Here is a 285259-nt window from a genome sequence, read left to right as displayed (position 1 = left end):
TGTTCTCCCAATGACATTCTATCTTATGTGAGAAAAAATTCTTCACAAACTGTGTCAGGGTCGTGTTGAACGTATTGCCAACATACATCGTATTAGCTTAATTATTGCTGTCCTAATTACAGCATCCTGCATGTGCAATAAGATCATGACCTCACTGAAAAGACAAATACCAGCTGGATCCCTTTACATTGCTTTTCAGGGCTCTGTTGCTGCAGACAGCTGTTGCGAGGTAGATGATCAAAATGATGTAGTAGAGGAGACCGGTCATTTAATGAGCCTTGGACCAGAGTGCTCCGATGGATGAGCTGTTACAGAAAGCACTTCCTTCATCTTAGATCCTGATGATCAGTCTTCTCCCAGGGGTTACACGCATGTGCACTGATTCTCTTAAAAGGCTGTCCAAGTCAACGCACATCCTGTGGCGCGGCGCTCAGATGTCATTGACACAGAAAACGATCGTGTGGCAGAGCATCGTGGATTTCTGGCAGGGTGTTAAGCCATATTCGTCCTGTGGAAACAAGACTCACGTCTCCTGCGGGTGCATTAGAGGCTTTTGAAAATGAAAGGCTGGCTAGCGCTCACAAACAAGTAGTCCTATCCTGATCTTTTGACACCCACAGGAATCCCTGGGTTATATTGTTTATTTGTCACAACACCAGCCAAAGTGACAGCGCGCGCTGAAAATAGCTTTTTAAATAAGGGCAGCCACAGCAGTCTGGCAGGGCTCAGATAATAAACCCTCCTGAAATTACAGCTCAGAGAAGAACATTAAAGAGGAACATTAGGGAGTGTGTGGCTATTGATCCAAATCAGTGGAGGAGTTTTACGGTGCATGCATAATATAAGCTTCATGAAATGAAATAATTAGTTTTACAGTTTTTGTTCCGGCAGAATATGGCTTTCAGCTACATTAGATTGCAGAACGTGATGAAATCTATGACAACCTTTACATCAGCATTTTAGTTTGAGTGTTTTCTGCACACCAAAAGATTTCATATATATGACAGAAGCTGTAATACAAAGTTTATCTGGGACACTGAATCTACCCAAGCATTCGATTTTCTTAAATACAGTCCTGATCAAATGAAAGCACTGTAATAGAGCCGAGGAGATCAGCTAGTTAAGATAAAGTAGAAATGAGTCCTTCTTAAACTTCATTAGTAATATCTATGTATGTGCTACAAGATCTTTTTGCATTTTAATCTGTGCAACTTTGGTTTTGTGTTAAAGATGAGTCACTTAACACCAAATCATCAACTACTGATCACCTAGATCTATGCAGTTTGTCTGTTTCATAGCTTTTCTTTTCTTTCAGATGAAAATGCATTGAGTCCACTCTTTAAGAGTGCTGAGGGTGGGGCCTTAGCAATTAGATTAAAATGCCAAAACACTCCGAGGAGCTGAGGAAAACTGCACAATCCAGTATTATTTTCTTTTGGGCTCGTCACTGAAAGTAACTCCTTTTGCATTTCACACATTCATTTCATCATTTCATCAATAGACTTCAGTGATGTGCCCTCCAGCAGGTTCTTCAGTCAGGGATTTTGAGGTGGTGTTGCAGTGACAGGTGCAAACACCAGGTAACTGACATGATGCAATGAGACAGGGCAATGAGTCACTACCGCCCTCAGCGAGCTCCCTTGCCTTAACCTGCAGCCGCTCCTGAACGATTACCTATTTATAACCCTTCCGCATGAGTCCCACAACCCCTGACAGACGGTGGAGTCTGCTTTCGTCTGAGCTCTCTTTTGCACAGAAGCATATTGAAGTTGTAATGCTAATTCATGAGCTGTTTAATAAACGCTTTAGTGTATGATCTTAAAAAGTGGAAAGCTGTAACATATGCTGGGTGGTCCCATGACAAATGAGGGACAGCAGCTCTGACAGAGGCAGGCATGCATAATTGGTAATTCTCCTTTTTAGACTGATGGGATAGAGTAACAGTGAGTAAAACCACATCTCTGCAAGTCATACAGCGCACTGTCATGCCTGGCTGACTCATCACCTGGAATACCTGCAAATACACTCAGAAGGATTAACAGTGTGTAGTTCATTAGGAGAGATCCAAATAAAAAATCATCTGAGGTATCGGTTCTTGGAAACCCTTAAATCCCTGTAAAGAAGCAGTGTCAGTACTTAATAGCATTTTTTTTGTGAATCCAAGCGAACAATGAACAAAGCTGTGATTTTTGATTTTCTATTTTGTTGTCTTTTCCTTCACAGCTCGGACTTCTGGCACAGCATCACTGCATTAGAGCAAATCCATCATATTAATGATCCTGAGGCCACTTCATTATTCACAGAGAAGCAGCTCTGCTGTCCAAATAAATTATCATTGGTGTTCCATTAATGGAAGTTTTCAAATCTAGGCACAGTGATGCCATTAATCTGCACAGTGCGTCTCTCTCTCTAGAGGACAGTTGGCTACTGTACCGGTGCCAGCGATCTGTGAAGATGAGAAACTCCCCACTGTCCTCATTCAGGTTCCGTCTGCTGGATGAAGTCCAATTATAAGTGACGTTAACTGCTGCGACTCCAGACTGGATCTCTCCCAAGTTGCACACTTTGCATTTGTTATGCGCCGCTAAAGGGAAGCGTGCTCGCAGGTGAAGGGTAGAGCCACAAAGTGGTGATTCTGTCTCAAATTGTGGATGACAAACTCCGACCTTTCCCCTCCTGATGGAGCGCTTTCAGCTAATTCGACACATATTGCATTTGTGTGTTAGATAATTGCAAAAGCCAAAAGCCTCTGCGGGTCTCTTGGGATTTCCAGCGCATCCATTCCCACTGCGCCGGCACGCAGACGCGGGCCAGCTTCCAGACACACACTGTTAATATTCTGATTGAACATTTGTGGAGGGACCTTGAGAAGTCACATACTCCGCAACTTTCTAACGCTTTAATGAAATTGCTTCTCATAATGTTGGCATTCACTGACTATTATGTTTTTCATTATGACAACCTTCCGTGGGAGTCAAGCTCATTTTCATTTTCTCTGGATATAAGAGGGCAGTAAATCCATTTCCTTTAATGCTCTGCACCATGTGGATTTATTATCAAACCCAACAAATACTAAAGTAAATTTCTATAATATGGCTCGCTGAAATTAATTTGCCTGATAGGTCACTTTATGGTAAATAAATGGACCTTTTATTTAACAAAAAAAAGGGGAGAGGGGGGCTTGTGTTGTGTCTTAATGCTATCTGCTTCTTTAAAAGAACACATCTCTATCTGAGGCCTTCATAGATTAATGTACTCTTTTTTTCTGACCATGACAGGACACAACTCTGTTATGTGCTTCCTGGCCAGCTCATTCCACCCTGAATATGGTGTGAGTATGAGGCAGTATTTACCTGCAGCTTTACTCGCTTCTGTGAGTTCACAAGTCTGAGGCTTGCATTATGCCTCCGGGGCTGGAAGGAGCTCCAATCTGTGTTCCTGCCAAAACCTTCACCATATGCAGAGCCTCCTCCTGCTCCTGCACCTGAATCTGGCACTGCAGGAAGTGAAGTCCTGCTGTTTTCCTCGAACTGACTTCTCTGTGCATGATGACTTTCTCACGCAGCACCTAATGTCTACAATAAAGACCGGGAGCAGAAAAATGGGCGGTAAAATAACCACAAATATGAACTAGTTCACACTTGTAATGAAGAGAAGTAGGACTGTTGGTCTGAAACAGTGCAGTAAATACACAAACATGTCTAAATTAAGCAATCTGTCAAGTACTAACAGTCAGTATGGTTTATTTTTGCCTCTTACTAATCCCATGGGCTGTTTCTGTGGTCAGAGGTGCTCTGCTGGCATAGACCTTGCAAAAGTGCTTAATCAAACATGAAATAACACACAGAATGGTCACGTGGGAAAAGCCGCTTAAATCCTCAACCCCCCCACCCCCTTTCTTCGCAGAAGCCAGCTAGGCCAGATCAAATTAAGTGGTTTGATACTTTCTCTGCCAATCGGATTAAGCTGATTAATTCTCAAAAGTGTTTAAATGATTAAAGCTGGTTAATGGGCCTTAGGAAAGTTCACGGTGTCAGAGTCGGCTCCGATATCAAACACAGGTGAAGGAGAATCAATACAAAAAGGTAAATGTGAAAACCTATAATCGCTTTTACCTTTGCTCCCCCCCCTCTCTTTTTTTTTTGGCCAATTAACAGCACACACATATCTGCATATTCAGCTCTAATTATCTTTTATGTTTCTTGAAATTTGATGACTCTAAAGGTGGTGGTGGTGGGGGGGGGGGGTGCTTGACAAATAGCGCATCTGCCATGTAGTGACACAGTGCCTAAATATAGAGCGGAAAATGGAGCAGAAGAAAGGGACACAGAGAAAACCATAAATATTCACAGTCCATCTAAAGAAGACTGGCAAAAGCGCCCTCTAAAGAGAAATCTTGTCTTGTCATAAACCATGCTTAATGTGCCCCCATTGAGCTTGACTGGTTTTCCTCAAGATTTCATATTTTACATGTTTCCTCTCTTGATTTTTTTTTCTTTCGGGAGGGGTGGGTCATTTTGAATCAGATCCTCATTAGACAATGTTCCTTTTTCCTGCAGTGAATGAAAGTGAAGGGAGAGAATGAGAAGGAGAGAGACAGAGAACAAGAAATAAAGAAAGAAGGAGGAGAAGGAGGAAGGAAACTGTTACAGGTTCCGCCTCGCCCCTTCACCCCCTCTTCTAATATACTCGTCTCCTGAGGGAGTGGTATCCATCACAGAGACGGCTGGGCTGTTATGCCATGTCGCCTCGTGCATGTGAACACAAGGTGACTCTAAAAGAGAAGCAGCTCATGTGAGCCCAGTCTTATGAATGCAGCCCCATGTTTCCCCCATAAAGTGTCCATCAGCGCCTTAATGCATCTCCCAGTGAAAGTGACAGAGCCTGGGCTCGCACATTATTAACTCCAGACATTTTTATGAGCCTGTGGAACAGAGTGCTCCTTCTGAATAAGATATGTGTCCGGTGTTCAATGGCACTATATCAGTCTTTTACTTTTTGCCACAGCATGATGTCCCCTGATAGACAGATTTAAGTGTGTTTTTCATGCCCCTAAACTACAGACTGAGTCCCTGTAAATGCTATAGCTCCTCTGATCAGTATAATTATTATATTATTCTAGAGTATGATCTGATTCCCATTTTTCCTGTGTGTAATCTATTATGTTACCAATTTGCCTGCATGGGAAATACATCTACATGAATGTTATGCAAGCTGTGTTTACCATGATAAATTGCAGTATGTAATCAAGAGCAGCTCCTGGGAGTGGGGTGAAAGGCACATCCAAATTGGCAGTCTCATGATAAATGCATGGGATTTGTCTAAAATATTAATCAAATCTAAATGTGCAATGAATTTGATAGTGGCTTACTCCTGGGCTATATTTGGAACCAGTTCAGAGCCGTGCTGGGACAGGAGACAATAAAATTAAATTGGCAAATCTTCTCGAAACTAGTGATACAGCTGGACTCATGCGAAGAATGGGAAACCCTAAAAATTAATGTAGCAGAAGGAAAGCTTTACAAAAATGTTTCTGTGTTGTGTTTTTATCTTTAGTGGGCGCTCTCAGCGAGAATAACACCTAATCGTTTCACTGTGAAGGTGCGAAAGTTAGAAGCAGGGCGATCATTTCACGATACAAATCAGATGCGTTTGCAAAGTGGGAATGGTGGCTCACGTGATCACACATTTCAGAGGCTATATTAAGAACCTGATTCGAAAAGGACTCTTATGCAACAATGCAAAATAGAACCGCTGGGAGGAGGCGTAGAAGAAAGAAAAAAGAAGAAAACCGGCCGACACTTTAGATGCTGAATAGAGTTAGACGACCAAGCAAGAGGGAAGTTTAGAAATGTCAAATCCTTAGTCGGTAATAGAGTTCACGCAGCCAATCACTTGGCTGGAGTCAGCTCAGCCTCCGTTGGAGTTGTTTGGAGCCCGAGCCTCGGTGAGATACTGTGCGTAAAATCTGCCTTAAACGCAGCAGCGGCACTGTCACAGCATCCAGAGTCCATTCTCTCACACACGGACTTACTTCCGTTTGAAGGGGAGCTGTTGTTGTTGCTACGATGGCAGTTTTGCGAAAACTGTTAATGTGAAGTGGGAAGGTGGGTCCACTGCTCCGTCTACCTCGACTCAGTTGCGTCGAGGAATGATGCTGAGCAAACCTGCCGGAGGATTTTCAACTACAGGTAAGATGACCGTCGATGTTTAGCTGCTGGTTGCCACAATATGTTCTTAGGCTGCTGTTCTAGGATAGATGTATATCTGAGAGTAGTAGAGTGGGAACAAATAGGAAATTCCCTCCATTGTACGTTGAAAATTAAGTTTTCCAATTTTACGTGAAGCGGACGCACCACAATAGGGGAAATATATTGTGCCTTTGTTTGTGTTTGTGGCTAAGAAAGTGTCATGTATGAATAACCCATAGCAGATTAAACAAAGACAAGGTAGATAGACAGAGGGACAGAGGTGGTCATTAATAATCGCGGAGTCCAAGACTCTCATGTGCTAAGTGCACTCATTCCAGAGTCTGATGAATTATTTGTGGATGTGAGATGTGATTTTTGTTGTCTAATGTAGTGTGTAATGGAATTCCTTGTTATCTGAAGAGCGGCTCAGGCACAGGAGCATATGAGGATGGACACAGTGTTGAAGATACTGAGCTGAGTGTTGTGCGCGTGTACATATGTGTGAGTGTGTGGGCTCACATTCAGCCACTGGCCCACATTATTCATGCTTCCCCACGGCAAATAACTGTGAAAGCTACTGTGGATGCATGAGCTTTTTATTTTTTTAATCATAGGAGGTCAAAGGCTCCAAAGTTCTCCTGTAAATCTGCATGTGTTTAAGGACCGCTGTCTCTGACAGCCAGGAAGTCACTGCATATGGAGGAAATAATGCATCTCTTACAACACCCTCTGCCTGTTTTATTGTTTACTGTTTGTGGAGACTGTCAGAGGCAGCCAGAGAAGTCTAAAGGGTGTAGTTTATGCCACACTGTATACTATTATTTTCAATATAGATAGATAGATAGATAGATAGATAGATAGATAGATAGATAGATAGATAGATAGATATTTTGCCAAACTCATGTATTTCTGTATGCCATTATGCTCCACTCAGTCACCTTCCAGACCTCAAAAATCTAAATCTCTGGGCAAAATCACAATCGCATCCAAATGTGCTTGTGCATTTCCATCCCTGCAGCTTGTTTCTCAGTTTTCAGACTTTCAACTAAACAAACACATGACATAACTCAAATTCAAAATTCAAATTCAAATTCAAATTTTATTTGTCACGTACACAGTCATACACAGTACGATATGTAGTGAAATGCTTGGACAACTGCTCGTGACCTAAAGAGAACAAAAAAGGAAAAGGCTATGAATAAGATAGGAAATAAATATGAAAAATTAAAAAGGGTAAATTTAACTAGGAAGGAATAAAATATAAATTAAGGTTAAAAATGAAATAACTGTACAACACAAATTAGAATGAAGGGTAAATTTAACTGGGAAGAATAAGATAAAGATAAATATATAAATTAAAGTTGAAAATAAAATAACTGTACAACAAAATACACAATACACAATATAGAACTATATAAGAATGTATGAAGAAATCTAAATCTAAATAAATATATACACAATAACAGCAGCTGTACAAGTACAGATACAAATACAAATACAACTGTATTTGTACAAATACAACTCGGACTTATTTTCATAACATAATGCAGCCCCTTTATCTCATTTCGCCATTAGTCACGGGATGAAAAAAATGAATTTGATGGACGAGGTCCACAGGGACTGACCGTTTTGCAAAACAAAGTAGTGTATTTGCTTAACCCCAAATCTGGACACGCTCATATCACAGAGCCTCTCATTGGTGGACTGGTTGCCTTAGTGACTGCCTTTCCTGACAGCGTTCTTGTTTTTGTTGTTGTGTTTTTTTAATTGCTATTATTTTACATAAAGCAGTCATTTATTATTATTTTTTTTTTATCTTCTACTCATTAGTCCCACTCTTCAGCTGCATTTGAACATCCAGGCGGAGTCGAGGAGGCCACTTCAGACTTGTCAAATTAGTATGCACCGCGAAATACAGCACCAACTATCATCCTTTCTCCACGTATTCATTATAGGAAGCTGTGACACGTGGAAGATATTTTTTCACTAAATGTTTATATAAAACTGGAGGGGGGTGTGTGAGATGCAACAGTTGAACATACACCAGATGGTGATTTTTATGGCTCAGACTGGTGAGAGCTTAGGAGAGGGATCCTGATTGTCAAACAAGATGAAATATTTCCTGCATTAGAAATCTGTTCTAGAGGGCACATTTTCATGCTTAGATCAAACTGGAGACCTATACCACACCTAGATTAACTCTATATTCCCTAGAATGTGCTGTGATTAGACTTGACTTCTTTCTTTATGTTTCAGGTTTTATTAACTAGATGACTTTTTTTTCAGCTGCCAGACTGCCCGATATTCTCTGGACTCCATCCTTTGATCCACAAGACGTTTGAACCAGCCCTCATGGAGAGCCTCAGCGAGCTCCAGAACCCCCTGCTGGACAAAACCAGCAGTCATGCAGTTCCTAACGACTACCAGGGCTACCAGTGTGACTACCCGAGCCAGCCTTATCAGGACAGCCTAATTGGCTACTACTGCACTGGGGCCAATGGCAAACATAAGGCTCAGCAATTCTTGGATGCCACCTCTCTCCATTTGGCAGTGGAGGCCTTCTACAGGCCCAGCTTCATCCTGTGCAAGGACGACATCAGCCTTCATAGCAAGGACTCGAAAAGCGAGAGCTTTGAAACCACTTTCACAGAGAGTAAGGCGTCAGATGGCGTTTCCACGGAAAACACAGTGGATAGCGCGCAAGAGGAGAAGGATGCCAAGATACAGACGGTATCCTATGAGGTGGAGGAGGAGCAGCAAGGTCCTGAGTATGAGGTCAGAGGTCACATGAAAGGAAAACATGAATATGTCGTCTGCATAAATGGCAGGGCACCATGCTTTATAGGCATGTTATCCATAGCTCCAAGCATCTGATGCAACATGAGGAAGTCTGTGTTATTAAGTTATTAGAGAAATAATAAACTTATAATTCTTCATTTTTTATACAAGGCATACAGGAATGATTACTGTAGCCATACATGCATAAGCAGCAGACCGAAGCAAGAACCGTTTGGCAGTGTTGACAGAGTAATTGAATATTGAGTCACTATATGAAATTAAATGCGTTTCAACACTTGCTTGTAACTGTCAGGGCCAGCTTTCAGCAGAAAATGTGTCACGGTGCTGTAGTGATGCTTATTATTTCATTTGCTGTTCTATTAGATTGTCGGCGTGATTCACGCGCATTTCTCACTCTTTTCTGCAAATGGTCAATCTGCTTGTGACTCTTTGAAATGCGGTGCGGGGTAATTGTTCGCTTTTGTCTTATAATTACATTCCAAGAAAATGACACATCTGATTTTTATCTATTTCGCAATTTTTCCCCTCTTTTTTGGGGTTAATATAGTCACAAAAAAGATAACATGACAGCAAAAAAGAGCAAAGTCTTTTCAGAAGTGGTGAAAATCTAATTTCACCCAGGGAGGCTTGTGAAGTACTCAGAGCTGGCAGAGGAAGAAGTATAGCACCCTTACCGAGCTGATGATCACGCCAGCTCCTGTCACTCGGAGGCCTGGCAGATAGATTGAGACATAGCAGCAACTGCCATTAATGCCATAAGTAATGTCATGCTTTAACGGTGTTAAGCGAGGCTGTGCTGATTCATGGCCGTCAGAGCAGGTGAGCCCGGAGCCAAAGTTATTCCATGTCAATTCAAAAGCGCAAATGAATGTGATTAACAGTGCTCTGATAAAAAGCTGGCTTTCCAAATGGAATATGAGACCTTTTGCACCTACATTTCTTTACTTTCTCCTCCTGCCTTTGTGTTTGTGCGTGCATCCGTGTGCCGCAGCGCTAATATTCGAGTCATGCCGACTCAGAGAAACTGTGATTAAGAGGATTTTTACAGCTATGGGAATATAAATAAGAGAAACAGAGCAGCAGCTGGGGAAGGTCCATATAGTTCCAAAATTACCCATATATTGTCTGTGGCAGCTGTGTTTACACATTTTCCCTTCACAGTTGCATGTTGCTGCAGGCCTTGTGTACAATCAGCAACAGAGAGGGGGGGAAAAACGTAGACCAAGTCTCTGGCAGGTGATGTTTGACATTTGGGTGATACAGACAAAATAAATTGCAGGTAACAAAGTAACAAGACCCTGTGCATGATGCCACTGTGATTGCCCCTGCTAACTAGGTGCACAGATACGTGCATATGTGTGTGTGTGTGCGCGCCCCGGTGTTGAGTCGTCTGTCCCCTTCAGACATTAACAAGGACTAGGAGAGAGCTGTGACAGGGCTGTTAAAGGCACTGAGCCTCGGCGGACCCCCATCCGTTATACTGGCAGACCAGACTGGGAGCGTGTTCCCAGCCGACCGGACTCTGTGTCAGGCAAGCTGTCAGTAAGACTGAATGCAGCAGTCACTCAGAACTGTTATCAGTTCTTGCTACGAAGATAAAAGGAGATTACTGCTGTTTGTACTCACCAGTTTATTCATGTGATGTGATGAGATTATGCAGTTACCACCAGCTGCTGTTTTGATAGATCGTACCCGTCTGTCTAGGTGGACAGTGTTCATAAAGCAGATAAGAGAGAGCTTCGTAATCTCTTTCTTGGCAAAGGTATTTGTTTGTAAACTCTTTGGACCCCCCGCTGACCTCTAAATAAGGTTTCTGAGCGGAAATCCTCTGAATATAGCTCAAAGTTATTACATTGCATCCAGTGTTTTGGTTAATTCGGATGCGCTCAGACGCTAGAAAATAGTTTAGAATATTCTGTGAAATGTGGCTATTTACAAGTATGGTTCCTTTTTCTCTTGCTTGCCTCACTGCCTGTTCCTTAATTACCTCTAAAATGGTCGGTTCAGTTCCCGCCTTACACATCGATTTCTGTTTTTGCACTTTCCTTTTTCCCTGCTTTGATTGATCCGAAGGCAGGAAGACTAACAAATGAAACCTTGCTCCTGTGGGGGCTGTTTATTTAGACAAACATCCTCTCCATGTCTGGGACAGCTAAGAGAAGTAAGGCCACCTTCTCTTAAAGGTCACCTGTGTAGTAGTCACATTGCCATCGTTGCTGCAGGCTCGGTGTGCCCATGTGGCCTAAGTGGCATTCAGATCTATCACTCATTAGCTCCCGTGGCCCTGACTTTCAAGGTACGATGCGTTCAACAGGCTCCTGTTGTACACCTCATAAGATGCCTGGTGCATTAAGGAAAGATGGTGGAGGTCTCTCAGAGTGTAAAAGCAATTTAGCACATAAATGACGCTCTGTCCTGTCACCTTGCAATGATGGAACAATCCGTTAATCCTGTGTTATCTGTCAGACCGCTCATGTGTGTTGACAGAGGCACCAAATCCTCTCTGGCTGACTGAGCACATCCTGTCCTGGGCGGTTGTAGAAAAGGTTAGATACAGTAGAGAGGGAGCATGAGATGTCAAGCTACGACACCATAAAGCTGTCCAAAGTACACCTGGCTTTTTATACGTCAGCCATACTCTGTTATTATGTTTATATATAAGGTTCCACATCCGTTCTTTTTCTGACTTTTAATTTTTCTGTATAAAATCAACGTCTTCCAGAGTGACAGCTCCAGTGACAGTGAGAGTGAGGACAACTTCATTGTGCTGCCCCCTCGGGACTACTTGGGCCTCGCCATCTTCTCCATGCTCTGCTGCTTCTGGCCCTTGGGCATCGTTGCCTTTTACTACTCTCACAAGGTAAAGGCCCAGAGATCTCAAGGATGTCATCAACTCTTATTACACTGCATTCTATTTAAGGTCAGTGAGCACAAGCGTTCAGACAAGTGCAGCCGCAGCCCATTTTCCACCCTGTGACCCTCCTTGCAGTTGTTTCAGATGATTGGCTATGTAAATTAAACAGATTCGGCCCACTTGTCAGTCACCTGTGTTCACTTTGGGAAACCATTAACTCTAAGGTTTTGGTTCACAGTGCGCTCCTGTGTGAGCGACCGACTGCCATTATATTGTTTTTTAACTTGTTTTGCTCATAGCTGAGAACTCATTTGCAATTATAGCAGCACCTTTGGTTGGTCTTATGGTTAGCATCCTGCTGGTCTAAAAAACCATTAGCTTCAAGCCTTCTCACCTCAAACGCAGCACAGTGTTTCTCTGTAGTTTTGAAACACAATAATTGCAGAGACAATTATAGCAGAACAGAAAATAATGTGTCAAAAGAATAAATAAAGGCCAGCCTCATTTTTGATAGGAAACCAAAACACCCAAACAACACATTTGTCACTGTCAGAGGGATAATGACCTAATTGCCATGGTAACTAATGGCTCCCTGAGAGCATTTCTTGTTTTCTCTCTTTTAACTGTGGCTTTACACCTACTCAGACACTCGGTGCTGATGAGTAACACACCAGCTCATTTCACTCTCTGCTTTGTTTTGTCAGACTGGCAAGGCCGTTGCAAAGGGAGACTTCTCCAGAGCAGGGATGAGCTCCAGAAGAGCCCTATTCCTGGCTGCACTTTCCATTACCATTGGAACAGGGATGTATGTGGGGGTGGTTGTGGCCCTCATAGCCTACCTGTCCAAGCCTGGACATGTATAGCACTAGGACCACATGCTTGGAGGGTGGAGACGGTAGACATAAAGATGAAAGGAAGGGAAAGGGTGGACAGATATTTGCCTCTCCTGAAGGTGTGCGTCATTGTCGAAGCTGGCTCTCTGCAAAAGCAGAAGCTATATGAAGAGAAAGAACAGAAGGAGAGCAAGAGAAGAAAATATGTGTGGATGGAGTATTACTTGGACAGCATATTGATCTGGATTGAATCTTTATTTCTGGAATGCAACACTCCCGATCCCTCTATAAAAACACAAAAAGACAGTGCTGAGAAAGATGACTACTCTTCCACAAAGACTGTGCTACACTTATCTAAGAAAAAAATGAACTCATAGAGTATGACACTACCTACCTTTTATCACATTAATCATTTACAGCATTTTTATTTGACCTTTACATTCAGTGTACTATCTGTCCTTACTGTTGCAGATTGTGTATTATTCTCTTTGTAAATGAATTTCTTGGAAAAACAGTCAGCCAATGGATTTCTGGGTGATTGTTCATTTAAGGAATACTCGAAAGGGATCCAGTTAGTAAGACGTGATAAGTGGACCCCTGACAGAAAGACAACAAATGTGTCAAGTGTACACAAAGATGCCAAGCAGTGGACTAGAAATTTATTAGTGTCTATTGTGAACTGTAAATTTAGTCAATAAATATATTTGGCATGAATAATTAAACACTCTAATGTCTCATATTCCCTTATTCAATTTTCTTTGACAGGTGCGCCTCAGAGCAGGGATAGTTCTGCACTGGCATGGGGCTAGGAAAAAAGCAAGTAATTAACTGAACTCCAGATTATAATTTGATTTAAAAAAAACAAAATTAAAAACCCCATTCACAACACAAAGTTTCACATATTAAGGGATGTGTTTATGTACAAAATCCCAGTGGACCAAAAGCTCAGAGTTAGCTTAGACTGTCTCAGCTGCTTGATTTCTGTTTCTAGATGTGAACACAGCACCTGCTGTTCAGACACACTGTTTATGATGGGCAGCCAATCACGACAAAGTTGGTTTAACTGGAAGGGAACTAAAATAGTTAGCAGTGAACAATAAAGACTTAAACTACTTAAGCTACATTTGACATAGCTGTTGACGAAAGGTGATTGATAAGCAAAGCTTAAACTAATAACTAAACTGATGAAAGATTAGCAATAGCTATGGTTGGTAAATGGACTCATTCTTACACCGCTTATCTACTCTAGCTGTGTTCTCAAAGCGTTTTATACAACATGCCTCGTTAACGCATTCATCCAAGCACTTGTTCTTTCTATCTAACATTCACACCCTAATGTATGCATCAGAGAGAAACTGGAGACTGGAGCGGCCATGGATCAAACCACCAATCTTCTGATTAGATGACCTGCCTTACCCCTGTGAGCTGACGGCTACCTCAATGTAATCAACAAACAGACAAAACTATTGGTTGGAAAAATGTAATGGTAAAATGGCTCAAACATCCAAGCTAGTCATAGTGAAAAATTTTGCATCAAAACCTACAACACTACGCAAAAGTCTTGAATCACAGCATGTAAGGCAGCCTGAACTCTATGAAGTCTTCAGAAACAGATCTCCAGGCTTCTTGAACGACATTTAAAGCTCTTCTTTGTCAATATGATCCCACACTGCTTCAATAATGTTGAGATCAGGCTGTGGGGAGGCCATCAATTTTCCATCAATTTTGACAAGATGTTCAGCGTCACTGATTGAAATGCAGCCCCAAACCATGACAGTGTTTTACAGATGGCTTTAGATGCTCACTGTTGTACCTCTCATGATTTCGTCAGTACATATTGACAATGAGTTTGTCAAAAATGTAACATTTTTATTCATCAATCCATAAGAACTGTTGCCACTGATTTGCAGTTCAGTTCTTGTGTAATTTGATATACCTCAGCCATTTCACTCCATTTCCTAAAATGACACACTGCACTCTTGAGAGATATGCCAAGTCTTGACATCGACCCTTCAACTGTTTGATGAGGTTTCAGCAAAAAGTAGATTGGATCTGAAGGGCCAGATACATCTCTCAGGTTCTGTGCCATGTCTTAGCAGAATTGTTTTTCCTGTTTCTTAAGGACATGACTTTCAGATACTGCCCATCTGCTGTGGAAAGGTTTTTAAGCCTTCGTGCTTTTATTCAGTTTCCTCAATTGGTTTCTTTTCGGACACACGGCACACTGTGCCAAGAGATGACAAATTTTCAGCTAATAGCTCTTTGGGAATCACCTTGTTGGCACATTAATACTATTTTATGCATGTCCAACAATGCTGTCTTTGAGATTTTTCATAGATTCAACTTAAGAAATGGGAGCAAATTATGTCGCTGCTAGCAACACAGTGCCTTAAGACACAATTTATATTTACGTGAATACACAATGCTGGTTCATCCTTTGAGATAGTTACACTTTGACAAAATTAACAACTTTTTTTTTTGTCAAAGAAGTGATCCAAGGTAATTTATTCTGTCTTTTATGAACCGGCATTCTGAATGTATGAGATTATGTTGTTACAACGTGAAAAATGTTTACCGTTTCTGCAGCAGATGTATTTTTAATGTAGTCTGCAACGTCTGTTAAAACAGCTCCAAGTCTCGGTTGATGGAGGCATCCTTGGCTGATTTATAAGGCTGTCAAGGTACATCAGAGAACAAAGGTTGGAAACAAGTAAACGGGACACCGATTGTGTGGTTTGCAAAGCCTGTCAAAGCTTATTGTCGACCACGGAGCATTAGATTGACCACTTACTGTTGCAGGCACAAGCCAGTGCAGTCACTGGCATGTCTCTTCACTGTCGTTTGGCATCACTCACTGTCGGGGCTCGAGGTGACTTCAGCTGCCAGAATGCTGTGAGCAGGAACAGGAACAGTGCCTACACTCTGAAGTCAGAATGTCAAAACAAAATTAGACCAGCGCTTCACTCGGCTCGAAAACTTGGAACCACCACCACGCACGTCCTGTTCTCTTGCCCCACCTGCCATGCATACAGTTCATTAGCCTCAGAGTAATAGCTGTCAGGTTCAACTCTGCAGACAGCATAGCCAAGAAGCAGGAGAAAACAGATCACAACAAACAAATGTAGTAGACACTAATATTTAAATGCTAAGAATCCTACTCATCATAAAATCAATTCAGGCAAATATCTGGCACATTAATGAAAAAATTTCTTGAGTCATATGAAGCACACACAGTCCTGCAACAGACAAATTGTGCACATGATGTTGCTTTAAAGCAGCAGCACAGGTAACCACTTCATATAATAAATCCTGCCTTATCAGCAAAGCGTTTACTGAGGTCATAAATCAGAGTGCATTTTAATTTTACACATAGAATTCCACATCCTTTTGCCCCCCATTCCCAGTCATTAGAAAGGATTCACGTTCAAGGCACTTCTTTAATAGCTTCAGACACTGAGACTGCATCCACCTTTCACATTCAGGTGCTGAAGCGAACAATAAAAAGAGGAACAGAAGAAGCGAAAATGGATGAACAACTAAAATAAGTCTCAAACTGGCCCTCAGCTGCTGTCCAAACCTTTGTGGAACCAAATACAGGAAGACAGAGGCCTAGCTGGCTTTCCACTGCCAGACAAGCAAGTAACAGCAGCTGGCCATGTCCCACACTGCAGAACATGTTAGCCTGTGTTAGCAAAATCTTGTTTGCTCATCAAGACTGTATTGGACAGGCACAACATGAAGTAAGGACATTTGTGTTTGTGTAGATTATATCTTTGTTGAAACAATGTATCTTGGCAATATCACTGGAAAGCTTATTTATATCCACTTAAATGGTGATGTTACGGGTCCCAGATGTGAAGACCACAATAACAAAAAGAATACAAATCTGTAAAAATAAAGGTAGAGTCTCAGAGAAAGAATCACAGGAGCACTCGTGTCTTTTCCCGAATTGCATCTCTTATTTCAGATCAACAAATATAATTTACATCCAGTGCTTTCACTTGTCAGATATGCTCAATAACTGTAAAAGGTAAATAAAAGGCATTTGGCAAATATATGCATCTATGGTCATTACATTTCTCCAGTTTACACTGTTAATCACACTATTCCTTCACTCATTTACATCAGCAGTGCAGATACCATATAATGCCTTAACTGTCTTATTGCTCTCTCACATATAGGGCAAACTCAAAATAGCTTATCCACAAATCCGATATAAGTGCATAAATCTTACTGGATTAGACAAAACACACCTGGATGTATTACTTTGCAATGTAACAACATAAATGTACATTCATTCTCAGCTTATTCTTAACATTTCCACATCACTTGAACCATAAAGTGTATATAAGATATTTTAATCTCAAATAATCTGATGTCAGGGGCTTTACAGTTAAATTGGAGCACCACACACACATATTTGCTTGTTAAATGGAGTTTACCCAGTTTAAATACATCCCGCGGGCTGGCGAACTCTCGCGGTAACTCTCGCGATAACTCGCGGTAACTCTCGCGAGACTTGGGGCTGCGCGGCTCGGCTTTACCACCGCGCCGCGCTTCAGTAATTTTCAACTAAACCCCACTTAAGGTTACATCGGCGGTGTCAACATAACTCTCAGTAAACACCGAAGTAGAACAAGGCACAAAACCCTCATACACTGTATTTTTAAGACGATACTGACCTGTAAAAATAAAGGTAGAGTCTCAGAGAAAGAATCACAGGAGCACTCGTGTCTTTTCCCGAATTGCATCTGAGAGGACAGGAAGTTGGTCCGCTCTAGGCAACCGCGGGCGAACGACTACAGTGTCAACAGTTCCGCTTATTATTTCTCACTTTTACTCTCCTCAATTGTTATGGACTACACGTAATGAATGTAAAATAATAATTGTCTTAATTGCTGACATATGTTTTTCTTAAAAATAATAAAATTTACCAAAATGTGGTAGCACATTTGTGTTCACCACATGCTCCCCAACAGCAAAAGTGGCTCCTGACACTTAACTTGAATTATAAAAAAACCCTTTAAACTAACAAAGTCTCTTTACAGAAGTCCCTGGAATATTCCTGTTGCCCAGGTGTCCTTAGACTTCAGGCATTCTTCTTCCTGAGATTTCTGTTCGATTCAATAGCAAGGAACAACATATGAAACAGGTAAGTAAGGGCTAAGGGTGAGGGGAGAGGGGTAGGGGGGTTGGGAGTAGAGAAGAGGGTAGTAGAGGGAAGGATATGGCGAAGGCTGGACGTTGATGGTGTTCACCGCAGGATGAGCCTGATAGGCTGGTTGACCCAAGGATGGGTAGGTGAAGAATGTGGTGGGACGTCTCTGCCTGCTGGACTGCCTAAGATGAGATGGTGGCTCTGGATGGATGTCATCCCCTGGCTCCACCCTGGGTTGCGGCTCTGGGTCAGGAACCTCTACTGGATCAGGACTGGACTCAGTGACGTCAACTTCTTCTTGAACCTGAGGCATCTCCTGATCGTCACTTAGTTGAGGTAGGTCTGGGTCTCTTAACACAATTAGATCCTCTTCCGGAACCATGGCACTTTTTTTTCTAGGTTGGACACGAGCCCTTAAGACTTGTCCTAGTTCACTTGGACCAGAGCTCCGTTGCGCTCCACTTGGAACTGGTGTGACTGGAGAATGGCCCCCTCGAGGGTATCTGGGTACACCAAGCCAGTACAATGGCTCACCCTCTTCCGAGTCAGTTGTGTCAGGGTTCGGCTCTGGTGTCATTGGTCTTCCGGTGGACTTCTTGTTTCTCTTGTGTGGTCTTGTAGCCTGACTTTGGATAATGTCCACTGGCAAGTCATTTACTTGTAACAACAAGTTCCTGTGCAAGGTGCGAACAGGACGGCCTCCCGCCTCTGGACTCACTTTGTAGACGGGGTTGTCGCCCACTTGCTCCCTCACAATGTAGACCGTTTGCTCCCAGTAGGGTCTCAGTTTGCCAGGGCCACCCCTTTCACTCAGGTTTCGTACCAGTACTCGGTCTCCTGCCTGTAGCATTACTCCTTTGCATCTTTTGTCATAGTTTGCTTTGCCTTTGGAACTTGACTGTTGACTGTTTGCATTTGCAATGCGGTATGCTTCTGTCATCTTCCCTTTCCATCTTTCTGCATACCCATGTGGTGTCTCAGTGTTGTTTTCTGCCATGAGACCAAAGAGAAGGTCTACTGGAAGACGAGGGTGTCGACCATACAAGAGGTAGTACGGAGAGAAGCCAGTCGATTCATGCTTGGTACAATTGTAAGCATGGATAACATGGGGTAGATGTTCCTTCCAATTTTGTTTCTCCTTTTCTCCCAGTGTACGCAGCATCTGTAACAGGGTGCGATTCAGTCTTTCAGTAGGGTTGCATTGGGGATGGTAGGGGGATGTCCTTGAGTGACCAACTGATTCTCGAACTCGCGACCCTGGTCGTGGTGGAGCTTGGAGGGGTAGCCGAATTTGGGAATGTAGTCATTGAAGAGGCGGTCTGCCGCAGTCTTTGCGGCCTTATTCTTGGTGGGATACGCTTGTGCGAACCTGGTAAAATGGTCTACAACAACCAGTATATATTCAAACCCACCTTTACAAGACTCTAAGTGCAGGAAGTCAATGCAAACAAGCTCAAGAGGGGAGCTGGACGTTATGCTACCCATGGGTGCTCTCTCGTGTGTCATTGGCTTCTTCTGGTTGATGCACTGACACTTCCTTGTGACGTACTCTTCAATTTCTCTCTTCATGAAAGGCCAATAGAACCGCTCTCGAGCCAGGTTCAAGACTTTCTCCACGCCGACATGGCCCATGTTGTTGTGGAGGTGTGTGAGAGCTACCTGTCTGTAGAGAGTAGGTAGGACCAGCTGCTTGCGTCCTGTAGTCTTTCTATAGAGAAGGTCATTCTCCATGTGCAGCCGACTCCACTCTCTCAACAGTCTCTTTGTGTTAGTGTCAGCCTTGTCATCTTCTGTTGGTCTTATGTCCTTCTCTACCATGTCAATGACTTTTCCGATTGCTGGATCTGCTCTCTGCGATTGTACAAGTTGGTCATGACTGATTGACTGTAGGGGTTCTTTGATGGGTAGGTTTGGTGCGGTGAGGTTAAGGGCTGCAATCCATGCTACGTCTCCTTGCTTCGCTCTTCTGCTCCCTTCCCAAACTGCACATACGGCTTCCTCCGACAGTTCCTCTGAGCACTCTCCCATGAACCTCTCAATGTCAAGTGGGCAACGTGACAGCACATCTGCATCAATGTTTACTTTTCCCGGCCGATATTTGATGTCGAAGTGGAAATCTGCCAATTGTCCGACCCAACGGTGTCCAACTGCATTGAGCTTTGCTGTGCTGAGGACATATGTCAAGGGATTGTTATCTGTAAAAATGGTGAAATGTGGAGCATAGTAGAGGTAATCCTTAAACTTGTCACAAACTGCCCACTTGAGGGCGAGAAACTCTAGTTTTCCGCTGTGGAAGTGGTAGTTTTGTTCAGCAGGTGTGAGCGTGCGAGACCCGTACCCAATCACTCTCATCTTGCCTTGTTGGTTCTGATATAGGACGGCACCAAGGCCCCTCTGGGATGCGTCCGTGTGCAATATAAAAGGGCGGGTGAAATCAGGGTACGCTAACACTGGTGGCTGAGTGAGCATGTCGATCAAGCGCTCAAGGATCTCTTGGTGTTCTTTGTTCCACTGTATCAGGGCTCGAGAAGGCTGCTGAGTGTGTTTTGCTCTGCCTCTAGTTGGCTTTGGTGGCAGTGTGTTGGACGGGACTTGGAGCAAGTCATACAACGGTTTGGCTATGCGGGAGAAGTCCTGCACATACGTCCGATAGTAGCTTAGGAATCCCAGAAGCTGCCTGACTTCTCCGACGGTCTGTGGCCTTTTGTGTTTGAGTGCCTGTACTGCCTCGGTATCTTTGGGGTCCACCTTTACTCCATCTGCAGATACCAATCGGCCGACATAGCGAACCTCTTCACGGAACAGCTCACACTTCTCGGGTTTTAGCTTTACACCATGCCGTTGTAGGGCTTGGAGGACTTTCTGTAGCACTTGGACATGTTCGTCAAACGACTTGGAAAAACAAAGCACGTCGTCAAGGTAAGGAATACAGCACTCGTCTCTGAGGGTGTCAAGCATTTCTTCCATGCTCTGTTGGAAGGCTGCTGGGGCATTAGACAGTCCAAAGGGTATCCTCACCCATTCGTAGAGGCCCCACGGGGTAGTGAATGCCGTCAGGTACCTTGAGCCTTCTGCGATGAAACCTTGATGATAAGCTTTACCCTGATCCAGGATCGAGAACCAGCTGTAACCACCTAGCGAGTCTGTGAGATCCTGGATCCGGGGAGTGGGTGTCGGTCTGGCACAGTCTTGTTGTTTAAGAGACGGTAATCGATGCACAAACGTAAAGACCCATCCTTCTTCCTTACGCAAATGACTGGAGCAGCATACGGCGACTGTGACTTCACTACCCATCCCTTGACAATCAGCTCTTGAATATACTCCTTTACTTCCCTGTAGAGGGGTTTAGGGATAGAAGCATAGGCCCTCTGGACTGGTGTATCATCTTTGAGCCTGATTTCCATTTGTAGTGAAGGGATACAGCCTATGTCTGTGCTGCTACGAGAGAACGCCTCACACTCTTCCCTTAACACCTTTTCAACTGACTTCTGTTGGTCCGGACTCAGGTGGCTAAGATCAACTGGGGGTAGCCATGACTCAGTGGACAGTTCAGAAACAGGGGTGGCTGCGCTTACCTCAGCTATGGTGATGGGGCTCTGTGTGGGTTGAGTCAGCTCTGATGTGTTTGTGGGTCGGTCTGCCTCAATAACTTTAGCGACATGTTGAATAGTACCCAGGGCTGTTCTCTTCAGTAGAATTATTTCGTGTTTGGAGTGGTTAGAGATGGGGACCTTAACAAATGGCCTTTGAGGGTTGTTGATCTCCAGGAGCCCTTCCCCAACACTCAGGTGTCTCAAGGTAGTGTTCTCGTCGGGTTCGTACAGCACCAGGGGGTCACAAATGTCAAAACTTTGGGGTACTCTGCACCACACTTGGACTGCTTTTCCAGCAGGAATGGTCACATTGCTCTTCCCAATTCTCACTGTGGCTGGGTCACATTCTGCTCTTTGTGGTACTTGTATGAAGTTTACCATAGCCATCACTTGCTCTTCGTCTGTACCAAAAGCTTTGCGTAGGAGACTATACAATAAAGCACTGGCCTCTCGGTCTGACTCTTGTGTTTGGATAATGGCGCCAAGCACGTTCGCTCCCAGGAGGGGCTGAGGGAGTGACAGCTTACTGACAAGGAAAGGGGCTTGCACAGTAAGATTGGGATCTTCGTGACCAGCAAGAGTGACTGTAAGTTCAACCCACCCATCATAAGGAACTGCTTGTCCGTTAACCGCATAAACTTCAAGTCCATCATTTAACAGCTCTTGGAGGGGTCTCACCTGATAGTTAGGAATAAACCGCTGAACCCACTGTCTGTCCACTAAACTCACTTGTGAGCCAGAATCAAATAACACTGTCACTGGATAGCCACCAATCAAACACTTGAGGAGGCTTTTCTTTCCAACTAGGGGGACTTTACAGCTGTTTGGTGTTAAACTTTGGCAAGAGGTTACCTGTTGCTTTCTCTGGTCTCGCTTTGGCTGCCTTCTTTTTAGCTTACTGCGACGTCTTGCACACTCAGTAGTAAGCTGTGCAGAGGAAGACCTTACTGGCTGGGACTGTGACTCTGCGCCGGCCTCTGGCTGTCCCTCGACAGAGACCGATTCCAGTTTCCCTGAGTTTTGGTCCGCTTTAAACATCCCACCGCTCGGTGTCCTGACTCGCAGCATACAAAGCAATGACTACAGTCCTGCAAGTTCTGTTCAGTACACTTTGGACAAAGGAACGCTTTCTTTTGAGGAGGTCTGTTGGGGTTGGCTGGGGTTTGGAAAAGCGGGTTGGGAGGTGGTTGTGGGGACAGCTGGCAAGGCTTTGCCTCCTGTTGTTTAATTAGGCTGGCGACCATGTTAGTTAGAGTCTCTACTTGGGCGACGAGTTGTTTGATTGTTGGTGAGGATTGTTCTTTGGCTATCTTGTTGTTTGCTTCGATCCCAGCACTTTGGGCTTGTGCACTCTTTTGGCGGGCGACTTGGCCTAACCTTCGCTGGTGTTCATTTTCATCACTGATAATCTTTGTGACCTCACTAAGAATCTCTTCGTCAGTGACATTGTTGTTTGAGGTGAGAGGTCTTAGTCTTTGTCGCAAGTCTGCGTACTTAGCCCCCAGGCCTTGATAGATTGTGTGGAGGAAAACTTCCTGGACGGTTCTTGGGTCATAGGAGATCTCAGTGTTGGCCTGCTTCGACTGAAAAATAAGCTTCTGTTTAAGTCCAATCATGCGATACAGAAACTGCTGGGGCGTCTCTTGTTCACTTTGTCTAGCACACATTAACTCCTGGAGCATTTCAGTTGTCGCTTTTTCTCCGAGATGAGACCTCAGAAAGCCCTGAAGTTCATGGAGAGACAGGTCATCTTTGAGCATTAACATGTCCCGGAAAGTGCCAGGCTTCACAATTCTCAACACACCTCGAACAATTTCAGCCTCCACAAATCCTTCTTTAACTCCTTCATTAATCTGCTTGGTGAGACTGTTGTAGCTGATTTCGGAACTGTTGTCTCCAATCTGTCCTCCAAACACTTTGAATTCTCTGCGTGGCAAGTACGAAAGGTCTCTTACAGTGACTGGCTGCTTAGGGCTAATCTGTATGATTGGTTGTGGTTGCAAATTGCTCTGCTGGCGTGCTACAGCAGGTGACCGGGCCCTTACAGTTCCACATAGTCTTAGCCTCTCACCCAGTGTCTCATACGCTTTCCTCAACTCCTCTAACTGTTGTATTTCTGCGTTTGCATAGGGGTTTGGTGATATATCTGGTGGATCTTCCGGCGGTTGTGGGTCTAGCACGGTATTGGATGGTTGTGGACTGGGCATGGCATGTACTTCATTCTCACCAGCTGTTTGCACGGCAGGATTACTTCCTTGGATGACTAGATTAATCAAATCATTCAGCGTCAACAAATGACTCATGCCCTCATCTTCAAGTTGCAATAGTGTATTTGACTGCATGTAGGAGGTGATATAGTCCATACAACCTTCTTTATCATCCTGACTGAGCTGTGTAGTGTCTTTGTTTTCTGATGCGAGGCTCTTAGCGAGTTCGAAGAGGTCTTGACCTTGGAGTGAAAACAAGCGTCTCCTGATATTCCAGGCGAGTTCCTTTCTCTCGGTCGACATGTTGTATGTATTTCTGATTATCCTTCAGCTCGATAGTGACTAGGATGCGTCACACTCCCCTCACTGCAGTACGGTTCCACGTCAAGGCAAAGGTCCCCTTTTCACCTCACTACCTGGACACCTACTCGCTGGCTTGGCTGGAGTAACGGCCTTGTCACAATTGTGTCGTGGTTCTGGTATCACTGGATCTGCCCTCGACGACTGTAGAGGAGAGATCCCGGACGAGCCCCCACAGTTTGTTACGGGTCCCAGATGTGAAGACCACAATAACAAAAAGAATACAAATCTGTAAAAATAAAGGTAGAGTCTCAGAGAAAGAATCACAGGAGCACTCGTGTCTTTTCCCGAATTACATCTCTTATTTCAGATCAACAAATATAATTTACATCCAGTGCTTTCACTTGTCAGATATGCTCAATAACTGTAAAAGGTAAATAAAAGGCATTTGGCAAATATATGCATCTATGGTCATTACATTTCTCCAGTTTACACTGTTAATCACACTATTCCTTCACTCATTTACATCAGCAGTGCAGATACCATATAATGCCTTAACTGTCTTATTGCTCTCTCACATATAGGGCAAACTCAAAATAGCTTATCCACAAATCCGATATAAGTGCATAAATCTTACTAGATTAGACAAAACACACCTGGATGTATTACTTTGCAATGTAACAACATAAATGTACATTCATTCTCAGCTTATTCTTAACATTTCCACATCACTTGAACCATAAAGTGTATATAAGATATTTTAATCTCAAATAATCTGATGTCAGGGGCTTTACAGTTAAATTGGAGCACCACACACACATATTTGCTTGTTAAATGGAGTTTACCCAGTTTAAATACATCCCGCGGGCTGGCGAACTCTCGCGGTAACTCTCGCGAGACTTGGGGCTGCGCGGCTCGGCTTTACCACCGCGCCGCGCTTCAGTAATTTTCAACTAAACCCCACTTAAGGTTACATCGGCGGTGTCAACATAACTCTCAGTAAACACCGAAGTAGAACAAGGCACAAAACCCTCATACACTGTATTTTTAAGACGATACTGACCTGTAAAAATAAAGGTAGAGTCTCAGAGAAAGAATCACAGGAGCACTCGTGTCTTTTCCCGAATTGCATCTGAGAGGACAGGAAGTTGGTCCGCTCTAGGCAACCGCGGGCGAACGACTACAGTGTCAACAGTTCAGCTTATTATTTCTCACTTTTACTCTCCTCAATTGTTATGGACTACACGTAATGAATGTAAAATAATAATTGTCTTAATTGCTGACATATGTTTTTCTTAAAAATAATAAAATTTACCAAAATGTGGTAGCACATTTGTGTTCACCACAGTGACACATTTGTAAGGAAAATGCGTTTGTGGGTTGAGCAGCAGAGTTGAGCATGTGGGTTGCACCCATGAAGAACTTGGTCAAATCTTCAAGATTTATTGCCAAGATGCATTGCTACAACATAGAAATCATTGATACAAATGCAAATGTTCTTACTTTATGTTGTGCTACGTTTATATACATACCTGTTTGTCTTGAATTAAGGCAAAAGAATGCCTATGTTACTATTTTAAGCACAAATAAGAAGAGTGACTATTGACCTCTGTTTGTTTTATACATATATATATATACATGTATGTACACCCCATTCTGTATCAGATAGACTAGATAGCAAGTCTTACAGGAAGCCTGCACCTTTTCTAAATTCATCTGCTTTCTCTTTTTCAGCTTCTCCCCGAGCAAGTTTCTAATGCATGAAATGTGGCTTGATGGGGGAGACGGGGGCGAAAGTGCCGCTCTCATCAATGGGAGCTGTATGGGGTGCTGAAGTGGGCTCACTCTGAGAGAAAGTGCAGCGTTGCATGTGTTTTCTCTCCCTCAATAGATAGGAAGCTTCACCCACGCCTGCTAGCTCACTCACAGCATCCATAGCAAGCTCAGACCACCAGAAGCAAACTGATTTTATTAGTCATCCACCCCCACGTGAATAAAAACTTTCCAAGAGGCAGCAGGTTGAACGTGTACTTCTTCAAATATTGCAGCGAACATGTGAGCTGCACTGTAAGCATCACTGTATGCAATCCAGGCTTTTCGTTTTGAAAGGACACTACATTCTTTGTACCGAGTTTCTAAGTATAATCGCATCTATAATTATCCAATTTTGTCGAGTCACACCCCCACCTTGTCACATCACATCATGAAAATAGACTGAATGCGTCTTGTACGCAGAACTAAAGTGGGACAATCACATTTCTAGAAGAATAACAGTGATGAATGAGCTGCAACAAAAAGCCCAATAAACTGGAATGGAGTGGAAACACAAAAACACATTAAAGCTGAGTGCTGCATAAATAGCGAGCATCATCACGCAACTGAAAGGCATTTTCAGATTATCATCACCGCTTTAATAAATACTTGTCACCTCTTCCTGCTCACAACTAGACGACCGACGAGTAGGCGATATCTTTAGTGGCTGAAGTGGTTGCGAGAAAGAGCGATACCTGCTATCTTTTATTACAGATGTTGTGATTTTTCCCCCTTTTTATTGACCTATTGAAGAAAAAAATTGTGGACATTTCTCTTTTGAAAAAGAAATAAGACTCAACAGAAACCACAATCTAAACTTACCATTCAAAGGGACGTTGTAAATGAGGAAGTGGACATTGTGACCTGAGATGTGGCGGTTATCTCATTAAAGTGGCAAAACCTCTTTGCTTGGTGTTGTGTGACGGATCTTTAATCAAAAGCACATAGTTCAGCTGGTAGATTATAGACTCTTTCATTCTGTCTGAAGTTCATCAGCTTTCATGTAGACAGATAAATGTAAAAATTTTATCTATATTTGATTATTCCGGAGACATTTTTTAGGTCAAAAAAAGCTCCAATGACTTCTCTGGAATGGGTAAAACTAAACTGATGTCTGAAACCTCAGAGATTTCAGCTGTTTATATGCAGACACAAGAAGCAAAGAGCGGCATAGTCCTCAGTCAGCATTTCGACATTGCCAGCAGTTTTTGATGGTGCCATTCAAGCACATTCAGATTCAAATGTAAAAGCTTTTTTTCTTCCTCTCTTTACTGAAATGTGTTTATTTATATTCCATTTGTATTTATTTTACAGACTGATGTCCTCCCTGTAGGATTTGAAAACCCCACACACATACACACTCTTTAAGAATATTCTGGGACATGCTCCAACCTCCCACAATGCCGCATTAAATAGGTAGATACTGGAAATGGATGGAAGAATTTATTTATTAAAATACTGCAGGAGGAAACACGTAACAGCCAGAAAATATAATTTTTTTATTTTATTTATGAGATAAAGAATTTATCAAAAGGAATCCCAAATCTTAGAGATTAAAGTTGCTGTCTGTCACTGACAAAGTTATAAAGAAGAGTTTTTTTGTTTGTTTGTTTTTTTGGCTGGCAGGGTCCCTTTTAACTTGAGATACATTTTGGCAGCTCATTCTAAATATATTTATTAAATATAAGAACAGGAGGATTAACAATCCACAGCATATGCCAGGAGAGAAATACTCTGATTGCTTAATTAAACGATGCATTTTTTTATTTATGTTTTTACATAAACACACAGCCACTTTAATAGTTACATATTACAAATATGTAATCAGCCTTTTATCTACTGGAGCCATCCCTGGGGTTACAAAGAAATGTCTGTAAAAAAGATCAATTGTCTAAAGAGTGACACTTCTTGTTGATGCAAGGGGTCAGAGGAGAATGACCAAAACTAATTCAACCTAACAGGAAGGCAACAGTAATGCAAATAACCACTCTATATAGGCAATGCATGCAGAAGACCATCTCTGAATGCATAACATGTTGTACTTTAGAGCAGGTGAGCTACAGCTGCAGAAGACCACACAGGTTGTCAACTAAGAACAAGAAACTGAGATGTTGAGGCTATGATTCAAATGGGCTCGTCACAATTGGACAACAGAAGTTTGGATAAACATTGTATGGTCGATGAGTAAACAACATGAAAGCATGGATCCATCCTCCCTTGTATAAATTGTTCAGGCTGCTGCTGCTGGTGCTACTGCTGATGGTGTAAAGGTGGCAAATCTGCAGCAACTGTGTGCTGCTGTCATGTCAACATGGACTATAATCTCCGAGGAATGTTTCCGGCTCCTTGTTGAGTCTGTGCCGTGAAAACTTGAGACAGTTCTGAAGACAATATAGGGGGACCAACACTGTACCAGCAATGTGTCCTCAAAGGCATAAAATAATCTCCGATCACTGAACTTAAAACTGTGTTTGCTGCTGAATATATGCAAGTCCAAAGAGAACCTTCTGATTTTAAGTGCTGGGTTACAGTATTGTAGTTATGGCAAAAAGAAAGCACATCCTACATCAGTTCTAAGGTACTTTTCAGACTATCATAAAAATAATCATTGGTGGGTCTTAAAAGTAGGTTGAAATCAGATGGACAGCACATGACATATTAGACCGTGCCATTATTTATTTATCAAAAATTAAACCAAAATGCAGAAATAATGTCTGAAAAACTAAGCACACCTTAACTGCTTCGATAGGAATTAGGAGGATAAGTAGCAGCCAGCTGCTGCTAACCAGTCACATCTGATTAACTGATCATCAGCAAACAAGTATGAATGCCTCCATAAAAGCACAAGCTTTAGTTTGCAGTATATTGAGGTGTGTGTTCGTTTGGTGCTGAGAAGCAAAGACATCAGCGCTTGTCTAAGAGAAGCAATTGCTGCTGCCCATCTGTCTGGGAAAGGTTATATAGTCATTTCTGAACAATTTAAAGTCCATCATTCAGTGAGAAAGATGATTCACAAGTGAGCAAGAAGTGACCCAGGAGTGGTCATCCCAGGAAATTCACCCCAAGGTGAAGGAGTGCTATGCTTCTGTGTCTGTAATGGACTGAAACAAAGCTATGACATGTATCAATTATAATATCAAAACTTTTTTATTTGCACCCCTTTAAAAAAGTCATATCAAATATTCAGTGCAATAAGTTATGAACATGAACCAGGGACGTTTACTAAAGTATCATATATGAGTACAGTTGAGTTTACATTAAAGTTCTTTCAGGGTTTTACTTCATTAGACTTCACAGGGAAATGACACTAGATTTTGTGACATCATTGAGTAATTTATTCGTCTGTTTTTCCTCTTTTGGTTGTTTAACTAGTACTTTGCAACATTTCTAGCTTTTAAAATGAAGCACAGTCATTTTGAGTCCTTTTAAAATACAATCTTATGAAAATACCCAGTGTAATATTCCATAATAAAACACGCACACATACATCTCAAGTACTTTATTTCAGTAGAGTTTTGAGGTACTTCTACAGTACTTTATTTTTCCACTTTATACTGTTTCATGGGTCTGCTTCATTATTTTTCAGAGAGAAATATTGTACTTGTCACGCCACTACATTTTTTAACACTACACCGGCTGTTCTTTTAAGCTGTTGGTTTACGACCTTTCCTACCTTTGAAATGATTATTTCATTTCAGTGAATTTAAGGGATTTAAAGAGGTTACCATATTCAGTGTTTCATTTTGGTGTTTCCTGTATATAAAGGTACTTGTTTTCTGGGCTCTGAACTGCAATGTGTGGGAAACAATGTTACACAACATTGATATTTTGGTGGCATAGCCCACCTTTACTTCAATTCAGTTCAATTCAGTTTTATTTAAATAGCACAACAACAGTCACCTCAAGGAGCTTTAAGGTAAAGATCCTACAATAATACAGAGGAAAGTCCAACAATGAGACTGTGAGCAAGCACTTGGCGACAGTGGGAAGGAAAAACTTCCTTTCAATAGGAAGAAACCTCCAGCAGAACCAGGCTCACCTAATCATTCACACTGTAACCTACGGTCCTTGTAATTGAGATCCATGTAACTTAGTAGGAAAAATCTGTATTCCAAACAGGTGTTCCAAGGCACTTTTTAGTATGCATCAGGAAATAAAGACATCCCCACAACTCTTAGCACAACACTTGTCAGCATCCGTTTCTGTAAACCCATCTGTCTTCTCTTCTCTCCCTCCCTTCAAACCCCACTTTCACATCAGCGTTAAGCTCATCTTTGAAGCATCTCACACATTCATGCTTATCTGCCCTCGCACCTTTGTCGCACAGCAACATGCCTCCCTCTCTGTGGCGCCAGCATTTGCCAGGATGCACACTGGATTGATAAGGGCCTCGCAGTCTCATCTTCTGGCTTCACTTATCACCCTTGAGCAACAAGGGAGCACGGTCTATGCATTCATGGTTCTCTTCATTGATAAGAACAGACTGGACACTTTTTTCCCTCTTTTTTGCCTCTTTGCTCAGAGCATTCCTCAAAACTGCTGTCTTATGCCAGCCAAAGCATTTAATACAGCTCTAAGATAAGACTCTAGAAGATGTGATGGTTTTTAATTGCAACCTGAGTGCCTGACACCTTACGGGTAGTGGTAATGTAATTTTCCTAGACAAGAAATATGAAGCAGCAAGTAATAAAAGCCAATAATATCATTTTAACGTAAACAGAGTCTAACACAGTTTATGTCTGCCCAGATGACTGGAGCTGGCATCTGAAACTATCTACAGATGGCCTGCTGAAAATACCAAGCACCGAAGGCTGGAGGGCGGCTGCAGTGGATGGCTGCTGGTGTCATGCCACACATCATAAATCTTTCTGGGACAAGCAGTCAAGTCCAACTTCAAGAGATAACTGATATCCATTAGTAGAGTAGGCAGCAGTGACAAAGAGCAGTCTTTGTCTGTAGCACTCAGATGAGACAGAGGACACACATCCAGAGACAAAGAACTCCCATCATGCTGCTTTAATCGGGCTATAAATCTGACACACAGCATTTAGAGAAATTTGAAATCCAGCAGTGTGTTTTATGCAAGGGAAATGTGTGTATAACATTTTTGAAGGAGAAACATTGTGAAAAAATCATTCTCTCTTGCTTAATTTCACAATGTTGATGCTATAGGAAATGTCAACAGGTGAGCAGGTGAGGAAACATAATGAAATGTTCTTGTTTTTTACACCAGCTACTCATAAATCTGCTATACTGGGGAGACAATAGAGGATTATTCAATGCAGCAGACGTCAACAACAGATTAATCAAATGATTTGAGGGTTAAAGAAGCATAATTATTGCACAAAGAGACTAATATATCATGCAGACACTCAGAACACTGATTTCAGTGAAATTTAAATATTAAAGAGATAATAATTCTAATCCAGAGACTTGTAAGAGACAGCCAGCTGGGTCAGTGTGGCTTTCCAAAAAAAAAGAAAAAAGAACCTTGGAGATGAAATCAGTCCCCGGGCAGCACAGATCATTTAGCCACAGTATCAATTCCATCTCCATTAACCCACAGCAGACAGCCTCATCACAGAGAGCACCAGAAGACTGACAAGAGATGACAAATATTGATCAAGATATCAGATCCTGTCTGCTCAGAAGCTTGTTATACGACCCTTTTTCTCTTCATCCTGACAGATATGAATCGATGATAAGATGGAAATGATTTTCTTGGATTTTTGTACATGGACAGGATTTTGTGAAATATGTAATTGAGAAGCTGTGTTTTAATTAAATTTACATGGACATACGTGAACTCAGGGCTTTTGATTTTAAATGCTCAAGATTGAAGCTCAAGACTGCCACCGTGTGGCCAGAATAATCGATTTCTTTATCAACCCAGAGCATTTTACATTTTATGGTATTGATAGATAGAGTGCAAATACTCTACCTATCTATGTTAACAGACTGTATATGCACACTGTTTGTATTTATAAATGTTATGTTAGTGTATAGTATGTGGGAAAATAAAATACCAGTGCATGAATACGTGCACAAATCATGGCACACATGCTTTTGCTATGGTTATGGGCATATAACGATTATTTTATGAGATGTGGATTGATCGTTCAGATTAAAAAGGAAAACAAAAAAGAGAGAAATGGAAATTTTGCAAGTTTGCAGACAACTCAGCCATGTGCTGATAATGAAATCTCCTGAGCAGATATTGAGTTTTCACCTGGAGCTTTATTATTTCCTATTAGTATTATTGTCGTTTTAAATCTAGCTTGTGGCAAAACCTTCATGCACAAGAGAAAGGCATGTTATTCATCACACGAAGAATCACTTGAGGTGAGAGTTTTGACTTCTTTAGTTGTGCAGTGGCTTTATTTCTATGGTTTGGGGTTTTATTGTTAACTCCTGCTTGTGTGCTGACATTTGAACCACATACTTTGCAATTTCTAAACCCACCAGAGAACCTGTCATCATGTTCTCAAATAAAGATGTAATGAAAAGCCATCTGCTCAGCCAGATGCTCAGGTTTTTGATTGTACTGTTAGGGTTATGCAGCAGGGGGCAGAACAGCACCACATTTCATTACACTGCGGTTTATCTATATCTCCATTTGATTTCAAGTCTGCATGAAACTGGAGCCAAGAGGCTTCCAAAATGATCTGTATGCACTTAATCTCACTCATAAAGTCATATCGCTCAGAACCCCATCAAAAAGAAATTGAATGTTAATATTGCATTAGTCAGAAATCTTTCCATAAAGCTCCCCCAGATATCACTTTGCATGGATTGAGATGATCTTATCATGGTCTTCAACAAGCAGACTGCCCATCAAAAGGGATACTGTGAATTACCTCCTCATATCCAATGTAAACAGCTTGATCTTCACCAAATCTGGTCTATAATAACCTTCTATTTCACTCTCAGAGGATTAAATAGCTTTGCACTTTAGAGGAATAATCCTAGCTCTGTATATGTCTTGGCCTCAATAACTGAAACGGGCTGAGGGTATGTGCAGTAGATGTGTATGTATATTGCCATTCATTACGCTCACTCGATTTCTTCTTCAAGGATGGTGCAGTAAGGAGGATGCAGTTTAATGTGATGTTTATTTTCAGCTTTAAATTCTTCAGAATAGTAAGAAAGAGGAAGATTGAGAAGGAGAGAGAGAGATAGCAACTTGTAAGAGTTCAAGAGTTTAACTTCAGGGCGCTTTAGGAAAGACAGGAACCATCAATCGCCAATTAAGTACTGTTAATTGGTTGGCAGTTGCCTCTTATTGGCACCACAGAAGAAGTCATGAGACCACCAGCAGGGTTTATCCTCTGAGGATCATGAATGTCAGTGCAACATTTGATTGCAGTTCATCCAACAGTTTGTTGAGACCAGCAGAAGGGTATAAAGCTAAAATAAGATATCATTTAGTGATACATAAACTGAAAACATATGTCTAGGTTAGCAAAGGATACGAAATAAGATTAGCTTGAAACCAGTAATGGTTCTTGTGAGCATGAAATGTATCTGCTGCAGTGTCCCTTAATGCTAGATCTATCAGGTCTGAAGATTATTCTGCAGCTGGTTATTTTTATGCTCTGCCCTGAAAATATAGCAGGAACAAATATCACAAATGATGACATCTGAAATATCTTTCTAAGGTTATAATCAAGAATTAAACCTTCCTTAACATTGCTGCTCACAAATTAACTCATCAGTGGAGAAGAATCTTCTTAACATCAACATTTCCTGCTATCCTGGCACATCCCAGAGCATTTTTACCCATCATTGTTGATTGTATGTATACTTATCTCTGTCAACAAAGTAATTAACAACCTTTTCCCTATCGACTGACATCATGATTTCGAACTGAGAGCCATTCACTCTGGGGCCACACTGAGCGCAGTCATCCCTTGCCTTTTGAAATTGCTCTCTGTTTAATTGGAATGGAACTCAGTTGTTCAACTCATTAAGAAGCCCCATTAGAAAGTGTGTGAAATGTGATATGGATTATAGCTAATGCGACCACGTAGATGTGTTGTAAAGCCGAATTCAAATGCCCTGATAGAAAGTTTTATAAACAGCCGGGGGAGAAATGAAGATTACCAACAAATGAAGCTGTTAGACTTTGGCTAAGTATTCAGATAAGAGGATGAAAGAGCTTGAGTGTTGGATGCTAACAGCATCTATTGAAGTGATTTGAAATCAGGCTAAGGTCATCCTGCTTCACTCTCTTCTCCTGTCCCAAAAGCTCTGGTTCCCCTAGTTTAATCTGAAATTGAAGGCTCTCAACTGCGACAGATTATGGGGGGCTAACCCAAGCATGTAGCCAGGGGCGGTCTCCTAATGAGCCCAGCCAGCAGAGCAGCAAGTGACAGCAAGTAGCTACTCCAGCAAGGAGGGGGTCTTCAATGCCATTCAATAGTTAGAGCAACAGGGTGGTAATCGAATCATTTAAAGCAAAAGAACTGACACCAAAACCCGCATTTAATAAACAGTGATTTCTATTTTATGCTTTGTATTTTGAGTGATACATATTTTGAAATGAAAACACAAACATTTTTAAGACTACATGAAAACATATTTCAAATTTGTGTCTTTAGTGGGAGCGATTAATATATCAATTATTTACAGCACGATATAGGACAACATTTACTTTCTTTCTCTTGAAAGAGTTCTGTCGGTGGGGCGCCTCTTATCTAAAATGCCAGCACTTAGTAACTGTACAAGCAAAGGTTAAAATGAAATGCAGACTTTGACACACTGACTGCTCGTTGCAAGTACTTCATGTTGCACTGGATGAAATTCTGCTCATCTGGCTGTCTCTATATAATTGCGGGATCTATATACAGGGATATTTCTCACTCTTGCTCTTTTCAACCTTTCTATTATGATGATCAAGCAACAGCTGTATGTTTTGAAGTGAATCAGGGAGGGGGGGAAAGTGCATTTGCATCTTGTGTGCAGCAGCAAACCAGATGAGTTTTCTCCTTAAAGGAGTCCCGATGCAGACCATCTGCAGGACAGTGAGTCATACCAGGTAGGTCCATGCTTAAAGCAGCCAGACCACTGGGTTCACTCGTGAAAACAAGAGTCCTCAGCGAATTCGACAGTCTCTATGGACTTTTTTGCTCCTCTGGTGAACTCAGGGGGTCGCTGGCCTTCTCCTCGGCTTCCTGTCTCTCCGGTTTGCCCTCCAACTGTCTGTCATGAGAAACTGTTCCCAGCACTTTGGCACTGTGCTCCTGTGCCTTGGCCCTGAGCGCGGCAATGCTGTTCTCTCTCAGTTCCTCTTTAGAAATGACGGACTTGCCTTCTGACCTCTTCTCCTCCGCCTCGGCGTCTTCTGCCCTCTGAGAGCTCGGCTGCTGGGGTGCATCGTCCTTTCCTGACGGCGGGGGTGCTCCAGCCTCCACGGACTTTTTGTGCATCCCTGCAAAGAGTTGCGGGTATTCAGATTTAGAATAGCGTCTGTTGATTGGTAAGCCATCCTGGACTGAAAATAGCAAGCAAAAACAGTTGCGGTTTAGAAAATAATGTTTAAATGGACAGTGGCAATGCATGACCAGGGTACTGGATGAAAAATATTTTGCATGCTGATTTCAATTTAGGAAATATATTAGTTTTAAAAGGTCATGCTTAGGGGGGAAAGGGAACAAGACACGGGGTACTTGTGGAAAGTCAGAATAAACGCATTAATCTCAGCTTGTTAACTCAATGAAGTGCAACCTCTGATTATTTAAAATTATGATTACTCAGTCATCACTAACTGACTGAACTGTGCAGCTAAGATGTGCTTTACATCTACAAAAATGGATGAATTAGAAAAACAAAAGCGGAAAAATCAGTAAAAGTAAAACAAAAGCCTCACCAAGCAGCCAGGGGGCGCAGGACTCCATGATACCATCCTTTGCAGACTTGAGGATGGACTCTGGCAGAGGGATTGAATGCCTCACCATGGCTCCATACAGTCCATATTCAGCCATCACTGTGCTGCGACCCCAGCATTTCTCCCTCTTCCTCCACTTGGCCCTCCGGTTCTGAAACCACACCTGTAACACAGGAAGAAGTTCCCCAGTTTTTAGCTATATCGCTTAAGTCATCATATTCATCAGATTTCAGGTCACTGCAGCAGAGGCCAAAATACGTGCAAGAGATTAAATTTGATTCATTCAAATAACCTTTTAATTTTGAATGAATAGTTTTTGGAAACAGCCGAGATGGACTTGAATAGTGTTGGGGCTTTTGATTACTGTTACAGAGGATATTGGGAATGAGTTTTCAGTAATTTGGGAACCACAAGAAGAGGAAATCAGAGGAGTTTCACCGTGGCAGACTGTTTCACAATGGCAATCTTATTGAATCTGCTGCATTATGTGCAAGATGCAACAATTTGTATCCTAAACAGGTTTGGGCTTTTTTGATGGATCGTCTGCATATCTTCTAAGCCACCGATGAGAGCAAATATTGAGGAAAAAATCGGTTTGAGTTGTGTTTATCCAGCCAAAACGTGCTGTTAGTCCAATAATAAACGCTTAACGATGACAAAGAAATTCTAATTCAAACGTTTCCAGAAGGGATCATCAAACCCTCCTAAAATGTAACTAATTAATCCATTCCATCCACTTACTGCCATTTTAGGCTTTTCTAAAAGCACCCTTTTAGAAATGTTAAGCCTAGTCTTAGCTATTTTAAAGATGATCCATTTAGGAATCCAGTGCGATTCAAAGTGACTTAAGATAACAACTTAAGTCCTGTTTTGCTTGAGTCCATTGATTTCCCATAGCCTGCAGGCTCCAGGTGTAACAGATCTCTGCCTCCTGTCACTGCTTATCGCAAACTACCTGGTGGCATTATAGATGGTGTGACACAACAAGACACTTCACTTGGCTACAGCCAGCAAACTGCTTAAAGCCCGGAGTGTCTGTGTGTGCGCTGAGAGAAAGAGATAGGCCAAATTGATTGTATAGCACAACACAGGATTGTTAAGCACTCAGCTTAGGCACCTCTGGCTCTGAGAGAGGAGGAAGGTGGGAGGGCAGAAAGAAGACTCGAGCGAGGACAGATTTTAAATCGAAAGCGATCAAATCGTTTTCAAGCTTTTTTATTAGATTTTTTTCTTCTGGTAATTCTGATGGATAACCCTTATTTCATACAAGATACTTTTTTTAATGAGAAATTGCTTATGTGCCCCTTAAAAAGAAGCCAGTGTGTAAGCCGCGAAGAGGAGCGACCCAGGGGCACGCCGAGGCTGATTGAAAAATAAGTTAATTTCAGGCCCAATCGATGGTGGGCAGGCGGGCAAATATCACGGGAAATTAAACTACCGGGACTCGTGGGATCAGCGCTATTGACCCATGCTAATAAATTCAATGTAGTTATTTCATTTGAACTCCCTGCGTCTCTCTCCAAGCAGCAGCAGCAGCCAGCCTCCCGAGCTTGTCTGATTTAACTAATTACACTCAATGAGAAAATTGGGTGTTAATTTTATTTAGGATGGGAGCAGGGTTATTTATTTATTTCCTTTTATTATTTATTCCAGGCCCTACTGTTGCAGCCCGGTAATGAGAACGAGATTAAAAGGCACCCCGGCAGATGGATGGTCCAGGTCACACTGCAATCTTCTTCCGCCTTGATAGCTTGATTAGGTCGTTAGCGGCTCCTTCTCTGAGAACAAATTGTTTCACATCCAACTGCGCCTGATGAGAGATTATCTGTCCTGGCGAGGATGCTGGAGGAGAGCAGTCTTTGTTCAGACGGGAGGAGGAGGAAGAGGAGGAAGGGGAGGAGGAAGGGGGGCCCCATCGCTGATCGATTTGCTGGGGCTCACTTAGACCATCGTCCCTTTAACATCAGAGCAGCATCAGGGGCAGCTGGCGGCCTCCACTCAAATATTACAGCGGGTTATTAGCACTGATGGAAAGGTGAAGGATGAGCGAAGCGCATTCGCCCGAACAGGTGCATATTCATGAGGAGAGCGATTAGAATATTCACACAAATCATTACGGCAGATGAGTTCAGAACGAACCCGGTTTTAAAGAGACTGTTGCTTATTTTTTCAGAATGGCCCACAAAGCCCAGATGCGCTGTTTAAAAATGTAAAATTAGATCGAATCCTTTGAATACAACGAAATGAATGTGAAACACTATGAGATACTTTCACTCTGCTGTTGCTTTGATTAGCCAGTTGTTTGTATGTGCAAAGCAGCTGTACGAAAAAAAAAAATGTACAAATAAAACTATGCTTCAAATGAAGCATTCCTTTATATTTTAAATGAATAATATGAAACGTCGCATTTTTACAGGCACAACTGGGCAAAAGTAGATTGAAATAACCGAACAACTTTATACTTCATATAAAATAAAATAAAATTCTTTGAACAGCAAAAAAAAAAAAAAAAAAAAAATTGGAAAAGCTCCATGGTCTTTTTTTTCTAATTCAATAAATATTCATAATTTTTTTTATAATTTCTTATTATAATTATCAGGGGTTTTTATACCTGTATCCTGTCTTCAGGTAGCTCTGTTTTCATGGCCAGCATCTCTCGGGCATAAACATCCGGGTAGTGCGCTTCATTAAATGCCTTTTCTAGCTCCTCCAGCTGATACGAGGTGAATATGGTCCTGTGGAAACGGGTTAAATACAGGCGAGAAATATATATTAATGTGCTTTGAAAACAAAAAACACACGCACACGCAAAAACCCGATTTTTTTCTTTCTGACAAACTAATGAATACATGTGCATGTTTTAACACACACAATTTGCACTGGAGAAAAGCTAAAAAGGCGTTCAGCTTTAAGTGCCAGTTTTAATAACTTAAATAAAAACTAATCATAACATTACCCTGTTTTTCAGATAATTTTTTTTTCAATTTGCCTAGATGGCAATAATTTGAGAAAATAAAAGCTCACGTACAGTAAATCCTTATGTGCACAGTTGTGAGTGCCAAAGAAAGAGTAAGACCAAAAATTAGAAATTAAAAATGTAAGAATAACAGCCACTGTGCATTTTATTTTATTTTATTAAGTTGAACAAAGGGATGTTGTATTAACATGAAATTTAACATTTTCATCATTTTTCCCCCTGAAATCCAGAAATCAGCACTAACCGGTGGCGTCTTTTCTTCCTTTTCTTGCTCTGACTTACTGACGACTTGGAGAGTTTTCGTTCATTAGAAGACAAATCTTCAGAGTCTGAGAAGAAGACGTAATGTTAAATGAAATTAAAAGATCAGAGCAAATGTTTGCAACGACACAGCACAGGTTTAAATAAACCTGTCACAGCCTAAAACATTCCAGTTCAAACACGATACTAATACTACTATTACTATTATTATTATTATTATTAATATTATTATTATTATTATTATTATTATTATTATTATTATTATTATTATTATTATTAATAATAATAATAATAATAATAATAATAATAATAATAATGATGATGATGATGAGGAGGAGGAGGAGGAGGAGGAGGAGGAGGAGGAGGAAATGGAAGAAATCTGGAATCTGTCTTAATCCACAGTAACACAGTGAGTGGAAATGCGATAATAATATAACTGCTGTAATAATTTCACGGCTATGAATCATTAGAAAGTGACTGCAGATCACCTGAGCTGGCAGACTGGCTGGTGTCCAGCGGGCCCACGGACCTGCTGTGGGGCTGCAGGTGAACATCTTGCCCGTCAGACAGCACAGTCTCCAAAAACGCTGGCTGGCTGTAAAACGATGGAATCCCACCAGGGCCGATTAATCCCATCCCGACACCCACGCCGGCGGGGCCCAGCATGGACCTGGCGGCGATAAGGTGCGCCCCGGCCGGCAGCGAGGCCAGTGGGCTCCTCGGGGCTGCGGATGGCTCCTTATTCAGACCCAGTATCTCTTGGATGCCGAAGCCGGTGCACCTGGGCGGTGGATTGGTCGCGCCGCTCTTCGGCTGGTGGCTGTTACTCCCTCCATTAACACCCAGAGAGGTTTTCTCCGATAGATTTAAACTTTCCGACAACACGGAGCCCTGTTTCCCCGTCATAGTGTCTCCGATGTTCCTTGAAAGGCCTGTTTCTTATCACGGCGTCTAACAGGACGGTCCCCAGTGCATGATCCTCTGCGTAACACACAAGAGCCCTTTAGAAAATGGTCCTTTTATCCAACAGGTCCATCCCAACAAGAGGCAGAACCAGCAGCCAATCAGCTGCAAGGATTCGGGATTCCTGTGGATCATGGATGCATTATACGCCCTCCCGAATGGATATCTGTGTTTTCCTGAGGACTGCGTGGATAAATGAAGACTAGATCCGAGGTAAAGAGGAACAAGCGATCTTTAAGTTTGCAATCTGTTGGAAGAAATACGAACAATGAGCGATGGAACAGATACACACACACACACACACACACACACACACACACACACACACACACACACACACACACACACACACACACACACACACACAAAGCCAGTTCTCTCTGCCCAACCACTGGCTCATAGGAGTGGATAATTGATCTCCAGATGCTGTGGGAAACTCATCACACGCAAATCAAAGGCCCTCCCAAAAACGACAGCTGGACGACATGGACACAGTCTGCGCTGCACGGTCCTGCACAGCGTTAATCCCACAGCAGCAGCAGACTACACAGATTATAAACCACAGGGGGATTTTTCTTGGAGGATGTGGGAAATTAAACAGAATATGAGCAACGAACACACAAAATAATACAAAACTAACAAGAAACTCCCACAGCATGTTTTTTTGTTTTATAATAATAATAATAATAATAATAATAATAATAATAATAATAATAATAATAATAATAAATTATAATAATAATAAATTATAACATAATAATTTCATTCATTTTATTGCAATAACACAACAAAAGAAAAAATGTTTCTTTGCGTTACGGTTTTAATGACCTTTATCTTTATTATTATTATTAAAGATGCGGACCAAAATGTTAAAAATAAAAAATCTTATAAGGATAATTTAACAGTTTTCTTTAAAAAAAAAATACTTATGATACATTTACTTGGAAAGCACAGAGGACAGGGATTTGCCCGCTGTGTGCAGAGATGATGCAAATGTTTTTCATTTACTTTCTTTACTGAGGTAAACGTGCCAGTATTATGCAAAAAAGCAATCTGTGTGGTAAAATCAGCATCGTCACAGGTATATCATTCTAATTAAAACCTGTGGGAATGAGTCATGTGGGTGGTGAAAGCGTGGGTCTCCGTTATGGAAAGAAGAGTCTGGTGGAGCTCAGAGCCTCAGCTGATCAAGACTTTAAAATTTGACTATTAAGAAGGAGAAAAAAATATTTATTGCAATCAGTGGTTGGCCAGTTGAAACTAATTAGGCCCTATTTGGTGGAAATTCTATTAATGACGAAGTCAATGTTATTAGGATATGCTAATGGCACATCGGCCCGCTGGGATCGAGTCATTTATTAACAAGGAAGAGTGCGAGTCACAGGGACATGGCAACTACAGGGAACTTAGTTCCCTCCCTCTCACTCAATCATCACTCCTGTTGCAATCTATACGTTTTTTTCTTCTCTTCTCATGATTTTGTCGGTAGTAGGATGGTTCCTCCTTTGTGTTTACTTTTATTAGTCCATCTCCTCTGAAAACTGGTCCGTGCGGATTTACATGCAGAAGAGAGGATGACTAATAAGGCTCGAGATTAAGGGAAGATTTAGTTCAGTCATTCGTGTAGATTAGGTTGCCCATCAAAGACCTGCAGGATCTAACGCATGTAGATTAAAAAGAAAACAGCTGTTGGATTTGTTTGTTTTTTTCAGTTTGTTTATTTACCCCCCCCCCCCCCTCCCTCCCCCTCCGAGAACGCACATACACACACACCCTACATCATTTCTTTTCTTCCCCCCGCTCTTCGTGCTTCCGTGCTGCGTGTCCTCAAACATTTGGAAATGAAAGCAGCTTTCAGAGAGGAGTGGCCTGCAGAAGGTGAGGCTCTGCTAAAACAGCTGTGAGATTTAAAATGTTAAAAATAAAAAGGCCAATGCAGCGTATTTACGGGAAGGTCACACACACACACACACACACACACACACACACACACACACACACACACACACACACACACACACACACACACACACACTGGTGAATGGATAAGTCACATGGACTGCCTGTGGCTTTCTTTTGAGGTGTCCAATCTGACTGTTGTCAAACTGTTCAAAAAACAAAACAGAAACGTCTTATGCAAGAGGTGTGGGTGCTCAATCAGTTTGAATCCTCGGTGTTGAAACAAGGTGCAGGCAACTTGATGACAGCGCACATGTAGCGCCGAGTCAGGGAGGGGGGGGGGACTAGTAAAGCTCAGCCAAAAGCCTCTGCTTTCCCAAAGCACTTCCAGGGCATGATGTTATGCGATGCCCTCCACCCCTCTCCTCCTCCCCCGGTATACTGAAAGAGTTTGCAAGCCCCGCAGCTTTCTCATGGCTCCTCCACAATGGCATGTTTGGTAGCTGCCCGTCGGCATTGCTTAATTAGGCGAGGAGTTGATTAATTTGCACTAATTGACAGCTAATTTAAGGACTCGGGGCACATCGGATTGACGTTTGTCGGGGCACAGAGGCTACGTGAGGTCAGGGCAACGCACTGCGGATGGATGGAGTGTTTCTCTTTTTTTTCTCCCTCCATATGGATGACCAGCTCTGCGGGGACTGACCCGTTTCTCGAAGAGACTGCTTGGCTGGACTGAGGCTATACGGGTGACAGGAAGCCACAGTGCGTACACCATATTGAGGATGTCAGCTCGTTTAACACGTCAGCGCTCAGCAGACTGATCAATGTTCGCCAGTCAGCATCAACAGGTGTCTACATTCAGCCAGTCCCACAGACGGCAGGGGCACTTCAAATGGGCACAGTTGTTGCACTGAATGCATAAATGCGGGAAATGCAGACACACTGACTTTAAAATAATGCACTTTTTTATAATGTGTATAAGTTCTGCAACAGCCTACGATTAGAATCACAACAACGTCAAATGCACTCTGTAGAGCATAAATAAAAGAATGCCTAATCTAAGCTTCTGCACTTTAATATGAATAGAATTTGCATGATTTCAACCAATCCCCTCACAAACTATTAACTTGTCCTGTTTTGATATAACATTACACGTTTTTGTGTGGGGGCTTTCACAGATAATATGAAAGTAGTTTTTAATATTTATATCTAGAGGGACTTCACCTTTTAGCAAACTAGGAAGTGTAATGCGCTTTAAAGTTATTGAATGCATTAATAAACGAAGGCCTTCCGAAAAGAGAATAGAGACGATAAAACTGGAAACACTCAGTTTATTTTTTTGTGGCTTTAAAATATCTACAAATTATCAGTAAATGTTTTAACTTCATAAAGCCACCGCGTCACAAGTCATTGGTGACACTTGGTGGGATCAGATCTAAAAAATAATTCTTCAGTTTGATCCCTGGTTTTATTTCTAATGTTTCTCAGCACCCGAATGACAAACTCCAGCTTAAGAAGCGTGCACAGGCCTTCAGCTTCTTGAGGCCATAAATAAAGACGGGCTGGGCTTCTTTTCTGTCCACGCTTTGCGTCAGCGGCTCGCCAGACTGCGCGTCCCAGGACACTTCAGTAAGAAACACGGACAAAGCCAAAGTGCTGCATGAATACATATTTTCGGAGGGGTGAGCCAGGGTCCGTGTAGGTCACGAGGGGTGAAGCCAGTGAGGCAATGGCGGCCTCTGTCCGTGTGAATCGGAAAGACGACTGGGGGCTTATTACCGGCCTGGGGAGAAGTGTAACTTGTTGGGAGTGAGCGGCCAGAGCCCCTGCGACATCTCCAGCCGAGAACAGTCCGAGGCATTGTCTTACCTAATTATGGCGGATGGACTTCTTTTTGTTTCCCATTCGGCATGCCTGTCTGATTCTCTTTTTGCCCGACCGCTAGCTCCGACAACGTTGAAGTGTGCTAATTAGAAAAGAAATGGTCCTAGTAATTATGTCAACTCTTATTAACGGCGATGACAATGAGCAATATTATTTTTACTCAATGTTTTGTGTAGGAGACCCTGCTTCCAATGCTCATTAAAAAGAAAACATGCCCCGATAGCCGAGAAAGTACTCCCACGTCGGAGCTCCTTACATGTTCACAGCAGAGAGGTGCTGCACTCTGTGGAGTGGCAGAGACATGAAGTTATTGCCCTAATTAAAAGAAGTTGAACAGTCTCTAAAAACTTTTGCATCACTACAGTTGGCTCCTTTGGCTGCAAACGTAATCAAGTCACAGGAGACTTAAATTCTTAAAAAAAAAAAAAAAAGCAAAGATCTTTTCATTTTAATAGTTTATTAAATAATTTCACAAACTGAAAAAAAGTTTCATGTTCAAAAGTATGAATAATTAGGGAACATTTAATCAAGGTAGATCTACAAGTCAGAGAGAAATCCAGAGAAAAGCAACAACTTTCAAAAAAAAAGAAAAAGATTATTTAGAGAACAGCAGTTGTACAGAGGAGTCTGATGAGAAGACATCAGCAATGTTAGTGAGCATTTTGCTCTATTTAATCAGAATGCAGTCCTTGAACTTGACTGTGAATGTCTGAACATGTTCATAGCGTACTGGTGAATGCAACGACTGCAATCACTGTGAAATCCAAACAAAAAGATAAATCACTTCTTGGGCTTCTCCAAGATGTTTAGGAACTTTCCTCTGGTCATTTCTCTGGCTGGAAAACAAGAAAACACATATTTTAGATAAACTACAGCACAGTGTCAGAGACCTTTCAACAGTCTTCTTAGTAAGTTGTTAAAATCAGAAACAAATCAGTCTTGTGCAACACTTGGTTACAGCTCTAACAACTTCAGAAAAGCTTGTTAGTAATGCACAGCATGTATTTAATATCTCCAGTGTCACATCGGGAGGCAATTTATACAAACATCTGTTCATCCAGGACATGAAAATCAACATAAAATTGAGACGTAACTACCAAAGAGTCTTGTGATTACAAAATTGTTGGCTCGCTGTAGTGAGGTACAGGTACTTAGACCTATGCATGTATAAAAGTATTAATGTGTATGTGATTTAAGAAGCAAAAATGATTACAGGTTATGAATAGTGACAGACACTAACAGAAACATAATACTCATTCAAGTATTAAGATGAATAATTGAGTGAGTGAAGGCTTCATTGTTAGGGTTGCGCAATGAACTTAGTAGTTGCCAGCCTAGAGGTCCCATTGATAAATGTACGGGGCTGTGACAGGTCATCCTCCCCAAGAAATATTACATTATTCAGACAAGATGCACACTGTCCTAAAAAACTATGAGTTGCTAGTTTAGTTAAAACTCTGGATACAACTGTTTTAAATCTGTTGGTTTTCTTCCCTTTTTTCTTATAATTTAACTCTGTGGAAGCTGATGCTTCAGATGAGAAGAAATTTAAACATAATACACAGTGAGTGCAGCAGCCTCACTTGCTATTAAAATGTTATGTTATTAAGGGGCGGCCAATCAGAAAGAAGGGGAGAATTGAGGAAAGAAGAGAAGAGCCCAGTAAGGAGGATTATTTTCAACTCTGAAAATAGAATAAAATGTGAAAATTAAAAAAAAAAGAGGTGGAAAAGAGCATAATAGATCCTTCTATATTGTATCTACAGGAGATGAGTCTTCATACCGTTTAGATTTTCCATTATAACAGAGTGTAAGCTATTTAATTTGAAATGTGTATAATGAACAGCAATTTTATCACATCCACACACTAATAAAAGACCAACCCTACCAACACAGTCGCTTACTGTCACTATAGCACCAGATAAAGAAATGTATTCAAGTGGGATTCAGTGAACAAGGTTTTGCCAGCATCTTGGCACCGAGTCTTGAAACATAATCGTCCCTGCTGAAGATCCTTTGTTAAAATGGCTTTCTCTGGGAGACCAATCATTGCTGAGGCTTTTCTATCAAAGACAAACCCGAGTGTGAATATAGAGACTACAGACAGTTTCCTGCAGCATCATCATAAACCCCACAGAGGCACCTTCTTGGTACAGTAATTACTCTACTCGAGATTAGAAGACGATCAGCCTCTCTGCTTCAACTACAGATTTTAAAAAGCACAAAGCTTAGATCGCCTTCTTTACTGTTACAAATGTTGTACATCAGACAAATAAATGATGACAGAGCAGCAGACAGCACTTATTTTAAATGGGCTTTAAGCACAAAGTCGCCCACCTTCATAACGCCTGTTTGGTGTCTGCGTGTGCTGGTGCAGAGGGGCCCCGCCTCCTCTGTCCAATGTGGCTAATGAAAAAGCCAGGGCAGTTAGTAATTTAGATGAGTTGCCCAGGGTGGAATGATAATGGTGCATCTGGGCGTGGGGGCCATGTCACCTTGAGGTGTCCATCATTAGGTTGAAGATGATGCTAACTGGAATGGGATGGGTTCATTTTCCAATTTTCCATCTCTTCAAATCACCCTAAACGGAGTCATCAACGGACCTCTGGCCACGCATAGGATTCTTTAGATTGAAGTGAAGCCATCAAAATTAGGCAAGGGAAAGCAATTACACTGGGATGACCCTTAAACTGGCAGAAAGATGGTGTCACTATTATTTGAAGCAGCATCAGAAGGAACGGTAAAAGGGCAGCAGTTAATATTTGCATTTTTAACATGAAATGCTTCTCTCCTTCTTATTATCAATTTCTCCAACCCGTGACGAGCTCAACCTGTAAAACAGATCAAAGATAGCAGTGCCTCTCCTGAGATTACGCGCCCTGCTGAATGTCTCATTCACTGTTACAGCTGCAGCCTCCAGCATGCTTCTGTAATATACTCATGTACAGAATTTTTATAAATGCTCAGAGATATGACAGCTACAATGTACAGAAAAAACAGCAACGTAGTAGAGTCTATGGCCTTAAATGTGGTGCAGCATTCTGCTGTTCATGCAACAGGGATAATAAAAATTATGCCTATTTGTGGAGTGATGATATATTCAAGTAAAGTACAAAATCTCTCAGTCACACAGTTCAATTCAATTTTATTTTTTAGCGCCAACATACAACAAGAGTGACCTGAACGTAATGACATTACAATATTAGAGAGTAAACTCCAACAATCAGATATAAGCGAGCACTTGGTGACAGTGAGAAGGAAGAACTCCCTTTTAACAGGAAGAGACCTCCATCAGAACAAGGTTCAGGACAGAGCAGCCAGATGCCATGACTGGTTGGGGGTTGAGGGGAAAGACAAGACAAAAACTATTGCAAGGGAAGATATATGTTAACAGCTGTCTGCAGTGGTTATCTAGTTAGTGCACAATAATCACACTTTTTATTGCAGGACTGAGTAGACTAGACATAAATAAAATTTTGAAGACAGCCTTTGTCTTCTCCCATTCAGACTGCATTTGCACGTCAATGGCTGTGTCCCAATTCAGGGTCTGCAGCCTTAAAGGCCGCATTTTAAGGCCGATTATGTCACAGCGACGCGACGAAGGCTGTCCCAATTCAAGGGCTGCTCGAAATGCGGCCCTCAAATGCGTCCTTCATTTCCCTGAATTTTAAGGACGTGGCGGTGTAGACTTCATGACCCAACGTATCCCAGAATGCATAGCGCGGCGCTGGGTGTGGATAATTTTGCCGGAAAAAAACGGCGGATGAGGGGCGCCCGAAGAGTAAACTTTAAACTTTAAGTAAGTACTGAATATTATGTCACTTATTTATGTGCAAATGTTTAATAACGAAGAACATTAAAACATTCCTGTTGGCCACATGTCTGCAAAGTTATGTGACGTTAGTGACGTTTGTACTAACTTGGTTTTACAGCCTTTACTTTAAAATATACGCCGTTCAATAGCTGAGCTTAATCTCACAGAGAATGATCAAAGCTCATGTAGCAACAAACAAATGAACAAAAGATTTTGTCCTTCATTTCTGTCAAACACAGCTGTATGACACGTTTCCAGCTGTTAGTATCATGGTTGCTAGGCAACCTGGGCAGCGCAACGGAGGCTAGAGCGTCCCATTTCACAAGCCTCGCACTTCCGGCCTTAGCGGTCTTTAAGTACGCGGCCCTTGTGGGCCGTTAAGGCTGCAGACCCTGAATTGGGATACAGCCAGTGTTTTCTACTTCGTATCCATGTTCTCTTTTCCCTGTAACTCATTTTGGATTTGAGCCCAGCATCCATGTTTACAAAGTATAGACGGACCAAAGTGGTACCCTCACAACCCAAAAATCACACATAGATTGCCATATACTGTAAACACACTCAGACGAAATTATGTATCTCAGATAAAATGTAACAATAAGTGGTTGATCTTAATTACAATGTTTATTTTGCTGGATCTGTCTTTTCGAGATTTTCTATGACTGATCAAAAGAGACTCCAATAGCTGTTCATTTTTGGAAAATAAACAAAAGAGCATTACTACAGAAAACCTGACTCACTCAAAAGCTTGCTGACCAACGCACACAAACACATACACACAGGCTTTGTCATACACCCGAAGAGATCAGATCAATACTGATTAGGGAGACTTAGAGATTTGTTTAGTTGATTAGAAAGGTCAATCACTAATTTTGCACTAAGTTAATCAGCATCTTGTTACGACTACCATCCATACTAAATGGCACCTCATGGATTCTGCAGGCCATCGCCTTGTCCTGTTGATTTGTTACCATCTAATTATCATTTAGCCCTAATGGCCACAGATTCCATCATCATATGTTATGGTAGGTTATCAAACACAGCCACAACATACAATATATGTCAATTTTACCTAAATTAAACATTCCCCTTGGCTTGATTTGCAAATTTAAAAAAAATAATAAGAAATTGTACCTTATCAGCCCCATACCCTCTGGATGTGGATTTTGGCTCTGATTTGGTCCACTGAAACAATGGAGATTAACCTATATCTGCAAGCGGCTAAGTATGCCAGGAAATATGCCCTCTGAAGTATCAGAGCCTGCACTGTTGCAACCCAAATGTTGCTGCAATTTTCTGCTCCACACTGGTAAATCATCCTCACTTGCCAAATCCCATGTGGACGAAAGGAAAATGCAGAGGAAACGCAGTGGTGTAACATCTCACTTTCCTCTCATTTACAACAAGTGATCTGCGTGCCATTGTAACAGCCCCCCTCCTACCAATCCCCTGTGTATAAAATGAGAGTAATGATCACTTTGCCCAACCCAAATCCCTCCCCCCACCACCACCACCCAAATGACATGCTCCCAGTGAGCTCCCGGATGCCTGTTAGAAGCCAGGACCGATGACCACCTGGGTTAACTGAAGTCGCAGACCCCAAGTCTGACGGACCCGATTCACTTTCATTAAGCGTTAAGAGGACTTATCTGACCCTCAATGACCATCGCCGAGAGGTGCTCAGCTATTACGGGGTGTAAGCTTTATTTAATGGATTTAACATCCACTTTCACTGCCCTTGTCCCCAGGGATGAGGGAGACACAGAGGAAATGACACACACAAACACTCAAGCATGGAAGGACTTGGAGGCACACATATTCATCCAACGCACCCGCTGAACACCCCCGCCTTGCTACACATACACCTGACGCTCATGTTTGTGTTCAAAATTCAATTACCCACTTATTGATACTTCACAGGGATATTTAAGATGCAGACACGAGCTGTGATTTCCCAGGGGAGCCACTGGTTCCTCTTTATGTCCCAACCGAGAGAGGCCCACCCCTCCTCCTCCTCCACCTCCAATGCATTTTCGCCCGGCTGACTGACACACACACACACACACACACACACACACACACACACACACACACACACACACACACACACACACACACACACCAAAACAAACACATCTGCACCTCCCAACCCCTGCCCCAGCCTATGCCTGTTCAAGAGGTGTCCTTATTAATAGGCAATCAGTCAAAAATCATTCATTAAAAAGCCTAAAAGGTTTTACACCCGCACTATGATTAGCTGGGAAAGAAAATCCAATGAATTCCTAATGCCTTTATGGAAATGAGGTGTCATTTCCGATCTGCTCAGGGAGGCAGCAGCAGGCAGGCAGGACTGAGGAGCAGTGAGTATGTGTGTTTGTGTGTTAGCTCTGCCTCTCTCACACAGCCCCAACACTGATTCTTGTATAAGATATGACGAAGCTCTGTCAGATACAGCTGCAACATGCTTATCATGGAAGGAGATGCTCATGTCAGCCTTTTGCAATATGTCTGTTGAACTACTTAAGAGTTTTCAAGATGATGAATGATGACGTGTATAATTATTAGTGCTAGTTATGAAATAAAACCCATCCATATTTTAGCAATGCCTGTGCGGGAGCCAATTTCAGAAAGCTAATAACAGAAAGCCTACAGGTACTAAGTGCTTAAGATGATTAAGAAGGTAAGAATTGAACCATCCTAGATGCTTATTTTACTTTCAGCACACATGAGGTGCCACTGTGAATGAGATGCACCACAATGCTGCCATTCATTCTAACTATGAGACCAAAGAAAAGCAGGGGACAGGTAAAAAGGCTAGCACAGGGAACTAGCAGAGGTTAGGAGGAGGAGGAAGAGTGGTAGCGGTGGTGGGGAGGTATCCTCTGTTCCTCATTCAGCTGTTGTCAGCTGAGGTACTTCATAACCACCCGCCCTGCGGTCAGCCCGCCCTGATGGATTGATGGAGGCACATTAGCACTAGTGGGGCCCAGTGAATGCAATCATATTCAGCAGCGGCATGCTTCTAATAGGCCGGAGATTGATCCTAAGGGTGTGGAGGAGGTGGTGGTGGATGAAGCCCCATTAGGAGCTGTCAAAGCAGGGTGACCTTCAGTCTCACCTTCACACAAGAAGATGCAACAGAGTTGGCCGGGGTATGTGCTGGGTGGCATCATGGCAGGAGAGAGGTAACGCAGGGTGCAACAGAAGCCACGACATATGATTGCACACCCAGAAGGCAACGAGTCGTGTCGTTTTTCTTTTTTTGGAATCGAATTATAAGTGATATTTTTCCTTACAATTTTTATAACAATGTGGAGATGACAAAATTATTTTGATTAGTTCTAGCGCCTGGCAAAATTTTGAGGGAGGAAAATATATTTAGGGTTAACTTTAAAACTTTAAAAGGGTGCATGTTCTGAATATATTATAGTAACCACTGCTGAGAAACATCTGATGTCACTGTTATAAGTTCATGAAAACACTCAACAACCACAACAACAACAAATTTTCTGTTGTTCTGTGTAATATGAATCTTCAATAACAACAACTAATGACACATTCTAGGGAAGACATGTTAAATGGCAGTCAGTTGAGGCCACAAGTGTGAGAGTGCAAAATCCCACCAGCTCCAGCAGCCGTGTTACCAGTCGTGTCAGTAGCTGAGGCCCTTCAGTGCATCCCAAAGGAACACTCAGCTTTCAATTACCTCCAATAACAGCACTTATCAGAGTCCTCAGCTTTCCCTAGAGACCACAGGCTTGATGCCCACGCTCAGTGGCCCACGACAGGGGTATTCATCATGGGGCGGAGTAACAGATGGGGCCTGAGGAATAGGCACGCGCCAAACCCTCTGGGACTAACTGGGCCAGCATCACACAGCCCTTTTTTAGGGTTGCTTGTGGGAGGAGGCTGTGTCCTTATCCCCCTCATATCCATGTTACATACATATGTACAAATATTAGAAAAAGCAAAAACCTACACTAATTCTGCTTAAGCGCATTCTAGGAAAAGGGACATTTCTGGTTCAAATCTCCTTTCTCACTGCAGTATGGTGGGCGGGTTTTCACTACTTGATTGTGCTCTGCCATTAACCAGCTCCAACTTTAATGGTCCACATGTTGAAGGGGGGAGGGCAGTAAATCCTGTCCTCTGCCCTCGCTCTGCCATGCCTCTGCGGAGTATGTTTACGGGTACTGAAGAGTGCACAAACATGATGAAAAAGTAGCTGAGATTTACAAGGCCTCCCCTGACAGCCCGGAAAAGGAGAAAATTAAACCAGAGAGCATTAAACAGGCACCGATTACAGGGCTGCTCTGACACCAATAATAACCGTCATTGCGTCCCGTCATCCCGGGGTACATGACATGATTGCAAAGCCTGCAGTCCTGCACCTATGACAGCTAACATCTTTATACCAGCCAGATTACATGCTTCTCCTGGTTTAGGCAAAGGCTGGGAGATCAGACATTTTTCAACTAAATAGATTTTAAAGTTATGGCTTATGCAACTAAAGCACAGGCACCCTGTTAATATTTATGTACCGACAGACATTTGTAGATGAGAGCATTGTAGCAAATCTTTGCCATTAAAATCACTCAACCATCTAAAAATCTCACATTGTTAGACAGTTGAACATGTGCTGCTTTCAAATTTTTATCAAAGCCTATCCATATTATTTTTTGCATTATTTGGCTCAGATTGTCTTTATTGACTCTTACAAAGTACTGCACTTCTAGTGTAATTGAGCCAAAATCTGACCATTTTGCCCTTAGGTGGTAATTTAATTGAGTTAGCAAACTTTCCATGTATATTTGTAAACATAAAAAAATGCTAAGGTTGTATTGCCATGACAGGGGTATATCACAGTTTTTCACCACTTGCATGCTTCTAAACTGGAAAAATTAAAACCGATTTTTCTCTTCGGGAAATATGAGCACTTAGCTACATCTCTCTAATCCACACTCCACAAGGATTATGACAATGGTGGCACTGAGGGAATGGATTAAAAATAGATTTTGCATCCATCAAATGCTTAGGCATTTGTCTCCTCTGGGCATACTTTTCTTTCTTACCATTCAAGTTTACCAATATTACCCTAAATACGGTATTTAAGGCGTTGAGGTCAACATGCTTGCTGTTAGACACAAGCTTTGGGAGTTGAAGTTACATTTTCATTTTTTTTTCTGTCTTTGGACAAAAGCATACAGGCCCACGTGAACTTAAATCTATTAGGATTTCTCAGTGTTATGATTCTTAAAGATGCTGGGAAGTTACTTCTTCCAGACAGAGAAGCAAAACCCAAGAGAGGCCTATGAGCACCATCTAGTGGTAACATGTGACCACATCCTTTTCGCACTCAGTGATTTTAAAGGTATAAAGGCTGGATTATCTGTACACTGGCATGTGTGTGCTGTTTGTGTACTTACACTCCTCTAAGCCCAGTTGGTATGCTAGATTCTGAAGTCCTTTGACCTTCTCCATCAGGTTGGCTGTGGTCAGGCTACCCAGCTCTACAGAAGGATAACAAGACCCATAATAAAAGCGCTAACCTAACTTCAGCAAAATGTTAACCATTTTGACAGGATTATATATTAAGTCTGCTTCTGTCCACCAGTCTTTCTGTTTAACACCAACTGTAACAAGTAAATTGAAAAATCTGTCTGGAAAAAACCCCATAATTTTAGCTATTTGGACCAACCTTTCAACATTTCAATATCCTCACTCTCCAGATCTGACATCCATTTTGGAGGTGAATTGCAGATGGGCTGTGATAAAGAGTTACAGATCACACATCATGAAGTGTGACAAGCCTATTTATGTTTCTAATGTGTAACTCAAACTCAGCCATATTAAATCTAACTCACAGTTTTACAAGATGCAGCAAATTCTGCGACTCCAGGCACTGTATGAGAGATCAGAGAATAATAAAGTTTATGCATAATAAAAGCTACGGTAACCAGTCACATAGGAGCAGGAGATAAACTTACACTGCTCTGGCCACAAGTCTGGTGACGCTCTATCCAACTTCTCAAAACTCAGCAATGACGACTCAAAATCATCACCTATCAAGACAAAGAAAACAAATTAGAGCCAGTAGATTTATGTTCCTACTGTAACCACGAGGGACGAACTGTGGGCGACGAATACAAGAATGACATTGTGGATGCAAGTGGCAAAATGATGCTTCAGCGTTTTCTTAGAGCTAATATTCCTCTGCATCAGAAGGAGCCACCTCAGGCATCTGACGAGCTAGGCACTAAATAGATGGATGGATTTTTACAGAGTAAAAACATCTTTATAAAAAAAAAAAAAATCTTTCACCCAGTGACAGTTGTGATAGGGTCCATTCTCCCTGCAACACTGAATAATCCTGAATAAGTGGTTTTTAGATACTTGTTAAACTGTAGCCAGCAGGGTTTAAGTGTCTCTGTTATGAGGAGGGAATTTTGTCAGCATGATTCGGGTTCACTTGTTCAGAAAAACATGGGTCTCCTAAAATCAATACATAGCTGTGTTTAATAATCACCTTTATCATATAATTAAAAACAATTCTATTTTGATTATAGAATAACAATGGTCCCATCTATATCAGATTCTATGGTACTCACAGTCACTAAACCTTATTTTGGACTGATAAGTCACAAGGCGCTCCATTAAAAAATAACAGATAAGGATCTATGTTTAGCAAGAATGGTGTTTCAGTGAAATTACAGGGATGTAATAGCCTTAAGAATTAACATAGAATTAAGTTGTCTATGTATACTTACAGCATGTCACAATTATATAAAAAGTGGAAAATGCTGGGCTGTTTACCAGCTTTCCAACAATGTATTTCACAAACTTTCACAAACACTGATTGACTGTGCACCATTATCTGCTCAGCAGTAACATGACCTGCACACAGTAGTGACAATACAGGCAGAAAATTGGGTCAGAGCCAATCTGTTGGGCAAATTGTGTGATAACACCTTATTTTAACAGCCTTGGGCATCTTCTTCCATGTTTAATGTCATGTACAGTACAGTGCAAAAGTCTTGAGCCACCCATCATTTCTTTGCATTTTCCTTCCACTGAGCCAGACTTTGACCAGTGTTGGCTAGTAGTTTTTCTTTGGCCATTTGTTACTTTTCCCCTTATTTTCCACCTTATGATTAATAGCTGACCATTTTCAGAGGATTGTTTGTCAAACCACTTAACACTGATTTATGAATTCATTCAAGCATACAAAAGCACTAAACTCAAGAGGTATTAGGCACTTTGTTACTAGCAGCCAATTGCAAAACATAATTTTCTCTAATTTCTTCAGTTGAATCTACAAAGAAATGACAAATATAACACGGACTGAAAATATAAAATAGCATTTCGCACATCAAGGAACCCAAAGAGCTATTACCCCCAAACCTGGCATATTTACAGAATGCAATGTGCATCTGAGGAAAATGTCAAAGTATGTCAAATTACACAAAGACTAGATTGGATGGATTGCAATGTTAAATTTTGGGTCAAATTACTCTGAATTTGTATGGATGAAATCACGAGAGAGGTACAACAGTGAGTGTCTACAGTCATCTGTAAAACACACGGTGCTTTACTGTTAAACATACAAGATGATCAATTTCAAGTACACAGCTTCCAGTAATAAGAATAACGAGATGTACAACACAGAAAAAAAACGTTGGGAAAAAAAAGAAGAAGAAAGCAATACAACCAAAACAAAAACACTATACTTGTTATGAAACTGGTCTAAGGAGGGGTGATTTAACCTGTTAGTAGTACAGCAGTAACTAACAGCTAATATTTTAGCTAGCAGGATGCACAGCTTCAGCTCTGTGAGTCAGACTACACGAAAGAATTCAAGCTTGCTACCCGCTCTTCTTCCCCATTTACTGGACCGAACACCGGGGCTAGTGAGGGCTTTAGCCAACAGAAAAACATGTCCAAACAGCAAAAATACGGCACTAACATGCGTATTCTGCCGTCTGTGGGTGTTCAAATAAAACAGGATTATAGTTCTTAACGGTTTAATGTGCTTAAAGATCTCAATTTTACATTTTATACACAGCGTCGCAGGGTAAAGAATTAGAATTTACCTCCATTTGGAGACGCCATCTTCACAATAATCACGTGATAAACGACAGCCAATGGCAGCGGCAGCAGCAGCTCTGACAGTTGACGAGTGTATGTGGTGTACTTCAGAAACACGCCACCAGGCGGCCCGCCGGTTTATTGTTATATCCAGCATTAAGTTCAAGTCAGAAAAAAATACAACGAACATTAAGTAACTGACGGTTATATTTGGGTCGGGGTGACTTCGGTTCCTACATTTAAACTAACAATATAACTTTGGGAGCACAGGAATATGTTTATACACCTGCAACCAAAGCAATGTATTATATTATATGTAATTATTTTCAAGGGGACCAATATCAAGCTGTTGCAGTGTTACTTTTTATGTTTTTACATGGATATTACTGGAATGATCTTTTGAACTCTATGACTTTTATCAGATTTCTAAACATTTCTGAGCTTTTGGGGATATCTCAAGTAGTCAATCATATTTTAATTATCAACACTGAAAATACCATGTCTAGTAAAGACATGCTTCATGTTATTGTACAGAACATAAAAACAATTTAAAGGTTTCCTTCAACTTCAAAAATGTAGAAAACTTTACATGTATAGATACAGAATGCAGTATCACTGTTTATTGATCACATTAAAATGTAAACAGAGTCGGTAATAGTCTTACATAGTATAAAAATAGTGTGTAACACACAGCACTAATGGCTAAATACAGTACCAAAATACTAAGTAATGAGTAAAATCAGAAAATCCCTAATCAAAATACAGTCTAATAGTTTCTAACTGTACAAAATTTAAAAACGAAAATCAGGGAGATGTAGCATTTAAACCTTTAAAACTTACTTTTTAAAAACTTTTTCCTTTCAGGCACTTTAGCTTATTGTTTTTAATTACAGTACACGTTAAATCTAGGAACAGAAGTTGTGATGTTAGTTAAGGCCTCTCAGAGACAAAGTTAAGATTCCCACTTACACCACAATCGGGCTTTCACATTGCATTGAGTTAGGTCTGCCTTAACAAGCATTCTTCATGCATGATAGACAACGTCAGGTGCAAATGCTGTGACACAAATACTAAGACACGTAGAATTTCAGTCAGTACCTTTTAAGAATCACTTCTTTGTGCAAACACTACTCTGTCAGTTTTAAGTCCCTTATACTCAGAACAGGTGCAAGTCACATCATTAGTGTCATCTTCCTGCAAAGCAGACTAGAACTCCCAGGAGTCCATCCACTTCAGATCAGCCATGGCGCTGCCCGGCTCGTGTGCTAGTGGACCCGTCATGCCATAGGACAGCGGATGAAACAGGTAGAAACTGACAGACAGTGAATGGATCAAAGTCAGTTACACTAAGTAGATGAAATACTTCCATTCTTGTGCTAAAATGGGCTATGAGATCTAAAGTCACAGCAGCAAGAAGTTCAGTGTAATTATTCTTTTAATATTTAGTAAGAATTAGCAGAGAAGCTTCTTTCTGAGAGCCAGATGAGAAGGTTGTAATCCTATTAGAATATCTGTATGATAGTCCATCCAAACTTGAAAACTGTATTAAATCTACATGATATACATGACAATATATAGCATATTAAGAGCACCTGCTTCCTTTAACTTAAATGATTTATCAATCATGATGGGCTGTAGGTATTAATCTTGTCATTAACTCTCAACAAAACAATAACAATCCTTTAATAATTCATAATCTTTTCATCCACAGCAAACAGAGTCTGCTACAAGAACTTCATGGCTAATTAAACCATTAGGACCATCAAGAGCATCAATCAAAGTATAAAACAATAGTTGGACTATCATAAGGAACTACATTATGTAGCAGATACCTCACAGTAATGATAGGCTGTTTCTGACAGTGTTAAGAACAAGCTGATTCTTCATAGTACTCAGCTCACCTGTAAAGAATACTAAACAGAAGCAGCAGCTGCCCAGCTCGCTGGAACCAATAGGAATAAGGTGGGTGGAGTAGAAGGTCAGCACTTCTGAAAAGGATGTCTAACGTCAGTCCTGGAGGAAAAAAATACAATTATTTAACCAAAATTGCAAAAACTGTCTGTCAAGTATGCAAAACTGAGATAACTGTGTCCTAAACACTGTCGACTCTAATGCAAGCCATTAAGTGAAGTAAGCTGTAAGTGAAGTATTGGCGACACTTTCACCCACCAAACCTGCTGAAAAAAGGTTCTTATGTGTGGCTTCTACTTCACTTCTGTACCCCTGCACTCCCCTCTACACGTTATAGTTGGAATACAGAAATCCAGCACAGTTTGGTACCTGTTAACATGCTGCTGAAGAGCATTGCAGGGAAGTAGTGGTGAAAGTAGAGGATACGACCCATGGTAAAAAAAGGTGCATAATGCAGGAGCCAACCGAGCATCAGCAGTCCACCTCCTCTCACAAGCACAAGAGAATGCTCTGAATCACAGGACAATAACGCTTTACTTAAAGTCACGATGCAAACACATACTGTTAAGGCACCATTATTTACCATACCTATTCTTTGTTGGCCCAATGAAAAACCTCTTTGGGTGGCTATGGAAGCCACCGCCACCATGGTGAGATACAACCCCAAACTGGCCAGATTTATCCACCACACCACCTGAAAACCATTTTCACCATGAGGACACTGATCTGCTGGTTAAATGAGATTGTAAGCATAAAACTTAAAAACAAACTTACAGGGTTCCCCAGCAGGTAAACGCGGTACTCTGTCGCATTTACTCCTGAAAACCTCAAGCCCTTCACGGAAAGAAATTACATGAAGTTAAAAGATATTAAAAAAATAATTTTATTTATTTATATTTAAAGCACCTGGTAGTTGATTGGCCAGTGCCAAGGTTTGGAATTCATCTCATTGTCTTTGGGTTTTAAGCCACTATTTCCCTAAAAGACAATAAAATAAAATGAAAAGAAATGAAGATGCACTTTCTTTTAAAGCAGATGAGCTTATTTATTGTCTTATTATTACTTACTCTAAACATAACAATATGGGACTCCAGTAAGATTTCCAGAAAATTGGGCTTCAGCACAGACAGACTAATGTTGGGTACTGCCAGAACACACAATACACAACATGTTAGCTGCTGTCTGACATCAAGAAGTGCAAACACAAAATAGGAATGAATGAATTAATCATACATTTTGGATTAATATGGTCCTCAATGTTCCACTGAGAGCTTGGGGTCTCCTTCAAGTAGGGACTACAGGTCACCTCTATTTGTTCCCAGCCCCTAAACAGAAACAACACTTGTAGTGCGTTGTGTACAAATCGGTTGTGTACAAAGTCATCTCAAATTTAAAAGTATGCTCGTTTTACCACTTTGGAAGAGTTTTGCCAGAGGAGTAAAGCACACAGCCGGTAGCTCGATGTAGAAAGCGAACTTTGCTGCGCAGCACCTTTACTGGGTCACCCTTCCGACCTCCGCACACCTCCACCTGCCACAGGTCATTGGCGTCCCCTGTGCCATTCTAAGAACAGACCAAAAATAATTTTAGTGTTGGGGTACAGAACACCCATAAAACCCCAAAACAGAATAGGCAATAAATCTGTCGAGTCCAACTGAATCTGTATTTTTAGTGCAGATGTTATGTTAAAGCCTTCCTTACAATGCCATAACCTGTAACCTGGAAGTGCTTCTTGGTCAGAGGCGCCTCATGGAGGTGACTGTGAAGGTTACGAGTTGTCCTGAAAGAAAAACACACACACAAAGAGATTTGGGATAGAACTGAGACTGAATCACTTTAAATAAAATGTGCATTTTTCTTGTCACTCATAATACTTACTCTTTATGCTCCAGTCGAACGATATCACCATGGCGAACAAGATCAGGGTTGCCAGATTGAGCTTATTAAAAAAACAAAACCCCAAAACAATAGATATGAACAATAAAACAACAACTCTTTATCCCAGCTGGATTTTAACATTGTATTTGGCAACATTGTTAAATATATCAACGTCAGTTCCTCACAATTATTATCTTGTTGTCTGTGAACCACCCACAAGTTGTTGTAGTCCTTATGGAGGTAGGCTGTCACCTGTAAGCAAAGAAATTATAAGAAAACATTTAAAGTTAAAAAAACAAAGAAACTACAAATATAAATATATAAAATATTTCAGTTTTCAACAAGTAGCCTGACCTGCTGCTGCCTTGCGCCAACTCCTTCTGGGTATAAGTGCCAATGAGAGTGCAAATAACCTCCAGCAATACGGAGGTTTTTTATCGTAACGGTAGAGCCAAATGCCAGGTCTGCATGAGAAAATCAACAAATCATAGGATCACTACCATCGTCAGAAAATGTAAATTAATAAATTAAATTAAACTTTTTTTTGTTATGTCTCACATAACCACATAATGCACACAATCAAAAAAAATTTAAATAGCTAAGTGTTACAGGAAAAATGATTCTATGTTTCTTTACCTTCTTTTAAATGTACAAAGATGCCTTTTGTCTGCCCTCTGCCTATGGTTAGATTAGTTTAGAATTATCTTTTTAGACTTTCCCAGCAAACACATCTTGTTTCTGGGACATATTGTTTTAGATTGTTTTATCTTCCCTAGCTCTCTGCTGACGAGACTAGCACCATATATGGAGTTGTTTTATTTTATCTGTTTATTATTTGTTATCCTGTTCTCACTGTCTCTGTGCTCTGTGCCTATAAAAATTACCAAGCCACTGTGCATGGTGTGAGTTGTTCTTCGCAGCTCACCCGTGTACACGTTTGATAAAGAAAGTAACTTTGTCTCATTGTGTCTTTATTTCTCCTGGGTCTTTTGCAGAGTTTTCCCCCAACACTAAGAGACTTAATAAAGTCCAATTATTTTACTGTTAAACAATTAATTTGCATTTAATAATATTTATATTATAATAATAATAATGGATTGGATGTATATAGCGCTTTTCAAGGCACCCAAAGCGCTTTACGATACCACTATTCATTCACTCTCACATCCACACACTGGTGGAGGCAGCTACAGTTGTAGCCACAGCTGCCCTGGGGCAGACTGACAGAAGCGAGGCTGCCATATCGCGCCATTGGCCCCTCTGGCCAACACCAGTAGGCAAGTAGGGTAAAGTGTCTTGCCCAAGGACACAACGGCCAGGACAGAGAGCCCAGGGATCGAACCGGCAACCTTCCGGTTACAGATGCGATTCCCAACCCCCTGAGCCACGGTCGCCCCAATCTGTAATCTTACAGAACATATTTCTTTATATTTTGCTTCGAAGGAGCAAGACTTTGTTGCAATGCAGTTCCTTATTTTAAAAGTGCTCTTCTAAAAGTCTTTCTTTGGACATCGGCTGCTTTTTCACTCAGTTTCAGTCCAGTCCTCGTCTCTGATCACAGCAATATTTTTTGTCTGTTAAGCCACTTAAGAATCAATTTTAAATTGTTTCTTTAGGCACACTGTTAGTAGAACTCTGGTACAATAACATGCCATTTGTTTCCATTTATTTAGCAAAGATAACACAGTTTGACAGGCACAAAATTATTGCACCAAGGTGATTCCCAAAGTAAAAGTGGAAAACCTGGCATACATCATGTGAAGTGTGCCGTAAAAATAATTGAGGAAACTGGACAAGTGGAGGACAAAAGAAGAAATGCCAGGTCTAAAAACTAACTGTAGGAGATCAACAGCATCTAAAAGTCATGTCCTTAAGAAATGCATTTAGTCAAAGCTGTTAGGTTTGCTTTTGCACTGATCCTGAGAATGAGACCGATCTGTCTTCCCACAGCCTTTCCCGAAACCAAACCATACAGTTAGAGGAAAGCACAAAATGAAAACAGAACTTATCAGTGAGCGAAACAGAACCCAAATTGCTGTCTCCAAGTCTTCTGTGATTTATGCCACCGCAAATATCACAAACATAAATTTGTGTGATGCAATGTAGTATTGCAACGGCTTCGACTTTGTAATAAAGACTCGGACTGCGTTCTACAAACAAATGATCAAACAATTAGTAAATAATGATTAGTAATCAATATATCATTTGACATTTACGGTAAATAACTATTAACAATTGCTGAATTAACGATAGATTTCCCATTTATCAGCAACAGTTGATGTCAAGGTGTTACATCATGGAAACAAGTAAAATAATTACATTTATTCAGAGTGTCTATTGAAATGTTTTGAAAAGTAACAAGTGGTCCTTGCACCAACCGCTTAAGGGATTAAACCCTTGATAGTGAAATCCTTATAAAACTTTCCCAGGACAGTAAAATGTAAGCAAACCTTTCAGCCCATCTGGCTATCATATTAGAGGAATGTCTACGTTTCTCTTTGACCTCTTTTTCCACTTTCTGAGTAGCGTTTAAGTAAACACAGCTGCAGTGACATTTGGTTTTATTTAGAGCTCTGTTTGCAACTCACACTCAGGCATAGATGCATTGTGTAGGTTGTTCCCAATTAGACGAGACTGAAAGGCCGAACTGAAGAAACCATCTCCTGGTCCACTGGCAAGAAAAAAAACATAATGATTACTCACATAATACGGTGAATGTCAACATATGTGTACTTATTAAACACCCATTCTCACCTTTTGTTCAGCACAACAAAGTGGACAGCAAATATTGTAACATAGAGGATGACGGGAAGCAGGATGAGTGCAAAAGCCCGAGCAAGAAAGTGCTTTGCAATGTCCACCTGGTGCCAGGAAACATGAGGAAAAGGGCGGTCAAACCTCCAATAACCACTGACGATATCGGCACCAGTAAGCTTAGTAATATCCTGCTGTTTACCAGCGAGAGACTCATATCTCCCAGAAGTCTCCATAGGTCCCAGATTGTGTTCAGTCCCACCAGGATGATGACAAACAGACCCACAAACTTTACCCCCAAAGCCCCAGCAAGGTTTATACCAGTAAGTACCAACCAAAGCCACCAGGAGGCACTGAAGGACCTGGAAAAAGAAGAAAGAAAAGAAAAGATTCAGTAGGGAAGAAGGAAAGTAGTTAATATTATTAACAGGCCATAGTGAACCTTTCACCTTTGACAAACAGATTCTATTGGTGTCCTACCTATATCTCTGCTGGTTGAATTTCACCATACTCAGCACTGCTGCCATGATGAAAAACATGAGTATAGGGTCTAACAGGATGTACTGGGAGATGGTGATGCAGCCAGTGTCTGTCAGAAAGGTGTTGAACATATTGATTCACCTCAACATACACAGTAATCAAAGGAGGTATCAGCTGAAAAGGAAGACGATGACCAGGATGGAAAATCATTTTTAAGTCACTCTGAGTCAGAGTCATAGTGTAGTCATTTCTTCACTGCTTACATACTGTTCGTATGTGTAAGAAATCCATAGCAACTTTCATCATAAGACAATTAAATGATGATTTACCAAATATGAGCAAGGTAGCAGCGATGATAGCAGCGGTGCAGGAGTTAGACAGCTCCAGCACTATAAGGTAGGCAAAGATGGGGAGGAAGGAGCCCAGCGTGGCGCAAAACTGCAGGAAAGGAGGAAGAACAAACAAATCAGCACCTTGAATTCATTTCTTAGGTATTTCTTACATTTGTCTATTAAAACTGTATCGGCAATCAATTAGGAAATTCCATGTCGACTGCATACATGCTTCCAGTCTGACAATCTCTGAGACATTTCTTCATAAAGAAACTACCAATTTTGAGCTTTCTAATATTTTAAGTTTGCATATAAAATATACATATTTTGTGATGAAGTTAGGGGCATTATACATTTTCCCCAAACTAATTTTTTAAATATTTACATTTTTCTTTATAAGCACAGCCCCAGAGGGTACATTTCAATACTTGTGAAATTGACAGACTTTATGAAAAAGAGCATACATTTAGTATGGTGGTTAGCAATACCTCACAGAAAGAACGTTGGGTTCAAATCGACCATCCTACTGGGACCTTTCTGAGTGGAGTTTGCATGTTTTCCAGGTACTTTGGCTTCCTCCCACAATCCAGAAAGATACAGTTTGTGGGGTTAGGTTAACTGGTGATTACGCAGAAAATGCACTTCAGAAAAGGCCCCTGGGATCAGCACAAAAAGTCTTTTTTTGTATTAACATGCAAACTAATTTCAATTCAATTCAATAAAAATTTAATTTAGCAGATTTACTGTTAAGAATCATATCATAAACCAGGATTTTTTAATCAGGGAAATCAGAGAGTGTCAGACAGGGAATTCTTATATTTGGTCAATTCATGTTTTGACCCAAAAAGCAGTTTTCCAAGTGTGACAAGCAGCATACCCCTCTCATCCCCCAGTAGTTTTGGTTTTCATATTTATCTCCTGGCTTTATGAAAGGAAAGGTGCCATCGTAGCCACTCATGTAACCAGCCAGCCCTATCAGCATCTGCAACAGAGTGTCAAAGGTCAACAGGTACGGGACTGAAGAGCCTTGCATGAAGACAGACCAAAGACATACTCTGCCATCTCACCTTCCCAAGAGGAGGGTGGACATCAAAGAAGAAGGTCCTGTTGATGTAGTAGCTCCCCATTTTTCCAAAGTGAGTCTCATCCCAGCTGAAAGACCCAAATCACTCATCTTGTAAACAAGACTCAAAGTAAGCATTGCTTCATGGAGTAAATGTCACTCACCACACATGAGGGGGCTCAGTTATCATGTAGAGGCGTGTAGAAAAAGACAGCCCTGCCACCAGCATTAGCAGCACTTTGCTTGGAGACTCAATGCTTTCTCGAGCCAAAAACTGACCAGATGGTCCGTTTGAGGACTGTGTGTCACCTCCTGCTAAGTGTCCAGCAGTTTGACTGTTCTTGTCCTTGGACACAGGAGTGAATGTGGTCTGAAAGCTCTTTTCTGGTGTGGGGCATGTTTTCCTGTTCCGTAGTGCTAAGGTGTTCCACTTTGGAGTGCATTCTGCTTTTGCCATTAGGAAAATAATCCTGTAATACAAACGACTAGATCCCTTTCCCACCAGGTAAATCAGTATTTGGGTGATACTACCTAACCATATGATATGTGGTGATACCTAACTGCGCTGTCAGGGGGCGAGGAGCTAGACTCAGCACGGATATAAATAGGAAGAAACGTTTGAACAGCTAGCAGCACTTCTCAAAGCTGTGTGTCAAAACAGGCGATACAGACAGTGAACGTCACACCTACTCTACTCAACAAATTACAACACATGATATCAGTTACACTGCCCCCAACTTAATGACAAATTTCTTCAATAACCCCCCTCTCTAACTTTCTAGCTAAGTACGCCGCTGGTCCAATGGCGACATTTAGAACGATATTAGCTAGGAGCTAACAGTCTACAATTACTGCTTAATTAATCAGTGGTTTTACATTAGGAGGAGCCCGGCACCTTACGGGAGGTTGTAGCTCGAGTCAATGAAACACGTTTGAGACACGCTGGCTTCTAGGAGATGTATTTCTGTGTAATACATCCACGTATTTATGTGGACGATGGATGATGAAAGAATAAACTAAATTTCCCAAAATCCTTCTTCTTCTTCTTCTTCTTCTTCTTCAGTCAAGTTTAACGGCAGCTTGCATCCAAAACTGTTGCATTACTGCCATCTCCTGGCTGTTAACCGTCCGTCACTCCTGAACCCTCAGATCCTCATGATGAGACCAGTACTTCTCAAAAAACGAAAAACCACCACTTTCCCTTCACCACGACTTAACTTTTTAACCACTTGTTCAAACGTAAGTTCCTCCCAAAATCCTTCTGGGATGCCGTAGGGATACCTACGGATCCCTGAAAGGGTCATGTTGGCATGTTAGAAATTTTTCTTTGAGATTTTTCTAAAATATTGTTTGTTAATATTGTTTAATATTGTGTTTGTACATTTCCGTTTTCCTTAATACACTCATGGTATACTCACCAGATCAGGGAGCCGCTTTTTAGACTGCGAATAAACGCATTTAAAATTTGGCCAATGTGGAAAGGCGTGAATACGTTGGTGTAGTTCAGAAGTAAGCCCACTAGAGGGAAATATAGTATAATAAGTACGTTTAATTAATAAGAGAACATCTCACGGTAGATTTTGTTAACACAGTATGCACTTGCTGACCCCACACTCGTTAGCCTAGTGGATACACATTTTTTAGGAACTGGATTTGGTCCATCACTGATCAGTCTTGCGCTGCAATGTTGAATCATTTTTCTTTGACATTTTAAGCTTTTAATTTACCACAGTTTGAAGAAAAACGGTCAGCATGTTTGTGTGTGTTCATATCTGTCAACCCCTGCATTTAAAACAAGTGTATTAATTTAAATAAAATGTTATTTTGTCATAGATCATCCTAACAAATAGTTGTCAAAACAAAAGGAAAAGTATTATCTTTATTTAGCTTTATTTTGTATTTTTAAACGTAGTTTAAGAAATTTGTAGTGCAGTAGAAACAGGTGCAAATTGTAGGCTTTTGTTATGTTTTGAGTACAATTATTTTTTATTATTTTTTATTTACGTGGCTATAGCTATATATGGGTAGGATTCAATTGATTACTTAATAAAATTCGATTAAATGTTTAGTAATAAAAATCTAGAGGGTTTTTTTTGTTTTCCAGAAAATAGTAATACTCATTCAGGAACATGTATTCATATTGTTATAACTTATTACTGTAATATACGTATATATCATTCTTTATATAAAACTTTGGCCTTCAGATCAATCTTTTGACCCTGAAGCTGAGGTCAGAGGTCAAATGTGACAAGATAATTTTTATTGTTTTATGTTGCTTTCTATATGTTGACAGGACACAACATACGTGTAAGAATCTGTCATGGTCTGCGACTCCGTGTTTATGTTTAGTTTATTAGTATTCTGTGGTTTTGGTTACCTTGGGTGTTTGTACTCTTCTGTTTCATGGTTCATGTTCCTATGTTCTGTGTCCCCCAGTCTGTGTTAAGTTGGTGTGTTATGTCATTGCGTGTATGTGTTTCCTGTTTTATTGTGAAGGTCTGCGTCTTATGTGAGTGTTTTCAGTTTGCCTCCCTGGTCTCGTCACGTTAATCACTCCCAGCTGTGTTCCCCACCTGTGTGTAATCTCCCTGTGTTCTCTGAGTGTTTTTAAGTTGTGTCTTCTGTCATAGTAGTTGCTATTTCGTCTGTGTTGTTTCCCCTCGGTCTCCCTACGTGTATTTCCCCGGACCTCCCTGCATCTTCGTTTCTGGTTTGTTTTGTTAGTTTTACCCAGTTTAGGTTTTCCTGTTTCACCATTGCTGTTTGTATTTTCTTTTGTTTAATAAATACTCATCTGCACCAGAGCTGCCGCATTTTGGGTCCTATCTCCTATTCCACACGTCTGCCACCCGCGGTCGTGACAGAATCATAGTCATCACAGTATTTATCGAAGTCATAAGGCTTTTTGTCCATTTTTGACCAATAAATCATTGAGCTGACCCTGAAGACCTTGGTGGGTGTAAGCCAGATTTTAATGGATTTTAAACATCACATCATTCTACACCCCTGCAAAGTTTCTCAAGCCTTTTTGAGCTAATGTGTTTACAGACAGAAAGAATGGCGTGCACGCAAATGCTACCAAAAACGTAACCTCCTTAGCAGAAGTAATAAAAAAATCAAAATAACTCTGCTTCAATTTATATGGCTTCTCAAACAAATTTACTTTAATAATAATTCAGTAACATCAGTAGTTCCTAATAAGGCTTAATTTATTTCAGAGGGGAAAACACTGACATTTGTGAAAAAGAAAAGAAAGAAATCCTACACGTGTTTAACGACAAGATGTGTTTCTGCATCAATACTTTTACTTCAGAATGATTTGAAAGCTTATAGTACAATTAAACTCTATTTTAAAAATATAAAATAAGTTATTAGTTTTTATTTATTGATTGAAATTGTTCCAACAATTACCACCAAACATATCATGATTACAAAATAATATGCCCATGATTGGTGTAGATACTTTAACCACACTGTTTGGGAACCTCACAGCTTTGTGTAGCAATAAGCCCTAATGACTTTAATGATCATCATTTGTATATTGCATACTAAAACAAACTTACTGTTCTTGTTTTATCCCAGTAAACTCCCCAAATTACTCTGCGCGTATACACATGATGAATGCAATGTGTGTTGGGTGCTATTTGTCAAAGTAAATTATCAAACGTGTAGATCTTTTTTTATGTTTTATTTTGATGACTGATAGTGATTACAGTCAAGAGGTAAACAAAATGAATGAGCATGATGTTTCCACTGACCACAGCTTTACATTTATCTCAGGTTATTTGTGGTTTTGAAAGATTTTAAATATTCTTTTAGTTCTTTTAATTCTTAAAGTTATGGTTCAGGTGATGATTTAACCAGAAGAGAATAGTGGATGTAGAAAACAACACAAAATATTTATACAACTGTAGGTTTATAGGCTGGGGAAGCAGGTTAATGGCAAAATGTAGTCATCCTCCAGACTCTGAATTAGACTTTAATGTTTCTGTGTTGCTGCAATTTCATCCTGAAAATACAAGACTACAAGGCACGTGTGGTTACTCAGAAACCAGAAAGCTGATACTGTCTATGATACATTCATGACATAAGGATCCACCAGAGACTAAAGCTCACAACGACTAATATTTAGCTGTAAAGTTGTGATGTGCAGAAGTGGGTGCTCGCCTTCCAAAAGCATCGTCTTTGCAATGGAGGAGTCAGAATGTCTGTAATTAGAACAGTGCTGCCACTTCCAAAAAATATAATTCATTGTCTGCTCCACAGGGCAGGGTATTCACACAGTTCCTCTGGTACAGTGTCAGCCACTCTCCTCATACATAAAAAGAAATGCTTTAAAAAACATTTTTACAGACATATAAATCTACAAAAAGCTATAATGACAGATATTTCTTACATTTTATGTTTTATGTTGAACAAAATATTTGTTGTGCTATAATGCAATGAGAGAATATATAACAAAAATAATACATAGTACTAGATCTGTACAAAATATACCAAACCTCTCCAACAAATGAAGCCTTTGTCTTTACATGTGTTCAGAGATGCAGACATGGGAAGTGTCTGGATGTGAGATTCGAAACCAAATATGTTATGTGTGGAAAAAGAAATCCTTTTGCCTGTTTGATGTGGTTGCATGAAACAAATTTGCCCTCGCACACTTTCAAAGCCAACAAAGAGAATCAACGCTGTGATCGTCTACTGTAAAACAAGCTTAATACTGTTAATAAGAAAGGTACTGTTTTCCTACATTGCTGCTGATATCGCATGAAAATGGAGTCAAACATAAGAAGACAGGTTCTATACGCTCACTGTCCATTTCATTAGGTACAACTGTTTATCTGCTCCTTAATGGAACTTGCTAATCGGCCAATTACATGGCAGCGACTCTACAATTTAGTAAATAGACCTGGTCATAACGAGTTGATGAAGATCAAAGTACGCATCAGATGCTGCTGAGATTTTTCCCACATGACCATCTGTAGGTTTTAGAAGAAGGGTCTATGTACATGTTAAACTTTGAATCAGATTGGCTACGGCAGCAAACGACCAGACTGGGCGCTAGGCCTGTCAGGTTCACCAAAATTGGACAAACAAAGATTGGAAAAACGCTGCCTGGTCTGATGAGTCTCCGTTTCTGCCATGACATTTAGATGGCTGGGTCAGAATTTGGAATAATCAACATGAAAGCATGGATCATTGGTTCTGGTGGTGGTGGTGTAATGGTGTGAGGGATATTTTCTTGGCACATTTCTACTCCTGAGAACTGAGAGAAAAAAAATCTTTTAGTTGAACTTTTTTTGTGATTTGTTTGTCCACTACAGAGGACATAAATGAACAAGCTGGGTCTCAGGAGCATAAGCAGAGATCCCACCTGGGCTCATTAGTACCAAATAAGTCCACCAAAGTATTGTTGCTGATCATGTCCATCCCTTTATGACCACTGTGTATCTTCAGATGGCTGCATCCAGCAGGAAAATACTCTGTGTCACAAAGTTCTAATCATCTCAAACTGGTTTCTTCAACATGAAAATGAGATCACTGCACTTAAACTGACCAAAATCTCTGCTGAATGTTTCCAGGACCTTGTTAAATCTATGCCACAAATAATTAAGGCAGTTCTGAAGGCAAAAGGGGGCCCAAACCAGTACTAGCAAGGTACACCTAATGATCTGGTCAGTGAGAGTACATCACAATGCTTTCCATGTGTCACACAGATCATCTTATACATCTACAGTCTCTCCATGCCCACATAAAGGGTGAAGCTGGTATTATGGAAGCTTCGCTGCTTTGACCTCCCAGTTCTCAGTCCAGAGCTTCTTCAACGGCAGCTTGTAGGTCATCTTAAAGGAAGACAGCTGTGGGAAAAGTTCCGTGTTGAATTTCTGTTTAGTCCAATGTAACTGAGACTGAGAAATTGATGAGAGGTTTGACAGTGATGAGCATCCCGATATACAGTATGGCTGATTTCTGATGACATTCCTTCTTTTACAAAATACATTTATTATTTCCCCACACTGTCTCTGACATCAATTACCGAGACAAGTAAAACGAGACGAATCAAGTACGCCATCTGAAATATTTTGCTTTCTTAGTTAGCAGAGGCCCGTCATGTAAATGAAATAAATAACACACAAAAAGAGAAGGTGATAGAGAAAATAAAGTGGAAATATATATATCTGCATATCAAATTGCCTGGGCTTACTGAATAAAAAAAGTCCACAAAATCCCTTTAAGGCAAATGGATATTTGGAGAATGCTAAATCCCATGTAATACATTCACTGCACAATTCCTGGTCCTCTTGAATGTGTGTGAGGGGGATATAATGCATCCTGTGCTGAATGCAAGTGTGTGTTTTCTATATGTACATGTGTCAGTATGTGTGCGTGTGGTATGTAGGGAAACGAGACTGGACGTTTCAGCATTACTGTTGGAGGTTTAGAGTCAAGCCCTGGGGGAAAATGGGCAGAGAAGCCGGCACTCCAACATACTCAGTTTCCTGCCTCCCTAAGCCTAGACTCTGGGATCGCCGGGATGCATTTGTGTGGATTGGCGGAGGCCACGAAGCCCGGCAAGCAGGTGCATTTGTACGATCCCTCTGTGTTTGTGCACTCCCCGTTCTGACACAAAGGCACTTTGTCGCTGATGTCCTCACACTCGTTTATGTCTGAGGAGAAAGGACACAGCATGAGTTAGTCAGCAGGGAGAATCCCAGAAGGAAAAGCTGCCTATGACACATCTGCTGCTGAGGGGTCACCTCAAAATTATAATTCTTCCCTTTCCCGTCCTTTCCATGTTAAACTCCAACAAATTTGAGTTCTGTTCTAACTTTTCATCGTGATAAATGATCACATCAGAAACTATGATTTAAACACATGAAAATACTTTTGATAATTACTTGTTTTTCAAGAAAATAAATCAAACAGCTAATAGTTCTCAAATGTGAGGATTAGGTGCTTGCCTTTCTCTTGAAGTATTGTTCGACTCACATCATACAGTACACAAATCAGTGAATGCATCAGGGGTAATTTGGGGTTCAGCTTCCTGCCAAGGACACTCGATATGTGGACTGGAGGAGGTGGGGATCAAACCACCAACCTTCTGATAAGTGGACAGCTCATCCTATCTCCTCAGCCGTAGCTGCTCAACAAGTGACCAACACAAGTGTTTTAATTACTTTCACAAAGGTTTGCTGTTGGAGTTACTTTCCCTCAACACGATAAACGTGTTGCATAGAATCTCATATATCTTTAATCAAACATGCCGTCATGTTGCGTGTCAGCTGGACAGGATCTGCACTCGATTTCCCAGCCATCTTGAGAGCCGGACTTCTAAGAATGATGGTAAAATTAACAATCCACTGGATTGTGTTTCCTTTTGGCCTTCAACAGGTTGTTCTTTCTCTTTTCCAGCATGGGAGGTCTGATTGTCATTTCATAGCAGTCAATCTCAAATGACCCTCTTTGTGTTTATGTCATGTTCTGCTGGGGAAACACTAGCGGTGAGATTTATAAAAGGAGGCAGGGCATGAGTTGCATAGCTCCCACATGTTTCCACGGTTTTCAATGACTTTTCTTGGGAAAACTGGCTAACCTTGAAGTCGATAAGCCTGTAGCGGACACAATCTTGCAATCATAGAATTTCATTACTAAAAGACAGACTCTGTTTTCTTACAAAACAAACAAAGTACATTTATAAAAAATATCTCATGTAACACACAAGTGGCTAAGATTCAAGGCCTCCTTGCTCTTGGCAGTGTACAACCAGGGAATGTCAAACCAAAGGGTAACACACGATGGTTTTGTGGAGTACACGGCTTTCATTAGTTTCCCATAAAACACAAGTTAATGCAAGGTTGTTAAATTTAAAGCTTCTCCTTGAGGGCAAAGATTTACTGCATGAAGAGTTAACCTACTGGCTCCAGAAGTTTGAAACATGAAAGCAGAGTTCACTGTGGTTTGTTTTCAAGATTCAGCACCATATTTTTAAATGAGATATGATGTTATATGAAGTGACTGATTCTCCTATTGATCCAAGGAAGCCCCTGAACATTCTTTATTAGGAAAACATGATCTAAATGTGGGCAGCCTACTGAGAAGGCCCCTAAAGATGCTGCAGGAAAAACCCACCTATACAGGCCATCTTGTCTAGATCAAGTTCATAACCGTCTAAGCAGTCGCAGGTGTAGCCCTCTCGCACTCGAACGCAGCGACCGTTTTCACACCCATTCAGGATTCCACATTCCTCCGCCCGGAGACCTTCAAAACCTTCATAGCGTTCTGATTGGACAAATATACAGACAGACATGATATTGTTGCAACATTTATTTAAAGAAAATATTTTCAAACTCTTATAATGCTAGATGTCAGTTGACCTGTTAGGACATCCAGTCCACTAATGGGTCATTTGATATCCTCGTTCACAAAACTAATATAAAATATTCTGGCTTATACGTTGCTGTACAAAAGTTTTGAGCCACCCGTCATTTCTTTACATCCTAGTTCTAAGGAGCCAGACTTATCTTGTACTTGAGCTACAGTTTTCCAGGCTTTTAAAGGTCTTTCAAAGATTTTCTTTGGACATTGGCTGCTTTTTCACTCATTTTCACCCCAGTCCTTAACCATTTTCTCAGCAATGTTTAAGCCATTTAACACTGATCCATCGATCATTCAAGATTAAAAAAGCACCAAACTTGAGGGATGAACTAGTGTTGTGTCTACACTTAAGAGACAACTTAGCAAAGAACCAATTTTAGGTCATTTCTTCAGCCATTTTGCTACTATTAACCCTTTCAACAACACATCATTTGCTCTAATTTCTGTTATTGAATCTGCATAAAATTTTAAATATAATGATGTTTGACAGCATAAAATTGTATTGTAATTGCACCAACAAGGTGACTTACAAAGAGCTATTAGATGAAAAACTGACATGTATTGGAATGGTGTGCGGTGTGTCTTTAAAACAAAAAAATTATCTACAGCAGATGAAGAGTGTTTGTAAGCTACGTCTTTAAGAAACTGGACAAATTTCTCAATGAAGCCTTATCAGGAAAGGTCTCATTCAAAGGGTGGCTATCAAAAGGCCATTCTTAAGGAAGGGAAAGAAGGAGAAATGTCTGAAGTATCCAAAATGACACAGTGATTGGGCTGATAATCAGAGATAACAGGTCTTATGGAGTAAAGAATCCAAATGAGAAATTTTGGGTTCAACTTGTCAAAATGTACAAAGGAGATGACAGTAGAGAGGTACAGCAGTGAGTGTCTACAGGCATCTGTGATCATCTTGGGATCTTGTCACAACTGTTAGAATTATGAACAATAGATCAGATTTGATCCACCATGCAATACTATCTGGTTTGACACTATCTCTACTTTCAAGATCAGGCTTCAAACTTTCCTTTTTGCTAAAGCATATAGTTAGGGCTGGACCAGGTGATCCTGAAACCTCCCTTAGTTATGCTGCAATAGACGTAGGCTGCCGGGGGATTCCCATGATGCATTGAGTTTTTCCTTTCCAGTCACCTTTCTCACTCACTATGTATTAACAGACCTCTCTGCATTGAATCATATCTGTTATTAACCTCTGTCTCTCTTCCACAGTATGTCTTTATCCTGTCTTCCTTCTCTCACCCCAACCGGTCGCAGCAGATGGCCCCGCCCCTCCCTGAGCCTGGTTCTGCCGGAGGTTTCTTCCTGTTAAAAGGGAGTTTTTCCTTCCCACTGTCGCCAAAGTGCTGCTCATAGGGGGTCATATGATTGTTGGGTTTTTCTCTGTATCTATGAAGCGCCTTGAGGCGACTTTTGTTGTGATTTGGCGCTATATAAATAAAATTGAATTGAATTGGAAACAGCTTCATTCTTAAGCATGACAATAATCCTAAACACACTGCCAATACAGTAAAAACATACCTGGATAGAAAAACACAGAATGGAATACTGTCAGTCATTGATCTCCCCAGAGCCAAGAGCTCAACATTATTGAAGCGGTGTGGGATCATCTTGTCATGATGCTTAACAAGTATGAGCCAACATCCAAAGAAGAGCTTTGAATGTCCTTCAAAAAGCCTGGAGAACTATTCCTGAAGACTACTTAAGCAATTACAGGAAGCTGCCTAAGAGAGTTCAGGCTGCGTTCAAGAATAGAGGTGCTCATACTAAATACTGACTTTCAGGCTTGTTAGAAGTGTACAAGCTGCTAAGTTTCTCCCTAATATGCTATATATCCATGTATGTTTGCACAATTTAATAAACTGATGTACTGATTTCCTAGCAAAACATAAAGAAAGCAGGGTGCGGCTCAAGACTTTTGCACAGTACTGTAGCTGCTGTATATATTAAAGCTACTTTGAATCCCAGGTAGGTATATTTGCCTATACCTGATAAGCTTATGAAATATTATGTTAAACTACTAAAACAGAATACAACTGCATGCATATAGTCACCAGCATATGGATCCACTCGCTGCGGCTGGTACTCTCTTGGCTGCACACTGGGCACACGGACGGGGACGTGGAGGGGTGGCTGTTGAATGCCGTAGTAGTTCTCACCTTCAGAAATATCATAGGGTCCACCAGCACCGCCGTAATGATCCCAGTATGGAGGGCCAAAATGTTCTGCAGGGTCATCTATCCCCTCAACACCGTACTCATATCCTATTCGCTCTCGCAGACTATCTGAACTTCCTCTTACGTTGCACATTACTGCATAGTCAGCTGTACACAGCAGCAAACAAGGGATAGAAATGATCATTTACTTTTGAAATCAAATGGAAAATTACAAAATCATTACTGTATGAATACGCTATGCTATGAACATGGTACATAGATTCATTATGAAACTAAAAAATCACTATCTTATCTGATTCCTGCTTCTCACCAGAGTCTTTCCTGGGACAGAGGGCACAGTGTTCACTCCAGGCAACACCGTGCAGGCAGCAACACTCAGTGTATGTAGTTCTGCGATCTGATAGCGGTTTGGCACACATGTTGTCGCCCTCGAGTTGCTGCCAGCAAATATCCACGTGCACGTCATCTTCTGAGTCCACAACTTCTGGGATGTACAATGAGAAGGGTTTAAGAGAAAAAATAAGAGAATCAGAAAAATATCACTTTAAGAGTCAGCTAACCAAGTTATACTTTTTCTTTGAATATCCAAGAAGAATAAATTGTCAAAAAAAAAAAATTGAATCGGTTTGTGTGTGTGTGTCACACCCTCTGTGGTGTTGAGATCAATGCAGCGTCGCCGTGTGCTGTCGAGAACCAACGGAGGACTGCAGAAACAGTTGAATGACCCGGCCGTGTTCACACACACCCCGTTCTCGCAGACATTTCCAAATGCACACTCATCATAATCTTAAAAAAATTAGTGCAAAGAGACTCAGACGTCACCAAAATCATTGCATTTTAGCACATTAGCATGGTAATACAAAGCAGACCACGAATGAGACCATACATTTATACATACACCATACATAATAGGTAATAAAAAAAAGACTTTCTTACCCACACACTCAAGCCGGATGTTATCGTAGAAGAAGCCGGAGCGACAGTAGCAAGTATACGTAGAAAAGAGATTTGAACACTGCCCATTCTTACAGATGTCGGGCCCAAAAATCTCACATTCATTTGCATCTAAGGGGCAAAGACAGAGAGAGCTGCGTCATGTGCGTCACGTTGCGATGTGTGAGCTGAAAAAGTTTCAAATCCTGACCCTGTGCTAGAACTGTCATTCGCTTCTTTTTTTAAAAGCTGCAATTACAGTAAATACTCAGGTATAGAGGCACGTTTACCATGAGGCCGGTCCATCTGGCTTTAAAAGTTGCTGCAGGTGAAAATAAAACATTTCACCTTTTTGTGCCATTAAAAATGCTGTTGACAGCCAGTCCTAACCCCTGATGCACTTATTGTATACATTTGAAAATCCTGACTTCCTTCTCAAGTTATTGCACAAGATTTTCAGAAAACCTGACCCTGTGACCCTGACTCTGAGGTCAAGGTTACTAATATTAACTAACTAAGGTGACATCTTTTTTAGAGATTTTCAGAATACTTGACTCAAGGCCTCCATTATTTAACCTGGTGTCTTTCTCGAGTTATCACATTTGCAAACTTGGGAGTCCATGCTGCATGCCCAACCCCAGTGTGAGAACAAAACCCCATTGTGCTTTAACGGCTGAGGGGTTAAAACAGGGAAAATCTACAAAACGAGGTAGCATTTACAAGCGAAGAGTGTGTACCTATGTAAGCCCGTTGCTCATCTCCAAAACTTTGTACAGAGGAAACAGGCAAGGGTAGTAATCCACTGCCGTAAGGGCACAGCTGTTTGTAATCATCTGAAAAACAAAGACAAGCAGATTAACAAAACACAGAAAAACGCTGTTCTAATATTACAATATGTTCACTTTATTCCGATAATAAAGCTCTTGTTGTACCACTTCCTTGGACGGGACAGGCGTGGATTTCACAGTTGTCGCCCCAGCCTGCTCCAGCCGTGCAGCAGCACTCCTGCTTGGTGGTGTTGTGAGACAAGACGTTGTCGCAGAAGTTTGCGTCATTCAGATTATAATAGCACTCCCTCCTCTCCTCTGCCGAAGTGGGGAATGCAGGAATGGGTTTGGTGTCCCTCTCAGCTGTAGGTGAACAAAGAATAAAGCAGGTGAGGCGATGTCAGAGATCACGGTCGTGAAAGCATCTGTGGATTTAGTCACGGTCTGGTGTTTGAGGAAGGAAAAATGCTCTCTGATACAGCTTTTTGAAGTCATACCTCACTACACAGACGAGCTCTCCAGGAAGCTAAAGTTACAATAAATCCTAACCTTGAGGTGCACATCATCACACCGTAACAGCGTCAAAGGGCCTCCGCTCTTTCATCCGTCCACATCCCTTCAGCAGGTAGTGCATTACCCTCGCCTGCCACTGCTGAGCCTGCTCATTTGTCCAAAGGCATGGGCTCAGGCATTTCACCGTTAAGCTGCTGGCTTAGCCAAATGGAAACACTGGCATGTGAGTCAACACACCATTCAGTCTCACATGATTGATTAACACACGTCGAAAGCAAACAGTGGAATGTGGCAGAAAGGTACACAAAGGCATAACTGGGGTTTAGAGCCCAGGCAGAAGAAAAAACATCCCCGCTGAGGGCACGTAGCTTAATAATGTAAATACCCCCAATTTGTGTACACATGTGCCTATCAAACTGGGAATGTGATGATATTTCCATGACTCAAAAGGCTTTAGTCATCCTGAAATTACACTGCATTACATATCTTTAACCTCTGCACTTTCCGATTATTTTAGCACAAGAGCACAGAGCAATGTGTCTTTAGCTCTAATTGCTAATAGCTACACCTTATCCCTGTTTGTCTTGGTGGGGAAATGGGTTTACGGTAACTAAGGCCCCAGGGCATTTGCTTGGCTCCGATCGAGAAGTTACTTCATCGTTTGTCTGGCGGATTAGGCTGATACAAATTTTTGCGGGAAACCCACCCAACCATAACCCCAGCCTGTAAAGAAAAAAAAAAGGAAACACGCAGGTCAAAAGATACTCTAAGAGATGTGGAGTAAGCCATGTCCACCTAGTCGCCCTTGTTTGGATAATGAGAGACGGCTCATTAAATCAGGGAAAACTTCGTCTCCCAATGACGGGATTGAGTTCTAGTCCTGCTCTATTACCCATGGAACGGCACTGGCTGGTGCGGGGATCAAATTCCTCATTGTCGTTGGGGCAGATGCACAGGAAGCTGCCATCGAAGTTCTCACACAGGGCCTCCCCACACAGCGCCAAGCTCATCTCGCACTCATTCACGTCTGAGAAAAGCAGGAGAGGAAGCTTTAGGTCAGTAAAGGATCGGGAACATGCACACGGTTGTCAGAAGAGTACTTGATATTCAAATGAAAGAAAAGTCCTTCATGCATTTCTTTATAAAACTATCTTACATCTATTCTTACATCTATCTATCTTAAGAAAGATTTGACTTTTTACAAATAGATGATAAATGTAAATTTTTATTGTTTAATAACCAGCCAATAAATTCTCAGCTGGAGGATGTAGTTTTTACCATGAGTGTTAACAGTGTATGTGTTAGAAAGTCTTTCATTTGCAGATTTGTACACAAAAGATGTACTTTTAAGATTTAGACTATGAGAGTGCATACGTGGAAGTGGTTCAGAATGACTATTAACAGTTAGTTTCATAATTTTTTGGACAAAGATACAATTTTTGTAGTTTTGTCTCAGTATACCGCTGCAGTGTTTAAAGCAAACAGTTAAGATGTGACTGAAGGTCCAACTTTAACTGAAGAAGTTTAACAAAACTGCTGCATCGATTGTTTAGGAATTACACCCATTTTTATGCACAGTCCCTCATTTTCAGAGGCTCAAAAGTAATTGGACAATTGACAAGCAGGTTCATGTCCAGGAGAGGCCTGCTCCATTCTTATTCCATGAAAAATGAAGCAGACATAATCGCTGAAACTGATGCAGGGTGTTTAAATATGAATATGACGCCACCAATAGGCAAAAACAAAAACTTTAGGAGTCGGCGAATCGTCAAACTGGGGCATTTTTAAAAAGAATGAATGCACTGACCAGCTCAGCAACACCAAAAGCGCTGAAAGATCACAGAAGACAACTAAAGTAAATCATGTCAAAATTACTTACATATCTAATAATTTAAAAAAACAAACACTTTATAGCATCTAACTGATGTTGTGAAGCAGCAGGATAAATGAAGTGTACAAATCTACACTCTCTGCCCAGATTCAGCCGAACGCTGCAAAAGTAATCAGACAGCTCTTCACAGCGTTGAATGAATTCCAAACCATACTGCGAGAGTTTTTCAAGGGAAAGAAATAGGATATTCTTCATGGCCAAGTCAGTCTCAGTCCAACAGAGCATGCTTTTTAGTTGCTGAAGACAAAACTGTAGGCAGAGACACCCACAAACAAGCAGCAGCTTAAAGTGGCTGCAGTAAAGAACTAGGAGAGCATCTCCGGGGAGGAAACACAGCATTTGGGCCTTGGGTTCTAAACCTCAGGAAGTCAAGACAGCATCTGTATTAAAAAATATATATCATATTTAAGATTTAGGTTTTGGAGCCTCTGAAAATGGGGTACTGCGTATAAAAACGAGTGTATTTCCTAAACAGTTCATAGACTATCTTTATAAAACTCCTTATGCTTAAACTGCATCTTTGTTTGTCTGATTTAACATCCACCATGGAGGTGTACAGAGTATGCCTCTGTACACCTCCATGGTGGATGTTACTACTTTGACCAACGAATTATGGATTGTATTGGAATATATTTCAACATAGTGTATTTAATTTTGAAAAACACATTTATATGAACAGGCTAGTTTAGCTTGTCTACAGCGGATACTTTCTGGACAGCAGTAACACACCGACACATCTGGTCATATCTCCCGGAGGGTTGGTGTAGCCTCGGTCACACTGGCAGCGGAATGAGCCATCTGTGTTCTCACAGAAGCCGTTGCTCCCACAGATGGTTTCGTTGTCACATTCATCAATATCTGCAAGGCGAGAGCAGGCAGAGAGGTGAGCGCAGCGTTAATATTTACAGTGTCATTCTGCACAACAGACTCTCGGACTGCCTCCGTAAACACTACGCCGCTTTCTCCAAAATAAACACCACTACCATTCTGACCGTACAATAACAAGAGAAATCACTGCCATCATAACATGTCAGGGACAGTGTACAGATTAGACAATTCGTTAAGAAGCTTTTCAAACTTTGCTCCTCATGGATTGATTCATGGGGACTCGCTCTCTCTCTCTGCATGGACACAGTGTAAAGTGAGCGTGATGTGGGTCTGGAAAGCTGCGGGTGAATGTTCTTTAGTTGTGTCAGCCGAGTGGGAAGTGACAGAGGAGTCCGCAGCATCCAGCCAACATTCAGTACTCACCAAGACTTTACAAGCAGCTGGAGAGTTCAGATCTGGCATTAAGAGCAGCTCTCTGGCATGAACCACTTTCCAATCTAATCAATGAATGTACTGAAAAACAGGCTCTTACTACGAAAGGACTGAGAGCATAGGGGGACTTTGTGGGGGCCTGAAATGGAAGTTAGGAATCTGGCGGGTCTGCAGTAGTTTCTTGTTTGCAAGGCATTAAATCATAAAACATGGTTGATAAAATCACAAGAGAAACTATATGCTTTATGTCAGTTCGGCTTGTCGAAACTGTTAACAGCGGACCTCGTAACCGCACTGACTCCCCCTACCAGTTGCTGTTTGAAAGGTAACATTTGTTTGCAGTTTCTAACATACATGATTTAGTATTTCTTGGCATCGCCAGCATAGCAGAAGCCAAAGACTGATGCTGCAGGGAGGGGGGTAAAGCTGATTATAATTGTTTTAAAAAACACTCACAGTGCTTAATGGTCACACTTTAGTGACATGAAATTATTCTCTGGTCAGTTTCCCTCCTTCTTGGGTTGCTGGAATATAAATTCAGGTAACTTGATCAACAATTTGGATAAAGTAAAAGTGACAAACACAGCCAGAAGTTAAGTCCTTGTACTTTTTCTGCAAGGCACCAAGTTAAAAACATTACAACAGGCAGGCCTCACAACTGATATGAATTGTACAGATGAAATTAAAGAATACTACTTTACTGTGTCTGTTTTATTGTAAGCGTAATTTGATTTTGTTAATATTTTCTTTTTAACTTTCATAACCTTCCATGGAAACTAATAGTTTCCATGACTAATAGTAACTCCACTGGAGTGATAATAGGTTTTGGAAAAAACAAAACAAAACTTGAAATTAAAAAAGATTCTGAACATGGAAAAAATCACGACATCTTGAATATTTAAATGATTTTTGATCCGTTCCACTAAAAACTCTCATACATCTGCCTCTAACTGTAATAAAGACAAGATGTTACGTCCAGTGGTACCTTAAACTTTCGTGACAATATGATTTATGGTGTAAAAAGCGCCATCATTCACATGTTGTCTAACCCTGTTCTATTTTGCCTATGAGGACTAATACAGGCCGCTTCAGCTGAAAAAAAAAAGGGGGAAGAAAGTGGGACAGAGAAACCGCAATCCATCTGATTTGAACAGCACGCTTGGCCAGGGCCCCGTCCTCTCCTCCAACGCAGAAATCTCCTTTCTCAGGCTCATTGGGGGAACTAATCCTCTACCAGTGTTTCTGTCCTGACTTGGACATTTCTCTAACATGCCTCTGGGGTCAGAGACAGGGTCTCCCACCAGCTAATAAAACTGTGGAGACAAAATTGCCTTTGTCATTTGTAAAATGTTTCCCTGGAAGGGCTGAGGAGGACTGAAATTGCTAGAATAGACTTGTGGGCTCAAATGGACGGACACATACTAAGAACCGCCAACTTACTGGATGTGCTTTTGAATACTTTAAGGAATTGCACACAATTGAAAATTTTTTAGGGAATAACATCTCAAAGGCCTAGTTAGCCATGTTTCTCTATTAAAGGGGGGGAAAGTATTGTATACCAAGGTTTAAGGAACATTTTTCTCAAGTGTGAAGAGCTTAAGTGGAGTTAGGAATGTTGGAATTGACAGCAGAGACCAGCTGGGAGGTCCGGGGAGGGAAGTCGATGAAAGCTCTCTGCTAATATGTGAAATAATCAGTGTCTGAAGGCGGATTTTCATTCGTGTGTGACATGGAAGAAAATCTGTTGCAAACCACATGTTGGGATGAGATGCACTCAAAGTATCATATCTGAGAGGAACAAGAAAATCTGGACCAAAACGAAAACTGGAATTTAGTCATTGCTGTGCCCGTCTTTTTGCAGTGTTTGAGTGATAGCATTACTTGACCAGCCATTTAGGTCTGTCAACCACAGACAGTCAGGCTGATAATTGCAGCACTAATGATTTGTGGGAAAAAATGAATATTACAGCATGAGATAACTCCACCAAGAGCGAGTCTCACACTAGCACGACATGGGGTTGCCTTTCTTAGTCTTTCCATGCGATCATCAGTTACGTCAGGACACATGCAGCGCTGTAATTTGCCTGGGGGGAAGAAGTGAGGCAGGAAAGCTGAGATGAAGGGGCAGCACGGGCCCAAAAACAACCTACTCTAACGGCCTGACCCGGGAGGACATGCTTCCTGGATCCGGTGATGGTGGATTTGGGTGTGGAGGAGTGTTAAAAACTGGTCTCTGTGCCATGTGTTAATCTGAAGCACATGGCAGCAGGCAAAGAGAATACAGGGATACATCAATGACTGTTGACTCACCCCGCCACAGTCCACACTTCTCCGTTGTTCTTCGGGCAACCCCTTGTCTGATTGGACCCATATGCAGAGGTTATTTCACACATGATCGGTTAAGGATAAGGTGAGGTATTTGCCTTCAGGGAAGCATGTTTGCGGGCTTTATCAGATATTACATCAACAACCGGTCCTGGGTTAACTACACTGATGACCAACCTGCGGTGTGACCAGTGTACATCTTAAAAAGAAAGTACAACTGCACGAGGAGTCACACACATGTTAAAGTCTTCAGATTTCTATACATTTACAGGGGTGGGAGGCTGGCAAGAGTGAGACCGCAGACAATTTCCGCCCTTGGGTAAAAGCCTTATTAAAGACGAGGCATAGCTCGGGGGAATTTACGAGCGTGATGGTGAATTAAAGCTAAAAACAATGATGTGCAGCACGCATACACACACGCGTCCAAACACTTATGTACGGCATCGTGTTAGATTTGAGCGTAGACCTTATAGCACAGTTGCGGTGGCATTTGCTGTGGCAAAAAAAAGCCCCTCTGTTTTTCCCTTTTTGTGTCACGGCCTCTAAATCTAAATGAGCGCAGGGAGCAGAGCCAACGACAACCGCTGCCTCTTTCAAAGGCGGGTGAGTAAAAATAAAGCAATACCCCCTCGCAGAAACTGCAAATTACCACGTCTGGTCTCTTCTTGAATATTTGATGATTTTCTTTTTGCAAGCCACCAAAAAATGCCCGGGAGTAATTGGGCTCCATCCTTGGGCTTTTTTTAAACATTTTTTTATTGAGGTGACGGCAGCATCTCCCAAAACTTCCATTCGCGAGGTGAAACAAGCCACTATTGTGTGTAACGCTGAGTGATTTTAAACGTAAGAGGGCTTGGTTCTCAAACCGGGGCTGTGAGTCAACGCTGAGCTGTGCGAGTGCTTGTTGTAGCATCTAGTGAAAACAGCATCACAACATAGCAACAGGAGAAAAATGGTCAAGCACCCACAGAGATGAGATAAATAGAGTTTTGTGGAACTATAAAAGAAGATTTTGTAATCAGGCCACATCTCAGGACTCCTCAGGAGCATGTCAGACATGTTAGCAACTGGGTGAGTGGCTCAGAAGTGGAATCGGACTAAGAGGTCCAAACCCAGGCAGCTCTGTGTGGAGTCTCCACATGTCTGTATGAGCTTTCTCCTGGAGATTGGGTGTGTCTGCTAAATTCCAGCACAACTCCTTCAAAAGACACTTTCAGCATCAAGAATTTCACGGTTTTGGGCAAATAAAGGTATAAAAGGGATCATCACACTAGAGGCAACTAAAGGGCACATGGGGTGATTTAAATAAAATGCATATATCATGGCAGGCAAAGTCCTTAAGCCCTAATGCACAGCAAGCAATGATGAAAATCTAACCTGTGTGAGCTGCTTAGCAGTGTTTTGTCTCTGAAGTCAAAAGAGCAGAGGTGAGCAGCTGGCTTCAATCAAGTCTTGTTGAACTAAAGGCCTCTGCACTCAGACAGACAAGATCATAAAGTGCAGTGAGGAGGCAGCCACACATAGCCAGGATCAGTGTAGTAGACGAGGGGTGGTGGGCAGATCTACGATCTGTCACCGGTCAACACTGCCCGCAGCAGCATTTTCTCTCCAGAGCATCACTTGATAGTCTAATAAAAACTTTGGGTCATGAAAACATGTGAAGCCACACTCTGCCCTGAGTGCATCTCTGCAACCACCACAGTCTCTGGTTCTCTTTCTCCAACACAAACACACACGGGAGGATGCCAAAAAAAACCCAAAAATAACCCCACACTTAACCACAGACGTGCGCACACACACACACAGTCACGCTGACATGCACACGCAATCGGCCACAAACACCCACAGCTTCAATCTACGGTCCAACACATCATTCCATTCTGATGCTCTCAGTCTGCTTTCCCTTCTTCGCCTGTCACTCTCCAGTGACTGTTTGGATCCTCTCTAAACATGAGGAAAATATCTAGACCTTCTTTTTTTCTGGTCATAAACTCCATTTGTTGTTTTATGGTGCTATGAGAGTGACAAAGACAAGCAATACCACATTACAAAATAAAGAGCAAAAAAAAAAATCCAATTTGTTGTGCAACAAACTTTGCAAATGTCTTGAGCCCAAGGTGTTCAGTCCTGCCAGGAAATACATAAGTCTTCGTGGACTCTGGAAGTCATGGACATGTGCCTGTTGTTGTTGGCTAGCTGTGTTCACAGATGTAGCGTGAGTACAAACCCATCCAGCCAATGCCAGGTGACTGTGGCTTCTCTACGAGGGTGGGGGGGACAAACAGTAAGCTGGCCTTGCCTGACTATCTCATCTTTCTTCTCTTAGAAGAACTGCAGCGATCAGGTTCTACTTTGGGACTCTGCCAGAGTGCCCCATTATCTCTGTTTTCAGGTGAATGACTTCTATCAGCTTCTGGCCTTACAATTGGCTTCCAATGACAGTGCGGTATTGTCTTCAAAGGGCCTCAATATTGGGCTATTTCTCATTATCTTCCATGGTGGCCTTTTGTGCAGGAAGACCCAGAGGTCTTGATAGCTTTTAACTTGCATCTGTCCCTATGTGTGCATGCCAACCTGATATGTGCGATGGGGTGAGAGACCTGTAGAGTGGTGTGGTGGTGGTGACTTGATTTGAATACAAAACTACAGCCATGGAGTAATGAAGTATTAGGTCATGCACAGTCTATAAATAGATCAACCCCCTTTCAATACAATTAAATTTGCTTACACACAAAAACAGGCTAAAAATGCCTGTTTAATTCTTTTTCTCCACATAATTGAGCGTGCTAGTCTTTTTAAGTACAGTGCAATTTTGAAAACTCACCACAGCCTGTGGCGAGTTCTCCCTCAAGGCCAGGCTGGCAACCCACAAAGCACCGGTAAGAGCCGATGGTGTTCTCGCAGCGCCAGGTGCCACAGACTGAGCTCCCAAACTCCTTGCACTCGTTCTGGTCTATAGAGAAGAAGAAAAGAGAGAGAGAGAGACAGATGTTTGTCAGTAACCGACAAACAGAGGCGCAAACGTAACCACATGTGCAATCAGACACAAATGCGCGCACCCCCGCACGCAAACTCATATTCCCACCACTGCTCCTCTGCTCCCGGTGTAATGGCTGCAAAGCAGGAGTCGGCCAGGAGGCCTGTGGTGTAGCTGTCCTCAGTAAACGCAGCAGGCAAAGGGAATGGCCAAGAACAATATTATCACAGCAACCAAAGAACTTGTGAAGGAGCTAAAGGGAGACGTTCCAGAGGGAGAAACACCTCCTGCTCACAATGGGGTCATTCATGCTTCCCACTGGGGAGAGGGAGCTGAGGGCTCCAGCCATGTAATCCAGGCACCCCTCAGTCCCAAGACCACGGAGGAAAGCCTCTAAGCCAGGCTTGGACACTTTCACTGGAGCCTGACGTGCTATAGATAATCAATCATATCCAACTGTGCTATACTGTGTATGTTTGAGCCTTAATGTAGCGTGACAATCAAACAGCTAAAGCTGACATGTTGTTTTAGTCAGACAGATGAAACTTCTGGGCAGAGGTAGGGTCAATAACAACCGTGACAAACACAACTTGAAAACAAAAGGAAGTTTTAATCAGTCTTACCCTCACAGTCAGCCGTATCAGTGTTGAATTTGAAGCCGGCCTCGCACAAGCACAAGAACGAGCCCTCGCCGTTGATGCACTTTCCTCGGATGCACACATCATCCTTGCTGCATTCATCCACGTCTACGACGGACAAAAAGTGGGGAAAGAAAAGCAGACAAATTAGCGGAAAGTGCGGCTCAAGATCTTACAGATTGATTAACAGCAATTATCCGCACGGATCCTCCATCTTCAGCGAGTCCACGGGGAGCGCGGCTTCTTCTCGTATCAGAAAAAGAATGTGTAATCAAGCGCTCATCTGAACACTAGGCGTGCTGGCCATTTGGAGCGCTTCATGGTATACTTGCAAACAGGAAACAAAGCAGAAGAGAGATCTACCTCAGCTTTTCAGGCTGAGAACATTTCCCCCAGACTCGTTAAAATTAATAACGAATGCTCGATGCCTGATTAGCTGTAGATGGGTGGATAATTGCGGCATTACAGCATAGCTTATACAGTACTTGGACTTGTGGTGAAAGGTGAGGGAAAACGCAAGAAACCAGAGGAAATTCATCACTGAGGAAAATGCCTGCCTTCCTTTTCCAGTCTTTTGATAATCAGATGAATCTTACAGAGACGACAAGGTAAACACCCGATTGCAACGATAGGGAGGGAAAAAAGCAGCACTCCAGACTTTAGGTAAATACATAAATATGCTGTGACTGGATAGCTTTGGAGTGTATTCAAATCCTTCAAAGTCTTATTGAAAGGAACAGGAAGGCCATGGCAGAAGTTGTTGATTTGGATTAAGCTGAGGTATGTTTCAGTCCGCTGTCAGTCTTTTATTGCTCATGCTGTTTTTTGCTGGTCTGGAAAGGCCAAGCGTCGTTTTGGCCCCACCTGACTGAACGTATCTTTCATTCCCATAACCTCACAAACCCTCGTCCTCCCTTCTTCGCGTCCTTCAGGCTCATGTCAGAAGGGGGCCTGGCTTTTATTGTGTCAGCACTGTACACACAATGGCAGACTGCAAGAAAATATATGACAACTGCTGATTTATAGGATAATTAGGGCCCAGTATTTGTTGGGGCGAATAGCCAAAGTACCTGATCCATGTTGGGCAACTTGCTCAGTTTGTGATATCTGAAGCACTCCAAGGCCAAAAGAACGCCCCTGCACGAGGAGTGACCCTTGTCCTCTGCTGCAAGTAAATTCTGCCAACTCCATGACCATGCCAGCATCTCGCAGAGGCCAGCCTACCTGCTTCATATCATGACAGAACAGTTCACTGCCAGACATCTTTTACTTAACTCATCCTCCACCAGATTGCAAGACCCACCAGAAATAACACTGATCCAATTCTGACATCCTAGCCGGAGTTATTTCATGTATTGTTTTAGTAATTGCTCCAGATTCTTGTAAAGCCCTCCTTTAGCTGATGATCAGGCTACTACCAGTGGGTCACTGGGTGCGGCTGGAATAACATCAAACTGTCCAAGCTGAGGGAGGGTGAGCTGAGATAGTTGATGAAGCCATGGCCCATTACAGCCTGTGCACCCATGCCAGGTGTCCCAGGCTTGGCTTCAACTCCTAAGAGAGCATGGCAAGAACAGCCTGTCTGCACTCAATGAAAAAAAGAAGAAGAAGCAAGCCAATAATGTTACTGTAAATGACTTAAGCAATATTTGAAAAATCCATTATTACTTTATTAACAACTTGCTCCAATCCCTAGTCTACTCCACTTATTTACACAAAGCCCAAGAGAATCAAGATTTCCCACTGCTCTAAGCGTTCTAGCTCCAGTGCTATACTGCACCTTGGCAGCCGGGGCTTCCATCGGTGGTGGTATACCCATTAGGACAGATGCATAAGTAGGAGCCCTCAGTGTTCAGGCAGTCTCCTTCCCCACAGATCCCTCCAGCGGTTAAACACTCATTGATATCTGTCACAAACAAGCACAAATACACATAAGTACAGTTACACAGCTGTGTCAATATCCCAACATGAGGTAAGCCACGAGAAACGGCTAACCACTAATTTCATATTTTAGAGCTATAGTGCATTTGCATGTTTATACCTCTGCAGAACGTCCCATCCACCAGCTCCATGCCAGAGGGGCAGGAGCAGCTATAGGAGCCGATGGCGTTTGTGCATTGACCTCCCACACACAGCCTGGCGTCCTCACATTCATTGACATCTGAATTGACACACACACAGACGTCACCGGCATGACATATCCACACCAGCTGTAAATCACCGTGCGTCACTTCAAATTTGCCCAAGTTTTGACATCTAGACCGAAAAACTTCCAGACCACACTGAACATGTGAGAGAAGTCGTGCATCATGTAAGACGGCAAGTAATGACTTACTATATTGGAACAGATGACTGCGAAAATGATTGCATCGAGATCATAAAATCGAGCGACCGCAGCGAGCCGCCCATTTCAGTGTACCTTCACATGAGCGCCGGTCAAATGCCAGCTCGAAGCCCGGATCACAGGCCATGCAGGAGAAGGAGCCCTCTGTGTTGGCGCAAACACCTGTGGGGCAAGCACTCGGAGACTGGCACTCATCGATGTCTAAGAGATAGAAGAAGAAAAGATTGGCTGTAGGTTATCATCGTGAACAAAAAGGTATATAGAGCCCCGTTTTTGTGCTTCCACTGTCTTATCTGCTAAAAATCATTAATGAGCTCAGCTTAACCTACTGTGCTGCCTAATGTACAGTAAGCAGAGCCCTCCTTATTAGATCACACTGACAGTGTTTTATTAAAAAGGGTAGAAAGATAAGTATGTGGGACAGTCACTGAATCCAAAACAGCAAGCTATTACAGGTGGCGTATAATTACTATATCTACAAACAGTCACTGGCTCACTGTTATGTGATCTCTCGAAATTCCTCGAGCTGGTAGGATTGTATTTCTTGTGGTGAAAATAGTGCGGGCCATTGTTAAGTGATTGAGATGGCTCGATTTTTTTTTGCCTTTGGGTGAACAGAGTGAGTTCAACAGGGCGAGTTTGCTGCAATAAGTGAGAAGCAGGGGAGTGGCTGACTTCATTTCAAATTAAGTCCTTAATATTTTCCATGGCATCAGCGACATCCATTAAAATCCTATCAGAGGCTGACTCAGAGTCAGGCTTTTACTGTGCGACTTTTTCCCAGCGCTAAGATACATCGGTGGGGGGGTGGGATCTTCCTCTGAGGCTAGATCCACACTTCTGTTTAAAAACACACCAAAGTATATGAGGCTAACTGAGACCATGTTTTAATCCATTTAAATAATCATTCCTGTTCTGCTTCCCATGAAGTCATGACAGACTTTACTGGATTCCTCAAAGCAGCCATTTCCCTGCATTTATCCCATAAATCATGTCATGAAAAATTACCAGACGCTGTAAAGATTTTCTGTAATCATGTTCTGGGCCTAATGCATTCCTCTTGTACTGTGGTCCACTATAACTTTGGCTCAACTTTGCAGCATACTGAAATATCAAACTTTTCTAGGCAGGTACTTAAGTACAGATGCCCTCTTACCTTCACAGTAACGGCCGCCCTCATTCACTTGAAAGCCGGCTTCACAGCTCCTGCAGGTGTACGATCCTTCAGTGTTCAGACACAGCTGACCCGGGCACAAGTTAGCCACTGAGCACTCATCCACATCTGGACACAGATACAAAGGCACATCATAGCACAGATTACCATCTCTGGCTTCAAATAAATAAAGCTTGCCAGTGGTAATCAGTTAGATGGGTAATCACTAGGGCTAGGAATCACAAATGTCGACACCTCTATCTTTTTAGCTGAGCTATCTGCAGGATATTTGCCTGACATCATCCTGTTCTATTTGAGGGCTGGTGTCTCATTGTGTTGAGCAAGGAACAGATGATTGGTGCCAGAGCCAGAGGGGTCCAGGATCCAGCTATGATGTGATGTCTAGAAGTATTTTAGAGCTGTTGCCTCAGATGAGGAGACTTTGGGTTCATGCTACCACACCTCATGTTATTTACATACAACATAAAGCAGCTGAGAAACAAATCTGCAGAGCAAATGAGATTCTGTTAGGTGTAGAGGTGAAGTCTGGCATGTTTGGAAAGCCAGATCTACACACACCTGGACTCAAGCATGCAAACATAAGCAAAGACATTCCACCACAAACTCTCACCATCGCACCGCTGTCCATCCTCAGAGACTCTAAAACCGGGCTCACAGACAACACATGTGAACGAACCCTCTCTATTTGTACATGTTCCCTGGGGGCAGGCAGTGGGCAGGGCACACTCATCAATATCTGTTAGGAAACAATATGGAGACTTAGACATTCACTGGCAGATTGCAATGTTTTCACAACAACAAACTCAAAAATAAGAAAAAGCTCCATTTAAGTGAGTAATTTTCAATAAGCCAACCTTCACAGAGCTCTCCATCAAACGACACTCTGTACCCCGTGGGGCAGTTCTCACAGGTGTAAGAACCTTCTGAGTTTAGACAGATCCCGTTGACACAAGTAGACAGGGACTGGCACTCGTCAATATCTGGAAAAAACACACCGTGTATATCAGTGTAAAGATTCCGTACATACAGGAAATGCAGTTTCGAGGGAAAGTCAATTTTACAGGGAAACGACAAGCTGCTCAAACGTGTTGAGTAAGCCTTTAATAGTCACAACAATGCTAATGACTTTCGCTGAATGACGAGAACAGCTGGAAACAGCTGGAGACTGTTTTTACCTTCACACCTCTGCTGGTCTTGAGACACTCTGTAACCAGCCTTACACCTGGTGCAAATGTAGGACCCCTCTGTGTTGGCGCACACCCCACCTAGACACAAGTCGCCCTGGGAACACTCATCAACATCTGGAAAGCGAAAAAGGGGCGAATATCATCACAAGTGGGCAAAAATATCATCACCGCCTACCGGTGTTACCTTAAAACAACACGTTAGTGTAAACCATTAGGCGGCCAGTTTCATACCTTCACATCTCAGTCTGTCAGCAGATGGTTCAAACCCAGGCCTGCAGTTCTGGCAAGTGTAGGAACCTGCAGAGTTGATGCAAATTCCCGCAGGGCAGGCATTACCAGTTGCGCACTCATTGACATCTAGCAGGGAAATAATTTGCAGCCATTAAGTTGCTGTCGAGAGTGCGCCACGAGCAGAAAAGTATGCGGTGATGAGTTACACCCAACAGCTCTAGATAATCCTTTGCAGACCTTCACATGATTTGCTGTCTGAGGTGACTTGGTAGCCATGGTTACAGGTGCATCTGTAGGTTCCGTCCAGATTGACGCATCGGCCGTTGAGACAGACTCCCGGAAGCAGACACTCATCCACATCTGGAGAGAAATCATAGGGGGAAAAAAGAAAATAAAGCCAACCTCTAACTCTTTGTAGATTTCTTTTTTTAAATAAACCTTCAACGGTACTGCAAGGCTTCCACGACTGCCCTGTGGAGAACTACTCACAGAGAAGTAACTTTAACATGGGGTGTGAATAATGTCTGACCGATCTTCTGACTGACATATACCTTGGCAAACATTGTCTGGTGAGAGTTTGTAGCCTTGGAAGCAGTTGCACCTGTAGGAGCCCTCGGTGTTGACACACCGCCCACGGCCGCACACGCTTTGGTTCAAGCACTCGTTCATATCTGAAAACGTATACAGGAAGGATGTTTAGGTTTAAAGGGCAGTAGCATGGTGCAGCGTTTAGCTTTGACACCCCATACAAGGTTCTGGGTTCAAACCACCTCCTGGGTGACTGTGTAAAGCAGGGGTGTCAAACATAAGGTGCGGGGGCCCAGAAATGGCCTAGCAAAGACTCCAATCCATCCCGTTGTACTGCTTTGGAAAATGTTGGGATCCGTTTTGGATGTTTTACTGTATTTTCACAAGTTTTTCAACTTTTCCAAATGATAAAGACCTCACACAAGACCACTCATACTAATAACTAATACATTCAATGTAATTAAGAGATAGTTAAACAATAAAATGACAGAAAAGTTCCTACTTTTTTTACTCTCTGATAAAGAATTTTCTAATTTTCACAGTGATTTCAGACTAAAGGGGAAAAAAAAGAAAGTTTTATAACAAAAACTTTGTTTTATAATTACAGGACAGTCTGGGCAATGACATGCCAGAACGTTTTCTGTAATTTTATGCATTTATTTCTTACAGTTTAAGCCCAAAAAAACCACGCTAACAGATTTCTTTCCTTTACTACAGAAGCATGTCTTTAATACGCACAAAGAATGAGACATGCTGCTGAAATGTCACTTCTTTTTTCCTATTTTAAGATATTGCAGGGGTTAAATATGTAGTTAAGTTTCTTTACACTGGTGTGGCCCACTAAAGATCAAAGCAGGCTGTATCTGGCCTATGATTTAAAATGAGTTTGACATCCCTGGTGTAGAGTTTGCATGTTCCCCCTGTTCTTGCAAGATTTTTGTCGAGCACATGGCTTTCTGGTTGCTTGGTGATTTTAAAAAGGCCACACGTGTGGATCTGCGGGCATGTTGCTGCCCTGTGATGGACCGGTCATCAGAACAGGGATAACCTTCAGCCCCGACTCTGACCATAAGTTAGAAAAGCGGTTAAGAAGACAGATGCATGGATGGATAAATGGATGGATGAACAGATTTTAGGTTTCACCCTGCCACAACTGTGCTGTGGGACGAGCATAAATTAAAAGGCTTAGCTCACTGAAAATAGAACAAAAAACACACATTTTCACCACTTTTGCAGAATCTAAAATTATAGATTTGTTTTTTATACTTTCAGAAATTGGCCTCTGCACACAAAAATCTTTGGATATAAAATTAAAAAATGTCTCTGTTTGGCTTGATGACACTGGGAGTAAATGAAAAAATATACTTTTATGTAAATAAAGCCTTTAAAAAAATACAAGTCTGACAAAATGAAAAAAGCACAACACAGCAAAAAACGCTCTAGATCTCCTTTGAAAATAAGGGCCGTGTCAGCATTGTTTAGCAGGAAAAGGGAAACAATTACAGCATAATTAGTGTGTGTAATGACTACAAACAGCAGTCATTAAATTACATCAGTGCGCAGACCATGCCTCATTCATGAAAGCCTTTTACTATTTGTTGAAGAAGCTGTCTTTTCCACCTCATGAGTCAGAGCTGTTGACCCAGGAATCATAATTGTGGAAAACCTCATGTAGAAACAGTGTTTTATAGCATTGTAGTGGAATTTATCAAGTGTTAACAGTGGCGTATTTATTTATTTTTTAGGTTAGATTAAATTGCGGGAAGAGAATGAGAGTGAAGTGTGATCGTGTGGGCGACTGAGAAGAAGACTATCAAAGAGGAAGGAGGCGGTCTGCGAAAGGAGGAAGGGAGAAGAGAAGATCGTATTGAGAGGTGATAAATGTTCGGAGACTGAGCACACACGCTGGAAACTGCACGAGAGTCACAGAGCGGGTTTTGTTTGCTTAACCACGGGCGCTGCCAGATGTCTGTCAGTGTGGCCCAGTGTTTTGTTTCTGCTATCACCCGGCATCTCTTAGGCCTGCCTGCGATAAGCCCCGACAAGGGAGTGGAACCGTTTTCTCAATCACGCCAACAATTAGGCTTATCCACGATTTGGTCAATTGGATTCAAACTACTGCACTGTGCTGTCGGCAATTGACTGAAGCAAACGCTGGAAACTTGCTGCTGATGCTGTATGTTTTATGTGACTCCCGAAGCGGCAGACCTATGCCGCAGGACTGTTAGCGCTGCTTGTGCAAATGTCCAGAGCAAAAATATTTACCTCTGGCGTTATCCCTCATTTACGAAGTTCCTCTCAGTTACTATTTATACACCACGGGTTTACAGAGAATGTATAATAATAGCAGACTGGCAGAAACATGAAAGTGGCTAAAGCGGTGTTTTCTTTGGTAGCACGAGAAATTGTGAGACTTTAAACCTGAGCGTCGCTCAACTGACTCACTGATAAATCAATTTTTAAAGAACTCACAAGTGTCACTGAAGTTTACTTCCATATTTTCCGTTGTGCTTTTTCGCCGTGCGAGCATTTCTGCGTTATTTCCAAACAAATTAGAGGGGTGCAAGGTCATACGGAGGGGATGTGGTAACTAACAGCAGTTGGGTTGTTATGTAACAGGGCCACTTTTAGGTTGGTAGCCGCTGGCGTGTAATCTTAAACAAAACACATACCGAGTGTAATCTGTCAGCCATTTGCGTGGTCACGTCTAGTAATCTGCAGTGAGACCTTTACAGCGGGCCACAGACAACATCACGGGTGAGTGAGAAAATTTGTTTGCGTGCCGGGACCTTTTAGCGGCGGGGGAACAGAGCCTTCGACCTTCTCATACGTCTCCTGAAACACTCACCTAGCCCAGCAGTGGTAATAAAGCCTCGCTCGCCTCTGCCAGGAGAGCTCTCCAACAATAATACACTGTTTGTTCAAGGCTGTAGCCAAGAGAAAATATTTGGACTCTCCCAAATTGAAGTATTACAAACAATCTTTTTACAGGGCCAGTGATATCAAAAGATCAGCAATAGCACGGTGGATGTGTTTAAACAATATTTGGGATATTCTGGGGCTGCTCGGGTGGAGGAGTCGATTTATTATACGTGGAAGCACTGAATAGACAAAGGCGGTGGAGTCGTGCTCTCAGTCCATGCTATATAGCCATCATCACTGTGGCTTTTGGGCTGTCGTTGGGGCCCAGAAGTGCTCCTTGCTCGACATAAAACATCCAATATAAAGTCGTTTGAAGCGCAAAATACTATTTATTTTATCATTTTAATGCACATCAGCAGTCCCTTTGAGCAAAAAGCCACAATCCTGCAAATTTAGTTCTGCTTGTGATATTTGGGAAGCTGTACTGCATCATCGGCTGTCAACACATCTTTAATGGCAGGTAAATTAGGTAAAAGTTACCTAATACATAATAGGGAAGCCCTGTTTGTTTCCATGCAGCGGTTGGAAACACCCTTAGGATCCTGGGTACTGGTGCCACTGCTATAATGGGGTGTGAGGTTGCCTTACCCACACATCTTTCACCGACAGGCCTGAACCCTGGTCCGCAAACCTGGCACCGGAAGGAGCCGAGAGTGTTGACGCAGACACCGTTGGGACAGGAGCTGGGATCTCTGCACTCATCTATATCTGCTCCGGGACAAAGTGGAAAATATGAAAAAGAAAAATCTGAATGAGTTGTTGCTAAAACAATGTTACTAAGACAATACGTGCATGCATGGAAGAAAGAGAGGGTGTAAGGCCGCAAATGTACACATACACAGTCCGTCTGTCACAGAATGAGCAAAGTTTTCTTCCTGGCTTTGACTAAAGGAAAATACAATATGTGTTTTGTTAGTGCCCAGCTCATTCAGCTAATTCATGGAAGCAAACAAATAGGCCTGGCCAGGACTGCCCTGTTATGTGAACTTGAGCCTGTATGCGTAGCTGCTTGTGCACGCACGCAAGTTACCTTCGCACACGCCTCTCCGAGACTTGGCGTAGCCAGCGTTGCATTCACAGGTGTAAGATCCCTCTGTGTTGACGCATTTGCCATTCTGGCATTTGTTGGGCATGCTGCACTCATTCATGTCTGCCAGTTTGAATGAAAACCAAGGAGAAGGGAAAAAAGAAAGTTACTGTTGTGTTCCGCAGCATTAATTAGGGCAGAATACTTTTAAAATGAACGGCGCTGACAGACGAGGACTTGCAGTGCTTAGTTTCCATTGGAAACTTTATATCTCCTGCTGCTGATTGGGGCTGTGTCTCACCTTGACAGAACTTCCTGTTCTGAGTGATCACCTGGCTGTAGCCACTGTGGCAGTGGCAGGTGTAGGACCCATAGCTGTTTATACAACGTCCCTTTCCTTCACATGGATCCTCATCGCACTCATTCACATCTGCAGAAAAAGAAAGGAAAGCACGTGGCTGTTGCACTTCACCAGCACAGTACACTTTTAAAGCACCGACTTTAGAGCTTCCTCTATGAAACAGAAACAACACGGGCCAAAACCCAGCTGTGTGGAGCAGAGGCTGTGTCCAAAAGCCTTTGCGAAAAAAAAAGGACCACAGCATCAGCTCTCTGGGTGGGACGTGAGCTGTTGTCAAGCATCACAGGACAGGGTAGCATAAACAAACAGAGTCCTATCATTTTGGCTCACTTAATTTCTCAAAGGTTTATAATCACTGGTGATGAAGACTGGCTTTTACTGTGATGATGACGGACAGAGCTGCCGTGGCATCTGGTGTCAGCATGTCTGTGTGTGTTTGTGTGCTCCTCCTTCTCTTTGAGTGTCCCACTGTTACCCCTGTTTTGCTTCATTTTTCGCTCTTGCTCCATTTGTTAGTTACCAATGCAGTTGGTCTGCAGTGCACTGAGCTTGAATCCTGGCTCGCAGAGGCAAATGTAGCCCGTTTGCACAGAAACGCATCTCCCACGGCCACATATAGAGGGGGTCGTGGCACACTTGTCAATACCTATGGATAGGAACAAAGATGTGCAGAGTTGTCACTTGAAAAACAAACAAGATTATTTGTGACCTAAGGTTGCGCAACATTGGTTTAAAAAAACTAAAAAATATATAAATGTGCATTCCACGAACACATGTTGTTCTCCAGGGGAACTCATCGTGCTGTTTTATAGGTGGAGTCGTGGATGGGAGCGCTGGTTTTACAGCACTGTAGCGTTCCAACAGGTGGTATGGAGCGCGTACAAAGTGCTCGGCAAGAAACAGGTCATGCACAGTAGAGCCTGACATTAGTTTTGTACTTGTGTTTTTCTGTCCAAAAGAGCCATGTTAAACTGGGCCTCTGGGTCTGGCTGACGAAAAGAAAAAAGAAAAAAATCCCATTTCTCTATAAGATTACTAAAAATTCTTCTCACTTCCTAAATCTCTCTGTCACTCTCTCGCTGAGTCTGTCACACAAACACGCTTTCACCATGTCCCGTGCTCTTCCTAAGTTTTTCATAAATCTGGCCTCTGTCCACTCAGAGTAGCTTCCTCTTCCAAAAGGCACACTCTTTCTTGGTTTCTCGCCCTCTCACCCTCTGTGCAGAATAGCAGCTTCAAGCCAAATTGGCTCTGGGAAAAGAGGTCAAATTAAGCTCTCTCCAGCTTCACTTTGGGTAAGCCTACAAAAATGCCTTATGAGTCGTGCTGCTGTCTGCCAGAAGTTTACAGAGTGTATAAAAAATGAAGAGCTGAGCCCTGTGGTGCTCTTTCGCATAGCAACTTCCTGTCCACCTGTTCATTGTCATGTTGTTTGTTTTGTTTTAGATGTATGAAGTGGGGCTGAATATATCTGATTTCCTATAATGTGACTTTTTAATCTATTGTTTACCTGTAGCTGAATCAGTATGGGATGGTTCCTTTGAATCCGGCCTCGGGTTGATGCTCGGGAAGTCCGGAAAAATATCTATTAAGACAGTTAAGGTGAGTCATGGGGCACTAGATAAGCACAAATGACAAAGTCAACTAAATCTCTCTTAAACTTTGACAGGTTCTAGTCTCTACAACCAAAACAAGACGCCGCTTGATTTGCCAGCCACTCTAATGCCTTAGCTGCCTATTCAAGACTATAAAAGCGATCTAGTCATTTTTCCGGGCTAAAACAAATTACAATGACCAAAATAAATCAGGTAGACTCATTGAACATAGCCTTCAGACTTGAATGTCAGTGTTTTCACTGACGTGAGGGCAAAGTAAGGACTGTGAATGCCACTACTGTGTGGGAGCAGTTTATAGAAATTACACAACATGTCTGTGCTTGACAGAAAGCTTAGAGATTGTAAATCAAACCCAAAGAGGCAATAAACAACAGCTGGAGGCAAAACTCCTTTGTCCCACACGCCATCAGACTGTTTAACTCCTCTCTGGAGGGGAGAGTGGGGGGGAAACAGGAGGACAAAGGAGGGGGGAACAACTAAGCTGTAGTGCCTCTTCACCTCACTGTGCAATACCTTTTGTGCAATACTTTTTGTAAATAGTCAACAGTGCAATAGACTCAATACTTGAAATGTGCAATTCACTTGTATTTTTATTTTTTATTCCTATTTATTCTATTTATCCCCTTTGTATATTTTATTTATATTTGTCTCTGTATTTATATATGTGTGTGTGTGTGTGTGTGTGTGTGTGTGTGTGTGTGTGTGTGTGTGTGTGTGTGTGTGTGTGTGTGTGTGTGTGTGTGTGTATAACAATTCTGTAACTGTAACTTCGGTCGTTGCTGTGCTTTTTGGAAGTCGAATTTCCCAGAGGAACCCACCCGAGGGATTAATAAAGTTCTATCTTATCTTATCTTATCTTATCTTATCTTATCTTACTTGTTCAACTACCAGTCTCGTATGATCTGAATGAATAAAGAAGGAAAAGAGAAGATACCTGGATACTGTGGCGGTAACTCTGTCCCAACAGCTGGCTGGAAAACGAGCAAATATTACTCATTAAAAAACATTGGGCTACATTTTTCACCACCATATTTATATTCACAGCATTCCGGTATTTGTTGGTAAATTCTGTGCTAATTAGATGTGCACATCTACCAAAATGTGGTCTGAAGAAGTTATATAATCATAACAAACCCTCCAGCTGAAATAGCTAGAACACATGCCGAGAAGAAGCATGCACCAAAGGAGGGAGAACTTACCGGGCTCAGACTTTCCACATCTACCACAAAAAAAGAGGAAAAGTTTATCAGTGGAGAACACATTACATCTGCATTAACATGTGCCATCACAAAACACATTTTTGTTCAATTATGTATACACGCATGTTGCCTTTAGACACTCGTCTGCAGCTTTGGTGATCCTTTTTTTCCCTAACAAAAATTGGCCAGATTTTTTTTTCAAATATTTGTGAGAGATAGTGTACACTGTTGGCCAAGAAAAATGAAAGAAAAACATGGAATTAGATATCTCCGATAATGAAGACAAAAATCCCAAAATATTTAAAGAACTGTCTCCACATACAAATCAAAATGTTGCAGCACTGCCAATACAGTATCTCACAAAGCTTAAATCAGGAAGATGCATTTGCTTAAAATCCTGAGGATTAAGCTTCATGATCCGTGTGGATTACTTGTTGTTGCAGGCTTTTTTTGATGCTCGCTGGGGTTTCACTTAGACCGCTGTGAATATGTTCCATCTATCAAGCTTTTATTCACGGAGATCAAAGCAGCTTGTTGATGTTTACATTTTCACAATAATGTTAATGCACTGCATCCTGTCTATAAAAAACTGCCATTGTGCAATCATTGCAGCTGCTCTGAACTGTTTATGTCACGGGCTGTGGCAAAAATCAAGCTCGTCACTCTTCTGACAGACTAAACTCATCAGCTGATCTACGTGCCAGCCCATGTCAGTTGATGGGTCAGCTCATCCCCTTTGATGCATCCAGCTGGTATGTGTTGTTTAAGCACTACTTAAGCTCCTCTAGCCAACTTATAGTTGCTTTGCATCTTCGAGACACTTTGCAGAACAGCTCCACCCCAGCTTCCCCCTTTTCTTCTGGGTCTGACTTAATGAATGTCATCTGCTCTCAGTGATGCCTGCTCTGATCTGAATGGCCCTGCTGCTGCTTTGCCTGGCATGAAAGGCTGACTTGTGCTTTCCAGGTCCCAGATCAGAGCCATACGGTCAAATGTAAATCATTGCCAGAGAATTGACAATCTTCTTTTGACCACTGTATGGTGGTCCTGACTGAAACATCCTCGGGTTTAAATGAATACCATGTTTAGGTAACATCCAAGGCCTACGCATTCGCTAAGAACACTGTTTCAACTCTTTGTCATACAGTGCAAATATTTACCAACATAAAACTTATTCTTACCATCTGTGTGTGGCGGTCTAGGTGTTTCTCTGGCTGGATGTGAGGGATGCTGTGGAGTCAAAGGGTACTGGGGTGCTTGTGGGGTCTCAGAGTATTCGGGGTATTGGGGTAGCTGCGGTGTTTCGGGGTAGCTGGGGTACTGGGGCCCACTGGGAAACGAAGGCTGAGAAAATGGAAACTGCGGATAAGTAGGGCTCTCATCCTCGAGTGACACTCCCATGCTCTGCAGCTCGACATCATCCAGCTGTCGAAGAGAAATCTGGACGTCAGATCGCGAGTAAGTGTATCCGTGGCCAGCGGGGCAGATCTCCTTGAAGTGGTCTGCAGCACAGGAGACACAGGAGCGACCAGTAAGTGATCGAAAACATCACCTCTGCATTCTGAGCTTCAGCTCGAAAAACTGACATTTAACTTTTGACAGCATAATCGTGGCTCTTATTTCTATCTGATATTCAAAGTAACACCATAAGCCATCCATGTAATACAGTTACGACAGGCACGCTGTACTTTATGCTCTGCTGTGAACAGGGAGATTGGGTTTCGGTGACTGCTGCAGAACTTAGCAAGCTGCCAGGCCAGTGACAGCTGTCAGAGGAGGCTAACAGCGACGGGATTTGAAAACATGTGGGCATATCGGCACTCTCAAACTGTGGGAAGTAGAGGATCATGTAATGCTGAATGACCTTTGAACTCTTTGGTGTAAAGGCATGTGAGTGAGAGGCTAATGGAGGATTGGCTGGCTAGATAAAAGGCAGGAGACTGCACCTCTTTGTATCGGAGTCCAAAAAGCCTCAGCAATGGTGAATCCATTACAAGTGAGAGGCTCTTTGTCCCCTACCTGACCTGAAACCCGGCTACTCTATGCCAAAAGAGTCTGGAATAGAGATATGAGTAATGACAGATATGCGGTCACTGTAAACGCTTGTGTAAATACAGGAAACGTGGATATGATAGGCTACTGAATGATGAATTTAAAGTGGAGGGAAATGGGGCTATATATGATCAGAAGCCACATCTGAAGAATCGGCGTAAATATGGAATTAAACTCATTGGGCTCCTGTTACCGAGTCACAAGTAATGGCTCTGGCTGCTCTGTTCAGGGGTCTAACAGCTTTTCAGGCCATCCAAAAAGCTAACGTCCGAAATAATCAAAGGCCGTGCGCCCATGCACTGCGTCGGTCCTAACTGAGCAGCACCGTGGAGGTCTGTGTCTATGATATCTGATCTATGACAATCCCCATGAATCACTGGCTAGTACAGACACTCAATAAAACCAGCTTGTTTCTCTCAGAGACTTTGAAGATTAAATCAGTATGAAAAAACGACAACTACTTCCCATGTTTCACTTGGCGAGGTCACGCATTTCTGCTGTGAAGCTTTGCCGGTTTATTAGTGGGGTTTCTCTCTGAGGGTTGGAGCGATAACACAAGACTGACTCCCACTCTTATGTAGCCTCCAAAATATGAAAACTGTTATGTTTTTGGTCCTTTTCCACTCCAAACACAGTTAGCTATTTTGAACTGCATTACACGCCTGGCAAAGAACAGAATGGTGACTGAGCGGTAAATATTTTTTCCCCCTATTCTTTCATTACCATTGCTAGCCCTTGCATAAGCTTGCATGCAACACTTTATTTCTGCAAAAGCGTTTAACTCAAGAAGGGGAGTACAGTCAATGCAGAAATAGAAAACAAGATCATTTTTTGGGTCAGCAGAAGAGGAGCACAGGGCAGCTTTTGGGGCTGTACCTGATCCTGGTAAAGGACAACGATCACACCCAGCTCCCCAGGCCTTGCCCACTCTGCTGCAGCAGCAGATCTGCTTGGTGAGGTGATTAGTGAGTGGCAGAGAGCATGTTGCCGCTGAAACAGACCTGTAGCACGGCGCCCTCTGGTCAGACACTGCTTTGTCCGCTGGTAGAGAAGAGAAATTGGAACACAAGAAAGGCATAAAAAAGCCTAGTCTTAAAGTGTGTGTTACGAATCCAAAAAAACAAGCAATACTTACAGACACAGTGGCTTCTGGCAGGATCTAACATATAGCCTGGTTTACATGTGCACCTGTAGCTTCCTTTGGTGTTGAGACATTCAGCGTTTTTACATATTCCAGGCAACAGGCACTCGTTGATGTCTGTGAAATAGGCAGAGTACATCAGTCATTTCAAATATATCCTGGCTTATGGAAATTTCATGAAGTCATGTTTATTCCCAGGAAAAAAAAACGATTTTCAGTCTCACCCCCCACCAAAACTGCACATATCAATATCAACTTTGGTGCATTTTCTTTCCAATACACTGGGCAGCAATGATTCACACATTGAAAGGTGTCAGAAAATTGCAACAGATCATGTAAGCAAAGCCGCTCGCTGTGGGGAGGCGATGAAATATGGAAACATTAAGGTTACACAAGTGCATGAAATCGTGATGACAGGAGGGAGACATACACATTTGACGGGTGTAAAACAATACACGCTCAAAATCCTGTCTTGCTTGGAAAGTAAAATATTGCAGCTGTGGGAACACGTGCAGTCATGTAGACATAGAGCATATCACTGAGAGTTTCAGATTGTCATCATCCTCAGCATCTTTCCTTCACAGCGTCCAATATGGTTACGAGATCCTCAGCTTACGTCAATAAGTGAAAGTTATTAAAGAGATTTTTTAAAATGTATTTATTTTTTCCTCTGTCTGGCTTAAACCACATGCAGAAATGGTAGAGTGGCCAGAGGAGTTTGCCTCTCGCTCCAAGAGCTCCTGAGTCCCTAAGGTAAACGGAGACAAGCTAACAAGTGTGCCAGCCAGAAGCATAGGGGGACATGCTTAAGGCGCTTAGTCATGTGATCACACTGGGACCAGGCAAGGATTGTTGTTCTACCGTGTTAAACAAAGAGTACATCATTAGGTCTTTTCCCACTGCATTGACGACTAGAACCCGACAACCTGCCACCACAGATTTTCCCCCAATTTGAATGAATCTGCTCTTGTTTTGTTGTTTTCCTTCCTGCTGGAAAAAGTGAGCTTACAAAAGGTCGGGGCTGATAAAATCAATGGGCTGAAAGAAATCCAGGGAAAGCCTTAATGTTTTTCTTGTTGTTTGTCGCCCCTTTTTCGTTTCCATTTTGGGTTTTCGTTGCGCTTTTCCACCTTACAGTGACGTACTGTGAAGAAACGACTGATGTCATGCCGGTTTCCCCCAAGTCTACACTTTTTGTAGTGATTTAACTTTAGTTCAGGTAGCGTCTGGACACCTGAAATCAGGTCACCGTTTATCTCATGGTCTTTAATCCATGATTCAGTCGAGTCCCAGATTAGTGGTAGTGTTACAGTCTGCTGGTGGGTTGATTTAAATTGAAACCGGCTTCCGTGGCAACCTTCCATGACCAGCGCTAATCTCAACATCTATTCTGAATTTATGCTTGGTTGCTCTTCTTGACAAACATCACTTGTGGTAAGAGCTCACGGCTTTTAGCGTGACTGTTTTTATAGTCTACCAGCACATGACAAAGTTCCCTGATTTGAGCATCAGTCTGCTGCTTACTTGACCTTTCCCCTCTTTGTTCAAAACCCATGTGAACACCTACAGAATTATCTACAGAAACTATGTAAAGCAAACTGGCAACATTGCTCCCTATACTGTGTATTTTGGGTTGTGAGTAAAGAGAGCACCTTTGGACCACTTTGGAAGTCTGTGAAGTGAATACACATGGTCAGAATTTAGCCAAAGCGCCATTACTGGGAAAACCAGGCTTTTTCAACATATTTCTCTATCAGTATTGCAGCCTGAATACCAGGCTAGCAAGTCGACACGATGAGTGTCAAATGTCAGTGTTGTGAAATCATAAGCAGCTTTTATTAACTTGATCAAAAATGTCCAAAGAGTTGCATAAGACTTCATTAATCTCCTCTTTGAAGTGGTGTATGAGTAATGTGACCTGCTCCCAGCACTAGTTTACCACACACAACAGGGCCTGCACATGCATCTCTGCGGGCTTTTTCATCTAACAACCACAGCTACAAATGGCCAATTCAGTGACCTAAATTTTTGAGAAGGAAGCCTCTGAAGATAAGGAATCATCTCTGAAGTCTGAGACCTGAGAGCATGACGCTGATAGGAAATCTTATCGTGCTGTGGCGACGATGTCACTGACCGCAAAGGTCAGCGGATGTAGGCAGACTGGCAGTAAATCAGGACTATTACCAAATACGAGACAAGCCCTGTTCTGTTCCAATAAAACACATTACAAGCAGCTCGAGACTGGAGCCACAGGAAGGAGGGCTTGACCCCGTCCTAATAATAATGACAAAATCTCAGAAAAAGCTGATTTTTTTTCCTTCTTGGCAGATAGCAAAAGTCCTTAAATTAGAAATAATTTTTGGGGGAACGGAGTAAATATTGTGGGTAACTGTCAGCTTTGCTTTTTTGGAACTCAGGAAAGGAGCAACTGGAAGAGGGAAACATCTTGAAGCAATCACAGAAGAAAAGCATGAATAATAGAAAGATAAATTTCTACATTCATTGGCTGCTCGACACATTATTGGAAAACAGGAGCGTCCTGCTCAATAATTACCTGAAAACATCAATATTGTGATTGTTCTCTGCAGAAAACATGTTGAACTTGCTGAACTAAAGGATGAGGTCTTCTATACGGAGAGTCAAAACTGGACTTTTAGGTTGTTCTACTCCATATGCCTCAGCAAGCATTGCCCTTTGGATCATGACATGATAATGTGAGCCATCAGAAAAGCTGCAGTTTGTAACTGTTAGCCTCAGTTGTCAGTGTTAGGTAGATAGCTCAGTAGGTAGAGTGGTGGCCCCAAGGTCGGGGGTTCAAATCCACTGAACGGCTACCCTGAGGTACCCCTGAGCAAGGTACCGTGCGTACACACTGCTCCCCGGGCGCCCAGTGGCTGTTTCACTGAGTGAATGGGTTAAATGCAGAGAGGAATTTCCCCACGGGGATCAATAAAGTATACATCATTGAGCCATTTCCAAGGCTATTTACTGACACCAACAAATGCAAATGGTTGGAATTCTTTAGCGGGAGAGTTGACACCGTGGGTGTTTACTGATTCCTAAACCAAACACAAGCTGACAAACAGCCACTGCTGGGATGTTGAAATGGACGATAACACAGTGTATATGTTCAGGGACAACCATGTTTGTTTTACATACAGATGGACGGGAAAAGCAGGCAAAGCAGCAATCTGATGCTCACAAGTACTCAGAGAGCCATCCATGCCACGATCACAGCCTACCACATTAACTCAGAACCCCAAGACCAATTAAAACAGGAGCCCCAGGTGCTTATTGACTGCTGAACTCTGACCCCAGACAAACCCTAACTGTGGTCTTGACCTGTTTCCCAGACATGGGAAGTGGGGGGCAAAAAAGTCAGTCTCCCAAGCAAGGACTTTAATTAAGTGTGTTCTCCAGGTACATCATCGGTTACCACAGTATAATCTGAACATTTGAAGATTTTGAAAGTACTTCTTTGCAAACTCGAGTTTCCCCACTGGGGGGCTAACCAGGTTGCTGCTGGAGGTCTTCTATGTCATTTTGTGTTGTTACCTGCAAATGACAACAGCAGTCCTTCTTCTGCTCTAGAAATGTGCTGTGAGCTAGATGGCCACTATAAGCAGCCCTTCTAGGCGGTGGAGAAATGATTCATATGTAGCTATCACGAGTAACATTCAAGATAGTGGATTTGGTGTCTATCAATGACTAGAACAGGCATGTATTTAGTTCTTTTAAGCATGTAGACATGGTCAAAACAATCTGCTTAAGTTTAAATTGAGAATCACAATATGGAGGAAACTTGATTTAAGTGACTTTGAATGTGGTTGTTGATGCCAGACAGGCTTGTCTGGTCTTCAGTATTGCAGAAACTGCAGATCTACTGGAATTTTCCCACAAAACCATCTCTAGGGTTAAAAGAGAATGATCAGAAAAAGCGAAAGCATCAAGGGAGCAGCAGTTCTCCAGGAGAAAATGTCTTGTTAGATAATGGCCACACTGCTATGAGCTGATAAGAAGGCAACAGTAACTCAAAGATACACTTGGTACAACCAAGGTATGCAGAAGACCATCTCTGATCACACAAAATGTTAAACCTTGAAGCAGATGGGCTTAGTCTAATGCCTCTTGATTTCAGCTGAGACGTTCAGATGGTAGGGTCAGAAGTTGGAGTAAACACCATGAAAACATGGATCCATCCTGCCTTGTATCAACAGTTCAGGCTGGCGTTTGTGGTGTTATGGTGGATGGATGTTTCCTTGGCACATTTTGGGCCCCTTAGTACCAGTCAAGCATCATTTAAATGCCACAACCTACCTACGTATTGTCCATGACCACAGTGCACCCATGTTTTGATGGCTGCTTTCGGCAAAGCCATCAGAACACATCATGTCAAAAAACTCATACAATTTGAAACTAATTTCTTGAACATAGCAATGAGTTCACTTTATTCGACTAGCTTCCACATTCACCTGACCTCGATCCAACGTGGTGGAACCGTAAATAAATATAATGGAGGAGCAGCAAGTGTGATGCTGTCATGTCAACATGAACTAAAATCTCTGAGAAATCTTTCCAGCACCTTGCTGAATCTATGCCACAAAGGATTAAAGAGGTCCTGAAGGTGAAAGAGGGTCCGACCTGGTACTAGCAAGATATACCCGATGAAGTGGACAGTGAGTTTATTTGATCACAGTGATTTAATTATTTTAATATATCTTTGTTACTGCTAAAATAAACATGCAGTCACTTAAAGCTCATAAAATGTTTAAACCCTTTCCAGCATATTTCATGCAAAGGCTTACCTTGACAGTGTGTGACATTCATTCGTTTAAAACCTTTGGAACATTCCACCTGTCCATTCGCAATCACTGCATATGCTGTAAACAGAAACAAAAACAACAGTTCAGAGAAGCTCAGTGATCTTAAATGATGTGCTATGATTCTTTGGTACAGAGGAGTGCTTTCATCAGAGAGGGAGAAGAGAAGGAGCTCAAGTTTAGGAGAATTTAAGGTCTCAGTAATAGGAAAAACAAGGAACCCACAACTGAGCCTTGAGGGACTCCAGCAAGAGTCAAATGGGCTCCCCATCAATTACATTTATAAGGCAGCTTTGTCATCCAACAAAATGTAATAATGCTCTATGCCATTCATAATTGTGTAAATCCCTAGGCACATCATCATAAATTTGTTGACTAAGCCTTTATGACAGCCCTGACCGTTTTCATCAACCACGGTGCAAATCTAGTTAAACGAGAGACTAAAGCTTTAAATGTGCGCACAAGGAATGACGATTAATGTGCTGCTCACAGGAAAATGATTGGCCAAAATGTCTTAACGCTTGTTTTTTGCCAAAGCAGTACAAATCACGTGGCATGTGTGTGTTTCAGGTGTGCGCTTGAGAGGTGCTGCAGTAAATAACACATTTCTCGGTTACTGCCCCAGTGCGGGCAAACTGTCAGTGTTAGAAGCCTGAAAACATGGTGTCATTACTTATTCGGCACCCAGTCAAGCCCCGGCACGCTCCATTAAATGTACAGGGGGTCAATGTGGCAAAGAGTAAGTCTGTTAGTGTCTAAATGTGTGTGTATCCATATCTGTGTTTTTTAACAGAGATTAGGGGGAACTCTATGAAAGTCTTTCTTAACATAGACAGTGATTATTGGTACCAGATCTTTCCATGACTCAGATGACTCAGATTCTCTATGACTGTTGAAAAGATAATATCTAACTTCTGATTTTGAAAGAAAAAAACATGTATTTTTGGCTGTAGAGGACTGTAAAGAATAACAATATGCTTGTTAGCAAGACAGAAGAGTCTTTAGCTATTATAGACTGTACAGTGTGACACACATCAGACAGCTCAGAGAAATGATTACAACACCCTGTGCTATATACACTATATGAGGTGCAATCAAAAGTTCTCTCTCCGCCCATAAAAAGCAAAAACTATTTAAATCTGGTCACTGTCTGATTCAAAGTCATCTCCTTGTGTACCTCTGGAGCACTTCCATTACTTCTAAGCCTGAAAATGGGGCATCAGGTGCAGAGCATGACCACCAGTATGCTCATTACTCTCTCAGACTGGTAAGGCTGAATTTGTGTAATAGCCTTAAGCATCTGAGGGAGGATATTAAGTGCAAGTGATCATGCACCAGCATACAGCACATGAAAAGTCAGGAGTTTTAACCATGCCAACACAACTGCCACTCAGCGCCCACACAACCAAACAGATTTGGCTAAAGACTCGCCCTCTTCAAGTCATCATCCACTGAGAGGAAAAAAAACATGAAGGTTTTCTGCTCAAGAAAGGAATGACAGCAATGACAATCTTTTGATTCACACTATGGGCGTAAAAAATAACATTATACCACAGCAATGCATTGCTTTGAATCTGCTGCCACAGTGATGAAGGGTCTAGAAAAGACGTGACGCACGCAAGAACGTAAAACACCACTGCTTTGCCAGCAGAGGTATTTGGGAAAGGGAGAGAAGTCAGTTCGGTTCAGCCCAAGAAAACCAATGTGTTGTTGACTGAAAGAGTGCTCTAGTAAGATGTAAATGATGCCTGACAGGGTAAGAAGAACCAGAAAGAAAGAAGAAAGTGTACTTTATTGGTCCCCGTGGGGAAAATCCCTCTCTGCATTTAACCCATTCACTCAGTGAAGCAGTGGGCAGCCATTGGGCGCCCGGGGAGCAGTGTGTAGGGACGGTACCTTGCTCAGGGGTACCTCAGGGTAGCTGTTCAGGGGAATCAAACCCCGACCTTCCGATCATGGGGCCACCACTCTACCTACTGAGCTATCCCTGCCCTAAAAGAAAAGAACCTATCTCTATAATCCATCAGTTCTTTCTGTCTGTACATGCCACCAGTGTTAAATACATGCTTCGGGTATTGATTCAGCTGCTCCCTTATTTACTATATAGTGTACAAGAGTCAAAATGCCAAGACAGCAATCCATCAAACCAAAACCCAGCAATCAGTCATGAGTTTGTGCCATTTTCCCAGGAGTGACTGGAATGTGTGGCACTTCTGGGAATGAAGTCCTGGAAGCTGAGTTGTGCTTTGGTCCCGCTGTGACCCAGTCGACCAGGCAGGGTCAATGTACCTGAGGGTTGACAGAGCAGAAGTGGGTCAGCATGAAGCGGGCAACTCGAAAAGGGGGGAACTGTGGCAAAGCAACGCCCCTATTCCTGCCTGCCCACCTCCTCATCTTCCTCCAGACCCTCCTAATCCCCCTCCGAAGTTTCTGAGTAATGAGATGTTGTGGTAGGAGCGACGGGCACGTCCTCCCACAGTGATGGGATCAAGGAAAGTCTGGCCTGAGTGACAGCAGGGTGCACATGCCAAGGGAAGCACAGTGGGGGAGGTCCGGGAGTCTCAATAAAGCTTATTAGCAGGGAGAAGAAGACTCCCTGCAGAGATGAACAGCTTTAAGATGAATTTGAGAGACAGGTAATATGTTGTGCTTGTGCATCTTTAAAGCCTAATTATTTGAGTAACAGTGGTGAAAAACTGAAATATTTGCACATATACAGGCACATATACAGGCATGCTAACAGTAAAGTACTGCTAGCACAGACTCTGTTTTGGTGTCATTATGGTTTTAGGGGGTTTTCCGTGTATCTGAGTTTTGGATTCTCGATTGATGTCATTTTTATTCTAGTAACGGTGAGTTTATCATTATAATTCTACTTCCAGTTCACCTTTCTTATGTTTATCTAGTTGTGGTGCGTCTTTGGGTAACTATTTTCGTGGTGCAGGGGTGTCAAACATAAGGCCCAAGGGCTAGAACTGGCTCAGTGGATGGCTTTGAAAAATTGTGAAGGAGGCCATTTGGACTTTTAAATGTATTTTAACAAGTTCTACAGATTTTCCTGCTGATAAAGACCTCACCCATGGCTATTCACACTACACCAAAATAATTACATTAAATTAAATGTTGATTAAAGAATTAAATTTCCTGTTTTTTCACTACTAACTAAAGAAATTTCTGTTCTTACAATGGGACCACACCCCCAAAAAGGACGTTTTCTGTGAATTAACAGACATTTCTGCTTTATAATTACAGGACAGTATAGGCAATGAGCTACCAGAACTTTTTTCTGTAAATTTTACACATTTATTTCTTAGACGTGAAGCCCAAACAGTTGTGCTGACAAATGTCTTTGATTTGCTACAGCTGAATTCTTTGAAAAAACTGAGACATGCTGTTGAAATTATACTTATGTTTCTAATAATAAGATATCTCAGGGATTAAATTCATGGTTAAACCCTTTTTCACTGACAGTGATGCCAAACATTTTACTCAATTGTAAACTGAGCTGTATGTGGCCCATGATGTAAAACGAGTTCAACATCCCCGTTCTAGTGTTTTGATTTTATTTTTCAATTGACCTTTAGTTCCTTACTTTGAAGGGTTCTCTTTCCTGTCTTGTGTGAGTTTTACTTCCTCCTTTGTGACTGACTTCACCTGTCATTGATTGTTCTCACCTGTCTGCCTGCTCCCAGCTGTGTCTCATCATGTAATCACTGCTCTGTGTATTTAGAGTCCTCCTTCCTCTGTGTCTTTGTTAGATTATCTGTTATTTGCACTCATGTGCCTACCAGGTCTCCAAGTTTTTGCCTTGACTTTTTTTAAAATTCCTGTTTGTTTCCTTAGATGTCAGTTTAGTTTGCTGAGTAAAGGTCGGTTTTCTCCTCTTTTGGGTTTCTAGGTTCTTCTGCCAGTTTTTTGAAGTGTCATTTATTAATTAATAAAGCTTTAGATTCTGTATCCTGCACTTAAATCAATTCCTCACTACAAGCTAACAGGCAGATAGTACTTAGAGTTTCCTTAAGCATATCCTGGACCTAAAAATGCTTGAACTTTAAGATAAGTTCAGTAAAAGTTTTATTGGTCCACAGGGTTGAGCTGTTTGTGGCTAGTTAAAAAAAAATTGCATAAAAGCGCTCTGCCTGCCAAAGTTCACAATGACTTTCCTAATTACTGGTTGAAACTGTATCTGCGAATCAGAACCTTGTCTTCTAACCTCAAGAAAAGATAATCAGCCCCAAAACTAAAAATGGGTGACAACTTGGCCATGTAATTTTCATTAATATCCAAAAAGTAAAGCATGATTGTGTCCTGATTTAATGGCGTGCCAGTTCCCATGCTTGTTTCTACAATGATTTGTGTAGAAAATATAGAGCTCGACAGCCAGTGGCTTGCAAGAGTGAGCTCAAGCTGCGCATCATTAGTGTCGCCCTTGGTTACAAAGACTGTAAACTCAGACGTGTCTGTATCCACAGAGGGAACAGACAAAACCTTTCAATTGTTGTCTATCCATTTAGCCCTGTTCAACAAAAGACTTCGTCACGCCTCACTAATTTATTGTCCATCTCCATTCAGTTGTGTTGTGCATTCCACTGGAGGCTGTTCAATAATATTTGCTCAAATTCCCTGACCTGAAAGTGTAATTCAGATTCCTTGAAACTTCTTGATAGCTGGTGTTATCCCAACTTAAATCTGAATAAATCCCTTAAGTAAAATTTGTTTAGTGAAAAGCACTGCTGGGATTTCAAATGAAAGGACAGCTTATGCAAAATAAGAGAGCTGGCTAAGAAAAAAAAGAGACAGGAAGCTGAGAAGGGAGAAAGCTTAGAGTCAGATGGGTTTCTCAGCCATACAGAAATCTTTAATTGCAGATTTTTGGTGCGATCACAATGTAGACCACCCGGCCTGCAGGCAGTTCTTCTAAGACGATTGAGTGGTCTGGTCCATCAATCACAGGGCTCAGAGCCCTTCACCAGCTTCTCCAGGGACTTGCCTCAGTGTTGGGCTTCTTCTCTTAACCAACTGGAAAACCTGAGAACTTGTGGGACAAGAGGGAGGAGGGATGGATGCCATCCACAGGATGCAAACGGTAGACAGTCTTCCTTTCTCTTCCATCGGGGTATACTCTAAGAAAAGACCCAAGAGCAAAGCCAAGACCTCATGATCCTTTCCATAAAATTACTTTCTGACATTCCGCCACAGGACGAACTAAAAGAAGGAGCAAACGGAGCTCTTTAATCATCACAGAGTTTCAGGTCTTTTGAATCGCAACGATGGCAGAGCCATCTCTTCTTGGCCTCTGAGCCAATACTTGATTGGAGCAAACAGCTTAAAGACAAGTCATTTTCTCTCAAAACAGAATGTTTCCTTGGCAAAAGCCATACTTGCCAATCTGGCACAGTCCATATCACACGGCCTGTAAATACGTCCCTGCAAGTGAAGCTAAAGCTAATCAGCAAAGATACGTGCGGTTAGCATGAGCGTCACACTGCGAATGCATACCAATGTAAAAGCTGCAACATACTGCATTTGCTCAATCAACAGCAGTCTCATCTGTATAGTATTGCTTTCACACAACGATCCCATGGGACATATGATGCAATGACAAAAACAGCTTTGATGAGGAGTTTATTTCATTTTTCTGCCACATTAAATCTTTTACTGAAAACATACTTTTCATTGTCTCTATTCACGAAAGTATGCATGTCATGTCAGTGTTTGTAGTTTGACAATTTTGCTTAATAATGTCCTTTTCCAAGATGCTGATGGCAGTGTAACCCGCATGAAACACATTTAAAACAGAACCACATTCCTCCATGATATCTGTGGACTATTTACCACCTGGGCTTCTTCCAAAATAAGGCATGCCACGGTACATTCCCAATAAAAAAAACATGCTTAACGTAGCTTGTATCGAATTAAGAAGCATCGCAAATTTCAAATCCATGCGCCTCCAACTGGGATTTATTTCTCGTAGTGGTTAGGTCGGCTCAGCGCTGATTAGCTACACTGCTGCCCAGCTAATAGATTCCATAATTTGAGTTGTTAAGGGATAACGCTAAGTCAACATCAATGAATCAAATGCTGTCAAAGAGATGCGACATCTCTATCTGATCACCACGAGAAGCTGCTGTGAAGTTGTTCCAGTGCATCTGTTCTGTTGCTGCTTGTTTCTAAGGCAAAGTAATCGCATCTCTGGTTTTTGTTGGTCATTAAGAAGTGTTCTTGTTTGATCAGCGCTAATAAAAAGCAAGAAGCACAGGCTTTAGCTGGTCAGTTTAAATGTCTCAGGAATAGATGGAAGATTTAGGAAGGGATGAGTTCATGTGGGAAGATCTGGAAGTTGTGGAGCTCTCCGAGTGCCCCCCGACCCCCACCGCCCCTCCTTCGCCTCATCTGACTTTACTGATCTAAACCTCATGAAGAATAGCTTCCTCATTACAGAGAGAAAACAGAGAGGAGTGGGGAGCAAAAAGAGGCAGATGACTTACACAGACAGAGGTCGAATTGAGGGTGGGGCAAAACAGTGTGAGGGCAGTGACAACACGGTGACCTCGGTGACCCAGGAAGGTAGGGTTAGAGAGAGGAAGCCAAGGCTCCCGTGGGTGTGGTGGTTACTTAAAGTCCCTGGGGACCTCTGATCCGACTCCTTGGGAAGCCTCCCAAGGCTTCAGCCTGGCTCATGGAGAGAGTCACTGAGAGGAAAGCTGCCCATCAGTGACAGATGGGGAGACAAATGGCTTGTGAAATTCCATGAGCAGTGAAACACAGTGAGGAAAAGGCTGCCAGCTATAGAGTGTGATGCCAACACGACAGTATAGGTCAGACTTGGGCCATAGCAATTTGCCTTCAGATAACTGGGAACCTCTGATTAATTTTCTGATTGAAATGTATCCTTAACCCAGAGATTTGCACAAACAGCCCTATCACTTGCTTTTCAAGGATAAAATTCCTCTCAGCTTATAACGGATCCAGTTTCTCTTAATGGGACTCATGTAACCAAATCACCTCCTGTCCAACTCACCTATTCTCTTTCTCACTTGACTTAACAAGTCACTGGTTAGTTCTCAAACTTGAGGACCTCTGCATTGCTGAAAGAAATTGCAGTGATGGAATGAAATGGTTTAAAATCCAAGAAAAGCACAGGGTTTGCTTTGTTACTCCACTTCATCATCCGAACTAAAGAAATGGAGCTGACTTCAGCCTGGTCGATCTGGAACTCATTACAGGCCAGGAATCCTCAGCATGTGACTTTTAAAGGCACTAACTGCTAAGACCTCATCTCCCACTGAGATGGGACACACTGGCATTTATGCCTCTGCAATGTCAGACCTTCTTAATATAATGAACACACAAACACATGCACAAACAGTAAAACAAGCCCACAAAATATCCCTAAGCGATACAGTGTTCTTGGTGCATAATAATGTATCATATCCAGCTGTGTAACACAACTAACTGTACATTTACGGACTTGAGACACAGCCAGACTGTAACAGTAGCAATGCATTCTGGATCTATATGACTGTATCGAGTGAGTGCGATGCAGATATACTGACAGTGATGTGCAGGCAGGCAGCAAAGACTTAGCAGTCCTGTCTGCAACAGCACCCCATTAAACTGTGGTCATTCTGGCATCTTCTACCAATATCATAAAAAATGAAGTAGCAAGCCTTGCTCTTAGTCAACAGCATGTTTAGCAATAAACTGACCAATGGTAGCAATGCACGCCTAGAAACAAACTGGGCTTTCATGACATCATTATCACGTACTCAACAGGACACACGGGAGAGTCCTATTAAGCTACACGACCTCTCTCCTCACTGCGAGCCGACGGCTGACTCAGTCGCTATAAAATAAAGAGAGACACATCATACTTCAGGAGCTCCACATCATTCCTGTCAAACGCATGAGAAAGCACACACCTAGACGAGTAAGCAGGGAATGTAGCTTAGAGATAAAGCCCAAGTCTTTACCCTGAGAACAATAGCACTCTTGGAGGAATTCAAAGTATTTCTCGTATTAAAACTCACCCAAAGACTTCTGGGAGAGAGTATATGACTTCATTTTTTACTTAACTTTTCCCTCTTTCTTTCTTTCTTTCTTTCTTTCTTTCTTTCTTTCTTTGCCATTGTGTGACCCTGGCCTACGATATGCTGCCCCCCAAAAGGAGCCACAAAAATGAGCAAATTGGGTATTCACTCTGTTTTCTCCCCCAACTTCAAAGGAGGGAGCAGGGGAAAACATCTGGGAGCCAAAAGAGATCATGCCGTGGACTTAGAAAGAATTGGAATCTGGCATGCCTGGGGAGACAGTGCGTGGGAGGCAAGAGAATAGATCGACATCTATTATCAAGGCGGGAGACAGAGAGAGAGAGAGATGATGTCTGCTTCTGATCAACGTCTGGTCAGATATTAAAGAGGGTACAGTCAATCTAACAGTAAAACTAGCAAATCTGTGGGGTATGACCATAATATGATTGAGATACGCGGGAAATAACTGAATCTCCCATGTGGCACTGTACGCTGTGGGAGTGCCAAAACCAGTGCATGGACCACATCGTGCTCTCCGAGTAGTAAAAAGAGCTGTCAGAGCCCCCATCTACAGTGGACAGTGTCACCACCAAGCCTTCCTGCCAACATACAACCACCCTGTTGCTGTTTCACTTACCTACCGCATCTCTGGTTGGGAACCAGTTGCTCATTTCCTCATTCATTCAAGGCCACATTGGCTTGCTTTGCCCGCAGGGTGGGTGGCACGCCTGCCAGGCTCTCATCTTCATGCTAAATGTGTTTTCATTTGCTTCCCGGTTTTGGTTTTATGGAAGTGAAAACAGCTTCATTTTAACAACTGGGAGCATGGGCGAGTCACGCAGCCGCTTTCAAAGGTTTTTAGAAATCTAACAAAGGACGCTATGTTCTAGTCATCACTGCTCATTAGCATTGTTTAGGCCTGTAAAACATGCTCTGATAAAACTCCACCAACCATAAACAATGGCTGCTAAGGCATTAATTTTTAGACACCTTAATATGAAGCAATCAGAGTGGGAAAACTCTACCTTTTGAGTTGATGTGTGGCACAGAGCAAGATTACCAAAGGACAAACATCAACAGCAAAACAGAATTAAACCAGATTAGTTTAATTCTGTATGAAAAAAGTGACATAACTCTGGTGGATTAGTCAGAACAGCTTACCTGGTTTGGTCGGACACTTTTGGCACTTGTTTAGGCCCCAAGAGGAGCCAATACTTCCACAGCAATCATCCTGTTTGGTTAGCCCTGGAAGAGGCTTGCCGCACTACAACAAGACACATCTGTGTTAAATCTATGAAACAAGTTTGGAGAATGAGTGTTACATGTTTGGGTAGGCACGCTTGTTTGTGTGCAAGCGTGTGTGCGCGCTGGCAAGGGTGCAAATGTTTTTGTGTCAGGGTGTGCGTGTGTACCTTTCTGCAAGGACAGAGAGAACCAGACACATCGGAGACTGTTTAGTTAGAGGTGGACATAAACACACCGAGTCCTAAGAACAGCTAAGAAACTCCTGGTGTGCTGCATTAAGGGCTCTTGGTTAAATGTCCTATCAAACCCTACTTGTCGGATTTTGTCTGATAGAAATTAAACTTAAGAGATGATATTTTTTCCTCCAGATTGAATCTATTATGGTTAAATAATATGGAAATTTGCAGGGTGAATCTGCTCTTTTGCTGAAGTTTAGTTCTTCTTTGACATAGTGACTAAGTGGTTTAATTTAAATTGCCTTACTTAACCAGAGAGGAAATAATGGAAACAGCACTTGAGCACAAACAAACTCAAGAACTAATTCTGGCAAAAACAACTCGTTGTGTTGTTGCAACTGAAATACTAATAAGACCCAACAATAGCCAAGCTAACAGATGCTGTATGAGGTCTGAGATTAGCCGAGCTCACGCACTGCCACTTAAAGTCCTTTCCTTTTCCCAAGTGCTTTAGGATACATTAAAGCAAAGCACAGTAAATCTACAAAATGTGCCACACTCTGAGCACACAGGCGATGAAAATCTCACCGTTTGGGCCACATGGGGAGGTTTCAAGCCTCACCTTCACCTCTTCTGAATGCATCCTAACTCATAACATGCTTTTGTTGAGGAAGCGGTGGAACATGAGATGGCCAGTGTGGCCAAGCCTCATAAATCCCGGACTTTACACATAAATCATTTTCACAAACTTCCTGTTTGAAGCAACAGCTAGCAGAGAAGGTTAAGGGATGTGACTATATAATGGCAGCTGTGGCTAAAACACTGCGTTCCAGTCGTTTCAACACCTAGACCACAATACTTTATGTGTATTGATATAAGTTGAGAGCAGTGTACACGGTACCTGTCCATCGACCGTCTCCTGAAAGCATCTTCCAACATTTCCGTTCTGACGGATGTGGGTTGTGGCGTGGCCGTGGCCATTCCCGTTAGCGTGTGGGTGTCTGCTGCTGTGCTCGCTGGCGTGTTCGTGTCCGTTTCCAGGCTGGGAGCGCTGCTGGACAGAGTGAGCCCCCTCTGTGGTGGCTGGTCTTTGCCCAGGTTGGACTCGAGCTACTTGGTGGATCTGGACATCAGCTTCTGGAGGATGCTGAATGTGGACGTTGACCAAGGATGGGTGGAGAGACACTGGAGAAGAAGAGATCCAAAGCTTACACAGCATAGTAGATAGTTTACAGTGTCAAAATTTGAACCGTTTAAGGGGAAGCATCCTCTGCCAAGGGATAAAATCTGTATATATATACTGCAGTGCATGAGATCTCAGCTAAAGTCTTACACAAACACTTGCTTCATCATCAAGTCATGAGATTTGGTGCATATTGGTAGTTCCTGGCAGTGAAGAGGCCCTTAAGATGCTACAAAACAACAACAACACAGAGCGTTTCGGATTCTCTGGTTTAAATCAAATCGTTTTAAAGACTGAAAACAGTTTTGCTGAAGAGTTGAGAAGATGTTGCAATGTGAGGCTCTGTTGTCCTTCTGACACGGGGTAAGCATCCATCTTCAGGGAGTGCCAGGTTTTTTCCCAGAATCCCGACCCACTCTCATGAATCATAACCTCACACACAGACAGCAGAATCCAAGGAGAAAATGCAAAACTTAGTCCAGGACAAGAATGGCTCCATTTCATATATAAAGCATACAGGCAGGACAAACAATGTCTTTCCTGTACCATGATAACACACTGACTGGATTTGTCATTAAATGCAATTATTAAGTAATAAATTTTTCAGAAGAGGATGAAATGTGTCTGAGTGTAATTTAAATGAATTTAGACTGACCTTCTGCTTCTACTTAACTGTTCCCTAAAATGAGAAACTAAGAAAGGAGGACACGATAGCTTACACCAGGAGATGAGAGTGAATTTATCTCTTTTATTCACAACAATTGTGCTCTGTTTCTAATATCTTCTGTCTGGTGAACGCGGCATTGTGTGAACAATAAGATGACTTGTACTGAGTCATCTATGAGCTGTTCTGCTTAAAATAGAAAGTGACCTGTGCTGTTGGCAAGGAAAGCAATAACACTACACTATAAACAATGTTAAAAATGAAGCTATGCTTTTTTCTTCCTTTTTTTTTATTAAGGCAACTTCTGTTGCAAAATTCAAGTCAGGTGATTATTTTATGTTGAATGAAACGGATTAATCGCAGGCATTCATGAGATCGTTTGCTTCTGGAAGAAAGGAACAGCCAGGAAACCCACAATTGTTGTTTATTAACTGTGTTTTGCTTCTTTTTTCGACACTTCTCTGTTGGAGTGTAAGCTTTACTAGAAGAATGGAAACCTTGCAGTTATGAGGCACGAGTACAGCCAGAGTCATCAAGAAATGAACATGTTAGCTAACTGACAGTCAATCTGAGGTCTCTTAAATATGCACAATATCCTAAATGAAAAGTGATGGCCAATGTCACACACACAGTGTCAAGCTAACAGCACTCGTAATGTGAAGACATGCTAATAAAGTTAGAGTGAGTGGGGAGGCGTGCCGGAGCGTGATTACCTGGCTGATTGGACAGTGGGAGAGTGTACATGGAATGGGATGGAGATTTTGGTTTCTGGTGGTTCCTGTGGCTTTGAGGGGTGGGTCGGGCAGGAGGAGGGACTGGCAGGTGACAAAACCGTCCTGTTGAGTTTGACGGACACCAGCACATGTCCCTGCCAATGCACCGGCCTCCATTAAGACAGGGGATCTGACAGAAGACTGCAAAGATGAAGGACAAGAAACGGAGAAAAAAAGGGGTTATGAATGAGAGGAATCTTTAGAGTACACAACATACCACATTTAATTGCACAGCATCATCTAACCTTACACACAAGGATCTGGTAATAAGAAACAGAAGGCGTAGTCCTAATAGGAAGGGCATGTGCTAGGGCTTCCTGTGGACAGCCTTTGTTTGCAAACGGTTAGCAACAGTCATGCTGTTCTCTGCTTTGGCACTACCAGACACCTCATTCCACATGACGTTTATAAAATCTCAACTTTGTCCTCGCGACAGAGCCATGCCCCTCACGCTGTGCCTCCTTCAATGGCATGTTTTGCCTCTCATCAGTAATTACATACTCCTGTGCAGGATGATGAGTGATGATGTATGATTCATGCTGTAATAATTTGCAGAAAATAATAACAACATACCATATGGGACACGTGTTTGGATGACAAAAGGCGAAAAAGTTCCCCTAAATATCAAATATTGTCCAGAAATTGATAGGAGTGCAACTGGCTCATAGCCATCCAAGTAAATCCAAGTCCAAAATGTGTTCTGTCTACAATTTGATTTATATTTTGTAATTTGCCGTGGAAAGAAAAACAGAACAGACCAGCAGTGGCCAGATGGTGTTTGACAGTAGTGCTTTAACAGCCCTTTCATTGCCTTATCTTTTGGCATAAGGGATGGGTGCCAGCCCAGCGCCCTACATACCTGGGCCTGTTCCCATCTACAGTTTCACTCTGACCTGACCTCTCCTAACTGAAAACATCAAAGACAATCAAATGAGGAAAAAAAATCTATCCAACTATGACGAATATAGAACTATTCTGGAGCATGAAGGATGAGAAAGTGAAGCAATGCACTTCTACAAAAACAAGAGACTGTTTTGCAAGATACAGATTCAAATGGCCTGCATGCTATGAGATTAAAGAGAATGCCAGACATGGAAACAAACAGGGAACTTCATCCTCTGTGTCTCACTGAGGCTAACAGGGTGCAAACAGGGAACAGGGAGATGCTGGCGGGTTCTGATGGCATGTAGGGAATGAGCTCCCTGTCACATAACATTAACAAGAGTGAGACCACAGGACGAAAAGAGGGAGGAATAGAACAAAAATAGAATCGTGTATCAGATGGGACAGTAACAGGATTAGCAGGAGAATGCTAACAGAATAGATTAAAAACAGAATAAAAAGAAACAGAAATAAAACGAAGGAGAAACAATGCAGGGACAGAGATGGGCAGAAAGACTAAATATGTCCAGACACAGAGAAAGACCTCCTGTGATTCGACATGCGGGCTAAATTATCAACTCAAGGAGGGCTATTAAAACCTCTCAGTGTTGGATGCATGTCTGCACTGGTCTGTGTCAGGCCAGTCCCACCCTGGTATGGGGCAGGAACTATTCTTAGACAACATCCTACTGTCGACTTTCCGCAGCAGGTTCCATGTCTGCCTATCTTTCTGTCCATTTAACAACCTCTAACGAGCGAGACGCACATGCGCACACACTTCTCACCCAATAAACAGACTTCTACCAATCTAATATCAGCTTTAAGTAAGTGTTGTACACAGGCTGTGCATCGAGAGGCACTGCTGCAATTATCCAGCCGTTTTTACTGCGCTGTTTTTACTGCGCCGTTTAAGCAACGTAACAACAGCATGAGATAACTGTTTGCTGTCCACTTGACATTCCTGGACGAACACGCAGGCCCGAGCAATAACAGGATGCGAGCCTAAATGGAAAGCAATCTCTTTTTAATGTGCTCTTTAACGCATGCTTTTACATAACGAAGACAGGGGATTTTTGTTTTTTGTTTGAGAATAAAAGTGGGACATAAAAACTAACCACTGAGGAAAAAGTGGAAATGCCGGGAATGTAATCTCGTGAAGGGTCTCTGCCAGGATGCTGAAGTGTTTAGAATATCTACACCGTGTTCCAAAACCCTGCTAATGTGCACATAAATCTGCAACATCGACCTGTTTATATATTCATAAGCCTGCGATGTCCTCCCTAAATAAGCTAGTGCATTTCGGTGAGGGTTGTTTGCATGTTTGTATCGTTGTTTGAGTTTATATTTATGAGAGTTGTAACTGGAGCGGATCTATATATGTATGTGTGTGGTATGCGCGCCCTTCATCTCTAATCCATAATTAGTCTGAGGTCGAAGCTGGACCATTAAACCTGATGAGAAAACTCAGAAACACGCAGGGGGTACGACCCTCGTCTTGGCACTAGCCGCCCCCTGCTATCCCATGGACACTCCTGTGTGAATTTGGAGCAAAGCCCTCTGGATAAATGACAGGTTTAATGTAATCCCTGTAAAACCCTGTTCATGCTGCTACTCTTTCTCTCTTTTCAGCCTATCCCTCTCCTTTTTCATCCATTCCTGCCCTCCCAGAGAGCATGTTAAACGGTTAACGGCGAGGCCAACTGCGAGGTGTAAACCGCAAAAGGGATGGGGCTAAGTGTTGGGGAGCGTGGGACCACTAGGTCCACGTGTCTGTGTACAAGGGGAGATTAGGCCCCTTTTACAGAGCTTGCTTTTAATCTGCTCTCCCCTGTCCGTCTTTTTCTTTGACAGTGAAAGTTTTCAGCATAGCTCTCATGCTTAATCTACACCACTCTGCCTCCTGTCTAAGATTGGTATTCAGAACAGACAGCATGCCCATTTTATCTAGCTCACCCAATAAAAAAAAGAATGAGATACCAAACACAGACTGTGTGTGAGAATCGAAAGGGAGAACGAGAGACACTCAGGGACAACACAGAGCAGTATCACAGAGATAAGCAGGCAGACAGGCATTGCTGATAGTCAGAGGGCCGGGGTCAACACTCACAGAGTCGGAAGCCCTGGTTCTTCGGCTGCTGATGGGGCGAGGTCTCGCTGTAGACCTCGGTCATGTCTCCCTTCTCGCAGCTATTATAGCAACGCCCTCCAGAGCACACCCTGCGGCACATCATAGGTGTGAAGACGATCTTGATGCGATCCAGGTTGGAGGTGAGGTTGGCCCCTGGAAAACACACACACACCTGGTTGAGAAGGGGCAGCAGCAGAGACAGGCTAGAAACGAGCTGCATCCTTCCACCTTCAGCTTCACTGTGACACACTCCCCGTCTGGGCAAAAGGGAGGTTTATAAGTGCGAGGGTGTGTGCTGACGGTTGGCCAGTGGCACGCTGCAGCTGAACGTGCGATGTGCCACAGACCAGCAAAAGAAATAAAAAAAAAAAAAAAAAGGGGGGGGGGGGGGGGGGGGGTGAGAAGGCTATTAGGTTTTTGGGCTAGGCTCCAAGCCCTTTATCTTTGAGAGAAGGTGTTTTGGATATGTGTATGGGTGAAGGAAACAAAGAGAGTGTAGGTGAGCACTGTGTAATGGTGGGAAGCTGTTCAACAGCCGTCGCTGCGGTACGTGGCTAAAAACAGGAGGATGTGGAACGGCAGACAGCTGTGCACGTTGGATCAAAGAGAAGGGGGGGAAAAACTGGTGACGTTCACCTCACATTTCCAACAGCAACCAGGGTCCAGTGTCTATCATGTCAGAGAAGTGTCTGAGTAAATTCCCAAAGGTTCTGAAGTACGTAACTGCGCAATCTCGCACATGCTCAAACTGCAATAGCTTTGATACGAAACGTCTGTGCATGTGATGAAGACCACAGAGGGTGTGAGGTGTTTGGACAGAGGGAGAAAGGAAGTGCATCCTGGGACGCTGCCAATTTTTCCTCGTGGCTAATGTTGAACAATGACACCACAGGAAGTGTATGCATGTATTGTGGTCACTCTGAATTTCGTCAGGCATTCGTAGCAATTGCATTTGTTTTGAGGTAGCTAGGGGCAGAGGATGTGAAATGATAACAGAGCCACGATTTATGATATTCACAAATATTCTAGTGGAAGACATACATGTATTCAGTCTCATTACACTTACCTGCTGGTAATAATGCATTGCTGAACTGTCCGTGCAGCTGGCTGTTGCTGGTTGGCCTGTGAGTATTGTGGGAATGTGTGTTGGTATGCCCGTTCCTGTTTCCATACCAGTTCCCGTGCTCGTTGCCGTTAGAGTAGCCATTGCCATTGGGCAGAGCGTTGGAGGTTATAGGCCCAGAGGATGATGGATAACGTTTCACAGTACGGGAGGTCCCGGTCTGCTGAGGGGAGGAGTCAGGGGGTCCCCGTCTCACTTGGGTCCTGTAAATTATCACAAGGCTATAAACACATGACCTCAGACAAAAGCTAACGTCCCACACACACATATATGCAGTCACAAAGATACACCCATGAGCATCTTATACGCGTCACCATGAGTGTAAGTGTGCTCAGTGTGTGCAACAGAAAGTAGGACTCCTAAGAGACAAACATGGCATCTAGCTCATAGATTACTTAATCATACTTAATCAATTTTATAGAATAAAACATTGAAGTTTAATGGAACTGATTTTACTGAATCATTCTTTAAGCACTACAATGCTAAAATAAAATAACAGTGGGCCTAACACTGTATTCTCAGCGCCATACTGTTATTCTGGATCTCCACTAGAACAGCTATTATTTATTTGTATGCAATCCCTCAGTTTTATCACCATCAGAAACAAGTTATTTTAGCTCCCATATCTTTCAGGCCATCCTCTCAGTAAGCAAACTTACTTCTGATTGGTTGTCGGGTTCTGCAAACAGACTCATGTGCTTGTGAGCACCACATCCTCAACTTCCCGGTTTTGAGGTTCCAAAAACAAACTTTAAATCTTTTAAACAAAACTCAGTTTCTTGTTTTGTCAGCTTCTCAAATCAGTTGGACATCTATTCTCTGTAAATATTACGCTCATTACCTGCTTATTAGTGGACTTAGTCTTTCAGTCAAATGTTGTACGAGAACAAAAGTCTCTACTGTCACCCACAAAAAACGTGTCGAATAATCGTATGCAGAGATCTCTGTTTGGTCCTCTCCTGCACGAATCCAAGAGAAGAAAACAGTAACGGCAGTCTGAAGGTCGAACTTTTGGCTCACACAAGCGGACCTTCTTCTTTGAATCTTTGAACATGGTTAAAATGACCACCCACCATTGTATCAGTGTACATATGGCAGCACACTGCAGACATCTTAAAGCCATTTCACAGGAATAGATTGGCCAACAAAATATTAGGCAGCCAAAGAGAGTCTGTGTGTGGCTCGTCTTAGAAAAGTGTGTGATTAAACACATCAGATCTTTCCATCACACATTGTGTCTGCATGACTAGATTATGAACTCCTTGTTTTGTCTGACTGTGGCCAACCAGAGAGCAACATCCTGAGTGTTGCGTTGAACTGGAGGAAGTATTAAAACTGGGGTCGACGAACAAAGCTCGACCAGGGCTGCAAGGGGCCAAGTTTTTTCCCCAGTGAGCATTTCATTTGGGTCAATTACTGAGCTAGTGTTGCACGACCTGGAAGTTGAGCTCATGTGAGTGACCTGGAGGAGGCGCATGCCTCTCAGACAGACAGGCAGACAAGCCTACCTGGGTCTAAGACTGATTTTGGAATGCCGGGATTCAGCCCTGCAAAAAAACAAACAAACAAACAAAAAAAAAAACATCTGGATCCCACTGATCTGCCCTGACAGACAGGCAGTGAAGGACAAAGGTGAGCTATGCTGGATAGATCAAATAAACACTTGTACAAAACTGTGTTTTTTTTAAACCACACATCACAAATCAGCTCTGTTAACCCCCACACACACTCACAACAATAATCAAGCAAATAAACATGTGCGCACACGCACAAAAATGCATATTTGTCCACACAAAAGCAAACACAGACACACCATGTCCCAGCTGTCGTAGATATGGGCAGATTTTGGAGAAAGGATGTGACACAGGGAAACAAGAGGTGCTACTGCCAAGGTAATAACGGTGGACAGGAGGTGGCAAAAGACCATTACGCTTCCATGCTCAAATGTGATTGGGTTTTTCCATCACTAACAGTGACACCTGACCTGTAAGCATCCTGCCTCACTTCCTAGGCCTAGCCAGATGTTGCTCTGTCTACCTCTCGTATGTTCAATGGCAAAGTGGTTTCCTCCCAGTGTGAGCTCATGTTTACCCTCTCTGCCTGCAGATCAGGGAGCACACGGGGCAAGCACAACCTCACTCTGACGTCAAGGCCTCTGTGGCTTAAAGCGGAATCATTCCCCTCCCTTGTTCTGGGTGACTTGAAAGCAATTTCGAAGTTTACATGGGACATGGGCTGTACAGACAGATGGAAGTAATGTTTGGGGTATCAAGCAATGGCCATACAGTTTTAATTAAATCACTTAAGTCAGCAATAACAGAGCTGCTGAGCACATGGTACAAATTCTGAAATAAGGCAAATAAAAATGAATGGGAAAAAAAAATAATAGCTGCGTAGTTCTCAGTCTTTCAGCAGCTGGTATCATCTGACACTTTTCAGTTCAACAAAGCTACTTAGCATTTATGAAATCCAAAAAGCTCTCACCAAGCACCAATCAGAACAGACAACGCTAGCATGTAATATAGGTTGGTAAAGAGGAAACACATTCACTTGCCTGGTCACTTTATTAGGTACAACCTTTCAACTGTCAAGGACAATTACTAATCAGCCAATCACATGGCAGTGACTCGATGCATTTAGGCAAGTAAACATAGTCAAGACGACCTGCCTTAAGTTCAAACCGAGTAGGGGATTTAAGTGGCTTTGTTGCTTCTAAATGGGATAGCTGTTGGTGCCAGATAGGCTGTTCTGAGTATTTCAGAAACTACTGATTTACTGGGGGTTTCTACACATCCATCTCATGGGTTTGTGGTGAGAAAGGGAGAATCTTGTGAGCAGCAGTTCTCTGGTTTAAAAGACCTTATTGATCACAGAGGTCAAAGCAGAATGGTCAGAAGGCAACAGTAACTCAAATGCCAAAGCTATGCAAAAGAGCATCTCTGAATGCACAAAAAGCTGAACTTTTGACTAAGGCAGCTAAAGACAGGAAACTTAGTTTAAAATTCACGTGGGTTCGCTAAAATTTGGCAGCAGAAAAGTGGAACAATATTGCCTGGTCAGATGAGTCTAAATTTCTACAGTAAGATTAGGATGTTACAATCAGAAATGAGTGAAAACAACATAAAAGTATGAATCTATCCTGCTGTGTTGAGCCTGAGGAACAGGAGAGTAATAATGTGGATGTGCAACAACTGTGTGATGATATCATGTCAATATGGACCAAAATCTCTGAGGGATACTCCGGCACCTTGTTTGAAGATTTAAAGCAGGCAAAAGGAGCCCAAGCAGGTACTAATAATGAAGCGTAGAAACCCAAGAGCTGACACCAAAAGACAGATAAGAACTTACTCAGATCTCCAGAAATTTGACTAGTACTGCTTCATGTTATTTAAATACTGAAAGGTTGCAGGGACATCTACTTCCCTTTCTGAATAATCAGAACCTTTTAACAAAAACAGTAAATATGAACTGACACCAAGACTGGAAATACCATTCTCAAATCCAATGCAAGCTTTAGAAGCAGGCAGTGGGTGGGCGTATGCTAAAGCATCAGTAAAATGTACATGCCGGTATACCAGGTATTAAATCTGACTTTCTGGTGAGACGCTTTTATAGCATGAGAAAGACCCCGCCATCTCCCTAAAGCACAATTGCAGCACTTCACATGCAGACGTAAAATTGGTAGTCATCAGATATCACTCTCCAAAATAAGCACACATAATGTAATTTATGATTTCACTAGCAAGGCCCAAAGTAGTGCAAGCTTCTGAAATCATAAAGTAAAATGAGGTTATATCCATTTTATAGTTATAGATGCTCTGTGCTTGGACACTACCATATAGTGCAAAGTTTGTCTGAGTTAAGCCCATGAAATGAAATAATTCATGTTCAGAACATGTGCTCGGTAATTATATTCACAGAGAGAGAACGAATTCTGATAAATCTTGATCCAAACACTTGATCAAAGCATCAGCTCGTATCTGACAGCAAAGGAAGCCTCCAACTAAGACATGAAGTAACTGTCAGTGTCCACTATCACTCATTATCATTCATTTCACATGCATGGAAAACATTTAAAGCTAAACCTCATCACATCTGAAGAAATTACAAATCACATTCGGGGCCAAGAATATAAGCTCTACATGAATCAACACTGCAACACTTCCAAAACACTGCAAAAAGTATTATTTGGCACTCAGCTTGCGACATACTGTATCTTTGAACTCATTTAGCATTACAATATGTGAACATTAGCTCTCACAAAGGCATGACAGCCGGCGTGAATGCCTGTTCCAGCCTCGTCAGGCTCAAATGAGTTGGAGAGGAGGCATTTTTGGAGCACAAACAGTACACAGTTAAGCACTGTGAAAACAAGCCAATATCAAGAACTGGAGGACAGTCAAAAGGACTACAGATCCTCCAACTCAGTGACGCTTCCAAACAAAATAGCAGGTGTAGCATGAATTTTCATGTTAAGACTGTGATCTGTGGAAGGGCGAGGATAAATGTGGATAAAGTCAGCTATCTGGATTTGTTTAAGCACCACGAAACTCCAACAGCAGTTGCTCGAAAAGCACCGCTTCCAACCATCCCAGTGGTGACTGTTGTTTCTGTAAGTTGCCCGGTGTCTAGCCTTTTGCTCCGACAGAAATTCAAGATTTATCTAATGATCCTGCTCACCCCGAGCACTCGCTCACACACACATGCATGCAGTGACCCAGATTTTCAAGAACTGTTTACACCTTAAACTGTCTCCGTAGCCCACACTGCATGACGACGCCGGATAAGTGTTTATGCGAAGCACAGCGCAGTAATGTATGGGCCACAGCTGATTCATTCACTAACAGTTCTGTCTCTGAGGCGCTTTCATTACCCACTGTCTCTATAAATCTCCTTGCTATATAAAGCACACTTGTCAGTTTAACGTATTTCAGGCAGAAACCGTTTTTTCTGGCCTCAGGATGCTGAATAAGTTGGAAAGGTCAGGACTGTGTGATATTAAATGGTTTTTCACTAGCTTGCTCACCACTTGAAGCTCAGCACATGTCCAACCTGGTATAGCACATTTTTCATTTTGATTTGTTTGAGAATACCAAAGTCTGTAGCCACATGTAATGGCTTGGGTTGTTGACTTCTAGTAGCTAATGCAGAAAATAGGCTGATACGAAGAGCTTGTCTGCTTGTTAGATGGAGCCATTTGGCTTTGACGAGACTGTCAAAACAAGACAGTCTGACAGTAGGCAGAAGTGTCTGGCACGAGCATCCCAGTCTGGGTCACAGTGGCTCTCAGCCTTGTCACTTGGTCCAGTTTTAGTTTTCTTTCTGTGGAGTAGGACATAACCTCTGGAGCGATGAGTGGCAAACCTCTGAATCCATCAGCAGGTTTAAAACCAATCAACAAGAGTCACTCAATAGCGCTGAGGAAAATCGAGTCATTATTCTTCTTATTTAAACAAAAAGTTAAATAGCTCCATTTACCTCTTTCCAACATGGAACATCAGCCAAAAGAACCCTTATTACATAAGAGCTGAGCATAATTAGGGCAATTTGAAGCCTACTTGTTAAATGGGGAAATAAATGACGGTCATCAAAGACCAAGTGTAAATCAAAGTTTACTCACATCCATTTCATTCAGAGGAAGCGCTAAACGCTGTTGTTCGGCTCAAAAAGTTATGTTTGGATATGCATATCATCGCTCAAACTGAAGGGGGGGGGAGCACAAAACTGGGAAAAAATGTGCAAACAGCAGCTGAAACAATGAAAACCTTGTACTACTCAACCACTGCAAACACTGTTGTTGGCAACAAAGAAAAGAGAAGATTTATGAGCGTATTCACGACAGACGTGCACTTTCGCAGTCAAAGAGGGAGCACTGTGAACTGTACGGCGCACTTTGCGAGGGGGTACAAAAAGTTTGGGGTATAACAAAGTATGCTGGCCATTTTCCAAAGCTTTCCAAAGGTTCCTACTATGCGGCAAAGTAACGGTTACGAGATCTGAACTCGGAAAGAATTAGCCACGCAGCTAACAAACAAACAAAAAAAACATTAAACCGAGAACATCTTTGAAACAGACAGAAATCATCCATCTTTGTGTACAATATTTTACAATTGAGAACGTCAGCAAGGACATTTTTCAGCAAAATCTCTGCAGCAGATGGTGCTCCGCATTACACAGACTAAAGCCTGCAGACAAGGAGGGAGAGTGCACACTGTTGAAACTAGTCCCAGGAGGTGTTATTCAAGAACATACACACTTGACTCTTGTTCGTGTTTTGCTATTCAAATCCCAGTAGTGTTGTGAATCTGTGTGATGGTCCAAGACTCCAACCACAATGTAGCAAGGAAAATAGAAAATATTCCAGATTAGCAGTAATGATACTTGAAGGATGGCTAAGAGTCTCGTTGCCAACTATGACTTGTTTGCTTCAGAATTTGATTTAGCTAAATCTGAGCTGTTTGTATCTGATATTTGATAAGAAATTAATTACTCATTGGATATTTTGAGTCTATTTTGGTTTTTGCTTTGAAATCATAGCCTTGTTTTGCCATATTCGATCTCCCCCGCCCCCCAGGAAAATGGGGGAGATGCTTGGTTAGGAGACTTTGGTCTGACTTAACAGCCTTGGTGTATTTTAGGAGGTGAAAGAAGTCTGAAACAGAATTTATTCTTTCTTACCAACCCAGTCAACGCACCAAACCATCTGCACCACCGGTGGCCAAAACCCCACTGCGGTCACACATCTCATTCCTCAGACTTTATGGAGAACACTCTGATCCATTCATCATTCGCCACCGAGGTCCCTGTGTGTTTCTTTCAATAAAACCCTGAGGTCTGATCCTAAACATGCACCAATAAATATAATATCCAACCCCAAGGACACTTTCATTTTATTGTTGTTGTGTCCTTCCTCATAGCAACAAGGTCATGCAATGGCATAGTGGTAAAGTTTGTGCTCAGTGAAACTTCAAAAATAACTCAACACCAGCCTCTGTCACATTACAGTCTTACCCTAAATTACAGCTTTTTGTGAATGTTTAATGTCTGGTAGTAAATGTTTTGACCTCCAGAGTCTTGGCGTTTGTCGCAGCATCTTTTGCAGGATAATCATGCTGATATCTGAGTCTTAGATTGAAGCAAATATCTTAACGGGTCACAAAATATGCCTCATCTCCTCCTCGACCAAGCTTAAATGTGCTGCACAGGCAAGAGAGTGATAACGGTCTATTCATTTAAGTTGTGGCAAGAAAAAATAAAGAATTTTTCCAATATTCGTGACTTTTTCTCTTTCCACTGTATATGAAAATGAACAAATTTTAACTGAGTGCACCTTTGAAATTCAATTTAAATGTGCCAGAAGTGCCAGTGGTCCAACATCTGTCCCATAATATAAAGTATGAATAAAAGGAAACACCTAGTCACTGGAACATGTGCATTGCTTTAACGATAAGCTCCTCTCTACTAAAACAGGTTTTTCTCGTATACGTGGCCGCATAAGGCCAAACATCAGTGAGCAATTAAGGCCCAGTCTTTCTTTGATAACATCTCTAGTCATTATGACTTGGATAATTGTGGGTCCTGGCAGAATATTCCCCCTTGTGAAAATATGGGTGTGTCTAAGGGCTTATCGCACCAGCCACGGAGGCTGGATTAAATCATGTTCTCTCTGTCTGGACGGCCTTCCAGGAATCCCACTAGTAGCAGCCAGAGCCTGGGTGAAATGAGTTACAGTGGGGCTGGATTGATTCAGAAAGCTTTTTATTCTCCCCCAGGGGAAGAGTCTTATATTAGTGCAACAACTGGGCCTGGTGCACCATGGAAAGCAGAAAAGGGTCTTGAGAAATTGACTGAGCAAAGACTGTTATTTGGATCAGCCGAAGTGCCGCGCAGACAAATGAAGAGATGAAGTTCCACTTAATTTTATAGGTATAACTTCCCCCAGCGTCTGCATGAAAATAGATTTTCTGTAAATCTGACCTCACTGAGGTTTGCCGACATTACATGATCAAAACACATGACTCCTGCCGTCTGCTCAAACGCAGCGCAGGCCAGCACCTGTGAAATAATCAGCTCCCTTTTTTTATCTCCGGGGGGTGGGAGGGGGCAGGCAGTAGCCGTGCCAATGTGCCAAGTTTTCGCCTCAGCATTTAAAAAGCAGGGTTTTCAAATCCAGGAAGCAGTGAGTCTGGATGAAAGAAAATCAGTGTGGTTGCTGTGGTTCAGGGGCCAGAACCAAAATGCCTGCAGGCCTGGTGAGCTGAGAAGCCATTTAATATTCTCCCGTTTATTGTAGTTGCTCTGATCATTAACTTAGTAAAAATGCCGCAAGACAGGTCAGCAGGAAGAGCCATTACCAACTGCTGACTGAGGCTATATATGCTGGTCAGAGTCATATGTCAGACTGCTTTCACGATAAGCCAAAAAGGGTTTCCATTTAGAAGAGTGATTAAGCAAATTTTTGAATTGGAATATAATGCTGGTTTGAAAAGAAATTTTACAGGGACCACAGGGCAGAAATGTAGACATGAACAAGTCCCGCTTTTGGAGGTCTACTTTTGTATAGTTTTAAACTTTTGGAGGTCTACTTCATCCCCCAGTGGAACCCACAGGAACCCTACATCCTGACATCTGAATGGATTAACTGGTCCCATGCATAGCCATACTGCTAATTCATGCTTTCAACACCATGCCCCATATCTGGGAGATGTGTCTGATTGATGCTATCTCCATCTGCCTCAGTGCCGGAGGTGGAGGCCGGAGAGCATTCCGGGACAGGCGTGCTTCTTTCTTTCTATAATTGCTGTACAGTATTTGTCCGTCCGACAGCTGCATCTGCACAGGCCAGCTTGATGAGGTGGATTTGGCCACGGACGCAGAGCCCGCTGGCACGGCGACTCAGAGAGAGTGTTTCAGATGGGGCTTTAGGAGAGGTGGGACGGGGGAGAGAAAGACATATCTGTCCCATGCTGACTGCTGAGTTCTCTATGGTCCTTTGTTCCCTCTGGCCCAGCAGGAAGCCAAACACTCATGGGACTCGTTTGGCTCTGTGATTGTAGGAAAAAAAAAACACCAACTCTTCCTGGCCTGGCTCGGTTAGTATTGTTGTGTGTTAAAATTGCTCACATACAGCAATCTAGAATACATTTAGATGTGCATAGTAATAAGTGTAATGAAAAATAGCTGATCAATCTTTACTATTTCACGCTGAGACGAATTTAACACGCCTTTTCTATCATGTGGAGGGTTCACTTAAGGACAGTGTAGCCTCCATAGCTCTACTCTGGCATATTAATGCAAAAGCAAAGGGACCCCCTGCATCCTCCAATACCACATCAAGTCCTGTAAAACCACAACAGATGACCTTAAGCCATACTCCAGAAAGCCCTGGGCCATTCACAAATTTAAAAAAAAAAGCTCACCAGGGATTGAGCTTCAGGGTACATGTCAAGTTTGCAACATCAGCACAAAATACTGTATAAACAAGCAGAAAGCCGGTGAACCTGACTCCACACAATTTCACTCCCATGCCGGGAGACAAATCAGTCCTCTAGACATGCAGTCATATGCCTGGTTTAGAAGAGAGCCCTATTCAGAGGAGAGCAGCACACACAACCTGCTGGAATTAACTTTTACCCCTTTACTATACTTTAACCATACTTCCTGTGTAGCTCTCCTTGTTTTTGGGAGCAGCCAAAAAAAGAGGATGATTCTATACAGTTCTTCTTTGAGTAGCAAAGCAGACTGCCAGGTGATACAGTCAGAAAACCTTCCCAGGCTGAGCCTTGGATATATGTTTCAGTCATAAGAAAACACTTATCTGATCAAAGTTATAAGTTTCAAGTGCAACATGTGATGTAAAGCTAATGTGGGATTTGGGCTGCTCTTAATTTATTATCCTCTCAACTCAGTTGTATTAACAGAGGCTTCCTGAGCGAATATCCACTCCTGCCTTTCTGCATTTAAGCTCTTTGTCTCTCTTGCGTCTGATACCTGAAATTCCTCGGCAAGCATTGTGATCATTGCTCCTAAGAAAACTGGCGATAACAGCAAAACAATAATTCAGCGCAGGTGCAGAGTACACCTAGGGGATTTTGACAGGTCCCAGCAGCGCTGGTGGTGTGGTTTGTCTGGAGTGGGAGTGAAAGCAACCAGTGATCCATGATTAACATGGAAAACTGCCACTACAACCACAGTTTCCTCTGAGAAATGGCTGTGTGGCTATGTACAAAGCCTTGAGTCAACAAGCCACATAACCGCCAGCCCTATTAGTCACTAGGAAAATGGTGGGGCCGATATAAGCAGAGAACCTGTACGTATGACCAGAACACTGGGCGTTTTTCTTTTTCTTGTAGTAATTCAAGTGAATTACTTGTGAGGAAATTCAAACAAAGAACCAGTGTTGATGACACAATGATCCAATTTCGTTTTATCCACTACTTCCAATATTAGTGGCATTTAAACCCAAAGTTATATTTCCTACCTGACTGCACTGAATCATTTTTTGTGAAAAGACTGAATCTGACAATACTGAACGACTTTATGTTGTACATTTTGAGCACATCATAGTGATTATTAATCAGATTGATTGTATTATATGTTTTATACTTATTCTAACAATGATAATAAATTTGATTAAATTACTATTAGCATTGTGGCTGCAATCATTCAATATAATCAGTGTGATCACTTTGTTCAATTTGCTTTACATTGTCTGTCTATGAACAAGATGTTTTAGGGTTCACTGTAACAGTCAAATTATCTGTGTGCCACCACAATCTAAAATGAAAGAATAAAACTCCTGCTACGCTATGTGGAGCAGTGGTTTGGTGGATTAGCACTGTTGCCTCACAGCAAAGAGGTCCTGGGTTTACCTCCAACCATTTGGGCTTTCCGTGTCATGTTTGTAGGTTCTCTCTGACTATTCCTGCTTCCGCACGCAGTCCAGCTACATGAATTTGGTGGAGTTTGGTTTATCTAAATTGGTGTGAATGTGAGAGCGAATGGTTGTCTTTCTCTCTGTATTAGACCTATGCAGAGTGCACTCTGCTTCCTGCCTTATGGCTGCTGGATAGGCCCTGCATTGGGTAAGTGGAAAACGATGGATGACAATCAAAAATCAACTGAAGTGTTGGCTTTAATTTACTGGTCTGATTTTTCTTCTCACATTAAACAGTGAGACAGATAAAAGTGGAAACTCTACCTCAGGCCTAGAAATCTGCCTTTTCTCCAAAATTAGAAGACATTACGTTTGACCAAAAACAAATTATGGGGCCTGTTTCTGGTGGGTTTCCGTCCCACAGTTCAAATATATGTGAGGTTAATTGGTTTGTACGTTTCTAAAAGGTTTCATATTGTACAATGTCACTGCACTGTGTAAAACTGAGGTTTAAGCATAATCTCAGTAAGGTACAAACCACCATGTTACAGAAGGGTATAGTAGCAGTACCATCATGGGCACCACGATGTATCACTATAGCTAGAATAATGTACTTTCTTTTGCTGAAAGTGTGTCATTTATTTTCTACTGTGAAAGTCTTCAGACCTGAAGTCTAGTCTAAACATAACGGCTTGAATTCTATGTGGTATGAATTGCAGCTTTGTTATCTATGTAGCTGCCGACGCTGGCCCTGAGTCAGATCATGTAACAGACCAGAGAGAGATGACCTTTAGAGGGGTAACCTGCATGCAGCATACATCCTGCTCTACCCAGCTTTGTTTCCTGCAGAGAACTGATGTCAGAGAACGGCAAGGCAGTGAAGATTATATGAAGGACTCATGGTGGTGGTGGTGAATACACCCTTTACACATGATCATTGGCCCTGACCTTCATACCAGGGGCCAACTGTGATCTACAGAATCTAATGCTGACATCCCACCACAGACATTACAAGAAACACTGAAATGCATTTGTTCTACAGGTCAGAGGAGGAAGCAGTTATTGGCTTGCCATATACAATGTGCTGAGTTTTACGTTTTATGGTTAATCCCACAAAACAGGCAGTTAGGACATTTGGGACAAAGCTGAAGGGGGTCGGAAGAGAGGCTTAAGACTGAAGACAGGAATACAGGAGGAGGGAGTATGACAAGGAATTGTGCTTCCCAGAATCCCACAGCAAAGGAGGCTCCTCATATGTTTTGTCCATCCCACCAAGACTTTTATTTTATGCCGTCAAGCATAAATTCATTCAGTGGGGGTATTCATGGTGCACTTTATTCTCAGTCCCCCCACAAAAAAAGGCAGACAACAAAAGAAACAGTTTTTCTTGATGGAAGAATTTATCACCATGGATGAGATCATTTCTAATAAATAAGAAGTTAAAAAATATGTGATAAAAATAATTTAGATAAATTATTCATAGTCAAACCTAGGTCAACATAAAGACACGTGGCCATGAATAGAAGGTGAGGGTCTTAACTGAAGAGAAGACATGTGAATGGTTTTTAAATATTCCACATTTTTTGGCAGATTTGATTTATTCTACTTCATAAATGTACAAAGACTAGAAGGAAATGCAGAGAGATGAGGACAAAATTATAAGACCTTAACTTGGTTGGTCATGAGATCGGACAGATGCTGAGCTGCCGCTCAAACAGTCAAGCACTGTTGATAAGCACGCATTTGGCATACTGTATATGATGCTGGCTAACTGGCTGCCTGTACAGATGTAAAGACATTTGGCTTATTTGGCTTAGTTGGGCTAAACATCTGAATAGGTAACTGAATAAACAATTTTTACACAATGAGCTAATAATGAGCTTAATTCTTTTTTCTTCTAAACAAACTTAAAGAGGTTTTTTTGAGAAAAAAAAGCTAGATGGAAGCCTAGAAAATAACAGAATACTGTGACTTGCAACAAGAAAACATAAAATTTTGCATGAAAAAAACAACATACTTTTGATCCATGCATGAGCTTAGGAGAAGACAGAATCAAATTGATATGGATTAACAGGGGCGTGTAATAGGAATGGACTGTACACTGAACCATCCTGGAAGACAAAGACCAAGCAGTTTCAAAAACCTGGCTATCACCATCCACCAGCCACATCAACAGCAAAGTGGGATACAAAGAGTGCAGAAGAGGAAAAGCAAGCCGAGGTGTGAGGAGCTTTGAAAGCTAGGAAGAAGTCACTGCAGCTCTGTCAGATGAATCTGGTCCTTTTAAGAAAAAGAGGGTGATAGGTGTAAAAAAGTTCTCAAAAGAAGCCTGACTGCAGAAAAGTCATACGTAGACTGTAAGATGAACTTCTCCTGAGTCTTGCAACAATCCAGCTGCCTCACAAGGTGAGAATACCTCCAGAGTGATATTTGACTCTTTTAACCTTGAGTAATATTACATTATAACATTATGATAAGGTATTTTGAATCCCAAAATAAATTATTTTGTGTTGTTTGTGCATAACAATGCTCAAGTGAGGCCTCAGTCACACCTGTTGGCGAACATCTGGAAACCTCCGGTCTCTAAGGAAAAATGTGCATTCTCTGACCAGTTGCGAGTGATTGCTGGAGGTCGCTGCCAATTGCTGTAAAACCGGTACAACCCCATTCATACAGGCTTAGAGACTAATCAGTGACTCCCTGGCAACTAACCATCACTAGGGCAACGTCTGCATTATGCAACTGGTTGGCAAGTGGTTGCTGGTAGTTGCTAGTAGTTTTCACTGAAAAAAAGTGTTGGTTGCAGCAGTAAGGCAAAACTTTTACTTTGAAGTTCCTCATTTCTACAGCTTGAAGTCTGTGTCTTCCATGCAAACTACGAGCAATCTCCTAGTGACCAAAGTAATCACAAGCGCACCCTCTTTCCAGCTAGCAACTACTCACCAACTGGGTGGGGAATGCATTTTTTTTCCCTAGACAGGAAGTTGGCAGGAGTTCATTAGCTACACTCTAGGCCTGTGTGTCTGAGGCCCAAGTAATTTCATATTTACTTATTTATTATATAACACAATTAAAAACATAAATGGAAAACCAAAGAAAATAAATATTTTAGTCAAGTGTTGACATCCTAATTTCTTTCATGCAATGGCAATTTGAAAGATGATGTTGCACCATTCTCTATTTGGTTACTGAGTAAATAGTTAAGTAAAAACACTCTGTAACAAACTTACCAAACCACAATATGAATTTCGGTTACTCTGTGCCTAATCAAAAAAAGCCTGAGTCCAGACGCAGAAGTTTTGCTGACCTGCCGAAAACTGAGGAAAGTATCAGATTCTCAGAGATGTTGACAAACCTCAGCCGCAGACACTACACTTTCCCTGTCTGCCGCCTCCTGACATTTGCGCAGTTGGGCTTCAAAGCTGAGTATTGACTGGACAGTGAAGAGGCCAAGCAACGTGTCTGGACAGAAGAATTACAACAGATCCGACTACAGTATATCCTGGAACTTCATGTTACCTTGTTGACTTTTTCTCTTGTTATCATTGTTTTTGTTCTTTCCCTCCTTGTTTGACTCATTCCTTTTCTACACTATTTCTTACTCTTGGCGCCACTTGACAGGCAGGGTTAGTAACAGGGTGCTGCTGACATAACAAGCCAACCCTGCTCCAAGTAAGACATATATAGTACCTCACACCTTCTGTAGTAGAATAATTACAGGAGACTGGCTGGATGCTGCATGTACCGGGAAACTGCTATCTCAGTATATAAGTGAGGGCAAGGCCAGCATGATCTATCTCAGCCTGAGCATCTGTCCTCCCCTCTCCAGTCTTCTTACTCTTTCATTGAGCCTTGGCACCAGTCTTTCTAGCTTACTCTCACTCTCTGTGACCTCACGTTGCTCACGCTTTCCTGGCTTTGAAAACAGTGGAACCTCAGCCTGATATATGAAACCGAGACTTGCATCTACCACTTCTCCAGAGGGAGCACTGTTCCACCCCTTAAAGATCATTCTAGGCTGACAATGCAGAAAATCTGCAACAGTTCACAAGGGCTAAGCTTTAAATGTGAATCATACAAGCGCTCAAATAGTTTCCTGGAAGTGTTCAGAGTCAAGTATTCTAATAGCTATTTGATTAATGTTTAAATGAAGACATTTTATAATGTTGGCCGAAGCATTTATTTTGTTCAGAAAATGACAGAGAAATATGTTGGTCACAACAACTAATGCTTGGAAATTTGGAAACTTAATAGCACTTCTTACAAGCAGTTAGTCAGCTTCGGCAGAAACACGACAGTGAAAAAGTCATAGCTGGGGTATTCATGATTCAGAAACACTGTCGGCTTCGAAACAATGTTGAACCTGCAGCCAAGTCTCACTATTTATCCCAGATCAGTGAGTCAGGACGCAAATATGTCCTGTGAGTCAAGAACAAAGCAAACATATGCATAGCAACTGTGCAATCTTCAGAAGTCTTGTATTGATTAAAAGATTTACTATGACTTCAAGATAATTGTTTTAGGAAGGAGGAAAGGGAAAAAAACTCTTTTATGAACCATCTGCCAAAACATTTCGTTAAGTTTTATTGTGCTACCACAAACACGTGCATAGTTCATCCAGCATAATTCCATAATACTAGCGAAAAAGCCCAAAAAGACACAAGACCCTGGCAATTAGCAAGAGGAGCGCCATAAATGTCAGACATAATTGAGCATTTTTCAGTGGGTTGGTGGAGAGAAATTACCCAAATGACAAATTGTCCAAAAAAGGAAATGATGATCTCAGTGTCCAAACGAATTATGGCACTTAAACTGACTTTGAGCGGATTAGAAAAGCACTGGGCCCGAGCCCAAAGTAGAGCACAAATTGACAAGATAAGTCTGAAGCTGTAAGCAATAAAAATCCATCAAAATATTCCCGGAAACAATTACTCCATTTCAACATCATTGACCAAAAATATGGCTCTAGTCATGGTAAAGTGATTAATCAAACCAAAAAGCCTTTTCCAACAAGATTGGAACTAAAACAGTCAGTCATCCAAGCCAAGAAACTATTAAGCCTGTCTGATTAGCAGTCTTTGGAGAATTTGCTGAATGCGCTGTGAAAGAGGCCTTCATCTGAGCAATTATTAGCTGGATACATTATAGTCGCAAAGTTATTCCAATAAATCCAAGAACAAGCAGAACTGGTCAAAGCTTAAAGAAAGAAAATAATCTCCTTGTACTATTTTAAGAGCAAATAGCATGGGACGCACCATGTTAGGTTTTCCTACCTTTTACAGATTTAACTTAATACTTTTCAGAGCAAGTCAGAAAATTCATACTTGCTTTATTTGATATTAGTTCTACTTAGTGTGTATTAAGGATTTAACATATGAACCCAGTCATCTGGCTTGATTTATTGCAATGGTAAACATATCCAGCACTAAAGTTGTTGGTAATGAACTGCTGTTTGTTCATGAGCCTTTAGATAAATTCTAAAAGCACAACGTGTCGATTTTCTGTAAGCCTGTCTGTATGAGAGCAATTGTAGCTGAAATAAATATCTCAAAACCACAAGAGCTGTATATTCACATGCATTCAACAGTGAAGTGAAAGGAAAAATCTGATGATGAGATAAAAAAGCAGGTTGAAATCTTATTCTTTATTTGCTCAGATTAGTTTTTCACACTCTCAGCTCTCTGCTCAGTTCAGCTACGGTTTGTCTGCTGCTCTGCACAGCCAGCAACCTGCCCGGTTCTCTATGTGTCCATAATCTGCTCTGTCACGTCTCAATATTCCATCTGTGTCCCGTTCAGCCTGAAATAATTATTCGTCTTTTATCTAACTACAGTCTGCTAGCTGCTACATGAATGACAACAGATGGCTAATCTGGTAATTGCTAATAGTAACACGGCTAACGTCAACATGTTAACACTAAAGATAACGGTTTAATAGTTTCGGTGTTGTTGAAACGGTATCTTTACTGAAAACCTTCATAAAGTGTTCAGTGTTATAAACATTAACTACTTCAGCTTTTTGTGAGCAGAGGAGCTTTGTGTTCGTCTGTCTGTAGCAGTTGTGAGTAAGGTAGAAGATGCAAAGATGGCACTGTTGGCATCAATACTGCTGCAGGAGTATCTTAATAATCTGAATATCCTTTGTTTTTTTGGGGGGGGGGATAATCAACCTACTACCCAGTGCATCACCGTGTCCCATGAATCACTGTCCTGAAAGGAAATAAACTAAAGTGACAAAAACGTTTTTTGTGCCAGGCTGCTAAAATGCTTTTAAATTCCCTGTAACATGAGAGTTAGTCAGAGCTCATTCACAAGTCTCCAGTGGCCAGTTATGAATTCACATTTTTTAGCTTTTCTCATTTTCAGCTTTTTTTTCTTTTTTTAAACTGATATAGGACCTTCTACACTTTCTTGCACTTTTCAGTAAATCTAATGAATGAAATAATAAGTTATTGCTAGTTTGTTAGCTGATAGCTTGCAAACCACGAGTAGTACCTGCTGTATGTCATAACCTTTCCAGTGTGGCAGGCCTCAGTTTCTAGCTGAGAAAAGGCTTTAGTCTTCTGAGCACTGGCAAAGCTATGGGCTATTTCTGCCTAAAATAAGAAGAGTTAGGTAATCACTTACGCAGTGTGGGCTGGCTGTCTTGTAGTCGAAGGTCGTGTGGTCTTGGCCTTTGTGGTATCAATGGTGTCTCTTTCTGAGGGCCTTTTCTGTGATTGGTCTTTCTGGAAGGGGTTGGTGCCAGGTTGAACACGCCTCAGGGCACCTCTATCACGGATGTACACCTGTTCTGGAGCCACCTCTTCACAGCGGGCGCCCTGGAAGCCTGAGCGACACACGCAAGTATGTGGCCGGCTGCATGAGCCACGGTTTTGGCAGGGGGGCTGACAGTCAGCTGAAGAGAGACCACAGATGGAGATCAAGTTATCAGCAGGTCAAGTCAAGGCATGTACCCCCTGTGTACGAAAGGGCAGAAACAGAAAAGGCTTTGCCTGAACACAAGGGTCCACTTTAAATTGATTTAATCGAGGGGTCGTTAGTTTCACTTTTTAACCAAGTTGCTCCTATTCCTTCAGCAGAGCCCCGACCTAAGAGCCTGTAGGGGCTGTCAAGCACAATTTCTCTTGTGTTTTAAACTGACCTGTTTAGTCTAAATGTATATAATCACTTAGATTAAATCCTTACCCAATTTCACTCTGAGGTAAAGCCTTTAAGACAAGTTCATGGCTCTTTCCAGTGAAGCTGGTATTTCTATATACAGAGCTTTCCTAAAAAGACCTTTTGTCTCTGATCTAGAGTCCAGTATGTGCGTTCACTATAGCGCAGCCAGTTCAAAAAGGTAATAAAAGCAAGCAATCATAAAAAATGAGCAAATAGGAAAAACTGTACAGAAGGCCAACTGCAAATATCTGACACTTCATCAAAGAAATGTCTTGTAAAGCTGAAAAACAAACTAAATCTGATGGGGCTTACGGTACTTAAGAGATGAATGTGTGCATAATATTTATCAATAGTCTGAAAATACAACGTACTGAGGTTATTTCATGGTCATGGAAAAATAATCTATGTCACTCTACAAGCCCACCCACATCCTCCAGACACTTCAAATACTGAAAAACACTGTGGCACACAACTTACAGGAAATTCTGACTGATACTAATATTATACTGATATTTTGGAGTGAAACTTGAAACCAATTTTCAGCAATTAAAATTTTTTGATGTATTAATATTTGAATATTACAGTTTTATCACGCAATGTTCTTGACATACATGCATACAGTACTGTGCAGGTCTCAAGCTATCCCTCTTTTCTTCATATTTTCTTACAAAAATGCAAAAAGGGTTCAGAGATTTTTAGAAACATGCAGACATAAATGGAAGAACAGAGTCTGCACAATTCTAACAAGCTCGAAAGTCAATGTTTGGTATGACCACCTTATGACAGCCTAAACTCTCTTATCCAAGCATTCTTGCCAATTTTGTTTAAATAGTCTTCAGGAATAGTGCTCCAGGCTTCATGACGGACATTTAAAGGTCTCCTTTCGGTGTTGGCTGCATTTTGTTTCATTGTCTGTCAAGACAATCGCACATTGATTCAGTAATGTTGAGGTCCAGGTTCTGGGAAGGCCAGTCCATGTTTTTCTATGCAGGCATACTTTTACAGTATTGGTACTGTGTTCGGGATCATCGTCAAGCTGAAAACTGAAGCTGTTGCCCATCAGAAGCTTTACCATGTTTTACCAATGGCTGGAGACATTCCCTTCCTTAAGAACAGCATTTTGACAGCCACCCTTCCACTGACACCATTTCTCAGGAGGCTTCTATGAACAGTCGATGGATCAGCTGAAGGACCAGGTCCTATATCAGGTTTTTGCTGGGGGGGGGGTCTCTTTCTTAAGGAAATGACTTTCTGATATACTGTTCTTTTAGGCCTAATACTTCCTGTTTTGTCACTCGCCCAGTTTCCTCAGACTTTTTTAAGGACACACTGCACACTGTGCCAAGACATGCCAGTCTTTGCTCCCATTTCTTTAGTTGAAAAATGCCAAATTACCCTGAACAAGACTCAGTCCTGTCTATTGCATATGATGTATTAAACACAAACAAATATGCAATAACTGCTTATTAGCTTTCCAGAAGTGTATTTCATGGACTCCTTAGCAACTTGCCGTAAAGATCCTACCACAATGATTTGCATACTCTGCTACATGTGCTACAGAGAGCGCTCAGTGGAGGCAGGGCTGCTCAAACTTATGTGGTGATGTCAAAATTCGTTTTCGAATTGCTCCGCAAAGTTTTCATATTGACTGTACCACAGGATATTTATGTTGATACCATATATATATCAATATCAAGCAGCTCTAATACAGATAATAAGCTCTCAATCTCGGGATACGAATGTATGCAGTTGACGGCCCTCGAGGATTCATGGCATTATCCTCAAACACTAAATCGAGCCACTGGTCTGTAGTGGCTAAAGCAAACAGCGGCGCTCTGTCAACATGGCTATGGAATGCTATTGACACAGATGCTGGAGTGGACACTGACAAATCACAGGCAGGAACGCAGCCACAGCTCTTGGCAGTGAGGAGCGCTGGCAGTCAGATGGACCCCACTGGGTGCGAACGGCGCTCTACCTGCTGCACACTTCCTGTTATTGCAATACTGGTATGACTTTGGACATTTTATGTTTCCTTTTAGTCTTGAGCAAAAGCACAAGAGGACCCCGAGGATGCTGTTTCTGATGACAGCAGATCAAACTGACAGGAGGAAACACGACAGCGCTGTGTAACAACTGTGGCGTCACACATTTACTTTCAAAGATAAGATATGAGTGCCAAATCTGCGTTTGTAGCTCTGTTTTTTGGTTTTCACATTAGAGCCCTTGAATAGTTAATTGAAAACCACTACATTATGCATCGTCAGGCTGTGGTATGATCAGAAATCCTAACAAATTGCGGCTTAAATATCAGACATTCACCGCTCTTTTCAGTTTCATGGTGGAGCACATTTTATTTAGACCACCTAATTCATTTCTTTTTAATTACTCTGAGGAAAATGTACACCCCATTTGATGAAGTGTACACATGAGAAGAAATGTGGTTGTAGATTTGTATGACTTGGTATGTGATCCGAATTTTCCATCATGGGATAAAACAGGGATTGTCTGAGCTCTACTTGGCAAGAATCAAAATACATCATCTAACTAAAGCACGAGCTGGCTGGATGCCACCGTCTTGTCCGGAGTCTGCTTAACCTCAAGTTTGTGGATGAAGCAGTGGATCAACTAGGCCACAGATTCCCGGGACATTATGCTGGAGGGACAAACTAGGTGTAATCAAACTGTATTCTTCAAATAGGCTTTTAGAAACAAAATGACCAAAGTGCACGGAGAGAAAAATAACCGATTCACGGCTGGCTTACGATGAGATATGTTCAATCGCGTGACCCGTTTTCAGCTGCGAGGGGCATAATTGACACCAGACAAACAAATGCTGCCTGTGCTGACAGCAGCACAGGCAGGTCAGTGACTCTGGACCTGACATATGCCCCATACGAACCTCACATAGGCCGTGACGCCGTATACCGTGGGTATCTGTGTTGTCTCTGTGCCCTGCCTCTGGGCTGTTGAGCACATTGTCACAGTAATTGCTGCCGTCCAGATTTGTCTTGCACATCATTAAAACTAATTGCCTCGCATTCCATCCATTTCACAAATATGCGCAGCAATTATTACTTTGCGAGAGTAATAATAAAATGAGAATCCATTGGAAATAAAAGAGGAGAAATAGCAAACATTCCTGGCATTTGCCGCTTCAGCCTTAATTATGAGTGAGGCAGACGGGCCAAGTTTTTGGAGTTTGCGTCCACATCCAGTCATCTGAAAAGAGGGGGGCTGCTGGACGGGTATCGAAAGCTTTGATCGATGAGCGCAAACACGCTGATCCACACACATGAGAAATGAAGGAAAAAATCTTTAGTCTTTAATGTCCAAGTGGCATCTTCAAGGAAGTGCTTGACAGCTACGGTTAAAGCAAATCTCCATCCAAAATTCACTCATGCAGTGAAGAAACACTTTCCTTTAAATTGCTTCATTTGGGAAAGTTCTTGTTTGCATAATAACTCCTCACCAATATATAAGCAATGCCAGGGGTTTTACTGTTTATAGTTTCTTTATTGGGTTACAGTTACCTCATAACTTCAGGTTTGCATGTGCACGTAAGTCAGACAGATTCTTGTGCCTCTTCCTCTGGTCTCTCGTTTCCAGCTCAGCGCTCGTTTCCAGCACATTACAGTCCACCAGAGATTTGCCTTCCCTTCTCTCTGATTCAAAGTAACACAACCCATTAAATCTTTACAGTCCCTTCATTCTGCAAAGGGTGACCTGAAACCATATCTGACACAATACAAACTTGTAGAAAAATCTCCTCGCTTTACACAGGTCAGAAGAGCAAGCAAGAGGTAACCTGACATTTCTGAAAATAATATTAGTATTGAAAGCCTAATCACAATAATCTCAGGCAGGACCCGCTACAGGCTGAGAGCATTATGCACCATTATGAGATTTAGAGGCTGAAAGCTGCTCTGGAGATTAGAATTTAGTACAATGTGATAAAGGGCTCGACTACAAACCCTGAATCTCAGAGGCAGGAAGTTGGAAAATAAGAATGAAAGTGCAATTTGAGCAACTTGCTGCAAGTTTGCAATCTCCGTCCACATGCATGCGGATGCAATGTTTGCGAAGAGGCTCAAGATTCTGAAAGGCATTCAGAGCATCGCAGGCATGAGTAAAAATCTTGTGACTCAACATGTAGTGGGGTAAACCTCATGTGATGACAGCAGGAGGCTCTTTTTAGGAGTCACCACAGAACCTGACAGATCTCATGAAATAGGTCGAGTGTTCAGGATTGTGGGGGCCACGGCGAAGAGACAAGCTGAAAAAAATTCCGCTCATCTGGACTCCCTGTCCACGGAAGAAGTAAGAATTGGTCTATTGAGCAGTTAATACAATTGACCTTCAATGCTAACCATTTCAAGTGAGTGTTAATCTCTCCGCAACATGTGATTTCCACATGGCTGCTGGAGCGAGTGCCATCATTTCATGCATTCCCCGAATGCTAACTTTGCTGTCTATACCCAAACTGCTGTTACTGTAACTTTGCAAGCCTTCATTAAATGCTCATAAACACACATCTCTATTTTTATAATTAAAACCATAGGGGGAGTGCGCCTGACGCTGTGTGACTGATCCCATATTTTCTCTTTGTGGTGAAGCTTACAAGGGTAATATTTCACTAAATTAAGGTGCTTCTGTCATAGACGTGCAGTTACAGTCACAATGTGGGTTTTTTCTTTGCTTGTTTGTTCCAGTACAGTAGTTAAAAGCTTTTCTTTTCCAAAATCTGTGTGTGTGTGTGTGTGTGTGTGTGTGTGTGTGTGTGTGTGTGTGTGTGTGTGTGTGTGTGTGTGTGGAAGGGGGGGATTTGTTAACCTACATCTGACCCATAACAATGTATACATTACTTTTAGCCATGCTGCTGTGTGCCTCTGCCACGCCCCTCAATCTCCCACATTCAGCCCCTAATGGGTCACATGCTGGGCCAGTCTGTTGAGGATATCTGGATCGGGGGGGATTGCAGCTAGTAAAGCTGACTCTGTGAGACGTGGTGCTCTCCAAAAACCCACAAACCCCATCCTCGTGAGGGATCACAATCCCAACAACTTCCATATGGTCTTTAAGCAGGAGGGTGCTGTGATATATGGTTGGCTATGGGCTGTGGCCTCAGTGAGAGTGTGTGTGTGTGTCGGTGTGTGACTGAAGGAGAGCGGTGCTTGCTGTTAATGTTCATCTGTAAGTGTCACTCAAGCTCAGGCTTTCTTCTTGGGGTCGCTGAACGATCTACTTCAGCAGATGGACTTCTCGCAACACGATGTCACGAATAAAGTGTCGCGTGTTAATGAAGTAGCTTTGTGTGACTAATTGCGCTCTCCCTCTCGCCTCTCTATTTAATTCTTAGCAGCTTATCAACGATGATAAACAAAAGAGGCATTTTACAAGGAGATGTTTGGGTCCAGACACTGAGCAGTACATAGTTTTCACCACACTTTTGTCTGTGGTAGCAATTAGAAAAACATGTGGTGTAGGAGGCCAAAACAGGGCCCAATTGCAACCTACAATGAGAAGCACCAGCTGGACTGGAGAAAACAGCACTCCTGGTTTGGGAAGACAAACTGAGAGCGGGCTGTCCAGTGTCTATGTTAATGATGGGGTCTGGGACAGTGGGGTGTGTATTGATTACAGGATCTGTCTAACAGGCCATAACTCTCTACAGGACTGCCAAAGGAGTGTCATGCCCCAAAAGTGTAAACTGTGCAACCCCCACAAATCCACACATATGACACATGACGTCAACAGAAACACAAGCATCCTAAAAACCTCTTCCTGTTTTTGTAAAGCAGAGAATAGTGCTATGTTGGCCAGGATCTCGCTGGTATTAGGCCTGATGTCAGTTAAAATTCACTCCTTCAGAGTATTAATGAGTCTTCTTTTTTGAATTTGAATGACTAATCAGTGGGAATGCAGGATTTCTTTAGTGTCTTTGTCTTCATCATATTGGTTGGGAACTAAATTCTGGAAATCCCATAGAAGCTTCACATTTCCACATTTTCCTATCATCAGTAACTCTTCTGCTGCCATTAATAAATAAAATATTCTATAAAATATTCTCATTTTGCACATAATAGACAAACTAGGTCACCTACACATTACAGGAGCTCCTCAGACATGGAAAGCCATGCCGTGAAGCTCCCAGCACACAGTTTCTGTGCTGATGTTAATGCCTGAGGAGGTTTGGAACTGCTCATGAATCAGAGCCGCTGTGACTTTTACACACCGTGGCCCTCAGCACTTTGTGACCCCGCTCTGTAACTTTAGATAGTCTGCAACTTGAGTTGCTGTGAATGCTTCCACTTAACAATAACACCACTTACAATTGATTGTGGAAAATATGTAGGAGGGAATGTCATGAACTGACTTGTTGCAACGGTAGCATCCCACTACAGTGCCAGGCTTGAATTCAGAGAGCTCTTTAGAACGACCCCTTCTTTCACAAGCGTTTGTAAAGGCAGACTGCATGGCTAGGTGCTTGATTTTATTCAGGCACCTATTCAGTGAGATTGGAAACACCTGAATTCAAAGATTCAGTACTTTTATCCATACAGTGTGTATGTGGCGTGTGTAGACAAGGGTGCAAATAACACTAATGTGCAAGTCCAGATTCTTCATTTCAGCATATGTCAAAAGATTTGACTTGATATGACTTGATATGTCTAAATATGTCAAAGTATTGGGAGTCACAGACTTTTAAAAAATAGAAAGTGATGCAACAAATATGCTGAAGCAAAGATGGCAGACCTGCATTTCGGGGAACTGCTTTGAAGGTCAGAAGACACGTGCATGTACTTGTTTCTTTGCCAGCTGCTTCCCACATGTTATAACAAAGATGAGCATTAAATGCATTTCACACATAAGATCAGGTTCAAAAATGAAGTGCTGTGATGAATAAATAGACAAAGAAGAAGGCATGGTCTTATACTTTTACGGTGAATGCAATTAATGAATTAATTTATAAAGAAAAGGCTTTGTAGGAAGGGATAACCATGAAATTTTAAACAGCAGGGTCGAGCCTTTACTGTACTGTCGGTGTTCCAGACAGGAAAGTTGTAATCCTGCTCAAGCTACCCTGGGGACATGATGGAATCAGAGAAAAATGTTGCTTGCTTTATTTTTTTGCTTTGAGAGGAAAGTTACCTTGTGGTGGCAAAGGTAAAAACTGAGGGAGAGCGATGTTTCTGCATGAGGAGTTACTTTAGAGCCAGGATGGTGCTCTGAAGAGCACAGCAGGCCAAAGAAAGCTGGAAGGGAATCAAAAAGAAACTCCTTTCTACCACCTTACACTCTGTCAATCAACAACAGCCTAAGAGACTGACAACAACTTTATTCCTCCATGTGAATGAAGCACCTTTCATCTGCCCTCTCTAAGAAACAACAGGGTTAAATCAGGAGCCATCTGTGGGGTCACGCTCTCACTGTTAGCCGTACTTGCAGCATGTTGCCATATGTATCACGTGCTTTTGTCAAAACACTGTGATGTATAGTGTGGTGAAATTAATTCTGCCGCTCAATCCAAAAGCGTATGCTTCGGGGAGCACTACGAGCCGGGGGTATAAAGAACGGTAGTTCCTGTCAGTGCTGCAGTTACCCTTTCCCCACTGTTTCCTGCCCTTAAGTATTCTATATTGTCCCATGCATTCACTCTGTGTGTGGCAAACCATGCCATTAATCTGATTAGTAAAACAGCCATCAACCTTCGAAGCCAGAACAACCCAGAACAACTTTAGTGCGCTCTTTTAAAGTAGATAGTAGTATTTATTTATTGTCATTGTCAAGAACAATGAAATTGCGTTTGGGGCTTCCATACAACCCAAAAAAAGAAGAAAATAATAAATACCCCTTAAAACCCAAGTGTACATATTTAACCCAGTGTGACTCCAATGCAATAAGACAATCCTTAGCAATAATGTTCGTAGAAATTCAGACAAAGACCTGAGAAACATGACAAAATACAACAATGCACCCATTCAATATTATTGTACTGTGAGATATGATATCAGATATGATAGTTATCTATTTAAGAAAGAGGGGGGGGCAGGAGGGGGAAGAGAATAAAGATATGATGCACCAATGCAGACCAGTTCATTGCTATTAAGAAGTTGGATATGGTTATTGTCCGTGAGAGGGGGGCAGAGAGTTCAGGAGCCTCACAGCCTGTGGATACAGGCTGTTGGCCAGTCTGGATGTTCTGGCCTGTATAGACCTGTACCTTCTCCCTGAGGGCAGCAGATGGAAAAGGTGGCGCGCAGGGTGATGTTGGTCCCGCAGGATACTGTGCACCCTCCTCAGACAGCGAGTGGGGAAGATATTACTGATCTCTGGCAGACTTGTTCCAATAATTCTGCCAGCTTCTTTCACCACCCGCTGGAGTGCTTGCTGATCGGCCTTGGTGCAGCTGGGGAACCACACTAGAAATCCATACGTCAGAACGCTGCTGATGGCACAGTTGTAGAAGTTCAACATCAGAGATCTGGGAATGTGTGCGCTCCGCAGTCTCCTCAGGTAGTAGAGGCGCTGTTGGGCCTTCCGTGCAACTGAGGTGATATGGTTGCCCCAGGAAAGCCATCCTTTTCAGCACGCGGACTGAAATATTTCAACAGCAGTTGAATAAATTTCTATTTCTTTTTTAAAATAAAGAACATCTGTCTTCTCCCGTCTTCTCTGCTGCCATAATGAGGTGTACACTGTTCAATTTTAAGTGACATAAGTATTTGATGAAATTTTATAAAGATGTTCGTGTCCTTTTCCTTCAGTTTGGCTTTATGAGAAAATACCTCACCTATTTGTAGAATCCTCATCAGCTACAGCTGTGTTTTATGTTTTATGTTTAGCTCTAAATGAAATGCATATAATAATTGGTAATCATCGGCATAGTCACTCAACACATGAACTCAGAGAGTTCAGATTGGGACCGTGCTTTCTCATATGTAGCACACAAAAGAAGGTGGCCTTCCTTAGAAGTGTTCTCTCTGCTTGAAATACTCAGTTTTGTTGAGGAACAGGATGGAGCTCAGACTGAGCACACAGGATGTAACACATATGACGACCACTCGAATTCACAGGTCAGTTCTCACATGGTCATAAACGGACATCACACTGACTGCATGATCCTGGGCTAGGAAGCACTGAATGCCCTGTGGTACTGAGCTGCCCATTTGCATTGTAGCAAACAAGCTCAGGGCTGCAGTCGTCATGCTAACATTATCACTCTGTGCATATTAGCAGGACTGCTTTAGGTGCAGCCCGACAGAGCATCTGTGGCTGCTACTAAACAAACTACAGTAAACTGCTTCCATTTTGGCACAAAAAACCCCCGTGTGAGCAATCCGTAGTACCCTATCCACAAAATGATTTACTGCCAGCCACATGAGCGCAAAGATATGAGTGGAAAAAACACAGTAGTGTGATTTAAATCTACATTCCGGTTACAGGGGGCTTTAAAAGTTTGGGTTCTTTTTTTCAAAACGTGTTTTAAACCAAAACTTTAAAACAGTAATTTTACGCTGGTGTACAAGACGTCTAATTGAGGGTTACTGTATTTATTCTAAAACATGCCAGCAGTTCAAACTTCCCCTCTAATTCCATATCTAAGTATCTCACTGTTTTGTAAATAGTGGTTATTTAGAAGCCGGTGCAACAGATTTGTCGGTACTAAACAAACATGCTGCTTTCTCTCGTTTTTTATGGTTTACTACTTATTGATGTATTTAGTCGAGCTGATGGTTAAAACAACACTTTAAACTGATGGAAATTCTTATGTTTTAGTTAGAGTTTTGACCATGAACTATCTGCAGTTTTCCATCTGAGAGCTGCAGATAGTCACGAGGTTGTTGACAGCACCAGTAATGGAAGCTACAATATGGGCTCCTTCTGCTCCTTTTTTCTGTGCAACTGCACTTTTGATGAACAGATGTGAATCATCACACTGAGGAACTAAGTCTTAAGTGCTGACCCAGAAACAAGATTCCCCATTTAACTCACCAGGAGCTTCGATTCTACTTACGAGTAAACAGATGGAAATATAGCCAAGCTTGCACCTGGCCTCACTTTACCAGCCAAACGCAACACACACACACACACACACACACACACACACACACACACACACACACACACATACATCTTTGGTTATAAGCCACCATAAATAAAATTAATATTCTTTAGGTAAAACTGTGGTAATAAAAGCCTATAAGCTTTCATCTGTAATAAAGGCAGTTAACTTCACCAGAAGGCGAACAAGCATGACACAGCAGAGGAAATGCAATGTTCTTCTCAATGATTCAAAGCCTAACAGTCAGAACTCGCTGGCTATTTTTGGCACATGGAATTTGCTTTAATACATAAACAAGTCTGCTAACCATCAATCCTGAACTTGAAAACAGAGATAGTCAGCACCAAACCTTCCAGGATGTGGGCAGGACCGAGGATTTAGTGAACCAGATGACGATCTCTAATCAGACGCACGACCGAGACTGAGACGTCAACCTTTTAATAAACACGGCTCTTAAACGTAAAAATAGGCGCACTCCCGGGACGACCTGTGATCCAGTTCCTGTCACGTTTTCTCTGACCTCAACGCAACTGAACAAGGAGGTATTGTGAGGAAAGCGTGATTCTAGACACTCAATGCAGCCTCGCGGGTGAAGCCCTCAGCCGCCACTTTGTATTAGACAATAGTTCAATCCCTTCAGTGAAAATTTCCTAGACACAACTCAGCCACGTTATGTTTTTACTTCTTGCTCCCGCCCGGCACGTTTGTTCCTTTTCTTTCCCCCACTGTGAACATGTTTTCTCAGGTTGCCCTCTCCCAGTAAAGCAGGCTGGATGTCGGGCAAAGACGAAGTATAGATATCCTGAGCTTGTTTTCCTCCACGGAGGTCTTCTACATGGGGGCTTCCAGTCCGCGCTCCAGTCTGGGGCCTTTATGTTGGCACCTTGCCGGCTGTGGCGCTTCACTCAGCTGATGATAGCATAGCCTCCAGTCAGACCTGGGTCAGGGCCAAGCCGTAAGAGGGTCCAGATGGTCAGACAGTCCCCTGGCCTGCTCAGATCCTCCGCCTTGTTTAACATAGGGGCGCTAGGCTGAACCTGTTATTATCTGGCAGATTAAAAGTATTTACTCTTTTAATTTAGGTAACTCCAGCTCCACATTAAATGTAATTTACGCCTTGGTAAGTGTGCCTTTAACTCTGCATTGAGGGAGGGGGGTGAAAATGGAGGGAAGCTTTGTGTTGAGCACGAGGGAGGCAGATCTAATAAGAAGACCGCTGGAGCCAATCAGCTCGCTGTGTACCGGCTGAAATGTGCGTGAAACGGGGTTGCGTGTGTGAGGGGGAGATAATTAGCAGAAACAAAACAGAGAAAACAGTAAACAAGTCAAAGAAAAAACCATGGCCAGTTTTACTGGATGTCACTTAACAGTGTGGGTTTTACTGCGCTTGTAAAATTTAAAGATAACTTTTACTAAAAAAAAGGTTTTTCATTCCAACCTGTTATTTTTGCCTACAGCACAACATGCAAGAACCAAATGTGGAATGAGTTGCAGCAATCTTACTTTAGGATCATCTGAAATAGCATGTCTAAAAAATGGATTTTCTCCCAGAGATTAGGGCTGCCACGATTTGTCGACTAGTCACGATTACGTCGACTATCAAAATCGTCGACGACTGATTTAATAGTCGACGCGTCGTTTGAAGCTTTGTAAGATCACAAAAGACGCAGGAATAATAGCAGGATTTAAGAGTGTAATAACGGACTGAAACAGAAGATGGCAGCATTGCATGTACAAGGATGTCAGCTACCGTTAAACCCCGAAGAAGAAGAAGAAGCAGCTGTGTCCCAGAATTCATAGCGCGGGCCAGCGCAGTTTCCAACAATGGCGGCAGCTGGTTAGTTTTAATGTTACTCTTATTATTCTTTCTGGGTCACAAAATAAACGTTTAACATATTTTCAGGCAAGAATGTAGCTGTGTAAACCTCAAATATCTGCTCAGTTTATCAGGACACCACATATTTTCTTTTTTCTTTTTTTTTTGGCTTTTTAAATAATACTTTATTATAACAGCATTAAAAGACCCATTAATAAAGATAAATTGATCATGTTTAATATTGGGGGTTTAATTAATGGTAAGACATCTTTGAACTGTCTTGTAGGAACAAACATGCTGATGATTTGGAGGAAGTAATTATTGAGGTTAGCACTGTGGTTAGCTACTGTGATGATACATCTGTGGGAAGGATGTGATTATTGTTTTTGCATTCATGGTTAAATAGTTGTCATGAAGTGTACAAAGGCTGATTAGTAAAGTCAACTTTGAAATGATTTGTAATCACCCAGGCTCAAAATTTCACTGACCCTTAACTGTTGTCATAAAACTCTATTCTTGCAGCACAAAGCAGACGAAGCCTTCTGCTGTTGACTCTCCGAGCTAAAAACCATCAACAGTCAGTCTGTTCTTCCACATTACCTGCTTACACTTTTAGTCAGCTAAACTTTAACAACAAATATGATGTGAAGAAGGAAACACAGCTGTGTCTGATTACATCTGTAATTAGTCAGTTTTTAATTACTGTATCACAACAAATGTGTTGATACTAATTAAAGAAGTTCAGTGACAGGTGATTCTTTTTTTTTTTTTTTTTTTTTTAATAAATAGGACAGGGGGAATGAATGAGAGAAAGAGGGGGAGAGAAAGAAAGAAAACCAAAGGGGAGAAGAGACGGTGAGAAGGGGGGGGAAGAGAGAGAGAAAAAAAAAAAAAAAAGAACTCCTGGGTCACCTGTATGGAGAAAAAAAAAACAAAAAAAAACAAAAAAAAAACAAAAAAAAAAAAACAAACAAACAGAGGAGACAGCAAACAACAAAGAGCAACATAATAATAGAGAAAACAAAGCACCATCACAATAAACTAGCTAGTCATAGATATCAATATTTACTAAATAATAAACGATATTGTGCAGCACGCAAGATAGACAGCGCACAGTGTGCTTTGAGGCAGCAGCCAAGAAAGCTTTAGTCCGCGTCTGTGAATACCCATGTGTGCATACCTGTGTGGATCAGCATGCTTGCATTCCAAAGGTTTCTCCATGTAATGATCTGCTAGGGAGTGTGGGGGGGCCACAGCCCCGTCCTCCAGGGTGTGAAGCGGGTATGGAGGAGATCAAAACTCCAGACATCCAGAGGCCCCCAGAACACAAGAGACCATGGAAGACCAACAGAGGGGCAGCCGCGCCACTGTTCCAGTAAGAGCTGAGGAGAGTCCCAGATGAGGGCTCGCCCAGCAGCCGCGGAGCAGAAGTCAGGGGGAGTTGCAGTGACGCGCCCGTGAGCTCCGCCGGCAGCCAGCTGCGCCTGAGTGACCGAGCCCCAGGCCGAGAGGCCGGGGGCACCCCACCTCCAAAGGGGGCCGAGCGAGCCCCAGGCCCCAGGCCCCGACAAGCGGCCGCCAAGGAGTGAGCCGGTGTGTACCCGGACGCCCACCCCCAGACACAAAGAACCACCAACACACCGACACCTGAGGGAGTCCGCCACCGGCAGGGGAAGTGGTGGTGGGTGGAGATAGGCCTCCAAACCTTGGAGGGCCTGAGGTGTCCCCAGAGAGGTGGCGTCTGATACCCAACCTGACATATAGACACAGACATACAGGCACACACAGACACAAACATCCATTCCCACCCTCATGCTCTCATATGCACTCACTCCACACTCAACCAACGTGGAGACAGACATAAAGAGACGCTGTACACACAATCACACTCCCCAAGCGTACTCTACAAACCGGGTCTAGGTACCCTTGCCCCTGGAGGGGGGAATTGCACCCAGACCCAGGTGGTGTTACCCTTTTCCCTGCGGTGGGGAGAGGCAGACCACCCCGACTCCGCAGCAGCAGGGAGGCCCCACACCCCAGACCGCAGTCGGACGGCCAACTCCTCCTACTAGCCCTCCCGCTCCAGCAGGCCGCAGAGAATGGGGGTGGGAGAAGACTCCAAACCTCCCTCCACCCGCTCATTGTAGTGTTGATGCATATGTGTTCTAAGGTGCAATTAAAACCCAGGAGGGCATGGAGCTACCTGCCATGGAGCAGCAGGTAAGCGCATAGTCCCTCCTGCTAGCCCTCAATGACTAAGTGTATTTAAAATTGAGAGGTGGGCAACGACGTCAGGGGTGAGGTATACACCCTGATGGTAAATTGGACTCCGTGATTGTGCCCACCCCCAAGATCCTATATGTATGTGTAATGAGAGTGTGAATAATGTGAATGTCTAAGTTTGTGGGATAAAATTGAGGCAGAGGCAGCCAGAAGGGGACGGGGGGGGGGGGGGGGGGTAGCCTCCTCTGCACCCTGGTGACATACCCCCACTCCAAGGCCCTGCATGTGTGGGTGGTTGTGGAGGAGCGGGAAGAGGGAGGCAGCTGGAGATGGGGAGGGAAGGAAGGGAGGGGCAGGTAACCCCTCCCTGGGGCCAGCTCCCCCGCTGACCCCAGTAGGCACTCCCACCCTCCGCGACCCGCCAGGGAAGGGGGGCCCAGGCCCATCAGACCGGGGCCCAGTGCAGTAGCGCCCCCCGGCTCCACAGAGCCCTGGACAGTCCACCCAACCCCACCACAGAGAAAACTGCACCCACCCCACCATCCACACATCTTCCAGACTACATAAGACGGTAAACGCCCAGGCTGAGATCTTCCTCCACCTCTCCTGTATCTCCCCTCCCGCAGAGAGTTCCTGAAGAGAAGAAAGCTCCTGCAAGATGTGACCATCCCCCCCACCAGATGAAGAGCCCCCCAGGCGGCTCGACGCACCGGCGGCACCCTGCTCCAGGGCCGGGCCCCCATGCACCCACCCGCCCACAACCCCGGCAACACACCAACCAGGACCCAAGCCCCCGAGGCCCGGCCCGGGCCCCAGCCCAGAGACGGAGCGCCCCCAGAACCTCACGCCCATCCCGGACCCACCCAGGGGCAGTCAGGTTGCCAGGTCAGTAACCCACGTCCGTCAGCACAGACCCTCCCCTAGCCCCGCTGCACGCAGCCGCGAGGAAACAGTCACCTGAGAGCCAACAGAGCCCCCAACCGGACGTGACCGCTACCCCGGTTTGAGCCCCCCAAGGAAGATGCCTCCGGGGACACCACATATTTTCAAAAGCGCTCCGACGTTTTCGGAGACATCTGTTACCCACTAGCTCGTTAGCGAGCCGGGGGCTAGGCTCACTAGCGCCGTGAGAACACCGGACTCCCCGCAAATCGTTTTCAAACCCACCGCTGTCTTTCGCTACTCAGGTTAAATATATATGAGTCACTTAGATAACTTAACAATGTTATTGTTTGGCTTTTTTTTTTAGTATTTTATTTGTTCCTGAGTAAATCAGTTTGTCTGAGGTTAAAGTTATAGTTTTTACACAGCTGAATAAACGTCAAGCAGACAACTGATTATCAGAAGTGTGAGATGCTCCAGAATATACTCCAGTGTCCTGTTATATTTTAGATAGCAAGGAGTTTATTAAACTTCACCGAAACAATCTGCAAATTTCATTAAAATTTAATAAACTATCATCTTGTCTTTATTTTTAGTTAGCACAGACCTTAAACACTTAAAGCTGTAAGCTAATGATAGTTATATAAGAGCAGATGCTGCTGGTGCAATAAGCTGTAGTTTTGCGTCCAATGGATGATGATCTGATTAGTCGACTAATCGCAAAAATAATCGGTGACTAGTCGACTATCAAAATAATCGTTTGTGGCAGCCCTACCAGAGATAGTCCATATGCAAGCTAAAGAAAGAAACAGCAACACTGACCTGGGCTGAAAAGCGCTTTTTCAGCCCAGGTCAGTGTTACATTTTAAAGATATGGCTCTGCATTCATTCACAGCCTGTGTCTTCTGTTCCACTTTTAATTATCTGGTTATTCAATACTGCTGCGGTCGAATAAAAAGAAGCAGCAGTTCCACCCATAATTAAGGACTGCTGTCACAAAGACAGCCAAGTGCTAAGTGTCGGTAATTTCCAAGCGAGGGTCTTACATGAAAAGAAAAAGGCAAACACTGCATGATGAACATGACCATGGGGGCAATAACACTCAGGGAAAACTTTCATAGGGCAATTCCGCTTGACAGGATAGTCATTAGTAGCCATTTACTATGTTATTTTTCAGTCTGAGGGCCTTAGATTGTAAAGCCTCTCTGTCTGCAAAGTTTACTAGCAGAGGAAGTTCTCTTCTATATAATGCATGGCAGTGTGCTTGTGTGCCGCTTCACCAATTTGTGTGTCCTCGGTTGCCAAACTGAGCAGCCAAATCAAAGGATATCCAAGCAAGGTACGTTTATTTAAAGTTTACACAGGGTACTGAGTTAACGACACTTACGTTTTATGCAGCGGTTGGTTCCTGGTGCCAAAGCCCAACCAGAGCAGCACTGCTGACCTCCACAGACATTCGGCCTGAACAAAAGATCACAAAAGACGAGAAAAACAGGGTGAAATAAAAGTTCTTTTTCTCAGGTGTTAATCCACAAGGCAATAACTGTGAGTAGGGTGAACCTCCTCGCATGACAAACTGATCTGATTGCAAAGGCTGTTAAGGGTTTCAAATCCTTCTGATGTGGCTAGGCTATTGATAGGAACAACTTGGAGATTACGCTATAATTGCATTTTATTTAATAATGAAAAAAAAATTCAGGGCAAGTCACGAAACTTTATCTGCGTGTGGACCCACAAGTCCCTCGTGCTGTTATGCTAGAGTCCAGGGTGAAGACAAATACAGAGTTATCTGAGCCCTGGAAGGATTAAGCGAGGCAAACGGGACACGAAAAAACACCCTGCATCTTCTATAAATCATAGAGCAAATGAGAGATGACAAGTTTTAAACAGCTATATCTGGATTCTTTTACTCGTTAATCCTAACTGGTAGTCCAGGCCAATTTTTGCGGCGAGATAGATGAAAAGGCACCAGACCGCAAGAGCAACTCTGGGGCAACAGTCAACACGCTGGCATGGCTCTGTGCCCCATCATCTTTTCACAAGATATTACAGTAAGTGGATGTCTGACTCATGGTGATTTGAGAAGATAACGGGGATTGACTCATTGACCTCAGTTGGATCGCGCTCAGTGGATGCTCTGAGTGTTACTGAGGCGTCACAGGGATAAAATGCAGTTATTTGGACCCTCTGGCAAGATTAGTTTTGTCATAAATCAAACACATCAGGTCAGGCTCGTGCCAAAGACATCAGTCATCACGTTCAAATTCCATCAAGGGATTTATGCATGTAATGGAGACCTTTATACAACATATTAGTAGCATGCCCTAGGCTAAAATATAGGTAGATAACACCTTGTTCGCACCTTGTTATATTTTTATTTAAACCTTAACATTAGGAGGCATAGAATTATTTCACCGCTGAGCTATCTGGATCAATCACCTATCTGACAGGTGCAGCGAAAACAGAAAGAGGAGTCACACTGAGTCAAGTTTAATGTAAAGGAGAGCTAAGTGAGCCCAGCTCTGCCAGTGCTGCGGGGTACGGTAAATGAGCGAGTGGGAATTCCAAAGAGGAAATGTGTCATGCGAACACTTTCTCTAACAAGCAGCAGATGATTCATCTGAACTAATAAGTGTTAAAATCACCACGCAGACTACTAAAAGGTAATGTTCCCGCAGATTTACGCAACGCCCACCTTTATGTTGCTCGAAAACTCAAAGAACCCCATTCATTCAACGCTGGAATATGTGTTTTTGGCAACATCAAGTAAGGCATTCGCCCTATCCTGCAATAAAGCATGTTGGATCTAATCCTGTGCCGAGCGATTTTCTTTGCACGCTGCTTTAAACAGACAGCACCTCGATGTCTGAGTGATGGATTGGTCCGAATGTGCTGGTTTTTTCAGGTTTAATGGTTCAGACCAAAACAACATAACACATCTGCTACGCAGAGAGAAAGGTACATGTGAGCGCTGACATCATCATATCCTGTCTGTGAAGCCTCGTGAGTTGCTACTTCTCAAGGTCCTGCTCACCAAAGGCATTACAGTAGAGTCAGTAGCAAGTAGGTAGCTGGGGTAGCAGGCTGTAAGTGCATATCATATGCAGGCCCATCTATTTCTTCTAAACAATCCTCCATAACTTGGACATATCAATAATAGACCTGTTATGCCACACAGAAGAAATGCTTTTTATATATTTTCTGTGACAGCAGTCCAAGATGAGCCGTTCAAATCTCCCTCTGATTATTATGTAAACATTCACCCTCCAGTGTGTATCAAGCTTTGTCCCAGTGGAACAAACAGGAGTGGATGCAGGAGGCTTCATTTAACAAAAAGAAAAGAGGTCTAATATGGAAACAGCCCGTTGTCCTGTTTAGAGTTTAACAGAGACCCAACAGGAGATTTGCAGGCTGGAGCGAGTGCCACTGGAGAAACAGGTGTTTCTGATCACCGAGCAAATTTTTTAAATGCTCACCAGCCAACGCTTTGGTGGAGCCACTACAATACATGGCCACAGGCAAAAGCCTAAAACTGGAGCACTCGCACTGAAGCAGGCTGCAGCCACTCTCCTCCTGCAATTTGAATATACTGTGTGTAGTAATGGGAGGAAATGGTGATAATGCAATGTTAAATAGTTCAAACACAGTTCACCCATCTGCATCACATTTGCTGTTCATTACTGCCCCCGCCACATCAGCCCAGTAATCAACGGTGTTTGACCTCAGCTATTATTTCATGTTCTGCCATGACCTTGATAACAAAACCCATACGTTATTATAATTCATATTTAGTTGGCTTAAAGCTGTCACCTACTGGTTGACAAATTAATGCAGTATACGGAGTGCTTTGGGGGAATGTGCTGATTTACCTTACAGGAAGAAAGATTACGCTAAAGGGGCCACCATCACTTTGCAGTAAATCACATGGACTAACCGCTACAGCTAAATAGGTCACACGTTCCTCCTAAAGTAGCCCACTGCTGCTCACCCAGAGTTTGATAAAGCAAAGTAAAACTTTTAGACTGCTGACAGTGGGGAACTTGGCCGTCACTCTTACCCGATAAGTCGCTTAGTGCTGGCAGAGCTGTGCCTGCTGCTCTGCCTGCGGTTCACTCTGTTTCGTTGCTGCTGGCTGGTAGGGTGTCTGGCGGTGCGCCGCGCACCATCCCTCGGCGCAGAGACAAGATCTTCCCCGGAGGTGGCAGCAGCATGGACCGGTCTTTCTTTGGATATGTGCTTGCGATTCTCCTGAGATGATGTCCCCCTGGGCAGGCGGACCAGAGTCCTCGACTGACTGGTCCCAGGTGAAGAGTCACTGGATGTTCTCGAGGACGAACCGTCCCGCGGTCCCCTCGGCGAGTGACCTCGACTGATCCCCCGGGACTGCAGCTGGTCCCAGACCGCCCGGCCTGCCCCCGCACCCTCTTTCCTCCCACCTGCCGCGTCCCTTTGACCGTCACCAACTCGCACGAGCACAACAGTCAAAATCATTAAAAGAGCAAATCCTGCACGGTCCATTTTGGGCATGCAAATTTTTTTTGAAACTACCGCGTAAAAGGACACACGCGTTACCGTTTCTATCAAGAGCCACTGAAATAGGAGCAACTCAAAAAAATAAAAAATAAAACGAAGAAGAAAATACAAATAAAACGAGAAACCGTTTTACACGAGCTCAGCAAGACCGCATCCTCTCCCAACTATGAAAAATGCCCGGATACCTCTTCATAATGCCCAGGTAAGACGTAAACAGAATGTCTTCAGGTTATCAAGTCTTTACTTTTCTACAGTCCGAAAACACTATCAGCTTTTTTCTTTCCCCCGCGCTAAAAAGATGCTGTTTTACGCAAACATTATTCTATCTGCGTCTCTTTAGTTTATGTTGAACAAGAAAAGAGGGGCAAAGAGAGCAGCGCGCTGGCTCTGGGCTCTGAGGCTGTATTCTTACTCTAAGTGAGAGAGTTTGAATCGTGCTCGCATGAGTATCACCACCTCCTTGGATCTGAAGTCACTGGGAATTTTTGTAGGGATTGCATGCGCTTTGCGTGGAGAAACTCCCCCTTGTCGGATGTATTCTTGCTTCTACTTACAGCATCGCTCGGTCCATGTGCCCACACGCACTTTCTCTGCCAAGTTACATGTTGTTGCTCTGAATTTCTTCGGAGCAGGACTGTTTTATGAATGCAGCTGCATTAATCATTACCTTCAATTTAAATTTAAGTTGACAGCGTAGAAAATATTATACAACTTCGAGATGTTTTTTCTTCCTTTCGCAGAGCTGATTGTTTCATTATTTCAAAGTCACCGTTTTATGATTATTTTTAATTAATTAGGCTTATTATTCTATTAACCCATTTCTGTGGTAGGACACACTGTGAGTGCAGTGTAAGGGCACTTTAAAGCTAATTTACAGTGGTACTGTTAAGCTTTTATAGATTGCAGGATATATGTAAAACGTGCTTCCTGACCATACACACATTTTGATCTGGCAGTAAAAAGCTCACAGTTCAGACTCCCTCAAACTGAAACCTTGGAAAACTGGTCAAGTTATGTAACATCTAATTCATCTCCTCTTTTCATCTGCTGCATCATCACTTTCCTTCTCACTGTCTGGAAATAACACATTTCTCTTCTCCCATAAGACCCTAAACTACCCAAAGAGAGCTGGCTCGCTTCTCTCATTCAGCCCACAAAGATGCACGCCTGTCTCTTTCATGAGCGCTCTCCTTACTCCCTAAGCACCATTACCACTCACAGAACTGCCATCCAAAACACACAGAGTGCTGTTTTCTACCCATTCATTCTTTTTCCCAGCCATGAAATATCCAAAACCCCTGAAAAGTGATGTCTGTGTTCCTTTTTTTGTTAGCGATCCATGCAAACTAAATCTGTGAAGGCTCGGACTGACCACTACAATTGATTACAGCTTATCTTCCAACCCATACTAATCTAATTACAAAGGATGCCACATTTGTCTTATGCATCTCTAGCTTGCTGCCTGCTACTGTACCCTATTTTTGCCTGATAACAGTTAAATCAAGCATGCTTTCCTAATGCAGATAGCAACAAAAAGATCACAGCCATCTGACCCCAGCATCCATGAGGGTTACCCCTACATGGACAGACAGATCTCCTCAGTGACCTGTGCGAATGAGCAGCTGGCTGCTGCTCAAGTGTTCCTTGCTGAGTTTAAATCAATGTCTTAATCTGTTTCTGAGTCATGTTAGATGCTCTTGTATCTGTGTAGGGCAGACGTTGCCAACCTTTCCTGGCAGGTGTACACCCGTGTCACACTTAAATACCTCCTTATGTTCCAGTCAGTTGATGCTTTTATTAGAAGTTTTTTAACACTATTAATTGTTCTTCCACTTGGATTCTCACTTATCGACAAGCATTTTAGACAGTTACATTTAGTTTAGTTTTATTTATCAGCTACAAGAAAATATGTCAACAGGTTATCTGTCCAACGCCTTTAGTTTCTTGTCAAAAATCCATAATTTATGTTCTTCTCAGCCATCTAAAGAAATTTTCACCTGAACTACTCCAAACTTGGGAGGTGTGTTGTTGGGAGACCTGATTAAGTGCATTAGTTTCACATCGCTGTGGATGAATTGTGGCTCGCTGGTCTTTGCAGGATCTTTTAAAAATAAGCCACATGGGAAGGGTTTTGAGCATGAGCGACATGTTTAAGGTTACACCAAAGCATTTCAATCAGATTTAAGTCCAGACTTTGACAGGGCCACTCCAAAAACTTTCATCTTTTTTTAACCATTCAGACGAGGACTTGTTGTTGCATTTACAGTCACCCCCTCCTGCAGAACACAAGACTGCTTAACCTTCAGGGCATGAACTGATGGGTGGACATTTACCTTCAGGATTTCCTAGTAGAGAGCTGGCTTCATCAATTACAGCAAGTTGTCCAGGTGTTAAAGCAGTAAAGCAGTCACAGACCATCACACTACTACCACCATGTTAGACTGATGGTGAGATGAACGTTAGGTAGATGTGTCTCTGTCTGCTCTTCGGCTATCAAAGGAACTCTTGATGCAAACTACTCCAAACTTGGCAGATAGACACATAGATCTATATCTGTTTATCTGATAGATAGATAGATAGATAGATAGATAGATAGATAGATAGATAGATAGATAGATAGATTGATTCAGATTACCCTAGATACAGTCTTTAACATACCCCTTAACTAACCCTTGTTTGGGAATCATTAAAAGTTTGTGGAGCAACAATGTTATGAAAGTGGACTTTAATGTGGCCCAATTTGATAGGCTTCAATTTGCAGCATCTGGAGGAACTCTAGAATAAATACCAGGAGGATGTCTCTGGCTATGACCGACGCTTCTACACAAAGAGTCCTTTGAAAGCTCTGGCATGACAACCAAGCCACTCCTATCATCTTTCAAATGCAGAGCAGAAATATAACTGCATTACACTGCGAGGTTTCACACAAAGCGCAGGGTCAAATCAGCAAAAATATCCAAGTCCCATGACTGAACCGACGATCCGCTTATGTGTGCGTGCCTGTGATTGATACAGCAAGCCTGAAGTGGATTTGAATTGCCTCCACATTATTAAGTGCTTTTCATTGTCTCACGTTCGATGGCGTAATCTTGGACAAATAGATGGAAGCTGATTAACTGCATCGAGTTGAATCCGCGCTGTCAGCGTGAATGTCATATTTGCATCAGTTTAGTTGACGGCCTTGTCACTGCTGCACGAGCGAGGGGTCAGAGGTCAAGTGTAAGACACAAGACAACTAAGCAGTATCATTACCAGAATGTAGGGCTCCTGTTATAACCAAGTATCAACTGTGTATTCTTAGCCTCTCCTCCAGAATTTTAAGTGATCTATGTGAATCGGGCTCTTGTATTGACTTTCAATAGAGAGCACTAACAACAAGGAGCGCCAATCTCTTCATTAGCTACCTTTTGCTGTTTGTATCAAGGACTTCAACTCTCCTTTCTTTTTGCCCGGGAGCTAACATAATACTGACATTGTTCAGACTGGGCAGTGGTGAGGACCTGAGGGAAAATGTGGAAAAAGGAGGGTCATTTTGGCAGAAAACCACTTTGTAAAAACTCGAATTACGTGCTTTATTGATGTGTTATTTTTCATCGAACATGGCAGCTTTTCCTTAGAAGGATCATTACAGAAGTTCTCCATCACGCTTCATAATAGATTGAGCACTGTACATAAAACAGGCATTCGCACAACTAGAGGAAACAGTTAAAGATAGAGCAGGATCAATCTAATGCACTTGGGGCTTGGGCTGCAGGGTCTTTCCCAGCTTGTGTGAACAAAGAGCTGTCAGCTGGATAATAGAAGTAGGTCACATGGGTGTTATTTAAGACAACCACCTTCACTTTCCCTTTCGTGATATTCGTACTTTTTATGGGTGTTAGAAGTGCAGCTGTGAAACAACTGAGAAATGCGTGTGCGTTTGCCTCCGAGCCATACTGTACGGTGCTGGATCTAGAGGGAAATCTTTCAGCTCCATCTACACTTTCAAATGGCGGAGCACTCCAGAAACACGCTACAGTCAGACAGACTGTAGCGCCACTGGCAACGTTTCTGATGCATGTCATAGCACTGGCAACGCGTCCGCCTCAGCTGAGTGATCGGCTCTTTCATTTATGGGTGTGAGTTGTTAAGTTAACAAAGACCTTTAGCTGACTGGAATGATGAAAACTGTAACAAAGATTAGATTAAGTACTTCCCTTTTACAAATTATCCTTTTGCCCCCTTTCAAAAGATTGGCTTTGATACAGAAATAATTATGTATTATTATAACCCATATTGCAGCACAGTCTGTGAAACGGAGAAACTCCTAGCAGCAGAACTGTGTATAATAAACAGTATAGTAGACAAAGACAAGACATCCATTCTTGTACCTGCTAGCAAATGAACCCCCGTGGAGCTTTTGCACAACTTCTTGAATATGTCAGTAGACTCTGTCTACTGACATAGACTCTGTCTTTCTTTCTGTGATTCAATCTAGGTACTTAAAAAATTGATTTCATCTGATTGGTTTTGTCTAGACCAGGTGTGTCAAAGGTGTGTAGAGCCCACTTTAACCTTAAGTGGGCCAGACCACTGAATCTCCTCTTTCCATCAGTTCAACTAGTTATAATACTAAGACTACAGGTATTTAACCAACGAAGAAGTTTAACCTAAGTGGTATGGTGTGGTATGAGCGGTCATGGGGGAGGTCTTTTTATCCACGGTTCAGTATTCACAGAATCACCTATTTCTGGAACGTATTCATGGAAAATTCATCTATTCACAGATTTTTTGACTTGACAAGCTATTGGCTGGCGTTTGCAAAGCAGCCAATCCAGGAAAAAATCTGGTACATTAAGATTAAAGAGTCGGAGAGAAGGAAAACCGTGGATGTTAGCTTCTGCAGCAGTGGGAAGATGGTTTCTACTGCGCGTGATAAGAGCATCGTCAGGTATATTTGGTGTTAATAACGCTTATAACTTGACGTTGACTTTTATCAGTAGGAAAGATTTTCAAACGCATGTCCTCGTTAATGTCTTTGCCAGGCTGATTCTGGCCCCCGGGCCTCATATTTCACAACCCCAGTCTAGATACTTCTTGGTGTTAATTTGCTGAATAATGTATGCTACTTGAATTTTGATCCAGAAATCAGATAATAAATGTAAGGTTTATATTTGATTACGCCAAAAGTCCTGCATCACAAAAAAGAATATAGAAGATTCCTTTGGATTCATTCAAATGTAAAATTCTAGGTTATGACATTAAAGTTGCTGCCATGTATTGTTGTCTTCTTGTATGGCTTCAGTAGGCTGTGTAATATGCTGCCTTTGTTTTGTTTTTTTTACACTTTGGTTAAGTGTCTGCTGCTCCACTTCAGCCTGAAATTCTCTTGTGCAGTCCTTCTGTCTCTTGAAGTTTGATTTAAAAATGTCTCCAATGAACAATATGCAGAATGATGTCATACCGCTGCATGATAAATGCTGCTGGAGCGGATTCAAAGGGTGGATCATGCTGGCAGCCAATTAGGTCAAATAAGAACATGCAATAACTTTCCAGAAAACATACATTTTTCTAAAGATGTGGGGGCCTTCTACTCATTAGCCAGATGTAGCCTAAAAGATTCAGAAATCAGTCACAGCATAAATCAGCACTGGCAGGAATGTCTAAATAGGAGTGCGATGGAGTGCCCTTGGTGACATGCATTCTTGTAAATTCTGAGTATTCAGTTCACAAAAGAAAAAAACAGCAGAGGGAGGAGTTAATGTGTGCGATAGATCATTCTGGCGTTTCAACCGGAGCTTTCTTCCTCCTCTCTGCTTTTCTGTCTCCTCCCTTTCAATTTTCCTGGCCCCTTACCCTCGATTTAAGCGTGCATCTCGCGCCGCTGGCCCGAGCCCCTGGAGCTCTCTTCCTTCTGGTCCCCCTGGTTGTGACCTGGACGCAAGGCGCTCTGGGCTGACTCTGTTGCTGTTTTGTCTTGAAGGGTTTATAGATGGGCCGTGCCTCAAAGCTTCGGCCCCTATTCTCGTTGCTTTACGGCTTTACGCTGTCTCTACCAACCGACCGTGGAAAATCAAGGTCAAGCATTTTCCACATTAGCAGCTTTACCAGGTGGACAGAAATGGATATCTGCTGCATTTACCCCTCAGCCCCTTGCCCACCGAAGAAAAACAAACTGCTCCACACGTGTATCTCGCAAAAATGGTAACTGATGGTTCTGTTCATCACGTTTTCATAACACACAACAAAGAAAGATGCAAGGGGTGATATTAGATTAGGTATTTTTAGAAACTGGGCCAAAGGTGAGACAAGCACTTCAAAGTACATGCAAACTGTGTGGCACCAACCTGGCATCTAAATTCAGGGAGTGCACTCGAAACAAAAGGACTATTTTTTCAGTGGGAAAAGTTAAAAAGCAATAAAGGAGCGATTTCTCCTTCTTCTTCTTCTTTTACACTTTATTAGTGTCAGGTAGCGTCTTATAAAATAGACCATACATCTGAAAAACTGCCTGAAAAAACGCTGTTCCCATTAGAGTCCTTTAATTGCCTCCAGAAGGTCACGATGATTTAAGTCTAGTATCAACAAACAGCCTGTAATGTTTATAATATGGAAAGTATAGGCCTGTGTGGTGAATAAACTGTACATCTGCCTTTAAATCTTATCTTTATTTACAGCAGTGTCAGCTGTAACTCACTTTTTTTGTTGCTTTTTAAACCTTGTTTTGCTGCAGGGTTTTTTAGTTCACACGTCGACTGTGTTATTTTATTTCACCCCTAAGCCACCCATGTGTTAGTCTGACTGCACGCACCATAAAGCAAAGATTGAACAAATTGTCAGTTGTTTTGATATTAGACTGCAGGCCTGTTGAGTAATGCAGGTTAAGTTCTGTTTATCTTTACTGCTGGGAATGGATGAGACATAAACCCTATTTGGTGGCTGACTCACTGATGGCACGTGCTTCCCAGCCTTCAACATGACAGCACATAAACTTGGTATGGCGCTGGAGTTTGAGGCAAACTAATTGCTAGCTGTGTTTTGAAGGAATAATCTTCTTTCCATATGCAGCACTCGTGTAATGCTCGTGTTTAAGGCCTGCTAGTCCTGCTGCACGGGCCTTATGCTTGGTTAGCTGTGAGCAGAGAATCATGTGCTCTCTTCAGCAGTTAGGAGAATGAAAAATCTTCTTCACTGCCCCCAATTAACAGTGAAGGTCGAGCACCAGAAAGTTACGATGCGATTTAACCCCCCGCATGAGGTCAATTTGACCTGAATAGCTTCTTATTAAGCATGATAAATTTGTTATTTTTCAATCCATTAAACCTTTTCCCCATAGTCCATTTAGTCAGAACAAACCTCTGGCACACCATAGCCTAGTCTCTGTTTACCACAAGCAAACTTCAAGTAAAAAGGGGATGACACGACGATTAGCAGAGATGACTTCAAAGTGCTCTCTGCCACAGGCTTTTGTTAATTATCAGTCACCAGTGTTGAGTGCGTGAAGGTCAGTAGGGTAACATCAACGGCAGCATTCAACAACGGCTAAACTTTAGTCCAGTCAGTGGAACAGCTATCAATGAAACCTTGTTACGACCATGGGATCCATAGGACTGGACTGGAGGGATGCAAGGTTCAGGGAGGAAGTCTCTCTGACTACCCTGACCTGTCTGCGAGAGCCCTCCAGGCAGACAGAAACTGAGGCCTCCAACAGATGTTTGGGAAAACTGCCCCATTCATCATGGCACTTTTCAGGAATGTCTTTGAACTGTTTTTTAAATTAGTGTCACATTCATCTTTGGCAGAACCAGAGGACATAGATAGATAGATAGATAGGTAGATAGATAGATAGATAGATAGATAGATAGATAGATAGATAGATAGATAGATAGATAGATAGATAGATAGATAGATAGATAGATAGATAGATAGATAGATAGATAGATAGATAGATAGATTGGCAGCAACAACGTCAATAAAGTGTTTTTGAAAACTGCCAATGACTCTTTCAAAATGCTGTGGAGGAATTTCAGCCCACTCTTCTGTGCTTTGTCCTTTTTTTGGTGATTTTGCTGGTGCATTTCTGATCATTGTCATGCTGCATAATTTAACAGGCCATGAACTGTTGGTTGGACATTCTCCTTCAGCATTTCCTGGTAGAGAGCAGAATTCATGGCTTGATGAATTGTCCAGGTCCTCACACAGCAAAACAGCCCCAGACAATCACACTACTACCAGAACAATTGACTGTTGGTTTGATGTTCTTGATGGATGGATAGATAAAAAGAACAGGATTTTCATGTCTTTTAAGTCGGACTTCTTGGATGTTTCCCATAACTGCCCACTTTGTGAATCACACCCATGAGAGAAATCTTGGACTGGTTATGTTATTGAGCAACTCTGTCTACCATTGCCCCACATCACACTCAGCTTCAGCTACAGTTCTCATGCATACACATGCACACACACATTGGCATGGTGTAGTGTGAACTCACGGCATGGCTGCAGGGTCTCAGTCAGCCCATGTGGAACAGCTTTTTTGCTCTCGCTCTCCCATGCTGCTGCAGCAGTGGGGTTTAAATCACCCAAGGCAAAGCTGACAAGATGACAATGACAAAACGACATACAGAAACTGTCACCAAGCCAAAGCAACACTTCTCCACATTAGCTCACAAAATTTATTTCCTCCTGAAATAAAACATGGAGGAACAAGCATAGAATTTATTCTGTGGACTGTCTTTTGTTAACATTCCAGTTCACTGTAATGTAAAAGTATTCATATGACTCTAACCCGGCCTGCCGGTACAGCTGAGTTTTATACCGAGCGCTCAGTAGGGAGCAGGAAGAGAGGCCCCGTGCGTCCAGAGCCTCGTCTCCTGAGCAGCACTAAGCACTCAGCAGGCTTCAAGGGCGAATGTTCATTAGGGAGCCAAGTTTTAATAAGCCCGCAGACAGACATGCTGCTAAACAGCCTCAAGTGCCAGAAGAGGTGAGTTTACTTATTGTGCTGATCCTCATGACTTCATGGCATCATGAGCAACACATCTCAATATCTACAGGACCTAACAATCAAATACTGTACACGATTGACTGTCAGGATGGAAATAAGTAAATAAGTACTTAGTATAAGCTGATGAATTTAGACAAAATGATTAAGCAGTGTTTACCTCAACCTTTATTTATAAGAGGAAAATTCACTGAGTGTGCTTCACAGTCACACCAGCTCAAGGTCATCCAAGAGAGTTAAATCTGTTTATTTGCTTACCTCAAATTAGTCTCCAGCAGGCCGTGCAGTCTAAACCAGCAATTAGATGAAACTTTCTGCTGCGAGGGTATTGCTTCTCTTATCAGGAAGGAAAGGGTTTTGGAAGAACTTTTCAGATAATTTTAAAGTTATTTTAAAGCACTGCTTTAAAAGTCCTAAGACCTATAAAGGATATATAAAGAATCAGTTTAGAAACAATTTCCTACACAAAGCTGCTCAAAGCTGCTGGGGGGGGGGGCTTCTTGAGTCACCAGGTTATGGTGACGAAAAGTGGATTTTGTGAAGCTATAGATACAAATCTCCAAATTCACCTGCCAACATAGCTGAAGGTCTTTCATCAAGATTTAATACATGTTAATCTTTATGAAACCCAGGAAAAGTGTAAAAGCTAGCAGTTTAAGAGGCGTTGGACAGAGCCTGACTAGCTGTTTGTTTCCAGTCTTACAGTAATGCTAAGCCAAGCTAACTCTCTGCCTGCTGTAGCTTCTCTATAGAGACAGATGATAAGTGCTTACCTGTTCATTTTTCCTCACCTGCAGGTTGAATAATATCAGATTGAGTTTCTGAAATAAAACTAGAACCCTTTTACTTAATAATGCTGCTGCTGATGTTACAGTAAACTTCATGGTTACTGTACACCACTGTTTCCAATGTGTTTACACGAATCTGCAGCTCTATCATGTCTATCAGCCTACTACATGTTCAGTCACAGTCAGTCTATCAAAGAATTATATCCTTAAATCCAAATTTAAAAACAGGATCTCCGCAACGGGAGCTTTGGTTTGTTTCGTGTGACTAATCTTAAGATGCAAGAAACCAGTAATATATAGCACAGTGAAACGAGATCAAGGTTGCACTTTATCACTCTGTCATTAAGGAGCTCTTTGACTTTAGGATAACTAATGCAGTGTTGTTTCTGCACTCGCCCTGCAGTACCCAGGACCCCTTTCTCCACGGATTGTCTTGGCACGGTCCGGAAGAGTGTTTATCATAGGAAGAGGTAAGTTACTAAATGAATAAAAACAGGATGACAGCTGAGTAGAAAAATACACGGTGACACGGCAATTATGGAGAGCTGTTAACAAAAGGATAAAGTCATAAAACTGTCCTTCAACTGTTTCTACTTAGCTGAAGATAAGATAACCCAGGAGGAATCAATCACAGGGCTTGTATATTAAGACTTGCGTGATAGATCATGATATAAGTAAATGGTGCGTGGGATGTTTAGATGCATTTCAGAGCAATTTTAAAAAAGGATTAAAATCATGCACGTTTTTTGTTGTGTACCAGATTTTTATGTTTGGAAATTATGTAAGGCTCCAGAGGATTTTGGAATGGGCAAACTGGACAGTGGAAAGGAAGGGGGCAGTTTTTATTTACAAACAGCTCTGTCTCTATTTGTTGTTTTATAGATCGATTGTGACCAAGTCTCCCTCATAAAATAAATGGAGGTACAAAAGACCTAGATGGCTCTGATGGTTGAATTCACATAACTTCTCCTACTGTTTCCCAACACCTTATTGTTTTTATGTCACCAGTTAATAGCATGTGATGAGAAGTTTGGTAACTGTTGCCTGTGCTTCTAAACGCTCAACCAGCTGTCCACCATTTAGCTTAAATAATGATTTCATGTTTGCACAAAGAGTCAGATCTTCTTATTAGATCACCGCGTCATCTCTTATGATGATGGATAGTGTCATGAGGGGTCACCTTTTTTATTGCTGATCAGAGTCAGCGTGTGTGTGTGTGTGTGTGTGTCTGAGGCCAAACCACATCTGGAGACAACCTGGGGGCTATTAATCACAAACCTAAACAGAAAATAGCTCAATCTCCTTGTTTGAAACACCCAGAAACATCTTTGGTTGCATAACAGCCTTTTATTGTGCCATTTTCATTCTTAGGAAAAAAAATGGGACCAAAAATGGGAGGCTTTCATATTTATGCTGTAATAAATACAGAGCGTCTGTGGAGTTTGACTGAAAAGTGTTACACACACCGTATTTACTTGGAAGTTTATTTCCATGCAAAACCTCCTCGGAGAAGTCTTTGGGCAAATTCTTTGTTGAGGTAATGTTTACTTTGCCACAAAAATGTTGCTGTTGCGTTCTCTAACGACCATAACAACATCACTGATGAATTTGGTGGATGGAAAATGTCTCAACCGCATTTTATGTACAATGTTGGACATCTGAAAAGTTTTTGCATGCCCTTGTGGAGACGCTGGCCCATACTGTGAGCGATTTTGAAACGACGACGGCCGTTCGCCTGGACGACTTTAAAAAAAATTGAGGGATTCCATCCAGTCTGTGAATTATGTGAACTAACTGGCACAAAATGTAACGTCTTAACAGCCGGGCTGACTGGTGACAGTTTAATGGCTGAAGATATAATAAATATCCAGTATTTTGTGTATTTACTGGGTTTCACAGCTTGGACAATGTCAACAGTGGGCCTTTACCCAATATATTTTTTTCCTCATTGTCCAAATACGGCAACCAAACTACAAGCATGTCAGCATCTCTCTCGTCTGTCAGTCTAGCCAGAGGAGGATTATATGCATGCACAGTACTGTGTAAAAGTCTTGAGTCACCGCTGATTTCTTTATAGTTTGCTTCCAAGGAGCCAGACTGTGTTGTTTAAGCGTTACACATGACAGACAAGCTATGAAAAAAAAAGTTTTAAATATTTTTTTTCTTTTTTTAAACCAGCAATCTGTCACAAAAGCACATCATTTGTTCCCATTTCTTTAACCAACTCTACAAAAAGTAGCAACAATATGAGCTTGACGACATAAAATGATATTTTTGCATCAGGAAAGAGCTAGTAGTTGAAACCCTGACATACAGTATATCTGAATGGTTTTGGAGCGTATTCCTGAAAGTTTTTTGGGCCTGCCAGTTCTATCTGCAGCAGATGATCGGTATCTGAAAGTCACATCCTAAACAGGAAAAAATCCAGCAAAGACCTGACACAGGACCTGAGAGCTGCATCTGGACCTTCGATTAATCCATCTCCTGTTCACTGAAGCCTCATCGGAAATGTTTCAGTGGAAGGGTGGCTGTAAAGATTTTTTAAGGAAGCGAAAAAGACTGAGGTATGCCAAATTACACAACAACTGGACTAAAAATCAGTGGCAAATTTGAATGTGTACTTAAGAAATCAGGAGAGAGGTAGAACAATGAGTGTCTACAGCCATCTGTAAAAAAACAGTGGAGGCTCTGTCATGTTTTGAGGCTGTATTGCAACCAGTGTTGTCAGCGTTCTTGTCTAAACTGATGGAATTATGAACCTTGAAAAGTACGGTCAGATTTTGATAGACCATGCAATGCCACCTGGGAAGTGTAGGATTGGCAACAGCTTCCGTTTTTAACAATGATCCCAAATCACACTCCCAGTTCAGTCAAACCATAAGTGCACAGAGAAACACACAACAAAACTGCAGTTAATATTCTTATTTTATTACCATATTTACCTCCTTTCCTCTCTTGATTTCTCATCATTGGTTCCTGAGCTTCTTTGACCGTTGAGCTCACCTGGCCCTTTAGCTTGCTCGTCTCACTCCTGCAGCTGAAATGAGTTTTGAGAATTTTGAGAATTGTTCTTCTCAGTTAATGACTTATGGTCCAACCTTCTTTTCTATTTAAGAGTTGAGCACTCCATTTGTGTTCTTTCTCCAGTTTAGTTACCTTTAATGTAAAGTGAAATAAACCCAGATGCACTGTAAGATTATTGATGGCTGTTTCCTTTGTATTTTGGCCCAATGCCCGCAGTAAAAGCAACTTTGTGTGAGCTTCCAGCCTCCTAATTTGCAGAAACATTATCAGTCATGGATTGGCCTTCCCAGATCCATGACCTGAACATAGATGATCAAGATGTGCAACCATTTTAACAGAGAACAGAACATAAGGCTAGCCAACATACAACTTTAAGAAGCCTGAAGACCTATTTGTGAAGAGTATGACAAACCTAAAGAAATGACGAGAAGCTTCAGGCTATGTTAAAGAATAAAACATGATCACACCAAATATTGACTTTCAAGTTCTTAAAATTGTAAAAATTCTGCTTTTGTTTTATATGCTGTATTTTCATATGTTTGCAAATGTTCCAATAAATTGCTCCACATATTTCTCATCTTCCTAGTGAAATATAAAGAATTGTATGTTTTTCTTTTGACTATTACTATGCAGGCATTTCACAACACTGACCTCTTTTAGAGGATGCTTCTCTTTTTACAAATTGTTTTAAACCTATGTGTATAACTTGACTAGCTTACAGAGTAAAACAAACCTTAAAATATGATCTAGAGAACATTCAGAAAAGGAAAAACATTATTTTAACTCACACGTTTGAAAGGTATTGTTGAAAGTCCTCATTTTAACATCTCTAATGTAATTAATATAGACGTGTGGTGAGCCTTAGTAGCAGTCCCTCTCTAACCTTGATAAATACACAGACAGTGTCTTGTGTAATTCATACCCAGAAAGGAGCCTGGATACATTACATCATATCGTGATAAGGCTTGCACATGAAAAGTGCCCTGCTACAGACTAGCGATCTGCCCAGGGTGAACAGCACCTCTCGCCCTGTGACAGCTGGGAGAGGCTCCAACCCTGCTGTTACCCTGAACTGCATAAGCAGTAAAAAAAAAAATGGATGGAAAAGTGTAGATTATTCAGCAAGATTACAATCATCAGACTTCTATATGTGTACTGACAGTCAAGAAGACCCATATGAATCTGCTATTCATGAGAGCTGAAATGCAGTCACGAGGGAGAACATGAAGCCTCTTTTTCACAGGGTTTAGGAAGCAGCCTGCCATTATCTAAACGGCTGTACATGTTGGGGAAGTAGCAGCTGATAGGATGCCGTCAATCTTTCTGTCAGTCCAGGCCTCACCCTGTTCCTCTCTCTTTTCAGGGTGGTCCCAACTGTGTCGACCATCTCTTGTCGGTATGACTTGGCAGAGATCACCGCAGCAGGCAGGAACACACTTCCCTTCAATCAGCAGTTTCCAGCAGGTGTGCTGTACCTCTCCCGTTCTTTCATCTGCAGCAGTATGTAGAGTGTAATTCAGTCCCGGCCTAAGCCCTCCCAAACTGGCACCTCTAGGCTGAGCTGGATGTGTGCAAATAAAATGCTTTGGCTTGTTTTTGATGCTTCTGTCAAACTCTTCTTTTTCTTCTGTCCTCTCAACAGTTTCAATTTCACAGCACAGAAGAGAAGGTGATATCTGGCTCCGTGCTGTAAACACACTGTGAGCTGGATGCTGCTGATATGTACACAAAAAAAGATGGCACATGTGTTGGCCAGATGTGGTTACTATTGTTGTATTTGCTTTGCTGTGGTCAGTGAAATCCATTTAAAGCCTCATTTTTTCTTACCGGAGAAAGTATGAATGGATTTATTACCCCCCTGAGTAAGAAAACCGTACCTCCGAGGATGACTAAAAGCTGTCAGAGTTCCACGTTGTAGTGATCTGGCCCAAGCCGCAGACCAGCAGTGGAGTGCTTTTTACAAATAAGGAGCTCTAGGTTGTGCAGGGGAACTGTGGGTAAACCTTAAGCAGCTCTTTTTATTTTAATTTAATAAGGAAATAAAGCACTTGAATCCACTGTTACAGTTTATAAATCAAAATATATTAAAGGCACCTGTATTGTCATTTGGAAGCGAATTGCCAAATAAGCCAAGTTTGTTGTAATACACAGAGTAGAGGACAGTACAAAATATGACGACTGTGCTGAACATACTGAGCTTCCTAGGTGAATAATTACAGTGCTTGGGATCAGCCCAGTGGCCTGGAGCACTCTACTGACTTGGAGTGGATGTGGTTGGAAAGAGGACCAATGCCAGGCTTATTATTGGTCATTTTCTACTAGACCCTAATATTTCTATTTGCATAACTGTGGGAGTCAGAATTCATGACAGCTAGTTTGATCCTGACCTTGTGGCACAAAAACCAGAGTTATGCAGCTTTTTATCACGCCAGAAGAATTTGTTGTAAACAGTCCTGTTCTTCTTCATGGTTCAGAAACTGTATGAAGCATTTTACATGCGCGCAGTAAAAGGGACAATTTGATATGGGAAACTTTATGAGGATACGGACAGAAGTACTAAAAGAGCTGAGAGTCAGACTAGTGGCTCTGTAAAGCTGTATTGGAATTAAATATCCAACAGTGTTTGCAGTATACAGTGTTGTGCAAAAGTCTTGAGCCACCCCTCATTTCTTTATATCTCACTTCCAAGGTGTCAGACTTTCTTGTGACTTTGAAAGTGCTCTTCAGCAATATTATTTGCTGAAGTCTTTTCTGCTTTTTCATTCGTTTGCAGTCCAGTTTGTACGGAAACTTAACACTGGGCTATGAAACATTCAAGCATAAAGAAGGAACCTAACTCAAGGGATGAGTCAATGTTGTGTCTACATATAACAGACAACTTAGCAAAGAACCAATGTTAAATTGTATCTGTAGGCACTTACAAGCAGCCTATTGCAAAATCATCATTTGTCCCCATTCAAACAACAAGCTGATTCCCAAAGCCATAAAACTTGGCATAACTAAGCATGGTCTCAGTGGAAGTTTGGCTATCAAGAAGCCATTCTTAAGGAGGGGAAATGGGGAGAAGAATTACACAAGAACTGGACTGAAAATCTGTGGTAAAATCAGTGTAATTAATCCATAACTGAAGTTTTTGGTTCAAAACGTCACCAATAGGTCCAAGAGGTCAGGAGAGAGGAACAACAGTGAGAGTGACAGTCATCTCTAAAACACTGTGGGGGGGTTTTGTCATGTGTTGGGCTGCATTTCAATCGCTGGGGTTGGGGATCTTCTCAATATTAATGGAATTATGAAAACAGAAAAGTGCAGTGAGATTTTGATCCACCATGCAATACCATCTGGAAAGCATCTGAATGGCACCCGATTCATTTTCTTTTTACATGACAATAATCCCAAACACCCAACATCATCTTGAAAGACAACAGAACAAAAGGCAGCCAACATCCAAAGAAGAGCAGTGAACGTCCTACAAGAAGCCTGGAGAACTATTCCTGAAGACCGCTTGACAAGAAAGCTGCCTAAGAGAGTTCAGGCTAAAGACTTTAGTACTATAGTATTACACTAGAAAAGATATTATCATAATTTTTTGTTATCATAAATCCCCTAAAAATAGATTTTTTTGATCTAGTGATAGCATTAGATGAGCTGTAGCAGATCTGTGTCAAACTCAGCAGCTGAAGAGAAATCAAACATCACTAACTTGGGGAAACCACAAATGCCTAAATGTACAGAGTAGTGCTGAGATATTTCAGTTTTCTGAGAGGGATGCAGGACAAGTCTGTCCCACTGACAATGAGTCCAGCAGACACAAAAGAAAAGCCTAGTGTTATGGGGAAAAGTTGAGGAAAGTCACTAGGAGACAAATTGTACAAAACTGTCAAGATGTTTCAGTCTAGATTAAAATGGTCAGGTGACAGACTCAACTAGACCGCGACCCATGCTGTTAACATTCACAGCCTATTCACACACGCTATAGTGACAACTGTGCTAACAATAAGGGCGGAGCAGCATGGGGTATTTCTCAGACAGTTAGACAATCAACATTAGAGTCCCTGTTATTACAAAAGAAATATAACTACTGAAATGTTTCCCAACATATCAAATACAGTGCAGCTGCACATCCCAGCAGGACAGCTAACCCCATGAATCAATAGGCACATTCCAGCATCATATATAATATAGACAGCCATCAGCTGGGGGACACTTAATCTCCGCGCTAGCCGTTTTTCAATACGCGTGCTTCTGCTTGTCTCTGACCTCAGCTGTACGCATGGACGTTTATATCACTTTCAAAACAAAGCACATGTTGGCGGTCCTGTTCCCGGCAGAGGAATGTATTCAAACAAGGCCCTTTCTCCTTTGTCAGGCCGCTTTTACATGCTGTTCCAGGTAGACTTGCAGTCATCTCAGCCTAAGTGTTGAGAGCCAGATCTCATCACTTAAATAACAGAAGAATTGATAGGAGCAACAGAGAATCTGTGAAATATCAAGAGATCACGGGGAAAAAAATCTCTTTAATCAGCAGTAACATCCCATCCATACATTCCTGTGCCGCACTCAGTTGCCAGACCATTGTCATCACTGTGATGTGCATTTCTTACAGCTGTTTTCTCCATAATCCTCAACAACGTCAATAGCAGAACCACACTTCTAAGATGCTGATAGGCCAACTTCGGAAGGCACAGCTGAGGCAGAATTTCCCCCAAAAAGCCAAAACAGTCAAAGTCGCGTTTGTGGTAAGCCATTGCGGATGGAGGGAGGCTCTTCTTTCATACTCTGCTTCTTCTAGAGGACCAGCATATGAAGAGAGCTGATGTTTGGGAGGGTTTGGACGCATTTGCATGTAACATGAAATCACTAGATTGTGTACAGTAACGGTGAACTTCCTGGAGAGAACTGAAGTCCCGGCCTGCTGCTGTCCTTCAACAACCCTGATTAAGATTGGAGTCTAAATTGGCCCAATCATCGCAGATGATAAATATTTGCAGCCAATCCAGTTGGCAGTTAATCAGCACCGTCCAATCAGGTAATGAGGACCTGCATGTTGGAATGGGAAGCAGACAACCCCCACGGCTGTTTAGCAGGGAAGAGAGCGCGGTCATGTTCTAAAGATGCATATAGGCGTGCCACATTTGTGTTGTCTCCCTTGTGTGGATCCCTGTCTGCGGACAATTATCTTTGATCAGAGAAACCGACGGACATCTCCTCGGAGGCAGGGGGTGTCTGAAGTGGGAAATGAGTAAGTAAATTCTTTGGTCGAAGAGAACCACCCATAAATTGACTCCCCCCCCCCTCCAGGAACTTGGCAAATCCTAAACCTCCAAACCAAGCTACAGTTGGGTCTGGAGTTGTTTATGGAATAGTGCATGGAAAATTTGTCTGAGAAACATATTTTTTCTAGGGAATTTTTATCATCAGATTTACATTTATTTAAAAAACACACCGAAAAAACAACACTGTACTGTTGCTGCGCGATCTCCCACGGGTTCTGTAAGGAAAGAAGGCCTTTCCAACATGGTACATTATTCTTAGTTAGATGCCAGAGGATGACTTTCTGATTTGTGGTCCCTCTTTAGCGAGCATTCCTGGGGGAAATTTGAGAGAGACCATTATGCAAATCCACAGGTGCATGCCAAGACCAAATAACTGGACTTCTGCCTCCAAGTACTTCAAGATGCCTTCTCCCGGCTCCTGATAGCGTTCAGACCACAGTACGTGGAGTCGCGCCAGGAATATGTGGGTATCGTGCTGATGGCCACAGGACCTGCATAGCCACAGGCATTAAAGATGTTTTCTTAGTTGAGGGCTTATCAGACATCAACTGAGAAAACAAACAGGAGGGCAAGAGTGTACTTCTATCACATCCTGTGTTGCTGCGGCTGCCTCCATATGATGGAAGCCATCCCCCCCATTATGCTTTCTGCATTTAGGAACCATACAAATTTTAATTTACCCCTCCAAGTTAAATTAACTTTATTTTGTATTTGCGAGCATGGAGGAGAGAATGAGAAATGCTCGTAAATGGAGGGATTCCCTCTGTGTGGAAGACTTAAAGTATAGAGGGTTATCTGAAGACAGGAAAGCTCCCTCATCACTGCAGCCAACCTGTCTGTGGGGATTATAGAAGATGCAGCACGCATCTGTCACTCATGGTGAGCTCATGTCACATGTAGAGCCAGTGCCCTCTTGTGTCTAAAACATGCATTCATCTGGCCAAGAAAGTCTTATTCTCAAGCACTACACGTATCCCAGCTTTCTAAATGAACGCCACTTTAGTTTACAGGGTGTTTTAGGGTCAGATCAAGGTCAATTTTCAAACCAGCACATGTGAGGCACCAAACCATAGACTGGGTTTTTGGGTGGAAATAGGGGTGTGTAATAACACGTCTTCAGATAAGATAAATACAATACAGAGGTTGAAATAAGATGACAAGAATTTATTCCATCATTTTTATTCCCATAAACAAAGTAGCTCCATCCAGAGAATCTCAAACATTCATCAGCAGCAGAGGCTCATTAAAAAACCCAAAACAAACAAAAACAAAGAAGTAAAAGGAAAAAATTACCCCGACCCTCCCCCCCGGACCCCACCCATCTTCAATTTCATAGGCAAATATTTCACAACATCTAAATCGCTAAAAATCACACTCAGGCCATCTGATCCAAAAAGCATCTAAACAGAAAACAGAGTAGTAAATGATCATGAAGAGCAAAACATTAAACAACATAAAATTACAGGACAGAACTCAGTTATACTTGTTTACACTGATCAAGTTGTACAAGTAATGCTCACGCTTTGTGCTGGATAAATATGATGTCAGCTTTTGGTACTGGTGCTGAAGGTCAGGTCAACATTGCACAACCCAAACAAACACGAGCGCCTAAACCCTCACAAACTTCTTTAACACTGTAAGATCAGCTAAAGCTCTGACATTCGATTGGCACTGAGGAGCCAATGCAAATAAATCCAACACCTACTGTCAAAATGGGATTTCTTTGCCATTTACTAAGTTCAATCTCTTGAATCAAATTTGACTGCTTACGGGGCAAAACTAATCAAAACACTACTAAGAAGAATCATTACCTATTAACATTTTCTGTTTGCTATGAGTAAACATCACTTTTCCTAAATGCTCTACAAGCTGTCAGCAGACTTCTCCAAATTGGCCAATGACCATGTAAACTCTGCAACACAAAAGGAAGTGCTAATAAATAAGAAAAAAACTTAATAAAACAAACAAGGAAACACTTCTGTTGGCTCAGGATATCAACAAAACTAACAGCAATAAAAATAAATAGTTTTACAACAATATAACAAACAGGGCTTATTGTTCAAAGATGCTTTGCTCAGCTTACAGGATGATGGAGCATATGGCTAAAGGTTGTACAGTCAGGGCTGGAAGGAGGCAACTATGAACAAACCGTATGCACGTTTGCCATGCATGTGCATGAAAACACACATCTGTGTCAGAGGATGCATAGGTGGCAAAGGAGATTCTGAGGTAAACCCATGAAAGGCTGTGAATGAGTCAGTCAAAAGCTTTATATAACAAAATGTTATACACGGGCTCAGCCCTCCAACACCCAAACAGCTTTCACATCCACAGTAACCTCTGCATGTGATAAGAGAAAAATCATAACATGACTATTACCTACTATTGTTGAGTATGTTTCTCTCACCTACACACCCCCCGGGATACAATCAGAGGCAAAGGGCAAGAATAAGGCGGGTTTATAAAACATAAAAACAAAGATTAAGGGACAACAGAAACTTTACCTTCAAGACACAATAAGTTAAAATGTAAATATAGAAACAATATCACTTGGCTCCTTTTAAAACCACTTCTGCTCAGATAGAAAAAACAAAAACAAAACAACAACTTGTAGAAATTATATTAAATCTCAACCCATCAGACGTGCAACAGTAAAGTAAATCCCTTCTCCTTAAATATTAAATCAAAAAGTAACAAGATGAAAACATTTGTATACGCGCTAGTATGTACAAATTAAAGAGTGATATTATAATATTTACATACACACATCAGTCCCTGATCGATTAAGGCCAAAGTGCTGTAGATGCACGTGTCACCCACGTCACATGTAGGCTGCTGTTGCACTTAAGTGTTCCTCAGTTTGCAAAATGCCAAAGAAGCAGTTATACAGTTATACTCAAGGCTTTTGCTCTAGTATTACTCGTCTCTCAAGCATATAAAACTAAGCAAACTTTAGCATCAGGAAATAAAAACTGTCCAAACACCCTTTTTCAGCAGTTGGAATTTTGTCATTTTTGTCTTTTTTTCCTTATACAAAAGTGGAATATTTTATATACAGTAGCACTAGAGTTCATACGAGATTCACTACAGCCTCCTGGGACTTCCTGAAACGCTCGCTCATCTTGAGAGAGGGTATTTATTAGGGAGGGTGAGAGTGCCAACAAGTCCACCCGTTAAATGTGAACGAATGCAGGAAACCAGGGCAGTGGAGCAGTGCTGGTCTCTTGTATGTGTGAAACCACAGTGCCAGTTGATGGAAGAGTCAGAGCATGCCAAAACCCTCACTGCCCTCGCTGATGGCCAGCTTCAGCATCTTGTGCAGCTCCTCGTAGGAGTCGTAGGTAGGGAGGCACAGCTGGTTAAAACTAGACAGACACAGAGAGTCAGCATGTGGTTGAACTATTGTTGATTTGAAAAGGAGAACGGGCTGATATTACATTATTTCTTATGTATAGAGAAAAAAAAAATCAAATTAAAAGACCAAAAACGGAAATGATTTTAAACATTTCCAGACGTGATACAGCAAAACACACCATCACAGAGCTCTATTGTTTCCAACAACTATTAAAAACATATCAGTGAGCCATGGTGTTGCAGTGGGGATTTTTTTTCCACTCTCTCACACAGTTTATTTTGACTCAGTCCCATGTATGCCATCCTGTTGCTGCCAAAAAAAAACCTCATTAGTATGTATAAATAAGCCACTGAAGCTATTCCACAGAAATGTGCTATTTTCTCCTGTTTGAATAACATTTTTTTTGTACAATTAAAGATTTTTACTGTACGTGTGATCTGGTCTTAAAGATTTATATCATCAGTGAGAAGACTGTTGGTTTTAGACATGATGCAGGATTTGGTAGCAGTCAGAAAAACACATAGCAGCACTGTTGAGGCATGTTTTTCTCTCAGTATGTGTGCTTCTACTCACCAGGTGTGTGCAGTGGGCAAAGTGCTATGTGTGGGGGCAGCGATGATCTGGAACGAGGGGCAAAGAGTGTTGAACCCGCCGTGGGGTAGCTGAGAGGAGCCAGTGGTGAACTGCAGAAGACGAGCCAGTTCTTCTTGTGTGAAGCTGGACACCACCGCCCAGAACCACTTCATCACCTGAGGGAAGGAAAAAGGAAAAGCAAACAAGATCAGACATTTCCACCAGCTGCTAGGGAAGAAGGCAAGATAAGAAAAGCGTCCGTGACGTACCTTCTCTCGGAAGTGCCATGATCCACCAACAATCACAGCGTGGGCCTTGAAGTCCTGTACGTTTATGTCACCAGTGCCACACATCAGCAGCTAGAAGCACAAAAATCCATAAATATCCGGTGTTGATTAAAATGTCAGCAGGACTTAATTACAATACATCGCACATACCTCCAACTCGTTCTCATCAAATATGGCTAGCAGGTTTTCTGGAACCAGTTCATTCAAACCTGCAATTGATCAGGAAAAATGCACCAATTATGTGCACATTACCAGAGATCTCAAATGAGAGGAACTGGCAAGAAAAATACAAATGCAAAAATGCAGCTGTGTGCTAGCTTCATTTCCTTACCTTTAAGGAAATGTTCCACCTCATCTCTTACCTGACTGGCCAGTCTATACTGGGCCAGCAGGTTAAGATAATGCATCTTGTTTTCATTGGTCACAGCAATTTGAGCTCCACCAGATATAAGCTCCACCACCTGGAAGAGAGGACGACGGGGTGAAAATGATAGAAAATGACATTTAAGGTATGTTGAAAACTGGCAAGTAACAGCAAGAACCAGAAGAAAGAATTAGACATTGAAAAATGTCACATTACTTCTCAGCTAATTTATAAATATTTGGGCAATTCATTTTAATGTTAAAGAAACAATTTGATGAAGTAACGTCGTTATTTAATTAAAAATCTGCGAGTCTGAGCTCTGTTTCATCACAGATTTATGCAGCCAGCTATTTGGGTGATATTTTACAAGTGAACAACAAAGTTTATAAAGAATGCCAAACTCTACTCGTCCATCCTTTTATATAAACTCACCACTCTTCCTCTTTTAAGAAAAATTGAGGCTCTAGCCAAACAAGCAATATGGTTTGTTTTGCTTGGTTTACTGCTTCGATCTCCTGGGATCTCCTACATCAGTACTTAAAAATAAAATAAAATGAGGGGAGGTTCCTTTCCAAAGTGTTGCCTCACCTTCTCCAGCTGTCCCGACTTGCTATACTTCTCCTCGGCAAACACCAGGTCCATTTCACTCACGTCATTGTTTAGGATGAAGCACACTTTAGTTTTGTAGAACTCCTGGTCGTCCGTCTCAAAGTACTGCATGTGGAAAACCAAACGAAAACCCAGGAAAAAAAAAAAATTAAATTTTTAAATAAACACGGTACTTCATCTTCTAAGCAGGGAAGGATAAAAAGATGACTGGGTGGACTGGAGTTCTCAACTTTGAAAGCGAAGTTATTTGGATAAACAGCCAAACACATTGGGTAGTTTTCTGTTAAATAAATAATGCCAAGAAAGAAATGAGGTTTCTTGGCTTTGTCAGGAATGTTTAAGTGATGAGATAGAACAGTTGACACTAGAGGATAAACAATAGAGATGTGACCTTCCAACTTCTGAGCAAAGTGTCTCTTTAATTGGAATGCACTGCGTTCCATACCTTGTAGTTCATTCTCAGGCCAATGATTTGGGCCAAGAAGGAACGTGTAAAGCGAGCTCGAACCAGCTGTTTGTAGGCTCCACCCAGAGCAGACTCATACAGACATTTCCCTACAACGCGACCCGCAAACTCATACATCTTTAGGCGCAAGTGGGGTGGCCTCTCGGGATTTGGGTGTACCTGGAAAATGAAGACGAATACTCTCTGTGAGTTTCAAAACTAAGTGTTGATGGTGTATACAGAATATACAAAGGGTTGAAAACAGAAACTCACAAGGCCCTGGTTGTTGTCACTGAAGCGGGTGAACAACTGATTCGATGTGTCAAAGAGGGTCTTGCAAATCAGTTCAAACCACTCCCTGCGTGGACCGCCCCAGTCCAGAGCTGCAGAGGAAAGATTTTAACGCACCTTAAATCCTTTTCTGATTTTAAGTGAAGTGCTTGAGGCAAAATGTCATTTCTCCAATAGGCCTCGTGTTGATTGTGCGTTTACCTTCCTCGTCCTGAAACACGACCTCAAAGTTTTTACTCCAGTCAGACACTGAGAAGTTCCTCGTGGCCTTCAATGACTGAACAAAGAACAAAAACGACAATTGAAACAGTCTATATGATCATAATGGTCACGTCACTGTTATGATTACACCTGTGGTCTTAAAACATAGCTTATAATAAAAAAAATAAAACAAATCTGAGTAAATAGAACGTCCTAAATGTAAAGCAAAAAACACTTGGAAACTGAAATCTCAGAGGACTGACGTACGTGTGTGTGTGTGTGTGTGTGTGTGTGTGTGTCTGGCTCATACTCAGATGGTGAAATCATGCCTCAGATTAACACGCGCCATTTGGTTAATGCAAAATCCTGTAACTCCTGCCAAGTTCAACTCTTATGCAGGAATATATCAGACATGTGTACTACACACACAGAGACAAAAGGGAGCACTGTTTCACCGTGTTTGGCATCGTAGAAAAAACATTTTGGAAAAAGGTCAGAGTGACATGTGAGCTGATATTTAAAAAGGCTTTCCTCTAAACCTTTTTTTTTTTTTTTTTTTAAAAATCAGAAAACATTGGTAATAAATGTTTTTGTTAATAAACCTCGGACTTTAATGCTTAACGTCATTCTGGTGCACTGTTTTGGAGAAATAAATTACATACCACATATTACACACTGGATTAGACAAATTATGTCTATTCTTCTGCTTTTCCACTAGAAAGAATAACATACGGCGTAAGACTTACTGAATCCAGAATGGCGTGTCGGCTGACTTTTAGGCAGGTCTTGGTGCGAGGTCTCTTGGAATGGATGTGCCTGAGTTCACGCTGAAAGAAATTCACCTTGTCTTGGAACGTTTCAGAGCCGCCTAAAAACAACATTATTAAATTACTACTACAGTTTTCCAAAGAGACGGTATTTGCTAAGTGCAGATCGTGCAAAAGTAACGGCGTTCCACTCAAACAAACCAATATTCTTGTGCAGGAAGCGAATGAAGGTGGCAGCCATGATGTTCCTATCCTTGCAGCTTAGCTCCACAGGAGGCTGTATCCCATCATCCACTACTAGAGTTAGGTACTTGTGAACTGGGTCAGGACCATAATAGGTAAACTAAAGAAAATAATTCAATTAAACATTAACCACGTATAAAACAAAGCGATCTAAAAAAAAAATATACCGATTCTCCAGGATTGTCTAACATTAGTTCTGCTTACCTTTGTTCCTGGACATACTCGAAAGGTGAAAAGGCGCCATGGAATAATTTTCAGGTAGAATTCCTTCACGGATAATTGCTGTTTGAAAAAACTCAGGTTCAATGCCCTCATATTTTCATACCGGCAGTTTTAAAATCTCTGAATTTAAAATAAATAAATAAATTGGAAGAGACAATAAGCATACAAGAACAACTGAAGTGTTTCAATTATTACTTCATAAAATATAATCCAGGTATTAAAGCTTTTGTGTAAATAGGTCTGTATGTATGTGGGCACTGATCTAGAGGACGAGGACAGTAAAGGTGATTCTGGTTCCAATACCTAACCATTATATTGCCACCGGTCACTTACCTTTGGCGATATGTAACAGTAGACCTTTTTTGGTTTCTTGACCTTCTCAGGTTGTCCCTCCACAGGAGAGTCATGTTCATCCTCCTCTTCTCCCATGGAGGGCCTCCTCTGGGGAGCCAACAAAGAGGAGGCTGGTAACTGCCACGATGAACTGCTGTAGTTCCCACTACTGTAAAGGTATGCCTCAAAGTAGATGCTTATGCCAGGAGTGGATACATTCTTCTCCACGCAGGCCTTTTCATTCTCTGCAATGTGACATGCAAAGAGGAGCATTAGGCTATGAAAACAGTAGCTAATACATTTCTCTTCAGCACGTACAAGCTGCTCACCACTGAGAACAATTATGTCAAATTCCCCATTACTGAGCGGCTGATCCTTGTAGGAGATGCGAGCCCTGAAACAACCAGTCTTCTTCAGGGTCAGTCTCAACAGAACCTGGCACTGCTGCTTGTTGACTGAAACAGATTTGCTGTAGAGGCCCTCCAGACTGTCATCATCTGCTGTGCCTAGCTGAAAGAGCAGAAAGACTACAAATGAATCCAAGCTTAGTTCTAAAGCTAATGGTTGTGCAATTGTGCAACTTAAGAATAAAAACTAATCCTAGGTTTTATACTCGTCATCATCAAGAAAATAATCTCAGTTTAATGGGTAAAAGAACAGGAGTTTCACTCGCTTACAGAGTGCACATGGACACTGTAGTTTGCTTCATCTGTCAGAGATGTGGAGTTACTAGTAGGGTTTCCATACTCGTCTCTGGGCTCAATTTGTAAAGTGTGCCGCTGTCCGTTTGTTAGCACCAGGGTGGAGAAATGGTAGGCTATCTTGGTTTTGGATGGAACAACTGTACCTGAAGTGAAAAAGAGAACAGAAATATAGTCATCCAAAATAAAGACTTTGTTTTGACATGTAAACTGCATGAAAACATTTTATGCATCTACCTGGCTGGAATATCTTGTAATAAGGGCTATAGGCCACATTCAGTCCACCCAGCTTGACTGCAACCTCATAGCGTCCAGCCTTGCGTACTGTAAAAGCCACTTTGACTACATTGGACTCTGGGTCTTGCAGGACTTCCTGTGTGACAGGGATGTCCAGGGCCAGTTCAATGTGGGTAATGTTGACCCTCAGCCCCACAGGCCGATGTGCTGGGAAAGGCTGACCATTCTTATAGAACAGCTGAAAAGGCGAAAATAGAAAAATAAAAAGTGCCATTTAATACTGAAATGAGATTTTATTATCATCTCTTTTTCCTTTCTCAACATCTAGAATCTAGTGTGACCTGGACTCTGAAACTCATAGTCTGTCCCACTTCCTGTGGTTCCTTCCAGTCCCACGACACTTTGCAGGAACGTGGGTCCAGGTAGTTTCCCCGGACATAGTCGTAGATGCTACGATCACCGCGTCGCCCTGGATCCTCATTCTGCAGGAAGCTGACCACCCTTGCCGCAAGCTCACAGAGGAACTTGATGGTAAAGACAAACGCTATGATGGAAACAGTAATTCCACCTGCCACAAGAAGGAAAGAAGCACAAGAGTTGGAACTCATTTTGCAAAAAAACATTTCAGTATTAAAATAACTAAAGTTTAAGCAACGTTTCATCACCAACTATTTAAAAAAAAAAAACAAAAAAAAAAAACAGCAGCACCAACTAAAGCCAAAGTGTGAGCAGGAATAAAAATCAGTCACATACAAGTAAACACCAACCATATCAACTCTTACACTACCAGATAATGTTGTACTCACCAATCACGTAAAACATGAGGTCCCTTATCAAGAAGCACAGTGCCACACTACAGCCAAATATGAGAGCTCCCGCTGAGAAGACAGTAACACAATGCACTATTGATTACTTCAATTGTAGAAACTACTCACTTCCTCTTCCTTGTCTGCAGAGTCCGTGTCAATGCTTGCACTTTCCTTTGTCTCTAGCACATAGTTTTCTTATTATGTAAATTCGGGTAGGTCTTCCATACCACTAAATTTATTTTTAAATCAAATGCAAAGAAAGGGTGTGACAAAAATGTCCAGCTTTGTCCTTTAGTATGAAAAACCACACCCTGTTAAACAACAGGAAAGCTGGTAAGGTAGAGAGTTGTTTTGTTGTCAGACAGATGAAGTAACACATAACTTCTCCATTAGAGAATTTGAGCTGCTTTCAAATGATCTATGCTTCTTTGAGTAACATTTGTGAAAACCCTTGAAAAGACTAAGCAAACAGTACTTCGGTTTATATGTTGTATCTGAATGCCTGTTGATACTTTGCAGCTGGCGAACACAACCACAACTAACACTCTTTAAAGACAACAATAAAAACGTGATCAGGGTCTCACCAAATGACCACTTCTCATTCAGACGTCTCTCAGCGAGGCTGTGCACCAGCCGGATCTCGTAGTCCTGGTCACGACTCCCCCTGGAGGTCTGGAGGATCTTGATGCCTGTAGACAACTTTATGTAGTCTTCGTAGTAGTAGCCCCAGGCAGCTAAAGAAAGCTGCAGCTGACTGTCAAACTGAGAGAGATCATCCAAATTCATACAACCCAAGGTCTTCAGTCTGCAGTGTAAAACAAAAAGTGAAAGTATGTCAAGCAGGTAATAGAAATGAATCTAGCATTAAGCAACCGCCTTTCTTTTAGGCTTCGGGACTGAAACCTAACTTTAACTCAAGGTCTGTTAAACAAGAATGCAGTTCCAACCACACACACAACCCGTCTGGCATGCTTAACAAAATCTGGTTTAAGTACAATGCAGGCCAGGAGCCTCAATCTTATCTCCTAAACTACTCCAGTATTGCAAAAGCTACATCGGATGACATGTTCCAACAAGCCTTTTTCAAAATAAATAGAATAAAAGGAAAAAAAAAAAAAAATCTAATTCCTGTGGTGTACATGGAGGAGGAAAATACTGGATGAGCCAACAGCAAAAGATTATTAGAATTATAATAACGCTACTGTCCAGATTAATGGAAAATCATCTTTGGTTCACCAAGTCACAAATCAATAATAAATAAATATACTGATAATTATCAGCACACATTAATAAATATACAACAGAAAACTTCAGAAAAAACATCACAGCATCACTAATTGCATCTGGCACAAATGATCCCTCATACACATTTTTACTAGCTAGAGGCATCCTATAAAATCTTCCTGACAACATTAGCTTGAAATCAGATCAGCAACAATGGACTGGATAAATACAGTGTATTAATAAATACAAAGAAGACCTTTAATCCTCTAAAACAAATGTTCATACTGTCTCTGTGTCAGCTGACACCGAGATCATGCAGGGAAAAGGGATAGCTCAGAGTGGTGGCCCCATGACTGGAAGGTCGGGGGTTCGATTCCCCTGAACAGCTACCCTGAGGTACCCCTGAGCAAGGTACCGCCCCTACACACTGCTCCCCGGGCGCCCAGTGGCTGCCCACTGCTTCACTGAGTGAATGGGTTAAATGCAGAGAGGAATTTCCCCACGGGGATCAATAAAGTACACTTTCTAATTACGCTTTCACAGCATGATCTTTATGGGCAAAAATAGAGATTAGTATAAAATATTATCTGAATAACTAAAATCAAATCAACTGTAAGACTGCCTTTTCTATCCTTTGTTAATCAGCATGCGCGAGGCTGTCTCAGTTTAATATGTACATACTGACAATAATGGTACAACTAATACTAAAAGCAACTTTAAATCCCCACTTACACTACATTTTGATAAAAAAAAAAATTAATAATTAACTTTGGCTTTTTCAGTTCTTTACTGAACCAAAAGCACAGAAAAAAATGATGTGGGCAATGAAGGCTTACATAAAAGCCAACAGCAGTGGAGGCAGCTATAGTGTTGCAGCCATGACCTTCAGAAATGTGACACTGTATCCCACTAAAAATGTCAGGAATCTTCCTAACAAACAGTATTTTCCATGTTTCCGAAACAAAGCTGATCTCTAGAAACATAACAGTTTACTCAAAAAAGAATCCCAGCACACTTATTGTTTTGATAGCGCAATAACTAATACTAATCATAGCTGGTTCTGTTTGAATCAGAATAAAGCACCCAACACATATACAGAAACATCTGCATTACTGCAGGGTCTCACAAATGCAGTCTCTAAAGAATGCTTTTTACTGCAGTGACCCTCCAAAACACTGCAGCCTACACAGCTCCGTGTCAGCAGACTCAGCTAGCCGTGAATGGAGAGGGTGCCCTCAAGTGGACATAAATAAACCTAGTGTGTGTTAACCAACATGAAACAACTTAAAAAGCGTTAAAAAAAATAAACAAAATCTTAGAAATCACCTGGAATAATCTATATTTATGACAAGGCAAAAAGTAATTGATTACATCAAAGGGTTGCTGCTCATACCAGATTAGTAGAAATGTTGAAGTTAAGACTTTTCATTGCTTACGTATGATAATAGTGCTCCAGGTTCTGGGAGCAAAGCCACTCCTGGAAGGCAAAGTCTCGGAGCAGCTGGATGTGAGCCTCTGCGATCTCCCTCCAGCGCTGCTGTTCCTTCACCACCTCTTCCAAACGACTAAGAACACTCAGACTCAGTTCCTCAAGTGTGTGTACATCTGGATGGCACATGAACAGCATATAAAATCTCCAATACTCATACTTGCCAGTAAATCCACATCAGTATAATGACCCGAAACGTCTATATCCTCATTAAAACCTACTATAATGAAAGCTTAAGCCTGTGCTGTTTGTATGTGCATGCCACTGGCATCAATTTAGTCTGAATGTTTACTGATCAAAACAAAAATATCATCAGAGTCAAACCTAGAGGTAATGCAATCTCTCTGAAATAAACCCATAGTAAATCCAGTTGAAAGTGATACTTTTGCCTCTGTTATTTCTGCAAAAACTCAAGTCTTCTCACACATATCACTAACATCAGCTTGCTCTTTAAAAGAAAAAGAAATCAGCTAAATGTCTGTATTGTTTTGGTCAGGTAGGATTGAAGTCAAAGGTGATCCACTGACCTTCAAATAAGTTTCTGTATTGAGAGAGGTTATGTCCTTTGAGCCATTCCTCGATCTGACTCTCTTTTCCTTTCTTCCAGCGCACTTCCCAGAAAAAGATCCACGACAGTGAGCAGAAGAGGAAGGTCAGGAAGAAACGGCGGTCCATCAGACCATCTTTCAGCCTTCACTCAGACTTCTCCGTGCTCAAACACCAAACACCATCGAGTTATTCAAATCTCCTACAACAGAGAAAAAACGAGTTTAGCCAGATGGGATTTTAAAGAAAAAGTTGCTCAAACAAGCAGTAGATGGAAACACCAAGGAGCCCGGCTGTAGACTGTTCTGTCAACAAACATGAATATTTAAATGTCCAGAATAATACGAAACCCGTGGCATTGAAATATGTATGAAAAACGAGGCTCTGACAAACCTTTTAGTAAGGACAAACAGGGTCAAAGATATGCAAGTCAAATCCAATGAGAGACCAACAGTGCAGCTACTGATTATGACAGATATTGATAACCATTCTGGTCTCGCTAGCTCAGCTGCCAGCACGTTTTCACACTATCTGCTAGCTAAAGAAATAACATATTCAAACAGAAAGCTTAACTAGAATTTATTGGGAAGGTCAAAAGCCTCGGAAGGTTAACTGCAACATCATCAATTCTCTCTGGTCTGTTGACACAGTGGGAAGGCTACCCTTCACAACTGCTACAGTAGCACTCCGACCAGACAACACAACGCTAACAGCTAGCAGAGTTAGCCCTGAATGTCAGCGTCCTTTCAGAAATCTCGTCGCCTGCCCCAAAATGGTTATTAAGGTGCATATCGTCACAGGTGCCTTTTGCAAAACCACGACTACACAAAACAAAACTGAACAAATGCAATATTGTAATATAGCCAAACTATTATTAAACACTGCAGTTACCTTCGTCTGCGAGGCGCTAGCGTAGCCACCGGAAAATGCGCAGAACGGGCGTCGATTTTTGATTACGTCTGCGCATTGCTAACACGAGGGTAGCAAGTCGTACTTGTAGCCGGTCTGTGGGTTCAGTCACTGAAATTTGAAATGGTACGTAGTTTCTCACTGTATCAGAGTAACATCACCGACTTAACAATTGTTGTTAGATAACTTCTTTTTTTTTAACTTGAAGGTTAGAAAGTTTTGGCAGATTTACCGTTAAGCTAACATGCTAATGCTAATGCAATGTTTCCACATCGGATCTTTAGTCGCGACGTTTTAAAGGTTAAACAGTGAACGGTATCTTTTTTTAACGAGCGTTAACGTTTCAAAAGGTTTTGAGTAGGTTCTGTCACTCTATTTAGAGAAATTGTATATTAACACAGTTGAAGTTTCTGCTGTTAAGTGTTGGTTGTGATCAATTTTGGACTTCATCAATGCAGGGGAAGCAGAAAACGAAGAGATATGCAGCGATGAAAAGAATGATCAGTCTCAAGGACCAAAGAATGTAAGTTTCGCCAGTGCTTTCTGCGTCTCTGCTTTATTTAGAGCCATGTGATTCATTGCTTCACCCACTTCCCACGTAAAAAGCTGCCACAACTCATCGTTTGTTTTGTAGAAAAGAGACAGACCGAGCCAAAGCAAAAGAGAAAAAGAAGAAAGACCCTTCGCAGCTGAAGGAGAGAGAAGTGTAAGTTAGCCACGAAACAGAAATACGCATTGGATCGTTAAAAAGTGTTTGATCATGAATTTGGTTTCATTTCTTTGATTTTTGTGCAGGACTAAGTACCCATCGTGCCTCTTTTTTCAATACAACACTCAGCTTGGCCCACCATACCACATTCTGGTTGACACAAACTTTATAAACTTCTCCATCAAGGCCAAACTGGACATTGTTCAGTCTATGATGGACTGCCTTTATGCCAAATGTAAGTATTAGTGTTCAGTGGGAATTTTTTATGAAAATAATAAAGTTGCTGTATGTCACTTGTTTTATATCAGCATCCAATAAAACAGAAAGTTTATATGAATTTTTTAAATAAATTCCATCCCATCCAGGTATACCATATATTACAGACTGTGTAATGGCGGAGATTGAAAAGCTTGGAATGAAATACAGAGTCGCACTCAGGTAAAGGCTGCTTGATGTAAATAAGTGTTTCAAACTTGAATGCATTTAAAGTTAAGTTTGTTATTGAAACAGTCTTCACCTCGTTTATTTTTTGTAGGATAGCAAAAGATCCAAGATTTGAGCGTCTGCCTTGCACACACAAGGGAACTTATGCCGATGACTGTTTAGTCCAACGAGTAACACAGGTAATATATGCAATTAAATGTCAGTGTTAATTTTTTTTTGCACCAGCTGTTTGCTTGTCAGCACACACAAGAGCTGAACAGTAAGATAACACAATTAGGTAGCCTTAAAAATTGACCACAGAAAATAAAGGAACTACGTAACCAACTCCAAAACTCTCTAGAGTGGAGTCTTTGCAGCTATTCCCTAAACAAAGAAATTAGGTAAAGGATGTAGAGAAAATGTCTGCTGCAGTCTGCTGTTTACCTCAGCTGGTGTCCTTGTGCATTTACTGTGGAGAACGCTATAAAATATCGTGAAAGGAATCTGATATGAGTATATGAGCTCACTTCTGTCTGATGACAGTGACACTGATGGTTTTAAGTGCTGCCGTTTTTGCCGCTGTTAGTGGTGTTAGTAAGACTTTCTTTGAAGTGGAACAAACATTGTTGGACTTAGAAACTTACTGAATTAACTTTCATAAAATGTGACAATGTAATAAAACTGTTCAACAGATGGAAAATTGATTTTTAGGACACTTTAGCCTAACAGTAGCTGGAATAATGTTAGCTTATAATCAGCTGCTGTTGTTTAGCCAGCTCATTGTCAGCTTTCCGGAAATGGCAATGTCAGATATCTAATGTCTATCTGTCTGATCTGCTGATAGTAAGAAACAGATGATAAAACATAGGTATGATGCTGCATCTCTTAAGTCTGACTTTGCAGACACCGATTGCAGATTTGATGAGGCGAGTGGTTACCCTGTACTCAGGCTGAAATTAAACAGAGTAGTTCCAATAGTGAGAACCCAGCTGAAGCGATTAGTGTTTTGCTGTGTGCTACATGTGAGAAAGGACACTTTCAGACAAAGTTAAAACCAGATTTTTCTCAAGATCGTCCAGGTCTCATGTGCAAAAATCACCTCAGAGTCTCAGTTTCCAGAACAGCTGATTGTAGTTAGATCAGTTAATTCTGTGTTATCACTCTGAGTTCAGGTTGTGATATGTTCCGAGTATATTATATTAGTGATATGTGGTATTTAAACAAACAACAACAAAAAACAGGATGATCAAATGAATTAGAAAACAGGAAGGGGAAAAAAGTCCATGAATTGCATTTTATTTTGTGTGTTCCACTCTTCTATTATTTACTCTTGATTTGAATTTTCCTTTATGGATACCTTGATATCAAAGCACATATATTCAGAATCTTTGTCATTATACAAAAGTAAAAGTGCAACTAAATTATATGCAAAGAAGGCAATCTTATTAAACATTTTCTGAGGTACAAAACATAAAAACTAAAAATTTTGGTAAATAAACAGGATAAAATATATATGCATGTGTGTATTTGTAGAAGGAATCAAATAAGCAGTTCAGGTTTATTAAAGAAAACCAGTCAGTAAGAAGAGGAGTGTGATAGAGTTAAAAGTTTACACTAATCCTGCTTTCTGGAACAGTTCTCTGATAAAAGGCAAATTGCCAAATAGTAACTGTGATGTGTATAAATGTCCATCTTCTAACGCTGGCTATGTTGCTAAGGGGAGATGTAAATTATGTAAAAATATTTCTGCAGCACAAGTGTTACATCCTGGCCACTGTTGACCGAGATCTGAAGAGGAGGGTCAGGAAGATCCCTGGAGTTCCCATCATGTACATCTCAAACCACAGGTAGCAGGGTTCTGCATTTTAATTAAAATATATGGCAGCTTTGATTGTAGCTATTTTATTTTCCAAGTGTTTTTCAAATATAAAATTAAAATAATGTTATTGCTAACTTTGAAATCAATTTGTTCTGATTCTAAAAACAGGTATAACATTGAGCGGATGCCTGATGACTACGGTGCTCCAAGATTTTAATGTATCTACAGCTGACCAAGAAGTGTAAATAGACTGAAGTTTCTTGTTGATTATTCCTTTCATTTGTATTAAAAAATATTGAGGATTGAGGCTTATTTTGTTTTCTCTGGATACTCCTGCTTCCTCGTACAGTCCAGAGACACGTACATGTTAGGTTAATATAACAAACACATTAACTGGGGATTGTGGTTTGACAGTATGGGTGAGTTTGAGTGTGAATGATTGTGATGATCACCCCCTGTGATAAGCTGGTGACCTGTCTGGCGTGTATCCTTCCTCTCACCCAGTGTCAGCTGGATTAGATAAGCCTTGAATGGATGGAAGTTTCATTTAGTGAGGATGGGGTGTATTTGATCACATTTCAAACTGCAAAATAATTTAATTGAGTGATTTGTTCTTGAAACATTTTGTTCCAATTTTTTTTTCATTGAATAAACGTGTTATTGAAATATCTTCTGTCTTTCATTTTTCCATGTTAAATGTGTAAAGTGATGTTTACTCAGAGCTAATTTAACAGTAATGTGACATTTTATAATCAAGAAGTACATTTCCTTATTTTCTACTTGTAGTATACTGTTAAATTGGAAAATTGAAATATAAGCTAAAGCAGACCTCAGGTTGACAGCTTACGAGGAGCACCTAAATGCATCATCGTACCCCTGCTGAGATCATCCGCTAAGTAGGGAGCATGCGCAGGAGAAGAGATTTGGGGAGTGTCTGAGTAGCTCGTTGGATGTGAATAACCGCAGACGCTGAAGCCAAGAAGAGCATCTGTGTGAACAATGAACCGGCGGACTTGGACGGAAATCGTTTGGTGAAACGGACAAAGCGGACGTGTGAGCAGCGCCGGGGAGATGGAAATGCAGGAGAGCGGCGATTTGCTGGATGTCTGTGGCGTGAATGACCTCTAACGAAAGGGGGAATTAGGAATTTATACTTTGCTGTCTGCAAAGTCAATCCTCGCATCGAGAGTGTTAATGTTGGCTGGCCTGTGTTTGGTTGTTGATGAACATTAACAGTAAGGCCAAGCATTTTATACCTTAAGTAGCCTTATTGTCTCGATTTATTTATTTCAATTTCTGGTCATTGAATGCCTTTAGTCTACTATTGTTTATTTCAAAGTGTCTAATACTTATTGCAGTACGATTTTAATACACGTTATTAAACCACTGCCTCATATTTACGTGCTGTGACACAGGCGAATATTAATTATAGCAGATCAGCCTTTCTTTTATGAAATACTGATGCCATAATCCACTCGGTGTCATGAGTTGGCCATCTGTCGTGGACACCTACTTAAACCTGCAAGCAGATTAATCAAGGTGTAAGGATTTAAAGGCATCAGTCAGGACGTTTCTGTGCCAGAACTCTGCTGGGCTTCCTGGTAAAGGAGGGGATGCTCTTGGCCACAGTTGGCTCATTGGAGGAGAGAGACGAGGAGCAGGAGGATGAAGGCGACGAAGAGTTGAGGGATGGAGGGGTGCCTTTCTATGTGAACAGAAGTGGCTTCCCGGTGGATGAGGAGACTTGGGAGAGGATGTGGCGCCATGTGGCTCGAATCCATCCCAGCGGTGAAGCATTGGCGAAGGAGATAAGAGGTGCCACTGACCTGCCCAAGGTAAAGCCCGAAGGAAGGAGGAAGGAAATGCAGCTGCTCGCACAGCACTGAATATATAATGCGTGTTTTGTGCAAACTTCCCTGCACAGGAAATTTCTATTTTGCTACTTTTGCTATTAGTTATACAAAACAGAAGAGCACAGAGGTCAAACAATGCTACATTCACCAGCTGCAATGAATATTGGGATTGTGTTATGGTAATGCAGATGTTCGGATGCTCTGTCCCACAGATTCCAATACCAAGTGTGCCTACATACCAGCCTACCACCACTATCCCACAGCGCCTGGAAGCCATACAGAAGTACATCAGGGAATTGCAGTATCCTTTGAGCAAGCCGGTTAGAACTAAATCAGTGATAACAGGGTGCATTTAAAATGATTTTGAGACTATATAGATTGTTTATAGATTTTACACACCGATCATAGGAAATGTGGATGTTAAAGTGCAGAATCCCACTGACCCACTGTTTTTTTCACAGTTTAAAATATGGGCCAGACAGCTGAAATATAATGTAGGCCACCACAGATGCTATATTAGGTGAAAGCTTGATTTCCAGCCAGAGAAGGATTTCATCCATTATTAACCAACAGCCTATGACTCCCACAGAGCACTTTAAGGAGCTGCCTTTTCCTTTCTCTTAAAACATTTGTCATGTTGCCTTCTCGCAGTATGACCTTAACTGTGCTTTACAGGTACAATCACACAGGAACGCAGTTTTTTGAAATAAAGAAAAGCCGCCCTCTTACTGCGTAAGGAGTTCTTCAGTCACAGATATTTACAGCAGCAATCACAGGATGTCTGGGATGAGGGTCTTTGATTTCTTAATATTTACCCAGTGTTGCTGTGAGTGCATGCATATGGATCTCTCTGGTTTACTTCAGGGCTTTGTGTGTAGGAGTGTGTGTCAATCAGCACAGGGCTGGAAAACACTTTCCCTGACCTCACTTTATTAGATTTAGTAGCGCCAATATTATTTCCCTGGCTCAATGACAATGCTTTTGTTTTCATGAAATCAATAACAATGTGTTCCTGTAACTGGTAGTGCAGTAGGCTGCTGTCCCCTAACTCAGAATGACATTAAATGGTACTCTTGTTTTTCGTTTGTTTTGCGCAGGTTAATGGACATTGCTAAGGAGATGACGCGGGAGGCTCTGCCAATCAAATGTCTGGAGGCAGTGATCTTGGGAATGTATCTTTATGACCACAGAGGACGTGGTGCAGGTCTTAATTTATTGTTTTGTTGGCAGCACTTTACAATACAGCTTGAGACTAAGGGCGTAATTACCCTGTAATTAAATTAAATTTCAATTAATTTTATTTAAAATTACAATGTAATTATATTTCTACACAAATACTTAAGGGTAGGTAAACAAGAAATAATTATACTGTATGTAAATTTAAGTACTGCATAATTTCCTGGTAGTTTAGTGAAAAAACAAACAGTAATTTTAAAACATTAATGGATACATCAATACATATGCATAAAATTCAATGAAATTCCATTTAATTGCTATGGGATTGCACCTTTAGTCACGGCCGTATTATAAAGTGTTACTGTTTTGTTTTCTGCTTCACTCCAGTGGAGCCTGACAGAATGGGTTGACAAATGGATTCATAAATTTGTTTTTTGGCAGATCTACCGTATGTTTTCTCATCAAATTTTGGCTTCAGATATTATCTAGTATAGCGGAACAAAACAGATGGATTTTCTACATAATAAGAAGCAGCAGGCTTCACCATTATATGCCCGGTTTTAGATCAATTTGTACAGACGTTTTTTAGACTTAGGATTTGAAGGTCAGTTGTACGTTTCCTTGACTCAGCTTGATGCAGTTACCTCACCAACAACATGCCTGCCGTGGAGCGCTTCCCCCTCAGCTTTAAATCTCAGTTCTCAGGGAACCACTTCCACCACATTGTGCTGGGAGTCCACAGCGGGGGGCGCTTCGGAGCGCTGGGCATGAGCCGAAGAGAGGAACTCATGTTTAAGCCCCTGGAATTTCGAACACTACTGGACTTGGTCCAGGAGTTTGAAGGAGCATACAGGGGCTACTGGCACACCTTACGAAAAGTCAAGATTGGCCAGTACGTTTCCCACGATCCTCACAGCGTGGAGCAGATAGAGTGGAAACATTCGATACTTGATGTGGACAAGCTCACCAAGGAGGAGCTACGGAAGGAGCTGGAGAGACATACTCGAGACATGAGGCTAAAGGTAGAGTGGCGCAGGTGGACTGCCCTTTCTGCTTATCAAATTCCCTTTGACGTGCTCTCTCTTCATGCGTGGTGACACTGATTTGAACTGCTGTTTGAAGAGCAATCTCTCTCAAATGCTGTTCTCTCATCACCGCTGATGCTCATATAATGAAGGCAGCCTGGATGCTGAGCTCGGTGTATAATAAAACTGACTTGACGCTGCTCTGCAGTGCTTTACTCAAGGGTGGCTCTGTCCATCAGTAGCTGATCTTGTGCACTCAGTGCATTACACAATCACATTAAAGACAGAGACATACTTCAGCCACTGACACTCAGAGTAATGGTGAAAGCACTGGTAGCTCACTCATGATGTTTTCAAGTGAATGAAGCTCTTATGTTCTTTTGTGGTTTTGCAGATAGGAAAGCCTGCACCTCCATCTCCCACCAAAGATAGGAGGAACAGCATGGGTTCACCCCTCAGAGGACCAGGCAGCCCCATACGGAGGATCAGCCGTGTTGAGAGGCGGTATGATTAATCACATGCTCTGCATAGCTCTCAGTATTTGCGCTGGAGATGTCTTATGATCGAAGGCAAAAAGAAGGAGCTTCTAAATTAGTCACAGTTTGCTTCTTATATGAATAAACCTCGTTGTTGTTTCTAACATTTATTTATTTATTTATTTGCAGCCCCTCTGGAGACAAGAAGGTTTTGGAACAAAAATCCTCCACAGATATGAACGGATACCAGATTCGAGTCTGAGGAAGATTTTATTTTATTTTTTTAGATAATTAGCAGATTTCAAAGCGCCACACAGGGTGTTAGATTTTGCCATAGAATACGAGCGTAACAGAACACGTTCATTAGAAAATTTGATTATTTCCACACGTGCACATATTAACTGCCACCCACTCACAAGTCCTCATGCACAAATTCAATGACCGGGAAGCAGCTGCAAGCTGGAAACAAAAAACACAGGGAGAGGCAAAGAATGGGACATGTGTCTGAGAGCGTTTCTGCTTGGTGCTGGAGGACACACGTGCTCATACAGGTTAATGCTATGGCACAGCTAAAGCTGTGAAGTGACATCATCTTTCAAATGTGTTTTGGTTAAAAGAAAAAGCGCTAAAATGCAGCATAAAAACAGTCAGTATGCTGCATAATGGTACAACAACATAAAAAATGCAATATCAATTTTTAAAAATCTGATTACAGCAGTGAAATATGGATGCTCTATAGGTGCAACCACAGCTCAGTGTAAAAAGAAAAACGCCTGCTCTGATGTTTTCACTTCTATTAAATTTCAATTTAATGATCCAATCAGGAACAAAGGGCAGAGCGTGTGAGTTGAGTGTTTTGCTGCAAAACAGTTATACCCACTGTGTAGCCTTACCTATTCAGGCTTAAAAACAGTTAAGGAATGCTATTCATTTGGATAGGCTAAAGAAAATCTTACAATGCACTTTTTCCCTGCCAGTTTTACAATGTTTATATGTTACTTGACAAAAATGTTTTTACTTGAATTTGTTATGTGGACCCTTAATTTGGAGTCTCCATTAACTCCGCCGCCTCTGGACTTCCTGTAATATTAGCTGTCAGTGACAGTACAAGAATCTCCATGTGGGTATGACTGTGTTTACGGTGACCAATCACAGTAGGGCCGAGAGATTTCTAATCCTCGAATCAGGTCGTGAGAGAAGCAGAAGCAGAATTTATTTTTTTTAAGCAGAGTTGACTTGTGTATAAATTTCCCTCATGCTTGGGGCTGATCTGAGCTTTGTACACACAGGTACCCCTCTATGCCTTCCTACCCTTTTGTTTTGTTTCTTGCTCACAGATTCCAATGCTGCTCATTGAATTTGTGCCCACAGATTTAGATTTAGATCATGGAAGTGGTGGTTAATGTGTTACATGTCATATGACGTGAATCTGATATTTTCCAGGGGCCAGTGATTTAACCTAAGGTTTATTTTTTTGTACACACTGGCCCGTTCACAGGATTCAGTGTTGAATAGATTACCAGCAACTCCTCGCAAACAAACGCCTCATTCAGCTTCCCTGTGTTGTTACAGTATTTTTCTGTAGCAGTTACTGTGCATAGAAATTGGTGCTGGCAGTGCTCCCAACATAAAACAGAGCTGGGGCACAAGTGCAGTAATATGTAAACATTATAAATGACTGAAAAAGTTTTGGTAAAACAAAGCGAAGAAGCTAAAGCTGGACAAAAAGTACCGGCTCAGCTGCTGGACATATCACAGGTCCCTGTGCTGTCTACAGAAGCTCTCGAGGCTCGTCTGCAATCTGTCTAGTTGTACTGTAAGTGTGCAAATAAATGTCATGTAGTATATATCCACTTAGACTCTGCTGGGCAACCATTACTTGTGTAGTGACTAGTTTGCAAACCACTTCCCTCGTGCCTTGTGTGATAATTCAAAGAGGAGGATAAACACTTTTTTAAAAACATCTAACCCATTATTCTTATTGCCCGACTAAACACAAAGCAGCTCTGCCCGTCTGAATCACTATAACATAAACACACGTGTCATCAGTTATTCTAACTGATAAATATAACATCTTTCACATGAGTTAAAGCCGATGAGTAATGCAGCTGCATTTATTGTAAAGTAACAACGAGGCGAGTTTGTGTGAACTGTACTTTTATTTGTAGCAACTTTATCAAATGCTTCACTTGCCTTAAGTGGTAACCTAAGTAACTGACTTCCATTTAAACAAAAGTGTATAGCAGTTTGTTTACAGCACTTTTACCTGCATTTTGTATTTTTTTATTGGAAATGCCGTCATTTTATACCCTCGTTGTTGACGATCACCCGTAAATACTTAATTGTTTATCACCCTGTTTCAAATGTTGCTGCAGCCAACGTTTTTATCTCTACGGTAGGTGTTGTCCATTCTCATGTCTTATAACACGGTTGTTTTGTATCAAAAACTGTTGATTTGCAGAATCACAATAAAGAGTCACGTTGATTATGGCAACACATCTTTATGGGTTTTTTTATTACCTCCAACAAGAAAGTTAAGGCAGTGGTTTAGTGTGTTTGTATATCTATTTTTTAGTGATAACTGCAAGTTGTGGACAGTTTTATGACACTAGATGGGTCTCTTGGACCCTGGTTAAGTCTTTGTTGAATTTGTCCAATTTTTTAAAGGAATTTCCGATGGTGCTTATCTGCTGTAGATACAGTTTTAGGCCTGACACGTCTTTGGTCTTCTACTTGTCCAAGTTCCTCAGACTGTTTAAGAACACACTGTATGCTATACTGAGATATCCCAAGTTTTTGTTGTTTTCCTTGATTTAACCGAAGAACTGGAAACAAATTTGCTTTTGTGACAGGCTTCTAGTAACAAAGTTTCTGAATATAGAATTTAAAATTGGTTCTTTGCTCAGCTTTCTATAATGTGTAAACACAAGACAGGTTCGTTGCTTGAATTACGTGCCTTTTTTATGCTTTGAATAAGTCATAGGTCAGTTTTATGTGGTTTAGGAAACGGGTCAGGTACAAGGACTGGACTGAAAATTTGTGAAAAGCAGCAAATGACCAAAGAAAAAACTTTGAATGCCTGGAGATTACGCAACACCTTGCTTAAAAAAAGGTTAAAATGTCTGCTAATCCTTAACAAGATCATAAACTCTATACTTAACAAGGAGACACACTGTAATTTGGTGTCTTTGTGCCAGGAAGGGAATTTTTTGGTTTTCTATCTATCAGCAGTTCATAATGAGCACTGCAGATCCTTCCAGAACAGAGGCACATAACAAGAGCGCACTGAGCTCTCTAAACACCATCTCTGTCAGGACTACTATACAAAGCAAACACTTCTATAACAGGGGAAACACAAGCCTCAGCAAACTAAAGCACTGTCATACTGCGATGGCAGAGTTCAACATACTGGACTTTTAGATTTCAGAATACCTTCAAATTGGAAAAAAATGCTGAAAAAGTAAGACCATGCCCAAACTGAATAATCTATTTATAGTTTTACTCCTAGTAGAAATAATAATCATGGTGTGCTCACACAGGACAAGCAGCTAGCAGGGCAAGGGAATGTCCTAACTTAGGGAGAAATAAAGTATGTTATCTTAAAATGACTCGTCTCAAACAGTGGGTTAATCGAGGGGCTGCACTAGTATATGATGAACTGAACTTTAACTGCAATTCACACAAAGTAAACAAAATCATACCAGCAGAGGTAAGGGGTTCATGGTTTTCCTTCATCATAACCCTATATATCTAAACAGCATACTGACAGGGGTGATGACACACTCTACAGCCTACATTTTACCCTTTCACACTAAGATTCATCATGCATTAACAAATCAACACCACACAAATATTAATTCATGTCATCCAGACATCACCAGACAGTAAACACAGGGAGATGCACACATTTAGGGAATATATTTATTCAGCATTATTAACAATCTAAAAAATATTCATAGTTTCAAGACTAAATTTAAAAGAAGAAAAAAATCCCACCCCAAACAAAACAACATTCACCAACAGCAACATGAACAGGTCCATGTAGTTTCCACACCGGCAACAAAGCAATCAATGGCTGCATTTTTAAAAGAAACTGTTAAAGCATCATTAAAGAATTGTGACATTTCAGTATTTATCTAATGAAAAGCACAAAAAAAGTAGACTGAAAAATGGTGGCCATTATTTACATTGCTATTTGGGAAAAGAAATTAAGGTCTATTCAGTTGCAAAACTATGATTTTGTTGCCAGTAGTGAAGCAGAAAAAATGTATTTATAACAAAAACCTGTATAAATGAACAGTTGGAAAGAAAATATGTTCCAACATTCAATCACAGTTCTTCCCGTCAAGCATTACTGAGGTCCAGCTGAAATTTAGCGAGAAGACTGAGATGGTCTGAGGGGAATATGTGATTGGGAAGGCCATTCATTGACCACAAGACATCCTCAGACAGAAGAGAAAGAGACCCGATGAGTTTCAGGCCATCGTTCAGAAAGCTAGCACAAGCTAAGGAAAAGAAACAATAAACAACACAATATATTTAATGTCACAAATAATTAATTTAGAGCTTGAACATCTTAAATATTCTTCGTGTCAGACATCCTCATACCTTGTCGACCAGTAAGAACATGTTTTGGAGAATAGAAGATGTAGTCGACTGTGTGTCCGACCTCCGAATGCAGGGTTGTCACTTCTGGATTTCCAGAACCTGGGAGAATGTGCTTATAAACCGACTCTAGGTTTAACCGATGGTGGACTGTGTGTCTGAACCTGCAAAACCATAGAATTAATGATTAATAGATCTTATTTATACTTCCAGTGGACATATTTTGCTGTTACTTATCATCTTTCATCTGTCTATCCTGTTACAGTGGTGGATGCTCATTAGTTTTGGCCAAAGATGCAATTAGGTCAACATATGTACTGTTCTGTGCAAAAGTCTTGAGCCACCCCCTCCTTTCTGGATATCTTGCTTCAAATGACACTTTCGTGTTTTTAAAGTGTTCTTGAGCAGTAGTTCTCCAAGCTTTCTGAAGGTCTTTCAAAGTTATACTTGCACTCCCAACATGAAACCATCTGGTTAGATACCAAACAAGTACTTGGTAAAGATATACATTTGTCAGACCTACCGCTTATCACCCAGCCTCTTAAAAAACATAAATGCTTCCAAAGTATAACAATAGCGTCAACTCTGGTGGGATGCATATCAGATCACACACTCTGTAGTTAGACCATCCACTAATCTAAGTCACTAATCTTCAATAACCCAGACTTTGTATTCAATTATAGCTTGTTCAATTCAACTATTTGGAAAGAAAAAAAAAGAATTACTCATCTCACTCTTGGCATCACCTTTGCAAAATTGGATTTAGCGACACCGATACTTGCATACAGTGCTCTCAGAACACCCCGAGATGCAATCAGGCTCTGCACCTACATGAAGCCCTTTTGGACCCAGATTACTGCACAGCTGTCTTACTTGCTGGGCTGCCACATCCCACCATCTTTCACCTGATCACTGACAGATTCTGGTTAAAGACACTTCTCACATTGAGGTTCCTTGCACATTATAAATTCTACACTCGCTCCTATATCCCCCGTGTTTCAATTATTGTATCGTCCGTGTTTTTAAGTCATCTATGTCCTTGTCCTGGATCTGTCTCTTCTAAGTTGCTGTCTCGTTTTGTTCAGAATAAAGTAATAACAAAAAAAAAAAAAAAAAAAAAAAGTTCTTACTTGGATATTGGCTGCTTTTTACTCATTTTAGTCCAGTCCTTGAAACAGACCATTTTCAGATAAATATCTTTTGGTCTTTATTAAGCCACTTCACACTGACCCATGGATCCCTGAAGCATAAAAACTCAAGGGATGTTTCTTTAGGCACCTTGTTGCTAGCAGTCTGTCACATAAAACATAATTAGGTGTACTTTCTTTAGCTGAATCTACAAAAAGTGCCAGTGATAACAAGTCTGACAGGCATAGTACTGTATTTTTGCAAAATTTCAAAAAGCTATTAGCCTAAAACTTGGCAGAGTGTGCAGTGTGTCGTTAAAAAGAAAATAGGATAACGGCACAAGTGCAGAAAAAAAGATGCAATAAGTCAAAAAGAAACTATCAACAGAAAATGGACAGTATTTGAAAATTATTTTGGTAAGAAATAGGAAAAAAAATTCTAGATGGCCCTTCAGCCGATCCTTATTGCTAAAGCCTCATCAGAAACAATTACTGGAAGGGTAGCTACCATACCAAAAGGATGAAGAATGACAAATTACACAAGAACTGGACTGAAAGTCAGTGGTAGCAGGTCTTGTGGGATGAGAATCCATCCATCCATTCTCTTCCACTTATCTTTGTCTATCCCAGCTGTCGTAGGGTATACCCAGTCTGTCACAGGGATAACAGATAGAGACAGACAACCATTCGCACTCACTATGGGCAATTAACTATAGAGTTACCAATTAACCTAACTTAGCTAACTACATGTCTTTGAACTGTGGGAGGAAGCTGGAGTACACACAGAAAGACCCCGGCCTGATGGTGAAATTGAACTCAGGACCTTCTTGCTGTGAGGCAACAGTCCTAACCACCATGACGCTGTGGGATGAGAATCCAAATTTGAAATTTCTCACCCCAACCATTATTAATATGCACAGAGGAGGGAGAAGAGAGGTACAAACGGCCTCTAAAGCAGTCTGTAAAATACAGGAAGGCTCTGTCGTGGGATTTCAGCCAGTGGTGTTGGGGGATCTTGTCAAAACAATGGAATTATGCATGTATAAAAATACTGTGAAGTTTTCACCCACTGTGCCTCACTTATCTGAAGGCAACTGATTGACAAAAGCTAGAATTTTCCGCAAGACAGCCCCAAACATAGTACCAATGCAGTATAAGCATACCTGGATATGAAGAAAAACACTGAAGCACTGTGGGATCATCTTGACAGAGAATGAGATAAAAGGCAACATCCAAAGAAGAGCTTTGAATGTCCTTCAAAACACCTGAAGATCCATTTATAAAGACCACTTAAATAAATTACAATAAAGTTGCCTAATAGAGTGCTGAAGAATACCAACTATTGACTTTAAAAGCTCATTAGAATTGAACAAACTTTGTATCTTTGTATGCATTTCAATAAATCTCTGCATTTCCCAAGTTCCTGGTGAAATATAAAGAAATGTAAAGAGGCTTACACAGTACTGAAATGTGATCCGTGTGACCCAAAAGCTTAGGCTCAGTGTGGGCATCCTTAATATTGTCATCCCAGGTAAACGACTAGATACCAGGTAAACAGCAGCACCATACATCTGCTACGTAATGTTTTGTTTACAAAGGGCAGCAAACAGAACAAAGGGCTTAAAGGTAAGGTGGCCTCAAAGTGACAGGAGCTAAAACTACTTTTTTCAGACAGCGGATGATGCAGAGCTCTCCACCGAGGTTCACTTCAACATAAATAAGGGCTTTTTAAACCATGTAAAGCTACCATAGGAGAGTCTAAAACTAAAAACATGGAGCTAAAAATCAGCGTAAGCTTGATAATATTGTACATCATACATTAGCTCCATGTGTGATATGTAACTTTCTAAATGGTAGAAAGAATTCAGTTACAGTAACTTTAATACTATGTTGTTTATTGTCTGTTGCTTCTGTGGTAAACTGACCTTTTATCATCAAGATGATTTGCCCTTGAAGCATCTGTGCACAATAAGAAAAAAATGAACAGAGAATCAACATATCATGGTAAGGAAATCAGGAGCTTTAAATGAAAATGCGAGTGCAGTTTCTGTATTGTATTTTTGTACTACCTGGTGTGATGTCAGTCACCCCTGGAATCTCTTCCAGGCCCTGAGGACGGACACAAGCAGCTGGACAGTAGCGCAGCTGCAGCATGAAGTCGTGGCTGTACTGACATTTCCCTACGCAAGAAGAAGAAATCATCAAGCATCAATAGAAATTATGGAGAAAAGATACCACTGAAGAATGAGACATGCGCTATGGATCAATATTACTATAGTAACAGTGCACTTGACTTAACCTTACCTGATTTCTGTCTCTCAAATATCTCATTGGCAGTAGTGTACTGGCAGCTGCCAGTGATTCCCAGAGAGCTGGGCCAAAGTGGCGCCAACAGTCTGTGGCAATTGGCCTTATATGACAGATCTTCTTGACCTGATACCTGTCAGTGAATACAGAAACTCTTACTGAGGCATGAATAAATAAAAATTGAGACAAGGTGTTACTTAATTAGTTTATATTTTCTTACCATCCATGCTGGCAGGTTTTGGTAGTGGAGTTGGCTGGTAGTGATCAGCTGGTACAGAGGCATGTGTGGGACAGAGTTAAAGTCTCCACACATTATTACGTTACAGTGTTCACCTTTAGCCTTACAGGACTTGATCACGCTGTCAATTTCAGCCAGCAATATTGCTAACTGAGCCAACTTCACGTCCCCCCTCCTGGGGTTGAAAAGCAGGTGGGTGTTGGCTACACAGAGTGGCGAGCCCACCTCCTTCACTTGTGAACCCCGGTTGACCAGTGGCCGAAGAAGCAAAACAATGCCCACATTGTGCCGGTCTAACAGCTCCGTCTCAGGCTTGAAGAACTCTAGGTGAGTGGCAGCCACTTGAGAGAAGCTGCTACGAAAGCAAGTAGCACATCCATCTGTCTTGGTTCCCGTACGCCTCTTGTACACACAAGTGTAGCCTGGATCAACAACATGAACAGAATATGTGTAACATCTTTGTCAAAACATCCCCCAACATGACTCTTCCACTGTTTTGTCTCAGCTGACCTACCCATCTGAGACAGGGCAGGATGCAGCTGTTCATGGTAGTGGTTCTCCTGAACCTCTTGAAGACACAAAATCTACACAGAGTATTAGCGGACACCTAACATTAGATATAAAATTTTGCAGGTTAAATTTCAGAAACATGAATTTGACATGACTCACGTCTGGTAGCCATTGTTCTATTTCCTTTAAAAGCAGGTTACATCGGTAATGCCAATCCAGCACCTCCAGGGGGCAGTGTGTGTACAGTTGCTGGTTGGCTTCTAGTAAGTCCTGAGCAAGGATGTTGTAGGACATTACAGTGAAGTCCATAGTGGCATTTGTGAAGGGTATGAGGGCAGGCTCTGCTGAAGCAGCACTCTCATCCATCTCTACCCAGACTCTCCACATCACTGGAAGAAGGACAGATATACATGGAGCGGGTTACTGAACTGTAAATTAGTTTTTAAAAAAAGTAAAAATATTAAATTAAAAACAAAATATAGCCTTCATCCTCACCTTCCAAGGGAAGTGCTGGCTCTACAGGAGGGTAATAGCTCATAGAAGGAAAAGTTATAAGTGGGCACTGCACCTCTTCTGTGAGACCAGGTCCTGCAGGGAAGTGCCAGCTGGTTTGTGCATGGTGCTGCTCACTGAGCTTAAAGTGGGCCTGAGGATGAGAGAGAAGGGAGGGAAACACCGTCTCGGAAATGCTGACTCCATCATGTGGCTCATCTGCAGCTGGGACTATGTATTCATCCCAGCACTCTTCAAAAGTAGTCTCTAACTTTTCCATGTATGGTATTTGAATTTGGTCTTCTGCTGAGCTGGTCATTTCCGGTGTGCTCTTCTTAGCTGGAGATCCAGACTCTCCCATGGCTTGTTTCTGTACTTGAGATGCAGTATCTTTTATGCTGTCCTCTGTCTGCAGACACTTTAACTGTTCCTCGAGTGCTTGCTCTGGCATCGTCTCCTTTGCTGGTGAGATTCCCCCATTCTCTGCATCCATATGCAGCACCTTAAGGTGGGTAATTATTTCTCTATCCTCCTGTTTTGAATCTTGAAGGTTCTCCTGATTTGCTCCATGTCTCTTCCCCGCTTCTTCCTCTTTTACTTCAGATGGTACTTCTGAAGTAATGTTTGAGTTTCCGTCACTCATTGTATCTTTATCCGGGACAGCCGTTGGAGGTTCTTTGTCCATGTTGCTCCTTGTAGTTTTTTCCACTTCCGGGCTTGGATCTTTTACCCTTTCTTTCGTTTCTCCCTTCGAACCACCGGTTGGGCGGAGCCGCTGCTCCAGCTGCTCTGTCTGCAAATCGGTGAACCTCCGGGTTTTGGCATCCCACGCAGCTTTGTCATTAACCACGGCAGGAGGGAGGCCCTTTTTTGAGGCCCCTGTAAGCCAAGAATACAGTCAGAAAGCAGGTATGCTAAAAGTTACTAAACCTTATACTTTAAGAGGTCAACGACAACCCATGAAAACACAGACGTGCTTACGGAACATAAACAACACCATAAAAGTCATGTGATAGCGTCTTTGCGTCACAAGGGGGCGTCAAGACCTCAAGAACAGGTGCAAGTTAACTCATGTAGCACTTCATAAAGTTAGCTACACTGCAACAGCTAAATATGTTCTTCGTTACCGTTTTCACAAAGAGGAAACTTTTGGCAAATTGGGGACACCACAACGTGTGTCACACTGAGCTTATAACGGGAAACATTACCAAAAACCTCATGCCGGTGAAGCAGACAGCAAAAAAAGTGCTAACTAAACTTTAGCACTATTAGCTCCAGGCAGCGTGTCTGGGGAAATACATACGTAGTTTTTTTTTTCAGTCCGTATTTGCTCAGCCGACAATCACAAGTTCAGACACGTTTGCAAATCCACTGTTAGATTTACCTGAGGGTCGAACGGTCAGGTACCGTGATAAATAGTAGAGCACATAAAACATCAGACTGCAAATCATGTTGCGGTACAAAAATCAACGCATGCGCACTCCGAATTTGGTGATAGCTGTGGGAGGGTAGGGGCCTGAAGGCAAAAGTCACGTTTTTTGTTTTGTTTTTCCAGTGTGTTACTTTCAGTTGTTACTTTGCTTTGATTTGATAATCTGGTCCGGACAAAAACGGGAAAATATTTATATATTTTTAAAATGCTTTACAAACATTTCATTGCAATGAGTGGAGCAAACAGACATTTTCTAAAGGCATTGATTCAAACACACACCTGACATGTCTACTTGATCTGAAACCTGCCTTTATCTCATTAAGTCTCGATATAAAGTCAAACTTGACTAATAAATGTAAACACTATTTTAATTTTAAAAGTATTTTTGCCTTCTCGGCCTGATTTCCAGTTGGCCAAGTCCTGTGTTGAAGCCCCTAAATCTGGGACATAGTAAATGAATTAATTCATTTTCTCTTTCTCTGGTGAATACTTGAGCGGGCATATTGTGAATTTTATCTTTTAATTACATTAAATTCAGAAGCTGTACATATTTTTAACTTCTTTATCCCAATTATGTAAGCCATCAATGTGTTTGTTACCACAAAATCTAAATTTTATGATGAGGAAAGACCAGTGATGGGAATAACGGCGTTACAAGAAACGGCGTTACTTTTTTCAGTAATGAGTAATCTAATTACTATTCCTATTGTTACAACGCCGTTACAGTTACTATTTTTCAACAAACAGACGGTTGAAGCTGTGTTCAGGTTACCGCATCTTATATCAGTTGCACGGAAGTAGCTGATTTCTCAAATAATTGACTGTTGAGTTCTAACAAAAAAAGAAACAAAACCAAAGATAAATTTTCAGAAATCTGCATGAAAACTGCTCCACAGAAATACTAACAAACCTCTTCATCTTGGCTGTCTATGATTATAAGATCTCCTCCCTGCAGCTGACAGAAATCTCTGGATTCCTTCCATGTTTTGAATTCATTTGACTTCAAGGGGAAGTAGTAACATACAGAGTTCATTAAAATCCATCCTGCAGGACAGTGTTTGCAGCCATCGCCTGTTTCCAAAAGAAAATACCACCATTATAGAAAATTATGAAACAAATCATTATGCTTTTACAATTGTATCATATACAGAAACAATGAAACCGGTCTTACTAAGCATTGATAAGATAAGAGATAAGATAAGATAGAACTTTATTAATCCCTCGGGTGGGTTCCTCTGGGAAATTCGATTTCCAAAAAAGCACAGCACCGACAGAAGTTACAGAGTTATACACACACACACATATATATAAATACAGAGACAATATAAATAAAATATACGAAGGGGATAAATAGAATAAATAGGAATAAAAATAAAAATACAAGTGAATTGCACATTTCAAGTATTGAGTCTATTGCACCGTTGACTATTTACAAAAGTATTGCACAAAAGGTATTGCACAGTGAGGTGAAGAGGCACTACAGCTTAGTTGTTCCCTCCTTTGTCCTCCTGTTTCCCCTCCCTCTCCCCTCCAGAGAGGAGTTAAACAGTCTGATGGCGTGTGGGACAAAGGAGTTTTTAAGTCTGTTAGTTCTTGTCTTTGGGAGAAGCAACCTGTCACTGAACAGACTCTTCTGGTTGTTAATGATAAGCGTGTTCTCATGGCTTCAATTTCCTTTGTAACTTTTTCCATCTGACTTTTATAGTCATTGCTTCGTTTTGTCTGGTGTTCAAGCTCCCAGTTGGTTTGTGTCTGACGGCTCATCTCACTGTCCAGCTGCTTCCTGGCATCCTTCATGGTTTCCACTGCAGTCTTGTAAGTATCCTGGAGGTTGATGAGCTCTTTGCTGATGCGTTTGGTATCATCGAGCGTGAGGTGAGTGTCTGTGAGTTTGTTATCTGCAAGTGTTGAAGACTGTTACTTTTCTTATTCTTAAGTAACAATATTATAAATCAGGTGGTTTGACAACATTGTACATCATCAGTTTTATTTAGAAATGTTATTGTAGATTTCCAAAATTTGTACAAATCATTGTAGCATCAGTACAATGAATCAATAAGCAGGCTGGCAGCAAATTACTCACCTCAGTACATTTAGTCACAGACAGACACATTTTCCCTGTAACTGTGCCTTCGCTCTAACTTTTGTTGAAAATGTGATTTATGTGATGATTTTGCCTAATAGTAAACAGAAATATTTGTCTTTTTCAACATCCTTAGAAATGTTGTTCAACAGCTATCACCAAATGGAGCACTCTAAACTAGTGATGTTCGATTCGTGAACGAATCGTTCAATACTCGAGAATCACTTTACTGACTCGTGAATCATGATTCACAAGCCCAACTGACTCACTGACTCATCCCTGTTTCTGTTAGCAAACTAATTTGCTTAGTAGAAATATATCTAGCTTATAATTAAAATTGCGGGGGGGAAGAAAACAACAGCCAGTTTCTTAACAAAAGCATTTCTGCTCTGAACTGGAAGAAAAAACCCTGAGTAGAAGCTCACATCAAGAAAATAGCTCCTCGGTTCACAGTAGCATCGCTCTGCTAACATGCTAACAACACATTTGAGCTACTCACCCCCTCCCTTCCTGTGCTGAATCGTAAGCTTAAGCAAATCACTCAGGACTCGCTCACCCCCTCCCTCCTGTGCTGAATCATAGAGCGAGCGAACGAATCACTCACTCACTCACCCCCTCCCTCCTGGCTCACAGCTTCTTCTTCTTCTTGGTTGGCAACCAATGTTAAGGCGCATTACCGCCCCCTGGCTCACAGCTCAGTGGACATTTAGATGAGAAAATATATATTTAACACATTTAAGGAAAATACTAATAAAATAAAAATAAACAAAATAAATGTTTATTAAGCAATTTTGATAGGAAATTGCTTAATTTTAGAAATGTTTTTGCTCTTTTATGCTCCATAAAATAGTTGGGTTGTTTTTTAGAATCATTCATCTTAGCAGTGGGATTTACATGAAAAGAGAGACAAATTAAGTTTGAGTGAAAATGTAAATTTTTTGCACTCTCTGGTCAACTGACTCAGTGAATCAAATGACTCAAAAAAACCGATTCACTTTGGTGAGCGCCTCATTAAAATCCGATTCAGTAAAAAGAATCAAATTTACCATCACTACTCTACACCCTGCACTGGAAAAAATATCCCTTACTTCACCTGTGATCACACACTTTGGTTTTCCAGTGCAAAGGCAGCTGGCAGAGGAATGGCCAAGGAAAGGAAAGACCTCACTGAGCGAAAAAGATGAGGAAAGCTGGTGATGATTCAGTGCAGCTGGTCTCAGGGGATGAAGAAAAAGCCTGATCAACTTAGCAAGGTGAGTTTAATGTTATGATTTATTTTATTTTTTGATGGTATGTTCAATGTATGTTACTTGAATTATACAATGCTCAAGTCATTTTCCACCTCAAGTTTCTCAATATTAAACCTTGTAGTAGGGGTGGGCGATAGAAACGATATAAATTTGGCCAATGATAGCGACTTTGACGCTCTATCCGATAGGGCATGTTGATGATGTCATCAAGCTGCGCCTGTTTTGGTCGAAAGCATAGCTGCAGCTAAAACCATTATCATCTGCAAATTATGCTGGGCGACAGTCATAGCAAAGAGATGAAGCACTTTTGAAATATGGGGAAAGCCAAAAACTGCGCTTCCTCCACTTCCGTAACATTGATTCATTAATGTTGAATTCTCTCGCAGCTGTTCTGTTCCCATGTCGTTGCAGTATATTAATGACTAACCTCGTATTGTGGATGAATAATCTCAGTTGTTCTCCTGACTGAAGTTTGGCCAGTGTACAGCATCCTGCTATGCGATTGCATTTGTCCCTGACCACCAGAATCCCTCACGTTAACTTTTATCGAGTGGAAAAAAGTTGGCGTTCATCCTCCAGCTTCACTGTGCTAATGTTATGCTAACATAGCTGTGTCGCTAGCAATCACGTAGCACATCATTATATAGCAGGTAGTCCAACTTCAGTAACCCTGCAAACGCCACTGCTGTTTAGTTTTCTGTCTTCATTTATGTTGGAAGTGATAGCAGAGCTGTACGTTTTAATTAGCTTCAAAAATCTCTGTCAGAACATGCTATGAAATGTTTAGGTGTAAACTAGCGAGCTAACTTCCTGTTAACTTCTAACTCCTTTAAATTTAATAAATTCTGTTTTCATGGATGCCTGGATGTTAAACTTAATTGTTACACCCGATAAAGCAGCAACGCTGATGATTTTATTAAAGATGGAAGAATTTAGACCGTTTTTAACTCTCAGTGTTCGTTTGACTTTGGGACCTGAAGGGGAAGGAGTTTTGGACCCAGATTACTCCACGAAGCTCCTCACTACAGCAGCCGTAATGCTCTGACGATCCATCAAGCAGTGCGGCTTGCCAAAGTTGTACTAAAACATTTTTAACAGATTTCTGCACGCAGAAATCGGTTCGTGGTCAGTAAGCACAACCAGAATTCATACATAAGGCGCACTCTCGATTTTTGAGAAAATTAAAGGATTTTTTGTGTGGTTATACAGAAGAAAAGAATATATATCGTGATATATATCGTTACCGCACATGCTTCAAATTATATCGCCCAGCCCTACCTTGTAGCTTTATTTATTTTATTTTTGGCTTAAAAGTAAACAAGAGCAACAAAAAAACCCTAACTTTTAACTTTTAAACATAAATTCATGTGAAAACAACAGCCATTCCGTTAACCTGATTACAGTCTTACTTTGTTAAATATAGTGAAACTGTATAAAATAATACGGTATCATACCTAAAAAGTTGAATATTACGGTAACATACTGGCAGCTGTGGTTGCCAGAATTTCACCGTGGAAAATATAGTGATAATGCAGAATACATAACGGTATATTTGTTGATAAATGTAAAATTCACAGTGAACTTTGGTTTTTGTACAATTATTACATTGAAATAAAAAACTATTATAAAGTAAACCAGTTTAAATACATTTTAATAAGCTTGTTTACCGTCTCCTATTGACAAAGCACAGAAGAACTGTATAATACAAAACATGCCTTTTTATTCAAAAGTTCATATTTACACGAAATTATTGGCAGCTGTTGCAGCCAGAATGTGGTCTAAAAAGATTAAGGTCCAACAAATGAGGTAATAAACACAATAGGGCTAATAGGCATAAAACTTACATTCTTTGACTTTTTGTCATAATTTGCTAGAAACATTAATAAAAACCAGTAGAGACAATGATTAAATTAAACAGTTAATATCCATCCATCCGCTTATCCTTTTTCAGGGTTGTGCTGGAGCCAATCCCAGCTTTCATAGGGCGAGAGGCGGAGTACACCCTGGACAGGTTGCCAGTCTGTCACAGGGCTAACACACAGGGACAGACAACCATTCGCACTCACATTTACACCTATGCAATTTGGATTAATCAATTAACCATGCAAACACCACAAAGAAAGACCCCGGCCTGATGGTGGAATTGAACTCAGGACCTTCTTGCTGTGCAGCAACAGTGCTAACCTCTGTGCCACCATGCTGCCCTAAACAGTTTATATTTAATAATCAAATTAATGACTAAAAAGGCACTGATCTAATTAATATCAAACTTAATACAACCAAAAACAAATAAGTACATAATAAACAGTCAAACAAAATTTAAAACACTTGATACTTGCAGTGGTTGGCAAAGTTTCTTTTTCTCCAGATTGATAGTAGAGGGCTTTCAAAACAGTCTCTGACGGTGTCTGAGGAACTGGAACAGGTTTTGGATCCAATGTGCTGGAGCACTTGCATGTTGTTCTTCAGATGCTCGGTGTACATTAGCGTTCTTTCCTTGCAGTCTGAAAGCAAATACAAAGCACAATAAAGCAAACTGCCCATTTCAAAAGCAAATATACAATCTTACATCTAATAGAGCTGACACAATTAATCGTGTAATGATTTACAATTGTGATGCATTGCAATGCGGACATAAAGCATTCTTAATCCATTCAGAAGAAACTAATTGATTATTAAATACGGCCCCGATCAAAAGTTTAAGACCACTTGAAAAATGGCAAAAAATCATCTTTTGCATGGCTGGATCTTAACAAGGTTCCAACAACATGCAACAAGCAGAAATGGGAGTGAGACAAAACATTTAACTTACATTTCACAAACTTAAACTGGGACAGGCTGTTTTACAGCTGATCAAATGTTTAGGACCACTTGCCTTTAAAAGGCCAAATCTGTGCAAAACTGTGGATTCATTGTCATTTTCTGTCAGGTAGTCAGACTGTCAGGATGTTCTGATGGCAAAAGCAAAGAAAAATTTCCTTTTTGAACATGGTCGACTTGTTGAACTGCATAAGTAGGGTCGCTCACAGCGCGCCATCGCTGCTGAGGTGGGATGCATTTAAGACGGTCATTTCCTAACTAATCCCGGGGGTTATGGAACAAAAACGTGAAGTGGAAGACCTAAAAAATCCTCAACCCAAATTAAGGCCATTAGTGGTGAAGAGCTTCAAAAAAAAATTCTCTGATGAGAAAAAAATATAACCTTTTTTTTTCTCCTGTAAAAAAATGCAACCTTGATGGTCCTGATGGCTTCCAACCTTACTGGCATGACAAGCACATCCCACCTGAGATGTTTTCTACGCCCTACAGACGAGGGGGTGCCACAATGGTTGGGGAGATGCTTTTTCCTTCAGTGGAACAATGGAGCTTCAGGAGGTGCAGGAGTGTCCAAAGGCTGCTGGCTATGTCCAGATGATACAGAGAGCATTCCTCATGACTGAGGGCCCTCATCTGTGTGGTAACGACTGGGTGTTTCAACAGGACAACGCTACGGTACACAATGCCCGTAGGACAAGGGACTTCTTCCAGGAGAATAACATCACTCTTTTGGACCATCCTGCGTCTTTCCCTGATCTAAATCCAACTGAGAATGGACAACAGTTCCAGACAGTAGACACCCTTCGTGTGGCCGTCTTCACCACTTGGAGAAATGTTCCCACTCACCTCATGGAAACGCTTGCATGAAGTGATCAACAATAACAGCGGACCAATTAATTATTGAGTTCACGTTTGGAACTTTCTGTTTTGGGGGTTTACCCATGTTTTTTGGAGGTGTGGTCCTAAACTTTTGATCAGCTGTAAAACAGCCTGTTTCAGTTTAAGCGTTGTTTTTAATAAATTGCATGCTCAAAAAATGTTTTGCCTTACTCCTATTTCTTCTTGTTGCATGCATGTTGAAGCTTTACTTGGATGCAAAATATGATTTTTTGCCATTTTTCAAATGATCTAAAACTTTTGATCAGGACTGCTGTTATTTTTAGGTTGTACAATTTGTTTTCGTCAGCCACATACATCACAGTGGACCAACACGTGCAGCCTGTGTTCAGACAAGTTTTGAGCAATAAAAAAAAAGTAGCTTATATGTAACCTCCTTTATTTGTTGATGAAAAGAAAAAACTGAAATGAAGTTATCATGATGCATTGGGAAAAATATATATTTTTCGGGGCAAAATGTCTTTAGTTTTCTAATAAAATCTCTGTTACTGAGCCTCACAGGTCCTTTTCTTCTGCTGTTGTGCATCACATGCCAGCAGTGCCTTCGCACATGCGCGATTTATTTGCAGTCTGGATGCAGTGGGGTAAAAGTCATCTGTTCCATCTTCCACTCTGTCACCAATTATGAGAGGCAACAGCCTTAAAAAGTTCCAGTTTTGTTTGTGCTGAGAATTTGTTGAGGACTGACCTCACACGGCTTTGAAGAGGTACCAGAGTCAGAGTATTTAAACTGTTTAATGCTCCAATTCAGAATGGAGTAGGCGAACCATTCTTTTTCTTCACAAAAAAATTTAAGAAACAGCACAACATCATATGACAAAATGCCATAAAAATCTTGTGTCCTAATCAAAATGGCAAACCTGGCTGACAGATGTGAAAATATTTTAAACAGTTGAAAACTGACTCAAACTTTACTCCTCCTATATCTGGTGTACCTTCAGTCTTGAGGTGTTCAGCAGGAGAGTTGTACATCTCTGTGGTGCATTCTGCTCCACACTGATTTGGACCACCCTGAAAAACAGATTGCATCATTAAACAATATCTACAGAAATGATGTGTACGACTAAAGCAGAAGCCACCAGTGCAATGTGAGCCCAAATTATCTACAGCATACAAAACATGGTCCCTTTAACTACAGTTTTATCTATTTATTTCCATAACCTAAAGGATTAACAACTTCGAAGGCATCTTGGTATAGCAGTAGTTTGAAACATAATGGATTTTGGTTTAAAAAAAAAAAAAAAGAACTACTATGAATATCTTACCATCTCTAATGTCACACAGTACATCTGATGAAGACTCAGCTGATTGCTCACCTGTTACACATATGTGGATCCCTTGACCGCCTCACAAAGCTTGGAAATACCCTCATCAGATAATGTTGTTTCAGTTTTAAGACATGTAGTGAACTTATTCAGAGTATATGACTGACCCAACTCATATATTTTTTTAAAATTTCCTCATCGATCTTTTATTCTAATAAACCCGAATTACGGGAACACCTTTAGATCTGTTCAGTTTTATTTATTTTATTTTTATTTTATTTTCATTTAGCACCGCTTAACTGTCAAAAACTCATCTCTATTGCTTCAAATTGCAAGGTAGAGGTCCTACAGTGTTAATCTAGGATAAATGTTGTCTCGGCTTCATTGATGACATAAATGCCATTTGGTATTTGGCCAGAAGTGACTCTAGACATGATTCGACAGACAAGAATTTAAACCACAACTTAACAATTTGGCTGATGCAAAGAACCACGAGGCAGTGATTCCAGCTTAAATGTATTCTGGATATTGTTAAATATTCTTACATTTTTTGTTAATGTTTGCCAGGTATCCTGTTTAATATTCCCTTTTCCCCTGTGTGTTTTGTTCAGTTTTGGTTCCCGTCTCTTTAATCTGTGATTAGTTTCAGCTGTCTTCCCACCTGTTGTTCCATTGCCAGCTACATCTGTGTCAGTCTCCCTTTATCCTTTGTTGTGTGTTTTGAGGCCTATGTTCACCTCCAAAACCCAATAGAGAAGCCTCTGTTTCACAACCAGTAGATTAGAAGCTTTTATACGGTATTTAATTTTTAAATGAACAATTTTATTCAGAATAAACATGAAAAAGATTATTGTTTCATTGTATTTAAGTAACTATCATGGTCCTGAGTCTGCACACGCAGTGGTTTTGTTTTGATTATTTTTCTCGTGTTCTAGTTTTATTCTGATTTTGTATTCTGTCTGGAAACTTCCTGTTTTACTTTGTAGATCCGTGTGTGACTTAACTGTGTTTAGCTTGTGTTTCCCCGTCATCTTGTGATTAGGATCAGCTGTGCTTCCCCCCTCTGTGTCATTTCCTAATTACCTTGTGTGTGTGTGTGTGTGTGTGTGTGTGTGTGTGTGTGTGTGTGTGTGTGTGTGTGTGTATAGCCTGGGTGTCGGTCTGTGCTCATCGCCGGTTCGTCTGTGTTATTTTAGTGTTTCTCCGTGTCTCTCTGTTTTCTGTTTCTCGCCTCATGTCTTCCCTTTGTGTTATGTTTTTAGGTCAGCTTACTGGCTTTCCCAGTTCAGTTTACTTTGTAATTCTCATCACTGCTTTGTGTCTGCAACTTGAGTCCTCCTTCTGCAAACAGCTATCCCAGCCGTGACAAACTCCTTAAAACGCATATATTTGTATATGAAAAAAAAAAATAGCCTCCTGAGATTCGACGCCCTCAAAAATAATACATTTGGACTTTTCTTCACCATATTCACTCAATAACATTTTAATTAATTTAGGGTTTTTTGTTTGCATTTTATTAAACAATAAAGGTTTCATTGTTTGCATGTTTTTTAAACACATGTATTTAACAAAGTAACAAGTTCCTGTTCAAAAATAAAGATTCATTTTTAGCATAATGAAGACAGCTGCACTCTGCAGCCTGGCGTGGGCTGAAACACAATGCTAGGTTACTGTTGTTATTTAATGGTCCATTTGGTGCCAAATTCAGGATGTAGAAGTTACAGCTTCAACCACTAGTAAAGCTTTCACTTGCTCCTAGCAAGTTTCTAAAACTTTGTGCCTTTCCCCCCCCTATTCCCTTGATTATGAGCCTTTACTACGTGTTTACAGTAATCTAAAAAAACTCATTTCTAAGCTGTTTAGAGACTACCTACACTACATGTATATTTGAACTGAAACCTGTTTCAAAGATGGATTTTCCTCCTTAAATCTTCATATAAACTGAAACTTGTGTTGACTAGTAAATTTAAACGATTAACTAAATTTCCTTCTCAGCTTGCTGTCTCATATCTGCTGGCATCTAGACCTCAGCGCTGCACTTGCCCACAGTCATTCAGAAATTGGCCAATTCTTGTGTGGAAATCCATAAATCTCTGACATAATGAATGAATTAATCCTTGTTTCTCTATCACTGGTGAATTCTTGAATAAGTGCATTTATTTCATGATTTTTTCAGCATTATAATGGCTGTGAATGCTCCATATTTTCTAGAAGGAGTAAAGCTTACATATAACACCAGTTAGTAATCATTACAGTGGAAATGCAGTCAATTTTCTTTTTGCTAAATAACTCCAGTATTGATCCAGTATTGACCCATTAAATTCTTTATATATTAACACTTCAACGGTGCAGCGACTGGTAGCTCTATCTGTTAGCATTAGCATTTGCTCATAAACATACACTTGCTTCCATCAAACTGATGGATTGTCACAATTTCAATTAAGAAGATCAAATTACATTTTTATGAAACTTCCTCTGCACACGTATCATACTTTGCTTGTGACAGTCATGTGTTGAATTTTGTAAATGTGGGAGATTGTACTAATAAATAACATTGGATGAATTAAATTACAGCACACTATAACTGTAGGTTTTGCTTAGGATTGTAACCCGAGTGATGCATAAATTGTTAACGACACAAGACACACAACCTGAGGGGTAGAATTACCCGGGGCATAGTACAGGCCCCTTTCATTTCACAGGCCCTGTTCTTACCAGGCACATCACAGCCTGATGTTTGTGAGTGAGAACCGTTTCAATAAGGACAAGTTTTAAAGACAGGCCGTAATGTCGATACCGTCATTTGAGTCCCTCTGCTTAAAAGACGATGACAACTGTCCATCCCCAACTGATCTCGACAGCTTTGGCGATGAGTTTGACAAAGACTTGGAATCAGATGGTGAGCATATTAAATTCAATCATGGAATAATCCTTGAGGTTCTTGTTTAAATACTAAGTAATTTAGTAGTCATTACTATAAATCTATACATTGGTTATATTAATTTATGACTTTTACAATATGCAGGAAATAAGATCAACAAGGAGATGGACACTGCTGAGGTGTACATGCAGGCCTGCAAGCTGGTAGGTGTGGTGCCGGTCTCTTACTTTATTCGAAACCTTGACTCTCCAGCTGTGACACTCTCCCACCATGGGCTCGGACCTTTGGGATGCAAGGCACTTGCTATTGCTTTAGTGGTATGTTTAAAATCTAAGAGCTGTTAATCAATGAGGCACTTTTAAATAGAAAACTGATGATCAGGTTTTATTTAGACTGATACACAAATAAGCGCCCTGGCACTGGCAGACAATTCAATTCAAGCTGAGGGAGCCAAATACCTCATGGAGACGTTGAGGGCTAATTTCACCATTCAGCACCTGGTATGTAAGACTGCAGGTTGACCACTGGAGGGCACAAGTGTATTTCAGGTCTAAATCTGAGAGCTCTACATCAAGTTTGGTTTTAATAATACATTTTTTGCAGGATATATCCCACAACCATCTGAAATCTGCTGGGGCTGAGTATGTGGCTAAAATGTTGCTGGACAGCATTTCGTTAAAATCTGTGAAGCTTTCAGGTAATATGCACGTGACAATGCATTTAACTTGTCAGATGTTACGTGACAGATGACTGGCATCACAAACAGTCAGCTTACATTTGTTGTGTCGGGGTTGCCTTTTTCCTGACAGGTTAGTCGAGGTTAGTTTCTGATTGGTTTGTCTATTTAACAGCGATAATTATTGTGATCTTTTTTTTCATGATTGTTTTGAATGCATTTTCTTCCCTGCAGGGAATGGATTTACTGATGATGATGCTAAATATTTTGCAGATGCTCTGTCAGTAAGTTATCAGTTATGTCCTGCTTTTTCACACATAACAACCCATTTTAGTCATTTCTATATTCATAAATTGTTCTTTTGCTACTTGCACCTGTCACATATTGTTACATTCAGACCAATTCCAGGATAAAGGTACTGGATCTGAGCCATAATGAGTTTTGTGGAAAAGGAGGGGAGCATTTGGGACAGCTGCTGGGTATGGTAAAAGGTCTTAATAGGTCTAAGACTAGTTCTTAATAGCAGTATAGATGTATTCTTTCACTGACTTGGCTTTCTTATTTCTACAGCAAACAATGAGGGCCTGGAGGTGCTGGACCTCAGCTGGAATCATCTAAGAATGAAAGGGGCTGTGGCTTTTTGCGCTGGGTTAAAAGTAGGGCTGATTAACAAAATTTGTTAGTTACTCTGTGTGCAGCATTTCATCACAGTCTTCCCATTTAGGTGAATATGATGTTAAAGCACCTTGACTTATCGTGGAACGGTTTTGGGAACGAAGGTGCTCTGGCAATGGGAGAAGCCCTCAAATTCAACACCACCCTGGTGCATCTCAACCTCAACAATAACCGCCTGACCAATGAAGGCGCCAGCATGCTGTGCAGGGGTCTTGAATTCAATGACACACTCAGAGTCCTGACGGTGGGTGGATGAAATTGCATTAGGGTAACGTATATCACAGTCATGGCTTCAAGTGAAATATCGGATAATGTCTTCTATTTCTTTAGTTGGCTTATAACTCTTTGACAGTAGAGGGCGCACTGGCTCTAGTCAACGTGGTGAAGAACTCACCTAAAACTGCCTTGGAGGAGATCAACATATGTGTGAGTGGCTGTGCATCCTGCTCTGCTCCATGTCATGACAGATTACCACAGGCTGTAGGGACAGTGCATCCACAAATCAAATTTACATATTGTTCTGCTGGCCTGTAGTCGGATTTATCCATGTGAATTGTTCTGGTGCAAATGTCCCAGTTCTTGAGTTATTGGTTGTAGAGATGTGTCTACATTTAATAGAAATTGACTTGTGATGCTCAAAGCACTCAAATAATACATCTGAAAAACCCACAGTTATGTTTCTTTCCGCAGATCAAGACCCAATTAGAGCCGAGCAATTCTTGAGCAATTCAGAGCAATTCTTGCACGACGTCCTTTTTTCTTTCTACCAAACGACATAATCTAATGTAGACATGCAGCTGGTTGATATTACACCATAGCAGAAAGCATTATCAGCGTTTACATCCTGCCAAGCTGTCACAATCACCAGGTTCTCGTCATGGGTAAATGCACACTTCCTTCTGTACAGTTATGCAGTCAGCAGGTGTTGTTTTATGGAGAAAAAATAGTAATGAAACTGCTCACAACCAGGTCATTTCTGGAAATATTCAGTGCCACTGAAACTGAGCAACTCTCATCTAAAAAGTCTATACAGAGAAACTGCACTACAGGCCAGATTTAAACATATGTAATTATAAGGGGAACTTTCTCTTTAAGCAACTCCTTTTTGCTCTGATTTCAGTTCAATTTTGTGTTCATATTAAGTCAAAGTTGTATTTTTTTCCTTTTTTTTGACATAGGAAGCAAAATGTGTGTGTGTATATCATGTTGTCTTTTATCTGAACAGAATGTGCTGGTAAATGAGCACTTTGTGCATCTATTGGAGGTGACGTGTCAGGAGCATCCTGGTCTGGATGTACAGTATGGAGGCGTAGGAGGCTTCATGGCTAAGAAGCCACCAAAACGTGTTGATCCAATGAAAGTCATTCAGGTCTGTCTCAGTTGGTCGAATGAGCATCTGACACATACTGCATGAATTTTATTGTGAAAATATACACAATATATCTTTATTTTTATTCTTTCTTTCTTTATTCAGAGTATATTTGCTGTTCTGATGTTTACTTATTTTGTTGGTCTGCATTTAATTATTGTCAAAATCACTTCTACCAATGCTTCTGAAGGATTATCTGGACCAACGGAAACTGCGGCTGTGGGATTTCTTTCGAAACATCGATAAAGATGGCATCATGAGAGTGTCTGTTACTGACTTCAGGAAAGCAGTTCAGGTTTTCCAAACAAACTGTGATACTGTATATGGAGCCGTGTAGAGTCAGTGCATTTCACTGAGAGTTTACTGTGATAAAGAGAGCAACTATGAAACTGATTCCCTTTTCCTCTTTTGTGTGAAACTGTAAGCAATCAAGCATTCCCTTGGACCGATACCAGATTGAGGAGCTGATTCAGAGACTTGATCGGGACAGGACAGGAATGGTGGACTACAGGTGAGCATTTCCCATACTGACTAAATATACTCACATCTGACGCTTCAATATTTACGTTACAAGGTGGAGCTTTGGCGTGTTAAAGCTTATCATTTTAACATTTTGATTGTTTTTATCTCTCGTTTACTGATAGTACAGCTGGGCATAGAGTGTCTTAGTTATGACCTGGGAATTTGCCCAGATCTTAAGTTCAACTGACCCTATCAAAACTAAGAGTAGCTGAAAACCTCTTCAAGCCTGAAAAGTTCACTCACTTGCGGCAGAAGTCTATTTGACTGGTATATTAGGATATTGGGTTGTCTCTCGCACTGGTAAAAGCTTTTTCCAAATATTCACAGATCTACTGTATATATAATTTACTACAGAAGTTGTTTTTTCTTTTTTGCAAATCTGCCTGAAAAGAAATCTGATCACATTTTTTAAGTAATCCTACTAACAGACAGACAAACAGACAGACACACCAAACTAATCGCAGAAGCTCCACTGAAGTAGTGATAGTGTTATATATGTATAGTTATGTATAGCACAGAGAGAATCATAAGCTAAGAATAACTTGTATGGGAACTTTTCTTCCACAGTTTGGATAAAAACACATGTTAAAGAAGTCCACGTAGCTCAACATGCAAACAGATGGTAAACCATGTGGTCTATACATTCATATTTTTATATAGGTGTTTTATAAACTACATGAAAAGTAATGATCATAGGTTTAAGAAAAAGCTAACCCTTTTCCGCAGTTGTTTAAAGCAGACCACAGATTCAGCCATCCTGACAGGCTGAGGGAGGTTGCACCAACGTTTAGAAGCTACAGTCTCAAAAACATGATCGCCTCTAGATTTAAATATGAGCATAAAATATATAAATATGACAATTATAAGACCCTGATCATATGATCAGGGAGGTTACTGCTGGAATAAGGTTAAAGCAGATCCTCATGCATACAGAAGCCTGGGTATGATGGGCTTTATACTGTATGTAATTCATCTGGGGTACAGTGAACGTGCAAAAATTCCACACACAGGTGGGTTCAAACTAGGACCATCATGCAGTGTTAACCACTGCCTCATTGTTCTGCCACACTGCACATAGATAAATACTAACATTTTGAAATTAACTCTAACTCAGCCAGTGGAATGAGAAGCTGTCAGGTCCGAACACAAGAACCTCAGTTGTCGAGATTGAAATTGAGAGAATATTAAGGACACCCAAGCAGTAATTGTAGTGACGTTGTTAGTGAGGTAGGAGAGGCTGTTCAAGTTGTTAGGCTTCACAGAAAAGTGCAGTTGTGGAGAGACAGGTAGATAATTGGTTGGCGTATGAATCTAAAAGCAGTCAGTGATGTTTATACTATAATCTGACCATTCTGTGCAGGGGACTGGCAGATACAAGGAAACAAATGATGAGGGATCACCGCCGCCAGCTTAGGAAATTTGAGTCCCGTCAGAAGAAAGAGAAGCAGAAGAGTGACCGCATTCTCAAAACCTTCCAAAGTGCTGTGGAGGCGGTGACACCTCACAGCTCCATAGTCATGTCTCCAGGAGGTGCCAAAGAAGACTCGAGTGGCCCTCAACACTTTTCCGCCACCCCTCTCAGCTCTTGGCACCACATTGTCATGTCCAACAGCAGCCGCTACTCTGTCACTAACATGAGCAACATCCACCTGCCCATGTTAAGAGGCGCCACGCCTTACCGTCCCACCAGCTCCTCCGGGATGCGTTCGTACTCCCAGCCAAACCTGTCGGCCGATTCCCCTCGCTCTGCTCCAGACAAGTCCATCTCTGCTCAGGGCGTTCGCTCAGATCCAGAGATGAGCCACAGCAAGCTAAGCCCCACTGCTAACAGCCTGACGAGATCCAGGCCCGCTCTCAATGTAAAGCAGTCAGAGGGTAAAAGTAAAGTCAAAGCCAAGAAAATGAAGAAAAAGAAACCGAAGAAGAATGCAGACAAAGCTTCAAAGAACCCTGCAGTAACGGTCAAGTGACATGAACACTGTATAATGCTGTATTACGTGATATATTATACATGTGATTTGTTTTTCCCTTGGTTATTATGTCATGCAATATTTTTAAATGAATAAATAACACATTTGATTATCAATCTTATCTAAAAATCTATATTTATTGCTTTAATAAGTTATCAGCGGTCATGTCTTCGCCACCTTGCAGTTAACGACACTGAGTGGGATGGGCCTTCTTCAGAAACATAATATTTCATCATGGTATTCGGGAATGGTGTTCTCATGCGAGCCCACACTCTTGAGGATAATTGTAAACAAACATCTGACGTTAATTTCTGTTTGCTGTAGATAAGAACGAGCATTATATCCTGGCATGTTCCTCAACTAATAATTCTGTGAACTGAGACAGGTGCTGTGTCCTCTGATATGATGGAGGAGGATCTATAAATTCAAATGATCCACCTATCTCAGTCATAACCACTCTGACTGCAGCAGAATGATCGTCACTCTGTATTTCTCAGCACTGCTGAGCTCCACGGTTGCCTGGGAGGTACGCATGGCATGAGGTAGATCAAGCGATTCATCTTTATTCTTTAAAGCTCCGTACACATTTAGGTGAGACGACTTCTTCCATCTAACTCTTTTTTAGGGAGTGAGGAGCGTGTGGAGTGAAGGGAATCCAAGAAATGAGTCCGGAGGTGGAGGTGGTGAAAGGTGCTCCTGTGACGCCTTCCTGCCCGGTTCAACTTTTCCTGTAGGTGATCTGGTGGTGATAGAGCAGACAGCAGTGGAGATCTCACATGAACTGGAGCTGGAAATGGGCAAGGTATTTAGTCACAAGGGAACGTGTGCATTAAAAGATTGCATAATTGTGACAAAAAACATTTTTGAATGTTTTTTTTCCCAATTAAATTTCAGCTGGGGGAATATGAAATCAAAGTGACAGAATATGAAGAAAAGATCGTAAAACTCACAGCAAAAATTGAAAAAATGGAGGAGAATCCTGATGGCTACAGTGAAAGTGAACGGAATGAGATAAAGATTGAGATTAAACAAGTGGAGGCCTTGATTGTAGACCTGCAGCTCTCCATCAACGGCTCCACTGCTGTCCTTAAATCCCTGCGTGTACAGGTATGTCCCGAGCTGAAGGTGTTTTAAAAGCCAGCAGAAGCAGTGGAGATCCATTGTGTTATCTTTCAGATTACAGTCATGGTGGAGACCCTGAACAGGCTGGAAAAGACCTACGACAAGAATTTAATTCTGGTGACACGCCGAGAATACCTTAAGGTGCAGCTGCAACTAGAGGAGTGTGAGAGACGTCACCAGGAGCTTTTCTACCCCAACATTGGTAAGCTCACTTATACCGTCATTCCAGTTGTAATCCCTGTTTTTGTGATTGCAACCTAATTTTCGTCTCCTTCTGCAGGTTCATGTGCACACACTGGTATCACCAAGCTCAGCAAACCCATAGTAAGCCAACTGAATGCCCATCTAAATGCTGGCTACAAATTTGGTGGATGGGGGAAAGATTCAAAACCTATTCCAGACAGAGAGTCCATGTACTGGTACTCTGGGTATACAAGTGCCTCCATTATTGACATCAGGTTCTACACTAACTACAAGAACCTCATTTTAAGAAACCACTTTCAGCATCACAGCTTACAAACCAGCTGGCGTGGCACAGGAACCAATTTTATCTTCCGTGACAACACTCTGTATTATCAGATCAACAGCCCGTTTGGGTTAGCTAAACTGAATTTCACCACAATGGCATATGAGTCCAGGGTGATCCCCAAGGCTAGTTCAGGCTTCTCTTATGCATACTTTTCCAGTCAGAACTTTGACTTTGCTGCCGATGAGACGGGGCTGTGGGTGACCTATGCCACACAGCAGTCTGCCGGTCGGATGGTCATTGCTAAAATAAATGAGGCGTCTTTTGGGATAGAGGAGAAAATGGAGACTAGTATCTACAAGCCGGGTGTGAGCAATGCCTTCATGGTTTGTGGCACTTTGTATGCGGTCAGGACAATCGATACCATCACTGAAGAGATATTTTACAAGTACGACACTAAAACCAAAGAGGAAACTTACATCAGTATTCCCTTTGAGAGGTTCCAAGAGAAGTACTCAAACCTGCACTACAATCCCACTGACCAGAAGCTCTACATGTACAATGATGGCTACTATGTCCAGTATCACCTGTGGTTTAACCACACAGCTGTGGCTACGACCACCACGGCGCCACAAGTTCTTTTAACCTAAATTGAAGATCTGATATTTTCTGAAGTATCACATCATATGAATGAGCCAACTATTGTCTCATCTTGTCGAGTAATGACCTCCTAATCCTTCTTGATTGTTAATAAATGATTTCAAGCATCACACAAGTGTCATGAGTGTCTTTTTTTGTGAACTTTGAAAACTAAAACAGAATTAAAATAAAAATGGTTCTTAATTGTACCTTCAAACACTTCTATTCTACTGTAGAGGTAATATCTGTTGTTTTAGTTAGTTTGCTAACTATTAATACAATATTTGTAATTATTATAACTTCCCTGACAAATCATTGATAGGCATGTTTACAAGAGTGTGAGTCCACGGTTTCAAAACCTATATTTTTATTGTAACACCTGTACTCATTTTCCTCAATCTTGCCTCAGATGTTTGCCCTCTATTCAGTAAAATTTAAAAAGATTAAAAACAAACAAACAAAAAAAAACTAACACTGAAACTTATCCAAACTCAACTAAACATTTTCCCACAATAAAAATGAAACTCAAATGTGGAAATCCACCCTGGAAATTGAAATTATGCAGAATTAGAAACAAAATGTCAAAATGAAATAAAAATAAAACTTCCTTGAACATACAAAACTATAACATCTGTGTTGACTGCAGTCATAAATGATCTAACTGAACCACTGTATGCATGTCTGCATTTAAAGTGCAATGGAATAATCATCCTGTATGTGCAGTAACTTGACTAAAAACTGCTACAGTCAGAGAATACATCCTACCCCATTTCCAATGATGATTCCTACACGGACTCCTCTCCCACGCCTCATCCCCAATTTGCAAACCCAGCTCCTCCCATGCATTCTTCACAAAGTCAGATTTAGAATTCAAATACTCTGGAAAAACATTCACAAAACCAGAAACCAACTTGTTAGAGTTCGGGGAGCCCAGAAAGAGCTTAAAAATTGGTCCCCCCTTCTGGAAGAGATGGAAAGTTTAAAATACTCTGACGAACATAGTTTCTTATCTGTAAATATCGAAAAAATGTGACTCAGGGAGAGAGAACTTATTCTGCAATTGGGTAAATGAGACACCCAACACAGGGTTCTATTCCTGCATATAACAAACGTGATCCCACCTTGCACTGAACTTTATCGTGTTTACAAAATAAACTAGAGGGCATTCTTAGGCATATATGGGATGGAGACATTCAGACTTGATACCACATAAATAATAAAAAAAGATCAATATTTCTCACACCTGGTATTGTTTCACCTCTTGAGTCTTTGTGCAAGTCCATGTTTGTATCTCATCATGAAATCAAGTCGTCTCAAAACTTTACAGGTGTGAACGCCAAGTCTGAAGATTGTTCAAGAACTCATTCGAATTGTCATTGCAAGATTGTCCCTCAGTGTTTTTCAGTTTTTCTAATATGACAAATAGCAGGGTGTTTTTTTTTTGTGAAAACATATTTAAGAGTTCAAAAATATGTGAAATAAACAAACAAACAAACAAACAAATAAATAAATAAAAGCCCCATAAATATGTTTGTGTGTCAAAGCAAGAAAGGCAGAAATCATTTAGTTCATATAGTGAACTAGTTCACAGGTGAGGTGCTACCACACACTAACAGGCAAAATCTCCCATAGCTGTTCAACAAAAAAGACCTTAATGAGGGCAAACATTTGAAATTGTTACAAAAAAAATAAACTAAATCCAAAGTGCTTCAGTTACTGGAAATTCTTTCTTTGAGTGACGTGATCATGTCTGATATAGAAAATACTTTTGGTAGACTTGGTACATTTGGTAACTGTAAAGCCCAAATTGACTGATTCACACATACTTCATCTAATGATCCAGTGAGTCCTTCTGCCCTCAGAGGTTTGTGTCATGAGAGCAGTGGCTTTATCACTTGTCTCTGCTCGTTTACAGTCTTCAATTACTGCCTTCTTTATTGATTTTCAATCACTCACAGTCAGCTTTTCACAAGAAAATGCATTCGAGTATCATCTGCCTTTTATTAATACATTTAAACTCTAATGCTATTTAATGAGGAAATCTTTAAACCAGCATTTTGATTCAGATAGGTTTGTCAAACATAGTGATTTTATTGAGCTGAGTCAGCATTTTATTCAAAGTTCACAAACTACGGTGTTCAAAAACTCCACCCAAGTCACTTGCAATTACTGGCATAGATGGAGAAGTATAAGTTGCTCCATTTTAATGGACTTGTGACTTCACACTTTTAGGACGATGTCCTAAAAAACCTTTATGACTTACAGCAATCTACTCCTAAAAAAAGTTGTGTTTGCCTTTGTGCAAACAGGACTCGGGATCATAGAATGAATACTTGTCCAAATTGTCAGGTCATAAACATAACAACACAGCAGCAACACATGCTGTGCTTCTCATCCGCACCCCACATTTGTATTAAACGTGACGTGGCGGATTCCTCTGTGCTTGTCATAAGCAAACAAATACAATGCCTGAGTGTATGTTGGACTAAGATAATAAATTTGTGAAGAGAGAAGGTGTTTGAGATGGTCTGATAAGAGCTACCTTTAAAAACACTCTGAGATAAGCCACGGAGAAAACCTTTGAGAGATGAACAGAGACATAATGTTGCCAGCTCTTCTGCTGCTGCTCCTGCCAGCCCTCAGCCCTGTTTTGGCCTGGATTGTAAGTGCCTTTACTTTTCTAATAAAGCATGCAGGCACAGTGATTAGTTATGTCTTTTGAATGTTTTTTTGTTTGTTTGTTTTTTTTAATTTTAGCCAGTGGAGGACTGGGAGTCTGGAAATGTAACGGCATCAGTGAGTGAGTCAGGTCAGTGTGTTTGCCATGTTTTTCTGCCTGACACAACCTTCCCTGCTGACCGGGTTGAGCACATGCAAGAAGTCACTAAAGATCTGATGTTGGAAGTGGAAATCCAAATGAACAAGGTGCAGTAGGACTAAATAATTATGTGACATTTGAAAGCATATGCTGTAGTAAGACATTAACATTGCTTTTTTTCACCCTTCCAGATAGTGGGCTTTGAGGCTAAGCTGGCGGTCTACCTGCAGGACCTAACTGAGCTGACAATTAGAGTGAACATACTGGAAAGCAGTCCTGACAAATACATCAAACTGGACTTTGAGCTGCTCAGGATTGAGCTGAGAGAATTTGAGGCTCTGGTATCTCAGCTCAAAAACTCTCTCAACTCCTCCTCACCCATATTTGACAGCCTGTACACTGAGGTAAAAACTGTGTTTGAACTTACATGCAAATGACTTATTTTTAAGAGCACCTAATTTATGTGTCTGTCTTTCTGTGCTTTGTAGATCCACAACATGACCCTCATTGTGAACCAACTGGAGAGTTATGATGAGAGCAACCTGGCGGTGTTCCGCATTGAGCTGGCTAAGCTGCAGAAGAAGCTGGAGGACTGCCAGAAGGAGCAGGAGCTCATCAATCCAGATATTGGTAAGGCCACTGCCTTGGCTGGATTAACGCTGGTGTACGGTTTTGACATTACTAATAATTTTAAACATGCTTATTTTTCTCTTCAGGTAACTGCAATCACACGGGAATCTTGGCCCTCAGCAAGCCAATGGTGCTTCAGCTGAATGCTCATCTGACCCCAGGTTCCATTTATGGGGGCTGGGGAAAAGACTCCAAACCTCTTCGAGGTTCTGAGTCCATGTACTTCTTTGGTGCATACAGCTCCCCTTCAATCAGTGACTTTTACTTGTACTCTAACTATGATAAGCTGATTCTGAGGTCTGCATTCAAACACCATCGCACACCAAACGGGTGGGCAGGGCTTGGGAGCAATTTTATTGTTCACGGTAACAGCCTATACTATCAGCGCAACGCACCTCTCAGTATGGCCAAACTGAACCTGACCAGTTCCACATATGACTACAGAGTGATCTCAGCCGCTAGTTCGAAGTTCTCTTACAGTTACTCAGCCAGTCAGTTCTTAGACTTTGCAGCTGATGAAAATGGAATGTGGGTAATGTATGCTTCAGAGGCAAGCAAAGGGAAAATTGTCATTGCTAAGATAGAAGAAAAATCTTTTGGTGTTGAAGATCAGTGGAATACTGGTGTGTTTAAGGAGATGGTGGGTAATTCTTTCATGGCCTGTGGAGTTATGTATGCCACCAGGTCAGTGGATGTTGCCACAGAGGAGATCTACTACGCATTTGACACGAAGACCAAGGAGGAGAAACACCTCAGTATTCAGTTCCAGAAGTTCCAGGACAAATACACCAACCTGGACTACAACCCCACCGACCAGAAACTCTACATGTACAACAATGGCTATTATGTGTCCTATAATGTGAAATTTGACAAAGAATAATTTTATCTCTCGGTCATCTGCCGTATTGTGATCGATACGAGTCTTCTGTAATCTCTTATGCCCTGTGTTTTCTGTGATGCACTGGCTTTTGGCCATCTTTTCCTGAATAAAATTAAACTGAAGCATTCAAATAAAGTGAACAATTGTCTATGCACATAAATTATATCATTATGAAATTATGCCACACAAATTTAGCTTCAGATTTAAAATAGTTCTAGATAATCAAATGAAACAGGAAAAAATGCATGAATTTGATAAAACAATTCTTACTGTATTCAGATAAACATTTTTGCACACAAGTCCAATAGAAAAACATGAACCAAAATATGACAAATAGGGACACAGTGGTGCACATTTGTCCAGTGTTCACATGTTAAACAGGGGTTTAAATAACTGTGTGCTCTATCTGCGGCTGGGCATTAAGACTCACAATCAGAATTTAACATGCGCATAAAGTTGAGTATAAAATGTGATTTTTACTGCAGATTAATCACTTTAGCTTTCATTGATCAAAGTGAACTAATTGAGCAGTTCTTTCATGTAACTGGAGAGTTTACAGGAGTTTAAAGGAGATAATAAACTGTTTTAAACTGCAGCTGAAGATAAGCTGTTATCATGCGATGCAAATAAACATATACACACATTTCACAGAATTCATACAGGATTTATTTTCTGATACTAAAAACTCAAGTTTCTCACCATAAGTACTAAGATAAAGATTCGCCATAATCCTCTTTTAATTCTGTTTTTTTCATACATCAGATTAAATAAAGAAAACAAACAACAGGAACCCTGTCATGGACCTGTAGTAGTCCAAGGATAGTATGCATAATGCACACATGTGCACTAATCTCAAGGGTCAGTGATGCTGTTCTAATAAAATGTTTATGGCCATGAAATGATGTCACAGATAATAAGAGGAGTATTAGACTACAGATAACAGCAGCTGTCACATCTGAATACGTTAGAAGCTCTTCAAGCAAGAGCACAACTGCTTTGTCTTTAATGCTGCTCTTTCAATAAAACCGAAATACAAAAGACAAAAACTGTGTACATGCCTGTAACTGTAAATGGCCTGTATTTATATAGCGCTTTTACTAGTCCCTAAGGACCCCAAAGCGCTTTACATATCCAGCCACCCTGGGGCGCACTGACAGAGGCGAGGCTGCCGGACACTGGCACCACCGGGCCCTCTGACCACCACCAGTAGGCAACGGGTGAAGTGTCTTGCCCAAGGACACAACGACCGAGACCGTCCGAGCCGGGGCTCGAACCGGCAACCTTCTGATTACAAGGCGAACTCCCAACTCCTGAGCCACGATCGCCGTGGGAAACGATATCTATGTCACAAGGCCAGATACTTTGAAGTTCTACTACCTATGACACTGAGGGAAGTGAGAATCATCTTACAGATATTTCAGGAGAAATTTGTCAGCTTGCATACAATCCCACTAATCAGACGATCTACAAACACAGTGACATCATGGTTCCTATCATGAAACATTCAACACCCGGATATCTTCTTGGTCTCCTGTATTGTGATTGTCATAAATGTTGTCTTACATTGTGCTAAAATCAAAGTTTATCATTCAACTGGGTTATTTTGCTTCAGTTTGAATTAAAACAAAATAAAAATTTGATTTGATTTAATTGTGGATGGGTTAAAAAAAAACCCTCTGTGGTGACTAATACCCCTCCCCTTTTGGATAAGGTTACAGCATTTGATCTTATGCCCCTCTTTCTCCCCCTTCTTCCAGGGACATGCTGGAGTTTCCTCCCACTTCCGTAACCCAATCCCTCCCTTGGGTGGGTGAGGGGGTGGGGGAGGACTTGCCTTTGTGCTCTGGTTGGAGCGTGGCTCCATCTGGTACCAAGTACCCACCAAAACCCAGCAGCTTATCAATTCTAAACAGGAGGAACCTTTCATTAACTGTACATGGTCGACATTAAAAAAATAAAATAATCGATTGTTGTATAAAATGAATAATTTTAAATGCGATTTGTCTGGAGAAATCTGAGGAAAATCCATTATTTTTAATTACATAAATAAATAAATAAATCTGGGCTGAAAATAGCCTTCAGTCAGTCAACACAAATACAGCACTCTCTCTTTAAATCCTCTAGCATCTGTCAGGATGACAGGGGGGAAGTGGTCTCTGTGTGTGGAATGGTACCCTAAAGTGACATCATGCTCAGCCAATCAGCAGCCTCGCCTGAGCTCTCTCCTCCTGTCCTGCTTGTGGGATGATGTGTTCTGGTTGCTAAAGACACGGGCTGCTGCTGCTGCTGCTGCTGATGCTGCTGGGGCGGAGGGTCCAGGCCATGCTCGCCTTGCATCAGGTACACAGCGTGCATTTGTGCGGGTTACACGTGTTTTCTGTGGTGTTAGTGCACTTATGTATCATGATACACTGCTAGCTTACTGGCTATGAGGTGAATGTTGTGAAGATGATGGATTATAATGGAGGAGACTGCAGATGGGTCTGTGTGGCTCACACTTCTCAGATGATGACGCCTCCACGGCTGGATGGGGTGTGTATGGCTCTGATGTTTCAGTGTAGACTGAACTGGAGGGGGGATATAGGATTTTCATATATAGAAGGTTTTCTTTTGAGCCATAGCCTCCGCATGCAGCCTGATAATTCATTCATTTAATGTTATAAATGGCATACTAAAAATTTAATCAAGCCTCTTGTTAGCACATACTTTTGCTCCTTGGAAGTGATCACTGTCATGTGATTTGTGCGAGTCGATTACCCCAGTTTTTATAGCATGTACAGTTGGGAGTCCTTGTGTCTACACCTTTTTCAGGCAAGCCTTTGCGTATTTATCATATTTTAAGGAAAAAACATTGCATTTATGAGACATACAGCTATGAGCCTCAGTGCTCTGAGTCATCTCTCTGTCATCTTGGACATTTTCTGCTCTGCTTCTTTCCATTCATCACAAATAGAAGAGCAAAGCCTGCACTCACTTCCTGTTCTGCTCTGACGGTTAACTCTTTGCTTGTGCTCGCTCAGATGATCATGCCTTTCTGCAGAGACCCACGTTTTGGAGTCACTGGGAGCAGACACGCTCTGATTCCAGTGATCGAGGGCAGAGATGAGCCCTGCTGTTGATAAGACTGAAGAGCAAAGGTAATCTGAACGGTTGTGTTGTTTTAATATCATTTTAAAAGCCTCACAGCAGCAGTGTGATTAACATACCCAAGTTTTATATTCAGTTTCTGTTTCTGTGATTAGGCAGTTTGCTCATATCTCAACTATATTTAAATATAGTTCCATTTATTTAAGAGTAATGTCTAACTTTCCCTGCTATGCACAGGCCCAGCTGGACCTTGACGGGTCCAAAAGAAGAAGTGATGGCAAAAAGAGATTACTTGGTGGAGGCGGCCAAGCAGATCCGCATGGCACTGGACAGTGAGGTGAATGAGGACTATGAGGCAGCTTTCAGTTACTACAAGAACGGCGTGGACCTGCTGCTAAATGGGGTTCAATGTAAGTGGAAAATATCTGGTCTCTTTTCTGCGTGACAGAGTGAATAGGGAACATGGAAATGCATGTTTGCACAAGACATGTGATGGGAAGATGTGAACGAGTATAAAAACAGGAAGTCATAAACCAAAGGTTAAGCACAGATTTGCTTGCTGGCCAAATATTTTAGGTGTGTGCTGCTGTTTTATAGATCAAAGGTACTTTGTGGCATTTAATATATTCCCAAAGCCAAGGTTTTACCCACTTTTACTGGTGTGAGACTGAGTTTAATTGTTTTGCAGTGGATCCGAACAAGGATCGTCGGGAGGCTGTGAAGAGGAAAACAACCCAGTATTTGAAGAGAGCAGAAGAAATCTTTATAACACATCTACAGGATAACCTGGGGAAAGGGAGCTCTCATTTAGGGGTAAGACAATCATCCTTTGCTGCTTTTAAGAGAAGAAAAAAAGGCATCTTGTTTGTTGATCTGTATGCAGGGTTGTAACATATTGTAGCTCAGCAGTCCTTGCTTGTACTCTTCTCAAAGGACAAAACATTTAGTGCCTACTATCACAAACCAAGTTTCAAATTCTTACTTGAGATCCGGTTGATTTCTGTGTCATCAGGGCTACAGCAGTCTGAGGTTCCGTCCAATCAGACACCTGAGTTCACCCGTGGAGGATCTGGAGATGTGTAAGGTTGTGGGTGTGGCTGACAAGGTATGAAAGACTTTTGTTTTAATTTTGATTTTTATTGTTTCTTTTGCCTTTTTGCACTCCTTGTAGCACACAGTGAAAGTGTCAATGATCAACTGCGCTCCAACCTTGAAACTTGCTGTAATAATTTACCCGCTTTTATGTGGAAGGCTAAAGGTGTTATTTCTCATTCTTAAGGTCCTAATTGTGCAAAGTATGGTCAACAAGGAGACATTTGTGGTAAAGGTGAGTGTGCGCTCTATAGTAGCCAGTTGATCAACAAAATTATACCTATAAAAACACATCCATTGGCCAACACGTGTCCACAGATAGTTGAGATGATTTGAGGGGGAGGGTGGCTGTCTAGCAGCAACACCGTTGTTGTATTCTGTTGCAGGCTAGTCGATGCTGATTGTCTCCCAGAGTATCACTCCACATTAATCAAGGCTAAGAGCTCTCACCCTTTTAGCCAGTGCTAGTGCACCTCATATTTCAGTGTACAGATAGACATTGCAGCAGACAGGCACTTGGACCTACAGGGTCAATCCAAGCAGTGGTTAATCTACGCCTGAATGAGTAATAATGCACCTGCGTCTTTCTCATCTAGAAAATGCTAATTTATATATAACTATATGAGTCATGCTCATTATGTTCCAGAGCCTGGTTAAGTCTAGCTGGGAGAGCAGGGACCAGCCAACCATCATTCCTCAAGGGGTGCCATACATGGTTAAGCTGCTAAGATATTACGTCAGTGAGGATGCTGTGTATCTGCATTTGGAGCATGTCAAAGGTGAGCGTTTAACCACTGCTCTCACTGCTGCTGGAACAATGTGGATGGATTTTTGGTAACAGTAATGGAGTGTAATATAGAGGGTTTTTTTCTTTTGTTTTGTTTGTTTTTTGCATTGCTCCTTCTCTGTAGGTGGGAGGCTTTTCTCCAAGCTGCATAAACTGAGGAACGAGAAGGCCAAGGAACACCCAGAATGCTTCGCTTCTCGCCATCATAACACCAAGCTGAAGACCAGCCGGACCTCACCTGCAATCAGCGCAGACTACCAGCAGAGCAGAAGTGCAGCGGTGATTCCTGAGAAACTAAACGACGAAAGCCCCGACGCAGACTTCCCTACCTCGTGGGATGAGACGCAGCAGCGACTGGAGAGCTGCGGGACTCACTCCTACATCGAAGAGACGGGTTGTCTGCAGAACACACGCTCGGCGGCGTCTTTTTACACCAAGCTTGATCGGCTCACTCTGCTGTCTGGCCCGACGAGGACACAGGTCAAAACTCACATCCATCCACCAGCTCCTAGTTTGTGTTTGCACTCCAGCGAAACTCAGGAAAAGCCAGCTCTTCCTCTCTCCTGCGCTCGTGTCAGTCAAGCTCTCGACGTCATGTCGGAGCTCCATAAAAAGAAACCTGGAATGGGGCTGATAGAGTGCAGCTCCGAATTCGAAGTGGCTTGGAAAGCTGCGGATCCAGTGCACAACTGTGAGAAAACAAACCCCTATGCACTGACTGACGCTGATTTATCCCTAGAACGAACTGCACCTCATACGAATCTGGACTCGTTTATTAAAGCAGGGTCACAAAACGGTGAAAATGTTTTGAGTTCTAGTCCTGCCATCTTGCATCTTCCTCTTCATTGCCAAACCCAGATCCATGGCAGGGCTTCATGGGATATGAATGGCTCTCCCCAGGGATCTGTTTTAGGTGTAAACTCAGCAGAATTAAACACAAAGCAGGAACGCAGCAGTCCCACTGTGGAAGAAAGAAATGGAATGGTAGTTATCAGAAGTACAGACAGAGTAGTATTTTCTGACCACAGAGATACACAGATCACCTCGGACAGTTCTTGGCCTTCCTCAGCTTCACTCTGCCTCAGTGTTACAGAAAAAAAGCACATGTTTTCCAGGGTTCCTTTGGCTTTTTCAGGGCTCAGTAATAAAGGGGAAGCCTGCTCAAGTGAGGCAAAAGAAGGAGTAGAGGAAGCCCGTGAGCTGCTAAGCCCTGGAGAGAAGCGTGCACCTACAACAAAGGGATCATCTGTAGGCTGGTTCTCCTCTGGCCCTCATGATGCCCCGCCCAACAGGAAGCGAGAGGATGTGGATGGTTTTATAAAACCAGAAAGACCAGATGGTGAAAGAGAAGACCAGATCATAGAGGTGGATGGGTGGTGCCATCTGCCTCGGTTCCCTATCAAGTCACCCGGGGCTGCAGATAAGGCCATGCAGACCTGTTGGGGGCTTCCTGAGAATGAAGTGCGCATCTGGGGGGCACAGATCTTGTTGGCCTTGGAGAGTTTGCATCAGCAAGGCATCCTGTGTCGGGATCTTAACCCTAGAAATGTTCTGCTCACTAGCAACGGTAACGCTATCAAATCTAGCAACTGTCAAAGACCACATGATAAAAAACCCAATTTGTGCTGTATTTGAGTTTAATTTGCTATAATGTTTTCACAGGAAAGGTGTGTTTGACGTTCTTCAGCCAGTGGAGTGAGGTTCAGTCAGAGATCAGCTCCAAATCCATGGAACAGATGTACTGTGCTCCCGGTAAGACTTCACTCTAAGCTGGCACCCTTGCTTACTCCTTAGCATAAACTGCCACCTAGTGGCAATGTCCATTTGGTCCACTTTGTCCTGAACAAGAAGTTGGGTACTTCATGGTAAGTGGAGAGGTCTCTATATATCACTTTTCTACTCTTCTTATACAAAACACCTTCACACAAGGACATTTTTCTACATCTAAGTGCTCTCTGTCTACCATTCACACTGTGATCCAGCATCAGGACAAACTTAGAGGTTCAGTGTCGTGCCCAAAAATACTTTGCCACACAGCCTGGAGCAGCCAGGGATCAAACCACCAACGTTCCAATTAGGCAGTTGGCCACTCTATTGGCTGAGCCACATTCACTCAGCTGTAGAGCCTTTTAAATTCATCTCAACCAACTCGACACATTGCAAGTGAATATAAAGCGATAACAAGAAACACACCTTCAGGAAACATCAGTGATACCTGAACTCAGCTCAGCTTGATGTTTGTTGACAGAAATTGGCGGAGTGTCCCAGATCACAGAGTCTTGCGATTGGTGGAGTCTTGGGGCTTTGCTGTTCGAACTTCTTACAGGAATGGTAAGCTAAACGCTCTCCAAGCATATTAATAAGTTTTGTACCATCCCTGCAAAATATTGGTTCTGACTCTCCCGCAGCCTTTGTGGCAGCTCCACCCAGCAGGAATCCACTCCCACACTCAGCTGCTCATCCCCGACCACCTGAGCACCGCGGCCGCTTCTCTGCTTACCGAGGTTAGAGTTAAGGGTTGAAAGATCTGCAAGGCTTTTGTTATAAAGAGTGTATTCAAAAAGTTTTAAACTGTGTTTCTACTCATTTTCACTTACAGTTGCTCCAGTTCGATGCTGGTTATCGCCTTGGCTCTGGAGGTGGGGGTGTAAGTGACATCAAATGTCATCCCTTCTTCAATGGAGTTTCCTGGAAGGCTCTGAGCTGCTAGCAGGAGATGATCCCTGTGTGTTACACTGGACTTGAAACACTGGGCTGAATCCGAGCATCCTAACGTGGCCCTAACAGTTGTAGCACCGCATACTGGTTTCATTTGAATTTTGTGCTTCCCAAAGAAATATGACAAAATAAAAACTGAAACAAAAATGGTGAACTGTCACATGGACAGTGAAACAAGATGGATTATTTTAAACCCTTGAGATGTAACTTAATATATATTTGATGTCATTTTGATAGTTTTACAAGTTCAGTATCACCGTGCATGAAAACCGATGCCAACTAAACCTAACATGTGACAATTGAAAAAATTACTAATTTTGGACTACTTGATGTAGAAAAACAATAATGAAGAATGAATAAATAGGCAATAAATTGTTACATCTTCTTTGAACATCCCTTCCTGTTATAAAGCCTTTGTCATTTTGGGTTATCATTCATAAATAGGCCATTACTACGTCCAAAGATTGGCACAATTTTAAGTTTTGGTTTATTCAAATGAATTTTAAACTTTTTCAAATATGATTACATATAAAGTAGCCATTTGTGAAGTGGGACTCCCCAAAAGATATGCAGGGCTCATAACCAGGGACCCAAAACACCAGCAAATACTTGCATAATACCTAAAATATATCATTTTGAACATGCATTCTCATACTAAACTAGATCCTAAAGTATCATATCATGAAATGATTACATCTCTTGATAGTGACACATGAAAATATGAAAAGTGTAGATTCATTAGGGTGTGGACTGGGCTACGGTGCAAAACACTTTTTAAAGACAGAGAAGGGTTTTTATTGTGCTTTCAAGTTCACTCCATAGCTGTGGACCTCCACAGACCACTCTGAAACTTACATTTAAGTTGACAGTTCCTTCCCTTCAGGAGTTGTGTATCCTTGTTGTTCACAAAGTCTGTCACTGAGTCTTAAGGCTCCACAATTTTAAAACAACAGTAATACTATCAGGGATACATTAAACCTATTGAGATTAGATTTGCAGCAGTATGACTCAAAATGTACAGGTATTGACATGGATACCTACACTCTCTGATCACTTTGTTGGGTAAGCCTGTTAAAACTGCACATTAGCCCAAACATTAAACCGATAAGCCAATCACGTGGCAGCAATTCAGTGCTTTTAGGCATGAAGACGTGGTCAAGGGGGGCAGGGATAGCTCAGTAGGTAAAGTGGTCGCCCCATGATCGGAAGGTCGGCGGTTCGAATCCACTTAACGGCTACCCTGAGGTACCCCTGAGCAAGGTACCGTCCCTACACACTGCTCCCCGGGCGCCTGCTTAGTGGGCTGCCCACTGCTTCACAGAGTGAATGGGTCAAATGCAGAGAAAAACAAGTAATTTCCCCATGGGGATCAATAAAGTATCCATTATTATTAAGTTCAAACCAAGCATCAGAATGGGAAAATAAAGGTGGGTTAAGTGACTTTGAACATGGTGCAGTTATTGGTGACACGGGGGCTAGTTTGAGTATCCACAGTGGCCTCCACAGTTACCAGATCTCAGTCCAATACATCACATTTATGATGTAGTGGAATGAAAGACTTGTGTCATGGGTGTGCAGCCAATGAATATGCAGCAGCCCTGTGATGTTATCGTGGCAGTATGGACCAAAGTCTCTGGGAAATGTTTCCAGCATCTTGCTGAATCTATGTCATGGGGAATTAAGCCAGTTCTTAAGTTGAAAGGTGGTTCAACCCATTCTTAGCAAGTTGTACCTAATAAAGTGGCCAGTGAGTGTATGTTCAGAAACTAGGATAAACAAGTTATTTACAACAGATGGTATCGCCCCCACATGAGTCACATGAAGTGCAACTTGATCTCAAATGGGTCAGAAATTTAAAACTACTCTGCATTTTTCCTCTAGCCGGTGCCTTTAGGGGTCAACACAGCAGCTCATTCTCTTCTGTCACACAAGTCCTTCTCATGTGCTCCTCCACTGCATCAATGAATCTTCTCTCTGGTCTCTCCTCCTACTGCCTGGCAGCTCCAACTTCAAAATCCTTTGCCAACATCTCCCACTTTCTTTTAGTAGAATTACAACTGGATTCTTAAAAAGTTCACATTAAATCAACAAAACACATTAAGAGCTTGAGATGTCTTCAGAAAAATAACTGGTTATTCAGGATTCTTTCTGCCTGGATACATGCATACATTTTGCATGTCCACAGTCCAAGATGGCAGCAGCATGTCTCCTTGTTGAATGTCTGCTTTGAATTTTTGGGGTATTTTTTTGTTTTTACTATCTTAAATGGATTTTAGTTTTTTCTAACAAGCTTTTTATTGATTGTCATTTTAACTGACTTTTTTTGTTTTTGAATTTTATTTATTTTATTTTATTTGTATTCTTTCACTTATGTGTGATGTTGCTGCCTGTGTTTGAATAATTTCTGTAACTGTGAGACATCTGCTGCTGCCTATCTTGGCCAGGTCTCCCTTGAAAAAGAGGTTTTTAATCTCAATGGGATCTTCCTGGTTAAATAAAGGTTAATAAAATAAAAAATACACAATGTGCCATTACAAAGGAACACTACTGTCATAACTCAAAGCAGTGTGTCAGCATGGCGCTTTGGCCTACAGACCTTTGTGCGTACTAAGGCAGGTCACGGGTAATTTGTAAGTAAGGCCGCCTTCAAGCTAACAATGAGTCAGACATCTGGCATTTCTGACCAAAACCTATGCAAAGCAATCGGTTCTGAAGCACTTGCAGCCATGTTTTCTGGTGTAAATTGCAGTGGACATTTCAAACATTTTTCTCTCTGCAACCATCCACTGGGCTGGATTACATCCCATATTTTTGTCATTCATGTTACAAAGCAACATATCCACCCCTCATTTGAAACACGTCAATCAGCTACTTTCTAAGCCATCTATTCCTTGTGGTTAATCTGGAAGGAATAAAACAAACCCAGACAAGGACTACAGTCGAGTAATTCAGCTTTTATTGTTTAAAATGTTTTTTTTTCTTAAATAGTTTTTCTTACACAGCAAAACGAGACAGTTTTTCTTTTATTCTGAGCAGGTGGCGTAAATTCTCTGAGGACTTCATCACTTTGGAGATTTTAGAACAGCTTTTCTTGGTTTCTAGCCCAATATGTGCTCTTTGTTTTTCTCTCTGCTAAAACAATAAAATTAATCTATGGAGTTTTAACTGTGTCTGCCATTCGTCTCACAATAAGTTGAAAATCTTTCAGTCCTATGTAGAAAACGACATATGGCGCACATCAGTATGACAATTTTCTTTCTTTTTTTGATCTATAGACCAGCACCAGAAACCCCAGACCCCAACAATTCTCCACAGCAGCACAAAACCCTTTATCACTGCTAGTTTTGCAAATGTCCATTGCACAACCCAAGTGTTGTCTTCTTTTTTTTCCCCTGTAGTTAACCAATACAACAACACATTACAAAATTACATGTAGTAATGTTCGTCAGATGAGTACAGCCACTATTTGTGTGGGTGGTTTGTTTGTTTGGGCCTGGAGTTCACAGAGGTTTACATGTCAAGGAGCAGCACCCTGGGGTCCTCCACCACGGACTTGATCTTGCGCAGGAAAGTGACAGCCTCTCTTCCATCAATCAGCCGATGATCGTACGTCAGGGCAACATACATCATTGGACGGATTTCCACCTACAAGACACAACCAAACGATAATGATGAAGAAAGTGAAGACTTAACTTAACTTACTTGATAATATTGTACATAAAAATTTGTTTAATAAAAAAGAGAGAGGAGTCATAATGATATACACTGATCAAGTACAGCATTATGACCAATCACAGGTGACGTGAATAACACTGATTATCTCTTCAGCATGGCACCTGTTAAGGTGTGATATATTAGTGAGCAAGTAAACATTGTGTCCTCAAAGTTGATGTGTTAGAAGCAGGAAAATTGTGATGCCTTGACAACACAGAATCTCCAAAACTGCAGCTCTGGTGGGGTATCCCTGGTCTGCAGTGGTCACTATCAATCAAAAGTGATACAAGGAGGGAATAGTGGTGAATCAGCGATCAGGGTCATGGGCTGCCAAGTCTCACTGATGCACATGAGAAACGAAGGCTGGCCTGTTTGGGCAGACGAGCTGTCTGTGTAGGTTCTCAGTCATCCAGGTCATGGTAAGCGCTTAAAGAAGTTCAGCAAACTTCTTTTTAACTTTTTAAAATGAAAAACCAAAAGCCAGAGAGGCCCAGGTACTAAACCCTAGTGGGGGTCGTCTCTTAGGAGGTGGTTGTTGACCCACTATAAATCATGTGAGCCAAAGTGTTAAAAAAAGGTGTGGGTTATACCACCCAAGGTTTCAGGTGAAACCACTATCAGACCTTGCCCCACCCCATCATGTGGCCTATTGAGGTCACCTAACGCAAGATGTGAATGGGGTTTGAGGACCGTGGGAAGGGATCTCAAGAGCACACTTTAGATGGCTGGCAGTTGGTGTTGTTACCCACCACCTCTTTTCAGTGACAGCCATTTACAGTGGACGTAGATGGCGTCTTTTACCGAATGTGTCTTCTCGGGTCCAAAATGTGAACAGCGGCATCCTCGAGAGTAGGGCTGCACGATTTTGCATAAAATGAGAATCACGATTTTTTGGCTTAGAATTGAGATCACGATTCTCTCACGATTTTTTTCTCCAATATAAATATTTATTGCACATCAACTTCGTAACAGTTGAGACTGAACATAAAAACTGTCACTTTCTCGTCATCCCTGACGTGCTCTCCGTTGGTTTTCACTGCTAATTTTAGCATCACACAGCACAGCTTCTGCATCACGTGGTATAAGGCTCCGCCCTTGTCATTTGTTGAGCAGGAAGAGTGAGCGCTTGTTTTCATGCAGATTACATCCCGGATCAAAAAGCGGTACAATCGTCGTCTTTTTGAAATGAGATCGCACATAAGTATGAATCGAGATCGCGATTTTCTAACGATTAATCGTGCAGTCCTACTCGAGAGCGACCTTTACTCTTTTTGACGTTGAGCTTGTTGCAATCGCAGTTTGTTGAATATGGGGCTGCATAGCTGGAGACCATCAGGGTGCCCATGCTGACCTCTGTTAACAACATAAGAGCGCCAACAGTGGGCATGTGACCCTCAGAACTGGACCACAGAGCAATGGAAAAAGGTGGCCTGGTTGCTTATCCTGTGAAAACACCTGACAACAGCATGCATTATGGGAACTGGCAGAGGCAGTGTGATGCTTTGGACAATTTTCTGCTGGAAACCTTGGGTCCTGTCATACATGTGGATGTTACTTTGACACATTCCACCTATCTAAACATTGCTCCAGACCATGTTCAGCCTTTCATTGAAACAGTCATCCCTGATGGCTGCGGCCTGTTTCAGCAGGATAACGCACCCTGCCACGGAGCAAAAATGGATTCCCCAGATCTCAAGTCAATCGTGCATGTGTGAGACATCCTGGACAAACAAGTCAGACCCATGGAGGCCCCATCTGACAACTTACAGGACTTAAAGTTGCTGATATCTAGGTGCCAGACACTTTGGAGAAGGGTATAGTGGAGTCCATGCCTCAAAGGATGAGGGCTGTTCTGGCAGCAAAAGGGGTGCCAACACAAAATTAGGCAGGTGGTCATAATGTTATGCCCGATCAGTGTCACTCTACTGTACATGTGAAAAAAAACAAAAAAAAACAAAACAATGGACAGTCTTCATAATGTGAATCATTCCTATTTCCCACTTTTCTAATGTATTTACATTCTCATATTTGTATGTTTCAAAACTATATTTGAGTTTTGGCAGTAAAACACCAAAAACATTTATAAATGTTATAAATGTAGAACAGGTGGGATCCTTTTTCCAACTTAAGGTTTCAGGTTTCTGAGCATCACCATCTCAGTCGATCTCACCTGGACCCACAACACAAATGCCCTGGTAAAGGCGGACCAGCAGCAGCTGCACTTCCTCCTTGTCCTGAGGAAGAATAACCTGGACCAGAAGCTGCTGCTGGCCCTCTACTATTCCTCAGTGGCTCTCCTGCTGGCTGGGTGTTTGGTAAGCAGGGGGCACGACTGAGAACAGGAAGTCTGTACAAAGGGTAATTAAACCCCCCCCCCCAGGCCACTCTATACTCAGACCGTGGAGCACCATATTATTCAGCAGATAACTACTGACACAATGTGTATGCACTACAGTGATTTTTATGTACCGGTATATAAAAAAAACTATTGTTTGTACATATTAAGTTAAATGTGAAGTTTCTCCCCAGACAAGTTGGAGACCAATGCATGTTAGTGAGATATGTGCACAAAGGTTAAACCTGATTCATAAATAAACCAAGCTGTACCCTTTCAAAGAGATTTATCAGCACATTTTCATTAAATAGTGATTCTGTCATGCATGATTCTTTTTAATAATGAGAGCACAAACCTTTCCACCGACTGCAACGGGTCTGTCAAAGATGCCATGCATGCCTAATATAGCAGACTGCGGTGGGTTGATTATAGGGGTGCCGAACAGAGACCCAAACACGCCACCATTGCTGATGGTGAAAGTTCCTCCATCCATGTCCTCGACAGCCAGCTCATTCTTACGGGCCTAAGAACGCATAATTTATATAATGAGGAAATGCATGGATAGAAACTCTTTACCAACAAGGATTTAAGTAAGTAAGTAAAATTTATTTATATAGCGCTTTTCACAGATAAAAATCACAAAGTGCTTTACAACACAGAAAATGGGAATATAAAAACAATATAACAGTAAATAAAACAATGTAAAACAATAAAACTTTAGAAAAGAAACAGAAAAAAGGAACAAACTATAACAAAATTTTTAATGTTTCACAATCTTACCTTTTCTCCCAACAAATTGATGGCATTCTCGATATCAGCGAAGTTCATTCCCTCGACATTTCGTATTACAGGAACCACCAAACCCTGAAAGAAAAAGTCACGTGAGTCAGATTTCAGAAACGAGCCATCAAGCACTCACAATGAGCTCGACCATAAAATTCACTTGTCTTACCTTTGGTGTAGCCACAGCCACACTGATATCAACATAGTCCCTGTACACAATCTCTTTGGTTGTGTCATCAATTACTGGAAACACAAAACAAGAAAGACTTACTGAAAATCTACATGCAGATTTAAATTATGAATCTCCACTACTACATGCAACCAAAAGTTCCCTTTCTTATGTACCATTTTCACTTACATGCAAGTAAAAACTCATGGCAAGAAAAACCCACAGACAATTATAGATAGGGCAGAAATATAGACCACCCATGTTTCACTGAGGTCTATCTAAATAGGTCAGGGTGGTCTAGGAGCAGTAAATAAGTTAGAGTCGGTTTTGTGGTTGGGCAATGAAAGATACTGAAACTTAAATCTTTTTCTTCACCGCACATACTTGCTATGACTTGATACCAAACATGCAAAGCAGTGGTGCGAAACTGATACCACCAAGTAAGGGTTCTCATTCTTTTGAGGTTGATCTATACCGGCATTAACAGCAGGTTGGTCAGAAAGAGCGTAGGCAGCAGCCTTCACAAATGCAGACATGAAGCCCAACTTCATGTTATGCTTTTTCAGGAAAGCATCTTTGTAAGTCTTCCTCATCTCTGTGATGTTGCTGTGGAAAAAAACAAAAAAATCATCAACTTGGGGATTAAGCAGAGTTCAAGCCTACAGACACTGGATTTGATGGAATCCAAAAAAGGAGGGAATTCTAACTGGTGCAGTCTAACAAGATCTCAGTATTTGAATATATATATTCACATTAAATATGAATGAAAAGATGTAAAATATTTATAAAAAAAACTTGATTTCTTTAAAAACAAAAAGGTGGTGCATAACCAAAAATATAATGTAATGGCCATATATATATATATATATATATATTTTTTTTTTTTTTCTTTTTCTACTTAGAAATGCCATCATTTCTATGGTATTACAATCCCTGATTGACTTGATTAGTAGTAGTTTTAGTTTTTTTAGTAGTTTTATTTTTTTAAGTTAATGGTTTTCTGAGGATTTCACTAGTATTTAGCAGCAGACAATCCATGACTCATGCTAGTAAGGCACGAAATTATTCCTGCTGACTAATTTACAAAGTGATAAAAAAAGAAGAAAAGCACTACCTGACTAGTCTAACAGTAAAAACAAACTCCAAACTTGAGCACATTTAAAAGGAACATGAATAAACATTGTCTGTACAAATTTAGCATAAGATTTTAAAGGCCATTTAAACGACATGGTTTTATACAATATAATTTAAATAGCTAGCTTGTTTAGTGTGGCTCATGTTGGCCATTCTAGCACCAGCAGAGTTATGAATTTTGAAGGATAGCGTCTACGTGTCTGTGCAGACCACGTTTGAGGATTCTTCTGGTTAAGTGGTTATAGCTCAGTTAACGCTGACAGAGTTCAGTTAGTAGATCAAAATACTGCAGAACTACTCTGGTTGTCTTGGTCTAACTTGACTGTGTCTAAATTCCTGAGACACAGAGAGAGCTGTGCCAGGCAGCATCTTTGAACCAATGGTTAACAAGCTTTGAGCTACAATTTAATAAAGTATGACAACCTATTTCTCATGCTGACAAACAAGAGCAGCGTTTAATTGTCCGTTGTGCAAGTTTCTACTACAAAGTGCACCACTATTGTATTTATTTAAGAGTTTTAAATACTGTATCTTCTGAAGTTTAACACATGGCTTTTTGATGGCTATAAAAGAATGTTGGCTCTGATAGTAGTGAAAAAAAAAAGAAAGCAGCTTTGGGCCTGCTAATTGTTTCACTATTGGTCATTTTTCCTCTTGTATCTCTTAATTGTTTGTTTTCCTGTATCTAACCCTGTTGAAGCTCTAGGGTTTCGCCGCTAACGTAATTAGCCCCTCCCAAGACACAGACTCTCCGAGAAAGGAGAGAAGAAGCGATAAAAATCTTCACTTTCTAGAGCTTGTAAATCTTATTGGGCTGTCATAAAAGCCCATATCGGTTGAGGCAGCTCTTCCACTCAGAGCGCAGGTCTCTGTGGGCCCCTGCAGATGCTCCAGCCTCCTGTTCTGACTAGCTCCTTCGGCTCCAGATGAGCCCTAGCCTGGGAAGTCTTCCTCCAGACCGTCGATGTCAATCTAATTAGGATACATAGAAAACCCTGAATAGCTGAAAGCTGACACCACACATTTGCGGGGAAAAGAAATCCTCAAAGTGTCCTCTTCAGCACAGGGGGCAAGTGCAGACAATAACATTTCCTTGTAAATTAATAAAACCTGTTTTAACAATTCTTATCTTTGTTTTAGATGGAATTACGACCAAATATTTACATTCCAGTGTTTAAGAGGATATTGGGTTTCAAAAAGCTTTTCCTGCTGGACAGATTCCAATCTATAACCATTTGTGAAAGTGTTGCTTTGGCTTTTAACGGTGATACAGTATGTATACTACATACACAAAATACCACAAACAAATACACGTTTGCACAGTTGCAGAGTTTGGCTCATAAACTTTGCAAAGTCTGTCGTTTTTTTCTTTAGAAATTTCCATTTGTGTGTGTTCATGTAACAAGGAACACTTCACATTGATTATCTAAAATAGCACAGAGCGTTTAATAATGTAGGTCAGTTAATTTCGAATTTCCTACCTCATGTCGACCTCATTAAACGTAGTCAACATAGCACAGGTGTTTTGGGCTTCCTTCAGTCTCTGGGCAATTCTCAGTCTCATGCGGTTCATCTTAACCTAAAAAAAACACAAATACACACAGAATTATGTTGCATATTTTTCATCTCTACACTACTTCAAATCAAACAACTCTGAAATTTTCAAATACACCTAAATGTCATGTTTTGCACTTTACCCTGCTCTCTGTCCTGGCTGCTTTGGCCCCTCCCTCTGCTTGTGCCACTGGTGTAGTTGGAGCAGGGGTGGGCTTGATGGCTGAAACTGTGAGAATTGATGAGGCAAAAGGACATCAGTATACAGTCTACAACTGCTGAAAGAGCACCAAACAACGTTTAATCAAGTAAGCTGGAGGTCAAGAACGCAGCTGTCAAGCAAAACAGTTCTCACATGACACAGACCGTCTGTCTGATGGCAACTAACCTGGTTTGCTGTCCAGAGCATGTGCTGGCACAGGTGGCACAGGGGGCATGGCTGTGGGAATTGGGCCCACGGATGAAGGGGGAGGGGGTGGAGGGGCAGCAGAAGGCGGTGGAGGGGCTGCAGCAGCTGGAGCTTCGGCTTTTGGAGTTTCTGCAGCTTTAGGAGCACCAGCTAAAAGATGGAGATATGAACAGTTATGACAACCCAGTCTTTAGAGTGTGTTTAATCAATAAAAAAAATTTTTTTTTACAAAAATCCACAGACCTCCTTTTCGAAGCTTAAAAAGTGGAGTTCCTCCTTCAACCTTCCCTCCATCTGGGACCAAAAGCTCCTCGATCACTCCAGAGGCAGGAGAGGGAACCTGCACTGATGTCTAATAACATGGAAAAGCAGTAAAAATGCTTAAAATATATAAAGAAATACACAAAGTTCCAGGATATTAACCCAATATCACACAGTCTACCTTTGCGAGGTGAACCGTGCCAAATTAAAACATGTGAAATTAAGAATTAATGTATTTAAAAACCACCTTTTGATTGCAATCTTACATTTTTGTATTGAATAGGTAAATACAAAACAGATTGTAAAGTTAGGAAATATATCCTAGCCCTCAAAGTCCAACAACCACCAGCAGTAAAAAAACATATTGAATTAGTTTAACATTTATTTAGTTTTACCTTATCGGTCTCAATTTCACACACCACCTCATCCTCAGAGACAGTGTCTCCAACAGCTGTAAGGAGAAAACATTGTAACAATCTTGCCAATGTCTATAGTAGAAACAATGAGTTTATGTTTAGGAATTAAAAGCATTACCTTTCTCCCACCTCACATCCCCCTCTGTGACAGATTCCGCAAATGCAGGGGTCTTAACTGTGACAACTTCATCTCCTGAAGGGCAAAGACGAGTAAAAGGACATTCATTTCAATGTATTGTGAAAGTGCTTTAGTGACAGTTAGACAAGAGTAAAAATGAAACATTAAAATATGTTAATGCTGAGGCGCCAGTTTAGATCACTGGGTTGACCAGATAACCTATAAGCCCAAGTTTCGACTTCCCTTGAAGACATTTACTGCGCGTCTTCCCCCGTTTTCTGTCCACAGCTCCCCTGTCCACTGTTCTAATATGTTAAATGCTAAACAGCCCTCACAAAATCAAGTTAATACTTACTGTAGGCTACAGATGTTCTGAAGTACTGAATTTGGAAGACACTGGATCGGGGATTATGTTTTCTAAACATAAAAGGGAGGAAGAAAAAAAAAACAATCAGACAAGAAACATATGCATGAAGCATGCAGTGTTTATTGAATAATTTAAAAAAAAAAAGTAAAGAGACACTGATAAATGGAATTTATATTAAACTTTACCAGCTAAGAATAGAATAACACTCAGCTCATTATCACATATTTCTTGTAAAAGTGTCCTCATATTCTGACTGTAGCTCAGACAGTCTCTAGAGAGTGTATGCACTTACACATTGTTGCTGTTGATGATGACAGAGTTGCTAGCTGACAGAGCTGTTCGAGGAATGACAAGATAACCATGTAAAGAACTTCTCTAGAGAAGGGATGAACATGTTTGACCAGTAAGTATACATACCTGCTGCAGCCCGACGAGCTAACACATTATTCCCCTGTAAAAAGACAAAGTCAATCATTACAAAACATCTGCAACCTTTGGAAATGCACAAATATCCACCATCAAGTTAAACAGTACCCACAGTTTTAATTTTAAATAAATTGTTTTGGAGAAAGCTGGCGGTCAAAAGTCACTTCCACACACTGACGTAAGATGACCTTTGACATGATCAATAAAATGAAGTGAACGACAGCTGGACCGAGTGTTCAGCATGGGGATTCTTGGCTGCATTAACGCTTAATTATTTACTACTAATCCCACTAACAACCTGACAGTCTATATTAACTGGACCTGTCTTGATTAACTGAAAGTTTTTTAACATAGCCACAGAAAGCTACACTACCAGACTCTTACTTTTCTGACATGACCTCGGAAAAATGACAGCTAGCTATGTTATCCATACAATTAGCTTACAGCTAGCATATTCTGTGGAAATCATTTTTAATGATTTTGCATGAACATAGATCAACTACTCTCTGCCTAAACCACAAGCCTCCTACACGTATGTCAAAAGGCAAAATCAAACACATCCAGAAGGTACGGTTTCCAACTTTAAGCTGCAGCAAGTACTTGTGAGCGGAAGTGTCATACTGTCCTTGGCTTACAATGTTACGGCCTCTCCTTGGCCTATAGCAACTAGCCGGCTAATGCTAACGTTAGCTCTGGTAGAGATGAACGGAAGAGATTGCCGCAGGATACAATTCCCTTGTGAATGGCAAAGACAACATTTTATGAGGTTGCGGCCTACCTGGCGGATGGCAGAGAGGGATCGGCCAAAATTCCTGGTGAGACACCGGGAATGGGAAAACATGGTACGTGTGTGTCTGTGACAGCAGCCCGTCAGCGGAAGGGAAACTCCGGTCACACAGACCAGCTAAGCTAGGCACGCGCAACAACTGAGGAAGTACTATGGGATAAACCAACTGCTCCTACTGGAGGGGGAGTAGGGGAGTCCATACTGCCCCCCCGAGCCTTTACTCCCCCAACTGTGTACGCACAGTACACCCATGAATACACCCGCAGGCAGCCAACAAGTATCAACGTAAACGCGGAAATAGTAATATAGAACTGAATAAATTAAGGTAAGGTACAGATAATTTAGGGTTTCACCTGACAAAGCTTATCTTGGTGAGCTTTAAAAAAACGTAATGAGATAATTATTTTTTTGGTTAAATATTTAAATCTGTAGTTAACCTAAAATATTAAACTTTTTCACTGTTCTTCTCCTGTTTTCTTCTTTATCCTCAAGATTTTAACGACGTTTAGATTTAAAGACAAATGTGGTAATTTATTTAGTAAAAATAAAAAATTAAGAGGTTGAGGCTTATGTTCATTTATAAAGGCCTGCATCATGTTTGACATCTATTTGCCACAGTTTTAGTTTACTTGTAACAGATTCACCGTCGTTTTAGGCCCATTCTGTTTGAAAAAAGCTTTCAGTGGAGTTTCTTTTTTTTGGCATTACATGAGTGGCTAGTCAGTGATTAAACTCACAGTGACTGTAGTGTGACTTGCAGTAGTAACTGCATAAGAGTTTATGTGATACCAGGTTTTCAATAGTCTGATATCATGGCCAAAATAAGTTACAATAAGAATATTGATGCAGTATGTATAAAAATGGAAACAAACGAGAATTTAAAGCCCATCAGTCAAATTATTGACTATGATTATTTATTAATTTGACACCTAAAATGTGAGTATATGTACTTAAAGTGAGTGTATAACTATGTACACAATGTTATCATAAGATCAATATTTTATTTTTAACTGTCATGTTTACCATTAAACAGCAGTATAGCATAACTGCCTTCTCCAAATGACACATTAAAATAATATGTTAACCGTATATTAAAAATATACAGTTATGTAGTTATCAGATTACGGCAAACTCTGGGGTTGAATTTAGGTCCCCAGTGTCAGAGCTTTGCACTGTCAACTTTTTTTTATCTCTATCTGAACATTATTTCAAAGGATTTATGAAAGTATTTGCATTTTTCACTGCATTGTTTGACATGCAAACAGATATAACTGAAGCATCCATGTTATTTAAAGAAAAAAAAGGAATCAAAATGACCTAATTTAATAAACATAATTGATTAAATTAGAATCAACATAATTGATTAAATTAGAATATAATTATTAAGTTGCATTAAATTTTCTTCACATAGAACTTATCTTATTCTTACAGATGATGATATATGTGAGGATGCTAGGTGAAAAGGTAAGTATCGTCAAGCTTGAAAATGCTTGTAATTTGCGATGCTTCACTGGCATATCTGAAGGTAGGTGGAAAGCAACATGGATAGACCCGTGTTTCCTTTATGTTGGCTAGATACTCTCTGTACCTTTTCTGAGATGATCAGCAGCTGTAGCAGAAGCCCATCAGGCTCAGTCGATTCAAAAAGACCCTAAACTTCACCTCCTGTAGCCAAAAACGTGGCGAGATTCTACTAAAGCCTCAAATTCAACACATTCAATATAATATCAATACAGAGTCTTTGCAGCAAACTAATTGTCAAAACCCTTAGATTTATTTCAGTGAAGGTAAGTAAACTCAATTACTGCAATGGACAAAACCATTGAAGTACTTTTTAATCTTCCAGCCTTCGTCTTCTAGTGCTCCTCACAACACTTCCTCTCTAGAGATTTCTTCTGAAATGAGACAGTTTTACATATCAGTGCATAATCAAAAAACATCTGGCCCTTATCAGGTCTCAAAATTAGGTAAACACAGCCTCAGATGAACAACAAAGCATTTCTTTTTAGACTGTGTTATTATTTATTTGACAAAAAATTCAGCTAAAATGCAAAAGTAGCATGTGAAAAGCTAAGTACATCCTTACTGCATGCATTCAGTTAGCATCTAGGTGTGACTAACCAAATGCAAAGGTTATGAGGTCATTTCCAAACAATCTGAAGTTCATCCATTCTGCAGTGAGAAAGAGTGTTTCCAAGTGGAAAACGCTGAAGATACCCACTTATCTTTCCCAAGGTTATTTTGTGCAAAGGTCAGAGAAACTGCAAATAACCCAAGAGCTACATTTCAGATACTACAGCCCTCAGTTAGCATGCTAAATGTTAAAATTAATGGCGTAAAAAACACTGAACAAGGCCTCTTTTCTTTAAAAAGAACATGACAGATTGTCTCAGGTTTCCAAAACTGCATTTGAACAAACCACAAGACGTAATAGAAAATGATTACCCATTATGTCTACCAAAGGGGTTCAACAAGTTTATGAATGATGGGATATAGTGATGTTTGATGCTTTCCTCTACGGCATAGTGTTACTAGATCTGACTGCTCTATAACTGCACTTTACCAAAACCTCTTCTTTTATATAGGTGCTCACACTTGCTGATGATCAATTAATCAAATGCATTTGATAAGCAGCACCGGCTGCTACTTACCCAGTTAATTCCTGTGGAAGCAATAAGGCTTTTCACACACTGCCTCTGTATTTTGCCTTAATTTGTGTCAGATAAATAATGACGTGGTCTAATATGTCATTTGTCATTGACCTGAGGTTGTACTTATCTGACGAGCACCAGATGTTTTTTTTTTTTCATTATATCCTGATATCTTAGAGCTGAAAGAGGTTGTGCCTCCCTTGTACTATGCGCTGTGATCACATACAGTCTGTGTGCCATATCTTGACCGATCCTGTCAATGCAACACGAAAATAAGAAAATGAAGTAGTCTACTCAATTAACCAGCACTGATTCTTAAAACTTACCTTTAGGCCCTGTTACTTTCATAGCAGGAGTAAGCTGGCTTCTAATATTGCTCCGTGAGTGTGAAAGTTTCTCTGAGCAAATTCATTCCTTGACAGCTGGTAAAGAAATGTCCCTGCACAGTCATCATCCTCTGCTTTCTTCACAAGCTCATCGGGTAGGTGATCCACTTTAAAAAAAAAATAGAAAAATCAGACTACGTCTGGGTCTTTAAACTTGCCACAACCTGCACTGTAATTAAACATAATGATGAAATAAAACATTTGGATGTAAAGGGTGGGGGTGTTGTGTAACCAGCTCAAGTGCTTTCACTGCACATCACTACTACTACTACTACTAATAATAATAATATTAATAACACAGATACCAAACAACAATCACTTTGATTTTAGAATGAAAAAAATCTGATATTTTTAGGGGAAAATGTATTTCATTTTTTATGAACGCTAACACTGGAGCAGTGTCTCATCATCATCTGCTAAGCTGTGATGCTCAGACCTGCCCTGCTATAGGTGTTGCAGAGTACTGTAAACAAAAGAAGTCCGTTCTGCTCGGCAAACTATACAATAACAACATTTCTATATTACCTAAAGTACTTTTTCTTCTCTTCTGTTTTGAATTATGTTCTGTAATGAAAAAAGTTTTTAAATCAGTACAAAAAGGGCAAAAATGAAAGCATACTGACCTGTAATAGGCCAATAAAGGCCACTTATTCATACATCGAGCTTGTTTGGATATATGTCTGAACACTTTAAAGTTATGAATATAAGTGCAACACTATCACAGTTTGGCAAACAATATTGTGGCATAACACCACCTAAAAATATTCAAGTAGTGAAACAAAGTGAAAGACTGACTTCAAAAATATCAACATCTTAAATATGTGTGCACAAACCACACAAAAAGAACGATGTTTTACTCAGAGGGCATCGCTGCTGTTAAACTTGAAAATAAATGTTTCCTCAACGCCACGAAACAGTATTTTAAAAGCATAAAGAGAAGTGAAAACTACACAACATTACTGCTGTGGTTCCTCCTTTGCAGGGCCTTTTTTTTTTGAGTGGGGTTGACTGGACTATCTTTGCTTTCATGTGGCCACGCCCCAGCTCAGTTTCCTTCTCATCGCATCGACTCTCCTGCACTCTCCTATCCAACTCACAGTCTGCGCAGGCCAGCAGCTCGACACCAGCGACGCAGCGCAACAGGTAAGGTCCCATCACCGCCGCTCACTCCGTCTGCGAACCGTGGTTTAGCTGCACTACCCTACAAGTGTGAAAACGCATGCCTGCAGCTCACTTTTCTTCAAGTTTAGTGGGGTTTTTAAAAAAAATAATTTAATAAGCTTAATAATAGTCACTCTTTCACACACATTACAGCTAATAAATGCGTGTTTTATGGTTTTAATATTGAAGGTCTTGATCGACTAATTGAGTGTTTATTTATTGTCTAGAGAATGTTTCACGAGTGTTTTCTTGTGGGTGTTATGGTTATTAAAAAGGCTATAGACAACCCGTCAGTACTCTAATCTGTTATAGATTTATCTAAATGAATTTGAAATTTTAAAATGAATCTAAACTGCAAGTGCGTGCTCCTTTTTTACGCAGTGCGCATTAGCGAAATTACAATTTGCCCAGCAAGCAGTTGGACTGCAGCTACATTATATTGCAGAAGCTGTAAAAAATTGTTGCGAGTAAAGGAAATACAGAAATGACTCCTAAGATTTTTTTAGTGTAATTTTTATTTTTATTTATTCATTTATGTATTTATTTAATTTGCCACACTGTAGTGAACACATATAAAAACTAAGAAACAGACACAGGTGGGACTTCCTGACTTGAACATTTAAAGTTCAACCTGCTCTCCTTGAAACCATCAATTTGGTTTTTATCCCTATTCACATTTTTTTAAATTGATTTGATTAATTTGTGTATTTTATGACAAAACGTGGCTAAAGCCAGTCTCCACCCCATGAGCTTTTTTGTTTTCACCGGCACTGATGATCTTTGTTATTACTTAGAGTGAAATCAGAAGGAGAAAGACATTTTCAGAGTAGTTTCTCTTGTGAATAATGTATAGACAGAGCTCTTTCTTTTGCATAGCGCTTTGCTCTCATGACCTGAATGTAACCTTTCATGATTTTATCACAATTTTTTTTAACCTTTGTGTCAACCATTATTACAATCCAAAGCTGAAAGGATATAAAAGAATATGCTCCTTTATATAAGCTCAGCATTTATGGGTGTTGTTGTTGTGGTTGTTTTTTCCTTAACTGAAGATATGAAAATATCATCGGTCTCCTTGTTTTTCCGTTGGTGTGATAGTGATATAGTTGCTTTCACAATCACAATTATAATATCAAGTTTTAGACCGAATTAAAGCATTACATGTTTTGTACCTTTTCATTTATCTGCTTTCTTCACACATTTATATATTCTATTGAAAACATAAATAGATAATAGATAGATAGTCATAATTCCACAGCATTACTAGGCATGTTTAATTTCCCAGTGTCCAGAAAATAACATTTAAAAGTATTAGGTAAGTATTTTTATAAACACATAGGCTAATATAAAAAAGGTCACCCGCAGGATTTAACGACAGTAAAGAGGTGTTGTTATTATTTATAATTTATTGTCTGAATTTCTCTCTTTTCAGATTCTTGTGTATTACGTATCTTATTCATCAGTGTGTACTGTAAAGCCCAATAGAGACCATGAACCTCAGTCTTCCTGACCAAAGCATGCACAGCTCGAGCGAAGGCTGCATAGAGGACGACAAAGCTGATGTCATGCTGCCGTGCTTCCACCGAAACATGTACGATGAGCCTCTGGCCTCGTACTCAAACGGATCCATCATTTCCCAACTCCTCCGTAAGACAATCCACAGCAAGAGGGCACTAGATGAAAGCCCTTTCTACCTCTCCAGCTCTGCTGTCGCTGACTGCAGCCAGGAGGACCAGAGCAGTGTCTCCTCAAAGGACAGCACTGTCGAAGCTGCATCGCCCAGTGGTCACGCCCCTACAGGAGCCAGCCCAGAGGGAGAGCATGCAATGTCCGATCATCTGCAGGCCAAGAGGGCCAGAGTGGAGAACATTATCAGAGTCATGGTTGGCTCTCCCAACAGCAGGCAGCATGGAGACAGTGAGAGGTCTGAAAATGAGGCGAGAGACACCAGAGAGGCCAGAGAAGCTTACAGGGAGAACAAACGCAAGCAGAGGCTGCCTCAGCATCAGGAACACAGCGCCTCAGCGCAGGTGAGCAGAAAGCCTGGAAGCAGCAGCAGTGATAACTGCAACACCAAGGATGAGGAGTGCCACAAGCTGAAAGAACAGCTCCACAGCATGCAGCGTCTCCTGCGCCACCTCCAGGAAAAGTTTCTTCAAGTTTACCACCAGGAAGAAGCCGAATATGACAGAGATGAGACCGAAGTTGGTGTTGAGCGTGACATCCTGGAAGAAAGCACAGAGTCACATTACATAAGCGCTGAAGATGACTTTGAGAGGAAAAATAACAGGGTGGCTGCAGAGTGTAAGGACCGTATTAAAGTAGCCGATTATCTGGTACAGCAAAGAGAAAGTCAGAACCTACAGGAAACACTGAAGCAGGAGCTCACCAGAGCTGTTAATGATTGTGTCGACCGGGTGTTCAAGAACGTGTCCTCCAAAGGGCTCGACCTGTCCCCTAAGCAGCGCATTTGCTCGTCACCAGAGATGCAAATTAGCACAGGTGCAGAGAGGAAGAGCCAGCAAGCCAGCTCTGCCCTCGACCACTCCCAGGCGGAGGGAGTCGGGATAAAATCCCGGTCGTTAGAATACTACGAAAGCTCTGAGGCTCACAGCCCACAGGACCAGACCGAGGCGCTGTCACTGGTGGTACGGAAGCCTGCGGTGCCGCCTATGAGCTCCGTCACCCCTACAGTGAAGAGACCCTACCCTGTGCACCAGGCACCCTTTCAATTCAGCTACAGTACCCCTCTGCACGACAGCCACATCCTCGAGCATCTTCTCAAATATGGGCCGCATTCCAACTTCGGGGGTCTCCCCTGCCTGCCCCCGTCTATGGACAGAACCTCCCCAGACTCAGTCGACCTGCCTTGGGAGACCATTGCTATGAGATCCAAGGTCACATCCAGCCACCTCGGCCATCACGCTCGTCCCTCCTCTCTTGGGGGGGTGACGGTCGACAACCTGTGTCTCCCTCACGTCAAGATCGAGTGTGGTGAACTGCAGGGCATGGCCGACAGAAACCCGTATATGTCTCTAAACATATCCTTTCACTCGCTAACAGCTGAGTCAGAATGGCATCTGTATCTATAAACATAATCACCTTTATGATGTTCATTTTTAACATCTAGCAATATCAAATGTATTAATTTAAGACTTCCTCTTTATCTTTTCTTTTTTCTGCACAAACAAAATTTGAAGCGAAAACCTGACTCTCGCAGCGCAGATTATGTTTGATAATTTCATATATATAGACCATATTTACCTTCTCTTTTATACAAACCCCACATATTTCAGCTTCTCCATTTGAACAATGCTCGGTTGAGGCTCATTGCAGCATGAGCAGTTCCAGTAACAAACTTCAAGGAGAATTTTTTCTTTGATCTCACTAACCCCATAGAAAATTATAGCATCTTCTTTAATCTGAGCAGAGTAATGACTTTAAGTCTAGAAAAAGACAAATAAAAAGGAATACAAGGCTTTGATAAGAATTGCCAGGAACAAAAGCCAATTTTTCAAAGGCAGAGAAAGCATCGGTTTCTGTTTCAGGAAGCGTGGTTTTTTCAGACTTGAAAAGGTGCAGGATCTATTTCTCCATCATCAGAGTGATAGGGGTGCATCTAAAAGGTCACATCTGAGTGCTGGTGGAAACCACAAGTGCTTCCAAACCATAACACTTGAGCTCTTGTCTTGAGCATTTGTTGTTGGATACCTTTGTCAGAACGTACATGATTGAAATTGAGTGTAAGATAACAGTATTTGTACCTCACAGGAACTCAAAGAAAATCAAGTTTTGGGTTTTTTTCTTATGGGAAGAAGAAAAATGGGTATTGTTTGAAAACTATATGCATTTTTCAGGTCATCAGCATGCACGATTGATGCTATTAAAATAATGTGTATATTCATTTTTCTTTTCCTTAGACGAAAGAAATTTAATTTTGTGCTGCTCATTAACAAGTAAATAATCCTAAAAAAAAACAAACGAAAATCCCACAAGTGTTGTGATTGTCTTGTCGGGGCATTAGAGATGAATACTGTGTGGATCCTGTCAGGAGTTGCTTTATCTTTACAGTGTAAAGAGCTCTGCTTCTCTTTGAACAATACCACATAAATCTTTTATCAAACTTTCATATTTCAAAGGTAGGATTCCCTAATAAATGTGTAGTGCGGTGACCTGATAAGGAAATATTATGACCGAAGGCGAAATGGTGGACTACAGAGGAAATGATCCAGAGCACCTTTATTGCCATGGGAGGGGGGCGAAAACCTAGAAAGAAAATTTCAATTATTAATTATGAATGTGTTAATTACAGGAAATGTTGTTACATGTTAAACTGTTTACTCCTTTACGGCATTAAATTATTGTATTTTATTATTTTAAGCTGTTTAAAATCTTTTTTTTTTTTCATTTTTGCGGCTTTTCATGGGGTAAAAAAAAAGAAAAAACAACACGCAGCAGCATAAGCCGCCTTTAAATCGACTCAATTATATCAGAAAATCGTCTCCTTTTTTCAAAACATTTCACAACAAGCTGTCTTAACTGCCAGGCATGAAGTGCTTCACTCTCTAATTAAAAATCCCTAATCTAATTCGTAATTCTGTTTTGCCAATAAGCACATGTTAGGGTCATTATTGACTCGCTAGTTAATGCCAAGCTGTTCTTTAGTGAAATTCAATTTAGCTGAAGATTGAGGCAACACAATACTCTGGTCTCCTATCACTTTGCATGGGACTGTATGCTGTGCTGTATAGTTCTCAGTTGGGTTTTTTTCCTTAACATTAACGTGAACATCCAGGAGGGCCTCACCCCGAGTCATCTGAAGAAGGCGAAGCTCATGTTCTTCTACACCCGCTACCCCAGCTCCAACGTGCTGAAAACCTTCTTCCCTGATGTCAAGGTAATTTTTCTTATATGTACACGTACACAAATATCTTAACATGTCGAACAGTTTATGGAAGGTTTGCCCTGTGTTTAACTTAACTGGTATCTACTTGTCAGTGTGTGTTTGGGGCAGAAACAATCAGCAGTGTGTTGGAGGAGAGAAACAAAAACGCAGAGGGCTTAAAAAACAAAGGCACTGAGCTGCTAGTATGTCCTGGGGGCAGAGGGAGATACGGGGGTATTCTCTCTTTAAAAAAAGCCACTCCAGTCAGCAAATGGACTGACAAAGGACTCTGTAGGCAAGGCATTGCTATTGAGTGTCAACAGAGAGTTGGTATTAAGAGACTTATGCGGTAGCAACCAGGCTGTGGTGAGCTCGTCCTAAACACAACATCCTGTGTGCTCTGGCTTCAGTCTCATGTCATCTTTTTGTTCTTTCTCTTGTTTCCTTCTTTGTGTTAGCATTTTTAATTTAGCCTCTACGCTCCTCTTCTTCCATCTTTTTACCTCACAAACTAATACTCACTGCCTTTCCTTGCTTCCTCTCAACTTTCTCTCCCATCTCCTCTCCTATTTTGTCTCCTGGATCTGTGAGCCAGTGCGGGCCCCATGCCTCTCTATCTGCTCTGACCCCTGGGGTCAGGGGGGAGGATGCTGTCGCTGCAGCCCTGCAAACGTCTCCTCCTTGCTTACAATCCTGTGGTGGGAAGTGGCACTGAACAAAAGAGCGCCTAATCCCAATGTCTGATTCCATCCTATCAGCCCGAGTCAATGAGAGGGAAGCTTCCTTCTGCTCTTATGCCGCCGCTTTCTCACCCACCACACCAGAGAGAAGAAGCGTCTTTGAAGCCTGCCCAGCCCTTAGGCATTTTTTTTCTGTCTTTCTGGATGACAAGATAGAAAAACAAGACTAATGTCAAGACTGAGTTTAGAAACACAGAGCCCCGACAGATGTTTTTTCATCCCGGACATCGGTGGGAAAAGATTGGAGCAATTAATGTTCCGTCTAGTGATAGACAATTAGGTGACATTTTGCCCTACAGGTACTAAATTAATTTTTTTAGTCAATAATGGAAATGGCTGCTAATGCCAAAACACCAGACCTTTTTAATTAAAAAGCATCAAGATTCGTTATTGAGTTCTGTAATTGAATTCTGAAATAATATATTCCATTTCAAGAAATCTGCATTTATTTGTCTGCTCAAGCAAGGAGGACAAAGGTCAGAGTTAGCAACAAAACAGCCACTTTCCCCTGAGCTACTCTCATTGGCTGGAGCATTTCTTCTCAGCTTGCAGCTTCAGTCGCAGGGCAGTCTCTTGCTGTGAACTTGGTCTAATTTACATTATGTCAAACAAGTCTTTTCTCTCCACCTCCAGTTTAATCGCTGCATCACCTCTCAGCTGATCAAGTGGTTCAGTAACTTCAGGGAGTTCTACTACATCCAGATGGAGAAGTTTGCCCGCCAGGCCATCGTTGACGGCGTCACCGACATCAAAGACATCTCAGTTAGCAGGGACTCGGAGCTCTTCCGGGCACTGAACATGCACTACAATAAAGCCAACGACTTTCACGTAAGTGTCACCTGTTAGTCACCGACCTTTTGTTTTCCAGTTTGCATTGTTTGACAAATCTTGCTGATGCTTTCGCTGAGGAGGTATTTTAGTCAAAAGAAGCAGCGCTCTCGTCCTGTGAACGCGCACGCCTGTGTTATTGTTTACAGTCCCAGCTTTCTGCTCATCCTGACTAAAATGCAATCAGAGGATTGAAAGTAAAACTGTGTCAGCAGTGTTTCCGAAACTTCTATTATAAGGGGTTCCAAAACATTGTAGGAGCGCAGATGCTAGGCTTAAAACAAAAACGTATTAGTGTTGACAGTCTAACAAACTGTTCAGGTTATCGCTTACTGGGATGCTGGAATAGGCATTTTCTTGATGTTGCGCAGTTGTTTCCAGAAACTCCAAGAGGATATCGTACAAGGCCAAGAAACACTTGAAATGACTTCTTCTGAACTTCTTCTGTGACGAATGTATCTACCTAACCTCATTTGTGATTTTAGAGGTATTAGCTGATTTTTATTTTACTTTTCGTCAAGCTAGACGTTCCCCTTGTTTACAGAGTAGGCTGAGATAACTAGTTGCTGCTTGTAGCCTTGTTATTGTAATTACAGATGTAAGGGTAATACAAATCTCACCAAACTCATCACTAAAATGTGTATTTCCCAGTATGTCAAGCAATTCATTTAAAGTGCCAGGGCTGACTCATTGTTTACCAACTATTATTAGTAACCATGTCGGACCTCCAACATGTGGCTGCAGTCATGTATGTCTGTGTGCTGACCTGTGTGTCACACTGCACCTGTGGCTGGCCAGCCTTTACAGCCATTATCTAAACTCCAGAGTGATGCTTTATCAAACTGTGGGAAGAGGAAGCCGCAAAATCCCACTAAAACAACTTGGGATTAGAGGACCAGTACGCCTGAGCGAGACAGAGATTGCTACTGATGCGGAATGCTGAGAAAGACGCTGTGGATTCCGAGGGAGAAGGCTGGTTGGTGGGAAAGGGATGAGACCGTTTTCTTTACCTTGGGACCAAGACATTCCTTTCCCAGGGATGCTTTTGTGTCAGGAGATGAGGGGAAAGAAAAATAACTTATGCCAACAACTGTTGTGCTAACCGGCCAATGGATGGGAAACAAGTGCTGCACTGCTGGATAGTTTTCCTCCCAGTATCACTTGCATCCAGCCTTTATTTGTTGGTGTGTTTTTGTGGATCCTATCAGTCCCATATTCTTGCCCCCAGCAATAACCATTCCAAATCTTTACTTATCCACAATTATCTTTATTCGTCTGAAGGTTTATACGAGCGAATTTCAGCTTCTTGCTATATTCCTATTGAAATTCATACTAATGCTTTATTTAGGTGAGCTGAGAAGAATCCCTGGGAAGAAGGCTTACCTGTAATTAGTTAAGGTTCAAGAAAACACAAAAAGCTAATCAAAGAGGCCCCTAATTTAAAGTTAATTATTGAAGCATTACATTTATTGTATTTTGTGCAGAGAACAAAGAGTAGAGCTGCCTTTCATCAGTTTGAGTGTTTGAAGAGTTTGCACCGCAGTTCTTCATGCTATGTTTTTGACTTTGAGAAATCTGAAGGCAGGCGCTTTGGCACATTTGCAACACAGCTTTACACAAAGAGCATTTCTCCACTAAGTATGATTTTAACTAGACTTACTTTCACTTCCTTTTGCTCTTCCAGGTCCCTGATAGGTTTCTGGAGGTTGCTGAGATTACCTTGCACGAGTTTTACAACGCCATTTCCGCAACTAAAGATTCAGACCCGTCATGGAAAAAAGCCATATACAAGGTAATCTGTAAACTGGACAGCGACGTCCCGGAGGAGTTCAAGACGTCTTCCTACTTATAGGCTGAAGTAGCGAAATGTACAGGTGAAGGAATGGGTGATTTTTGAAATTAGTCACTTGGCAGTATTATATCATAATTTATTGTAGTGTATCTTAGTGAAGTGAACTGTAGATGAAATTTGTACCCCCACCCCGACACACGCACACACAATTTTAAGAGTTACGAATCTGTTGTCTGAAAACAACACACAGCAATGCTCTTGTGGATTTTTGTAGTGTTCACTTATATATTCTGCCTCGACACGTTTAGAGAGCTTTTTGAGTTTGTAGGTGTATATAAAGTTTTACAGATGTGTATTCATTCATAGCGTAGCCTGAGCCTCTTGGAACTCATTCGATATGCTGGTATTAGTTTAGTTTGAATTCCATTTTTCTGCTTTTGTTTTGTTGTTGCTCTGCGTGTCTTGTAATTGTATATTTACTTACTCTGTGTTTCAGATTGTATGCTGTAAACTACTACCTTGACAGAAAGCATGTGAAAATAATGTGTGTGTTTTTTCATTACCACGTGTAAAGGTATGATTCTTATGTAAAGAACAATCATTTTCTGATGTTTCAGTCACAGACATTGTATTGGATGATGATGAAAATTAAAGATGCACTAAATTATAATATAAACTAGTGTGTTATGGTTTTTTTAATTTACAGTTTCCACTATATTGAGCATATTTTCATGATTTGAAGACACAAGAAGCAGCAGGTACACACTTTATTTGGGGTTGTAAATGTTTAACCCTCCTGTGAAAGCAGTATTGCCCAGTACTGAGCCCCTAAGGTGCCTCTAATCCACGTCCAACAGCCAGCTGTTAAATGCCCCACCAAACTATGCTGTTCACATTGTTCACCAGAGCCAATTCAAGTCAACTTTCTAAGGCCTGCATTCATTGTGCGGATGCGGATGCGGACAACTGCCATGTCTTAAAAACAGCCACAATGCATTCCCTCCTAATGACTAATGCCCGAGGTGACCTCATATCGCAGTTGTGCCACCAAAGCAAAATTCCACAAACCCGTTGACTCTTTCTTCCAGGCATCCACTCAGACCACGCTGATCGCAAACACCACGCGCACGCACGCAGGTTGGTGATGTCACAGAAATCACAGATTGGCTACTCTCGATGCCCCGGGCTTAATATAAACACACAGCGGGGAAATAAATGCCAAATTTGCCACCTCCTTTTTGTGTCGCTTTTAACTCATTCACTGCCATTGACGTCTATAGCCGTCAATTGCAGTGAATGAGTCAATGGGTTTAACTCATTCACTGCCAATGGCTGGCAGTGAATGAGTTAATAGACAATTTTTATAATATTATTCAATATTTGCAGGTAATTACATTAGTAAAACTCTAGGAACAAGGCTGCAAAATGCATTTAAGTTTTAAAAATTTCAAAAAGAAAGGTGGACCGCAGTGTGCACAACAGCTCGAAAGTGCAGGCTGAGTGTTTCTCTCCACTGCGTGAGATTCAAATGTCAGTGCCCAAAACCAAACATTTAATTGGAAAACCTGTTAGGCACCCAAGCACCAATTACATCAGAAATGATAACATTAAGGAAATTAAAACATTAGTTGGATTGGTTGATGACAAAGACTGGAGACAATAAACCTCACTAATCTTTTAATAGACATTTCTTTTCAATTAGATCAGTCTTCTTCAGCAAATTGATTTACATTCTCAACTCAATTAAAATGCTTCCGACTGGACCAAAGTGCTTTGCTCAAATTAATTTATTGTGTGACATTTTCTGAACAAGACTTGGTAACCTCTGAAATAATGAAAGAAAACAAAGAAAATACCTTCAGTTGTTTAACTGCCTCCGGCTGACGAGGCCTCAACTTAAACGGCGCGATATGAAATTATGTTCTGTATTAGAGAATCTCAGATAAAACGCCGCGCTGTGTAATGAAGATGAAATGGAAAGTAAAAGGCACGGGGACGTGATAAAATGAAAAGAAAAACACTGGCTAAGCAGATGCTTTTTGTTTGGATTAAACCTCGTGGAAATTCTCGACAATGTGATTTTTGTTTTCAGTACAAAGAAAAATCAGAGCCAATCGCTCAGTTCCTAGAAATAGAGCAATGTATTTACAGAAGGGTAACAGCATCATCTAGTGATTGTCTGCTGTATCGCACATACATCTCAGCTTTGACCCAAACTTGACTGATTCAACTCCGACGGAGTAAGTTGAATACTTTTAAGTGTATATTGTATGCAAATATGTTTTCACATTTCAACCAATTGCTACAATTCTTTATAAATTTAAGTTTCTGCATATATAATGTTTAATTCTATTAAATATCGAGCATCAGACTGCGTCATGCACACTATTCTCCACACAGGGGTGCACTTGTCACTGTGTAGAATCTGAGAGGATGCCAAGAGAATTAGGACAGCAAACACTGCAAACTGACCCTATGAAGTACTGAATGAAATGTTTTGCCATAACAGATTTTTCATTTGCAAAATGTGCGTCTGGATGCTGGAGAAGCATGGATGATTTTGCACTGTCAGTGTGTGCGTTGTAAAATAAAAAAATAATAAAAAAAAAAAAGATCTGGTCTCCTTAGCGGGGTCCTGGAAAGACAAAGGCAGGATCAAAGACCCCTGAGCTAGAAACAATAGGAGCCGTGGGACTCGGGGCACTGGGAGAGTCCCTCTGTTTAATCTCCTGCTCGTGGATAGGAGCTTTTTGGCAGGCTCGCACAGGGAGGGCCCTCGGAGCAAAAGGGAGTGTAACTTGAGAATGGAAGCCGCTGACTTTAGGCTGCCCTTCAGACAACCACTTCTTGGTGTAGTTTGGTGCGATCACCAGTAAATCTTTATTAATTTTAATTGGAGCCCCCATTTAAAAGAGCAATTAAAGCGGATTAATCGAGCCCATCCCGTATAATGTCTTCTGTTAATTAGTTTGTCAGCACTGTTTTAATATCGCTTAATGACTTCATATTTCAGGGATGACATTAAAGGGATGCTGAAGGAAAAGAAATGGCCTTATCACAATGCACTGCTTTAATGGGAGATGTCCCCCCGCCAGCGGGCAAGGTCAGGCCCGGGGCCCGCTGGGGCGAAAGAGGCTTCAGGGTCCCACCAAGACAGCCACCTCCAGGGATCCACTGCCTCACACACAGTGCCTACCACACAGCAAGTGTCGTACACATAATCTTTCTCATACACTCATACAGACAGCTGTGGAAAAGAGGAGACCGGTGGCTGTTTGCCACATTTTTTAAATTCCAAACTATACATCGAATTAGTTTAGACTGTAATTTTCTTCCTAACATCATAGATTTTAAGTAGCTGGCAATAAAAAGAGAAAGGGAAGAGACAATGGCGTTGATGATATAACCAGAAGTCAAGACTCCCAAAATGTTTACTTTTGAATACACTGCACTCCAGGTGACAGAGACAACCAGGCTGCATCTTCCCATTCAAATCATCAGAGCTCCTTTATCTCCAATCCAACACCGACCGATGTGTGTAGCTATACAGCTCACAAAGTGGGTATTTTTTTAGCGGAAAAAGATGTAAAAACCTGAGCTAGGTAGGGACCGAGGAAGCAACAACCATACAAAGAGCAAGCAAAAAAACACATCTAATATAAAAAGTCTTTAAAGTACGTTGGTCATTTTAGTGCTGTTGTTTAATAACATGTAAACCATATTCCTTTGCAAAGTGGCAGATGTTCAACAGGAGCATTAAGAATCTGATCATGGTTTTATAGTCCTAGTTCTCTTTGTGATTACTGTACCCCTGCCTTACATAGTTCCTGTACATTACCCTGTAATGCCTCCTTCACAATGACACCAAGCCAAAGGTGGCCAGGCAGCAAGAGGTTTATAAAAAAAATCAACAGCACATCTTCCTTATTGCAGCAATGGCTGCTGCGCATCCCCGCTAATTTGAGTGTTCCCTCGCACCTCCACTCTCCTCAGCAGATTCATAAATCTCATTCCCATTATCCCGCTAATTAGCCGGGATTACAGGAGCATGTAATGCCCCCGCTTCCCAATAGATTGATTGGAGGACGGTCTCTTTGTTTTGAAATCACTTCCTGATTGATGTACAGAGCCCTAGTTTGCAATTGTAATGGCCCAGATGTTAACAATCAAATGTGTTTCCACTCCAGGAAGTAACAGTCTGTCATGGAAGAGGAGCCAGTCGAGCGTGTAACGACACATCACAGGAGTGTGGGGATGGAGGGCCTGCAGAGGAGGGGATGGAGGCATGAAGAGGGGGGTAGGTAGTGGAGCCCTGGCTTAAATTGCTGCTGAGAGAGGGCATAATGATGCCCATGCTACCATCTGAAATGAAAGTTCTGTGTTTTTGCTGTCTCTCTGAATAGAGTATTGGATATACTGGCCTTTACATTGTGCGCTAATATTGCTGTCTATCTAATCTGCTCATCCTGCCATGCCTGATCATTTTAACTGAATTTTTAGACTTTGATATAACAAGGTTTTTGTTTACAAGAGATACCGAAGCCGTTCCTAAAACTCCATCGCAGCATCACCGCTGAAGATGTTATCAGTGCAGGACTCCAGTCTTCACTCTGTCACGCTGATCCACTTTCAGACAGTAGAGGGCACTATTGTCTAACCCAACCGAATCCTCTGCTTTTCCTCATTCCCTTTTTCTTACCCTTCACCAATAAATCACTTTCCCAGATAGTTAATGGATATAGAAGCAGATCATGAGTGAGCTATCTGTGGGGCGATAATTTAAGTGAAGATCCCCACACTGATTGCAGTGAAAGGTTATTTATTTCAACAATAATGCAGGACACAAAGGGGGGAATCTGGGCAAGATTACCAGCTAGGGTATGCTAGAGTGCTCATCTTCAATGGAGCAGCATGTAAATTGGGTTCACTTTCCCCAATGAAAATACAGACTGCAGTTTATTTCAACTTTATGCACATGGAAGGCTGTGCTTCCCTCTCAAGGGTGGCTGGGGACTTGGAGATGGCTGAGCATATTAGGGGAGGGTGGGTTTAGACCTTGAAAAATGCCCTTTTTGTCCCTGAGTCTCTGGAAGGCTAAACTACTGAGGTATGGTCCCCCATCCACCAGTTCACTCTCTTCTAATTAAAAAGCATGATGACAATAAGGAATGGTCTAAAGCACGGTGGCCTGAATAACAGACAGCATAAGCTCGGACTCCTAAATAGGACTGAGGTAAACTCTGTGTGTGTGTGTGTGTGTGTGTGTGTGTGTGTGTGTGTGTGTGTGTGTGTGTGTGTGTGTGTGTGTGTGTGTGTGTGTGTGTGTGTGTGTGTTTTACTGCGCTTGTCTGTGACTGTGTGTTTGTGTATTGTGTACATATTGATGCTGGGCACTAGGGCTGCCACGATTTGTCGACTAGTCACGATTACGTCGACTATCAAAATCGTCGACGACTGATTTAATAGTCGACGCGTCGTTCGAAACTTTGTACGATCACAAAAGACGCAGGAATAAGTGGCAGGATTTAAGAGTGTAATAACGGACTGAAACAGAAGATGGCAGCATTGCATGTACAAGGATGTCAGCTACCGTTAAACCCCGAAGAAGAAGCAGAAGAAGAAGAAGAAGCAGCTGTGTCCCAGAATTCATAGCGCGGGCCAGCGCAGTTTCCAACAATGGCGGCAGCTAGTTAGTTTTAATGTTACTCTTATTATTCTTTCTGGGTCACAAAATAAACGTTTAACATATTTTCAGGCGAGAATGTAGCTGTGTAAACCTCAAATATCTGCTCAGTTTATCAGGACACCACATATTTTCAAAAGCGCTCCGACGTTTTCGGAGACATCTGTTACCCACTAGCTCGTTAGCGAGCCGGGGGCTAGGCTCACTAGCGCCGTGAGAACACCGGACTCCCCGCAAATCGTTTTCAAACCCACCGCCGTCTTTCGCTACTCAGGTTAAATATATATGAGTCACTTAGATAACTTAAAATGTTATTGTTTGGCTTTTTTTTTTTAGTATTTTATTTGTTCCTGAGTAAATCAGTTTGTCTGAGATTAAAGTTATAGTTTTTACACAGCTGAATAAACGTCAAGCAGACAGCTGATTATCAGAAGTGTGAGATGCTCCAGAATATACTCCAGTGTCCTGTTATATTTTAGATAGCAAGGAGTTTATTAAACTTCACCGAAACAATCTGCAAATTTCATTAAAATTTAATAAACTATCATCTTGTCTTTATTTTTAGTTAGCACAGACCTTAAACACTTAAAGCTGTAAGCTAATGGATGATGATCTGATTAGTCGACTAATCGCAAAAATAATCGGTGACTAGTCGACTATCAAAATAATCGTTTGTGGCAGCCCTACTGGGCACTATTGATTGACTTTGTTGGTGGAAAAACTGCATGGGCACAAAAGCCAGCTTGGCACAGATACTCCAATTCTCTCCTTGTGCAGAAAAACGCATGATTAAGGCCCAAGTGACATGTCTAAAAAGTCCTGGAGAGAGAAGAGGAACTTGCTCCATATGCTGCCCCACATCCAGAAAGTATGGCACTATGTGGTTCTGCATCACATCCAGCAGCCTCTAATCACTAGGGTCTATAAACAAATGCCACAGCAGAGTAGAGTGACTTAAAAGCTGCAGTGTACACTGCTTTGAGCAGTTCAATATACAATATACACTTTTACATGTGTATCATTGCTCCAGGCTTTCAACTATGTTGTCACCCATGATATGCATCAGACATGGATCCAATGCTGTGTGAGATATAACCATTGGGTAAAGGATGGGAGCACTTGAGCTTCATGATAAGCACTGTCACAGAGACATAACATATGTATCTATGCTATGCTTTGCTTAACGCTCCAGCAGGCTTTGGCTGGCTTCACCTGGGGTGGCAGGTGAATTCCCCTGTTGAGTACCAATCCCCACGGGAGAAGGGATCAAAGCATGGTGTCTGAAGTAATGCAGGGAATAAGCGGGCACGAATAGCCAAAACAGGTACATCTTTAGGACTCCGAAGTCTCCAGGGGGGGGATCTCAAACCGCAGATGGACTTACTGATCATCTGACTCCTTCCTCCTCAGGGTGATGGAAACTAAACAGCCGTTAGAATGCAGCCTTCTCTCCAGATGGGTGGATCACAGGTCAAATCGTCCCAGACAACTGACTGGGGACATTTGGGTGGCTGGTCCCAGGGGGACAGCACGGGACAAGAGGGAACCTGCCTGAGACTGGCAGCTGCAGCACTCCCTCCTGGCCTAACACACCCGAGGGTGTACCTGCTGCTCGACTTGTGCCCCAGTGGCATGTGACAAATGGTGACATGCTTCCGCTCCCTGCTTTGTTAGATTGGTGGCCCTGATTGAAAGCAAAGCAGCAGGCACCTCTCACACCCATATGTCTGCAGAGGATCGGAGAGAAAGAAACGCAAGAGGGGGCAGACTCATCTTCAGCTTTAGCGAAAGGCTCAGACAAATGAAAATAAAGTGATATCATTCCAGTGCATAAACGTATGCAATTTTCTGCAATAATGGGGTAGTGAAGATGAGCATATGCACTGCCATCTTTTTATTTACATATGGATGAGTCCACTTTTGTTTTCACGCACACTACTCTCTTCATTAAAATGTGCAGCTCAAGTCATTCAAAGAGGGATCATATTTCACAGAGGAATGAGGAGAGTTCCAAAGGATTTTGAAGAAATAAAACAAGAAAGGAGACAACTGAGCCAGGCCTTCCACTGAAGTTCAGGCAGCCTTTATTAAAAGTGCAGCATGATTGATAACCTGTCAGTCATTGGAATAATCACCACCAATCCCAACTCTCGCAGCCAGCTCAGCTTCCCGCCCTCATCCTTTATGCCCCTATCACCCCGAACACATCCACTTGCCATTGAAAACCTGTAATTGAATGAGTTTTTGTCATTATTGTGATTAATCATATTAATTTGAACTAATTAAGAGATGGTTCGAAGTTATGACAATTAGATTAATGAAATTAGTTTTAACTTTTTTTTCACCCAACCCAATAAAAAAGGGAAAATCAGACCACGACTGTTATGAAACAGTTGGCAATCTGGATTTTGGGACTAATTGAATGTCTGATTTTATTAATGATGAAATTTATAAAAGTCCTTGAGGGGGAAATTAACGCGGATTCAGCTGCTAAGAGTGGAAAATTAATTAAAATTCCTGGAGATATCCCTGTCATTAAAGGCACAGGCCCTGTTAACCCTGGTCCTACTGTGAATAGCTAGTGTATACACAGGGGCTCTCCACTGTGAATGGAAGGAGATGTGCATATATATATTTTAGGGATGACATTTTTTTTAACCTTTGCATAGTTAGGCTTCTGTCTGCATTAGAGAGCCATTACATCCCAAATGTAGAAGACTATCAGTAAAATCAGGCCATACTTAAAACTAAAGTACCATTAGCTATAAATGTCCAATACCAAAATCAATAAGAAATTAAGACATATTTAAATTGAAGCTTCTCATCTAAATTAGTCTTTGTTAGTTGTGCATTTTTAGCCATATCATTTACTTGGTTTAGTGCTCTGATTTAAACTCAGTACCTTAAAAAATACAGTAAAACACAGCAATGAAATAACAATTGCTATGGGATTTTCTAAGGAAGCTGTATACAGAAATTCATCCATAAAACATAAATCAAAATTCTGGCATCTTTGGTGTTTGATTCCAAATGTCTCCCAAACCATTGCCCTTAGCGACTTATTTTCTCATTAGCTCTTATTATCTTTGCTAACAGGCTAAACCAAATAAGATAAACAGTGTGAAAAACAGCTAAGCCTGATGCTAATCTTGTGTTAGCAATTAGCTCAAAGCCCTTACTAAAGCAGCTAGCAAGAATGTAAACTTAGCATTGTTTTCTCTTACCTGTAATATCCCATGTGTCTTTTTGAATGTTGATTTATGGTGCTTATATTTGAAGTACATTTCTATTTAATTAAAATGTACCTGCCGTCTTCCATTCTGGATGTTTAACATGCATTTAGCTATGATTCAGGTTGGATAAAATGCCTGCAGACAGAAGAAAAAAAAGTGACTGGCTTGTTACAGCATCAGTTAGTCATGAGAAATTAAAAACAAGCACTGTACAAAGATTGAACTATCCCTCCTTTCACCCTCGAGTCTTAATTTTTAATATTCCAATATTTACGAGGTAAGGATTGCACTTACCTCTGCTCACTGTCGTCAAATAGAAAAGTTAATTTCTGTGTGAGTCAAACTGCAGTTTTTTGGGTCCTTTCCAAGCAAACTCTGTCCTGTTGCTTGGCCAGTGCTTGTGATTGACACCCAGGTCAACCCCTGCCACTCTAGGTGCAGTGGGGGTCTGACACTTGTGTTGCACGGGCTCTGCGCGCTCCTTCAGCTCTGCATATTCACTAGCCTGTCTCCCTCGCTGCAGGCCAATTCATAATTAACAGCTGTTGGCTTGTCAAGAGTGGCCCTGGCCGTGGCACACACACATATATTTATATTCACTGTGAAGACCCCCTTGCCATGGATGGATTTCAGAGGCCATGAACCCATTCTCTTTCCCTGAATGATGGACACTCACCTGAAAGCTCAAACACATACTCAGTCAACCTGCTCTCGCCATCCCACCTCCTCCACTCCCATCCCTCTCACTTCCTCTCTCTCCTTCTCCCTTCCTCTTGCTTCCTTTCTCATTCAGTTTCCCTCTCTCTTTTTCTCTCCCTCCCGCTCAGCGCCTTCTGCCACCATGTCAGGAACTTTTGCATTAGGTCCAGTCTGGCTGGCTCGTGAGGAGGCAATATGAAAATGAAGCGTGGCCATGGCTGGCCCTTTGCTGTGTGTGTTTGTCATACCTGTTTAGCTGAAGTTGAAATGTAAATATAGACCGCGGGAGATCTCAGCAGCGATAGGCTGCTTGAAATTCTAATAAACAAGTAGCTGTCCACCTGTAATAAATGATACCCATAAAAAAAGGGTGATTCCTTGAGCAGATAAAGATGAAAAGTAATTGTTTGTGCTCACACAAAATTAATCAGATCAAAACAGGGGCAATCATTTTAAAGAGACACCAGACCCATAAAAAAGGCAAAGCTGTGATAAAATAGTGGCTATCAGGCATGCAGTCTGGAGGTTAGCATTACAATAATATGGAGGGCCGGTATTCATGTGGCTGGAGATAGGATTATTGCATATATTCAAAGAGGGGGGAAATGTTTATGGTACATACGTATACAAGCAGAGGGTCGCAAAGACATTCAAGGTACAAGGTCATGAACAATAGGGAGCTTTACTGCAAGGAGGATATAATTGTATTCAAACTGATGCCAATAAAGTACAATATTAATACAAAACAGTTCACAGGAATAATATTTAGATCCCTTTTAATATGATTAAAAATGACAATCTAGCTTATTTACGACTGAGAGCAACTGATGAACAAGGATCGATGCATTACATAAATAAACTTAATGATTATTAGGGGGTGATCATTTATCAGGTGACTTGCAGTCAATAATTTATCAAAGGGTAACTGCAAGGTTATCTTTCTTAGTATGGTGATATTTGTCCATCAAAAAATGTTCAATTACCGTATGTAAAAAGAAGCCTAATTTGAATGAGGCTTTTGACATGTTTGTTTTGCCATGGCTGTCATCACTTCTATTGAAACTACCACACTTGCAGTGCCAGCCAGGGGTGTTCCCCTTACCCAGATGCTATATTGATCAGCACACACAGCTCGTGCCATTCGGTCTGAGGGCCCAGATATGATAGACCACCTGGAAAGGGAAGAGGCAATGCAAACACGGTTATTTTCACAGCTTTGATATGCTAAACACACAAAAAACCCACTGCAGAAAAAAGGGGCCAATTTCTCAGTGTTTAGCAATACAAATGGTGAGGACATAGAGGAGCTCTGTTCAGCTCTTATGCACTGGCTGTGGTCCTATGCAATGTGTTTACCAGGGCAGTGGAGAGAGACCCTGATGCACACAAATAACATAGAGCTCTGTGCCCACTGGCCACCTTGGAGACTATCCATAATCTATTTCTGGCATGTGGAACGTTTATTTTGTACAATATTGTCTATTTGAATTGCTACGTTTTTCCTGCCTGAACCTTCCTTCTCCTGTTGATGATCTTTTGCTTGGGGGTCGATCGGCAATTTCCAGGGACAGCTTTTGAGCTAAGATGAACCTCAGAACGAAACGCAGCTTCCCCAGAACAATTCTGACCTACTTTTTTTGCCCTTTTGCGTGCAAAGCTGCCAAACTAAAGTACAAAGAACTCTTAGGGTGTCAAATAGAAGAGATCAACAAGTCCTCCATTTAGCAGCTGTCATAACTGAGTGGGTGATGAGGCTGAGGTTCCTTGGGAGGGTATTGTACAGTATGCTTTGGCAAGTGTCTCTTTTAGTTAGAGGGAAAAAAAATTTGCGCTTGAAAGTGAGCGAGCCAGCACCCGAAGGCAGCACTTGTGTGAAACTCTTAACATCGACCAAATTCCCTGCTCTCTTTATTCTTGTCTGGCAGGTTGTAATGGAGTTAATTGTACAATAAAAGCTATTCTCTAAATCATTTCCTCTCTGTCCATACAAGATTGATCACGGAACCAATCCTTTCTACTGCTGTAATTTTCATATTTAATGAGCGTGACTCCAAAACTATTACACTAATTAGTCAAATCTCACATATCGGTAATGATGCTCGCAGTAATTAATATTGTATTTAATTAAAAAATGACCCATTTCAATAGCTTGCATGCAGGCATTGCCGGTTGCCTGGTTTGCCTGCGGGTAGGAGGGGATGTTATGGGTGTGTGTGTGTCTGGGGGTGGTGTGGTGGTGGGGGTTGGGCTGTTGTGCAGGGGCAGTGGAGATGGATAGAGAGCTTGAGGAGATGGGGAGAGATGTGTTGGGGTGGGGTGAGTGGGTTAGACAGGTGTAGGTGTTGTGAGCTGCTCTCCCTCTAGCTGTGCCATTGCAGATTTCCACTTTTCTGCAGCATATGTCTGTGCAGTTAGCATGCGCTCGAAACCCCCTCTTTTTTCTTACCGAGGGCAGCCAGCCCGCGTGATTTATGTGGGGCCCCTGTTCCACTGTGCATACACTGGAAAATCTCCAGTTTACACAAGAATTGCCTGAAAAATGAGATCTGTGACTACATTCTTTTCATTAGCGGCTTACGCTAGCGTGGAGCCCGGGAGCCTCTGAGCTCCTAATGATGCACACGCCAGGCCCGTAGCCTCCCAGCTGCTCTTGGGCTCTCATTACCTCCAACATTCATGTCACAAACTCTCTTATTTAATTTCCGCAACAATTAAAAAGGAAAACAGTTGCTAAACTTGTCCTGCTTGAGGCCTCTCAGTGCGGCATGCTCAGCGGCTCAGGCAAATTGTTTGTGGAGCAAATACTCACAGATGCAAACAAACATTCGGCTGCTCATCTATAAAGGGAAACTATAAACAACAGCTGTATTGTGCTCTTTTATTCCGTGCAATACAGAGCCAAAAAGAGCTCCCAGGTAGGAAATGACATTAGGATAGATATACTGCAATGAAATTTTATTACCATGGGACTGACTTCACAAATGCACACTTGGAAAGCAAAAACCACGCCTGTCTATCTCTGTAGTGTCAGATATCATTCGCCTGCTCTCCTGCAAACACAAAAACAACATTCAATCTCTCTCATAGCATAAGAACATGCAAAGACCACCCCCCTCCCCCCGCCCTAAAGCTCCCCATACTCCTCCTCCTCTCCACCTCTCCAGCCATCAGTAACAAACAATGATGCTCTCGTCCCGGGCAGCAGTTCAGTTCTCTTATCTAAATAAGATTTCGCCTTCATTTAAACAGGGCCTCCATCAGTTTGGAGAGATGGCAGAGGAATAGTCAGCGGGATAGAAGACCTAGGGCACCTCGTTTTATCTTTATTTATGTCTCTCTGCCTCGCTCTTTTCCCAGCAACAGGACTGGGTGCGCACATGCCACCGCGAGACGCACTCAACAATGTAATTGGGGTGATGAAAAATTATCGTGATTGGGGGCATTGCCTCTCTCTCCCTCTTGCCCCCCTTTTCCCGCCCTGTGCTCCCCAGCCCGCGCCCGCTCCTCCCGACACCCCCACCCCCAACCAGTAATAACATCTCCGGGCCCATCTGTCACCATCTAATGTGACAAAGTTTTTATCGCATGTATTAAGGCGGCCAGATTAAAAAGTAAATACGGCAATCTCACCAGGCCCCTGCGCTGGCAGGTTATGGTGCATTTCACGGTGGCCTGAGCACCTCATCAGTGTTCCACCGCCTGTGCCCCTGGCAGGGAAACAAACAGGCCCCCAGGGAGCAAAGCCTGAGGGGTGGGGTGGAGGTAGAAGGGACCGTGTTGGGTTGTGGTTGGCTGCGAGGGGGGGGGGAACGACACAGGGGATGGGAGGTGCTCCAAAAGCAAGAGGATTGGGGTTAAGGAGATGTTAATAGATGCCGTTAATGTTATATGTCTTCTTCCTCAAGAGGTAGACAGCAGCCTGTACTGTTCCTTTGTTCCTTCCACATTTTCTTCTCCTAATATCCATGGGTTAAGAGCATGGAGGAAACTGAGAAACTGCATGGAAGCAGAAGATGCAGAGGGTCCATGTAGCCAGGTAGAAAAGGTGTTGTATAATTTTAAATAAGGATTTCCTTCAACCTCATTCACAAAAGTGCTGAATTGTGCGTTGATTCCTGCAAACATCTCCCCCTGACCAGGTAATTCCACGATGCTATCAACTGTCCTCCTCCTCCGTGCATCGCTCTGTATCCGTGGTCAGTAGTTTGTTTCCAAAGTAGAGTGTTTTCCATCTGGCCGATCCATTCCAGCTCTGCACTCAGAAGGAACACAATGTGGCTCTCAATACCGCGGATGGCAGATGGGGAACTGAATGCAGTGTGCCTGTCAGATTAGCTTCTGTAATGGCTCATTTGGGCTCCTATGAGGAGATATTAGCACATGTGTTCCATACGTCTGTGCTGAGCTCCACTGCACTACCAGGAGAATCCTTCAGAAACACAAAACGCACATCTCAGGAGCCGCCACAACAAGGGAGACCAAGTGGAACAGAGGGGGTGAGAATTTTCTCAAAATCTAACACCCGTACAAGATTACTAAACAACATTGACTCTAGAAGCCTCTGAACAGCAATTCAAAGCTTGTAAAGTGTGTCCCGCACACTTCGGTGTGTTCATAATGAAGTGGCCGAGGCTGCTTTGAATAAAGCCTTAATGAATCTTAGTGGCAGCAGGCTTGGCAGAGAAGCCGACAGAACAGGATGCAGAGATTGTCAGCTGAGCACCTGGGATAGCTAGGCCGCGTGCTGGGCTGCGTGGCTGACAGGCTGGCTGCTGACAGCACTGTGACAGGTCAGTGTCTGTGCCGGAGCGCTATCTGTAGCCTCCTCCAGAGGGAGAGCCAGCAAACATGTGTAGCTGTCTCTCTGCCTGTCATTAGGGGCTGCTTAGCGAGAGGGCCCCAACGCGCCACTCTAGTTCACAATTAACTTTGCGTGGTGCTGAATGTGACAGACAGTGGACGGTGTGGGAGGATGTCGGACCAGTAGCGAGGACAGGGCGGCCGCTGTGCTGCTCCTGTCCGCAACAGATGCTAGTTCAGATGCCCGAGACCTCGGTGTCACTGACCATTCTCAGTTCCACCACACTCCACAGACCTGAGACGGCACTTGGACAAAGACCAGGAAATTCAGTGGCAGCAAATACTCTATACATGTGTCTTACACTGCATAATGCATTAACTATGCTGGGTAGAACTATAGGCTAGAGTCCAGTTTAATAGGTGTAGGTCAACAAAATAAATTCAGTCGTATGGCACTCTCATGCAGTATCTTGTTTTCTGTCTGCCTGCAGCTGGATTCACTGTATCAGCCTTATACAGACATACTGTATTACTATACAGTAAGGCCTTCTGTGTTATGCCTCAGCAGTTAAATGCACTTAGCGTGTGAGAGTGAGCGTGCTTGCATTTGTAAGGGCGAGCGTGACGCGCTGACAGGCTGCTGATGTCTGCCAGCCAGGCCACACTCTGCAGATGGAGGACACCCATGGTGCTGAAAAGGCCAGGGCCAAACACTTAGGAGTCAATTCACCAGAAAGGAGTCCACCAAGAAAGGTCAAGTGGACACATTACTGCATTCACCGAGGAAGACATCAGCTTTATAGGGCGGAAGAAATCAATTCATAATCTCCTAACTGAAGCTTTTTCTCTGTGTGTGTGCCAATACCTGCAATATCTGTCTCTTTTTAGATGTGTGTATCACTGCTACAATATCGAATGACCTATTGTGTATGTAGTCTTAACGCACACATTTCACAAACACACATTTCCGTCACAACACTCTCCACAGCCAGCTCCTGAGCGTTGCACTGAGAATTTAAATAGCATGTTTGAGTTACTTGTCTTACCTGTATTGACTTTAATACCACAAAGGTAGAAAGAAGTGATCTCAGGTGCTTTTAAAGGTCTCACATGTATATTTTAAACACTGCAATGCAACACACTGAATTGCACAGTACAGAGCGGGAATATCTTTTGTTTTGTTTTTTCCCAAGATCTCAGTAATAGCCCGAGAGGTCAATTGTACTGCCGATTAAGAAAACACCAGCAAATATAAAAATGCTGCAAAGGCACACGAAACACAACTGAAGTGTTTCTGGGGAGACAATAATGTGACGGGACAGCTGCAGAGGTCTGCACTGATACTTGCTCACAAGAAGCAACGGATTCATTGTTGTGAGGTAGAAAAAGATGCAAGGTAATGTGTGTTTTAATCACAATTTAATTTGATTTTAGCCATTCTCTGTTAGCATGTCTCTTCTGCAGTCACATTATTTTTGTTTCCCCAAAACACTTTTGTTGTTTTTGTTGTTGTTGTTTTTAATTTCCTTTGTATTTAAATCAATTTCCATTGTGTTTTTTGTGCCTTTGCTGCATTTTTTCTGCATTGTTGTAGTGCGTTTGAGCTCCATTGGCCACCGTACTAGACAATTTGTTTTAAGGGCTACAACAATGCCACACTAAGATTTGGCAAAGTGTTTTGTGGGTAATGTAGAGGCCACATTTTAACAAGAATGAGGCAAACTTGGTGTAATAACAGTATTTATGTCTTTGCTGCATTATTTTTTTCTATCTGGAGTAACCAGAAATCTTCTAAATTACACAAACCTGCAGTTTGAAATGAGTTTCCATCCTCTCTCAGCTTTGTGAGCTGTTATGTCAAATTAAAATTCTAAGATACGTGTTTATGGCACTTTTGATGATTCATGCCATTTAAAAAAATCCAAGAAAATATAATAGTCACAGTCAGTGTTTGTTATGTTACATTTTAATGTTGTGCTAATATTAGTCAAGTAAATATACAAATGTGTGTCTCTGCTGGCCACACATACACATTAGATTTCTAAAACGTGTCCAGTCTATCTACATACTGACTACTGATATTTGTCCTCGTTCAGTGGGTACATGATTATTGATGGGCAGACAAGGTCAAGAGTCGTCAGGCCTTCCACTTTCTTGTGCATGGCAATTAAGAGTGAATCAGCAGGAGGGAGCGAGGGAGGGGCCTGATTTCAACTAGCCAGTCAAAGTAACAATCACCTCTATTTGGTTCTCCTTCCTCATCTGTGGATGCAGCTGGTAAAAGGGTGAGACGATGTGTGGTTTGAGTGGTGGGGGATGGTAAGGGGGGGGAGGCTCCTAAAATATGTTTGGCGAGAAAGGGGGTGTCTTTAGGCTTTTAACCTTAGCTTTCTCCCGCTACCTAGCGTCTTTGTTTAGCAAAATGGTATTCCTGATTTAATCAACGCTTCAATTAGATGTGATTGCATAAACACTCCGCTAATAACAGCAGAAAGCCGCTTGTAAGCGGTGCAACATTTGAAGGAGTTTTTCTCATTATGGCAATGAGAGCAATCTTGTTACACAAATGATAATTAGGTGTCATTAGCACATACAAACTGGGTTAATTAGGGAATGGGAGCACAAACACTTGAGGTGGACTGATCAAAGTTCCAGTCTGACATTGTTGGGAGTAAATTCAGCTAAGGCTAGGGCTACAGAGTTATCACTCACATCGGCCATAGAGCTGGACCAAAAACAAAATATGATTACACAGAGAACCATCCATTATGGAATGTATTTTATCATACTCCCAGGCTCCCGCTTATCGTCACAATTTTTTTCCCCTCTTTATTCATGGAATATTCCAGTGGTAATCTGTAGCTGCTCAGAGCATCCCCCACTGCTCCAGTAAGACGGTAGACTCACACCTGAACTTTGATACTCTTTAGAATAATTGCATATCAGCATACAGCATCACTGTGGAGCACACCAAACAAGCTCTTATGCATGGCAAAAACCCCACTGTTTGCATAAGCCCATTTATTATGAGTGATAGCACTGCCTTCGCTGACATTTCGTAAACTGGAAGAGCCTAATCTTGTTTGGGCCTGATACTTATTAAAATACCAGAATAGTCAGGCAGGCGCTGTCCAAAGCAGCACTGACCATGTCCTGATAGCCGTTGTGTTTTTGGTTACAAATAAAAATACATTTGTCTTGTGGCAGGCTGGCTGGCTGGGTTTGTTTGTGTCCGACGTGCTGTCCGAGGTGAGAGGAGCCCCGTGGCTGCCTGCCTCAGTCACATGATTTATGATCCAAAAGCAGCAGTTGAATATGGAAAAACTTCCCGATGGCTGGCCAGAGAGCGAGCCCGTCTTCCAGTCATGTAACCCTTGAATAACGGGCCAGAGGAAATGCTGTCAATATCACATAGAGACGATCGGATGTGCGCTTCTGCTTAATAAAGGTGAGAAAAGAGATTTCTGAGATGGTGGTGTGGAGGTTAGCAGCTAGGGACAGGTGGGGGATAGCTTTGCCGAATAATTGAATTCTACAATGGTTGGCAGATATCTGAATGTGACTTTGTGCGGCTTCAATCCTTTATCCCTTCCCAGTCCGAGTATTGACAGCTAAAAACAACAGCCATTATCTGTTAATTACATTAACATTTTATCAGCAGTGGGTTGCTGGGGTGCATGTCCCGCAGCTGGAAGATAGCTGTCAGTCAGAAGCACAAGCATAGGGGGGAGTGGAGAGGGGAGGGGGCTGGAGGAGCAGACCCTGGAGATGTAGCCCTGCTGGAAAAAGGCCTTCTCTCTGAGCTGCCCTACTGCCCCCATGCCCCTGCCCCTTCAGGCCTAACAGGGAGGGGGGCTGACAAGGGCTCATCGCTACCTCCTCAGTTGCCCTGTCCACAGAAGACAATCCAAGATAACCGCTGACACCTGCCAAGCTATCCAACCCCGAGGCTAGAGGCTCACCGATTTAAGCAAACTACTCAGGACAACGGCTTCAAACACATACGACCTGTGCTTCTCCAAAGGTGGAGCTGTTGGCTCTGCAAGCCTTCTGTTACATCTGTAATTGTATCGGACTCCTTTTTAGCTGTCTCTCTGTGTGTATCAATGGACAGTGCACCCTGACTCTGTTGGCCCTGCAACTCTTTTCTCATTACAGCTCTCATATGTTTTATTTATGCCGTTTGTAGAGTGTCCAGCTCTGTCTGGGCACTAACATGGGTGGCAGTGCCAAGCCAAGGTCTATAAGAGCGGGTGCCAGCTAGTGCTGCAGGACTTGGCAGTGTACTCAGTGTGACAGCCTCAGTCAGGGAGCAGAGAAGTAGCTTCGGCTCTGCCGCAGGTCTTTGGGGTGATCCGCAGACCTCAATCGCATTACCCCCTGGCTAGTGGGGACCCTGCTGTGCAGACTCCACCCCTCCCCTTCTGTCTCTGTTTATTGATTGGAAGTTGACTTATAACTTAATATTTTATCTTCTTATTTCCCCCACTGAAGCTGCTTCCTGTCAGAGGGGCGACGAAGGGATCAATGGGAACCTTGTCTGAGCAGGGGAAGGTCCCGGCAGGGGTCAGCCACTGATTGACAGGAGCCCTGCATCCAGCTGGCAGCAGGACAGCTCACGGTCAATGAGAAAAGCCATGTCACTCTGACCATGTTGCGTTTCTGCGTAATTAGGAACGTTTTTACATGAGAGTGTGCTGCAGTGTCTAGTCACTGAGGGCTTAAGGACCAGCGGCTTGACTGAATACACACATACACCATACACCGAACCATATACACACACAAAAAAAATGCTAAGAACCACTGCTGACAAAGAGAGAGTAAGAAAGAAAGAGATATCAAGTGTAGTAATCAAAATGAAAAATGGGTCTCCAGCTACTTTAAACAAGAGCTAATTTATCACCAGAAAGTACGGATAAGTAGCCGAGTTGTTGCCGTTCAGTAAGTACCCGTTCTGCACCAAATTATTCCACCCCTGCTTGCGTGCAACCATAAATCATACACTTCCACACATCTTTTCCTATTAGCAGGCGTGCTAGGCATGGGCGCGTGCTCAGCTACCAAACACAGACTAATAGGCTACAATTTTTAATTTTGAGAATGCAACTCCCCTCCTCCAATCACTCATTCCAAGCACCCACACCCCCAGCTGCTCCTCACATCACAATATTCACATTATCACAGGAGTGTTACACAATCGGGTTTATCACTCCGGAGCTCGGCTGTAAGTGCTGTCCTCCCCCCC

The 285259-nt window shown here is 41.7% G+C and overlaps 16 protein-coding genes and 1 long non-coding RNA gene across 23 annotated transcripts; 9 read left to right on the top strand and 8 right to left on the bottom strand.

The window, feature by feature from the left end:
• The first annotated feature begins 5672 nt into the window (after window positions 1-5672).
• On the top strand, window positions 5673-15350 carry LOC146647159 (synapse differentiation-inducing gene protein 1-like). 2 transcript variants are annotated; one of them, XM_085391143.1, is made up of 4 exons: window positions 5673-6191; window positions 8478-8966; window positions 11713-11850; window positions 12549-15350. In XM_085391143.1, the coding sequence occupies exons 2-4, from the start codon at window positions 8544-8546 to the stop codon at window positions 12705-12707; spliced, it is 720 nt and encodes a 239-aa protein (XP_085247269.1). In that variant the 5' UTR covers window positions 5673-6191; window positions 8478-8543; the 3' UTR covers window positions 12708-15350. The 2 variants fall into 2 exon arrangements, with proteins under 2 accessions (XP_085247269.1, XP_085247270.1); XM_085391144.1 differs by lacking the exon at window positions 5673-6191 and having other exon boundaries at window positions 7266-8966.
• Window positions 15351-34267: 18917 nt separating this feature from the next.
• Window positions 34268-40148, bottom strand: vsx2 (visual system homeobox 2). 2 transcript variants are annotated; one of them, XM_085391496.1, is made up of 5 exons: window positions 39360-40148; window positions 38855-38939; window positions 38245-38368; window positions 35616-35796; window positions 34268-35240 (listed from the first exon to the last, which is right to left on the bottom strand). In XM_085391496.1, the coding sequence occupies exons 1-5, from the start codon at window positions 39775-39777 to the stop codon at window positions 34861-34863; spliced, it is 1188 nt and encodes a 395-aa protein (XP_085247622.1). In that variant the 5' UTR covers window positions 39778-40148; the 3' UTR covers window positions 34268-34860. The 2 variants fall into 2 exon arrangements, with proteins under 2 accessions (XP_085247622.1, XP_085247623.1); XM_085391497.1 differs by having other exon boundaries at window positions 34268-35177.
• Window positions 40149-44060: 3912 nt separating this feature from the next.
• lin52 (lin-52 DREAM MuvB core complex component) lies at window positions 44061-55567 on the bottom strand. The gene is made up of 6 exons (XM_085391080.1): window positions 55525-55567; window positions 53422-53496; window positions 53299-53336; window positions 53133-53199; window positions 52861-52944; window positions 44061-44456 (listed from the first exon to the last, which is right to left on the bottom strand). Exons 1-6 carry the CDS (start codon window positions 55541-55543, stop codon window positions 44401-44403), a joined length of 339 nt encoding a protein of 112 aa, XP_085247206.1. The 5' UTR covers window positions 55544-55567; the 3' UTR covers window positions 44061-44400.
• Window positions 55568-56084: 517 nt separating this feature from the next.
• pomt2 (protein-O-mannosyltransferase 2) lies at window positions 56085-65178 on the bottom strand. Its single transcript, XM_085391079.1, has 21 exons — window positions 64102-65178; window positions 63942-64026; window positions 63752-63856; window positions 62872-62980; window positions 62543-62651; window positions 62265-62424; window positions 62063-62169; window positions 61897-61979; window positions 59663-59772; window positions 59494-59560; window positions 59309-59369; window positions 59132-59210; window positions 58842-58993; window positions 58664-58755; window positions 58498-58574; window positions 58337-58408; window positions 58205-58264; window positions 58019-58124; window positions 57800-57940; window positions 57421-57532; window positions 56085-56831 (listed from the first exon to the last, which is right to left on the bottom strand). The coding sequence occupies exons 1-21, from the start codon at window positions 64392-64394 to the stop codon at window positions 56726-56728; spliced, it is 2286 nt and encodes a 761-aa protein (XP_085247205.1). The 5' UTR covers window positions 64395-65178; the 3' UTR covers window positions 56085-56725.
• A 2720-nt stretch (window positions 65179-67898) lies between these two features.
• On the bottom strand, window positions 67899-160658 carry LOC146647155 (latent-transforming growth factor beta-binding protein 2-like). Of its 2 annotated transcripts, none has more exons than XM_085392421.1 (41): window positions 159699-160658; window positions 157029-157102; window positions 140118-140388; window positions 122559-122818; window positions 121472-121645; window positions 118423-118623; window positions 116764-117047; window positions 115603-115705; window positions 106397-106471; window positions 101586-101708; window positions 101327-101491; window positions 99580-99900; window positions 98399-98418; window positions 98134-98170; window positions 97094-97168; window positions 96104-96229; window positions 95524-95652; window positions 95226-95345; window positions 94784-94903; window positions 91297-91416; window positions 90983-91105; window positions 90746-90871; window positions 90503-90628; window positions 90182-90307; window positions 89938-90063; window positions 89310-89435; window positions 88229-88354; window positions 87851-87970; window positions 87590-87715; window positions 85795-85917; window positions 85019-85147; window positions 79339-79467; window positions 77611-77745; window positions 76371-76568; window positions 76176-76271; window positions 75442-75570; window positions 75151-75291; window positions 74816-74989; window positions 74383-74652; window positions 72068-72217; window positions 67899-70605 (listed from the first exon to the last, which is right to left on the bottom strand). In XM_085392421.1, the coding sequence occupies exons 1-41, from the start codon at window positions 160166-160168 to the stop codon at window positions 70430-70432; spliced, it is 6243 nt and encodes a 2080-aa protein (XP_085248547.1). In that variant the 5' UTR covers window positions 160169-160658; the 3' UTR covers window positions 67899-70429. The 2 variants fall into 2 exon arrangements, with proteins under 2 accessions (XP_085248547.1, XP_085248548.1); XM_085392422.1 differs by having other exon boundaries at window positions 74816-74986.
• On the top strand, window positions 160006-175528 carry LOC146647154 (uncharacterized). The gene is made up of 4 exons (XR_014908930.1): window positions 160006-160376; window positions 170349-170415; window positions 174333-174433; window positions 174612-175528. It is a non-coding gene; the product is annotated as an uncharacterized LOC146647154 (long non-coding RNA).
• A 5140-nt stretch (window positions 175529-180668) lies between these two features.
• On the bottom strand, window positions 180669-191945 carry arel1 (apoptosis resistant E3 ubiquitin protein ligase 1). The gene is made up of 22 exons (XM_085390696.1): window positions 191830-191945; window positions 190920-191140; window positions 190340-190508; window positions 188264-188484; window positions 187677-187748; window positions 187212-187438; window positions 186871-187108; window positions 186610-186779; window positions 186262-186442; window positions 185933-186177; window positions 185582-185659; window positions 185336-185477; window positions 185114-185235; window positions 184368-184443; window positions 184149-184258; window positions 183876-184055; window positions 183410-183535; window positions 182789-182918; window positions 182608-182666; window positions 182440-182529; window positions 182171-182346; window positions 180669-181607 (listed from the first exon to the last, which is right to left on the bottom strand). Exons 2-22 carry the CDS (start codon window positions 191065-191067, stop codon window positions 181505-181507), a joined length of 3063 nt encoding a protein of 1020 aa, XP_085246822.1. The 5' UTR covers window positions 191068-191140; window positions 191830-191945; the 3' UTR covers window positions 180669-181504.
• fcf1 (FCF1 rRNA-processing protein) lies at window positions 191882-195466 on the top strand. Its single transcript, XM_085390700.1, has 8 exons — window positions 191882-191973; window positions 192306-192370; window positions 192482-192553; window positions 192643-192791; window positions 192922-192994; window positions 193092-193179; window positions 194732-194826; window positions 194967-195466. Exons 1-8 carry the CDS (start codon window positions 191971-191973, stop codon window positions 195013-195015), a joined length of 594 nt encoding a protein of 197 aa, XP_085246826.1. The 5' UTR covers window positions 191882-191970; the 3' UTR covers window positions 195016-195466.
• A 247-nt stretch (window positions 195467-195713) lies between these two features.
• Window positions 195714-200920, top strand: vash1 (vasohibin 1). Of its 2 annotated transcripts, none has more exons than XM_085390699.1 (8): window positions 195714-196033; window positions 196428-196633; window positions 196864-196952; window positions 197327-197383; window positions 197749-197823; window positions 198468-198849; window positions 199247-199356; window positions 199518-200920. In XM_085390699.1, the coding sequence occupies exons 1-8, from the start codon at window positions 196021-196023 to the stop codon at window positions 199588-199590; spliced, it is 1005 nt and encodes a 334-aa protein (XP_085246825.1). In that variant the 5' UTR covers window positions 195714-196020; the 3' UTR covers window positions 199591-200920. The 2 variants fall into 2 exon arrangements, with proteins under 2 accessions (XP_085246825.1, XP_085246823.1); XM_085390697.1 differs by having other exon boundaries at window positions 195715-196033; window positions 196381-196633.
• Window positions 200921-203410: 2490 nt separating this feature from the next.
• Window positions 203411-210118, bottom strand: angel1 (angel homolog 1 (Drosophila)). Its single transcript, XM_085390786.1, has 10 exons — window positions 209992-210118; window positions 208611-209486; window positions 208275-208504; window positions 208120-208189; window positions 207588-208027; window positions 207365-207500; window positions 207130-207240; window positions 206986-207019; window positions 203937-204097; window positions 203411-203833 (listed from the first exon to the last, which is right to left on the bottom strand). Exons 1-10 carry the CDS (start codon window positions 210056-210058, stop codon window positions 203673-203675), a joined length of 2286 nt encoding a protein of 761 aa, XP_085246912.1. The 5' UTR covers window positions 210059-210118; the 3' UTR covers window positions 203411-203672.
• An 822-nt stretch (window positions 210119-210940) lies between these two features.
• Window positions 210941-212715, bottom strand: LOC146647149 (uncharacterized; the record flags this gene model as incomplete). Its single annotated transcript, XM_085390745.1, has 3 exons — window positions 210941-211110; window positions 211665-211937; window positions 212622-212715. Coding segments are annotated over 3 exons (537 nt in total), but the record flags the coding sequence as incomplete, so codon positions are not given.
• Window positions 212716-213242: 527 nt separating this feature from the next.
• olfm4.1 (olfactomedin 4, tandem duplicate 1) lies at window positions 213243-228791 on the top strand. Its single transcript, XM_085390789.1, has 6 exons — window positions 213243-213375; window positions 226830-226970; window positions 227070-227246; window positions 227339-227551; window positions 227621-227768; window positions 227847-228791. Exons 2-6 carry the CDS (start codon window positions 226917-226919, stop codon window positions 228680-228682), a joined length of 1428 nt encoding a protein of 475 aa, XP_085246915.1. The 5' UTR covers window positions 213243-213375; window positions 226830-226916; the 3' UTR covers window positions 228683-228791.
• On the top strand, window positions 213268-226560 carry lrrc74a (leucine rich repeat containing 74A). The gene is made up of 14 exons (XM_085390787.1): window positions 213268-213375; window positions 218371-221250; window positions 221377-221549; window positions 221625-221732; window positions 221836-221929; window positions 222143-222192; window positions 222306-222387; window positions 222479-222564; window positions 222633-222827; window positions 222914-223009; window positions 223809-223952; window positions 224143-224247; window positions 224378-224463; window positions 225835-226560. Exons 2-14 carry the CDS (start codon window positions 221139-221141, stop codon window positions 226442-226444), a joined length of 1941 nt encoding a protein of 646 aa, XP_085246913.1. The 5' UTR covers window positions 213268-213375; window positions 218371-221138; the 3' UTR covers window positions 226445-226560.
• A 2482-nt stretch (window positions 228792-231273) lies between the features above and the next one.
• olfm4.2 (olfactomedin 4, tandem duplicate 2) lies at window positions 231274-232999 on the top strand. Its single transcript, XM_085392316.1, has 5 exons — window positions 231274-231333; window positions 231429-231596; window positions 231681-231893; window positions 231978-232119; window positions 232206-232999. The coding sequence occupies exons 1-5, from the start codon at window positions 231274-231276 to the stop codon at window positions 232997-232999; spliced, it is 1377 nt and encodes a 458-aa protein (XP_085248442.1).
• A 2139-nt stretch (window positions 233000-235138) lies between these two features.
• Window positions 235139-241062, top strand: rps6kl1 (ribosomal protein S6 kinase-like 1). 3 transcript variants are annotated; one of them, XM_085391310.1, is made up of 12 exons: window positions 235139-235339; window positions 236040-236136; window positions 236324-236496; window positions 236775-236899; window positions 237099-237191; window positions 237366-237413; window positions 237825-237957; window positions 238090-239532; window positions 239628-239717; window positions 240214-240296; window positions 240374-240469; window positions 240565-241062. In XM_085391310.1, the coding sequence occupies exons 2-12, from the start codon at window positions 236102-236104 to the stop codon at window positions 240673-240675; spliced, it is 2430 nt and encodes an 809-aa protein (XP_085247436.1). In that variant the 5' UTR covers window positions 235139-235339; window positions 236040-236101; the 3' UTR covers window positions 240676-241062. The 3 variants fall into 3 exon arrangements, with proteins under 3 accessions (XP_085247436.1, XP_085247434.1, XP_085247435.1); XM_085391308.1 differs by having other exon boundaries at window positions 235140-235339; window positions 236020-236136; XM_085391309.1 differs by lacking the exon at window positions 235139-235339 and adding an exon at window positions 235352-235531 and having other exon boundaries at window positions 236020-236136.
• Window positions 241063-243617: 2555 nt separating this feature from the next.
• Window positions 243618-253302, bottom strand: dlst (dihydrolipoamide S-succinyltransferase). The gene is made up of 15 exons (XM_085391516.1): window positions 253148-253302; window positions 252361-252394; window positions 252236-252278; window positions 251932-251993; window positions 251577-251651; window positions 251438-251493; window positions 251025-251133; window positions 250761-250931; window positions 250516-250601; window positions 250300-250397; window positions 248160-248290; window positions 247685-247758; window positions 247513-247596; window positions 247088-247255; window positions 243618-244328 (listed from the first exon to the last, which is right to left on the bottom strand). The coding sequence occupies exons 1-15, from the start codon at window positions 253208-253210 to the stop codon at window positions 244194-244196; spliced, it is 1389 nt and encodes a 462-aa protein (XP_085247642.1). The 5' UTR covers window positions 253211-253302; the 3' UTR covers window positions 243618-244193.
• Window positions 253303-256687: 3385 nt separating this feature from the next.
• prox2 (prospero homeobox 2) lies at window positions 256688-266232 on the top strand. The gene is made up of 5 exons (XM_085392285.1): window positions 256688-257336; window positions 258787-260395; window positions 262144-262251; window positions 263613-263807; window positions 265492-266232. The coding sequence occupies exons 2-5, from the start codon at window positions 258845-258847 to the stop codon at window positions 265657-265659; spliced, it is 2022 nt and encodes a 673-aa protein (XP_085248411.1). The 5' UTR covers window positions 256688-257336; window positions 258787-258844; the 3' UTR covers window positions 265660-266232.
• The last annotated feature ends 19027 nt before the right edge of the window (window positions 266233-285259 follow it).

Source organism: Rhamphochromis longiceps, linkage group LG19, assembly GCF_057381845.1.
Source record: "Rhamphochromis longiceps isolate RC_006_pf linkage group LG19, R_longiceps_female_GT1.1, whole genome shotgun sequence".
Classification (NCBI taxonomy): domain Eukaryota; kingdom Metazoa; phylum Chordata; class Actinopteri; order Cichliformes; family Cichlidae; genus Rhamphochromis; species Rhamphochromis longiceps.
This window is presented reverse-complemented; position numbering and strand designations above follow the sequence as displayed.

Bases quoted from the DNA above. Each gene is read 5' to 3' on its own strand.
- LOC146647159 (XM_085391143.1), top strand. From the start codon at position 8,544: ATGGAGAGCCTCAGCGAGCTCCAGAACCCCCTGCTGGACAAAACCAGC. The intron at 8,967-11,712 runs GTCAGAGGTCAC...AACGTCTTCCAG, and splicing joins AGCAAGGTCCTGAGTATGAG to AGTGACAGCTCCAGTGACAG. The intron at 11,851-12,548 runs GTAAAGGCCCAG...TTGTTTTGTCAG, and splicing joins CCTTTTACTACTCTCACAAG to ACTGGCAAGGCCGTTGCAAA.
- vsx2 (XM_085391496.1), bottom strand. From the start codon at position 39,777: ATGACGGGGAAACAGGGCTCCGTGTTGTCGGAAAGTTTAAATCTATCG. The intron at 38,940-39,359 runs GTGATCTGCAGT...TCTTCTTCTCAG, and splicing joins CAGCCAGTCTGCCAGCTCAG to ACTCTGAAGATTTGTCTTCT. The intron at 38,369-38,854 runs GTTAGTGCTGAT...CCGTTTCCACAG, and splicing joins AGGAAGAAAAGACGCCACCG to GACCATATTCACCTCGTATC.
- lin52 (XM_085391080.1), bottom strand. The intron at 52,945-53,132 runs GTTGGTCCAAAT...ATCCTTCTGTAG, and splicing joins GGATATTGAAATGTTGAAAG to AGCTGGGTAGCCTGACCACA. The intron at 44,457-52,860 runs GTAAGTACACAA...CTTGTTTTCCAG, and splicing joins CCAACTGGGCTTAGAGGAGT to CCAGAGAAATGACCAGAGGA.
- pomt2 (XM_085391079.1), bottom strand. From the start codon at position 64,394: ATGGCAAAAGCAGAATGCACTCCAAAGTGGAACACCTTAGCACTACGG. The intron at 62,425-62,542 runs GTAGGACACCAA...TTCTTTTTCCAG, and splicing joins TTCAACCAGCAGAGATATAG to GTCCTTCAGTGCCTCCTGGT. The intron at 58,125-58,204 runs GTAAGTTTGTTT...AATGGTTTTCAG, and splicing joins TTTACCTGCTGGGGAACCCT to GTGGTGTGGTGGATAAATCT.
- LOC146647155 (XM_085392421.1), bottom strand. From the start codon at position 160,168: ATGCCCAAAATGGACCGTGCAGGATTTGCTCTTTTAATGATTTTGACT. The intron at 98,419-99,579 runs GTAAGAATAAGT...TTTTTGTGGTAG, and splicing joins TAGACCGCCACACACAGATG to ATGTGGAAAGTCTGAGCCCG. The intron at 90,064-90,181 runs GTTGGCTTATTG...GTTTCCTAACAG, and splicing joins TGATGGAGAGCTCTGTGAAG to ATATTGATGAGTGTGCCCTG.
- arel1 (XM_085390696.1), bottom strand. From the start codon at position 191,067: ATGGACCGCCGTTTCTTCCTGACCTTCCTCTTCTGCTCACTGTCGTGG. The intron at 188,485-190,339 runs GTAAGCAATGAA...TTTACACTGCAG, and splicing joins CTGGAGCACTATTATCATAC to ACTGAAGACCTTGGGTTGTA. The intron at 182,347-182,439 runs GTACGTCACGGA...TCCTTCCCTCAG, and splicing joins CATGGCACTTCCGAGAGAAG to GTGATGAAGTGGTTCTGGGC.
- fcf1 (XM_085390700.1), top strand. The intron at 192,371-192,481 runs GTAAGTTTCGCC...TTTGTTTTGTAG, and splicing joins AGTCTCAAGGACCAAAGAAT to AAAAGAGACAGACCGAGCCA. The intron at 193,180-194,731 runs GTAATATATGCA...ATATTTCTGCAG, and splicing joins TAGTCCAACGAGTAACACAG to CACAAGTGTTACATCCTGGC.
- vash1 (XM_085390697.1), top strand. From the start codon at position 196,412: ATGCTCTTGGCCACAGTTGGCTCATTGGAGGAGAGAGACGAGGAGCAG. The intron at 196,634-196,863 runs GTAAAGCCCGAA...TCTGTCCCACAG, and splicing joins GTGCCACTGACCTGCCCAAG to ATTCCAATACCAAGTGTGCC. The intron at 198,850-199,246 runs GTAGAGTGGCGC...GTGGTTTTGCAG, and splicing joins CTCGAGACATGAGGCTAAAG to ATAGGAAAGCCTGCACCTCC.
- angel1 (XM_085390786.1), bottom strand. From the start codon at position 210,058: ATGATTTGCAGTCTGATGTTTTATGTGCTCTACTATTTATCACGGTAC. The intron at 208,190-208,274 runs GTGAGTCATGTC...TACTCTGTGTAG, and splicing joins TAGAACAATGGCTACCAGAC to ATTTTGTGTCTTCAAGAGGT. The intron at 208,028-208,119 runs GTAGGTCAGCTG...TTGTTGATCCAG, and splicing joins TCCTGCCCTGTCTCAGATGG to GCTACACTTGTGTGTACAAG.
- lrrc74a (XM_085390787.1), top strand. From the start codon at position 221,139: ATGTCGATACCGTCATTTGAGTCCCTCTGCTTAAAAGACGATGACAAC. The intron at 221,251-221,376 runs GTGAGCATATTA...TACAATATGCAG, and splicing joins CAAAGACTTGGAATCAGATG to GAAATAAGATCAACAAGGAG. The intron at 221,550-221,624 runs GTATGTTTAAAA...GGTTTTATTTAG, and splicing joins CACTTGCTATTGCTTTAGTG to ACTGATACACAAATAAGCGC.
- olfm4.1 (XM_085390789.1), top strand. From the start codon at position 226,917: ATGATCGTCACTCTGTATTTCTCAGCACTGCTGAGCTCCACGGTTGCC. The intron at 227,247-227,338 runs GTATTTAGTCAC...ATTAAATTTCAG, and splicing joins TGGAGCTGGAAATGGGCAAG to CTGGGGGAATATGAAATCAA. The intron at 227,769-227,846 runs GTAAGCTCACTT...CTCCTTCTGCAG, and splicing joins GCTTTTCTACCCCAACATTG to GTTCATGTGCACACACTGGT.
- olfm4.2 (XM_085392316.1), top strand. From the start codon at position 231,274: ATGTTGCCAGCTCTTCTGCTGCTGCTCCTGCCAGCCCTCAGCCCTGTT. The intron at 231,894-231,977 runs GTAAAAACTGTG...TGTGCTTTGTAG, and splicing joins TTGACAGCCTGTACACTGAG to ATCCACAACATGACCCTCAT. The intron at 232,120-232,205 runs GTAAGGCCACTG...TTTTCTCTTCAG, and splicing joins GCTCATCAATCCAGATATTG to GTAACTGCAATCACACGGGA.
- rps6kl1 (XM_085391310.1), top strand. From the start codon at position 236,102: ATGAGCCCTGCTGTTGATAAGACTGAAGAGCAAAG. The intron at 239,533-239,627 runs GTAACGCTATCA...ATGTTTTCACAG, and splicing joins TGTTCTGCTCACTAGCAACG to GAAAGGTGTGTTTGACGTTC. The intron at 239,718-240,213 runs GTAAGACTTCAC...GTTTGTTGACAG, and splicing joins ACAGATGTACTGTGCTCCCG to AAATTGGCGGAGTGTCCCAG.
- dlst (XM_085391516.1), bottom strand. From the start codon at position 253,210: ATGTTTTCCCATTCCCGGTGTCTCACCAGGAATTTTGGCCGATCCCTC. The intron at 250,602-250,760 runs GTTAGTTGCCAT...CAATTCTCACAG, and splicing joins TGCTCTGGACAGCAAACCAG to TTTCAGCCATCAAGCCCACC. The intron at 248,291-250,299 runs GTAGGAAATTCG...TTTTTTCCACAG, and splicing joins TTTAATGAGGTCGACATGAG to CAACATCACAGAGATGAGGA.
- prox2 (XM_085392285.1), top strand. From the start codon at position 258,845: ATGAACCTCAGTCTTCCTGACCAAAGCATGCACAGCTCGAGCGAAGGC. The intron at 260,396-262,143 runs ATATCCTTTCAC...ATTAACGTGAAC, and splicing joins ACCCGTATATGTCTCTAAAC to ATCCAGGAGGGCCTCACCCC. The intron at 262,252-263,612 runs GTAATTTTTCTT...CTCCACCTCCAG, and splicing joins CCTTCTTCCCTGATGTCAAG to TTTAATCGCTGCATCACCTC.